Raw genomic sequence first — 288,358 nt, forward strand, 5'->3', positions numbered from 1 at the left:
AAAAACAATCTGGCAGACACCACCTTAACTATGTAAACCAAGGTTAACATTACTAGTAATAAGATAGATCAACATCATGTAATCCCTAATATGATGCACTATGAAGGGCAGGTCATTTCTGTGGTTTTCTTGCCAAAAATGAGTGGCCTCAATGTAATCATGAGAAAGCATCAAACACGTTGAAGGGACATTCTACAAAATAACTGACTAGCATTATTCAAGTGTGTCAAGGTCATGTAAAACAAAGAAAGACTGGGTGTCTCTAAACAGAGTTGAAGAGACTGAGAGATAAGTACAATGTGGAATTCTGAATTAGATCCGAGACCAGGAAAATTACATTAGTGGGAAAGCTGTTGAAATTCACATAAGATCTAGAGTTTAGTTAATACTATGCCTTTGCTATTTTCCTGATTTTGATAATGTACTATGGTTACATAAGGTATGAGAACTAGGAGAAGCGGAGTCAAAGTAATATGAGAACTCATTGTACTATTTTTGCAACTTTTTTGTAGGTCAAATTATATCAAACTTAAAATAAACATTTGTTGCAAACCTCTCAGGTCCCCAGTCCTTTGCTGGGATGTGTGTGGAATACAGACAAACATCATTATTCCTGATATCCGGGATATGACAAAAATCCATGAAACAATGGGCAAATCTAGGTCAGGTTCTTCTGTTATACACTCTTGTAGGAAGATGTTTCTCTCTTTTGTAACACATCTCACTGTGCGACTATATATCCATTTTGGTGGTTATTTTTTAAATGTTTGCTTTCCTTCTAGACTCAAAGTGTAATAGGAGCAGGAAAAATGCTCTGTACATATTGTACATGATTTATGTCCTAAAGTTTAGATAGGGTATTTATGTGGAAGAGCAATTATACTAATTTTGCACAGTTCCAAAAGGCAGAACCAAAACTAATGGTGGAGATTACAGGGGGGTAAATTTCAGCTCAATGTAATGCATTTAGTTTCTAACAATTGGGTCAATAAATAATTAAATGGATTGTTCCAGTGAGGTGGTTCACACCTAAAACAAAAACAAACAAACAAAACAAAACAAAACAAACAAACAAAAAAACCTCAAACTTGGAAGCACTCCAGAAGACTAAGATGAAACAGAAGGAGCATTTTCAGATGGGAAAGCAGACTAGAGGTCAGCTAAGATTATATGATATTCCAGTGTAAGATTCTGTATCCTTTTCAGCATATCATATTTTAAATTTCCTTAAGCTTCCTTCATATTTGAAAAATCAAAGGAGCTTTTTTTGGCCATCCTTTAACTCTGTGATCTCAGTATGTCATATGTCAAGGTTACCCTTTGAAGCCCATTTTCTAATAAATAACATTTAGCTCACAGAAGATTATCTGTTTCAGTTCTACCTCTCATTCAGCCTTGGCAGATCCCTACGTAGATTATCCTCGTCAATTTGACAGTTCATTCCCAAGAACACCAACAGGAAATATTAGTCTGGAAGAAATTTTGGAGACCGTCTATTTAATTACAGATGCTCTTTCTAGCTCCATGCTGACATAAATTTTAAAGGTTCTTTGGTATTGAAATCTGTCAAAGGTTTTGTTTATGTTTTTGTTTTAGAAACAGCCTCCCTATGCTTCCCAGGCAGGTCTTGAACTCTTGGACTCAACTGATTCTCCTGCCTCAGCCTTCCAAGTAGCTGGAATTCTAGTAGTGCACCACAAGTGCCTGGCTTTTATCAAAAGTTTTTGAAGGTCTAAATGAGTTATAACCACTTCAGCCCACACGAAATGCTCAAAAATAAATAAATAAATAAATAAATAAATAAATAAATAAATCCTCTGGTTGATTTAGTCAGTCATAATTTTTCTTCACAGAAATCATGATTATTTTTACCTTTTAGGTTATGTTTTCTTAAGCATTTGATGATCTTTGTTAATCTACCACCTCACTCACCATGAAAGAACAAGAATTGTTGATCTATAGTTCTCATTATTCTATCTTTATGGAATGTAGTTAATGCTGTGATCATTTATAACAAAATGCAACACTTCTTGGTCATTTGTCCCACATTTCAACTTTTACTTTCAGACTCTTCAGGAGATGCTCTCTGGCCCTTATAATTCTCCTATACCTAGTAAATTGATTAAATCTTGACCAATGATTTCAAATAGAATTTTCTGTGATGATGTAAATGTTCTATAAATCTGTGCTACACAGGATGTTACCCACTAGGCACATGTGGCTATTGGTGGACTTGAAATGTGGCAAGTAAAACTAAGGAACAGATTTTTAGAATTTTCATTTTATTAAATTCAAATTTATATGTAAATAGCCACATGTAGCTAGTGGCTACTATATTGGACAGAACAGATACAGACCATTCTACACATTTAAAATAATTTACACAATACCTCTGACATATTTGATTTACTAAACCTTTTGAGACAAGTGCTATTCTTAATATTTTCCTCAGTAAAAACCAATGAATTTATAATTCATGTAGTCTGTTATCTAATTTTTAAAAAAATTATCAGAATGGTTTTTGTTTCTGTTTCCTCATTTTCCACTTTGGGTTATAGTGTACTAAGCTCCGAGTTTGGAAGCATGTGATCAGCATCTGAGAAATTGTTCAGTGATCTTGATTTTTTCATTTATTTGATTTATTGAATCAGATCAGAATCACAATAATCAAGTAGTTCTAATGTTTTCTTTTTCTTTTCCCAATCAACTGTCCATTCAATATTCATTAGCCTTTACTGTGAGGTAGGTAATCTGGGATGTAATAGGAATAACAATAGAAATAGGAATAAGGTAATGGAGTAGAGAAGAAATAACATATATTGAGCATCTACCATATATCATATTTTCCTATATATAGGGTATCTATAAAATAGGATTTCTCTTTTAATTTTCAACACTGCCCTGCATAGTCTTATTACCTCTATTTTTACAGACAAGGAAATCAAGGGCAAGAAAGGTTAAGAGACTGCACAGGGCCATGGGACTAAGCAACAGAACCAGGATTCAAAACCAGGTCTTTGAACTAGAAGTTCAATCTTCTAAACCACAGCTGACTCCTGAATAATTAAAAAAAAAAATACATAGCATAGTTTGAGTATTCATGTGCCAGGATGTATGCTGCGTACTTTATATACATTACCATTTAATCCTCACAGCATCCTCAAAACTCACAGGAATGAGTTTTACAGATAAGAAACTATAAAACACAGGTTAAATAACTTTAAGTTAGCGGGGTCAAATGCTTTAGCGAGGTTAAAAAGGATTTAAATAGCTCTTCTACCATGTTCGAAGCACTATGCTAGATTGGGACAGAGTAGGCAGATCACTGTCTTTGAAAGTCTTTTCTTCTTTCATTCTTTTCATATCCCGTCCCTCCCCTGTTCACTTTCTATATGCTCTAAAGCAATGGAAGTATGTTCTGAGAATGCACCATTAGGCACTTCTGTTATTATGAGAACATCATAGAGTGTACTTACACAAACCTAGATGATATAGCCTACTACATATCTAGGTTATATGGTATAGCCTATTGTTCCTAGGCTACACACATGTACAGTATGTGACTATACTGAATACTGTAGGCAACCAACACAATGGTATTTGTGTATCTAAACATATTGTTTATATGGTGTTATAATCTTATGGAACCAGCATCATATATGCCATCCATCATTGACAGAAATGTCCTTATGTGGCAAATGACTGTAATTTATCAAAGGATATTCAATCTGAAAATCAAGTTAGTGATAAATAATTTTCATTTATTGCAAATTTGATTCCTGTTACAAATTGCATTCCAATTATATTGGAGTAGGCAGAGTCAGGGTGGAATGTGCTTAAAATTAAGACTGGACTCAAAGTTAACAGCAGAGCAATTGCTTCTAGTTTGTAAGCTCCTGATTCAATTTTTTCCACCTTGTTTCATAACTTAGCTATTCTACCTTGTCTCACACATCTCAGATTTTGACTTTTTTATAACATTCAAAAATGTAATGGTATATATATATATATATATATATATATATTTTTTTTTTTTTTTTTTTTTTTTTTTGAGACAGAGTCTCGTTCTGTCGCCCAGGCTGGAGTGCAGTGGCCGGATCTCAGCTCACTGTAAGCTCCGCCTCCCGGGTTCACGCCATTCTCCTGCCTCAGCCTCCCGAGTAGCTGGGACTACAGGCGCCCACCACCTCGCCCGGCTAGTTTTTTTGTATTTTTTAGTAGAGACGGGGTTTCACCGTGTTAGCCAGGATGGTCTCGATCTCCTGACCTTGTGATCTGCCCGTCTCGGCCTCCCAAAGTGCTGGGATTACAGGCTTGAGCCACCGCGCCCGGCCGGTATATATTTTCAAGAAGTGCATAATTTCCTTATTCTCCTTATTTTAATTTCTCTTCCTTGCTTCAGGAGACATTAAGTACAATCTAAGTGGAAAGAAGAGAACTGCTGCTGGCCAAGGTTATAAAAATCATTTAACAAGAGAAAAATGTGTCATTTGATAAAAAAGCTCAACGTGAAAAACATAAGTGAAAAACAACTGAATGTAATGTGTGTGTGTGTATATATGTGTGTGACAGAGTATATATACATACTCATACACACACACACACACACACATATATATATATATACACACAGACACACACACACACATTTCCCTCTTGGAACCAAATATTGAGAAAAATTCATATACGTGAATGTCCATGGAAATACTGCTTTCCTCTCTTTCTTTTTGGTAGTCCATTTCTGATTCAGTCCAAGGAGGAACCAGAGGATTATCTAAAGTCTAGAGCAATTCAAAATGCCTACTCTGAGAGACGTGAGGCAGATTCCAGATTAACCTAGTATTTCAGTTTTCTTTTGAGAGGAACTGGGGATTCAGTATGGATCAAAATCTCTGGGAGCATTCCAGACTACCTCAGAGAAGACTCAAATCCAACTTGCTGGTGGGGTGTGGATGGGTAGGAGTCAGATTTTTCTGAGTGTTAGTCACCAGTCTCTCTCCTTTAACTCTAAAAGCAAAATCTGAATGTAATCTGCAAAATCATACTCAAATAATATCAAAGGTCCTTATCTCTCAGAAAGAGCATACATCTATGGGTTTGGCTAGTGCTCACAGTCAAATCACAACTCTTTATATTTGTTTTCTCACCACCAAAAAAGAAGAAAAAATTGGAATATGAGCCATCTCTCTCTTGTAGGGCTGTTTTAACTACTTAAAGGTAAAGTGCTTTAAATACCAAAATTGTAATACAAACTAATACATTATTATAGGGAAAGATGCAAATTCTTTTTAGCATGAAGTACTAAAATAATGTGTACATTTTTCTGGATTTTTTGTACATTTGAAACATATACCTCTTAAAGCAAGATTTTTAATTTAAAAAATTTTAAATGGACACAAAATAGTTACACATATTTATACAGTACACAGTGATATTGTTATACGTATAATATATAGTAATCAGATCAGGGTAATTAGCACATCCACCATATCAAACATTTATCATTTCTTTGTATTGAAAATTTTTGATATTCTCTTTTTTTAAATTATACTTTAAGTTCTAGGGTACATGTGAACAACGTGCAGGTTTGTTACATATGTGTACATGTGCCATGTTGGTGTCCTGCACCCATTAGCTCGTCATTTACATTAGGTATATCTCCTAATGCTATTCCTCCTCCCTCCCCCCTCCCCACAATAGGCCCCGGTGTGTGATGTTCCCCTTCCTGTGTCCAAGTGATCTCATTGTTCAGTTCCCACCTATGAGTGAGAACATGCGGTGTTTGATTTTCTGTTCTTGCGATAGTTTGCTGAGAATGATGGTTTCCAGCTGCATCCATGTCCCTACAAAGGACACGAACTCATCCTTTTTACGGCTGCATAGTATTTCATGGTGTATGTGTGCCACATTTTCTTAATCCAGACTGTCACTGATGGATATTTGGGTTGATTTCAAGTCTTTGCTATTGTGAATAGTGCCACAATAAACATACATGTGCATGTGTCTTTAGAGCAGCATGATTTATATTCCTTTGGGTATATACCCAGTAATGGGATGGCCGGGTCAAATGGTATTTCTAGTTCTAGATCCTTGAGGAATCACCACACTGTTTTCCACAATGGTTGAACTAGTTTACAGTCCCACCAACAGTGTAAAAATGTTCCTATTTCTCCACATCCTCTCCAGCACCTGTTGTTTCCTGACTTTTTAATGATTGCCATTCTAACTGGTATGAGATGGTATCTCATTGTGTTTTTTATTTGTATTTCTCTGATGGCGAGTGATGATGAGCATTTTTTCATGTGTCTGTTGGCTGTATAAATGTCTGGGGGGTGCCCAAGATGGCCGAATAGGAACAGCTCCAGCCTCCAGCTCCCAGCGTGAGCGACAAAGAAGACAAGTGATTTCTGCATTTTCAACTGAGGTACCGGATTCATCTCACTGGGGCATGTTGGACAGTCAGTGCTGGTCAGTGGGTGCAGCCCAACCAGCAAAAGCTGAAGCAGGGCGAGGCATCGCTTCACCTGGGAAGCACAAGGGGGAAGGTAATTCCTTTTCCTAGCCAAGGGAAACTGAGATATCTTCTTTTATCTATTTGAAATTATATATTGTTGTTAACTATAGTCATCCTACAGTGGTACAGAACACTGGAAATTAATCTTCCTATCTAGCTGTAATTTTGTATCCTTTAATAAATATTTCCCTATCCTTCCCTTTTCCCTACCTTTCCCAATCCCTAATAACCATAATTCTTCTACTTTTATGAGGTCACCTTATTCTGCTTCTAAATATAAGTGAGAACATGCACTATTTATATTTATATTCCTGGCTTATTTCATTAACATAATGTTCTCCAGTTTCATCCATGTTGCCAGGAATGACAGGATTTCATTCTGTTTTATGGCTGAATAGTATTCCATTGTGCATACATACCACATTTTCTTTATCCATTCATCTGTGGTTTGACACCTTGGTTGAATCTATATCATAGCTACCATGAATAGTGCTTCCGTAAACATGGTGGTGCAGATAACCTCTTTGATATCCTTTGATTTCCTTTCCTTGCATGGTAGCAGAATTGCTAAATCATATGTTAGTCCTATTTTTAGTTTTTTGAGGAACTTCCCTACTGTTTCTCCATAATGGCTGTACTAATTTACATTCCCACCAACAGTGTATGAGTATCTTTTCTCCACCTCCTCACCAGCATTTGTTACTTTTTTGTCTTGTTGATCATATGCATCTTAACCAGGGTGACAGGATACCTCATTGTGGTTTTGATATCAATTTCCCTGATGATTAGTGATGTTGAGCATTTTTTCATGTATTTGTTGGCCATTTGTATGTCTGCTTTTCAAAAATACCTGTTTAGACCAACTGCCCATTTTTAAATTGGATTGCTTGTTTTTGTTGAGATGCTTGAGTTCCTTGTGCATTTTGGATATTAATCTCTTGTTAGATGAATACGTTGCAAATATTTCTCCTATTCTTCAGGTTGTTTTTATTTTATTGATTGTTTCCTTTGCTGTGCAGAAGATTTTCAGTTTGATCCCATTTGTTCATTTTTGCTTTTGTTGCCTATCTTTTTGAGGTCTTAATCATAAAGTTTTCCCAGACTAATGTCTTGAAGGATTTCCCTTAATTTTTAACTAGTATTTTTACAGTTTTGGGTTTTATATTTAGGTCTCTCATCCATTTTGAGTTGATTTTTGTATAGGTTGAGTGGTGAGGATCTACTTTCATTCTTGTGCATATGAATATCCAGTTTCCCCAGTACCTTCATTGAAGAAACTGTCCTTTCCCCAATGTTCTGGGTGCCTTTGTCAAAAATCAATTGGTTGTAGATACGTGGATTAATTTCTGGGCTCTCTTTTCTATACCACTGGCATATGTGTCTGTGTTTATACTAGTATTATGCTGTTCTGGTTACTAAGGCTTTGTAGTATATTTTGAAATTTGGTAGTGTGATACCTGAAAGCTCTGTTATTTTTGCTTAGAACTTCTTTGGCTACTTGGGGTCGTTTGTGCCACCATACAAATTATAAAATGTAAAAAAAAAAATGTGAAGAATGCCATGAGTATTTTTTTTTATTTTTCCTTTTTTAAAAGAAGTTTTGTGGTACACAGTAGGAGTATACAATTATGGAGTACAAGTGATATTTTGATACAGGCACACAATGCATAATAATCACAACAGAATAAATTGGGTTATCCATCACCTCAATTATTGATCCTTTCTTTGTGATAAACAATCCAATTATATCTTTTTGTTATTTAAAAATATCTAATAAGTTATTGTTGACTGTAGCCATCCTGCTATGCTATCAAGTACTAGATCTTATTCATTCTATCTAAGTATATTTTTAAATCCATTGGTCATCTTCTCTTCCCCCACCCCACTACCTTTCCCAGGCTCCAGTAACTGCCATTCTGTGTTCTATCATCATGAGTTCAGCTATTTTAATTTTTAGTTTTCACAAATAAGTGAGAACATATGAAGTTTGTCTTTTCGTTCCTGGCTTATTTCACTTAATGCCCTCCAGTTCCATCTATGTTGTTGCAAAAGAGAGGATCTCAATATTTTTATGGCTGAATAGTTTTCCATTGAGTATAGGTGCCACATTTACTTTCTCCATTCGTCTGTTGATCGACACTTAGGTTGCTTCCAAACCTATAAGGTTTCCACCAAAAAGTCTGCTACTTTTAGGATCTTTTATTTATCCTTGACCTTTAGGGGCTTGATCACTATGTTTCTTGGGATAGCCTTATTTTGAGTTAAATCTTCTTGGTATGCTATAGTCTTCTTGTACTTGAATATTGATATCTTTCTCTAGGTTTGGGAAGTTCTTTGTTATTATCCTTTTGAATAAACTTTCTACCCCTATCTCTCTCTCTACTTCCTCTTTAAGGCTAGTAACTCTTAGATTTGTCCTATTGAGACTATTTTGTAGATTGTGTAGGTGTGCTTCATTCTTTTCTATTTATTTTTCTATCTCCTCTGAAAACATATTTTCAAATAGTCTGTCTTCAAGCTCAATAATTCTTTTTTTGCTGAATGAATTCTGAAGTTGAGACTCTGATGCATTCTTCAGTGTGTCAATTGCATTTTCCAGATCCAGAATATCTGCTTGATTCTTTTAAATGTTTTCGATCACTTTGTTAAACTTATGTGATAGGAATATGAATTCCATCTCTGTGTTATTTTGAATTTCGTTGTGTTTCCTCAACATGGATATTTTGAATTCTCTGTCTGAAAGGTGACATATTTCTAACTTCCCATAATTGGTCACTGGTGCCTTATTTGGTTCATCTGGTGAAGTCTTCTTTACCTGAATGGTCTCTGCATGTGTATGTTTGTTGGTGTCTGGGTATTGAAGAGTTAGGTATTTATTGCAATGTTCACAGTCTGGGCTTATTTGTACCCATCCTTTTTGGCAAGATTTTCCAGGTATTTGAAGGGACTTAGATGTTGTGATCTAAGCCTATGGTCACTGCATCTATATCTGCATTAGGAGTCACCACAGGCCCATAACATTGTGGATCTTGCAGCCCCATAGTGGTACCTTGTTGGTCTTGGGTAAAATCCAGGAGATTCTCCTGGATTACCAGGCAGACACTCTTTTATCTCTTCTCTTACATTTCCCTCAAACAGTCTCTCTCTGTGTGTGGAACTGCCTGGAGCTGGGGGATGGGTGACACAAGAACCCCTATGGCCACTATCACTGGTACTCTGCAGGGTCAGACCTGAAGCCAGCACTGTATTTCACTCAAGGCTCATGGTGACCACTGCCTGGCAACTGCCTATTTTCACTCAAGGACCTACGGCTCTACAATCAGCAGGTGATGAAGCCAGCCAGGCTTGGCCCTTACCTTCAGGGCAGTGAGCCTGTGTGTCCAGAGATGCCATCCAATAGCCAGGGCCTGAGGTAGGGAATCTTAGGAATCTACCTGGTGATCTATCCTACTGTAGCCGATCTGCCACCCAAGCCACAAGACAAAGTCCTTCCTACATTCCCTCACTTTTCCTCAAGCAGAAGAGTCTCTCCCTATGGCTATCACTACCCCAGGCCTGTGGCAAGTACTGCCTGGCTACCACTGATGTTCCCTCAAGTCTTAAGGGCTCTTCAGTCAGCTTTTAGTAAGTGCTATCAGGCCTGAGTCTTTCCCTTCATGGTAATGGGCTCCCTTCTGGTCCAGGGCAGGATCAGAAATTCCATCCAGAAGCCAAGGCCTTGAATCATGGATGCCAGGAGCCCACTTGGTACTCTACCCTCTTGTGGCCAAGGTGGCACTAAGTTGCAAGACAAAGTCCCCTTTACTCTTTCCTCTCCTCTCCTCAAGCAGGAATCTCTTCTCATGACCATTACAGCTGGGAATGTGCTGGGTTACACCTGAAGCTAGCCTAGTTCTGGGTCTCACCCAAGGCCCACGGTGAGTACCACCTGGTTACCACTGCTGGTTAAAAGAATTCTTTAGTTAGCAGGTGATAGATTCCGCCAGGACTGGGTCCTTTCCTTCAAGGTAGCAGCTTCACTTCTGGCCCTAGGCATGTTTGGAAATGTCATCCCAGAGCTGGGGCTTGGAATGGGGGCCCCCCAGGACTCTGCCTGGTGCCCTAATCTACTGAGGCTGAGCTAGTATCCAAGTTGCAAGATACAGTCCTCTTTACTCTACCCTGTCCTCTCCTCAAGCAAAAGGAAGGAGTCTTTCCCAGACCTGTGCACCGTGCTGCCTGGTGTTGGGGAAGGGGTGATGCAAGTACTCCCTTGGCTGCCCCAGCTGTTGTCTCACAAGGTCACATGCACCCCAAGTCTAAAGGCTCCGAACCCAGCCCAGCACCAGGATTTGACCGGGAATTGCAGTCCTTTTGGCCTAGACTGCCTTTCAAGTTTATTTAGGCCCTCAGAGCACTTTGGCCCTCAGAGCACTTTGGCCCATGGTGTTGTAGCTTGCTGGAACTCAGGCTTTTACGTGGTTGGGATGGACAATTCACCTCTGTCTAGGGCTGCTCAAAATGCTCCCTCTGTGGGCACCATGGTGCTTTCTGCTGTGACAGGGCAACACTAAATTCCAGTAGGAAGTCCCACAATCACTGTGGTCTCTTTCCCCCAAGTAAACAGATTTTCTTTCTTCAGCATGTGGTAGCTGCTGCAGGAATTCTGGATGTGTGGTGCAGGATATTCAAGACTGTCTTTCTTACCCTCTTTAGTGCCTCTTTCCTTAATATGATGTTAAAACCAGGTAGTGTGATTGCTCACCTGATTTCTGGGTGTTAGGAAGGTGCTTTTTGTGTTTGTGGATAATTGTACAATTTGATGTTCTGGTGTGTTATCTACTCAGCCATCTTGCTCCACCTTTTTCTGTCACATGTAGTTTGATATAGATTAATTTGATTATATAGATCGCCTTAGGTAGTATGGTCATTTTAACAATATTAAGTTTTCTCATCCATGGACATGGGCTATTTTTCCATTTGTTTGTATCCTCTTCAGTTTCTTTCATCAGTGTTTTGTAGTTTTGGTTTATTCCTAAATAATTTTTGTAGCTATTGTAAATGGGACTGAATTGATTTCTTTTTCAGCTAGTTCATTGTTTGTGTGCAGAAACACTTATACCTTTTTGAGTTTTGATTTTGTATACTGCTACTTTACTGTATATTATTTTATTCATTCTAACATTTTTTAGTGGATTCTTTAGGTTTCTCTCTATATAAGACCATGTCATCTGCAAATACAGACTTTCCAATTTTGATGCCCTTATTTTTTTTCTCTTGCCTAAAATTGCTCTGGTTAGAACTTCCAGTATTATGTAGAATAAGAGTGGTGAGAGTGGGTATTCTTACCTTGTTCCAGTTCTTAGAGAAAAAGATTTCAGTTTTTCCCCATTCTGAGCAGTGGGTTTATCATATACAGCCTTCATTGCGTTGAGGTACTTTCCTTCTATAACCAATTTATTGACAGTTTTTATCATAAAAGGACGCTGATCTTTATAAAATGCCTTTTCTGCAGCTATTAAGATGATCATATGGTTTTTGTCCTTAATTCTGTTAATGTAATATATCACATTTATTAATTTGCATATCTTGAACCATCTTCACATTCCTGGTATAAATTCCATTTGATCACGGTGTATTATCTTTTTGATATGTTGTTGGTTTTCATTTGTTGGTATTTTCTTGAGGAGTTTTGCATCTATGTTCATCAGAAATATTGGCCTGCAGTTTTGTTGTTGTTGTTGTTGTTGTGTCCTTGTCTGGTTTGGTATCAGAGTTATGCTGGCCTCGTAAAATCAGTTAGGAAGAGTTCCTGCCTTGTAAAAAATGTTTGGGGAATAGTATGAGAAGAATTTTCATTAATTTCTCTTTAATGTTTTTTTTTTAAGTTCTAAACCTTTTAAATTCTCCTGGAAGCCTCTCATCCCTACTCTATAATTGTAAAAAGGAAACAAATTAGCACAGAAATCAAAAAGTTTCTATGTTCATCTAAAAATATCTTATGCTGTACATAAGATATTTGGCCATAGTATACAAATGGAAATTCAAAAAAAATATTTTAGCTGGGTGGAAATATGTTACCCTGTTTGTTTTTACTTTCCATAAAAATAATTAACTGCTAACTTTCAAGCTAATATGGAGTTTAAGGGTCCTTTTAGACATGTATGAGTGAGGTGAGATGTGCAGACATGTGAGGACTTAAAAAAGTTGGGAAAAGGTGTGTGGTGTGTATGTGTGTTAAGTGATGGTAAGAAGTAAAAATAGTTAAATCTATTAAAGGAAATCTCTAGAGAAAAATAATCATAATATCAGTTAGCTACAACTGTTTTATGTAGAGATAGCTTTCTTAAAAATGTTTGCACCTGGGTGCAGTGGCTTGTATCTGTAGTCCCAGCTACTTGGGAGGCTGAGGTGAGAGGATCACTTGAGCCCAGGTGTCTGAGGCTATAGTGAGCTATGATTGCACCACTGCACTCCAGTCTGGGCAACAGAGAAATACTTCATCTCTCTCTAAAAAAAACTGCATACCCAAAGCCATACTTTTGAAAAAAGAGATCTAAAATATTTGCAAAAAATATCTTCATTAATTTTCTATGTGGATTGCAAATTTCTTAATCAGGATACATTCATCTCGATATTTCTTCATCCTTGTATGAGTGCTATGCACCTTGTGAATGCTCAATTAATATTATCGAATGAAAGAACAGTTGTATCTAGTAAACAGTGCTTCTTTTCCTTTCTCACTTCTAGTTCTCATACTGAATTAAAGACAAAGCATTATCTACATTGATATGTGGCTACCAAATTGGCCACAATATTCTTGGATTTTGTATTTCAATGAACAAAATAAATTTTTGATCACACAATTAGCTCACCCATACAGAAGTGTAATTTAGCCATTAAAGTTATCAACTTATACTAAATTCTTTCATGCTGCAAATTTTTAGTTATATATGCCAAACACAGGAACTGTGAAGTTTTATTTGTTAAATTTGCTGGAATATTCTCTTAAAACTTTCTTCTATCCCTGGTTATTTTATTTTTGTTTCAAGAGATGTGTTTCTTACTATGTTTCCATACCAACAGTCAAACTCCTGGGCTCAACTGATCCTCCTACCTCATCCACCCCAGTAGCTGAGACTACAGGTACGTGGCACTATGCCAGGCTATCCCTGGTTCTATGAGCATGACTCCCAAAAAACTTGTTGCAGAGAAGGTCCCTGTTTGAAGCAGACAAAATTTTGATGTGGCAATATGGTTGTATTAAAAAGTCTACCTCCACATTCCAGTATTGTAACGTGGTGAATTCTGAGTACGTGTGGGACAGTTTTCGGCTTCTCCACAGTTAAAGGCTTAAACGTAATCACATAAGATTTCCTAACAGCTACGTGGCATCCCAAAAGGGAGCCACCTTGTGAATCTACTATTTTAAACCTCCCCTCTCAGATATAAATTCTCTGTGAAATTGATGCTAATATCCACTTGAATAATATATGGAGTTTTCAGAATCATGCATAGCAAGACATCTGTAACACAAGACTATGAATACTACTTGGCAAGAGTTGATATTCAGTTGGTATTCATTGCTCTAATATGGATATTTCACAATTGGAGTGAGACAACTGCTAGCAATACAGCATGGTCAGAATGGCTAATGGGTGCATTCAATAAGTAAATGCACAGAAAAAGAAACTTCTTGTCTCTTCTTTAATCATTTCTTTGCAGGTGAGTTCTAATTTATTCCCATACTAATCTATTACTAAATTGAAAAATATGATTGCCAAGCTCCTTTTTAGAAATATAAATCTCAATAGATGCAGAAAAGGCTTTTGACAAAATTCAACAGCCCTTCATGCTAAAAACGCTCAATAAATTCGGTATTGATGGAACGTACCTCAAAATAATAAGAGCTATTTATGACAAACCCACAGCCAATATCATACTGAATGGGCAAAAACTGGAAAAATTCCCTTTGAAAACTGGCACAAGACAGGGATGCCCTCTCTCACCACTCCTATTCAACATAGTGTTGGAAGTTCTGGCTAGGGCAATTAGGCAAGAGAAAGAAATCAAGGGTATTCAGTTAGGAAAAGAAGAAGTCAAATTGTCCCACTTTGCAGATGACATGATTGTATATTTAGAAAACCCCATTGTCTCAGCCCAAAATCTCCTTAAGCTGATAAGCAACTTCAGCAAAGTCTCAGGATACAAAATTAATGTGCAAAAATCACAAGCATTCTTATACACCAGTAACAGACAAACAGAGAGCCAAATCAGGAATGAACTTCCATTCACAATTGCTTCAAAGAGAATAAAATACCTAGGAATAGAACTTACAAGGGATGTGAAGGACCTGTTCAAGGAAAACTATAAACCACTGCTCAAGGAAATAAGAGAGGATGCAAACAAATGGAAAAATATTCCACACTCATGGATAGGAAGAATCAATATCGTGAAAATGGCCATACTGCCCAAGGTAATTTATAGATTCAATGCCATCCCCATCAAGCTACCAATGAGTTTCTTCACAGAATTGGAAAAAACTGCTTTAAAGTTCATATGGAACCAAAAAAGAGCTCGCATCTCCAAGACAATCCTAAGTCAAAAGAACAAAGCTGGAGGCATCACGCTACCTGACTTCAAACTATACTACAAGGCTACAGTAACCAAAACAGCATGGTACTGGTACCAAAACAGAGATATAGACCAATGGAACAGAACAGAGTCCTCAGAAATAATACCACACATCTACAGCCATCTGATCTTTGACAAACCTGAGAGAAAGAAGAAATGGGGAAAGGATTCCCTATTTAATAAATGGTGCTGGGAAAATTGGCTAGCCATAAGTAGAAAGCTGAAACTGGATCCTTTCCTTACTCCTTATACGAAAATTAATTCAAGATGGATTAGATTCGGCCATCTTGCTCCGCCCCATGAACAGACATTTCTCAAAAGAAGACATTCATACAGCCAACAGACACATGAAAAAATGCTCATCATCACTGGCCATCAGAGAAATGCAAATCAAAACCACAATGAGATACCATCTCACACCAGTTAGAATGGCAATCATTAAAAAGTCAGGAAACAACAGGTGCTGGAGAGGATGTGGAGAAATAGGAACACTTTTACACTGTTGGTGGGATTGTAAGCTAGTTCAACCATTATGGAAAACAGTATGGCGATTCCTCAAGGATCTAGAACTAGATGTACCATATGACCCAGCCATCCCATTACTGGGTATATACCCAAAGGATTATAAATTATGCTGCTATAAAGACACATGCACACGTATGTTTATTGCAGCACTATTCACAATAGCAAAGACTTGGAATCAACCCAAATGTCCCTCAGTGACAGATTGGATTAAGAAAATGTGGCACATATACACCATGGAATACTATGCAGCCATAAAAAAGGATGAGTTTGTGTCCTTTGTAGGGACTTGGATGCAGCTGGAATCCATCATTCTTAGCAAACTATCACAAGAACAGAAAACCAAACACCGCATGTTCTCACTCATAGGTGGGAACTGAACAATGAGATCACTCGGACTCAGGAAGGGGAACATCACACACCGGGGCCTATCATGGGGAGGGGGGAGGGGGGAGGGATTGCATTGGGAGTTATACCTGATGTAAATGACGAGTTGATGGGTGCAGCACAGCAACATGGCACAAGTATACATATGTAACAAAACTGCACATTATGCACATGTACCCTACAACTTAAAGTATAATAATAATAAATAAATTTAAAAAATAAAAAAAAATAAAAAAAAAATAAAATAAAAAAAAATAAAAAAAAGATGGATTAGAGACTTAAATGTTAGACCTAATACCATAAAAATCCTAGAGGAAAACCTAGGTAGTACCATTCAGGACATAGGCAGGGGAAAAGACTTCATGTCTAAAACACCAAAAGCAATGGCAGCAAAAGCCAAAATTGACAAATGGGATCTCATTAAACTAAAGAGCTTCTGCACAGCAAAAGAAACTACCATCAGAGTGAACAGGCAACCTACAGAATGGGAGAAAATTTTTGCAATCTACTCATCTGACAAAGGGCTAATATCCAGAACCTACAAAGAACTCAAACAAATTTACAAGAAAAAAAACAAACAACCCCATCAAAAAGTGGGCAAAGGATATGAACAGACATTTCTCAAAAGAAGACATTCATACAGCCAACAGACACATGAAAAAATGCTCATCATCACTGGCCATCAGAGAAATGCAAATCAAAACCACAATGAGATACCATCTCACACCAGTTAGAATGGCGATCATTAAAAAGTCAGGAAACAACAGGTGCTGGAGAGGATGTGGAGAAATAGGAACACTTTTACACTGTTGGTGGGATTGTAAACTAGTTCAACCATTATGGAAAACAGTATGGCGATTCCTCAAGGATCTAGAACTAGATGTACCATATGACCCAGCCATCCCATTACTGGGTATATACCCAAAGGATTATAAATTATGCTGTTATAAAGACACATGCACACGTATGTTTATTGCGGCACTATTCACAATAGCAAAGACTTGGAATCAACCCAAATGTCCATCAGTGACAGATTGGATTAAGAAAATGTGGCACATATACACCATGGAATACTATGCAGCCATAAAAAAGGATGAGTTTGTGTCCTTTGTAGGGACATGGATGCAGCTGGAAACCATCATTCTTAGCAAACTATCACAAGAACAGAAAACCAAACACCGCATGTTCTCACTCATAGGTGGGAACTGAACAATGAGATCACTTGGACTCGGGAAGGGGAACATCACACACCGGGGCCTATCATGGGGAGGGGGGAGGGGGGAGGGATTGCATTGGGAGTTATACCTGATGTAAATGACGAGTTGATGGGTGCTGACGAGTTGATGGATGCAGCACACCAACATGGCACAAGTATACATATGTAACAAACCTGCACGTTATGCACATGTACCCTAGAACTTAAAGTATAATAATAATAAATAAATTAAAAAAAAAGAAATATAAAAGCTTAAAAATTTGAGCATTAATTCATGCTTAAACATATTCTTTTATAATATACTTTCTCAGTCTGTATAGTTATTGCAGTTTGAAATTTAAGAAAATTATTTCAAAATGTATTTATTTGAATTTATGGTTATAACACAGCTACATTTGACCCATACTGCCTATATTTGTTATAATAAGCTAAGGACAAAATAATGTAGGCTATAGGATACACAAAATTTGAAAAACTAGAAATAAACATCAGTATATCAAAAATGTTTTTTCTCTAAAAAAATTTATTAGGAAGTTTTATTCTAATAAATAATGCCCTTATCCAATAGGATCTATCCTGTTTGAATAAGATAAAGTCATAGTCATCTGACATAAAAATAAAATAGCAATAGTAATAATGCTAGAATCTCATGATTATCTACAGATGGTTAATCCACACACTTTGGCGTCTAACTCAGCTAGATAAAGGCTATGGTCGTATTTTTCAAGGAACTCAATATCGCTTTTTTTCCCCCACCAAATGGCAAAATAACTGTGTTAAGATTAATCACTGGCAAATGTATTATCAAAAAACTATCAACATCGAAGGCAGAATATCTTAGATAATACCCACTCAAAGATATACTAGATGTTAAAACAGCTATTCTTCTACTAAATAAGATAGGACTTATTCAGCTAGCAGTTCTACTTGTGTTGTCACCAGACCTGTCAATCATTCAAAAGATAAGGAAATTCACAGTTCTATAAAATAACGAGGCCAATTCTTATAGGGTAAACAAAAAAAATTAGCTTCATTATGTTATTATCACAGTCCTATTGTGACTGTAGTAAAGAGTTGATGTAAACAGTGTTATAAAGGATGAGTTCATGTCCTTTGCAGGGACATGGATGAAGCTGGAAACCATCATTCTGAGCAAACTATTGCAAGGAGAGAAAACCAAACACCGCATGTTCTCACTCATAGGTGGGAATTAAACAATGAGAACACTTGGACACAGGATGGGGAACATCACACACCGGGGCCTGTGGTGGGGTTGAGGGAGGCGGGAGGGATAGCATTAGGAGATATACCTAATGTAAATGACAAGTTAATGGGTGCAGCACACCAACATGGCACATGTATACATATGTAACAAACCTGCACGTTGTGCACATGTATCCTAGAACTTAAAGTATAATTAAAAAAAAAATTTTAAAAAGTCCATTACTTATGCAATTGTGTAATATCGTGTATTCTAGAAGACAATACTTCTATACACATAATATTTAAATCAATCTGACATTTATTTTCTCAAAGTTTTATTTCATTTTAAATTGACACATAATAATTGTGCATATTTAATGGGTACATTTTGATATTGTGATACATGTATACACTGTATATGATCAAATCAGGGTACTTAGCTTATCCATCACCTCAAACAATTATCATTTCTTTTTTTTCCTTGTTCCCACACTACACAGATGTAACAATGATCATTTCTTTGTGATGAGAACATTCAGAATCCTCTTTTGTAGTTACAGTTGACCCTTTAACAATGTGGGGTTATGAGCACTGACACCATGTGCAATAGAAAATCTGTGTATAACTTTTGATTTCTCAAAAACTTAACTACTAATAGCCTACTGTTGACTAGAAGCCTTGCTGATAACATAAACAGTTGATTAACACATATTCCATGTTATATGTGTTATATACTGTATTCTTACAGTAAAGTAAGCTAGAGAAAAAAAGTTATCAAGAAAATCATAAGGAAGATAAAATGTATTTACTACTCATTAAGTGGAAATGGATCATCATAAAGATCTTCATCCTTGTCTTCATGTTGAGTAGGCTGAGGAGGAGGAAGAGAAGGGGTTGGTCTTGCTGTCTCAGAGATGGCAGAGGTGGAAGAAAATCTGTGTAAAAGTGGACAGGCACAGTTCAAACCAGAATTGTTCAAGGTTCAACTGTATATTTACTATAAATACTTAACAGTTTAATCCACTGAAAACCTAATCTGTCTCAGTAAAAGAGACGATTACCCACCCAAGTTATACAAGACAGAAACATGGACTTGATCCTTGAGTATTCTCTCTTCCTCACTTGGTGTATCAATTATCACATCCCATCTGTTAGCTCTTCATATTTCTTAAATCCATCAATTGTCTCCATCTCTACTGCTACTGTCTTAGCTCAATCACCCTTCATCTTTTACCTTGTCTATTACCACAGCCTTTTAGGTGGACTATAAATTTCTAGTTTTGTCCTGTCTCAAGTTTCACCATTCATTCTCCATGGTGGATCCAGCATGACCTTTCCAAAACATAAATAGAATCTTGTTACTTCCGTGAGTAAAAACTTTTTAACTGTGCTCAGTAACCTATAGGATGAAAATTGTATTTTTTGGCATGTCTCATAAAGCCTTTCCTGCTTGCCCCCTGCCTTCTTTGCCAACCTCATTTTCCATGCCTTCTCTTCGCCCCCCAACATCCTGTATTCTAATCATTTCAAGGTACTTGGAGTTCCACAAACACTCCCTACATTTTCACACTTTCCACATTTTACACATGTTCTTTTTTCTGCCTTTATGCCCTCACTTTTCTTTGGTCCCTACTCCCACATACCTGAAAAACTCATACTTGTTCTTCCAAGCTTAGATAAAAAAACACATTCTTTGTAGAATATTTCACTGATGAAGTCAAGCAGTCATTTGGTTTGTCCACTTGCTTCCACAGCACCTCGTATACACTCACTCCCCCCAATACTGCATAGTACATTGAATTATAAAAATATGTAAATCCATATTCCCCCTTAGTTTTTGAGCTATTTAAGGGCAGAAACTGTGTTATATTCTTTTCTTTATCCCTAGTATTTAGCAGACTGCCTAATATCTAATAAGGTCTCAAAAATCATACATATTTGACTACTTATAGATGACATTTGGTAAATGAATTACAGATAATATACTAGAAATAAAACATTTATGTGTATTTTAAAAATCACATACAGAAGTTTTAATCTTAAGTGTTTAACCTCACTCTACTCTTGATTATTGCTCTCTAAAAGTGGAAAAATCAAAGCTAGAAATACTACAACAGTTTTAGTTAAATGAAAGTTGTGGTTGTGTCTATAATGGGAGTTAAGTCCTTTTTTTTAAATTATACTTTAAGTTCTAGGGTACATGTGCATAACGTGCAGGTTAAGATATGCAAATATCAGGGAATAATGGTACTATATATTCCATATCATTCATTCAACAGATATTGATTACCTAATTGATTCCTGTTACTGTACAAATTGCTAGAGATAAAAAATATATGATTATATCATAGTACTCAAACTCATAGTCTAATGGAAAGAAAAAATGATGACAGTACAATGTGTTCAACACTGTAAGAGGGTAAGTCACAGGATGCTATGTGAATTCATATGTGCCTAACCCAGGAAATGTTAAGGAAGGCATTTCAAATATAAGTAGCAGTTACCCAGGCGAAGAAGAAGGATAGATAATCCAGGCAATGGCAAGAGTCTGTGAAAACCCATTAAAGTGAGTGCAAGTGTGTCTTATTTGAAGACTGCCCACTATATATATTCATGTTTCAACACATCTAGAACATAGAGGGCATGGTCCAGTCAAACACATTTTTTTTAGCTTATATTTTAGGTTCAGAGGTACCTGTGAAGGTTTGTTACATAGGTGAACTTGTGTCATGATGGTTTGTTGTATAGATTATTTAATCACCCAGGTACTAAGTCCAGCATTCAATCGTTATCTTTTCTGCTCCTCTCTGTCCTCCCAGCCTCCACCCTTAACTAGAATTCAGTATCTGTTGTTCCCTTCTTTGTGTTCATAGGTTATCATCATTTAGCTCCCACTTATAAGTGAGAATATGTGGTCTTTGGCTTTCTGTTCTTGCATTAGTTTGCTAAGAATAATGGCCTTCAGCTCCATCCATGTTCCCACAAAAGACAAATCTCAATCTTTTTATTACTGCATAGTATTCCATGGTGTATATATGCAACATTTTCTTTATACAATCTGTCATTGGTGGGCATTTAAGTTGATTCTATGTCTTTGCTATTGTGAACAATGCTGCAATAAATGTTTGTGTGCATGGGTCTTTATGGTAGGATGATTTATATTCTTCTGGGTATATAGCCAGAAATGGGACTGGTAGGTCAAATGGTAGTTCTGCTTTTAGCTCTTTGAGGAATAAACATACTTCTTTCCACAATGGTTGAACTAATTTACACTTCCACCAACAGTATATAAGTGTTCCCTTTTCTCTACAACCTTGCCAGCATCTGTTATTTCAAAGACTTTTCTAAGTCATACTAAGACATTTTATTCTGAAGACAGTGGCAGGTGGTAGGCAGTTGGAGAGGAGAATTGAAGGATTTTGAAAGGAAGAGTGCTGTGATCAGATCTGCATTTTAGAAATATCACTGGTTAACTTGTACAAAATGTATGGAAGTGGAGGAAACAGTTGACAAGCTTGGAGACACTGACACCAGTTACAGTCAAGGCAAGATGTGATCACAGCCCAGTAGTAATAACTCAGTAGTAACAGAGGTGAAAAAATGTATTTAAAATATAGAATTGACAGGTATGAGAGACTGTGTAGAGGGGTGTCCAGAATACAGTCTTAGTTCTCTGATTTGGATTACTGGGTAGTTTGGTAATACCACTCACTATGTCTGGGCATAAGAAGAGGACAATATTCACAATAACAAAGACTTGGAACCAACCCAAATGTCCATCAATTATAGACTGGATAAAGAAGATGTGGCACATATACACCATGGAATACAATGCAGCCATAAAAAAGGATGAGTTCATGTCCTTTGCAGGGACATGGATGAAACTGGAAACCATCATTCTCAGCAAACTATCACAAGAACAGAAAACCAAACACTGCATGTTCTCACTCGTAAGTGGGAGTTGAACAATGAGAACACATGGACACAGGGAGTGGAACATCACATACTGGGGCCTATCAGGGGGTGGGGGGGGAGGGTAGGGGAGGGATAGCATTAGGAGAAATACCTAATGTAGTTGATGAGTTGACGGGTGCAGCAAACCCCCATGGCACGTGTATACCTATGTAACAAAACTGCACGTTCTGCACATGTACTCCAGATCTTAAAGCGTGTGTATATATATATACACACACACACACACACACATATATATACACACACACACATATACACACACACACACACAACAGTTTTGACCCTGTTTGGAGGACTTGTGTGTCATAAGGATGGAGACATACAGTAGGTAGGTGGAGACATACAGTAGGTCTGCAGCTTAGGAAAAAGGCCTTAGCTATAAATACTCACTTAGAAGATATCATCATAGAAATGGTAGTTAAAACCATGGGAGTAAATAACTCTCAAATCTCTGCTTTTGGTCAAGACTTTTTTTCTGGGCTCTAGACTAAGACTGAGCACATATTTTCAGTGGAGTGGTGGAGGACAGAAAGCAGACAGTGGTAGACTGGGAAAAGAGTGGGTGGTAAAAAAGTGGAAGTAGTGTAGTTCACATTTTTAGAAGATGTGTGAAGAGTGTGAAGAGTGTGAAGAGTCCCCAAAAGAGAGTTATTGATGGAGAAAATTTATAATCAAAGAGTTGTTGAGGGGAGGTGGGACTCAAAAAGAAGGACATATTTTGGATTAGAACTGGAAACAAACAATGAAGAATTAATCTGGATAAAAATAGGCTGGGCGCAGTGGCTCACGCCTGTAATCCCAGCACTTTGGGAGGCTGAGGTGGGTGGATCACCTGAGGTCAGGGGTTCAAGACCAGTCTGGCCAGCATGGTGAAACCTCGTCTCTACTGAAAATACAAAAATTAGCTGGGTGTGGTGGCGGGCGCCTGTAATCCTAGCTATTCAGGAGGCTGAGGCAGGAGAATTGCTTGAACCCAGGAGGTGGAGGGTGCAGTGAGCCAAAATTGCCTGGGCGACAAGAGCAAGACTCCGTCTTTAATAATAATAATAATAATAATAATAATAATTTTGTCTATGAGGGTTCAAAACATTTAGAGCACGTTCAGAACTGCATTTGACAAAAGATCAGTATGACAACATGTGACAATTGAATTGGAGGTTGAATTAATTCATAAGTGTGTGCATTCCTCAAGGCTGGGGGGAAATCCCAAGGTTTCAGCTCTTAAAGGAAGAAACAGAGCACACCAAAACACATTCCTACAAATCCACACCAGCCATGGAGTTGAATGTAACCTCAGGTTATACTGAGCCTGTGGTTGAAATTGAGCAGGATACAAGATCAAGATAAAAAAAAAAATTAGTTCTATACACTAACAATGAAGAATCCTAAAATGAAATTTAAAAATAGATTCATTTACAATGGTATCAATATGAATTAACTACTTAGAAATAAATTTAACAAAAAAGCACAAGCTACAAACTACAAAACATTGAAATAAATTAAGGAAGAAATAAAGTCAAATAAAATTGTCGAAATAAAGTAAAGAAGACCGTAATAAATGAAAAGACATCCTGTGTTTATGGATTAAAACACTTAATATTGTTAAGATGACAATACTACCCAAATTGACATACAGATACAATATGCAAGCCCTATGAAAATCCCAACTGCATTTTTTTGCAGTACACTGTGACTCTAAAATTCATATGAAAATACCAGAGTGCCAGAACAGCCAAAACAATTTTGAAAAAGAGGAACAAAAATGGAGGATCACTACAAAGGATGTAATCAAGACAGTGAAGCACTTCAAAGCATGAGGTAGGCTGATTTCAAAAAAAGACAGTGAGGTGCTGATATAAGAATAGACATATTGATCAATGGAGTAGAACTGAGAGTTCAAAAATAAACCCTCACATTTATTGTCAAGTGATTTTTTTACAAGGGTGCCAATAAAATCCAATGGGAGCAAGATTTGTCTTCTCAAGAAAATCATCCTGGGACAACTGGATATCCATATACAAAATAATGAAACTGGACATCTACTTCACACGATATATAAAATTAACTAAAAACAGATCAAAAACCTAAATGTAAGGAGCTAAAACTATACAACTCTTAGAAGAAAGCAAGTGCAAATCTTTGTGACCTTGGGATAAGCAATGGTTTCTTAGATAAGACACCAAAGGCACAACTGATAAAAGAAAAAAATAAGTAGACTGGAAATGATCAAACTTTAAAATTTTGTGTTCAAAGGACATCACCAAGCAAGTAAAAAGAGAGTAAGAGAGTGAGAGAAAATGTTAGTAAGTCATATGTCTGCTAAAGGACTTGCATCGAGAATATATTGAAGAGCTCCTACAACTCAAAAGTAAAAGGACAAATAACCCAATTAAATATTTGTCAAAGTATACGAATAGACATTTCTCTCATTTTAATTTTTTTATCTTAATTTTTAATTTTTCTGGGTACATAGTAGGTGTATATATGTATGGAGTATATGAGTTATTTTAATACAGGCATGCAATGCATAATAATCACATCAATGTAAGTGGGGTATACATCACTTCAATAATTTATCTTTTCTTTGTGTTACAAAACATCCTTTTAGTTATTAACACCCTTTTAGTTATTTTTAAAAGCACAATAAATGATTGTTGGCTGTAGTCACTCTGTTATGCTACCAAATACTAGATCTTATTCGTTCTATCTAATTATATTTTTGAACCCATTAAAAATCCCCACCCCTTGCCCTGCCACTATTCTTCTCAGCCTCTGGCAGCCATCACTCTACTTTATATTACCATGAGTTCAAGTGTTTTAATTTTTAGCTCCCACAAATAAGTGAAAACATGTAAAATCTGGCTTTTTGTGCCTGGCTTATTTTACTTAACATAATGTCCTCCGGTTCCATCTGTGTTGTTGTGCATGACTGAATGTCATTCTTTTTAATCGCTAAATAGTATTCCATTGTGCATATGTACTACATTTTCTTTCTCTATTCTGTTGATGGACATTTAGGCTGCTTCCGAATCTTGGCTATTGTGAATATTGCTGCAATAGACTTGAGAATGCAGACAACTCTTGGATATCTTGATTTCCTTACTTTTGGGTATATAGCTAGCAGGATGGCTGGATCCTATAGTACTTCTATTTTTAGTTTTTTGAGGAACTTCCAAACTGTTCTCCATAGTGGTTGTACTAATTTACATTCCTACTAACAGCATAGAGGGTTCCCTTTTCTCCATGTCTTCGCCAGCATTTGCCTGTCTTTTGAATAAAAGTCATTTTAACTCAGGTGAGATGCTGTAACATTGTAGTTATGATATGCATTTCTCTGATGGTCAATGATTCTGAGAACCTTTAAAAATTTTTTTAATTTTAATTTTTGTGGGTACATAATAGGTATATATATATATATATTTATGGGGCATCAAATGTTTTGATACAGGCATGGAATATGTAATAATCACATCATGTAAAAATGGGGTATCCACCCCCTCAAGCATGTATCCTTTGTGTTACAAACAATTCAATAATATTCTTTTAGTTATTTTAAAATGTACAATTAAATTATTACTGACTATAATCACCCTGTTGTCCTATCAAATACTAGATCTTATGATTTTTTTTTTTTTTTTGAGATGGAGTCTTGCTCTGTCACCAGGCTGGAGCGTAGTGACACGATCTCGGTTCACTGCAACCTCCACCTCCCTGTTTCGAGCGATTCTCCTGCCTCAGCCTCTGAGTAGCTAGGACTACAGGCACGCACCACCATGCCCAGATAATTTTTTTGTAATTTTTAGTAGAGATGGGGTTTCACCATGTTGGCCAGGATGGTCTCGATCTTCTGACCTCGTGATCAGCCCGCCTCAGCCTCCCAAAGTGCTGGGATTATAGGCTTATTCATTCTTTCCATATTTTTGTACCCATTAACCATCCCCACCTCCCCACCTTCCCCCCACTATCCTTAGCAGTGTCTGGTAACCATTTCTCTGCTCTCTGCCTCCATGAGTTCAATTCTTTTGATTTTCAGGTCCCTCAAATTAGTAAGAACATATTAAATTTGCTAGCAAGGATGTGGAGAAAAGGGAACCCTCATACACTGTTGGTGGGTATGTAAATTAGTGTATCACTACGGAGAACGGTTTGGAGGCTCCTCAAAAAACTAAAAGTAGAGCTACCATATGATCCAATCCCACTGCTGGGTATATACCCCAAAGAAAGAAAAGCAGTATATGGAAGGGATATCTGCATTCCCATGTTTATTGTAACAGTGTTTACAATAGCCAAGATTTGGAAGTAACATAAGTATCAGTCAACAGACGAATGGAGAAAGCAAGTGTGGTACCTATACACAGTGAAGTACGACTCAGCCATAAAAAGAATGAGATCCTGTCATTTGCAACAACATGGGTGGAACTCGATATCATATGTTAAGTGAAATAAACTAGGCACAGAAAGACAAACTTCACATGTTCTCATTCATTCGTGAGAGCTAAAAATCAAAACGCTTGAACTCATAGAGATAGGGTGTAGAATAAGGTTGTCAGAGGCTGTAAAAGGTAGTGGTTGGGGGATTGGACATGATTAATGGGTGTACAATTTAGTTAGACATAATGAATAAGATCGAATATTTGATAGCACAACCGGGTGACTACAGTCAACAATAATTTATTGTAGATTTTAAAATAATTAAAAGATTATAACTTGAATGTTCCTGACACAAAGAAAGGATAAATGCTTGAGGTGATGGATACCCTATTTACCCTGATGTGATTATTACACGTTGTATGCCTATATCAAAATATATCACTTACTCCATAAATATATACACCTACTCTGTACCTACAGAAATTAAAAATTAAAAATGAATAAGTATAAATGAGCAGAAATCCCTCACTTTTAAAACTCATTTTAAAAGTAATTTACATGTGTTCTCTCACTTGTTCCTCTCATCATTCTTTAGAGACAAAGACTATTGACTTGTCTGTCTTCCCTTCCCCCCGAACTATAACATCTATGTCTTGTGTACCTCTGTGTCCAGATTCTTAACACATAGAAAGTGCTCAATAAAAATGACACGAATAATTGAAGAAGTTACATCCTTTATTGAAGATTTTCTTTAAGACAAACAATGAGTAGATATACCTTGCCAATCACTGGACTGAGCACTGCATACATATCATCTCATTTAGCATTTGTAACAGAAAACTATGAGGCAGACATTGTTATTATTAGTTCCATTTAAAAACTAAGGAACCTAAGGCTCCAATAGGTTAAAAAATGTAGAGCTGGTACTGAAACCCTGTCAGTATATGTGATCACCCAAGGAGAGCACACAGATTTAAAATAAAGGGACAGATACTAGAAACTTGACCATAATCCTCAGTCTTATTCCACTAAATTTTGTGTTCACTTACTCATCACTAATTCACAAAGGAATTTCTTTAAAATGAGAGGTGATACATGTATAGTAATTATATTTTCTGATCTAAAAATGAGGACGTGTGGTATAAAAAGTTTTTTTTAAATCCATTGATTTACATTAAAAGTTTTACACAGGCATAACATATTTAGGTAATACCGTTAGCAATTTATTATATATAATATTATATAATTAACATTTATTGAAAAAATGTTACATAAAATCAGTGCTGTCCCTATAAAAACTTAAAACATATGGTCTCTATTAGGTGTAGTGCCAATGAAGAAATCTGTGAGGAACATGAGTCAGATTCTCTCAGGATTTAAATTACTCTGTAGTTGTAAAACGTGTACCTTTAGCAGATGCATTCACTCTTTCTTGTCTACAGTACCTCAGGGTACTATTTAATGGTGTTAAATAGAGCTCAAGGAAGGTGACTGAATTTTAATGCAGCTTCCAGCACGTTCACATAAATGTATATTCGTGTGTGCCTTTGTGCATGTGTGTGTGCACTCATGCATGTGTGTGGGGGTGACTTAGATCAGAAGTAGGGAAATGTTTTACTTAGAAATTTAAAATACTTAATTTCATTACATTTCTGTGCTTCTGGCAATAGAGAATTTAAACATAGTATAGGGGACTGTTAATCAACAATAATTTTAATTAACAGAGATTCTGGCTCATTTTGCTGGCTTTTAAGGCCTATTTTTAAGATTGTATCGTGTGCCATTGTATACCCTGATCTATTGTAAGTTATGCTTTCAATGAGGTTTTTTTAAACTCCATTTATATATACTTTCTTTTTTGAATTTTAATTTTAGGTTTAGGGGTACACGTGAAGGTTTCTTACATAGATAAACGTGTCACGGGACTTAGTTGTACATATTATTACATCACCCAGGTATTAAACTCTGTACCCAATAAACTCTGTACCCAATAGTTATCTTTTCTGCTCCTCTCCCTCCTTCCACCCTTCCTTCCAAGTAGATTCCAGTGTCTACCGCTTCCTTCTTTGTGTTCATAAATTTTTATCATTGAACTCCCACTTATAAGAGAGAACATGCAGCATTTGGTTTTCTGTTCTTGTATTAAGTTTGCTAAGGATGATAGCCTCCAGCTCCATCCATGTTCCACAAAAGAAATGACCTCATTCTTTTATGGCTGTATAATATTTCATGGTGTATATGTACCACATTTTCTTTATCTAGTCTGTCATTGATGGGCATTTAGGTTGATTTCATGTCTTTGCTATTGTGAACAGTGCTGTAATGAACATTTGTGTATGTATGTCTTTATGGTAGAATGCTTTACATTCCTCTGGCTATACACCTGGTAATCGCATTGATGGGTTGAATGGTACTTCTGTTTTTAGCTCTTTGGGGAATCGCCACACTACTTTCCACAATGGTTGAACTAATTTACACTCCTACCACAGTGTATAAGGGTTCCCTTTTCTCCACAACCTCACCAGCGTCTGTTATTTTTTGACTTTTAAATAATAGCTATTCTGACTGGTGTGAGATGGTATCTCTTTTAATTTAAGTTTCCTATAGATGCTGGACATTAGATCTTTGTCAGATAGATAGTTTGCAAATATTTTCTCCCATTCTGTAGGCTGTTTACTCTGTTGATAGTTTATTTCACTGTGCAGAAGCTTCAAAGTTTAATTATATCCCATTTGCCAATTTTTGCTTTTGTTGCAATTGGCCTTTGTGTCTTTGAATGGTATTTCTGTCTTTATGTCTTTGGTAGGCTTTTGCTTGGTTATGTGGCTCCCCTATGTTTCCTCAGAGTTGAAGCTCTGTTCCCTCTCAGTGCTCTGAAAGTGTGGGTTCCTCTCCCTAAGCCCTCTTGAGAGCTGGCTGTAGTTTGTGACTTGGCACTCCAATGCTGGGCACTGCAGCTCTGGGGCAGTCTCAGTGTTTATGTTCTTTTCCCAGCTTAGAGGCAGCAGAGAAAGAAATTCTAGTAGGGGTTGTGGCCAAGGGTCCTTCGCTTGATTCCTAGAGGCTTCAATCCATAGCGATGCAGGTCAGCAATCACTCAGTGCAGTCAGCCCAAGATGGAGGGTTTGTGCTATGGGCCAAAGTCAGGCATTCTCTTTCCGGTGACGAGCCATGGAGGGTGTGTGGGGCCTATGGGAGATGGACTGGCCTCCTCTCCTTGGGTCAACTTCAGCTTGTTGGAGGGGTGGATAAGGCACTTAGGGTCTTTGCTCCTTCATTAGTCCAAGGGTGACAAGGGCAGTTCCACTGTAGAGGCAGTGGCCAAGCGGCTGTCAGTTGCCCCTGGGGCCTCTGTCCAGAGAGTTACTGATTTGGTACTGGCTCAGTAGCTTTGGCGGGTGGTGGCTGGAGGCCCAGGCCTGGAGGACCTGCCCAGTGAGGAGATATGGGAATGGGCACCCACGTAACAGTCTGGCCACTTTTCCATAGTGCTGCTGCGGTACGCTTGGGGCCTGTTCCAGTCCTTAGTCACCTTGGATTTTCCAGAACCTGGAGGTGGTCACCAGTGAAGCCTGCAAAGTAGCAAAGATGGCAGCCTGTCCTTCCCTGTGGGAGCTTTGTCCCAGGGAGACACGGATCTGTTGCTGGACCAAAAGCACCTGCAGGAAGTGGCTGGAGACCCCAGTTGAGAGGTCCCACCCAGTGAGGAGGAATGGGAAAGGGACCCACTTAAAAAAGCAGTCTGGCTACATTTTGGTAGAGCAGCCTTGCTGTGCTAGGGGTCCACTTCAGCCCCCTGTCACCTCACACACTTTGAAGGCCAAAGTCTGGAATAGCTAAGTCACTCAAAGAGCAAAGAGCTGTGAAGGCCAAAGGCTGGAATGGCTAAGTCATCCAAACAGCAAAGATGGCATCCCATCCCTCTCTCTGGGAGTACCATCCCAGGGAGAATTCAGATCTCTGTCAGCTGGAGAGCTCTGCTGGGGAAGGCCGGAGACCACAGGTGGGAGATCCTGCACAGTGAGGTGGATCAGGACCAGGTACTTGCTTAAAGCAGCAGTCTGACCACATTTTGGTAGAGCAGCTGTGCTGTGCTGGAGGATTCCTTTTGTCCCGAGTCAGCTCAGACTCTCCAAAGCCTGAAGGCTGGAATGGCTAAGGTACCTGAACAGCAAAGATGGCGGCCCACCCTTTTACCCTGGAGCTCCTTCTTAGTGAGGTGCAATGCCGCCACTGGTAGCTGGCTGGAATTTCAAGCCAGTGGGTCTTGTGTAGTGCCGTGGAAGCGGGGCTTGTGGGCTGTTGCTGCTCAACCCCATGGATTCAGTCTTTTTCCTAGGAGTAAGTACAGGAGTGTAACTTTTCACTTTGCAAAGCTGCAGCTACTTTTGCTGGAAAGCCTGAGTATTTGTCTTCAAGGCCTCCAGGCATGCCTGAGCAGTTGCTCTGCCAGGACTCCATGTAGCTCTGTCTGTCAGACTAAAGACTGAAGGCTCTGGCTGAGTGGGTTCACAAGGAGATCTCCTGACTTAACGGTTGCAAAGATCTGTGGGAGAAGTGTAGTTTCCCAGGGTCATTCATTCACTTACCACTTCCCTCAGTTGGGGAGGATCCCCTGGCTCCCCGTTGCTCACAGGTGGGTTGTTGTCCTGTCTTGCTTTTCTTCATTCTCTGTGCGTCAAGTTGTTTCCTTGATTAATCCCAATGTGAGTACCTGGATGTTTCAGTTGAAGGTGTTATATTTATCACTGCTTCTGTTCCTCTCCAGGACAGCCACGCACACTAGCTGCTTCTAGTCAGCCATCTTGGCCACTCCTCCCATTTATATATACTTGCTATACATTTATGACTCTTTTGTTCAATCCTGGGTGTGAAACTTTTCTTTTCGTTTCACAAGCCTATCTGGCATGCATTAAAGAACATTGAGAAAGTTAAAATTCACTTCACAGCTGATCTACAAGAGCTCAAAGGGTTCTGTGAGTCACTATGTTTTTGGATAAGGCTATTATTTGGAGCAAAGACAGGAAAAGAAACAATTCCTTTCCAATTGTTGGAGTAATCCTAGAGTGGGGGTTGAAGGCTAATTACCTCTTTGACATTCTTTTATTTCCTCGACTCACTTATCCCCTGTGAATATTCATTCACCAGATCTTAAATACCCAATGCTTAATTATCTTTAGTTCTGATCAAGAAGTGAGACTAAAGGAAATATGTATGTATTAAATCTTCAAACAAAAAAAATTAATCCAATTTCCTTTTAGAACATTTTCTTCTACCAACTTTGGACTAAAGCTGATAATAGAAGCGAAATTGATTAGTTTGAGTAACAAATTGTATTTCTTGTTCTTATTTTTCTTATGAGGGCACAAAGATAACAAAAGGCAGTTAGCCAGAAGGATGGAAAATTAAAGGATCCTGGATAGTAAACTGGTTCTAATTGAGAGCTCACTTTGCCTTATTTATTGCTCAGATTACTCCTCATCTGTGCTTGGCATTATCTTGGATATTTCAGGAGACCATTATAGGGTCACAGCATTGAGATTACAGACTCGATAGGAGAAGGAAGCAATGTTATTCCTTTTGGTCTTTAGCATAAAAATGCACTCATCACTGTTCAGTAGATATCATTCATTGATTCATTCAACAAAATTTATTGAATGCCTACTATATGCCTAAAATTATTCTATACATTGGTGAAACAGTGGTATCTCAATATTGAGTCTTGTCCTCATAGTATTCACATTGAAGAAGGGAAAGAAGGCAGACAATAAACAAATAAGCAAGTAAATAAAATAATTTCAGATTGTGATAAATTCTATAAATAAAAACAAAACAGGGTGATGTAACAGTGACTTGGGAGTGGGCAACATTAAATGGAAAAGCTAGGGAAGACTTTGAAGAGACCCGATATTTGAATTGAGACTAAAGGCTGAGAAAAACCCTACCATATAAAAAGGGAAATAACTTTCTAAGCAGAGAGAAGAACTAGTACAAAAATTCTTCCAAAAATAGACTTGATGTTATCAAAGAAAGAAATTCAACATGGCTGAAATGTTGATAAGGTAGATGTGTCATGCTGGGCTTTGTAGGATACAGTAAGATATTTGGTTTTGTTGTCAAGTCATACAGGAGCACTGCCTCTATGGCAATAATTCTAATGTTGTACAGAGAATGGTTTGGAGGGAGCCATGACTATAAGCAGGAAGAGTCCAGAATCTGATATAAGTCTAAGAAAGAAATGATGTCTTGAACTAGAGTGGTGACGATGGAGATAGAGAGAAGTGGGCTTCAAGGTCTATTTTATAAATAGAACAAACAAAACTTGCTGATTGGTTGAACATGGGGCATGAAGGAATGAGAGATATCAAGCATGACCATAAATATTTTGGTTTGAGTAACTGGATGGGTAAGGAACATGAGAGGTGGAGCAGGTTTGGGGCTGTTGGAGAGAAAGGATACAAAATTTTGGTTTTGACATGTTTAACTGGAGCTGCCTATCAGACATCCAAGTGGAAATAGTGAATAGAAAATTGGATATGTGAATACAGATCTCAGGAGACAAGCATGGGCTGAAAAATATAAATTTGTTATCAGGATATGGGTGCTATTTAAAGTCATGTTAATGGACTTACGGCCAGAGTATAGATTCAGAGGAAAAAAGAGCTTAGTAACAAGCCCTTAGATGCTTCAACATTTAGAGATCAGGTAGTGAAAGAGTAGCTGGGTTGGTGAGAGGAATTAGGGTAAATCAGAAATAGCAATAAGAGAAAAACCCAGAGAATGTGGTGGCATACCAGAAAAGAGAAAGAAGCAAGTATTTCAAGAAATACAGAAAGGTCTACTGTATTAAGTGCTACTGAGAGATCAAATCAGAGGAGGACAGAGCAATTACTATTAGATTCGGCAACATGGAGGTGGTTGATAACCTTGACAAAAGCACTTTCAGCAAAGAGGTGGGAACAGAAGCAAGCCTGAAATAAATTGAAAAGTGAAAGACTGGTGAAGGAGTGTTGAAAATTAGGGTAGGCAACTTTTTTTGAGATGTTTTATAATGATAGGCAGCAGAAAAATGAGGCAGTGGCTAAGAGAAAATATGGAATTAATGGTTTTTATGGAATTCACATCTATATGTTAATAGAAATGATCCAATAGAAAAGAAGAAAGTGTTAATATAGGACAAAATGAAAATTATTGCATGAGTAAAGTCCCTGGGGAGGCAAGAAGAGGAGGAATCCTGAGAACATTTGGAAGGGTTTGTCTTTTATATAAGCAGAGAAAGTTTATTCACAGCAGAGTGTATTAATACAGATGCAGATAGGTTGGTAAATTTCGTGGTGAGAAGATGAAATAGTTCTCTTCTGATTGTTTTTATATTATTTGTGAAATAAGAAGTGAGGTTATCTGGGAATAAACAACATGGAGAAGTTGGAGGTTTGAAGAGAGAGAATATAGTGAAATATTTGTCTCAGAGAGTAGAAAAATTATTAGTTAGGGAATTGTAGGATAGGCTGAGCAGTGATGTTGAACTTCAGGAAATTCTTTTTTTTTATTTATTATTATACTTTGAGTTCTAGGGTACATGTGCATAACGTGCAGGTTTGTTACATATGTATACTTGTGCCATGTTGCTGTGCTGCACCCATCAACTCGTCAGCACCCATCAACTCGTCAGCACCCATCAACTCGTCATTTACATCAGGTATAACTCCCAATGCAATCCCTCCCCCCTCCCCTCTCCCCATGATAGGCCCCGGTGTGTGATGTTCCCCTTCCCGAGTCCAAGTGATCTCATTGTTCAGTTCCCACCTATGAGTGAGAACATGCGGTGTTTGGTTTTCTGTTCTTGTGATAGTTTGCTAAGAATGATGGTTTCCAGCTGCATCCATGTCCCTACAAAGGACACAAACTCATCCTTTTTTATGGCTGCATAGTATTCCATGGTGTATATGTGCCACATTTTCTTAATCCAGTCTGTCACTGATGGACATTTGGGTTGATTCCAAGTCTTTGCTATTGTGAATAGTGCCGCAATAAACATACATGTGCATGTGTCTTTATAGCAGCATGATTTATAATCCTTTGGGTATATAACCAGTAATGGGATGGCTGGGTCATATGGTACATCTAGTTCTAGATCCTTGAGGAATCGCCATACTGTTTTCCATAATGGTTGAACTAGTTTACAATCCCACCAACAGTGTAAAAGTGTTCCTATTTCTCCACATCCTCTCCAGCACCTGTTATTTCCTGACTTTTTAATGATCGCCATTCTAACTGGTGTGAGATGGTATCTCATTGTGGTTTTGATTTGCATTTCTCTGATGGCCAGTGAAATTTTAAAGCCTTCAATTCATCTGAGAAGCCCAGATCTAGCCTTCCATTGCTCAGTGTACTCCTCGTTCTGAGCATTGCTTCCCTAGATAGAGTCTTTATTCCGTAACAATTGGAAAAATGTCATTGGCATTAGGGAGGAGAATGAACAGTGCAACTCCTTTGCCTGTTACTTCAAATACACAGGGCTCCTACTCAGGCTGTTCCACATAGATTAGATGTACCTTCATATCTTTCTGTGCACAATATTTTTGATCTTTGGAATGTCATCAGTGAGTCCCACAAACTTCTCTTCATTTAGTTACTTTCCCCAGCCTGCAGATTATGTTTTGCAATTTGATCATAAATTTAAATGGGAAATCTGCTCACTTTCCTACACTTATGTCTTCATATTTTTACTTTGAAATTTGCAAGCTGAACCATGGCTTAATGGTGCATTGGACACATCTGCCCCAGATTCTCATAGCATCCCCCTCACTGTGGCTGTGAAAAAATGGAATCCCTGATTGTACCTATACTATAACCAAAAGGGTGTGTCAAAGGTTTTTGAAATAAGACATGGAAGTTAAATTTCTTTTGATGAAGAAAGTGGAAGCCACATTGACTATGTTTCTGGAGAACACGGGGAGGCTCGGCTTTGGGTCCACCAATTGTGACTTCAAGGTAGGGTGACTGGGACACTCCCAGTATCTGCCTGTTATTATTATTTTTTTAAATTATACTTTAAGTTCCAGGGTACATGTGCACAACGTGCAGGTTTGATACATAGGTATACATGTGCCATGTTGGTTTGCAGCACCCATCAACTCATCATTTACATTAGGTGTTTCTGCTAATGCTATCACTGCCCCAGCCTCCCACCCCCCAACAGGCCCCGGTGTGTGATGTTCCCCACCCTGTGTCCAAGTGATCTCATTGTTCAATTCCCACCTATGAGTGAGAACATGCGGTGTTTGGTTTTCTGTCCTTGTGATAGTCTGCTCAGAATGATGGTTTCCAACTGCATCCATTTCGCTACAAAGGACATGAACTCATCCTTTTTTATGACTGCATAGTATTCCATGGTGTATATGTGCCATATTTTCTTAATCCACTCTATCACTGATGGACATTTGGGTTGGTTCCAAGTCTTTGCTATTGTGAATAGTGCTGCAATAAACATATGTGTGCATGTCTTCATAGTAGCATGATTTATAATCCTTTGGGTATATACCCAGTAATAGGATTGCTGGGCCAAACGGTAATTCTATTTTAGATCCTTGAGGAATCGCCACACTGTCTTCCACAATGGTTGAACTAATTTACACTCCCACCAACAATGTAAAAGCATTCCTATTTCTTCACATCTTGTCCAGCATATGTTGTTTCCTGACTTTTTAATGATTGCCATTCTAACTGGCGTGAGATGGTATCTCATTGCGGTTTTGATTTGCATTTCTCTGATGAACAGTGATGATGAGCATCTTTTCATGTGTCTGTTGGCTGCATAGACGTCTTCTTTTGAGAAGTGTTTGTTCATGTCCTTTGCCCACTTTTTGAAGGGGTTGTTTTTTTCTTGTAAATTTGTTTGAGTTCTTTGTAGATTCTTGATATTAGCCCTCTGTCAGATGGGTAGATTGTAAAAAATTTTTCCCATTCTGTAGGTTGCCTGTTCACTCTGATGGTAGTTTCTTTTGCTGTGCAGAAGCTCTTTAGTTTAATTAGATCCCATTTGTCAATTCTGGCTTTTGGTGTTTTAGTCATGAAGTCCTTGTCCATGCCTATGTCCTGAATGGTACTGCCTAGGTTTTCCTCTAGGGTTTTTATGGTTTTAGGTCTAACGTTTAAGTCTTTAATCCATCTTGAATTAATTTTTGTATAAGATGTAAGGAAGGGATCCAGTTTCAGCTTTCCACATATGGCTAGCCAGTTTTCCCAGTACCATTTATTAAAAAGGGGATCCTTTCCCCATTTCTTGTTTTTGTTAGGTTTGTCAAAGATCAGATGGTTGCAGATATGTGGTGTCATTTCTGAGGTCCCTGTTCTGTTCCATTTGTCTATATCTATATTTTGGTACCAGTACCACGTTGTTTTGGTTACTGCAGCCTTTTAGTATAGTTTGAAGTCAGGTAGCGTGATGCCTCCAGGTTTATTCTTTTGGCTTACGACTGTCTTGGCAATGCAGGCTCTTTTTTGGTTCCATATGAACTTTAAAGTAGCTTTATCCAATTCTATGAAGAAAGTCATTGGTAGCTTAATGGGGATAGCATTGAATCTATAAATTACCTCGGGCAGTATGGCCATTTTCACAATATTGATTCTTGCTATCCATGAGCATGGAATATTCTTCCATTTGTTTGTGTCTTCTTTTATTTCCTTGAGCAGCGGTTTGTAGTTCTCCTTGAAGAGGTCCTTCACATCCCTTGTAAGTTGGATTCCTAGGTATTTTATTCTCTTTGTAGCAATTGTGAATGGAAGTTCACTCATGATTTGGCTGTTTGTCTGTTCTTGGTGTATAGGAATGCTTGTGATTTTTGCACATTTATTTTGTATCCTGAGACTTCGCTGAAGTTGCTTATCAGCTTAAGGAGATTTTGGGCTGAGATGATGGGGTTTTCTAAATATACAATCATGTCATCTGCAAAGAGGGACAATTTGACTTCCTCATTTCCTAATTGAATAGCTTTATTTCTTTCTCTTGCCTGATTGCCCTGGCCAGAACTTCCAACGCTATGTTGAATAGGAGTAGTGAGAGAGGGCATCCCTGTCTTGTGCTGGTTTGCAAAGGGAATGCTTCCAGTTTTTGCCCATTCAGTATGATATTGGCTGTGGGTTTATCATAAATGCCTCTTATTATTTTGAGATACATCCCATCAGTAACTAGTTTACTGAGAGTTTTTAGCATGAAGGGCTGCTGAATTTTTTCAAAGGCCTTTTCTTTATCTATTGAGATAAATCATGTGGTTTTTACCGTTGGTTCTGTTTATGTGATGGATTTCATTTACTGATTTTCATATGTTGAACCAGCCTTGCATCCCAGGGATGAAGCTGACTTGATCATGGTGGATAAGCTTTTTGATGTGCTGCTGGATTCGGTTTGCCAGTATTTTATTGAGGATTTCACATCGATGTTCATTAGGGATATTGGTCTAAAATTCTCTGTTTTTATTGTGTCTCTGCCAGGCTTTGGTATCAGGATGATGCTGGCCTCATAAAATGAGTTAGGGAGGATTCCCTCTTTTTCTATTGACTGGAATAATTTCAGAAGGAATGTTACCAGCTCTTCTTTGTACCTCTGGTAGAATTCGGCTGTGAATCCATCTGGATCTGGTCCTGGACTTTTTTTGGTTGGTAGGCTATTAATTATTGCCACAATTTCAGAGTCTGTTATTGGTCTATTCAGACATTCAACTTCCTGGTTTAGTTTTGGGAGGGTGTCTGTGTCCAGGAATTTATCCATTTCTTCTAGATTTTCTAGTTTATTTGTGTAGAGGTGTTTATAGTATTCTCTGATGGTAGTTTATATTTCTGTGGGATCGGTGATGATATCCTCTTTATCATTTTTTATTATGTCTATTTGATTCTTCTCTGTTTTGTTCTTTATTAGTCTTGCTAGTGGTCTATAAATTTTGTTGATCTTTTCAAAAAACCAGCTTCTAGATTCATTGATTTTTTGAAGGTTTTTTTGTGTCTCTATCTCTTTCAGTTCTGCACTGATTTTAGTTATTTCGTGCCTTCTGCTAGCTTTTGAATGTGTTTGCTCTTGCTTCTCTAGTTCTTTTAATTGTGATGTTAGGGTGTCGATTTTAGATCTTTCCTGCTTTCTCTTGAGGGCATTTAGTGCTATAAATTTCCCTCTACACACTTCTGCCTGTTACTTTAAAGTAAACCTTAACAGCTGTCACTGCCACTCTCATAAGTGTACTGGTTTGGACAAGAAATTATATGTCACCCTACTTCCAGAGTTTGATATGGTCACTACTTTCAGAGAAACCTGCCTTCACTAACCAGCTGCTGTTTTTTTCTGAACCCTCATGTGCACATATGAGTGGAGTGCCACACTCTTACAGCCACTACTACCACCACTATTTCTGAGACCTGATCTCAAAAATAATCTCATCATTGCTGTTACTCTTTGGCCCTGCTATCTACTTTACAATTTTCTACTCTTTAAGTTTTGCTTCAAACAATTTTCTGTATCTGCCTAGTTGGAACGAGGACTGGGTTTGAATTAGTAAGTTTAAATTTGGTCCAAACTGGTAAAAAAAAAAAAAAAAAAAAAAAAAAAAAAGAGGCACACAGGCATCCCTCTATATCCAGAGACCCTTACTGCTTCCAAAGGAATCCTCCCTAACACATCCACACTGCCAAAGTTAAAGAATCTGTGTTTAGGGCCCCCAAATCCAAATTTTATATAGGCCTCTTTTCATCCCATCAGATATACTACTCTTTCTTGCCTGATAAGAGAAAGAAGCCTAGACCAATGAAATTAAGTCCACCCTGGAAGGAAAGGTGGCCCCTTTAAGAACATGGAATGGTCTGGAACCCTTGATTCTGCCCACTATGACAGCAGGAAGCAAAGGTCAGAGGGACTGGCCATAGGCACAAGTGAAGCTTTTTTGCCAATCTTCGTTGAACTCCCACTTCAAAAATCATGGTTTTCTTTCTTTGTTTTATCGTGGTTTTCTGTCTTATTATAAAGAAGATTGCAGAAAAGAGGCAGAGAAGGAGAGATGAAAGACCAAAAAAGAGTATCTAAACAACAGAGGACGAATACTGGGTCTGTCTTATTTTTCCTGTTTCTATCAGTTTGTCTTTTCATATGATACTTAACCTCTATCTTACCCTCGATATTATTACCAATCTAAGAATCTCTACCCCTCAAAGGTGGTTGTGGGCATTAGATGAAACTTAGGAGTAGTTCATGGTATATATTTCACAAACTATTTAATCTTTTTAAAACAAAGGGCAATGAATTATTTTATAGACTGCATCAAACTTCCTCATGTAAAAATAACTATCAAAGTGGCTAGCAAAAATACATTTGATTTCAAAATCACTCAATCAAAATGATCATGTCATAATATGTATATGCATAGACATACATACAATACATATTGTATATGTACATACTCTTAACTGGTGTGGCTACAAGAATAGGTTCTGTGTAGATCTTGTTTTGATCCAATATTATATGCCTCATGTCTGTTTTAAAGCCAAATTCTTGCTTCAATGCCCATATTCCTGCAATTTGGTCTTTACTTATGTACTTACTCAGAGTATAGTCTTTAAGTACCAAGTCTTTATCAGTTGATTTCTATGGATTAGCTTCCCTCCAAAACCCTTTAGAATATGTTGTGGCTGTTTGACATTGCAGGTCTCTGTATTCAACCTAAGTATTTGCTGCCTGAGTTATTTTTGTCTTCTGTGTTTCCTCTGGAGATATGTGTTTTTCAAACTATGACAATGGGAAGGGGGATTTAAATTTAACCCTTTTGGATGGAAAGGTCACTTACTGCTTAGAGTGGTGGCTGAAATGTATCTTCAATTTGCACTTACTCTTCAGTGGGCCATTTGATATCCCTATATAGATAAATGATGATGGCGATGAAGATGATAGACAGATAGATAGATAGATAGACAGACAGACAAACAATAGACAGAAAGATAGAAATAGAAAGAGACTTGCTATAGAGTAAATATAATATATAAACATTTTCCCTGTAGCAATTACCTTTGTTTATTTGTCATTTCCAAAGATTAGTCCTGGAACTATCTTGATATTTAAATATTAGAATGTAGAATTAATGTGAGCTATTATATATTATATTTCAAATTTCCCTAAAATCATGGCTATTTCTTCTCTTCCCTCAAAAAATCAATGTGCAGAATCTCTGGAACTCATCCCTTCAGAGGGTCCTTCCCAGAAGAACTGTATCTCCACTACCTCGGTTCTCTGGAATAAATTACAAGTAAGTTATCTTAAAAGGGATGTTAAAGCATGTAAATACTAAAAAGAGAGAAAGCAGAATCTTATTTGGGAATAATTTTAGTAGATAGTTTTATGTATTTATCTTTTGGTAGAAGGTAGGGTTTCAGGGAACGGAACATAGAGATAACAATGTTTCTAACTGTGAATATCTACATAATTGTATTTATATTAGAGCAGAAGATTGCTCTTTTACACATTTCCTAAGAAAAAATGTCAGTACTAAAATTAATCTGTAAGATTTAAAAAATTGTACTTCATTTATTTAAGTATCATAGTAATTTCTCAGACATTCCAAGAAAGAACCACAGAAAATATTCCCTAACAAGAACCCTAGTTTGAGTGAGAAACAGAATAAAAGGAGAATTGTTTCATTCTTTCAGTTTTATGAGAATGCCATCATTTTATGTCTGCTATGTCAATCTAACGTAACTTCTGAAAGACTTCGTTTATTCGCTTTCCACAGATTATAGTCATAACATTCGATTTCATCATAACACGTAACAGTTTATGATTGACTTTTTAAAGAGTCCTATAATATTTATTTTATTTTTTTTCATTTAAAATAGCCTTATGTTCTTGTGATAGTTTGCTAAGAATGATGGTTTCCAGCTGCATCCATGTCCCTGCAGTACACCAACATGGCACAAGTATACATATGTAACAAACCTGCACGTTATGCACATGTACCCTACAACTTAAAGTATAATAATAATAAATAAATTTAAAAAAAAATAGCCTTATGATTCATGAGTCCAAAGAGGACAGTCTTTACATCTATCCATCTTATAACTGATGTGGCTCTCAAGGAACAAAAAACCTAAGCAAATTAAGGGAACAAGCATTTATCAACCACGCAAATGAAGCCACTCTTTGTATGTATTATGCTTCTCAATCTCTATATATGGTTATCAACGTAATAATTCAAGTAAAGGTAATATAATAAATACTAAGATCTCACTATAGCAAAATGGTATGATAGAATTAGACAAATTATGTCAGGTAGAATTAGACAAACTTCAAGACAAATGTTCAGGAAATTTAGTTTATATGACTCACTGTCATTACTATTTTATTTTGTAAAATGGGATTAGGAAATATGAACCAAATGTATAGTATATATAATACTTAATATGTATTAACATACTTATATATAAGTACGCATAATCTATATTTAAATTTGAATCTTTAGAAGGAGATTTCAGATCAAATGAAAACTGATTAAATGCCATTAGACTGGTTAACCCAGAGATGAGACAGGTCTTAATGTTTTTGAAGTCATTAAATTACCATAATTTAGCAATGCAACTGCTATTTTGTGTTTTAGTCCACTTAAATAATACATTAAATAGTACATTGCTCAAGCTAATGTTGAACACTAGCTAATTACTGATCACTAGCTATAAGACATGTTAACAAATAACATAGAATGCAAAGTATTTCCTTGTAGAAGTGTTTAAAAACAATCAGAAAACAGTGAAACAGATGATCAGCAGAAAGTTATCTTTATGAATTTTCTTGATAAGTGCAATGAATTACAGAAAATGGAGCTAGTTCACCAAAAATGGGTAACTGGTATTTGTTAACATAATAAGTTGTGGTTCTTTTGAGAGAGGGATATCTTTGGTTGACCACATAGCAAAATAACATTCCCCCCAAAAAACACACTATGAATTAATGAGTGACCTCACAGTGATAAATTAAGGAAACACAGATTCGTAGTTTTAAGGATTTTGATTATGCAGTAAGACAAAATGTCAGCTGTGTGACTGAATAAAAACAGGTTTTTCTAATGTACTTAGCATATATTAGGAAACATATATCATCTATGAGGACAAGTGATGAAAAACAGAACTAAAAAAAAGAACTTTCATGGGACATGTAAAATCATTAAGAGAATTAAATAAGAGAGAATGGCACTGAACTCATTGTGGGTCAATACATGTGGAAACTCAAAAAGAAAACCTCAGTAAGAAAAGAGGAAAGGGTGATATGAAGAATATAGAGGGGAAACTGGCCGGGCTTAAATGTAAGTGGCTTCAGAATCAGTTTTGATCTGTGTATCAGTTCCCTATTGCTGCATAACAAATTATCAGACTTGGTAACTTATAAAAACACATATTTATTATCTCACAGTTTCTGTGCTTCTCAGTCCATTTTGTGTTACTATAAAAAAACCTGGGGCTGAGTAATTTATAAAAATGGAAAGTTTATTTGTCTCATGGTTCTGCAGGTTGTAAAAGAAGCATGGCACCAGCATCTATTTCTGGTGAGGACTTTAGGCTGCTTCCATTCATGATGGAAGGCAAAAAGGAGCTGGCATGTGCAGAGAGCACATAGCAAGAGAGGATACAAGGAGGTTTCCAGGCTCTTTTTAACAATCAGCTCTCATGAGAACTAATAGAGGAAGAAGTCACTTACTACTGAGAGAGTGGCTCCAAGCCATTCATAAGGAATCCACCACCATGACACACTAGGCTTCATCTCCACAACTGGGAATCACATTTCAACATGAGATTTGGAAGAGTCAAATATCCAAATTATAGCATTCTACCCCTGAACCCCCAAGTATCATGTCCTTCGCACATGCAAAATACAATAATTTTATCCCAATAGTTCCCCAAAACTTTAACTTGCTCCAGCGTCGACTCAGAAATCCAAAGTTAAAAGTCCTATCTGAGACTCAAGGCAATTTACTTACAACTGGGGGCCTGTATAATTAAAAAAAAAAATAAGTTATTTAACTCCAAGGCACAATGGTGGTACAGGCATTCAGTAAATATTCCCATTCCCAAAGGGAGAAATTGGCCAAAAGAAAGGGAGAAAAAGCCCTACACAATTCCAAAACCCAGCAGAGCAGACATCAAATCTTAAAGCTCCAAAATAATCTACTTTGACTCCATGTCCTGCATCCTGGGCACACTGGTAAGCAGGGTGGGCTCTGAAGACCTCAAGAAGCCCCACTCCCATTGTTTTGCCAGGTGCACCCATGTGGCTACTCTCATGGGTTACAGTCCAATGCTTACAGTTTTACTAGGCTGCAGTTGCACACTTCCAGGGGCTCTGTAATTCTGGAGTCTGGAGGGTGGTAGCACTGCCCTAGTAGGCACCATTTGTGGCGGCTCCAACCCCTATTGCATTCTGAGCACCTGTGGATATAACACCATATGCGTGCCACCAAGGCTTACAGCTTGCAACCTCTGGAGCAGTAGCCTGAGCAGTACCTGGGGCCCTTTGAGCCACAGCTGGAGCCGAAGCAGTGGGGATGTAGGAAGGAACATCCTGAGACAGCACAGGACAGCAGAACCTGGGCCTGGCTCCCAAAACCATTCTGTCTTCTTAGGCCTCTGTGCCTGTGATTGGGTCTTTTACCCATAGTCTTGACTATTAGCGCCTGGCTTCCATTTAGTCATAGTAATCTCTTTAGCAAGTGGTAGTTCCACAACATCCTTGGATTCCTCTCCTGAAAACACTCTTTTCTTCTCTATCACATGGCCAGGCAGCAAATTTTCTAGATTTTTACACTCTGTTTCCTTTCTAATCATAAATTTTAACTTTAGGTCATCCCTTTACTCCCAGATAATATTGTAAGTTGTTAAAAGTAGTCATGCCATTCTTGAATGCCTTGCTGCTTAGAAATTTCTTTCACCAGATACCCTAGGTCATCACTCTTAAGTTCAGCCTTCCACAAAGCCCTAGGGCATGGACACAATGCAGCCAAGTTCTTTGCTACAGTGTCACACTGACCTTTCTCCAGTTACCATTAAGTTGCTCATTTCCATTTGAGACCTCATCAGCATGGCCTTTACTGTCTATATTTCTATCAGCATTTTGCTCACAACCACAACCAATCTTTAGGAAGTTCCAAACTTTCACCTATCTCACAGTCTTCTTCTGAGTGCTCCAAACTTTTCTAACTTCTGCCCATTAGTCAGTTCCCAAGCTGCTTTCACATTTTCAGGTATCTTTATAGCAATGCCCCACCCCTGGTACCAACTTTCTGTCTTGGTCTGTTTTTGTTTTGCTATAAAGGAATACCTGAAGCTAGGTAATATTAAGAAAAGAGGTTTATTTGGCTCATGATTCTGCAGGCTAGATGACGGGGAGTCTGGTGAAAGCCTCAATCTGTTTCCACTAATGGCAGAAAATGAAGGGATGCTGGCATGTACATAAATCACATGGTGAGAAAGGAAGCAACAGCAGGGAGGTGACAGGCTCTTTTTTTTTTTTTTTTTTTAAAAAAAAAAGACATTTATTCAGCGTCACGATCAGACTATTACATTTAGCAATCAACAACATGGGTGCAAAAAAAAAAAAATCTACATTAAAACCCTTTGTTGGAATGCTTTACACTTTCCACAGAACAGAAACTAAAATAACCTGTTATACAATTAGTCACAAATACAGTCCTCGAGTTTTTTGCCCATACACATGAGTATTTGTCTAAAACATGTCTTCTTTGTAGCAGCTAGGCCCTGCCACCACTGTGCTTGGCTGAGTTCACAAATCTGTTGTAACCTGTAGCTTCCCTGTCACTTCTCTGGCTCTCCTCTCCTGCTAAGCTTTGTTTCCTAATTAAAATCTTCTGCCACTGCCATAGCTACTGCTGCTGCTGGAACCGCCATAGCCACCTTGGTTTCGTGGTTTTGCAAAGTATTGGCCTCCACCGCCATAGGGGCCAGAGCTTCTGCCTCCAAAATTTCCTCCCTTCATGGGTCCAAAATTTGAAGACTGATTGTTGTAATTGCCAAAATCATTGTAGCTTCCACCACCTCCAAAATTGCTTCCATCATTACCAAATCCATTATAGCCATCCCCACTGCCACCATATCCACCACCACCACGACTGCCACCAAAGCCACCACGACCACTGAAGTTTCCTCCACGACCGAAGTTGTCATTCCCACCGAAACCACCTCCACGACCACCACCAAAGTTTCCAGAACCACTTCGACTTCTTTGGCTGGATGAAGCACTAGCCATCTCTTGCTTTGACAGGGCTTTCCTAACTTCACAGTTGTGGCCATTCACAGTATGGTATTTCTGAATGACAATCTTATCCACGGAGTCATGGTCGTCAAAGGTTACAAAGGCAAAGCCCCTTTTCTTGCCACTGCCTCGGTCAGTCATGATTTCAATCACTTCAATTTTCCCATACTGTTCAAAATAATCTCTTAGGTGATGTTCTTCAGTGTCTTCTTTAATGCCACCAACAAATATCTTTTTCACAGTTAAGTGGGCACCTGGTCTTTGAGAATCTTCTCTTGAGACAGCTCTCTTTGGTTCCACAACTCTTCCGTCCACCTTGTGTGGCCTTGCATTCATAGCTGCATCCACCTCCTCCACAGTGGCATATGTGACAAACCCAAAGCCCCTGGAACGCTTGGTGTTTGGATCTCTCATTACCACACAGTCCGTGAGCATTCCCCATTGCTCAAAATGGCTCCTCAGGCTCTCATCGGTTGTTTCAAAGCTCAACCCTCCAATGAAGAGCTTCCTCAGCTGTTCGGGCTCTTTAGGAGACTCTGACTTAGACATGACGGCAGGGAGAAGAGAGACTTTAACGATGCTTCTTCGGCGGCGTCCACGGGCAGAAAGGCGACAGGCTCTTTTTAACAGCCAGTGGTCATGGGAATTAATGGACTGAGAACTCACTACTGAGAGAATGGCACGAAATCATTCATGAGGAATCTGCCCCCATGACCCAAACATTTCCCACTAGGCCTCACCTCCCACACTGGGGATCAAATCTCAACATGAGATTTGGAGGGGTCAGTTATCGAAACTATAGCACCATGAGTCAGGAATCTGAGTATGGCTTATCTGGGTCCTCCACTCAGGGTCTTTCGATGCTGTGATTAAGGTGTCAGGCAGACTGCATTGTCATCTGGAGTTTGGGTCCTCTCCCAAGCTCATGCATTTGTTGGGAGAATCCACTTCCTTGCAACTATAGAACTTCATTCTCTTTCCTACCCCTTTCCTTGCTAGCTGTCATCTAAAGGCCACTGTCAGTTCCTATAGGCCACTTGCGGTTGCCACATGGCCCTCTGATAGACCCTCTCACAACATTGCAGTTTACCTCTTCAAGGCCAGCAGAAGAATGGCTAGCTCCATTCTGCTAGGATGGAGTCCTAAATAACAATGTATTCAAGAGAGTAACTATTGTATTGATATTCCCTATCATTTTCTCCATATTGGCCAGAAGCAAGTCACAGGTTCTTCCTATGCTCCAGAGAAGGGGTTTCTGCAATCAATGTACCTCATTGAAGGTATCATTCAATGTGTGTCCACATAATCAACAATTTACCCTTTAAAGAGGACTAAAATTGAATAGCTCAGCTTTTTTCCTGGAAGACAAGGTGAACAGGGAAAAAATGGTGACCTTAAAGGTTATAGAAAGCCTGGGACAGATAATCTTTTAAAACTGAATGAAACTAATTGAGGAATGTAACCTTTTCATTCATTCAACCAATTGGTTAAACCTACTGGTGCCTAGCATGTGCCAAGACCTGTGGTATTTAAACAATGATGAAAAACGTTATTGTCTTGACCTATGGAACTATATTACAGTGGAGGGAAACATACATTAAACAGGTCGATATGTATATAATTAAAAATTGTGATAAGTACTACAAAATAAAAGCTCAGAGGGTAGTGAGAGAGAATGACAAGGGTGATGCAATCACCTGTGGTGCAGTGTGTGTATCAGTATTACCCTTAATTATGGCCACCAAAAGAAAAGCAATAATGGTTCAAGAGGTGGATAAGAGACTCAAAAGAGAAGTGGGTCAGAGCAGTCAAAAAGTCAGTCAAAAAGTAGTGGTAGTAATTTCCAAGAAGTAGGGGCAGGATTGGAGGTGGAAGAGGCAAAATAAGACAAAAAGTTGAAGTGACATGGATATTGGTAAGGGAAAGATAGTGCCCAAGACAAGAAAGAGCATGCCTAAAGTTCTTTAGGAAAAGGCGTGGAAAAGGTTTATCTGTCTCTGCTAAGAAATTAAACTTTTCCCCAAGAAAGCTCTCACTGTACTTTTATTTCAAGGATACATGGTAACCAAGCTCAGCATTCTGTTAAAGCACATTGTTAAAGTTGCTCTCATTGAGTGTCCCAGTAATATGTTAGGTATCAAATCCAAAACCCTATTTTAAGACTTCACCTTATCTGATCTCTCTATAGACATTTAATACTTAATGTTTCCTGAACACTTCCAGGGTAATACTCTCCTAGTGGTCTGCCTATCTCTCTGACTATAATTCCCTAAACTCCTTCTGAAACACCTTCTAATCTCTAATCAGAGGCAGTGCCTGCCACAAAGTGGTGGACAACAAATATATATATTTTAAATTTTTGAACCATTATTGTATGAATGGAGAAGACAGCCAGTATAATGTTTTTCAGTAAACATAAAAAATTCTCACCATTATCCTAAGCAAACTAATGCAGGAATATAAAAACAAATACCACATGTTCTCACTTAAGTGAGAGGTAAACAATGAGAACACATGGACACAAGGAGGAGAACAACAGACATTGGGGATCACTTTAGAGTGGAGAGTAGGAGAAGAGAGAAGATACAAACCCCCCACCAATTGGGTACTATGCTTATTACCTGGGTGACAAAATAATCTGTACACCAAACCGCTGTAACACACAGTTTACCTATATAACAAACCTTCACATATAACCCTGAACTTAAAATTAAACTTAAAAAAATAAAATCTTCCATTCAGTAAAAAAAAAAAAAAAAACTTAAAATAAAGGCCTACAGTATTCATATTTTCTCAGATCTGTTTTAAAATGACATTTTTAAATGTTCATGGACATGTTTCCTTATGGTCCTTGGAAAAGTAAATTTATGAATGGAGATTTTTAATTGTCAAAAAGTAACATGTTATGCTGGGGAAATTAAGTTTTAGCATGAACCTCTATCATAAAACAATTCTGTGCCGAGACGAAACTCTGGTTATGTGACATAAATAATGTTATGATAACATATGTTGTGAAAACAATTAGTCATGTATTTTAAAATGTGTGTATATGATCATACAAAAAAGACAAATGGAATATTTCATAAATGCAACAAATTTAATTTTGTGTTAATACAGTACTAACATTCATAATTGTGTAATACTAGAATGTGGAACTTGGTACTATAGTATGATAAAAAAATAAATATTTGCTTTTCTTATGTAAATTTTCTCCTGTAACATTTGCTTTTTACTTTAGTATGGAAACTGGATTGCCCAATATGTAAACCAGTATGAAGGAACTATTTTACAAGTATTTAATGGTTATTTAAAATCAGCCAGAAATTATTTTACTAAAATAAGATATTTTAATGTGTTGTTTTAAATCACTACAGATTTCTGAGAGTGATTAAATAGATTTCTAAAATAACTAAATATAAGCATATCTGAATAAGAATAAAAATTTTATTAAATGTCATTTAATTACATTTGATATTTTTCACTTATTTGCAGAGTTTTTCTACACCAGGAGTTCCAAAGTCAAGCTACATTCAAAGAGAGAAACAACACACTGGATACTCATGTTATGAAGAGTCAGACATTCCTTATAGGATAGAAGATGTGCAATTGAAATCTAACTATTAAGTTTTCTGTGGAAAAAAAACATATATGTGTACTATATGGCCATCTGATCATTTTAAAAGCATACTCAGAATACTTTAAGAAAACACTATGAGTATGAATTATCTATGCTCTAAACACTTTACTTCTCTTTCTGCGTTTATGCCATCACTTCTTATCTCTTTATACCTTGAACTTTTTCTTTACCCCTCTCTCACTCTATGACTCCTGAACAAAATTTTCATTTCCAATATCCAACTTCATTAACTAAGAAGGGATGGGAAATGTTTATTATCACCAAAATGCAGCATAACACTTGCATACTGGTTTATGACATGCATCTTTATAAAGTGCTCAGTGAAATGCATAAACGATTGATTGCAAATTGGTCAAAGAGAATACTGAGTACTTTATTAGTTACTGGCTAAAGCTAAGGAGTTACACAAAAGCATCGTATCTAAATAAGGAATTTTATTTGAAATATGTAATTTCATTATGAATAAATTCCATAAAATAAACTAAGAATTGCTAAATGATTTCTGTAAACTGACTGGAGCTGTAGAATGATCCCATGACCTGGGCCCCTGATTCCTTCTTTCCTTTCTGCCTTCATTCCTTCTTCTCTTCCTTTATCCCTCCTTTATTTAAAGGGTACCCAGAGAGGAGCAAGATGGTGGAATAGAAGCCTCCACCAATCACTGCACATCACCCCCAGCAAGGACACCAATTTAACAACTATCTACACAGAAAAAAACAACCATATAAGAACCAAAATTTAGGTGAGCCCTCATAGTACCTGTTTTTTGTTGTTTTTTTTTTTTTTTGAGACGGAGTCTCGCTCTGTCGCCCAGGCTGGAGTGCAGTGGCCAGATCTCAGCTCACTGCAAGCTCCGCCTCCCGGGTTCCCGCCATTCTCCTGCCTCAGCCTCCCGAGTAGCTGGGACCACAGGCGCCGCCACCTCGCCCGGCTAATTTTTTGTGTTTTTAGTAGAGACGGGGTTTCGCCGTGTTAGCCAGGATGGTCTCGATCTCCTGACCTTGTGATCCGCCCGTCTCGGCCTCCCAAAGTGCTGGCATTACAGGCTTGAGCCACCGCGCCCGGCCAAGTACCTGGTTTTAACTCCACATTACTGAAAGAAATACTGAAGAGATAGAAAAAAAAAAAAAAAAACTCACCTTGAATCACTGACACTACCTCTCCCCAACTCCCCAGCAACAGTGTGGAGTGGAGCATCTCTGGGCATTGGGGAAGGGACAGCACAACAATTGTGAGGCATCAAATTCAGTGATGTCCTGTTACAGCAGAAAGGAAAACAGAATAAAACTCAGCTGACGTCCACCCACAGAGGGAGCATTTAAACCAGTCCTAGGCAGAGGGGAATCTTGGATCCCAATGGGTGGAACTTGAGTTCGTGCAGACCTTGCCACCCAGGGCCAAAGTGCTCTGGATTTCTAAGCAAACTTGATAGGCAGTCTAGGCCACAGGGACTACAACTCTTAAGTCCTAGTGCTGAACTGGGCCCAGAAACAGTGGTCTGAGGGTGCATGTGACCCACTGAGACATCAGTGGGAGCAGCTAAGGGAGTGCTGGCATCACCCCTCCCCTAAACTCTCGGCTGTACAGCTTTTGGCTCCAAAAGAGACCCCTTTCTTCCTCTTGAGGTGAAGAGAGGGAAGAAGTGGAGGACTTTGTCTTGCATTTTGGATACCAGCTCAGCCACAGCAGGATAGGGCACCGGTCAGAGTCATGAGGACCCTGTTCCAGGCCTTAGCTTCCAGGCAGCACTTCTAGACATACCCTGGGCCAGAAGGGAACCTGCTGCCTTGAAGGAAAGAACACAGTCCTGACAGCATTCATCACCTACTAACTGAAGAGCCCTTTGGCCCTGAATAACCAGTAGCAATACCCAGGTACTACATCAAGGGCCTTGAGTGAGATGCTAAGACTTGCTGGCTTCAGGTAAGACTACCATACTGCCAGCTGTGGTGGACACAGGGTGAAACTCTTTCTGCTTAAGAAAAACAGAGGGAATGTTGAGGGGACTTCATCTTGCACCTTGGGTATCAACATGGCCACAGTGGGGTAGGGCATCAAGTGGGTCTCTGATTCTAGGACTGACTCTTAGATATCATCTCTGTACCTGCCCTGGGCCAGAAAGGAAACTACTATCCTGAAGGGTGAGTCCAAGGCCAGGCGGCATTCATCATATGCTCACTAAAGAGCCCTGGGACCTTAGGACCCAGGGTCTCACTTGCAGTAGTCTGGCAGTACTCCCTACAGTCTGTGGTGGTGGTGGTGGTGGCTATAGAGTGAGGCCCCTCTGCCTTTGGAAAGGGAATGGAAGAGTTAGAGGGATTGCATCTTGTGGTATGATTGCCAGTTCAGTTGTAGTACAATAGAACACAAAGCAGACTTCTAAGTTTTTGACCCTAGGACCTGACTCCTGATGGTACTTTTGGATCCACCTGGAGACTGGCGGTTCTTGCTGCCCTGAACAGAAGGAGACAGGACTGGGTGGCTTTGCCACCTGCTGATTGCAGAGCCCCTTGAAAAAACATAGGCAGTAGCCAGGGAGTAATGATAGCAGGCCTTGGGGGAGACGCAGTGCTGTACTGGCTTCAGGTCTGAACCCAGAGCAGTCAGAGTGGTGGTGGCCACTCTGGGGTGCTTGCATCACTCCACTCCCATCTTTGGGTGGCTCAGAACACAGAGAGGGAGACACTCTGTACGTTTGGGAGAAAGTAAGAGAAGCGTACAAGATTCTCTGCCTGGTAATCCAGAAAATTCTCCTGGATCTTCTCCAAGACTAATAGGGCAGTATCTAGGAGTGTGCAAGAACCACTGAGCTTGGTTGGAGTGAAGCAGATACAGCTTAGTTCACAACACCCAAGTCCTTTGTGGAAAAGGTGGGAGCATGTATTTACTCACTAAACTTTTGGAGAATGAACCAAATGGACCAAATGGACCACTCTCATTCCTAAATCACTCATTCTTTCTATTTCTCCCTGTCTCTTAATTTCCACACTTTCTCACTATATCTAGTCTTCCACCACCTCTTTTCCTTTTTATCCCTTCCCTTCCTGGCAAACTTTCTGAGTACAGTTTTTCTTATGAAGATCAAGTCTTAAGACTCTTTTGGGGTTTTGCAAATTTCCCAGGCCTGGAGTGTTGAATGTAGCATTTGCTTAGAGTCTATGGATGGAGAAGTGGTGTAGAAAATATAGAGGACTTCTAGTCTAGGCTGAAATGGAGATAGTTCTTCTTTACAATATCTAAATTTGAACACATTTCTTCACCAAAATTAATATATTGTCCTTCTGTGTTAAAAAAAAAAACTCTCCTGGATCTAAGATGCATCACAAAGTGTCCTACACTAATCTGTCAACTATTGGTCCTGTTCTTCAGCCATCTCTCCTTAATTCTCTGGGGTGGAAAAGGGGAAATTAAGAAAAGAAAAAAGAGAAAAAGAAATTGTTAAGTGCTCACCAGTCACTGTCCCTTCTACTTCCTAATAGATCTCAAATATGTCCCTCTTCCTACCATTATCTCTATTCATTCTGACACTATCATCATCTGAAACACCACCATCTTTTCCCTGGACAATTGTAACTGACACTCAATTGGTCTCCCATATATTACAATTGCCTCAGTCCAATCCTTTTGCCACAGTACAGCTAGGGTAATATTTTAATATACACACCTAGTCTTGTTATATTTCTCCTTAAACCTCTTCAATAGTTTCCAATTACCTTAGAATAAAATTTCAAGTTCTCACCATGGATCACAAGGCACTCTAAGACCCCAAGATATCAGGTCTCTGTCACTCTGTTTTTCTGTCTCTTTCTATCTAGATTTACATCTATATCTACATCTACATCATGTATGTATTTGCGTGTTACTGTGTAATATTTATAAGAATACTTACTATGATGTAAGTACAAAATACTTTACACGCAACCTTATGCCATCCTCCCATCACTATGAGGTAGGTACTATTATTTTTCCCATGTACAAATGAGGAAATCGAGGCTTTAAGTAGTTTATTAACTTGTGCAAACCCACATAATTAGTGTCAGAGCCCAGGATTCAAACACAATCAGCCTGATTCAAAACTATGTAACTAGGAACAGTATATTTTTTCCAATTTCTTCACTTACCACTCTCCATCTTGTTATGTGCTCTAGTTATACTTGACTTTCGGTTTCTCTTTTAGGACCTTCCTACATGTCGTTCTCTCTGCCTGGATAACCTGATCAGAAATAAGTCCTTGGAATTCAGACATTTCTATGGAAGATGTGGCTATCTCAGAGAAAAAAACCTCTAAGTTAGGCTTAGAGATTTTTAACCATGAAAGAGTTCCTGGTTGGTTGAAAGTTTTCTGTGAATGTCACATAGTCCAGAATAGAAACAAGCTTCCAGTTATTGAAAGATTCCTTTACTCATACTGAGAATCATGTAGGGCCAGACCCTGGGTGGTAGGACTTCTGTAGGTGTTTAATACGACACAAGACCAGGCTCTAACTGACTCTTATCAGTCTAAGCAGGAGTAGACATTGAGTGTTCGGAGTTTTAGCCTCTTGATGCTGAGGCTGGCCTAAGAACAGGATCTGGGTGGTTAGAGATTTTGTTTGTATGCACTGAAAACTTCATAAATTGTCAGAGGCTGCTATTGTACATGCTAGAGTCAGAGTAGGAGAAGACCGAGGATGGTCAAAGACGTAGTTATATATAGGAGATAATCTAGCACAGTGGTTAACAACTTAAACAACTCTGTAGTGAGCCTGCTGCATTGAAATTCCAGATTCCACACTTCCTAGCTGTGGGACATTGGCCAAGTGACTTATCCTTTATCTCTGTTTCATCTTCTCTAAAGTGAGAATAACAGTATGTACTCCATAGGGCTGTCATAAGGATTAAATTAGACATGTAAAGCACTTGAAACAGTGCCCAGCAAATAGTGATTAGTCAAGAAATCATAACTATTATCTGTTATAGCCTAGTACAGGAATAAGGCTAAAGTGGACAAAGGTTTCTTCTGTAGGTGCTCTCTGCACTCCAAGGAACAAATCTCATGTTTGAACTTATAGTCTATGTTTGAATATACCTTTCTTACCTGACTTTTCCAAACTTTGCCCTATATATATATATTTGAAATATATATATTTAGAGAGAGAGAGAGAGAGAGAATTTATTCTTTCCAATCCTGTCTACTCCTCTGATGTATGCCACCTGGACTGTCTGATCTAACCACCTAATTACAATCAGGTCTGTTTGTTGATTCCTACATCTATCTCATAGTGACAATGGTAATTTTGATTTTAATTGCTTCCTGCTAAGCTCAAAGATGTGTTTGGTTTGCCTTTCTGACACTGCCAAGCAACAATCATAAGTCCTTATATCCTTTGCTTCTTACAAGTAGAGGAGAGTGACAAAAGGTAGTAGCAAAGATGACAATATGCTAAGATGGTAAGTACTCCCATAAATAGGTTCTTCTCCACCAGGAGACAATCTTTTTACTGAACTCTTAAAAATGAAATATTCCACTTGGCTTTACTCTTCTAACTAGAAGTCACTCGCAGCTAAGATTGTAAGTTTATACACAATAACTTTTCTTTTAGAATGGCCTTGATATAGCTACAATGTTATAGTCTTGTATACAAAGTTGTTCAAGCTGTTTTCTGAAGGAACATCCATCCCTTCCGAGATTTTTAACAGTTTCAGAGGAATTTTCCCTCTTCCTTCTACTGCTAAGCTTATAGTTTAATAGATGTTTTCAGCATACTGTATATTTAGTTATGACTGGCCCAGTATCGGTGTCCAAAGTTTGTGCTTTTATATCATCTGGTTGGGATACTGTCACAGTAAGAATGTTTTGTTAGGAATTATCCCATTTCCTTGATCACAAAGTTTTTGCTACTGACACTTGTAATTTAGAGACTTGGTAGGATTGGGTAAGTGCCTGGCTGGGAATTTCATTAAACTGGAAAAGGATATGAGTATAGCAGAATTTTTTTTCTCATATGACCTCAAAAAAGATGTTAAGGCCAAGAGAAGCCGGAAGATATGATAGGACCAAGAAGAAAGATGAGGTCAAGTTTTCAGTTTCTGTCTCTAAAGTGAAGGGGTTAGATTAGATGACCTCTCGGTTCCCTTCCAGAAATGATATTGCATCATCCGAATCCTGGATGATGAGCCAAGATAAGAAGCCTAGGTCCAGAAAGTGAGTCAGATCTAGGAGGACAATTAGCAGAGACCAGAAACCGAGGCTTGCTGACTGGGAACAAAACCCTAGACTAAAGTCAAGGCCACAAAAGGTTGCTATGTAATTATGGGATCTGTGTGATACGCATAGGGATCAGCAGCAAGAGAGAAGGCTGGTACTGTGCCAAACTCCTTTACATGCAGGAGCTTTCTACAGGTTTCCTGCCCAGAGTAACTCACAATAGTTTTCAACATGTGTGCAAGGCTTGAATCTATGGGACAAAAATAGGAGTGACTGTTTGAAGTAATGGACTAGGGGAGCAGGGAAAAAGTACTTCTAGATAATGACCATCAGAGCAATTATTTTTATCAGGAGTTGAGGAGGAGATCAAAAGGAACACTCCTAGTTCCGGTAAGTGGCAAAGGAAGACCTTGAATTCAGATTTGACTCTAATGTCAGTGCTCTTAACTATTGTATTAGTTACCTGAGGCTGCCATAACAAATTACCACAAATTGGGTTACACAAAACAGCAGCTACTTATTCTCTCATGGTTCTGGAGGCCAGAAGTTTTAAATCAAGGTGTCAGCAGGGTCACGCTCCCTCCAGAGGCTGTAGGGGAAAATCCATTCCTTACCTCTTCCAGCTTCTGATGGCTTTGGTATTCCTTGGCTTATAGCCACATCACTGTGATCTCTGCCTCCCTTTTCATGTCACCTTCTCCTCTATGTCTCCTCTTCTGCCTGTATCTTAACAGATAAGCAAGATCTTTATTTAACTTAATGACATATTTTGTCACACAAGTAATGTTCACAGATCCCAGGAATGAGAGCATGGACATATCTTTTTGAGAACCACCATTCAGCCTACTATAATTCCTATGATGAAATTTTTTTCTATTCAGCTTCTTTCGTTCTCAGACATTGACATTTTAGCTGGCACTGTTAATTTCATAACAAATATCCCTTTAATCTTTGCTAACAGAATCCAAATTTTGTTTGAAATATCTAAGCGTGTTCCCTTTTTACAGCCTCCATTGCCACTAGTTCTGGTCAATGAGATTGAAGGGGAAGTGTGATAGTGAGAGGATTTCAGGAAAGTTTTTGCCTTCCTGATAAGACGAGATGGACTTACCCTTTAAGTCCCTGGTCCTTCCACTATATTCAGCAATTCCACTCCTGAGTATATATCAAAAAAAAAAAAAAAAAAAAAAAAAGAAGCCACTTTTCCTTCAACTAGTGAATGGATAAACAAACCATGATACATCCATACAATGTAACACTGCTCAGCAATAAAAGGAATGAGCTATAAATACATGCAACAACCTGAATGGATCCCCAAGGATTATGCTAAGTGAAAAAAAGACAATCCCCAAAGGTTCCATACTGTAACTCCATTTTTATAATACTTTGAAATGACTAAATTTTAGACAAAGAGGACAGATTAGTGGTTGTCAGAGATTGAGTTAGGGAGGTGGGAGAAAAGTAGGTGTGGTTACAAAAGGACAACAAAACGGATCCTTGTAGTGATGAAATTGTTCTGTATCTTGACTGTGGTAGTGGATACATGAACTTACACATATAACATTTTATAGAACAAATACACACACACAACTACAAATAAAACTAGGGAAACTGGAATAACATGGGTGAATTGTGTCAATGTCAATCTGATTGTAATACTGAACTAAAGTTCTACAAGATGTTCCACTGGGGGAAACTGGGCAAATGGTACATGGAATATTTCTGTATTATGTCTTATAACTGCATGGAATCCACATTATCTCAGTAAAAATTCAATAAAAATTAAATGTCAAGATGATGATATATTTATGGAATACTAAGGAATACAACAGGAGGAAGTCCCTAAATTTTCCTTAAATATGCAAAGGCAGAAAGACTGCATGGAAGAAATACTTAAGCTAAGTCTTGAAGAATGAGTAGAAGCATTCTGGATAGATGGGGGATGGATGGGCGATAAACCAGGAAGAGGGGACCAGCAGGCAAAGAGATATAAGAGAACATGGTATACTGAGGGAACTGCAAGTAATTCAAGTATGGCTGAAGCACAAAGTTCATATGCAAGAAATATCTCTTTTTCTCCAATGTTCTCCTTTAGTAGTAGTCAAAAGAGATTTCTGACATGCAACCCTATGATACACAGGAATCAAAAGGAATCCACAGTCCCTTGTGCTCCAGGAATTAGGAGGGAGCCATCCCCTGTTCCCTTGTCTTGATCTTTATATTACACGAATGAAGAACTGGCCTCATAGCTTTCTGTGTTCCTTGCAGGACTCACATCTCTCTCTCCCCCAACCCCCACACTCATAGTCTCACAACCATTACCTGCTTTGATATTATTAGAATTATATAATTATGTCCTTTATCTCTGTTTACTTCAGTCAACTAAAGAGAAATCCCAAATTCCTACACTTTATTCCCCATGCAACTCTGCATATTATTTTTTGACCCTATTTCCCATCCTTCCCCATTTCCTGAAACTCTCCTGCAGTGTCTACTAGAACTTACAGTCCATCACCAGAAAAAGTATTTATATCCTCAACCTCTTTTCTAAATATTCCTTTCACCTACTTGCTCTAAGAACTCTAGTTTTCCAATGAAGACACTGCTTCCCCTAAAGCCCAAATGGCAACTGCTTTTTTTCCCATACTCCTCAAATCAATGGTCCTAAAGTTGGGTTAGACAACCTATTTGCACCCCATTACCACTTTCAAGCCATTATCCTTCTGTCTTCCTTAAACGTTCCCCAGCTTTGAATTTCAAGTCATTCAGTCATTTAGTTGTTCATTCATAAAGCAATCATGTATTGAACACTCTACTATATGCCAGTTATTATTCTAAGGGTTAGGGATACAATGATAAAACTGGACAAAATTCCCTGTCCACATGGAGCTTATATTTTACTATTCCTTATAATTAAGTTATACTACTCATTACTTGAGGAGTTTAAATTCTGGCCTAGTGACTGTCATAATACTTGATGATCAATATATATTAATAAATTTTCAGATTTATTGGGTTCTCATTTCCTTGATCTCCTCTCTTCCAGGGAGCTATCTACCACTTTTCCTCAGCCACTCTTATATTCATTCCCTGTCTATAATCTCAATTTTAAGCATTCCACTATCTAATCAGCACCTTTCATCTCTCCATCACACTGCTTTTAGCACCCTGACTTTTATAATTCTTCAACCTTTACAAGATACGCATTCTTTGGACCCTATCAGCTTTTTACAGTTCCTTATCATTTTCATGTCCCCCTTCCCCTCTACCTAATGCAAATTCCATAATCATTCCCTGGTATATATGTCCTGAATATTCTTGCCTTTTTCTTGTTTGAATTCAGGGGCCAAAACCGAAGCCTGCTTAAAGCCAATCCTTTCTCTACTTTAATCTACCTCCATACAGGTGAAGGTGATTTTAAAAAAGCATACAACCACACTTATTGATCTTAGTTAAATTCTTGACCACGAACCTCATCTGTGCTCTTATTGCTACCTAGCAATCATACTAAATCTCTGTAGTCTAGTCATGCTGTTTCTCACTTAGATGTCTATTTCACACCTTCTCTTCCTAAAATCTCTAATATTTCCTATCTCTCTTCATTCTATCTGATACCCTTACTTACTACTTCACTGAGGAAATTAAAGCAATCCAAACAAAACTTTGAACTGCACAAAAGTATAACTTAAAAGAAAAGAGGAAATGCTTCTCTTTTTACAAGTATTCCTGCTAATTCCAGAAACACCCAATCAATTAATAGATCTAAACAAAAATTATCAAAGGCTGTTAACATCCCAACAAGGGAAACAACTGGACATTATGTGTCTCTTGATAGAAGTATACAACACCATTTATAAAGTATTCTTGCAAACATTATACCCAGATCTCATCAAGCCTCTGAATGAGGAATTACAGAGAACAGAAGAACATGTTAAAAGTCACCATGGGGATGCCATCAGCAAAATACAGACTGTGGGAGACTCTACAGGACAAACAGTTCAGTTTTATCAAGAAATAAACTGGGTAATGTAGATGAAAAGAGCATCTATAAATTGAAAGTGACATAAGAGACACATCAATCAATCACAATACGTGGTCTTTATGTGGACCACAATTCAAACAAACATTATAAAAAGACAACTGGGGAATTCGGAACATGGATGGGATATATTATAATATTAAGGAATTATTGTTAATATTTTAGATATGGTGATGTGGTTATAGCTTTTAAAGCACCATCTTTCAGAGGCATATAATAAAATACTTAGAGTTGTAATAATATGATACATGGGATTTACTTCAAAATAATCTGGGGAAGGGAAAGAGTGTAGATGGGGCTATAGAACAAAACAATACAGGTCATGAAGAGATAGTTGTTAAAGTTGGGTGATGACAGCATGGAGGTTCATTAATCTATTGGGTTCATTAATCTATTCTCTCTACTTTCATAAATTTTTGGAACTTCCATAATGATGAATTTCTTAAAGCAGAGATTTTTCTACGAGCATCAGAAGATAACTTCCAACTGACGTAACTGCAAGAATGCACACATATCCTGCCTCTGCTCTTGTCATTATCCATACTCCTAAGTAAGGTCCACTCCTTCATTTGTGCACCAGAACACATACCTTCTCCCTATTCAAAGATGCCATTCTAGTAATTCTTTTCTTACCTGCCTTATTAATTTCCCCTTCTCTACTGGATCAGTTCCATTCAGCATAGAAATGTGCTATAATTTCTCAGATTTAAAAAAAAATGTCTATTGATGTCCCTGTAGTCCCCTCTAGCTATTGCCCAATTTCTCTGCCTCTTTTAGAAGAAGATTCCTCAAAGGAGTTTTCTTGATTTCTAGTTTCCAATTCCATTTATCCCATTCTTTACAGAACTCATTACAGCTAGGCTTTTACACCTACCACTCCACTGAAATTGCTCTTGTCAAGGTCACCAATGACCTCAACGTTGCAAAATCCAATGGTCAATTCTCAGTCCCCATCTTATTTGAACTATCAGTAGTATTCCATGCAGCTGCTCACGTTCTTCTCAAAACACTGTCTTCATTAGGCTTCCAAAACACCATACTCTTCTAGTTTTCCTCCTACCTTATTGTTCTCTTCTTCTCAGTGTTATTTGCTGGTTTATTATTATTTTTATGATTTCTAACAATTCTCCACAGTTCAGTCCTTCTTTTATAAATATATGCTCTTTCTTGATGATCTCCAAATTTTGTATTTCTATCCTGGACTTCTCCCCTGAAATCCAACTCCACTTGAATATTTAACAAACATCGTGAACTTAGATCCACAGTTGAACTCATTAAAAATGTGCTCCACTTTTATAGACTTCCACCTTTCAGATGGCAGCAACTCCATCCTTCCACTTGCTCAGGTTGAAAACTTTGGAGTCATCCCTGACTTTTCTCTTTACCTCTACTCCACATCCAATCTACCAGTGAAATGCTAAATAGAATTTTTCAAGTCACAATGAAAAGGCACTAAACTGAAACAGGAAAGACACTAGATCATTAATCAACTACTCCCAGCAAAGAGAAGTCCAGGACCAGATGCCTTCAACAGGTGAATTCTACCAAACATCTAAAAAAAGAATTAACACCAATCCTTCTCATACTTTCGAAAATCGGAAGAGGAGGAAATACTTCCAAATTCATTTTATGAGGCTAGCATTACCCTGATACCAGAGACATACAAAGATACTCCAAGAAAAGAAAACTGAAGAGCAATTAATCCTTGATTAACAAAGAGGCAAAAACTCACAACAAAATACTAGCAAACCAAATTCAATAGCATATTAAAAGTATCATACACCACAACTAAGTGGGATTCATCCCTCATATGCAAGGATGGTTCAACATATGCAAATCACTTAATGTAATATAGCACATTAACATAAGTATAAAAACCACATTATAATCTCAATAGAAGCAGGAAAAGCATTTGACAGAATTCAACACCCATTGAGAATTTTTAAAAAACTCAACAAATCAGTTATAGAAGAAATTTACCTTGACATAACCTCATATCTAGAAAACTGTAAAGATTCCACAAAACAATTGTTCAAACTAATAAACTGATTCAGTAAAGTTGTAGGATACAGATTTAACATACAAAAACAGTTGTGTTTATATACAATAACAATGAACTATTGGAAAAGGAAATAATTCCAATTACAATAGCATCTAAAATAATAAAATACTTGAATATAAACTTAAAGTAGGTGAAAGACTTCTAAACTGAAAACTTCAAAACACTAATGAAAAAATTAAAGACATAAATACATAGAAAGGCATCCTATGTTCATGAGTTGGAAAACTTAATATTGTTAAAATGTTCATGCTACCCAAAGAGATCTATGAATTCAATGCAATCCCTATCAAAATCCCAATGACATTTTTTACACAAATAAAAAATACAATCCTAATATTCATATGGAACCACAAAAAGAACCCAAAAGGCCAAAACAATCTTGAGAAACGACAAAGCTGGAGGCATTACATTTCCTGACTTCAATATATATTACAAAGCTATAGTAATGAAAACAATATGCGCTGGCATAAAATCAGACATATAGACCAATGGGACAGAATAGATATCGCAGAAATAAAACCATGCATATACAACCAATTGATCTTCAATAAGGATGCCATGAATACACAATGGGAAAATGATAATCTCTTCAAGAAGAGGTGTTGGGAAAACTAGATATACACATGCAAAATAATGAAACTGATCATTTCTTTACGTCATACACAAAAATCAACCATAAATGAATTAAAGATTTAAACATAAGACCTAAAACTGTAAAACTCCTATGAGAATACATATGAGAAAAGCTTTATGATATTTGTCTTGGCATTTATTTCTTGAATATGAGACAAAAAGCAGAAGCAACAACAAAAGCCAAGATAGACGAGTGGGACTACATCAGACTAAAAAGCTCCTACACAGCAAAGGAAACAGTCCACAGAGTGAAATGACAAACTATGGAATGAGAGAAAATATTTCCAAATCTGATAAAGGTTTAATATCCGAAATATACAACAAACTCTTACAAATAAAAAGCAAACAAAACAAAGCAAAAGAACCAAATAATCCAATTAAAAAATAGGCAAAGGACTTGAATAGACATTTCCCCACAGAAGACATACATATGGCCAATAAATATATGAAATGATGCTCGATATCCTTAGTTATCAGGAAATGCGTATCAAAACCACAGTAAGAAGTAACATCACATCTGTTAGAATGTTTACTATTAAAAAATAAAAACACAACAAATGTTGGCAAGTCTTGTACATTGCTGGTGGGAATGTATATTGGTATGGCCATTATGGAAAAAGTACGAAAGTTCCTTTAAAAACTAAAAATAGAGCTACCATATAATGCAGCAACCCCACTTCTGGGTATATATCTAAAATAATTGAAATAAGGATCTCAAAGAGATACCTGCACTCCCATGTTCACTGCAACATTATTCATAGTAGCCAAGAGATGGAAACAAGCTACATTTCTACCCACAAATGAATGGATAAAGAAAATGTGGTATATACACACAAAAGAATACTATTCAACCTTGAATACAAAGGACATCCTGCCACTTGGATTAATATGGATGAAGTTGGAGGACATTATGCTAAAAGGAATAAACTAGTCACAGAAGGATAAATTTTTCATGATTCCACTTAAAGGCAGTATCTAAAATACTCAAACTCAGTGGGAGGTGGAGTAAGATGGCCAAATAGAAAACTCCAGTAATCATCCTCCCTGTGGGAACACCAAATTCAACAACTACCCACACAAAAAAGTACCTTCATTAGAACCAAAAATCAAGTAAGCGATCACAGTACTAGATTTAACTTCATATCACTGAAAGAGGCACTGAAGAAGGTAGGAAAAGCAGTCTTCAATTTCCAATGCCACCACTCCTCCATGCCAGGGCAGTGGCAGAGTGGTGCAAAGAGAGAACCTGTGTGCTTTTGGGAGGCAGAGTGCAAGGACTGTGAGACTTTGCATTAGAAATCAGTGCTCTCCTGCCACAGTGAAAAGCGACATCCGGCAGAACTCAGCTGGTGCCCAAAGAGGGAATATTTAGACTAGCTCTTGCCAAAAGGCCATCCCAGTACTTGCAACCTGGGTTCCAGAAAGCCTTGCCACTGTGGGCTAAAGTGCTCTGTGGATCTAAATAAACTTGAAAGGCAGTCTAGGCCATAAGGACTGCAATTCCTATGCAAGTACTCCTGCTGTGCTAGGCTCAGAGGACTTGGGAGTGGACTTGGGAGACATGCAACCTAATGAGACACTAGCTGGGGCAGCCAAGGGAGTGCTTGCACCACCAATCCCACAACCCCAGGCACACAGCTCACAGCTCTGAAAGAAACTCCTTTCTTCTGCTTGAAGAAAGGAGAGGGAAGAGTAAAGAAGACTTTGTCTTGCAACTTGGTTACCAGCTCACCCACAGTAGGAGAGAGTACTGAGCCAAATTGTGAGGCCCCCATTACAAACCCTGGCTCCCAGACAACAAATCTAGACACAACCTGGGCCAGAACAGAACCCACAAGCTTAAAGGGAAAAACCCAGTCCTGGCAAGATTAATCATCTGCTGAATAAAGAGCGCTTGGGCCCTGAATGGTACCCAGGCAACACTCAGTGTGGGTTTTGGGTGATACTCAGAGATGTGCTGGCTTAAGGTGGTGAGTGCTGGCTTAATCCAGCACATTCCCAGCTGGTTTGGCTATGGAGAGAGATTCCTTTTGTTTGAGAAAAGAAAAGGAATGTATAAAGGGGACTTTGCCTTGCAGCATGGCTACCAGTTCAGCCACAGTGAACAAGAGCACCAAGTAAACTCTTGGGATCCCTGAATCCAGGCCTTGGCTCTTGGATGTCATTTCTAGACTTACATTGGGATAGAGAAAAGTCCACTATCCTGTAGGGAGAGTCCCAGGCCTGGCAGCATTCACCACAACAGCATGAATAGCCCTTGGGCCTTGAGTGAACATTGGCGGTATCTAGGCAGTGCTCGCCATGGCTCTGGGATATTTGTGGCCACAGGAAGCAACTCCTCTGCTTGTGAAAAGAAAAAGGAAGAGTGTAAAGGACTTTGACTTGTGGCTTGGGTCCCAGCTCAGCCACACTAAAATAGAGCACCAGGTACATTTCTAAGGTTTCTAACTCCAGGGCCTGGCTCCTGGATGACATCTCTGGACCTACCTGTGGACAGGGGAAACTTGCGATCCTGAAGGGAAAAACACAAACCTGGCTGGCTTCACAACATTCAGATTGTAGAGCCATAGGGCCTTGAGTAAATATAGCCAGTAGTCAGGTAGTGGTTACCGCAGGCCTTAAGTGAGACCTCCTTAACCTATTGGCTTTAGGTTTGATCCAGCACAGTGTCAGTGGTGGTGGCCACAGGGTTGCTTGTGTCACCCTTCCCTCAGCTCCAGGCAGCTCAGTACAGAGAGACAGATTCCATTTATTTGGGAGAAAGTACGGGAAGAGAAAAAGAATCTCTGCCTGGTAATCCAGAGAATTCTTCCAGATCTTAACCAAGACAACCAAGTCAGTAGAACCACAGTGTTAGTGGTCTTGGGGTATCTCCTAATGAAGATATGACTGTAGTGAACAGAAACTTAGAACACTGCAGTCCCTTCAAATACCTGGAAAGCCTTCCCAAGAAGAAAGGCTTCAAACAAGCCCAGACTGTGAAGATTACAAGAAATACTTAACTCTTCAGTGTCCACACACCAATGAACATTCACAAACATCCACCTAGGAAAACACGACCTCATCAAACAAACTAAACAAGGCATGAGTGACCAATCCCAGAGTGACAGAGATATGTGACCTTTCAGACAAATAATTCAAAATAGCTGTGTTGAGGAAACTCAAAGAAATTCAAGATAACACAAAGAAGGAATTCAGACTCCTATCAGATAAATTTAACAAAGAGGTTGAAATAATTAAAAAGAACGAAGCAGAAACTCTGGAATCCAAAAATGTGATGGACATACAGAAGAATGCATCACTTTCTTAACTGCATAATTGATCAAGCAGAAAAACGAATTATTGAACTTTGAGATAGGTCATTTGAAAATACTCAGGGAGAAGAGACAAAAACAGGAAGAATAAAATTAATAAAACATGCATACAAGATCTAGAAAATAGCCTCACTGAGGGCAAATCTAAGAGTTATTGGTCTTAAAGAGGAGGTAGAGAGATAGAGATCAGGATAGACAGCTTGTTCAAAGGGATAATAACAGAGAACGTACCAAACCTAGAGAAAGATGTCAATATTCAAGTACAAAGAGGTTATAAAACACCAAGCAAATGTAACCTAAATTATACTACCTTAAAATATCTAATAATCAAATTTCCAAAGGTCAAGGATAAAGAAAGGATACTAAACACAGCAAGATAAAATAAATGAACATGCAAAAACACTACAATATGTCTGTCAGAAGACTTTTCAGTGGAAACTTTACAGGCCAGGAGAGAGTGGCATGACATATTTAAAGTGCTGAAGGAAAAAAAAACCTTTTACCCTGGAATAGCATACCCAGTGGTATTATACTTTGAACATGAAAGAAAAATAAAGACTTTCCAGACCAACAAAAGCTGAGGGATTTCAGCAATGCCAGGTCTGTCCTACAAGAAATGCTAAAAGCAGTTCATCAGTCTGAAAGAAAAGGGTGTTAGTGAGTAATAAGAAATCACCTGAAGGTACAAAATTCACTGATAGTGGTAAATACACAGAAAAGCACAGAATATTATAGCACTGTAATTATGAATGTATAAACTACTCATATCTTAAATAGAAAGACTAAAAGATAAATTGATCAAAAATAATAACTACAACTTTTCAACACATAAGACAGTACATTAGGACATAAATAGAAATGACAAAAAGTTAAAATGGGACACAAAGCTAAAGTGTACTTTTTATTAGTTTTCTTTTTGTTTATTAGTTTATGCAATTAGTATTAGGCTGCCTTCAGTTTAAAGTAATGAATTACAAGACATTCTTTGCAAGCCTCATGTTAACTTCAAATCAAAAAACACACTACAGATTTATAAAAACTAAAAAGCAAGAAACTAAATCATGCTACCAGAAAAACAAAACAAAACAAAACAACCAGAAAACAAAAAATAAAATGGCAGGAGTAAATCCTTACATATTAATAATGACACTGAATGTAAATAGACTTAACTCTCCAATTGAAAGACATAGAATGGCTGAATAGATTTAAAAAAAGAAGACCCAACAATCTGCTGCTTATAAGAATCACACTTCACCCATAAAGACGCACATAGACTGAAAATAAAGGGATGAAAAAATACGTTCCATGCAAATAAAACCGAAAAAGAGCAAGAGTAAGTATACTTATTTGAGACAAAATAGATTTTAAGACAAAAACTATAAAAAGAAACAAAGAAGGTTTCTTAATGATAAAAGCGTCAATTCAGAAAGAGGTTATAACAACTATATGTGCAACCAACACTAGAGCACCCAGATACACAAAGTAAATATTATTATTGCTAAGAGAGAGACACACCACAATAAAGTAATAGATGGAGACCTCCCATTTTAGCATGAGACAGATCATCCGTACAGAAAATCAACAAAGAAACATTATAATACTTAATCTGCACTATCGACCAAATGAACCTAATAGATATTTAGAGAACACTTCACCCAAAAGTTACAGAATACACATTTTTCTCCTTAGCACATGAATTTTTCTCCAAGATAGGACAATATAAGTCTTAAGAAATTAAAAAAAGTAAAATTACATCAAGTATCTTTCCTGACCACAATAGAATAAAACTAGAAATTGATTACAAGAATTCTGGAAACTATACAAACAGGCAGAAATGAAACAACATGCTTCTGAATGATCAGTGGGGCAATGAAGAAATGAAGAAGGAAGCTGAAAAATTTACTGAAACAAATGAAAATGGAAACACAACATACTAAAATCTATGGGATATAGCCAAAGCAGTACTAAAAGGAAATTGTATAGCTATAAGCACCTACATCAAAAAAGTAGAAAAACTTTAAATAAACAACCTAATGATGCATCTTAAAGAACTACTAAAGCAAAAACAAACCAAACCCGAAAATAGTAGAAAAAATAATAAAGATCAGAGCAGAAATAAATGAAATTTAAACAAAAATACAATAAAAGGATTGATGAAATAAGAAGTTGGTTTTTAAAACAGATTTTAAAAATAGAACAACTTTTAGCCAGACTAATGAAGATAAAAAGAGAGAAGACACAAATAAATAAAATTAGAGATGAAAAACAAGACATTACCACTAATTCCATAGAAATTAAAAGAATCATTAGAGACTACTATGGGCAACTATATACTAATAAATTGGAAAACCTAGAAGAAATTGATAAATTCCTACACACGTAAAACCTACCAAGATTGAGGCATGAAGAAATTCAAAAGCTGAACAAACCAATAACAAGTAACGAGACTGAAGCTGTAATAAAGTCTCCAGAAACAAAAATTCTGGGACTCGATGGCTTCACTGCTGAACTTTACCAAACATTTAAGGAATTAATACCAATCCTATTCAAACTATTCTGAAAAATAGAGGAAGAGGAGGGAATGAATGCTTCTGAACTCATTCTATGAAACCAATATTACCATGATGCAAAAACCAAAGACATATCAGAAAAGTAACGCTACAGGTTAATATTCCTAATGAAAATTGATGCAAAAATCCTCAAAATTCTAGTAAACTGAATTCAGCAACACATTAAAAATATTATTCTTCATGAACCAAGTGAGGTTATCCCAGGAATGTAATTATGGTTCAACACATAAAAATCAATCGATGTGATACATCATACTAACAAAATGTAGGACAAAAAACATATGATGATTTCAATTGATGCTGAATAGGCATTTGATAAAGCTCAACAATCTTTCATGATAAAAACCCTCTCTAACATCGCAATTAAAAGAACTAGAGAAGCAAGAGCAAACACATTCGAAAGCTAGCAGAAGGCAAGAAATAACTAAGATCAGAGCAGAACTGAAGGAGATAGAGACACAAAAACTCTCCAAAAAATCAATGAATCCAGGAGTTGGTTTTTTGAAAAGATCAACAAAATTGACAGACCACTAGCAAGACTAACAAAGAAGAAAAGAGAGAGGAATCAAATCGATGCAATTAAAAATGATAAAGGGGATATCACCACCGACCCCACAGAAATACAAACTACCATCAGAGAATACTATAAACACCTCTACGCAAATCAACTGGGAAATCTAGAAGAAATGGATAATTTCCTGGACACTTACACTCTTCCAAGACTAAACCAGGAAGAAGTTGAATCCCTGAATAGACCAATAGCAGGCTCTGAAATTGAGGCAATAATTAATAGCCTACCAACCAAAAAAAGTCCAGGACCAGATGGATTCACAGCTGAATTCTACCAGAGGTACAAGGAGGAGTTGGTACCATTCCTTCTGAAACTATTCCAATCAATAGAAAAAGAGGGAATCCTCCCTAACTCATTTTATGAGGCCAACATCATCCTGATACCAAAGCCTGGCAGAGACACAACAAAAAAAGAGAATTTTAGACCAATATCCCTGATGAACATCGATGCAAAAATCCTCAATAAAATACTGGCAAACCGGATTCAGCAACACATCAAAAAGCTTATCCACCATGATCAAGTGGGCTTCATCCCTGGGATGCAAGGCTGGTTCAACATTCGCAAATCAATAAACATAATCCAGCATATAAACAGAACCAAAGACAAGAACCACATGATTATCTCAATTGATGCAGAAAAGGCTTTTGACAAAATTCAACAGCCCTTCATGCTAAAAACGCTCAATAAATTCGGTATTGATGGAACGTACCTCAAAATAATAAGAGCTATTTATGACAAACCCACAGCCAATATCATACTGAATGGGCAAAAACTGGAAAAATTCCCTTTGAAAACTGGCACAAGACAGGGATGCCCTCTCTCACCACTCCTATTCAACATAGTGTTGGAAGTTCTGGCTAGGGCAATTAGGCAAGAGAAAGAAATCAAGGGTATTCAGTTAGGAAAAGAAGAAGTCAAATTGTCCCTCTTTGCAGATGACATGATTGTATATTTAGAAAACCCCATTGTCTCAGCCCAAAGTCTCCTTAAGCTGATAAGCAACTTCAGCAAAGTCTCAGGATACAAAATGAATGTGCAAAAATCACAAGCATTCTTATACACCAGTAACAGACAAACAGAGAGCCAAATCAGGAATGAACTTCCATTCACAATTGCTTCAAAGAGAATAAAATACCTAGGAATCCAACTGACAAGAGATGTAAAGGACCTCTTCAAGGAGAACTACAAACCACTGCTCAGTGAAATAAAAGAGGACACAAACAAATGGAAGAACATACCATGCTCATGGATAGGAAGAATCAATATCGTGAAAATGGCCATACTGCCCAAGGTAATTTATAGATTCAATGCCATCCCCATCAAGCTACCAATGAGTTTCTTCACAGAATTGGAAAAAACGGCTTTAAAGTTCATATGGAACCAAAAAAGAGCCCGCATCCCCAAGACAATCCTAAGTCAAAAGAACAAAGCTGGAGGCATCACGCTACCTGACTTCAAACTATACTACAAGGCTACAGTAACCAAAACAGCATGGTACTGGTACCAAAACAGAGATATAGACCAATGGAACAGAACAGAGTCCTCAGAAATAATACCACACATCTACAGCCATCTGATCTTTCACAAACCTGAGAGAAACAAGAAATGGGGAAAGGATTCCCTATTTAATAAATGGTGCTGGGAAAATTGGCTAGCCATAAGTAGAAAGCTGAAACTGGATCCTTTCCTTACTCCTTATACGAAAATTAATTCAAGATGGATTAGAGACTTAAATGTTAGACCTAATACCATAAAATTCCTAGAGGAAAACCTAGGTAGTACCATTCAGGACATAGGCATGGGCAAAGACTTCATGTCTGAAACACCAAAAGCAATGGCAGCAAAAGCCAAAATTGACAAATGGGATCTCATTAAACTAAAGAGCTTCTGCACAGCAAAAGAAACTACCATCAGAGTGAACAGGCAACCTACAGAATGGGAGAAAATTTTTGCAATCTACTCATCTGACAAAGGGCTAATATCCAGAATCTACAAAGAACTCAAACAAATTTACAAGAAAAACACAAACAATCCCATCAAAAAGTGGGCAAAGGATATGAACAGACATTTCTCAAAAGAAGACATTCATACAGCCAACAGACACATGAAAAAATGCTCATCATCACTGGCCATCAGAGAAATGCAAATCAAAACCACAATGAGATACCATCTCACACCAGTTAGAATGGCGATCATTAAAAAGTCAGGAAACAACAGGTGCTGGAGAGGATGTGGAGAAATAGGAACACTTTTACACTGTTGGTGGGATTGTAAACTAGTTCAACCATTATGGAAAACAGTATGGCGATTCCTCAAGGATCTAGAACTAGATGTACCATATGACCCAGCCATCCCATTACTGGGTATATACCCAAAGGATTATAAATTATGCTGCTATAAAGACACATGCACACGTATGTTTATTGCAGCACTATTCACAATAGCAAAGACTTGGAATCAACCCAAATGTCCATCAGTGACAGACTGGATTAAGAAAATGTGGCACATATACACCATGGAATACTATGCAGCCATCAAAAAGGATGACTTTGTGTCCTTTGTAGGGACATGGATGCAGCTGGAAACCATCATTCTTAGCAAACTATCACAAGAACAGAAAACCAAACACCGCATATTCTCACTCATAGGTGGGAACTGAACAATGAGATCACTTGGACTCAGGAAGGGGAACATCACACACCGGGGCCTATCATGGGGAGGGGGGAGGGGGGAGGGATTGCATTGGGAGTTATACCTGATGTAAATGACGAGTTGATGGGTGCAGCACACCAACATGGCACAAGTATACATATGTAACAAACCTGCACGTTATGCACATGTACCCTACAACTTAAAGTATAATAATAATAAAAAAAAACCCTCAAAAAACTGGTAATAGAAGGAATGTACCACAACACAGTAAAAGTCATATATGACAGACTCATAGCTAGTATCATAATGAATGGGGAAATACTGAAAGCCTTTCCTTTAAGATATGGAACATGACAAGGATGCCCACTTTCATGAATATCATTCAACGTGGTACTGGAAGTCCTACTTAGACCAATCAGACAGAAGAAATAAAGGGCATCTGAATTTAAAAGGAAGAAGCCAAATTATCCTTGTTTGCAGATGCTATGATCTTCTATTTGGAAAAAATCTAAAGATTTCACACAAAAACTATGAGAACTGGTAAACAAATTCAGTAACATTACAGGATATGAAATCGGTAGTGTTTCTACATGCCAACAGTGAACAATCTGAAAAAGAAATTTTTTTAAATCCCATTTAAAATATCCACACATAAAATTAAGTGCCTATGAATTAATGAAATAAATTAAAGGTCTATATAATTAAAAGTATAAAACACTGATGAAATAGATTGAATAGGACAAAAAACGGAAAAGATAATCCATGTTTGTTAGGATTGCTACAATTAGCAATCCTAAAATTTATACAGAAGCAGAAAAGATGCAGAATAGCTAAAGCTATCTTAAGCAAAAAGAACAAAACTGGAGGAATCACATTACCTGACTTCAAATTACACTACAGAGCTATAGTAAACAAAGCAGCATGGTCTTGGCATTAAAACAGACACATTAATTAATGGAACAGAATAGAGAACCAATTCCAAATCAATATTGAGAAACAAATCCACACACCTACACTGAATTCATTTTCAACAAAGGTGCCAAGAACATACACTGGGGTAAAGACAGTCTCTTCAATAAATGGTGCTGGGAAAACTGGATTTGTATATGCAGAGAATGAAACTAGATCCCTATTCCTCACCATATACAAAAAGCAAATCCAAATAGATTAAGTACTTAAATATAAGACTTCAAGCTAATAAACTACTAATAGAAAAAACACCGGGGGAAACTCTCCAGTACATTTATCTGGGCAAAGATTTCTTAAGTAATACCCCAGAAGCACAGGACCAAAGAAAAAATGGACAAATAGGATCATATCAAGTTAAACAGCTTATGCACAGCAAAGGTAATAATCAACAAAATGTACAGACAATTCACAAAATGGGAGAATATATTTACAAACTACCCATCTGACAAGGGATTAATAACCAGAACATATACGGAGCTCAAACAATACGAAAAAAAATCCAGTAATTCAATTTAAAAATGGGCCAAATATCTGAGTAGACATTTCTCAATAGAAGGCATACAAATTGCAAACGGGTGTATAAAAACGTGCACAACATAATTGATAATCAGAGAAATGCAAATCAAAATTATAGTGAGATATTATCTCACCCCAGAAAAAAATGGATTTTATCTGAAAGACAGGCAATAACAAATGCTGGTGAGTATGTGGAGGAAACAGAACTCTTGTACACAGTTGGTGGGAATGTAAGTTAGTACAACCACTATAAAGAACAGTTTGGAGGTTCCTCAAAAAACTAAAAGTAGAGCTACCATATAATCTAGCAATCCCACTGCTACATATATACCCCAAAGAAAGGAATTCAGTATATTGAAGAGGTATCTGTATTTCCTTGCTCACAATAGCTAAGATTTGGAAGCAACCTAAGCGTCCATCAACAAATGAATGGATAAAGAAAATGTGGTACATATACACAATGGAGTACTACTCAGGCATAGAAAAGAATGACATCCTGTCATTTGCAACAACATGGATGGAACTGGAGGTCATTCTGTTAAGTGAAATAAGCCAGGCACAGAAACACAAACTTTGCATGCTCTCACTTATTTGTTGGAGCTAAAAATTAAAACAATTGAACTCATGGAAATAGAGACCAGAATTACGGTTACTAGAGGCTGGGACATGTAGTGGGAGGTTGGGGGAAGTGGGGATAGTGAATAGGCACAAAAAATATAGTTCAATAGAATGAAAAAGATCTGGTGTCTGGTAGCACAGTAGTGTGACTACAGTCAACAATTACTTATTGCACATTTAGAAATAACTAAAAGAATATAATTGGATTGTCACACAAAGAAATGATAAATGCTTGGGATGACAGATACCCCATTTTCCCTGAGACGTGTTTATTACACATTGTATGTCTGTATTAAACTCTCTCCTGTATTCCAGAAATATATATACCTACTATGTACCCATAAATATTAAATACAAAAAATACAATAAAATTGTCAAACTCATAGAATGAAAGAGTAAAGTGGTGATTCTTAGGGGCTGGGGGACTGGGAAATGTGCAATTGTTTTTAATGTATATAAAGTTTCAGTACTCAAGTGATTAATATCTACAAATATGCTGTACAATATTGTGCCTTTAATTAACAATACTGCATTGTACAATTAAATATCTGTTGAAAGGGTTAAGTGTTCTTACCACGATAAATAAAATAAAATAAAATAAAATAAAATAAAATAAAATAAAATAAGCTGAGTGAACCCTAAACAGGATAAACACAAAAAAGTCTAAGCCCAGACATATTATATTCAAACTGCTTATACCTAAATACAGAGAAAAATTTGAAACTGTAATTTTAAAAATGCCATTTACAATAGCTCCTAAAACTGAAAATGTTTCATATAAGCCTAACAAAGCATGCACAGAATGTATATACTGAAAATGACAAAACACTGATGAAAGAAATCCAAGAAGACCTAAATAAATGGACATACTGTGTTCATGAATAGAACAATCATTATAGTAATGATGTCAATTCTCCCTCAAAGAGATCTATAGATTAACACAATATCAACCAAAATCCCAGCAGAAATTTGTATGGATATAGACAAGCTAATATTCAAATTTACATGTAAAGACACAAGCACTAGAATAGTTCATTACATTTTGACAGAGAAAAACAAAGTTAGAGGAATCACACTACTTAATTTTAAAAGTTACTATAAAGCTGAAGTAATAAAGTCAGAGTAGTGTTTATAAAGGGACAGATACAAAAATCAATGGAAACTAAAAAATAGGACAGATATGCACCTACATGAATATGGCCATTTGATATTTTTACAAAGATACACAGGCAATTCAGTGGAGAAAGGGTTGTCTTTTGAACAAATATTGCTAGAACCTTTGAAAATGAACCTTAACCTAAATTTCACACTTTATATAAAGACCAACTCAAAATAAATAATATATGTAAATGTAAAAACTAAAACGTTAAACTTTTAGGGAAAGAAACCTTAAAACTGACACCAAAGCACAACGCATGCAAGGAAAATAAAATGACAAATTCGACTTCATCAAATTTGAAAACTTTTTTTCTGCCCCAGGCACTGTAAAGTGAATGAAAAGACCCAGTAATGATGTACAGAAAACATTTTCAAATCACTATCTGATAAAGGATTACTATCCAGAAAATGTATTTTTTTTAAACTCTGAAAACTCAATAGTAAGGAAACAACCGCATTAAAAGATGGGCAAAGAACTTAAATGGATGCTTCATCAAAGAAGTTATGGCAAATAAGGACACAAACAGATGTTAATTATTAGTTATTAAACAAATTATTAACTGTCATACAATGAGATATCACTATACAACTATCTGATCAGCTGAAATAAAGAATAATGACAATACCAAATGCTGTCAATGATAAAATTTTTACAGGGTTCAGGTTAAGACGGCCTGAACTCCTTTCTAAACTTTTCCATCTCATGTTTCACCCACTGACGATCCTTGCCTGGATCTGTTACATCATTGGAGATTGTAAAATAGTGATTTTCTACATTTATTTCTGGATTTTTTTTCAACATTTACTAACCGTATTTCTTGCAAAAAGAACTTTCTCTTATCAAACTAGGGCTTTCTGGTTGTTCTGAAAGTTTGTACAGAAAAAGCAGAATAAAATACTGATTTTTTTTTCTTTTGACTGCTAATTGTCAGAATAAGGAATCGATGTTCTATTTACCTTAAATGGTATTCAATGAGGTTTCATTCTTTGGGAGTAGGGAGATCCCTGTCTATCGGTATCATTAATCAACTCATGAATTTTTATATAGTCAATGTGTTTTCATCAAAGTTACTATTATTGTTTGACGCTCCTGTGTATTTTTTTTTTTTTTTTTTTTTGGATTTTTTAGTAGAGACGGGGTTTCACCGTATTAGCCAGGGTGGTCTCGATCTCCTAACCTTGTGATCCTCCCACCTCAGCCTCCCAAAGTGCTGGGATTACAGGCATGAGCCACTGCGCCCGGCCTCCTGTGTACTTTTGACATTAGACTTTGATGGTACCCCTGCTCTCTGACACAATATGTCACAATCTCATCTCGTTGTTTTTTTTTTTTTTATCTCAAACTTGGAATTTGCTATTCCCCCCAAGGAGTCCTGGTACCTTTTACGTGGCATAGTATTTACAGACTTTTTGTATGTCATTTTGTATTTTTTATTAGACTATTTGAAAGGAAAAATTGTGCTCTCAATGTTCATTTAAATTATGGTAGTTTTATTATAATGTTACTTAAATATGAACAACAGTAGAGCAATATATATATGAATGCTTTGATTGGGTACACATGGACACAAACATGGAAACCGACACTGAGGACTACTGGAGAGGGGAGAGAAGGAGGGCGGGCAAGTGCTAAAAAACTACCTGTTGGGTACTATGTTCACTACCTGAGTGATGGGATCATTCATACACCAAACTTCAGCATCACGCAATATACCCGTGTAACAAGTCTCCACATGTAACCCCTGAATGTAAAATAAAAGTTGAAATTTTAAAATAAAATAGAAAAAAATGAATGCTTTGAGCTTATGATGCTTATATAATTATAAAACCACACAATAAACAACAAAATCAATAATTTAACAGCATTAATTTCATGTTATGAATCATATTGCTTTGCTGAAATTAAGTTGCAGTTCACAACATGAATATGACTCTGCATTGGCATATTGAATGTGGTTTGCCTTATTGTACACTATGGGCTGACTCACTTCCCCCACCACTCTATTCTAACTACCAAGAAATTGTATTATGTATAGTGAACCTGATAGAACCAGATAATTTAAAAACAAAGTATGATGCCTTCACTTCAAATCGCCTCAAAACAATTAAAATATTACTATCTGGTGTTAATGTGCTGTAAATACAAATACAAATGTGAGTGTTGATAATGTACGACAGTATTTAGTTATAAGGAGGTTTTCTAGATAACCCAGAATATGTTCATGTTAATTTTCTTTAGATTATCTCCTTGGGAGTTGCCCAGGTTACAGTGAAAGCAGGGTATGAGTTTTCCTAGATGAGGTTAAGATTGAAGATAATATAGTTGACAACAAATTGTGAGTCCAGAGGCAGAAGGGACAGCAATTTTTAAATGTACCATAGCAAAACACTATTAGTTGGCCAGGATTACCAAGGCTAGTAGAGGGAGGGAAGTGAGCCACCTACATAACAAAGAAGCTATAAATTACAAAGTTTATAGCACCTAATTAATATTATTGGTCTTGAGACTAACATGAAACTTCAAAAATGCTAATGCATGCATATAAAAACAATACTATTTTCCAAAATAGCATAAACAGCCAGATCTAACAGTTTTTTTTTCCCCATATATTAGTCAGTTTCTTCCTTTAAATAAGTATTGGCCAAATATCTAAAGGACATATGTTGGATGGTCTCCCCATTGTTCCCCAGCTGGGATTCCCATAATTCTCTTTCTGTACTCATCTGGTGTTATCCTTGACTTTTAGTGGAAATTGATAGTAATGTTTAAGCAGGGGAGTAAGATAATCAGTTTTGTTTGTTTTGTTTGCAAGTGAATTCAGTGATGATGCAGACTCTACACTGTAAAGATATCAAGTGGATCAGAGAAATAAGTCAGAAGACTATTACTACTGTCCCATTGGTGAGGGCCTCAACTGAAGTGAAAATGGAATGGGGAGAATCAATGTGATATATTTTTCTGATTTTGTCACTTTTGATTTGGGAATTTGGCGAGTAAATGGACACAGAGGAACTAGTTCGCAAGGTGTTGCAATAATCCAGTTAAGAAGGCATGTGAACCTGAACAAGGTAATGATGTTAGGTAAAAAGGGGATTAATTCCATGGATATTAAGGTGGAAGAATTCTCAGGATATTTTCATTGACTAGATGTTTGGAGAAAGAGGGAAGAGCAAGGATGGCCTTCAGGTTTTAAAAATTATCTCCCACAGTGCACCATTCACAAAGGTGATTGATATAAAAACCTCACATCTTTCTCAGCTTTCTTCTTTGAGTGTCCTGTTGAAATTACCACTGAGACAAGACTACAAGTAGTATTTGCCAGGCTATCCAATATAGAAAAATGTCATGTATGAGGACATACTCATAAAAATATCTTTCTTCTTCTAGAATGGAAAATAAAAGCTTAAGTAAATGAAACCTATAGAGGGGGGCAAACTATGGCCCACAAGTCAAATCTGGACTGCTGCCTGTTATTCTATGGCCTATGACTCAGAGTGATTTTTACATTTTTAATAGTTGAAAAAAATCAAAGAATAATTTTTCACTATGCATTAAGATGAAATAAAATTCAAATGTCAGTATTCATAAATAAAGTTCTACTGGAACACAGCCATGCTCACTTATCTCTCCCTGGAACTCAAGAGTAAGGAAAACAAATATTTTACCATCATTACACATGCACATACACACACACACACACCCCCCCCAAATGCGTGCTCACGAGCGTGCTCCTTCTCTTTGCCCACTGTGTATGGGTTCTGCAGAAATTGCATTTCTTGCAGAGAAACTTTGAACCTCACACTGGAAGGTAATTTACCAACCTCTTATCTATCTATCTATCTATCTATCACACTTCACGTTTTAGTAATAACTGAATTTCACCCTTTTCAAGCTTGGAAATTATATCTCCTCATTCTGCTGAACGTGTCTATGGCCACTTTGGGGCTACAATGGCAGAGCAGAGTAGTTGTGACAGAGATGCTATAGCCCTCAAAAAATATTTTGCTTACTACTATTTATTTACAAAAATAAAATATTTACTATCTGGCCCTTTATAGAGAAAGTTTGCCGACTCCTGGTCTACTATGAGCCAGGTACTGTGCTAGGACTTTCACATCTTCTATAATTTTATCAAAACTTTTAGTCGTATATCAGGTTATAGAGACCTGAAGAATGTATCTAGAATCCAGAATAATAATGTTTTATTTGTAAATATTCAAATGATTTGCAAAGACAAAGAGTTACTTTCTTTAAGATCCTATCCTTTCCCTGCTTAAACACTGCTATTGATTCCAAATGCTTATAGAATTAAAGCTAAAATCGCAAAACCTAAGACCCTTTGCTTACAAAATCTAGTCCCCACCTACCTTTCATCATATCTCATCACTCTTTTCCCCACCCCTCACCCAATGAATTTCTCACTGTCCTCCCACTTTTTGCAGACAGAAGCTGAAAGTGACACATTCATGAGATATTTAGTGTCCACTTCATTGAGGTCCCTTGTTCACCTTTTCCTTTCTATACCTTTCTTCATTCTCCTTTACTTTCTTCATCGAATTGTCTACCATTACAAAATAGAAAAGAAATGAAGGGAGGGAGGAAGGGAAACTGCAATACACACACACAGGTTTTATTGGGGAGAGGCATACCTCTTATCACTCTGGCCAGCTTAATTTGTCAAATCCTCGAGGGTAGGGCCGATACTTTTTTTTTTTTTTTTAAGTCGTCCAACATCTATTAGAGGTCCAGTCATCGATTCTCCCACTCCCGTTCTTCGTTTCCCTTGGGAAACCTGGAAAACGGAAAATCTTCCCACAGAAACTCCTCAGGGCGCGCCAAGATCTGGGCTTGCGCACTTGGACTTGGCCCGCGCTCAGCCCCCGCCTCAAGCCGGCGGGGTCTCGCACTAACCTAGCGCGGGCGCCTCGATCTCCCGCGCGCGCGCGTGCGCGAGACCCCCCTTTGGCCCCCTACCCTGCAGCAAGGGTAGCGTGACGTAATGCAACCTCAGCATGTCAGCAGCAATATAAAGGAGAACTAGGCGGCGCGCCTCCCAGACGCAGAGTAGATTGTGATTGGCTCTGGCTGCGGAACCTCGGAAACCCGAATGTGAGGACCTTAAGGGATCCACAGCTGCCGCCCCCCGCAGCCATCCAGAGCGCGGTCACAGTCCGACTGGCGGCACGGAGGCGGCGGCAGCGGCGGCGGCAGCGGCAGCTGCAGCTGCAGCAGCAGGTAAGGAGACTCCTGAGGAGAAACTAGAGGGACGTGGATCCACCGTGTTCAGTGTCTCTTGTCTGAAGGGAGGAGAGGCTCACACCCAGCGTGTAGCGTAGGGCGAAGGGAACAATGGAAGTGGCGTCCAGTCCCTGAGCTTTCCTCCCGCCTCGGGCGGAGTTTTCCTCTTCAGCCGTTGCCGGGGGCTGGAGGAATTGAGGAAAGTAAGGGTTTTCCCTCTTAGCCAACCTCTTCTTTCCCTAGGCCAGAGCCCCAGGGAGCTAGAGCCGTCGTTGAGACCGTCGGTGGTTTAGGGTGACGGGAAAATGGCGGAAAACAAAACGGTGAAGTGAAGAATGCAGCGTCCCCCTGGCATTTTCTCTCAGCTATCCCTCCACCCGATATTCCTTTCACTGGCGCCCCCGTCGCCTCGCCCCCGCCCCCTGACCGAGCTAATAGTAACCTTTGGAATGCGCGAGGGATGGCGGCGTGTGCGAGGAAGTGGCACCGAATCGGCATTTTAGGGGACTGGGAGCCGTCAGAGCCTGGGAGTTGGGGGGAGGGGGGAGGCGTGTGCGACAACTGTCGCCTACACTAAAACACCACCATTTTGGTTCCCAACCGTCTCCCACGTAGCGGGGCAGAGGAAGCTGGAGGAGGCTGAGGGGCTGGGCAGCACGGCGTGGGTAGCAGCGGTGGCGACCGCTGCACCAAGTGAGAGGAGGGAGGAGGGGAAAGGGTATTCTGGTCTCATCGGTCTCTTCCTTTCTACTGCGAAGGTTCTCTTAGGTTTAAGATCTAGTCAGATGGGTAATACCTCAGAGGGCACGTGTGTGCCTTCTGCTCGAAATGATTGAAACTTGGCATGGTCGTGGGAAAAGGAGACTTATGCGGGAAGAGGGCTGCGTCCAAAGCTGCAATACTGCTACTTGCCAGGGCTCCTTTGTCTCCCATCTCTGCAAACACTACTTTCGCATTCTCTTGTTCTGCCGCCTTACCATTTCTCATCTATCCGTCACCCTATTGACATCACTGAGAAGCTAGGTCCTGAATGAGTTATGTTAGAAGGGACAGATTTTCTTTTTGTGATTTCCGCTCCCCATGCATTAATGGAAAGATGTTTACTTGAAACGTACTTGGTGGGTTATCTCCATTCAGTAAGGATGTGAGATACACTCTGGAGAAGACCAAGAAGCCTAGCTATCTCCAATGGTTATGAAATACTTAACACACTGCTGTTTTCATACCTCATTTATTATTGATTTTATTGAAACTTCCTATGTGGGGAAAGATACTCCAGTTTATTTATTTGGTATTCACACAGTGTAATACTTTTATAATAGTTGCACTATGTGTTGTAATTTTTACACTTCATTGAGTGCTAGTGCAGACTTTTCAGTATGGATTTGGCAAGGATAAAGCTTGCCCTTGGTTCTCTTTCACTTTCTAAAATAAGGTGTTGTTTGTGATTTTTAAGATGTGCTTTAGAGAAGATTTTGGTTTAATCAAGTGGTAGCATTCTAAGTATAAAAACATTGCTAATGTAGTCAGTAGTTGTTTTTGTTGGAATCCATTTGGTTGCTTTTAAGATTACTACAGATTTGAGCATATGAACCCTTCCCAGCCTCGCCATGCAAGTTCAGGTGTAAAGAAAAATATTAAGTTGTGTAAGAAACTTAGTTTAAAATGTTTTAAAGTATCTGATTTTGAATGTATTTTTATAATAGGTAAAGAGAGCGTTTTCCCAAAGAAAATAACATAGCACAGAAGGAAAAATAAAAAGAAATGACTGCAGATTTTACTTTATGTAAGAAAATCTACAATTTCTTCGAGACACTCATATAAAGGTGATTAACCAATTACTTACTGTTTTATCTTATTTAACAGTTTAATAAAATTAAGTTTTTAAAAACATTTTAAGACATTTGTAGTTGTTCTATTAGTTATGTGGTAAAGAAAGTAATTACTCTAATTAAAATCCGAATAGTACACAGTTTTAAATGTTAAGAACAAATCCCTTTCAGATTTATTTTGTTAACACACAGGTAGTTTATTGTGAACTGTCTTGGCCTCTGGACCTCATTTTGCATAACAGCAAAGCAGAAAACAATGTGGCATTTGAAAAAACATAAAACACAACTAAGAATTTCTAAAAATGTGAAGTTTTGCTCGTACATAAAGTAATTCTGTCTGAATCGTTTGATATATAGAAATGTCACCTTCTGTAGCATATTTATGTATACACCTGAAATATTGATAGGGGTTACTCTGTGAGACTCTCCTGCCCCTTGAATACCAATTTAGCCATCCCATTTATTTAAGAATATATTAAGTTGTATTACATGGCACCTTTCTAAAACTTTCATTAAGGATGCAGCTTTATCTGTTGTCCAATACGGTACAATTTATTAAGCACTCCTACGTGAAAAGGAGATAGATGCCTTATAAAACGGACAGGTTTTTGCTGATTTACTTAGAATCTTATGTTTGAAGAGAAAATGCACATATATATTTCTAAGAAATATATTGAGTGACAGCATCTGACTTTATGTTCCATACTATCAAATAATCTTAAATATAGGATAAGTCATTTGAAATGAAATAGATTAAGCCCTTGTTTTCAAAACCACCATGAAGCTAGCATAATTTTATTAATCACTAATAAAAAATCAGTTGTACAATTACAAGTAAATGATATGATAAGTAATTTGCTAAATGTTTATATGTGATTGATCTTATTTTTACCATATTTAGGAAGCAGTCATGTTTCATGAGTCCTCAAAACTGAGACAAGAGAATGTAGTAGAGTGAGGCCAGAAGTCCTTACTGGTTCAAAGAACTCCGGGGAAACTGGGATAGAACATTTTACATTATAAGTAGAACCCTGGGAGCCAGAGGTGAATACAAGTTTATCTGCAGAGCTCCGCTGCAGGGCTGATCTGGGTCTGGAAGAAATGGATGAGAGCCAGTGGATGAAATTCACTAATACTAGACATCTGAGTCCTCTAGTAATGTATAAATATCCTAACTATTGTTTGTTGTCATCTCGTTCTTCTTTTATAACCTATGTTTTAACTGGAACTTTAGCACTGCAGTTTTGTTGTTTTGCTTTCTTCTACCACTTCCCTATGGCTCATCAGCTTGACTGTGCCTTCGTCTCCATTATTTTTTGGTTTACTTCCACTTGGCACTTCTTTTATTTATAGTTGTCACATAAAGCATCTAACCATGGTTTTTCTTTGTTTTGCTTTCTTTTGTAATGAGCTTTCCACACTTGGTTGAAAGGCATATTGTCAATTGCATTTTTTTTTTCTCAAAACAACTAACTTTGGGCTAAACATATTAAAACTATTTTAAAAGCCATTTCTTTTGCAGATATTGGTGAATGAACTTTGCTAAGTATGGATTCAGGTGGTGGAAGTCTTGGATTGCACACGCCAGACTCTAGAATGGCCCATACCATGATTATGCAAGATTTTGGTAAAGCATTTTCTTTGTTATATTTTTTTTCTTTTTTAAAAGTAAGGGGATAATAAAAATCAAAAATAAGTTGAGGAAGGGGAGAATTACAATGAAAACTTGTTCTTTTACTAGGAAAATACATTTGTAGAGCTTATTCTCATAAAGCTGTGTATCAATGGGCTACTTAAAATCACTCATAATTTAGGGGAAGGTTGTGTTAGGGACACTTGAAATATAGTGGTAATATGTTACTGGAAATGAAAAACTCAATTTACATAAATAACTGCATGATTATATCACATTCTGTTCTGATAGTATATATCAGCTCTCACGTGAAGGAAATGTTAAACTGGCTTTCTAAAATACATTTTAAGTTGCATTGTTAATAAAGTTGGAAAAAAAAGTGCTTACATCAACTAAAAAAATAAGATGCTTATATAGGGATATGCAAAATCATGTACTAGGTGATTAATTATATTGTGATGCTATTTCCCCAAAAAGTTGTTACCATTAGAATACATTTTTATTTCTTTTTTTTTTTTTTTTTTTAAAAAAAAAAAAAAAAGAGGCCGGGCTTGGTGGCTCACGCCTGTAATCCCAGCACTTTGGGAGGCCGAGGCGGGCGGATCACGAGGTCAAGAGATCGAGATCATTCTGGCCAGCATGGTGAAACCCCGTCTCTACTAAAAGTACAAATAATTAGCCGAGCGTGGTGGAGCGCGCCTGTAGTCCCAGCTACTCAGGAGGCTGAGGCAGGAGGATTGTTTGAGCCCGGGAGGCGGAGGTTGCAGTGAGCTGAGCTGAGATGGTGCCACTGCACTTCAGCCTGGTGACAGAATGAGACTGTCTCAAAAAAAAAAAGAAAAAGAAAAGACTCCTTACTCTTGTGGCCAGGTTTGTTTGTAAGTAGCCTCTTAACAGTAGTCATTTTGATGAAGATGCCAAGACCCCATTGACATTCAACAAACAAACTGAATTTGGGCAGGGATAGTCTGAATTACAGAGGAGATAGAGCTATTTGAAGTATAAAAGGCAGGGATGAGATCAGAAGAGTTGAAGATAAGATTGGAGTGAAAGCAGAAAAGACAAATGGTGAACTGTGATAAAAGAACAGGAAACGAGGTAATACGGAATTGTTGAAAATGAAATTAGTGATGAGGGAATAGAACTGTGATACTTTGCTAAGTTAAGAAAATGCTACTACTGTTCCTTGATAATATGATTGAATGTATCATTTGGTCCCCTGTAGTAAATCCCACAGTAACAGAAGTCAGTAAAGCCGTATTCTAGTCATGGCAGTGCTGTTAACTAGCTGTGTAAACTTGGATAAATTACTGAATTCCCTTTTATAATTATTGCACTAGATAACATTTAAGGTCCTCTCCAGTTATAGATTTCTTTGACATTTCTTTCTGATGAATAAAGTTGAGTAGTCCAAGATTGGATGTGAGTTAATTGATGAAATATAAAGAAATCGTGGATATATTCTTGTGAAAGCTAAGTGAATTGTGTTGACTACGGATGACTTAGAAATGACTTTGGGTGAAAAAAACTCATCAATAAATTCTAGAGGAAGGATAATAGGGCCAGACAGTAAGAGATTAAAGATGTTCCCATGAATTCTTTAGTGGAGAGTTGATAGTTTTTAGAATAATGGAACACTGGAATTTCAATATGGTAAATAAATTTTGGTTGAAATGTCAACTTTACTTTTTTACCTTTTAAAATAAGATATTTTTTAAAATGGAAGTAATATAGTAGTTTCTCCATTTAATACAAAGTATTACCTCTCCTATACCATTTGATAAAGTGCCAAAACTCACTTCATTCCTGAAGAGGTTGCCTATTAGCTACTAAAGTGTGATTCCTTTCAAAAGATGAAAAAAATATCTGATAGGTACTGGTGAATATTTACATAATGTTCCTCTTAACCTTCCTTTCCATTGTTTATCCTCATTGTCTTTAGGATTAATTACTCCTTTATTACATCTACTACTTTTTTTTCTTTTAGTTGTTAGGGGACTAGAATATGCATATTGAAATATTTAACATACATGTTTTTTCTTCTTTACTTTTTATTCAGATATAGTTCACATACCATTCCACTCACCCATTTTATAAAGTATACAACTCATTGGTTTTTAGCGTATTCACAAAATTGTATACCCATCACTAGTACCTAGTTTTAGAACATTTTCTTATCCTAAAAAAAGACACCTCATACCCATTAGCAGTCATTCCCCATTCTGTCTCTCCCCACCAGCCCTAGGCAGCCACTAATCTTTCTGTCTATGGATTTAATTATTCTGAACATTTTATATAAGTGGAATCATATAATAAATGGTCGTTGTGTCTGGCTTCTTTCACTTAGCATGTTTTTAAGTGTCATCCATGTTATAGCATGTATCAGTATATACTTCATTCGTTTTCACTGCCAATGATATTCTATTGTATGAGTACACCACATTTGGTTTATCAGTTGATAGATATTTGGGTTCTTGAAATATTTTTAATCCACTAGAAATATTTTGTGTTTGACAAAATAAACTTTGCATCTTAGATTGGAGTATGAGTGCCTTTGGAGGCGTGTGACAGTATGCCAAGGCATACCTGAAACCACAAAATAAATAGCACAGCCTCTTGGAATTTTTTTTTTCATTTGAATTGAGGAGAATATATATACACACATATACCTATACACAGTTATAACCGCATAAATATGTAGAAAGTAAGATTTTTATTCACTATCCCCTCCCTTTTTAGAAATAATAAAATTGAAAGGTTTGCAAACTGCTTCTAATTTTTAATTGGTATTTTCATATTATCATTTAAAGCCCTCTCTAAAATGAATTTAATAGAGTAAACCGATTTATATCAGAAAAAAGTTTAAAGGCACTTTTTGTTGCTGTTGTTGTTGTTATATACCTGTTTATGATTTAGCTGTCTGGTAGTATTTTGAGTTAGTGGTTTTTTCAAATGATGCATTCTTATTTTTATGCTCTCTTAAGGTATATAAATCAATGGGAATTAAATTACTTTGCATTTTGGGGAGACTATTTTTCTGAATTTGCTATTAGATAAAGAATAACTAATATGGGTAATGCTCACTCATTTGTGCTTAGGGATAATGTTGCCCTAAAATATGTTAAGTTGCCATTTGTCCTTGGTAAATTCTGAACTCTTAAAAGGCAGTAACTCTCACTCTATTTTTGATATGCAGTTCCAAGCACAATTTCATTTATAGGCATTTTCATTTTTTGTATGATATTTTGTGAAATGCAAAGGTTGTCAAACAGACCTAAACCTAAAAAGACCTTTATTGGGGGACTTTTGGAAATTTTAGCCCTGATAACTTAGATTTCTTCTGAAAGCAGCCCCCACCCCATGCTTATTTTACCTCCTTGTTAAAATTTCTAAATTCTAAAATTTCATTAGAAATTAGATACATTCTCTTTAAATTCTGTTAGCATCAAAACTTAGATATTTGCAACCCCATAAATTATTGACATTTGTGAAACTTAGAGTTTAACATACACAGAGCTAACCAAATAAGAACACTGTGGCATAAGATCTTCAAATTCTGTAAGGTTCTTGGATGGTACAATACAGAAAATCCAAAACATTAATTTAATGCAGAATTCATTGGACCAATTTATTTTGAAGAATGTATGAGACTTAGAAATTTACAACTTTGTTCAATAACCTTGCTGGTGTCTCAGTATAATAGCTGTTCTTGAAGTGTGAGATTGAATTTAATAGTTGTTTAAGATTTTAATGCTGCAAAAAGCCTGTGTTGTTTTGGGATATAAATAGCAAAATACCCTTAGATAGTGGCCCAAGACAGACCTGACATGTAACAGATTTTATGCTGTCATTCTGGTGATGTTCCAAGTATTCATATTTAAATGAAATAACTTTAATAAAATGGGAAATACTTGAAATCAGGACATGTTTCTTACTGTTGCCTGAGTATTTAATTTTATACTTTTTAAATGATTTTTTTCTTATTGTTTATAATTTTCTAAGCTAGTAAGATAAATTATTAATGCAATTTAATGCTGTTTAATAAATGATTTAAAATTTAAATGAGTGACCACGTGATAGGCCATTTTACTCTTTATCTCAAGCTATTCCTCTAGCTGTGCTTCACTTAATCTTACCCATCTCTTTAAAAAATAGTATTTAGGGTAAATATACTCTAACCTCTTCCCAGGCAAGTAGAAAACAGGCAGCCTGGAGTCGAACAATGAGTTCAGTTTCCAGCTAGGACCTTGTGGAAACCTTATATAACATCTGTAAACCATAGTTCCTCGTTATTTGAAATGAGGATACTCGCACTCATCTTATATAGTTGTTCTGAGGATTAAATGAGATGATACTTGTATTAGTAGCTTGCTTGTTGGATAGTCAGTACACAATAAATATAGCTAATCTATAGCTAAGTGACTTTGTTTAGAAAGTCAGTGGAATGTAACAGATGAACTGATAAGAGGAACAAGCAAAATTTAATTAGAGATATCTTGGATCTTGGTTTAAGTAATCTGCTGGTACCATGTGAGGGACTGATCAGTTCTTGTTCTAGGATCCTTGAGAGCATTTGGTTCAGGATAAAAAAAAACATATTTGGATTTATTTATTTACTTTTTTAGATCTGATCTGTTTTGACTTGTAAGTTCCTGCTAGAGGCTGGGTGAACTAGCACTGCTCCTTCAGTCTATCTTCTTAGAGTCCACCCAACCAGGTTGATCTGAACCCAGGTCAGCACTAGCATTATTCTACCCTTCTCTCCTTCCCTATGATCTACTTTCAGGAACCAGACTAATCTTCAGCAGTGTTCTAAAATAAATGGAATTTCCCATATTTTAAATCTTTGGTTTGTGAGAAGATTTTTGTGAATTAGTAATTTTATTGTTTAGATATATAGAATTCCAGTATAGTTAATTTTACAGGATTAATATTTTAATTTTTTCCTTACTAATAAACCACATTTCCAGTCTGATTAAATGCTAAATTTGAACCCCCACCTCATCCCCATCTCTGAAATGCCCAGTGGAGTGACAACTGAATTAAAAATACTTGTTTTATACATACTCTCTTCGTGTACCAGACTTCCAGGATTGTGGCTGTGTCCTTTTGGGGTAATTTAGTGGTTTAGGTGAAAGTTTGAGAATGGTGAGAAGGATTTAAAAGGGTTGAAAGGAAAGTATCCCCAAAACTCTGTTGAAAGCACAGCTTTCCCTTTTCACCTTGTTCTTTGATGTGTTAGGGTATTGATGGTGTCCACTGGTCTCCATCCTAACTTGGTAACTAACTTCCATAATGAATTGATTAAAAATAATGAACACTATATGACAAATAACACTCTTTCAGGTACTACTTTATAGAAAATGATCAAAAGGTTTTGTACTGGATGATTTATTGTAGATAATTTATTATAACCAGATCTACAAACCCTCTTAATTTGTGTTTGTACCACCTCAGGGAGCAGAACTTAGCAGAATTCCTCGTGAAGGGATTTTACACTCGTACAATATTTACAGGGCAGGTAGGAGTTGGTGTTTACCATGCTGCTCAAGAAAAATGTTAAAGCTTTGTTCCTACAGATTTACTATTATCAAACCAAATCTTAGTCTAAGATGAGTAGAGAGTTTTTCTCCCTAAATCAGGTGTTGAAAGATGCCTTCCAATTTTGGATATAGTAATTCTTGTAAGTTAAAGAAGTTCAGACACTTTCATGTTTATAATACACATTTTATAGTAAAACATTTTATTAACCTACTTAACATATTAGTATTCTTTTATGTTTTTGTGCCTTTTTATTTTAATTTTTTGAAACAATTGTAGACTCACAAGCAATAGAGGAAAGGAGTACATAGACTCCGTGTACCCTTTACTTACCTCCCTGTAATGGTGGCATCTTACATAACTGTAGTACAATACAAAAACCAGGAAATTAACATTCACTCATTACTGTTAACTAGACTACAGACCTAATTCAGTTTTCACCATTTTTAACATACATTTGTGTGTGTGTGTGTGTGTGTGTGAGTGTATACAGTCTATGCAGTTTTATCCCACATATAGATTTGTGTAAATACCACCACAATGAAGATGCAGAGCTGTTCTATCACTATATATATGCTATCCCTGTGTGTTCACAGACACACACACACAAACACACACACACACACACACACACCCTTGGCAACCAATAATCTGTTCTCCATCTCTCCAGTTTTATTGTTTTGAGATTATATAAATTATTCCATTTATACATTATACAGTATCGTAACCTTTGGTGATTGTCTTTTTTTCCCTCAGCAAAATTTTCTGGAGGAAATTCAGGTTGTTGAATTTATCAATAGTGTGTTCATTTTTATTGCTGAGTAGTATTCCATAGTAAGGATGTGCCAGAGTTGGTGGAACCAGCCATTAACCTGCTAAAGGACACTTGGGTTGTGTTTAATTTTTTGCTACTATGAGTAATAGCTACAGTGAGCTGTTAGGAATATTTCTGTACAGTTTTTGGTATAAACATATATTTTCATTTTTCTGGGGAAAAATGCCCGAGATTGCAATGTTTGGATTGTATAGTAAGTGCATATTTAGTTTCGTAAGAAATCGCCAAACTATTTTCTAGAGTGGCTGCTACTATTTTACGTTTGCACCAGTAACAGTCGAGAAATCCAGTTTCTCCACATCCTCACCAGCCTGTGGTGGTATCACTGTTTTTTATGTTAACTGTTTTAATTGGGGTGTAGTGATATCTCATTATGGCTTTTATGTTTTACTTGAAAATAAAGTATATTATTTTAAGGTCTTCATGTAGATTTTACTAACATTGTTTTCACCCAACTCTAACCCAATTCCTACCTGTTGGTGGTTTTAATTGCAGTTAAATTGTCAGTGATTTTTAAAAAATGATTTATTTGGTCAAGATTACTTAATATTTCAGAAATATTTATAGCATTTGATTTATTAAATACGGTACTCTAAATTAATAAAATAACTTTACCTTTTTTGGATAATTGTTTGTATTATAGTGGCTGGAATGGCTGGTACTGCACATATCGATGGAGACCATATCGTTGTTTCAGTTCCTGAAGCTGTATTAGTTTCTGATGTTGTCACAGATGATGGGATAACTCTTGATCATGGCCTTGCAGCTGAAGTTGTCCATGGACCTGACATCATCACAGAGACTGATGTAGTAACAGAAGGTGTGATTGTTCCTGAAGCGGTACTTGAAGCTGATGTTGCCATTGAAGAGGATTTAGAGGAAGATGATGGTGATCACATCTTGACTTCTGAACTAATTACAGAAACCGTTAGGGTACCAGAGCAGGTTTTCGTGGCTGACCTTGTTACTGGTCCTAATGGACACCTAGAACATGTGGTCCAAGATTGTGTTTCAGGAGTCGACTCTCCCACAATGGTATCAGAGGAGGTTCTTGTAACTAATTCAGATACAGAAACTGTGATTCAAGCAGCTGGAGGTGTTCCTGGTTCTACAGTTACTATAAAAACCGAGGATGATGATGATGATGATGTCAAGAGCACTTCTGAAGACTACTTAATGATATCTTGTAAGTGAAACATAAAGCCCATAATTACTCAGGAGATTGATTTATGTAATATGGAAAAGTTTTCTGGGATGAGGGATAATAAAAGTTATGGGGGAATCTTTTTGAAAAATAATTTTTTGAAGTGGTGTCATTAAGATGCTCTTTTGAGTTTACTCATGTTTTTAATTTACTCAATGAAAATTCATACCTGAAATGAAGTAAAAAAATGCAGTATATTAGTATCTTAAAATTGAAGTATAGATTTGGCAACAACAAGAACATTGATACAAAATTTTAATGACAAATATATATATTTTAACATGGGAACTTTCTTATGTAGCCACTGCTTTTTTTTTTAATATGACAGGCACTGGAATTGTCAATTAAGTTTTTCTTAGGAACTTAAGCATAATATGTTAAGAAATGTTGCATTGATTTTTAAATTAAATACTTGAAAAGTAAATCATAAACTCAGATAATGTCCTACAGTTCTCCCTGTGTTTATATTGCATTTGCCTAAATATGTGCGTGTATATTTTATGCAAAACTATTTAACATGCTTATTTTAGACTGCTTTGCAAGATTCTTAAAACATTCTATCTGAAGCGGGAAGATAGAAATATTTTGTTCTCATTTTAAATGATGGGTTTATGAGAGCAGCAACAAAAATAGAAAATATCTTGATAAGTTATTGATGGAGCTTAAAGAAGTAGGTATATTAGTTATTAAATTTGAAGGGATCATGCTACAAGTAGTAAAGATTAGACATTTTTTTTTTTTTTTACTTTTCCAGGGAAGATTTTTATTCTTTTATTTTTAAAATACAAAAATGGTTGACTGGGAAGTTAATAGCCAGGTAGAGTGTGTGTGTTATGTGTGTATAAAGTGATTGTGTGTATATGTGTGTCAGAGAATTTAAAGCTGAAAGTAAACTAGATTTCTTTAATTTATAAATTTAATTCTGAAGTTTAGCATGTTAACTTTTTTCTTATATAAACACTTTTGAAGGTGAATTTTTACATTGTTTTTAAGAGAATGATGTAAGTCACTAAAAGACTGCAAATATTGTTACCTATTTTTAAATAGATATAGATTACTAAAGCAACTCCATATTTACATCTTAATGTGGCATTTTTTAAAAGACTTATAGTTATGGTTATCGTATAAAATGATGTGGCAAAAGTTGGTAGTCTATACTAAAATAAATTCAGTATGTCTTTGAAAGTGTATTCATTAATTTAAACTGTTTGATATTAAAGTAGTCCAAAATTTAGATGTCATGTATTGTGAATAGTCATACCTTGTGTTATCTTCTATGATTTAATTCTGTAAAAGATTTTTTAAAAAGTTTCTGGAATATTCTAAGTTAGAATAATTATTTTGATAACTACCTCATGTATCAAATATAAGGACTCCTTTGAGGAATATAATTTTATTTTTTTTCGTTTGTTTGTTTTCAACTTTTATTTTAGATTTGTATGGGTATGAATGATCCCATCTCCCAGGTACTGAGCATAGTACCCAACAGTTTTTCAGTCCTCACCCCACTCCCTCCCTCCCACCTCTAGGGATCCCCAATGTCTGTTGTTGCCATCTTTATGTCCATGAGGACCCCATGTTTAGACCCCACTTATAAGTGAGAACATGCAGTATTTGATTTTCCATTCTTGCATTAATTTGCTTAGAATAATGGCCCACAGCAGCATCCATATTACTACAAAGGATGTGATTTCTTCTTTTCTTATTGCTGCGTAGTATTCTGTGGTGTATATATACCATGTTTCCTTTATCCAGTCCACTGTTGATGGGCACCATGGTTGATTCCCTGTCTTTGCTATTGTAAATAATGCTGTGATGAACACACAAGTGCATGTGTCTTCATGGTAGAATTATTTGTTTTCCTTTGGATATATACCCAGAATGGCATTGCTGAGTTGAATGGTAATTCTGTTTTAAGTTCTCTGATAAATTTCTAAACTGCTTTCCACAGTGGCTGAACTAATTTACATCCCACCAACAGTGTTTAAGTGTCCCCTTTTCTCCACAGCCTTACCAATATCTTTTTTTTTTTTTTTTTTTGACATTTTAGTAATGGCCATTCTGGCCATAATAAAAAAAAAATAGTAGATGTAGGCATGGATGCAGTGAAAAGGGAACATTTTTACACTGTTGGTGGGAATGTAAACTAGTACAACCATTATGGAAAACTGTGGAAATCGCTTAAGGAACTAAAAGTAGATCTACTGTTTGATACAGCAATCCCACTACTAGGCATCTACCCAGAGGAAAATAAGTCATTATACAAAAAAGATACTTTCACATGCTGCATGTTTATAGCAGCACAATTTGCAATTGCAAAAAAAATATGGAACCAGCCCAAATGCCCATCAATCAACGAGTGAATAAAGAAAATGTGGTATATATACACTATGGAACACTACTCAGCCATAAAAAGGAATGAAATAATGGCATTTGCAGCAAACTAGATGGAATTGGAGACTGTTATAAGTGAAGTAACTCAGGAACAGAAAACCAAGTATCATATGTTCTCTCTCATATATGGGAGCTAAGCTATGAGGATGCAAAGCATAAGAATGATACATTAGACTTTGGGGACTTGGGAGAAAGGGTTGGGGGTGGTGAAGGATAAAAGAGTAAACATTGGGTACAGTGTACGCTGCTTGGGTTATGGGTGCACTAAAATCTCATAAATCACCACTAAATAACTTATTCATGTAACCAAACACCACCTATTCCCCAAAAAGCTAGTGAAATAAAAACATTTTAAAAAATAGCTTTGTCAGTATGAACAGGCATAATAATAATAATAATAATAATAATAATAATGGTCATGCTCACTGGTGTGAGGTGATGTCTCATTGTGGTTTTCATTTGCATTTCTCTGATGATTAGTGATGTGGAGCATTTTTCCCTATGTTTGTTGACCACTTGTATGTTTTCTTTTGGGAAGTGCCTGTTCCTGCCTTTTCCCCATATTTATTGGAGTTACTTGTTTTCTGTTTGCTGATTTGTTTAAGTTCTTTGTAGATTCTGGGTATTAGACCTTTGTCAGTTGCATAGTTTGTGGATATTTTTCTCCTATTCTGTAGGATGTCTGTTTACTCCGTTGATAGTTTCTTTTGCTGTGCAGAAGCTCTTTAGTTTAATTAGTTCCCACTTGTCAACTTTTGCTTTTGTTGCAATTGGTTTTAGGGACTTAGTCATAAATTCTTTCTCAAGGCCAATGTCCAGAATAGTGTTTACTAGGTTTTCTTCTAGGATTCTTATGGCTAGAGGATTTATCTTTAAATCTTTGATCCGTCTTGGCTCAATTTTGTATGGTAAAACGTAGGGGTCCAGTTTCATTTTTCTGGATATGGCTTCCCGGCTATCCCAGCACCATTTATCATAGGGAGTCCTTTCCCATTGCTTACTCTTGTTGATTTTGCCAAAGATTAGATGGTTGTAGTTATGTGGCTTTGTTTCTGGGTTCTCTTTTCTGTTCCTTTGGTCTATGTGTTTGTTTTTGTACTAGTAACATGCTGTTTATGTCACTGTAGCCTTGTAGTGTAGTTTCAAGTTGCGTAATTGATGCCTCTGGCTTTGTTCTTTTTGCTTAGGGTTATTTTGGCTATTTCTTTCTTGCTTCCATATGAATTTTAGTGTAGTTTTTTCCAGTTCTGTGAAAATGACGTTAGTAGTTTGATAGGAATAGCATTGAATCTGTAGATTGCTTTGGGTGGTATGTCCATTTTAATGATATTGATTCTTCCAATTCTTGAGCATGGTATGTTTTTCCTTTGTTTGTGTCATCTATGATTTCATTTATTAGTGTTTTATAGTACTCCTGGTAGAGGTTTTTCACCTACTTGGTTAAATATATTCCTGGGTATTTTTTTAGGCTATTGTACATGTAATTGCATTCTTGATATGGCTCTCAGCTTGGATGTTGTTGGTGTGTAGAAACGCTACAGATTTTTGTACATTGATTTTGTATCCTGAAACCTTGATAAAATTGTTTATCACTTCTAATAGCCTTTTGGCAGAGTCGTTAGGGTTTTCTAAGTATAGAATCATATTATCAGCAAAGAGAGATAGTTTGACTTATTTTACTGTTTGGGTGTCTTTTATTTCTTTCTCTTGCCTGATTGCTCTGGTTAGGATTTCCAATACTATGCTGAAGAGGAGTGATGAGAGTAGGCATCCTTGTCTTATTCCAGTTCTCAAGAAGAATGCTTCCGGTTTTTGCTCATTCAGTTTGATATTGGCTGTGGTTTTGTCATAAATGGCTGTTATTATTTTGAGATACGTTCCTTTGATGCGTAGTTTCTTGAGAGTTTTTATCATGAAGGGCTAATACATTTTGATTTTATCAAAAGCTTTTCCCATATCTATTGCAATAATCACATGGTTTTTGCTTTTAATTCTGTTTATGTGGTGAATCACATTTGTTGATTTGCATATGTTGAACCAACCTTTCATCCTTGGAATGAAACCTAGTTGATCATGGTGTTTTAAGTTTTTGATGTGCTGTTGAATTTAGTTTACTGGTATTTTCTTGAGGATTTTTGCTTAAGGAACATAATTTTGTATGAAGCAAAATATCTTGTTAACATCATGATGGGAGATCTCATTAAAACCTCCCTAATTTCAGGGGTAAAAAAAGTTAACGCCTTTATAATTTTAGAAACTATAATGTTTTTTGAGATATAATTTACACATCATTTTATTTACCCATTTGAAGTGTGCAAATAAGTGGTTTTTTGTATATTCACAGAGTTGTACAACCATCACCACAATGAATTTTAGAACTTTTTCATCACCACAAAAAGAAACCCTATACCCCTTAGCTGTTACCCCACTCTCCATCCACTGTGAGGCAACCATGCCTCTATAGATTTGCCTATCCTGGACATTTCATATAAATGGAGTTATGCAATATGTGGCATTTTATGTCTGGCTTTTTTTACTTCACATAATGTTTTCAAGGGTCATTCATGTCATCACATATATCAGTACATTTGACTCTTGAACAATGCAGGGGTTAGGGGTGCTGAACCCCCACCCCCCCGCCGACATACACACAGTTGAAAAGCCATATGTAACTTTCAGCTTACCAAAAACATACCTACTAACAGCCTACCGTTGACCAGAAGCCTTACCAATAGCAGTTTTGTATGTTATATGTATTATATACTGTATTTTTACAATAAAGTAAGTTGGAGGAAAGAAAATGTTAAAATCATAAGGAAAAGAAAATATATTTACTATTCATTAAGTGGAAGTGTGTCATCATAAAGGTCCTCATCCTTATTGTCTTCACATTGAGTAGGCTGTGGAGGGAGAGGAAGAAGGGTTGGTGTCTCAGAGGTAGCAGAGCAGAAGAAAATTCATGGATAAGTGGATCTGCACAATTCAAACCTATGTTATTCAAGGGTCAACTGTACTTCATTCAGTATTACTAATAACGTTCCATTATATGGGTATTATCACGTTTTGTTTATCCATTCATCCATCAGTTAATGGACATTTAGGTTGTTTCCACTTTTTGGCTATTATGAATAATGCTCCATGAACATTTGTGTACAAGTTTTTGTGTAGGTACATATTTTTAGTTTTCTTAGGTATATACCTGGGAGTGGCATACCTCTGAAATATAAAGGTAACTGTCTTGTTTGCTTTTTCACTATTGTGAAATACAGATCCTTTGTATATTGCCTAATCCCATTGCTGTGGTATATCAGTATACTGTATAGTTTTTTGTTTTGTTTTGTTTTGTTTTTTACCATACTCACCATATAATTTTGGTAGATGTAACTAACATACAACAGGTAAAATAAAAAGCCTACCTAACTTTTAAAAAGGAATGTTATATTGTACATTTTACTAAAATGAAATTTTAATTAAATTGTGCGAGTGGGCCATAAAAAAATATTGAATGTTACCAAACTTTGCAGTGTTGGCAAACAATGCACTTCACTTTCTTATATTATATTTAGTACCAGAAGAATTCTGTGGTGGGTATTTTATTACTCACTTATTGCTGGATTGAGAAATAACACTATTGGACTTGAATATTGCATACCTTACAACAAGCAAAAAAGTTAAGCTTGAATTTAAAGTTCTTTGAGTATTATCTGCATTAAGAAGAGCCTTTGGGGATTTATTTCTAAAGTCAGTTGATTGCCTATTAAGTCTTTGTTAATTTCGTACTTTCCATAACAAAGAATATAGAATAAATCTTGTTCAAGTTGATAGTTTACCTCTTAAAACTGCATGCCAACATCTTTAATAATTTTATCATCTTCTGTGAACTTAAAATATAGAATAAGTTCAGTTAGTACATTTCAAAATTTCTCATTCTGAGGAATCTAAGTAAAAATTAATGAATGCATTAAACTTAAAAGTATGAACCTTAAGAAAAGGTAGAAATGGAATCAGAGAGAATAGTATTAGTAATTTCATACTTAATGCTAAAATTATGGTACAAAACTATTGAGAAGTGGTGAAAAAAATGTGACTTTCATTTCATGAACTTTGATTTTGTGAATAATAGTTTTAACTCAGCTTATCCCAGAAGGAACTGCGATCACTTTAAACTATTCATGTATAATAAAGCAGAATTTATAAAATGAGAGTATTTTTATTATTTTATTAATCTACCATAAGTTATTTCAGCCTAAAAGTTTGTATTTTGGACACTTTTTGAAGTTTTTTTAATATTCTGTTTTTAATTAACGAATGAGAATATAGTTTTTTTCTGAAAACTTAATGATAATTTTTTCTATAATGTCATTTTTATTCAACATTATTTTATAAGAGAAGCTGTTAAGCCGGTGATATCAAATACTTAATCATTTTTTTTAATTTTAATTTGTCCCATTGTCAAAAATGTTGCCAAAAGTTTAGTAATATAATTAGGAGCTGTGATGGAATGAAAATATGTAGTCTTTATTTTGATCATTTGGATGTTTTCTTTCATAGACAATAAGCTATTAAAATTTGTAAATAGGATAGAATCATTTATATTTAATCACAAAGTTAAAGTAACTCTGCAATGTAAAAATAAATTTTGATATGTGTTGTTTTCCACTATGTTGAAAGGCCTAAGGAATATTTTTGAAGTTGTATGTATCAAGTTTGAAACTGAAGTAAGGAAAATCTAGACTTTGACCCATTTAGACCTTGCTGAAATTGTTTTTAGGAGTGCTGAATTAATAGCTTTTTAATGCCACTTTATTCTGTTTTTAATGGTTCTACAATTGTTAGATGTATGTAGGGGCTTCACAATTTGATGTTTCATATTTAGTACTGTGATATATATAATGAGGAGTAGATTTTCAATTTAGATTACATTTGTGTTTTTATAGGAACAGCATTAAAATAAAAAATTATAGGCATATAATATTTAGGAGGAATATATTGTTTGAATATTATTTATGGTCAGAAGACAGAGTTTATTAATCTATTCATTGCATAGTTCATGCATAATATTCATGTAAACTTAAGTGTTATCCTAAAAGACTATATAGTGGAGAATCAAAAATTTTAAGTATATTTAAAATGTAAGAAATAGGCCCAAATACTGTTGCCTTATCTTTATATATGATTTACTTTTAATAAGGCAAAAGAGGGGGAAATACCCATTTATTTCCCTTACATATAATTTTGAAGTAAAGCATACATTGCAAAATCTAGATATATACAAAATTTATGACTTGAAGTTGTCTTCCATTGACCCTGCAGAAATTAGAGTATTTACTAAGATTTTATTTCCATGATTTATGAAAAGCCCTTTTTATAGTCATTTAGGTGCTCTTTGTGTTTTTTTTTTTAATCCTAGATCTTATATGCTAATTTGTTTTAGAAACAACCACTATTTAATTTGGGAACTGTTGTTTATGTGAACTCATTTTATGAGTAATATATGTTTTATGTTCTTAATTTTTCTGTTATTAAATTTGGTGTTAGGATTTACCTGAAAATGTTGAAAGTGATGAAATATGAAGCCATTTTAATTAAAGCTATATGGTTAAGTATTTTGTATCTATTAATTGAAATCTATAAATAGATTTTTATATAATGGTGATTATATAATATAACTGATCATGTATACTGTTTCTCATGAACCTTAACACTTTTTTAATTTTTAAAAATAATTTTATTGTTATAGATTTATGTTGCACATGTACAGGTTTATTACATGGATGTAATATTGTGTAGTGGTGGGGTTTGGGCTTCTAGTGTACCTATCACCTGAATAGTGAACATTGTACCCAATAGATAAATTTTCAACCCTCACAATCTCCCCTCCCCCCGCCTTTTTGAAGTCCCCAATGTCTATTATTCATGAACCATAACACTTTTAATGGCTTCATAATAGGTTATTAAGTGAATGCAATAGGTAGGTGGTTAACATTATTTCACGTTACACTTTCAGCTTAACACCCAGTAAATGTCAGTGGTAATTTTTCTTCTTTTGTTTTTTGTCAATGGTACTTTTTGACTGAATTAATTTTGTTTATATTTTATAGTGGATGATGTTGGAGAGAAATTAGAGCATATGGGGAATACACCATTAAAAATTGGCAGTGATGGTTCACAAGAAGATGTTAAAGAAGATGGGTTTGGTTCAGAAGTAATAAAAGTGTATATATTTAAAGCAGAGGCTGAAGATGATGTTGAAATAGGTACATATACTAATTTTAATTTATTGCTCTAATAGGAGTTATAATTTATTCTGTTTTCTGAGGACTAGTTTAAAAACATTCTCAAAGCATAGTTTTTTATTATATGTTTCTTTGGGGATAATCTACTTTTAAAAATTGTATATGAATGTAAAGCAGGAATGCAGAATATGTCATTCTTCGATTCTTTCAAACATGAGTAGAATATTACAGCAGAAAATATCAAAAACAAATGATTGGAGAGGATTTGGTTTAGATTAAGAAACTATAATGAGTTTTTACGAGCATGGATTCTAGAGGCAGGCTGCTTGGGTTTTAAATAGGTCCTGCCACTTAGCTAAGTGACCTTTGATAAGTTACTTAACCCCCTTCTGTCTGTTTCCTCATCCATAAAATGCCCATAATAATAACAGCTACCTAGTAAGGCTGTTGTGAGGGTTAAATGGGTAAATACATATAAAAGACTTATATACTGCTTGGCGTATAAGTTTGATGTAAGGATGAACAATTGTCATTTCTCAGTGATAGCTGAAAATTTAAAGTATAATTTATAGGAAAATGTTCTTGGCACTTTGAAATTTATTTTGGAATTTATTTTTTTCTAAAGGGAAATATTTCTATATACTCTCCTTATTAATATAGGTGATTATTCCATGATACTTCTCTATTTTAATATGTGTTTTAATTTTTAAGGTGGAACAGAAATTGTCACAGAGAGTGAATACACCAGTGGACATTCAGTAGCTGGAGTGCTTGACCAGAGCCGAATGCAGCGGGAGAAGATGGTTTACATGGCAGTTAAAGATTCTTCTCAAGAAGAAGATGATATCAGTAAGAAAATAAGGGCACTGTAGTGACTTATCAGTAGCCATCATGCATTCTTTAAAAAAAAATCTCAGAGATACAAGCACTGTATAGGAACAAAGTTCAATAAAATAAGCCTGACCCTTTGACCCTTTGCTGTAAATAATTTAAAAGAGAAGGGTCCTTTTGACCATTCATTTGTACATGTATTGTTCAAATCACCAAACGTTAGATAATATATCTTAATATACTATACTAGAAATACAGAGATGAGCAACATACAGCTCCTGACATCAGTGAAGCACATGAATATGTAATTATTGAGTACCTACTTTCTGTGCGTTACTGAATATGTTGCAAGATGTTATCTCATTTAATTCTTACCACTCAGATATGAGATAGGTGGTATTTTCTCTGTCTTATGGAAGGAAAAAAAAGATTCAGGGAAAACAGTTTATCCAAGATCATTCCAATATTAAGTGTGAAGGGCAGGATTTTAATGGTTATCTAACTCCACTGCCAGTGTTCTTTCCACATGGCAGTGGGCACTGTTGGCTTCTCTCTGGATTTAGCAATGGAAGGGCTGATGGTTTGTTCTCCTGTCACTAAGGGGTTATCTTATGTAAGTATGCTTCCAAGCCAAGCTGCCAGGAGTTTGATTTCTTATGCTGTTGATGGTCTCCAAGCAGTTGCTGCTTAAGGTTTTGTGGGGCTAAGTACCACAGGACGATGAAACCTCCTCAGGTTTCCTTTCCTGACATACTGCATGTTTCCTTATAAAGACATTTTACTCTCTGCCTACTTTCTCCTCACCTCAGTATAGGAATGCAGCCCTTTCCTAAGGCTATTCCTGTCTTCTTACTATGCTGAGAAAAACACAATGTTGCCTTGCCCTAGAAGGGTAAGAGCCTCCATTTCACTGCATTAACTTGACAATATTGGGCTTTACCTGTGCTGCACTCTGATACCTACTCCAAGTTTCCTTCCCTAGAAGTCATAGGGTGCTGAATTCCACCCCCAAACATGAGTAATATATTACAACTGAAAATACCAGAACAAATGAATGGAGAAGATTCTGATGGATAGGAAAATAGTTTAATCAAATAATTTCTATTTGGTCTCTAAATTCTTTATTTTTTTATTCATTGGTAAGGAAAGGGGCACAGTAGGAGATGAGAGATTGAGGTTTAACTTAACTTATACCAGAATTCTGTGGGAATGTGGGAAACTTAGACCAGTGTCTGTTTTTGGTTAATAGAGAGAAGACAAACTTGGGAGAAGAGCGATACTTTTTTCCCATGTTTTCCCCCACATTTCTTCTGTAGTCATCCAGGATCCCAGTATGTGAATCAAAAGAAAAGCAAAAATTCAAGATAATTTTCTATTTAACAGGTTAAATGTAAACAGATTATTTTATATAAAGTATATTGTGGCTCTCTAGGTTTAAATATTTTTTTTCTTACCGCAATATTGTTTTGTTAAATGAAACTCATTAATGCTTTCTCTCCTCAGTAGAATCTCTTAAAATCTGGCCTATTGAAGAGTGTCCACATATTCTTGATCACTAGCATTATATACATATATAATTTTAATTTAAATTTTAAATTTTTTTCAATTAGTATTTTTGATGATTTTTTTATTACATGTATAGTACTGCATTTCATTTATAATATAGTATATGAGATAGTATGGACCACTTTCTAGTATTATTTCTATGAGAAATATTTTCTGAGTCCCAGAAGACTGTCAGGCAAATAAATGGTAGAATGTATGATCATTCCATATATTTCAAGCGCACATGTTTTTATAAAATTTTTAAAAGCCATTTCCATAGGACTTGGTTCTAAGAGGAGAATAAGAATTTTGGTAAATGATTGTCTCCTAGTGGCACTAGCCTCCAAAAGTGCCTAATATAAATTGAAATTAAATTTATAAATTTTTAAATTAACCAAACTGAAATTTGAAAGTTGAAAGATTTACATTGTTTGGAATTTTTACCCATTTATTAAATATTTGGGGTTATAAACAAGCAATTATTTCTAAAATTTAGGTTGCGCTGAAATAGCAGATGAAGTTTACATGGAAGTCATTGTAGGGGAAGAGGAAGGAACTTCTCTCCCTGAGATTCAGCTTGAGGACTCTGATGTTAATAAAACAGTTGTCCCTGTTGTCTGGGCTGCGGCATATGGTAGGATACTGGCATTTTTTCACCTGATAAGTACATAACATGTATTTACTCAGCCTATAGGCCATTAAATAAGCTGTGTGAACGCCACCATGAATTGGCTAATATAATAAAATGTTTTACACTGTGGACTGATTCATCTCTAGTTACTTTAGATGATTTTCCTACCACACACCTTGTACTATTTAAAATGAATCTTGCTTAATGCATTATGTTTTTCAGTATGATCTATTTTAAATCCTACCTGTATAAGTGAGTGCCATAAAAAATTTTATTTTTCTAAAATAGGAATATCCTTTGAAAATCGATCCTTCCTCTTTTGGAAAAACTTATTTCATTTATTAACTCTACAGATGATAAGGGTTTGGGGTTTTGAAAAAGAAACAGAAACCCAGGTATGCTCTTTTAGAAAGTATATAATGAAAGGTAAATTTATCAACTTATTTTTTCCCTTTCAGTCTTATTTTATTTCATTCCTATGTAATGTACAAGATGGTCCAGGTATACTTTTTACTTTGAAAAATTTTGATGTTCAAATGCATTAATTTATCTAAACTTGGTTCTTCCAAAGGTTCATTCATTCAACAGTCATTTATTGAGCATCTTCAAAGTTGGGGGTACACTGCAGAAATATCTACCCAGTTTTCATTTAAAAAGTAAAATTGTTCTAGATGTTGACAATTCCAAGGATGCTGACAGCAGCCCTTATTTTCAGTATGTGACATTATCTAACCTATGGGAGTGGAAGAACGCAACAATTTTTTTTTAACCCAAGGAATGGTGGGCAAAGTAAGATTCTGTAGATTAAGATGTGATCCACTAGTAGTCATTATAATTAGCATATCAGTTTTTAATTAGTCTTTTTTTTTTTTTTAAGGAGATGAAAGAAGAGTCTCCCGAAGATATGAAGATTGTCAAGCATCAGGTGAGAAAGCATTGTATATGAGATGTGAGTTAAAGGTCTGACTTTATATACTGCTTGGTAAGTAACAAGTTTGTGTCTACAGACACATTTGTTGGACTCTTACTTGCTTAGTCATACGTAATCTAGTTAGTTAAATAGGAGTTTGCCTCTTTGAGGAATTAATTTATATGTGGACATAATGTGTGTTAATCTGTAAATGCAGTTCAATTTAGATTTCCCTCAAACTTCAAGCATCAGGCAGTTTACCACATGGACCATAACAGGTTGCTATGGAAAAAATAAAATAGAAATTATTTGGACAGAAAAGTAACAATTATTCATGATATCAACCCCTTGTTAGTGTTCTTTTCGGGGCAGAACTGTTTTCTTAATTTCTATGGCAACCAGTGCATTTATATATAACTGTTATATAAAACCCATGTGTCAGCTTAATTTTGTTTTAGTTTTAATAGACTCTATATAGTGTTATTCTCTAGTTGATCTTCTTGTTAAGTTTTCTTAAGCAAGGAGATACTTTCTTATGATAATGTGTCATTGTTCTGTTTCTACCCTTGGGGAGTGTTTGACTCTCTAAACTTAAGTGTTGATTTCGAGAAATTGATGAGAAGTATAGATCACAGCATATAAGTTAACCTGACAGTTTTGTAGGTCTACATTTTTTAGCTAAATTGCATAAAACCACAACGGATTTTTGAGAACTAGGATTTTATTAAGTACTTACATTGCAATAAATTGCCTACCATATGTTAACCCCTAAAATCAATATTAATATGTAGTACTCTTTATATCAAGTACATTATTCTGAAGCATATCTACAAGAGATCTGTTTTGTTTTTTATGCATTACACATAGTCACCATAACTATAATGGTTCACTAATATATCTACATTTCTTTTTCAATTAATTTCATCAGCCTTCATTGGTTAAAAAAAAAAAAAAAGTTGGTCTGATGCCAAGATTTTGTTTCAAATTCAGTTTCTTTTCTTCTTCTTCTTCTTCTTCTTTTTTTTTTTTTTTTGAAGAGACAGGGTCTTGCTCTGTTACCCAGGCTGGTGTCCTGTAGCACAATCATAGCTCACTGCAACCTTGAACTCCTGGGCTCAAGCAGTCCTCCCATCTCAGGCTCCTAAGTAGCTGGGACTACAGGTGCATGCCACCATGCCTGGCTAATTTGTTTTTTTGTAGAGACAGGATCTTATTATGTTGCCTAGGGTGGACTGAAATTCCTGACCTCAAGCAATCCTCCTGCTTCAGCCTCCCAAAGTGCTGGGATTACAGGTGTGGGCCGTCATGCCCAGCCCAAATCCAGTTTCTTATGTTACATTCATCTTATCAGTTTATTCCTGATAAAATTGAGATATTTTAAATTTAATTGATGATCAGACTGAGATATTTTAAAGTTAATTTCACATGATATCTTATTCAAAGTGTTTACACATATATGTCTTTACTTGTGAGTGAGAGAGAGCAAGAGTGAGAGAGAGAAACAGAATCATAAGATGGATATACTTTGTGAAATTTACTACCACAGTGGTAACTTGGTGTCATGTCATCTATAGTAACTCATCCAACAGAACCAAAAAAGTATAAATGTATGTAATTTAATAATGTTTCAATTTTTTTTCCAGGAAATACTTTGGACTCAGCATTAGAAAGCAGAAGTAGTACAGCAGCACAGTACCTTCAAATTTGTGACAGCATTAATACAAATAAAGTACTTAAACAAAAAGCCAAGAAGAGGAGAAGGGGAGAAACCAGGCAGTGGCAAACAGGTAAATACTTTGCTTTATGAATATTATAATTATTTGAGATGTGGAAGTATTTTTTTGTCACCAAAGAAAAATATCTGTGGTTTACACGGCAGTTCTACTCTCCACGTACCTGTTTGTGTATGTTATAGATAATTGGTTTTTGTTTTTCATATTGTGTGACTGGTACTTAATAAAACTATGGTTGTTTGCTCTTTATTCCAAAGCTACTTTTACAGAGAATTTTCATGTTGGTTTAACAATAAAGGGTACCTGTTTTTGGTATTCAAAATATATATGATACTGCATTTTGACATGTGAGTGGTTCATAGTAGAGTGCTGCTCATTACATTTTAGTGAGCTACTTTGCATAAATTGCTTTTATTATGTATTTGTTATATTACAGAATTTTATTCAACTAGTATAGTTTTCACATAGTGAATGCCAACTAGTTTTGGCACTTTTGTTATAAAATCCTTTAAAACAGTCTGACCAAATGTCACAACTTTCTCTTTTCTTTATCTAGCTGTTATAATAGGTCCTGATGGACAGCCCCTCACAGTGTACCCTTGCCATATTTGCACAAAAAAGTTTAAATCCAGGGGATTCTTAAAAAGACACATGAAGAATCATCCTGATCATTTAATGAGAAAAAAATATCAGTGTACAGATTGTGACTTTACAACTAACAAGAAAGTGAGTTTCCATAACCACTTAGAAAGCCATAAGCTTATAAACAAAGTCGACAAAACCCATGAATTTACAGAATACACACGAAGATACAGAGAGGCTAGTCCACTGAGTTCCAATAAACTTATTTTAAGAGACAAGGAGCCGAAGATGCACAAGTGCAAATACTGTGACTATGAAACTGCAGAACAAGGACTGTTAAACAGACATTTGTTGGCCGTTCACAGCAAGAATTTTCCTCATGTTTGTGTTGAGTGTGGGAAGGGTTTTCGACATCCTTCTGAACTCAAGAAACATATGAGAACCCATACTGGTGAGAAGCCATATCAGTGTCAGTATTGCATTTTCAGGTGTGCAGATCAATCAAATCTGAAAACTCACATTAAGTCTAAACATGGTAACAATTTGCCATATAAATGTGAGCATTGTCCCCAAGCATTTGGTGATGAGAGGGAGCTTCAACGTCATCTGGATTTGTTTCAAGGACATAAGACACACCAGTGTCCTCATTGTGACCATAAGAGCACCAATTCAAGTGACCTTAAGCGGCACATCATATCTGTTCATACTAAGGATTTTCCTCACAAATGTGAGGTCTGTGATAAAGGTTTTCATCGTCCTTCTGAGCTCAAAAAGCATAGTGATATCCATAAGGGTAGGAAGATTCATCAGTGTAGGCACTGTGACTTTAAAACATCCGATCCATTTATTCTTAGTGGCCATATCCTTTCAGTTCATACTAAAGATCAGCCATTGAAATGTAAAAGGTGCAAGAGAGGATTCAGACAACAAAATGAGCTCAAAAAACATATGAAGACCCATACTGGAAGGAAGATTTACCAATGTGAGTATTGTGAATATAGCACTACAGATGCATCTGGCTTTAAACGACATGTGATATCGATACATACAAAAGACTATCCACACAGGTGTGAATTCTGCAAGAAGGGATTCCGAAGACCATCAGAAAAAAATCAACATATTATGAGGCACCACAAAGAGGCTCTTATGTAATAAGATCAATATAAAGAAAGAAGCTATTTAGGAGATATGATATGCTACTTGGGAGAAAACTCTCACTAACTGTCTCACCAGGTTTCAAAGCTTGATACTAAACCATGACTTTACATTCTTTGTATTAAAGATCTTAAAATATTTGAATTCATGGGGGATCCCATAGCCCTTTGAAAATTACTTAAAGAATTTAAGAAGCACTATAGTGGTCACAGAAAAACTTCTTAAGTATCTATGTAATAGTATTATATGCATACTTAAACTACAGAGGGGAAAAGCAAAGACAAATACTTTATTTGGCTGATTATGTTAGATACAAATGTTTCTGAAAAGAGAATACGTAATTGAGTTTAGCGATGCTTTGCTATAGCAAGCAAACCCACTTTTATGCAATTTTAGAAATGGGGCGGGGAGACAAAATGTGGTCATTCATCAGTCACTTAGTCATTGAGCCTTTTATATTGTACCTGGAAATTAAATTCCAGAAACAACAAAAGTTTTGTGTATTCATTAAAAGAAAACTAACTGGAAAGCAGGTTAGATTAATTCAGTACTATTAAAAAAAATTCAGAGCTGTTAATATTTTATCACAGGATAGGATACTTAAAATATAGCATTCTGTGCTGAGGTCTAAGGTGAAGTCTATAAAGATTAAAGTTCCCTTTTTTTCTGATGTTCAAGTTGATTGTTGTTCAGTATGGCATATATGACAAAAGTATATTTGAGTCAAATGTGGCTTTCGAAACTGGATGCAACATTAGCGTTGCAAACAAAATCAGCACTATATTTCTTAATGATCTAAAGATTAAATTGAGAGAACACAGTTTTCTTAAATATTATAATGTCTAGAGTTTTTTTAGGACAGTCTTAGCAAGTATGATTGTTCTAGTCTTACTTGCTCTAATGTTTAAAGGTGCAATTTTATGCCATTATTGAAATTGATTTTTAAAATCTATATACCATATTATTAACATGCATTTTCAATACGAGGCAGTGTTTATGCAGTATTTAAACAGAGCAATATGCTGCCAATAGAGTTTGGAGGTGGATATTTAGTTTACAGTGTATAAACTTAAAATATGCATCCCTTTAACAACGCTTTGTGTTAGCATGCTGCAAATCAAAATGGCACTTAATATTAAAAACTGGTTTAGGGAAATTTTATGAAAATCCTGTTCATAAATGTAATGCATATGATATGTACTTTTAAGTTTTAGTTGCTTCATGTTTACATTCAGCTGTTTACCATAATTAAAATGTAATTTTACTTCATGCTATATTGTGGCTTTGTGTTTCAAATAATGTTCACCTTTCTGTTTTTGCACCAGATAAGAATCAGTTCCTTGAGAATAAATTTTTTATCTTTCTTAACTTCAGAATATTAAATTTGGAATATCTACTAAAATTGTGTGTTATGTGGCTGTAAATGATGTACACGCTGTAAAATAAGATCGCTACTGTTATGTGGGATTATTATTTCTAAATGTTACTCATTGAAATGAGCATACAATAAAAAGCATTTATTGCACTTCATGGTTTTATGAGTTTATTTAAAGTTGCAATATTTTGTATTAAAAGACTTCACTTCCGATTTATCTTAGGCACATTGGTCCTTTCTTTAATGTCTTGCTGAATTTTGTTCATTAACAACAACATGAACTAGGAATTTAAACAGTTATGATGACTGTGTAATGCATATTTCTTAAGAATGTATGTTATCTGCTAAAATCATAATGAAATACTATAAATAAAAGTGTCCATTTTAAGATCTTAGATTTCATATTATAGAGAAAACTAAAAGTTCTTAACTTGCTTAAATGATACAATCCTGAGCAGTGAATACATCTAATTATGTTCCCCAATATACATTCAAAAGGAAAAGTATTGATGTGTGTATTTGGCAAAGATTTCTGCAAGTGAGCATAAAAATAACTTTATGTTCAAACCAGTGAGCATTTCATAGAATTCTATATATATGGCATGGTTAGTTAAGACTCTTTGTCAATTGAATTATTAATTATTATTAATCACTAGCAGAAAAAGAAATATCAGCCTCACATGTTAGACCAGTGCTTCTTAAATTTAACGTATATAGAAATCACCTAGGGAACTTGCTGAAATGCATATTCTGATTCAATAGATTTGGTGTGGGCCTACAATTCTGCATTCCTATTAAGTTCCCAGGTGTTGCCACCATATGAGTAATAAGGTGGTAGATAAAAGCACCTGCAGTAATTCTGGCACATGTTAATTACTATGCTTAAACAGATAGTTGTGGGTGAGTGGACAGAGGGAATTCTTACTGAGGACATGACATTAAAGCTGAGATATGAGTGGTAAGAAGCAGCCAGCCAGATCTTGTGGAAGAGCAAGGCAGAGAAACCTGCAGATGCAAACAACCTGAGATACAACAAGCTTTGGCTGGACAATCGTTAGCAAGGGAGAGTGATAAGAGGTGGTTGCAGTGATCCAAGATTGCGCCATCGCACTCCAGCCTGGGTGACAAGAGTGAAACTCCATCTCAAAAAAAAAAAAAAAAAGATGAGACCTATGAGAAGTTTGAAACGGGAAGTCCTTGGGAAAAGTTAAGGAAAAGAATACTGTTACATGTTTTGAAAATCACTCTGGAGGCTCTAAGAAATGTAGAGGAGCTGAACGATGCAGCCATGTTAAGAGGTTATTCTAGTTGTCATGGTTACAGTGGAGCTAGAGAAAAGTATATGGATTTTCTTCTATATGTATATTGGGCTTAGAAAATGTCAGCCCAGGTAGAGCAGATATGAATTTAGCCCATGTTACAAAATATTGTCTTTAAAATATGGATTTTCCTGGCATAATGCTTTCCTACATACCAGAACAGATTCCACCTAAAAAATGTAAATCTGTAAGTCAAAGTACCTTCACAAGACAAAGAAAAAATTGGGAATTACTGAAAAAACATTTTTCTAGAACAGTTCAGGGTCATATGTGTAGATAGATTTATCCAATTGTCACTTTTAAATTGCTTATGCCATGAAGGAGAAGATAGTATTTGGGAACTCTTACCCAGATAGGGCCCTTAAATTCAACTGCTCATGTCTCTTACAGGACAACCACAAGTTTAGTTTGAACCTTGAACTTTCTTTAAAGATACATATCCCTTTAATTGCAGAAAACCATATAGAAAAATATAATGAACCTCTATATAGCCATCACCCAGCTTCAATAATTATCACTTTATGGCCAATCTTGTTTCATTTGTATTCTTCCTCACTTATCCCTTCATCCACTTACCCCTGATTAGCTTATTTTGATGCTTCCTTCCCCCACTGGTTTAATGTGTAGCAAATCCCAGACATCTTTGCAACAAGTTTTGAAGGATACAGCACAATTCTTAACATGCTTACTTCCAAGGGGGAAATGACTAGTCTTCTATGAAGGCAGAGGGACAAAATAATCATCTCATTTAACTCTTTCAACTTCCACTTGTGAGAACCAAGAAAAAGCGGACTAGACTTGGTATTCCATACAGTACGATTTTTTTGAACTAATAAGGCTTTAGAGAAGCTGCAGGACTAGATTAGAACCTTAGAATATAATTGGTTTGAGACCATTCCCAATCTCCCAACTTTGTTCAACTCCACCCTGTCCTTCCAAAAGAATTATAACTTGTAAATTTGGAGCTGATTGAGAAAGATCTCTTCTTGTCTTGGATCCTGGATAAGAACTGGATATTGTTATGAGGGGTCTTTAGATTCCTAAAGGTCCTGCAGAAGAACTTGGCTAATTTGTAACTTCAAGGGCATAGCATTAGATGTCCCAAACTAAAAATGTGTCGCTTGCCTGTTTCAGTTATGCCTTTCTCTTTGATCATTACCCAAGTAACTACTCCAAAGGGAACTCTCCTCCATTTTAAAATCTGGACCAATTGACAATATTGACACTATCTCATTTAACCTATAATGTAAGTCCTAGTCACCTCCCATCTGATTCCAAAACCCTCTTGTCCTAGATTCCAGTGCCACTCACCCATCATGACATGGCTGGCTCATCAGACTCTTTTAGGGAACTAGATCAAAAAGCCTATATTTTCTCCCATTTAAAGACATTTGTCTGTCTTATTGGATCTTGGCACATATGAATTAATAAGTATTCAACACTGTTAGCAAACAAACTACAGAATCAAAGCATTACATTGGAAACACTGTTCCAACATAAAGGATCTCTGGAACATATACTTCAATTTGAAAAAGAATTATTTTAATGTGGTAGGATGGGAAACCAAGCGTAAAGGCTATGAACTTAACAACATCTCATTGTCTGTGACAGGCCAATCTAAGATTACCAAGACTGCCTAGCTATCTAATTTTCTCGTAAAACAATTCTGAGGTATGTCTTCTTCAGGACTAAATATTGTTAAATGATTTATTAAGAAAGATGCACTTGTTTATTACTTCCTTTATTTAAATGTTTTCTATGTACTATTTCATATATCCTAAGTTGTGTGTGAAATACTTCATATTTTTTTAACTGGACAAAAAGTACTATGGAAATCCAGTCAATTTGGTTTTGGCATGTGGTGGGGAAGATGTACCTCATAAGGAAACTTTTTCACAACATATTATTTACTTTCAAAAGAATTAATATTTTCAAAAGAAACATGTCATCTTTGTAGATTGCAACAATGGGAAAGGTGTGATGATGGCTTTTTGTTAAGGTGATCTAAATTGGGCGGTGAGATGGAAAGTTTTTTAAAGCTTTATTTTGTTCCTTTATGTTAAGAAGGAGTAAGGCAGCAAAAGCACTATTACAAGGATGGGAAGAATGCTTTATGGAACAAGTGAGTTATGGAACTTAGAAATCTAAGTTTGAAAGCAAAGAAATTCTAATTTAAAGAAGAAACTTGCTTCAACTGGAGGTTGAACTATGTTAAAGTAGTCCACATAAGGAAATTTTCTGCTTTTGTTTTTAATGAGAGTGATGCTTGTTAGCTCCAACATAAACATTCACATGATGATAATTTCCTGACAAAAATATACAGCTAAACTAAAAATCCTTCTGCATATTTCCTACTTGGACTTTCACACAAACCATGTAAATACTTCACATATTTTATTTAGACACATAAACAGATTACTTTGCATGTCATTGCGCAGTCTCCATTTTATGTGACAAATCTAAAGTGAAAACATACTGGAATATAAATTAGATAAATAGGCACTCCTCACCTGACAACTTTGAAATTTTCAGAGATAAGCAGTGTGAAACTTATGAGAGGGAAATGTATCACTACTACCTCTATTGATCTTAATCACAAATTGGAAAAGATATGTATTTGTCATTTAAATATATAGAACAGCTCTTTATATCATCACATTTTGTATTACAATTGAAAAAACTGTTAAGTATGATAAGGATGTTGTTATGACCTCAATTCACTATCCATGGATCAAGTGAGCCAATAAAGTGCTGACTTCTTACTTTTTAAAATCTTTGTGGATATATAATAGGTGTATATATTTATGAGGTACATGAGATATTTTGATACAGGCATGCAATGTGAAATAATCACATCATGGAGAATTGGGTATCCATCCACTTAAGTATTTATTGGTGTTACAAACAATCCAATTATACTCTTAGTTATTTTAAAATGTACAATTAAGCTATTATTGACTATACTCACCCTGTTGTGCTATCAAATACTAGGTCTTATTCATACTTTCTAACCATATAGTTTTTGTACACATTAAGCATCCCCAGTTCCCCTCGCACACCCCTTTTCCCAGCTTCCGGTAACCATCCTTCTACTCTCTATATCCATGAGTTCAACTGTTTTGACTTTTAGATCTGACAAATAATTGAGAACATGCAATGTTTGTCTTTCTGTTTCTGGCTTATGTCACTTAACATAGTGACCTCTAGTTCCATCCATGACTCCTTAACTGCCCCCGAATTTTGGACACTGTTTTTTTTAAGTATTTTGGAAAACTCACACCTGTTCTCATTTTTAAACCTTAATAATAACAGTTTCCTATTAAGCTAATAAAACTTCCCCTTATATTATTTGTAATGTGTGCATAACATAGAACACTTTTTTTACAGTTACATATATGAATTATTGGCAGAGGAGAAACTCCTCTGTTGTTCCTACACCAAGGGAAAAAAAATGTAAGGACTGTATAGCTCATGAAGAATATTAACATTTTTCTATGACAAAATATTGATAAAACTGGAATTGTATCAATTCATGTTATGGAGCTTAACATTTTAGCCAAAATATTAAGATAATATAAATGAGGCTTTTAGCTTCATATCAAGACCTATTTGAATACTTCTAGAAAAGAACATTAAAAGTTTTTTCCTCATTTATGGTTTGATGTAGTGTAGTGCCCCAACTGTTCTTAATGGTTTCTTAGTATAATGCATAATTATTATTATATAATTATAAGGCATTGCAGAATTTTATGTGGATACTTGCAAAGATATTTCAGTTCAAAACTTCAAATTATATACCCAAATATGTTTGTTGCCTTAATCTGTACTTGGACAAAGGCAACATTTTAATTTTTGCTAAGTCTTAACTTTAGCCAGATGGGTTGAAATTTAAAATTTTCATACTCATCTTGCATTGAAAAAATACTTGTGTTCACTTATGTTCACTTTGTAAGGTCATTAAAGCCCAATTGCTAAATCAACTTCTAAGCATACTAAATACTCTGCTACAAAATATTTCTCCCAAGTAGGATAAATCTGTCAAGTATTTGCTGTTGCTATTTTTATTCCCTAGGTCTTTATATCTATGTAATATTTCAATGACATGTTTGCATACCACTATGAAAAAACTTACCTTCCTTCCACCTACTACTACCATATTGTGTTATATGTTTTTTAAGAGGTAGGCTCATTTGGGGAAGGTATGCTTTAAAAGAACAGATTTGCCAAGGGACTAATATGTACTTAGAACCAGAATAGCATACTGTATAATTTAGTGGACTTAGTTATTTTAAAAGATATTATTCCACTTCCCTACTAAATGAAATTAATCATCACCTTTGACTTAGCTATCTCTCCAACAGGTGAAAATACTGTGAATAAAGCATATCTTTTAGTCATAAGGCCTAGTGTGAAAAGCAAAGTAGATATGTATTCTATACTAGCTATTATTTTTGCTTCAATTGTATTTTATCTTTTTCTGTTAAAAAAAAAAAAACCATGATTTCATCTTGTGACTGAACTGCACATATAATATCAGAGAAAATCTTCTAATGGCATAACTTGTAAAATCTCTACCCCAACAAATTAGTTCAATATCTAGGAGGCACCCTATCTGAAAAATAATGAGCTATCTTCTACAGTGTCTGCAATCAAACTTTAAACAAGCAGGTCCCTCTTTCAATTAGTGTGTTGTTATACTGAATACATGAGTGTTACAGAAAAGATTTAGGTCTCATAAATGGCTGAAGAAGCTGTCATCTACAGAACTAATTCATTCCATTAGATTTCTTGGGTTAGCAGCATGGTTCCAAATTCTGATTGGCCTTTAGTGATGGAAAAATAACAAAGTACTAATGCAGACACTCACACACACACAAAACAAAAACGCCTTTGAGTTGTAATACTTTGAAGTGGATCCATTCATGGCTAGAAAAGAAAAAAAAAGTTATCTTACAACTGGTTCATAATTAAAGTCAATGTTACTGTATGCAAAGTTATGGAAAATTATTTAAATTGGTATGCATAAAACAAAAGGACATCCATTGCACTTTTGTGGCACTGTTTTATACATATATTCAATGACACAATGATTTGTCTTTCTTACTTTAGTCATGGTATGTTTCAAATGACTTTAAGAGTGAAAGAGAATTAAGTAGATTTCCTTCTTAGTATTATTTAGAGTTTAAGTATGTCCAATTGTCTCTTAATAAATATGGATTTTCATCTGTGAATGCATTTAAATATATTCTGACCTTGCTATCAGTATCTATAGATTCTTCAAATATCAATTTTGATTTTTACTGCTGCACATTTTTACTGGAGAGAGAAGTAGCGGCTACTGTTCTGTAGACCCTTTATTTGGCAGGTCTTCATATTGCCACCTCTGGGACACATGTGGTTAGGGTTAGTAGCAGCAATTGCTTCTCAGTCTTAACTTTCGGCATCAAATTATCTTTGGCAAATTTTAAATTCTATGGGTTGATAATTAGTAGTAAGTAATTTTCAGCTAATTAATGACCTAACAAAAACAACATTTCAGAGTTTAAATGCGGTTATTTTTACTTTGGGATTACTAAACATTGGTTGCTTTCATTGATGACAACAACCATACTTAAAAGATTGATTGCTGGATTGTAGTAAAAGAAGGGCTTCAGCGCTAAAGAAACTTTTTGGATTTTTTTTTGTTGACTTAAATATTTGAGCTTGTTCAACCAAAAGATGTTTCTAAAAGTTATTTAACAGATGTTTAATTTTATTAACTATACATCTGAAGTGTAATTTTTAAATATTTTTCAAAAGGTTCTGCAGAATACCTGATTGATATTTGTATATTTGTCTATTGCTCATCATAGTATACTTAAGCATTTTAAGGCTTTTATTGAAGTATAATAAACATGTAGAAAAAATTGACATAAGAATTCAAATAAATGAATTTTCCCAAACTGAACATGCATATGCAACCATCTCCCAGATAAAGAAACAGAACATTATTAAGACCCTGAATCCCTCCTTATGCTTCCTTTTAATCAGTGTCCACCCCACAAGGATAACCATTTCTTCATTTAATAGCCATAGATTTAGTTTTGCCTACTTTTAGTACCTCAGTAGTTTGACAGGTAGATAATTTATCATAAGAAGTCAAAAGCTGTCATTTTCACAATGTTTTAAGTCAGATCGGTATGATTTGAGAACTAGAATCCTCAAACTTTTCTCTGTTCATTTCACCAGAAGGATATCACACATTCCTATGATCCCTACCAGTGGCTTACTATTAGAATCTCTTGAACCAGTGTAGGAGTATATAATTAGGAAAAAAACCCAAGAACATTCTGTTAGCAGTTTTTCAACCTCAACACTATTTACTAGGGGCTGGACAATTCTTTGTTGTGGGAGACTGTCCTTCACACTGTATTATGTTCAGCAGCATCCTAGTTCTCTAACCACTAGATGCCAATAATACCCACCCCTCTGTTGTGAAAACCAAAAATGTCTCTAGACATTGCTAAATGTCCCCTAAGGTACAAAATTGCTGCTGCAGAGAGCAACTGTGCTAGGGAATATATAGTTGGCCCTTGGTATCCACGGGTTCTCCACCAATGATGGGTTGAAAATATTCAGGAAAAATATCGCTTCTGTAATGAACATGTACAGACTTTTTTTACTGTTATTACCGCCTAAACAATACAGTATAACATGTACTTAGAATCTACATTGAATTAGGTATCGTAAGCTAGAAATGACTTAAAGTATACAGTAAGATGTGCATAGGTTATATGCAAATATTATGCCATTTTGTATAAGGGACTTGAGCATGTACAGATTTTGATATCTGCAGGGGATCCTGGAACCAATCTCTCATGGATATTGAAGGACAACTATATACCCCCTGTTTGATGATCATTACTTTAAAACTTAATAGAGCAATATGTGAAAGTTTTAGAGAAGTAGCTCTCATTCCTTTATAAGAAGGTTTCAATAATCAGTCCCCTTAGCAATGGATTGGACCACCTAAAAGATGCTAAGATCCATGTCACCTGGCCATTTTGGAGGATGTTGTAGAAGGTAAAGTAAATATTGGAGTATATGATGTTTAAAGTATTCTTCAGCAGCCTCACTATAACTGTGGGATTTAAAGCTGGAGGATGTTACAATCTAGTGAGGAAGCTAGAAGCATCTCTTCTTTCTAAATCCTAATTTTATATATATATACACACACACATATATATACACACACACGTATATACATGTGTGTGTATATATATGTAAAATCCACAGGAATAAGTACCACATGCAAGACTGCAAGACAATTCTATTGAAACATGCCTCTTCTCCATTTTCCAGTTGCCTTCATAATTGTCTATGACATTTGCTACCTGCTTTAGAAAAAGGGAAACTTTTTGGAAAATTTGAATGGAACCCATTCAATAACTACTGAGCTAGGCAAGAAAATAAATAAAATTAGTATATCACTAATGTTTATCTTCCTTTTGTGGGGCAAAAATTATATTTATATTATAGCTTAAATAATCAATTATATTGCCCTATGTATCAATCTTTCCAAAATTTCTTAATTCCCACTATGTATCAATAATGGAAACAGAAAATCCCAAGAGAAAAAAATACTCAAAAGTTTTTGGTTCATTTGATTTTTTACATCAGTTTTAAAAAGCTGTACATATATAATCGGTCGGGCGCGGTGGATCACGCCTGTAATCCCAACACTTTGGGAGGCCGAGGCGTGCAGATCACGAGGTCAAGAGATCGAGACCATCCTGACTAACACAGTGAAACCCCGTCTCTACTAAAAATACAAAAAGAATTACCCGGGCATAGTGGCGGGCGCCTGTAGTCCCAGCTACTCGGGAGGCTGAGGCATGAGAATGGCGTGAACCCAGGAGGCGAAGCTTGCAGTAAGCCGAGATCGCGCCACTGCACTCCAGCCTGGGCCGCAGAGGGAGGCTCCATCTCAAAAAAAAAAAAAAAAAAAAAAAAAAAAAAAAAAGAAAAGAAAAAAACCTGTACATATATAATCAAAATAGGGCTAAAAATGTCCAAGTGAACTTACACAAGTGTATTTGTCTTCTGTTTTCTCAATCACAATAGTCTGTGTTTCACTACCCGGTGGTATATATTCGTAGTCATCATACAGGAGGCCTAGGATTGGATATTGTGTCCTGTACCTGTAGACAAGAAAAGAGTTTACAGGCTGCATGAGAAAATAACTTACATTCCTTTTTAGTCACTCCTAGTTTGATTGCCCTTATTAAGCCAATTTGGCTCTGAATGACTTTTTAACTGTTACTGAAAAAAGAAAAAAAAATCCAATTTCAATGGACAAAGATGTACAACCATTATTTTCAAGAAAATAAAATAGAGAGACTTCTGTTTCTGGCCATGATGGACCACTGGCAGCACAGGACAGTGACCCCAGAAAAGGGAAGCAAATGATATGGGCCCTACAAGTGACTAGCTCACTGCCTGGAGAGATTTTCTTGGTCACAGGATAAGGAAAAGGAAGCTAAACAGATCCCAGCAGTCTCACCAAGATGAGATGATAAAGTTTAGAATAAATATAGGCAAAGGCACCCTGAGTTTGTGCGGCACAGGAGCAGACAGAAGAGAGCTACATAGGCAGAGGTCAGGACAGCTGTAGGGGTTTTCCCAAGAACCTTTGGGTGAGTACGGATCAGTGTGTCTATATGTGGAGAAGCTACCAAGACTTAGGAAATAATGACTAGAAAAGAGCAGGCTGGCAATTTTTGGAGCTCTCATAGGGTTGGTAATGTTTTGTGTTCCACTAAGCAGAGTGAAAAGCTCTCCCGATGTAGAGGCCATCAGATAGATACCACAGAATATTGTCTTAGTAGTGGGATAAAATTAGCCTCAAAGTACAGGTTATTCTCAAAAAGCTTAAAAGCAAGGCTTGAATGTATGAAATTGTTTCCAAGTAATTTCCTCTCAGAACAAAACCCCAAATATTTTAAGTAATACCCTAGCAAAAATCTAAAATTCAACAATATAAAATCACAATTCATGGCATTCAATGAAAAATGAATAGTCATGCAATGGAAGATATGACTAATAATGAAGAGAAATATAAATTAGTAGAAACAGACCAAGAGACAATACTGATAAAAAATTAGTAGGCAGATGTGCATTTATTACAAACATGCAAAATATACAATGTATATTCAAGAAGTTAGAGGAAAGCATGAACACAATGAGGAGAGAAATAGAGAATATAAAAAAGATCCACAATGGACTTCTAAAGATTAAAAATATAGATGGCATTAACAGCAGATTAGGCACTGCCTTAAAAAAAGACCAGTAAATTAACAGCAGATTAGGCACTGCATTAAAAAAAAAGACCAATAAATTTGAATACATCAAGAGAAATAATCTAAAATAAAACAAAAGAAAATGGAAAAAAAATGAACGAAGCATGAAATAACTGTGGAAAATATCAAATGTCCTTATATATGTATAATTAAAGTCCTGCAGGATTGGCAGCAGAAAAAAATAATTGAAGACATAATGACCAAATTATTTCCAAGTGTGATGTAAAGCTATAAACACATGTATCCAAGAAGCTCAGTGAATGTGAAAAAAAGAAACATGAAGAAAACTACAGAGAGGCACATCATTATCAAATTGCTGAAAACCAGTCAAAGAGAATCTTAAAAACAGTCTCAGAGAAGAAAGGACATTATTCAAAGAACAAAAATCATAAGATTAACAAAAAACTTATCAGTCACAATGAAAGTCAGAAGACAGAAGAGCAACATTGTTAAAGTACTTTTTTAAAAAAAGTGTAAAAAAAAAATGTCCTTAATCTGATAAGCAACTTCAGCAAACTCTCAGGATACAAAATCAATGTACAAAAATCACAAGCATTCTTATACACCAATAACAGAAAAACAGAGAGCCAAATCATGAGTGATCTCTCATTCACAGTTGCTTCAAAGAGAATGAAATACCTAGGAATCCAACTTACAAGGGATGTGAAGGACCTCTTCAAGGAAAACTACAAACCACTGCCCAGCGAAATAAAAGAAGACACAAACAAATGGAAGAACAGTCCATGCTCATGGATAGGAAGAATCAATATCGGAAAATGGTCATAGTGCCCAAGGTAGTTTATACATTCAATGCCATCCCCATCAAGCTACCAATGACTTTCTTCACGGAATTGGAAAAAACTACTTTCAAGTTCATATGGAACCAAAAAAGAGCCCGCATTTCCAAGAAAATCCAAAGCCAAAAGAAAAAAGTTGGAGGCATCACGCTACCTGACTTCAAACTATATACAAGGCTACAGTAACCAAAACAGCATGGTACTGGTACCAAAACAGATATATAGACCAACGGAACAGAACAGAGCCCTCAGAAATAATACCACACATCTGCAACCATCTGATCTTTGACAAACCTGACAAAAACAAGAAATGGGGAAAGGATTCCCTATTTAATAAATGGTGCTGGGAAAACTGGCTAGCCATGTGGAGAAAGCTGAAACTGGATCCCTTCCTTACACCTTATACAAAAATTAATTCAAGATGGATTAAGGACTTAAATGTTAGACCTAAAACCATAAAAACCCTAGAAGAAAACCTAGGTAATACCATTCAGGCCATAGGCATGAGCAAGGATTTCATGACTAAAACACCAAAAGCAATGACAACAAAAGCCAGAATTGACAAATGGGACCAAATTAAACTAAAGAGCTTCTGCACAGCAAAAGAAACCACCATCAGAGTGAACAGGCAACCTACAGAATGGGAGAAAATTTTTGCAATCTACCCATCTGACAAAGGGCTAATATCCAGAATCTACAAAGAACTTAAACAAATTTACAAGAAAAAATCAAACAACCCCATCAAAAAGTAGGCAAAGGACATGAACAGACACTTCTCAAAAGAAGACATTTATGCAGCCAACAGACACATGAAAAGATGTTCATCATCACTGGTCATCAGAGAAATGCACATCAAAACCACAATGAGATACCATCTCACACTAGTTAGAATGGCGATCATTAAAAAGGAAACAATAGGTGCTGGAGAAGATGTGGAGAATTAGGAACACTTTTACACTGTTGGTGGGACTGTAAACTAGTTCAACCATTGTGGAAGACAGTGTGGCGATTCCTCAAGGATCTAGAACTAGAAATACCATTTGACCCATCCATCCCATTACTGGGTATATGCCCAACGGATTATAAATCATGCTGCTATAAAGACACATGCACAGGTATGTTTATTGTGTCGCTATTCACAATAGCAAAGACTTGGAATCAACCCAAATGTCTATCAATGATAGACTGGATTAAGAAAATGTGGGATATATACACCATGGAATACTATGCAGCCATAAAAAAGGATGAGTTCATGTCCTTTGTAGTGACGTGGATGAAGCTGGAAACCATAATTCTGAGCAAACTATTCCAAGGACAGAAAACCAAATACCCCATGTTCTTACTCACAGGTGGGAATTAAACAATGAGAACACTTGGACACAGGGTGGGGAACATCACACACCAGGGCCTGTCATGGGGTGCCCCGAGGGGGAAGGGATAGCATTAGGAGATATACATAATATAAATGACAAGTTGATGGGTGCAGCACACCAACATGGCACATGTATACATATGTAACAAACCTGCACATTGTGCACATGTACCCTAGACTTAAAGTATAATAAAAATAAAAAAAAAAGACCAGCTTACTCGTCTATACACAACAAAAATATTTTTGAATAATGAAGAATTGATAAAGACTATTTTCAGACTTAAAAGGCCAAAAGAAGTATTCAGCAGAAAAGAAGCATGATAAGAAATGTTAAAAGAAGTTTTTAAGGCAAAGGGAAAATGATACAAGATAGAAATTTGAATTTGACCAAAGTAATACATAGTACCAGAAAAGATTAATATGTAGGTGAATTTAAAATATTTTTTTTCTTATTGTTAATATTTCTTTAAAAGATAATTGACTGTTGAAAACAAAAATAATAATGTATTTAGGGGCTAATGATATATGTAAAATAAGTATATATGATAAAAATAGTGAAAGTCATATTAGTCATATGAAGGGGAAATGGAAGTTGATTATTACAAAGTTGTTATGCTACATGTGATGGGATCTAATATTATTGGAAAATAAGCAGTGATCACTTAAAGAAGAATATTATAAACCCTACAGCAATCAAAAGAAAGAAGTATACCTAATAAGCTAATAAAATAGATTAAACGAAACATGAAGAAATAATCCAAAAGAAGAGAGGAAAAGAGAACAAAAATGTGAGGTAAATAGAAAACAAATAGCAAGAAAGTAAATTTAAATCTCTCCATATAGATATGTATGGCCTAAACACTCCAATTAAAAAGCAAAGATTGTTAAATTAGATAAAAACTCAAGACCCAACTACATGTGCTATTTACAAAAACCATACAATCCTTAACACTTTACCAACAAGCAAACTAATAGATTAGTGTAAAAGGATGGAAACATATGTACCATGCAATTTCTAATCAAAAGAAAGTTGGAGTGGTTATATAAATATCAGATGAAGTAGCCTTCAGAACAAGAAGCATTAGTGCAGATAAAGGGTGATTTTATAATGATAAAGGTGTCAATTCATCAACAAGATGTAGCAATCCTAAATGTTCATTCATCAATAAAACATAACAATCCTAAATGTTTATGTACCTCCCAGCAGAAATTCAAAATACATGAAGCAAATACTGATAGAACTGAAAGGAGAAATAAGCAAATCCACAATTAGAGTTGGAGATTTTGGCATGCCTTTCAAGATAATTGATATAAGTAGAAAGAAAATTAGTAAATATATAGATGAAATCCCCAAATATGTGGAAACCAAAAAATACAAATCTGAAAAACCGGTAGATCCAAGTACAAATTAAAAGGAAAGTTAGAAAATATTTTGAACTGAATGCAAATGAAAATATAACTTATCAAAATTGTGGGATGCAGCTAAAATAGTGCTTAAGTAGAAATTTATAGCATTCAAAGTTTATATTACAAAAGAAGAATGGTCTAAAATCAATGACCTATGTTTCCAGGTTTTGAAACTGGAAAAGAAACAGAAAAGTAAGTGGAAAATAACAAGAAAAAACAAAGATAGGAGAAGAAATCAGTGAAATAGGAAAGAGAGAAACAGTATAGGAAAATCAATTAAATTGAAAGCTGATTCTTCAAGAATATCAACTTAAATTAACACAACTCTAGTCAGACTGGTTAGCAAAGAAAAAGAACATACAGTTTACCAATATCAAGAAAGAAGGGATATCCCTATAGGTCCTACAGTCTTTGAAAGAATAATAAAGAAATATTATGGCAATTTTATGCCAAAACTTGGCAATTTAGATGAAATGCACAAATTCCTCGAGAGCTACAAACTAAAAAAGCTAACTAAAGAAGAAATAGATAATCTGAATAAGTATGGGTCAATTTTTAAAATTGAATTTGCAATTAGATGCTTTCACACAAAGTCAACTCCAGTCCAGGATGACTTTACTAGTTATCTCTACCAAAAAATTAACAAGTAAATGATATCAATCTTACATAAACTCTTCCAAAATATAAAATAGTAGGGCATACTTCTCAACTCATTGTATGAGGTCAGCATTACTCTGGTGACAAAGCAGTCAGAGGCATCATGAGAAAAGAAATGTACAGGCTAATATCACTAGTGAATACAGGTGTCAGATCCTTAACAAAATTTGAGCAAATTGGATCTAGCAATTTATAAAAAGGATACTACATTAATCTAGCACAATTTATCCCAGTAACAAAAGGTTGGTTTAATATTCAAAAATCAGCAATTCATCATTTTAACAGATCAAACAATAAAAACTTACGTTTGGGTTTGGGATTTTAAGAATAGAGGAGTAAGGAGTTTGACAGACCCTCCCTACAATAAAACAATTATTTGATGATTTCACTGGTTAAAACAAACTGCATATTTAAAAAAATTAATCATTTTAAGTCTCTGGAACTCATTTAAGGGAGGACAGCAAATAGAAAAATATTCAAGAAAATCTACTGAACCTTGTTAAGAACATTGAAAGACTATGATATTTGAGCCATGACCTGCTTCGTCCAACTACCTCCTATCCCTAAGCTCCTGTTTCGGGCAAGAGTGGTTGAGAAGTCGTACTCTCTTCTTCTACCCTGTCCCCCACTTGTAGAATGGAAACTCTATAGCAGACATGGCAGGCTGAAAATATTGGGTTCCAGATCAACTCTATCCAACATACTCCTTGGTCAGAGATTCCACAATGACAGAAGCAAGCCAAGGAGACCACAGGCTGCCACCTCCCCTCAATGTCCACTGACAGAACAGATTGTCACTGGAAAAAGTGGGTACCTGCTCCAGTTCTGGTGCAGTAGCACAGGGATTCTTCCCAGGTTGAAAGGCAATGATATGGTTTGACTGTCTCCCCACCAAGATCTCAACTTGAATTGTATCTACCAGAATTCTCACGTGTTGTTGGAGAGATCCAGGGAAGGTAATCGAATCATGGGGGCTGGTCTTTCCTGTGCTATTCTCTTGATAGTGAGTAAGTCTCATGAGATCTTATGGGTTTATCAGGGGTTTCTGTTTTTGCATCTTTCTCATTTTCTCTTGCCACTGCCATGTAGGAAATGCCTTTCACATCCCGCCATAATTCTCAGGCCTCTCCAGCCATGTGGAACTGTTAAGTTCAATTAAACCTCTTTTTGTTCTCAGTTTCAGATATATGTTTATCAGCAGCATGAAAACGAACTAATACAGGCTGTCTATAAGTACAAATGCTATGCAGCTCTGTGTGATGGGACTGACTTCATTTGAAACAGATAATGTAAAAATCCACATCTAAGAACGCTGTTGAAAATACTGATGGACTTTGTGGAGAGCAATTAAGAAGAGGCTGGAGGCTCTAGAATACAAGCAAAATGGCAGAGCAGCCTGAAGATAAATAGGAAAAGAGATGGCTAAAAAGAGTCCTCCTGGGATCACAGTCATTTATGGGAGTCAAGAAAGCTACGCACATATGCTAGGCCACAACCACTCAGGCGCATGCAGAGCAGAAATTGGGGGAAGAAATGAAAGCATGTCACAAGGTGGACATACCATCAACACAGGTCACATGACTCACTGGCGCAAGGGGCTTAAATGTAACCTCTAACAAATTGTTGAACAAAAAGTTGCTCTGGTCCAGGGGCAATTCCTAGGAAGCCAAGCTACAAATAAAATCAGGTTCATACATGGCAGTCGGGCCAACCATGTGCATGCCCAAGGCTGCACGCTCTCATGTGCAATCAAGGAGGGAGCTTCCAATACACTAGTCTCTGGCTGAATGTGGGTCAAAAAAATGCAAATATCCTGAACTGTGATGGCAGCTCCCAAGCCACACATATATCCAATAGTGTAAAAATAAAACTGAGTAAGGTGTCATAAGCACAACTTTTTACCACTAGGTGGCTTATTCAAGCTTGGGGGCATCCTCTGGGTAGTTCAGTCAGAAGGGAAAAAGCAAAAAAACCAAAACAAACACACACACACACACACACACACACAAAAAAAAAAAAAAAAAAAAAAACAAGAGAAAAAATCTGAACAGGGACACTAGAAGATAAACAATTTGGAGAAAACAAAAGACTTTGAAGAATTAGTTTAGGGAAAGTACTAAGTACATAATCATGCAAACAACCCCTAGCAAGAGGTGGGGGTGTGGGAACAGGGATCAGTATCCAGAGTTGCTACAGCATATTCTTCAAAATGTCTAATTTTCAAAATAAAATTATAAAACATGCGAATAAAGAAGAAATACTGACACATAAAAGGAGGGAAGAAAGCAGGCAATAGAAAATTTTTGTATTTTGTTTATTTTTCAACTTATATTTCAGAAAACGGAGTACAAGTGCAAGTCTGTTACAAAAGTTTACATGATGCTGAGGTTTGTGGTATGAATGACCCTGTCACCCAAGTATTGAACATGGTACCCATAGTTTTTCAGCCCTTGCCTGCTGCCATCTCTCCACCCTCCAGTAGTCCCCAGTGTCTACTGTTCCAATCTTTATGCCCATGAGTATCCCATGTTTAGCTCCCACATTTAAGTGAGAACATGCACTATCTGGTTTTCTGCTTCTGTTAGTTTTATATAGGATAATGGCCTCCAGGTGCATTCCTTTTACTTCAAAATACATGATTTTTTTTATGGCTGCACAGTATTACATGGTGTATATATACCACATTATCTTCTTCCAGTCCAACATTGATGGGCACCTGGGTTGATTCCATGTTTTTGCTATTTTGAAATAACACTGCAATGAACATGCAGGTGCATGTGTCTTTGGGTAGAATGATTTTTTTTACTTTGGGTATATACCCAGAAATGCGAATGCTGGGTCAAATGGTAAACTCGTAGTTCTTTGAGGAATCTCCAAACCGCTTTCCACAGTGGCTGAACTAATTTACATTCCTACCAACAGTGCATAAGCATTCCCTTTGATCTGCACCCTCATCAGCACCTGTTTTTTATCGACTTTTTAATAATGGCCATTCTAACTGGTGTGAAATGTTATCACATTGTGGTTTTACTTTTATTTCTCTGATCATTAGTGATGATAAGCATTTTATTCATGTTTGGTGGTTTCTTGTATGTCTTCATTTGAGAAGTGTATGTTCATATCCATTGCCCCTTTTTAATGATTTTTTTTTTGCTTGTTGATTTAAGTTCCTTACAGATTCTGCATATTAGAACTTTGTCAGATACAGAGTTAGTGCATATTTTCTCCCATTTTGTAGGTTGTCTGTTTACTCCCTTGATATTTTCTCTTGCTCAGCAGAAGTTCTTTAGTTTAATTAGATACCGTTTGTCAATTTTCGCTTTTGTTGTCGTTGCTTTTGACATCTTCGTCATTACATCTTTGTCTGTGCCTGTGTCCTGAATGGTAATGCCTAGATTGTCTTCCAGGAATTTTATAGTTTTGGAGTTTACATTTAAGTCTTTAGTTCATCTTGAGTTAATTTTTGCATATAGTGTAAGGAGGGGTCCAGTTTGAATCTTCTGCATATGGATAGCCAGTTATCCTGGCACCATTTATTGAATAGGGAATTCTTTCCCCATTATTTGTTTTTGAAACCTTGGTCAAAGATCAGATAGTTATAGGTGTGTGGCCTTATTTCTGGGTTCTCTATTCTGTTCCATTGGTCTACGTGTCTGTTCTTGTACCAGTACCATGCTGTTTTGGTTAGCGTAGCCCTGTAGTATAAATTAAAGTTGAGTAGTGTGATGCCCCCAAGCTTTGTTCTTTTTGTTTTGGATTGCCTTGGCTGTACGGGCTCTTTTTTGGTTCCATATGAATTTTAAAAGTTTTTTTTTGTAGTTATGTGAAGAATGTCAAAGATAGTTAAGTGGAAATAGTATTGAATCTATAAATTGCTTTGGGCAGTATGGTCATTTTAACAATATTGATTCTTCCTATCCATAAGCATGGAATCATTTTCCATTTCTTTGCGGCATCTCTGATGTTTTTTTTTTTTTTTTTTTTTTTTGAGCAGTGTTTTGTAGTTCTACTTGTAGAGATCTTTCACCTCCCTAGTTAGCTGTATTCCTTTTTGTGACAATTGTTAATAGGAGGTCGTTTCTGATTTGGCTCTCTGCTTGATATTTGTTGGTGGATAGGAATGCTAGTGACTTTTTCACATTGATTTTGTATCCTGAGACTTTGCTGAAGTTGTTTATCAGCTTAAGAAACTTTTGGACTGAGACTGTGGAGTTTTCTAGATATAGGATCATGTCATCTGCAAACACGGATAGTTTGACTTCCTCTCTTCCTATTTGGATGCCTTTATTTCTTTCTCTTGCCTGATTGCCCTGTTCAGTACTTGAATGTTCAACATTCAATACTATGTTCAGTAGGAGTGGTGAGAGAGGGCATCCTTTTCTTGTGCTGGTTTTCAGTGGGAATGCTTCCAGCTTTTGCCCATTCAGTATGATGTTGGCCGTGGCTTTTTCACACATGGCTCGTATTATTTTGAGGTATGTTCCTTCCATACCTAGTTTATTGAGAAATTTTAACATAAATGGATGTTGAATTTTATAGAAAGCCTTTTCTGCATCTATTGAGATAATCATGTGTTTTTTGTCTTTAGTTGTGTTTATGTGATAAATCAGTTATTAATTTGTATATGTCTAACCAACCTTGTGTTCCAGGGATGAAGCCTACTTGATTATGATGGGTAAGCTTTTTGATGAACTGCTGGATTTGGTTTGCCAGTATTTGTTGAGGATTTTTGCATTGATGTTCATCAAGGGTATTGACCTGAAATTTTCATTTTGTTTTTGTATCTCTGCCAGGTTTTGATATCAGGGTGATGCTGGCCTCATATAACGAGCTAGGGAGGAGTCCTTCTTCCTCTGTCTTGTAGAATAGTTTCAGCAGGAATGGTCCCAGCTCTTCTTTGTATCTTTGGTAGAATTCAGCTGTGAATCCGCCTAGTCCTGGCCTTTTTGTTGTTGTTGTTTGGCACGCTATTTATTACTGCCTCAATTTCAAAACTCATTATTGGTCTGTTAGAGGATTAAATCTCTTCCTGGTTCACTCTTGGGAGGGTGTATGTGTCCAGGAGTTAATCCTGGACACAGCAAAAGAAACCATCAACAGAGTAAACAGACAACCTACAGAATGGGCAAAAATTTTTTGCAAACTATGCATCTGACAAAGGTCTAATATCCAGCTTCTGTAAGGAACTTAAACAAATTTACAAGAAAAAAACAAACAACCCCTTAAAAAAAAGTGGGCAAAGGACATGAACAGACACTTTTCAAAAGAAGATGTATATGTGACCAACAAGCATATTATAAAAAGCTTAACATCACTGATCATTAGAGAAATGCAAATCAAAACCACAATGAGATACCATCTCACACCAGTCAGATTGACTATTATTTAAAAAGTCAAAAATGACAGATGCTGGTGAGGTTGTGGAGTAACATGAACACTTATACACTGTTGGAGGTGTGTAAATTAGTTCAGCCATTAAGAAAGTGTAGCAACTCCTTAAAGACCTAAAGACAGAGATACCATTCAACCCAGCAATCTCATTACTGGGTGTATACCTAAAGCAAAATAAATCATTCAATTGTAAAGATGCATACATGTGTATGTTCATTGCAGCACTATTCACTATAGCAAAGACATGGAGTCAACCTAATGCTCATCAATGATAGGCTGGATAAAGAAAATATGGTACATTTACACCATGGAATACTACGCACACATAAAAAAGAACAAGATCATATCATTTTCAGGGACATGGATGGAGCTGGAGGCCATTATTCTTAGCAAACTAACACAGGACCAGAAAACCAAATATTGCATGTTCTCACTTATAAGTGGGAGCTAAATGATGAGAACACATGGACATGTAGAGAGGAGCAACACACACTTGGCCTTTCAGAAGGTGGAAGGTGGGAGGAGCGAGAGGATCAGGAAGAATAACTAATGGATACTAAGCTTAATACATGGGTGACAAAATAATCTGTACAACAAACCTCTGTGACTCAAGTTTACCTGTGTAACAAATCTTCACTTGTACCACTGAACATAAAATAAAAGTTAAAGAAGAAAAAAACAGGCATGGTGGCTCATGCCTGTAATCCCAGCACTTTGAGAGGCCAAGGGGCAGACTGGCCAACATGGTGAAACCCTGTCTGTACTAAAAATACAAAAATTAGCAAGGAGTGGTGGTGCATGCCTGTAATCCCAGATACTCTGGAGGCTGATGCAGGAGAATCACTTGAATCTGGGAATCAATGGTTGCAGTGAGCTGGAATCATGCCACTGCACTCCAGGCTGGGTGACAGAGCAAGACTCCATCAAAAAAAATGAAGAAGAGGAAGAGGAAGAGGAAGAGGAAGAGGAAGAAGAAGAAGAAGAAGAAGAAGAAGAAGAAGAAGAAGAAGAAGAAGAAGAAGAAGAAGAAGAATTAAAAAGAATTAAAGAAAATACTGGCCAGGTGCGGTGGCTCAAGCCTGTAATCCTAGCACTTTGGGAGGCCGAGACGGGCGAATCACATGGTCAGGAGATCGAGACCATCCTGGCTAACACGGTGAAACCCCGTCTCTACTAAAAAAACCACAAAAAACCAGCCGGGCACGGTGGCGGGTGCCTGTAGTCCCAGCTACTCGGGAGGCTGAAGCAGGAGAATGGCATAAACCCAGGAGGCGGAGCTTGCAGTGAGCTGAGATCTGGCCACTGCACTCCAGCCTGGGCGACAGAGCCAGACTGCGTCTCAAAAAAAAAAAAAAAGAAAAAGAAAAAAAAAGAAAATACTACTGAATTTTTACATTAGTTTTGTGTTCTGAAACTTTACTGAAGACATTTACTAGGTCTAGGAGACTTTTGGTGGAGTCTTTAGTCTTTTCTAAGTATAGAATCCTATCAGCAAGGAGAGAGAGTTTGACTTCTTTTCTTAATTGGATGCCTTTTATTTCTTGCTCTTGTCTGATTGCTCTGGCTAGGACTTCCCATACTACGCTGAATGGGAGGGTTAGAGAGAACATCTTTGTCTTGTTCCCGTTCTGAAGAAGAATGTTTCTCTCATGCTGTCAGTGGGGTGTTGCAGTCTCCCATTGTTATTTTGTGGTTGCCTAAGTCTTTTCATGGGTCCAAAAGAACTTCTTTTACAAATCTGTTTGTATGCAGATGTTATGTTCCAATGTTGGATGCATACATATTTAGGACAGTTAAGTCTTCTTGTTGAATTGAACCCATTATCATTATGTAATGCCCTTCTTTGTCTTTCTTGATTGTTGTGGGTTTAAACTCGTTTTATATGATATGAGAATAGTAATTTTGATTAGCTTTTGTGTGTTCAGTATGCTATTGACTGTGGGTTTCTCATAGATGGCTATTATTATTTTGAGGTATGTTTCTTTGACGCCTAGTTTCTTGAGGGTTTTTATCATGAAGGGATGTTGGACTTTATTGATAGCTATTTCTGCATCACTTAAGATAATCACATGCTCTTTTGTTTTCAATTTTGCTTATGTGGTGAATCACATTAATTGATTTGCATATGTTGAACCAACCTTGAATCCCAAGAATAAAGCCTACTTGAATGTGATGAATTAACTCTTTGTTGTACTGCTGGATTGGGCTTGCAAGTATTTTGTTGGTGATTTTTGTGTTCATGTTTGTCATGGTTATTGGCATGAAATTTTCTTTTTTCATTGTGTCTATGCCAGATTTTGGTATCAGGATAATGCTGGCTTCATAGAATGAGTTAAGGAGGACTCCTTCCTCCTCTATTTTTGGAATAGTTAATGGTAGGATTGATAACAATGCTTCCTTGTATGTCTGGTAGTATTTACCTGTGAATCCTTCTGGTCCAGGGCTTTTTTTGTTGTTGTTTTGTAAGGATTTTTAAATTACTAATTCAATTTTAGAATTCATTATTTTTCAGTTCAGGTTTTCACTTTCTTCCTGGTTCAATCTTGGAAGAGTATATGTTTGCATGAATTGATCCATTTCCTCTAGATTTTCCAATTTGTGTTATAGAGGTTTTCATCATAGTCTGAGGACCTTTTGTATTTCTGTAGGATTGGTTGTAAAGCCATCTTTTTTATTTCTGATTGTGCTTAGTGGAAACTTATATTTTTCTTTGTTAATCTAGCTAAGTGTTCAATTGGTCTTTTTTATTCTTTCAAAGTACCAACTTTTGGTTTCATTGATCTTTGGTATGAATTTTGCATCTCAATTTCATTTAGTTCTTTTCTAATTTTAGTTATTTTCATCTGCTATCTTTGGATTTGGTTTGTTCTTATTTTTCTAGTTCTGTTAAGTGTAATATTAAATTGTTAACTTGAGAACTTTCTAACTTTTGTTGTAGGTGTTGAGTGATGTAAACTTCCTCTTAACACTGCTTTGGATGCATCCCAATTATTTTGATATGTTATTTCTCTATTTTCATTAATTTCAATGAAATTATTTTTTATTTCTTTCTTGATTTTGTTGTTCACCCAAAAGTCATTTGGGAGCAAGTTGTTTAATTTCCATGTAATTGCACAGTTTTGAGATATCTTCTTGGTATTGATTTCTATTTTTATTGCACTGTGGTCTGAGCATATGCTTGGTATAATTTTGATTTTTAAAAATTTATTGAGGTTTACTTTATGGTCAAGCATATGCTCAATATTAGAATATGTTTGGGTGGATTATTCTGTAGGTGTCTATTAGGTCCAGTTGGTTGAGTGTCAAATTTAAGCCCCAAATTCCTTTGTCAGTTTCCTGCCTTAATGATCTCTCTCATGCTGTCAGTGGGGTGTTGCAGTCTCCCATTGTTATTTTGTGGTTGCCTAAGTTTTTTCATAGGTCCAAAAGAACTTCTTTTACAAATCTGTTTGTATGCAGATGTTATGCTCCAATATTGGATGCATACATATTTAGGACAGTTAAGTCTTCTTGTTGAATTGAACCCATTATCATTATGTAATGCCCTTCTTTGTCTTTCTTGATTGTTGTGAGTTTAAACTCATTTTATATGATATAATAATAATAACCCCTGCTCTTTTTTGTTTGCCATTTGCATGATAGATCTTTCTCTATCCCTTTACTTTGAGTCTGTGAGTGTCACTGCCTGGGAGATGGGTCTCTTGAAGACAGCAGACAGTTGGGTCTTGTCTTTTTATTGAACTTGCTACTCTATGGCTTTTTTTTTTTTTTTTTTATACTTTAAGTTGTAGGGTACATGTGCATAACGTGCAGGTTTGTTACATATGTATACTTGTGCCATGTTGCTGTGCTGCACCCATCAACTCATCATTTACATCATTTACTCTATGGCTTTTAAGTGGGGCATTTTGACTTTTTTACATTCCAGGTTAGTATTGATATGTAAGATTTTGAACATGTCATCTTGTTGTTAGCTGTTTGTTGTGTAGCTTTGGTTGTGTAGTTGCTTCATAGTGTCTGTGGGAGGGATATGTGCTTAAGTGTTTTTTCATGGTAGAAGATATAATTCTTTCATTTCCATGTTTATCATTTCCCTAAGAACCTCTTGTATAGCTGGTTTAGTGATAATAAATTCCCTTAGTGTTTGCTTATTTTGGAAGTTTATTTCTCCTTCGCTTATGAGCATAGTTTGGTGGGATATGAAATTCTTGGTTGGAATTTCTTTTCTTTAAGATTGCTGAATATAGAACCACAATCTCTTCGGGCTTGTAAGTTTTCTGATGAGAGGTCTTCTTCTAGCCTGATGGAGTTTCCTTTGTAAATGACTAGGGCCTTCTCTCCTGTAGCCTTTAATAATTTTTTCTTTCACACTGACCTTCATGAATCTGATGACTATGTGTCTTGGGGATGTTTGTCTTGTATAGTATCTCACAGAGGTTCTCTGTATTTCTTGAATTTGCATGTCAACCTCTCTAATGAGATTGAGGAAAGTTTCATGGACCATATCCTCAAATATGTTTTCCAAGTTATTTCTTCTCTCTCCTGTCAGGAATATCAATTAGTTTTAGGTTAGTCTCGTTACATAATCCCATATTTGTCAGAGGTTTTGTCATAATTTAAATGTTTTTATCTTTATTTTTGTCTAAGTTGATTATAAGATTCTGTCTTCAAGCTCCAAGATTCTTTCCTTGGCTTGGTCTATTCTGTTGTTAATGCTTCAAAATATATCAGGTAATTTTTGTAGTAATTTTTTTCAATTCCAGAAATTTCATTTGGTTCTTTCTTAAAGTGGCTATTTTGTCTTCTTTCAACTTTTGGAGATTTTCACTGTATATCCTGGATTGGGTTTCACCTGTTACCTGAATCTTGATCAGTTTCTTTGTCATCCAGATTCTGAACTTTATGGCTTTAAGTCATTTCAATCTGGTTAAGAACCACTGCAGAGAAGTTGCCTTGTTTGAAGATAAAGGGAAACTCTGACTTTTTTAATTGCCAGAGTTCTAGCACTGATTCTTTCTCATCTGAGCAGGCACGTGCTCCTTTGTGTTTTGGATTTGCTGTAATTTCTATGAGGCTTTTTGTTTTGATATTCTTTATTTCCCTTTACGGTTTAACTGTGGTGCAAGTTGAGTATAGTTAATTAGCTTTGTTTCTAGGTGCTTCCAGGGTGCCAAGGCTCTGTATGGGATCTTTATTTGTGGCTAGATTCTTACCTTGGGTTTCACAGGCAATGTGTATTGGCAGAATACTTTTGGTGTTGTAATTTGGGCAGTAATGCAGTAGATGGCAGTTAAGAGTAATGGTTGGCAGAGAGTCTTACTCTGCTCTGTGGCTTTTTTATATTTCTGCACATTTGCAATGGTATTCTGTGGGGACCGGGGGAGAGAGATGACCCCCTAGCCAGGTCCATTCCCAGGCCTCAGGGTAGCCCCCCTTGATCACTGGCACTGCATCCACATTTCATCTGTTAGATGTTCTTGGCCATGGGGCTCTCTCAGGCAGAGACTGTGTCTAGCAGACAGGCCTCACTCTTCCTGGACAGGCCCTGCAGACGGATGTGTGCCCTGCTTCTGCACTGGCCTATGAACTAACACCTCACACTCAGTGTATTGAGATTGGGGGTTCCTCCCCAGGTTGAGTTCTGGCAAAAATCTCAACTCAGAACTCCTGAGCTGTGTGCTACAACCTTGGGGCATTGGAACCATGCCTGTGGCTTTGTCCTCTGCCTCCTTGGGATCAGGCGCCTGTTGTGCTGGGAGAGCTGAAGTGTTCCCAGGCTGTGGGGAAAGCACTCCAGCAGGGCCACTGGCAAGACAGTCAGACCAAGCAGTGGAGGCTGTGCTGCGTGAACACACTTGCAGAATCAGCCAGGCAAAAACTTTGGAGGGATTGTGGACAGAAAGACATGCAGAACAGATGTGTCCAGACAACCCTGGGGGAATGGGCACCTATGGCCACATTTTGTTGTAGCTGCTCCACATGTAAAACCCCCTGGGGTCCATGCAGGCTAGAGCTCTGTCTTTGTCTATTCTTTGGGCAGATCCTCCTGACAATTGAAATGACTGTAAGAGTCATGGGATCTCTTGTAGCTAGGATGCCAGAGGTCCATGGTGAGAGTGGGTTGCCCTGCTGTCACTTAACTCACCCATTCCTTAGAAGGTGTTTAGGACCAGGAACTAATCCTGGTGCTTGGCACACCAATGCAGTTTTCCCAGCTTTCTCCCTATTCAGCCTTAGCATCTGTGTTACCTATCAAATCTCAGTGTTTTCTCTCCGTGTTTTCTCTCCAAAGATCTTTTTAAAGTACAAACAGATAGTGGAGAATTTACTGGTTTGTTTATTGGATATTTTGGTCTCTTGTGGTGAGAGAAGTGCTTCCTGGATGTGTATACTTGGCCATCTTGTTCCTCCCTCCAGAAACTACTTTTAAAGAGGACCAGATGGTGTAGTTAGAAGACAAAGACTTCAAAGAAGCTATAATAAATATGTTTTTAGGGCTGGGCTTAGTGGCTCATGCCTGTAACCCCAACACTTTGCGAGGCCATCATAGGATGACTGCTTGAGACCGGGAATTTGAGGCCAGCCTGGGCAACATAGTGAGAATACAAAGAACTGAAAAAAACCGTGCTTAAGGAAGTAATGGAAGACGATATCAGTGAAAATGTATAACAACCTCCAGAAATGCTCTATGCCATAAAAGAAAAAGGAAATCTGGCCAATAAAAATCAAAACTAACTTTATCAGAACTCTCAAAATTAATAAAGTTTTACAGTCTCCAGAGAGCATTTATTTAGGAAAAAACAGTTAAATCTTGGTTAAATAAACAAGCTTTGTGACATCTGAAATTGTCCTATTCTCATCTCTGTCTCTCCAACTATGCAATAGAATTTTAAAACAATCTTGGTAAAACCCAGAAGCCTGGCAGCCACTACAAGACAAAACAAGGTTAGAGCTCCTTCAAAGCCACATTGTCATTATTATAATTGTCGTTGTTTGATTTGTCTGTTGATTCTGTGGAAAACTCCACTTGCAAGGATGTCTTTTAAAACTTGACTTGTAGCTCAACCAATTTGAAAATTCTTTTTCCTGGGAACATTTGTCAAAAATAATGTGCGGAAATTGTTGAATATCACAACTACCTGAGGTGGCTATAATAGTTCAGGCAGACAAGAAATTGACCAAAAATGATAAAAGGAAAAACTGAGGAATAAATTGTCCATAGTGGGCTTTGAAAAGTTGTTATATGTTCCCGGGAATCTAGAAAGCCACAAGCACGTGTAGGGCTTTGTACATGCCCAAGGCTATACGCATGTGAAGGAAAGGCCTGAGAAAACCCTGAGCCCTCACTACTGGCTAATTTTAAAACTCTGTGTAAGCAGGAAATGGGGGCTAAAGACGAGCTATAAATTGCCTACCAGAACATTGAAGAGGTGTCCAAACACAGACAAAGAGACTTTCAGTGAAAACTAGGAGACTTACTAGTTTCATGTTTGTAACGAAACCTCTGTTTAAATGTTAACTGACCACTAAGATAAATGAGCAGAGACTTCAGTGACCACATACGAAAAGAATACAGACTTTACAGAATTAAATCAGAAAAGCCACTAAGCAAAAGATAATAACATCAATAGTAAACAATATCATCAACGAACACCTTGGCAGGAGGGAGTGTCTAATTTCCAGAGTTACCACATTATATTATTTTCAACAAATAATATTTTATTTGTTGAAAATAAATAAATTTTCAGTAAAAAATTATAAGACATACAAAGAAACAAGAAAATATTGCCTATCATGGAAAAAATAACTTGAAACAGTCCATTAAGAAGCCAGATGTTGCATTTACATAGTCTTTAAATTGGCTATTTTAAGTATGTTCAAAGAACTAAAGAAACCATGCCTAAAGAACTAAAGGAAAGGATTAGAGTTGTGCCTTACGGAATAAAGAACATTATAGAAAATTAATTTTAAGAGAAACTACAGTAATTCTGAGGTAAAAAAGATAACTAGATTTAAAAATTTCTCAGCAGCTGATGTGAACAAATGGAAGAAAGAATCAACAAATTGTGAAGAAGGTTCATTGAGTTTATCTAGTCTGAGGAACAGAAAGAAAAAAGAATGAAGAAAAATAAACAGGGCCTCAGATAACTGTGAGTTTCCTCCCTCTCCACAAGGAGAGGGAGGAAAGTGGCAGGAATAATAGCTGAAGAAATGTCTGAAAACTTCCCAAATTTGATTAAAAATATCAACCTGCACATCAAAGAAGCTCAACAAATGCCAAATAGTGGAAAAGAAAAAAAAAAAAAAAAAAGAGATCCAAACCTTGACACATAATAATCAAATTGTCAAGGGCCATAGAAAAAAATAATCTTGAAAGCTGTAAAAAAGAAACATGTCAGAGGGATCCTCAATTAAAAATTATCAACTGATTTCTCATCAGAAATTATAGAGGCCAGAAGGCAATGGGATGACATATTCAAAGTAACAACAACAACAACAAAAAACACTGTCACCTGAGAATTATTTTATCCAGCAAAACTATTCTTCAAAAATGAAGGAAAAGCAATATTTTCCCATACAAGCAAAAACTCAAAGAATTTGTCACTACAAAACCTGTTCTACAAGAAATACCTAAGGAAGTCCTACAAGAAATACTAAAGGAGTCCTTCAGGCTGGAATTTAAGGACTCTATACAGCATCCCAAATCCCTATGAAGAAATAAAGATCACCAGTAAAGGTAACTATACAGGTAAATATTAATTAAATGTCTGGAGTAAACCTAAGGGGAAAAACTCGGAAAATGCAGTAAAAGTAACTAAAAGTAATAAAATGTTACTGTAGAAAATATTTTACACAGAAGAAGACAGGAATGGAGGAACAGAAGAACAAAAAACATGTAAGACATAGAAACAAATAGCAAAATAGCTAATGTAAATCCTAACTTATAAATTACATTAAATGTAAGTGCATGAAATATTCCAACTAAAAGCAGAGATTGGCAGAATGTATAAAAAGATACAACTATGTGTGGTTTAGAAGAGTCACAATTTAGATTCAAATACACAAATACGTAAAAAAGGAAAGGACAGAAAAAGATATTTCATACAATTAGTAACCAGAAGAGAGTTTGTATTAATACAAGACAAAATACATATGAGTATAAAACTTTATGACCTTAGGTTTGTCAATAGTTTCTTTTATATAATACCAATAGTTTTTTTATATAATACAAGCAAGAAAAAATATAGATGAATTAGATTTTTTTCTATATTAAATACTTATGCTGCATATTATACTCTCAAGATAATGAAAAGACAACCCATGGAATTGATGAAAACATTTGCAAATCTTGTCCCTGATAAGGGACTTGTATGAGAACATGTGAAAATCTCTTGCAATTCAACTATAAAAAGACAACCCACTTAGATGGGAAAAAAAATTTGAATGGACATTTCTTCAAATAAGATGTATAAATGGCCAATAAGCACATAAAAACTGCTAAACAATATTAGTTATTAGGGAAATACAAATCAAAACTCCAAATGGATACCACTTTCCACCACCTAGGATGGCCATAATCCAAGAGATGAACAATAACAAATGGCAGTGAGGACGGGGAGAAAGTGGAACCCTCATACACTACTAGAAATGTATGATGGTGCTTTTGCTTTGGAAAACAGTACGGCAATTCCTTAAGCCTAGAGTTACCATGTGACGTATCAATTCCACTCCTACGTGTATACTCAAAAGAAATGAATACATGTACCTTACACACTTGTACACAGATGTTAGCAGCATTATTCACAATAGCCAAAAATTGAAAACAACCCAAATGTCCAATTGATTAATCAATAAATAAAATGTATATCCATACAATTGGATATTATTTAGCAAAAAAAAGGAATGAAGTCTTGACTCATGCTAAATCATGGTTGCATTCTGCAAAGATTATGCAAAATGAAAAATCCAGACACAAAAGACTACATATTGTATTATTTCATTTATATGAAATATCCAAAATAGACTTCTGCTGAAGGTATTCATAATTACTTTATATTTGGTTTTGCTAAAAGGCTGGAATGTAATTTGTGGTCATATTGCTACCATGAGGGTAGACCTTACCTGAGGAAGATATCTACACAGGAAAGAGCAGAGCCAAGATATAAAGAAAGACAGATTTAGGCCGAGCGCGGTGGCTCACGCCTGTAATTCCAGCACTTTGGAAGGTCGAGGCGGGCGGATCATTTGAGGTCAGGAAATGGAGACCATCCTGGCTAACACGGTGAAACCCCGTTTCTACTAAAAAATACAAAAAAAAAAAAAATTAGCCCGTCGTGATGGCGGGCCCCTTTAGTCCCAGCTACTGGCTGAGGCAGGAAAACGGCGTGAACCCGGGAGGCGGAGCTTGCAGTGAGCAGAGTTCGCATCACTGCACTCCAGCCTCCAGCCTGGGCGACAGAGCAAGACTCGTCTCAAACAAAAAAAAAAAAAAAAAAAAAGAAGAAGAAAAGAGAAGAAAAAAGAAGAAAAGAAAAGGAAGAAAAGAAAGATGTATAAGGGCATATTTTGAACACACAAATCGGTCTGGATATCAAGTAATCCCAGTTAAGTTACTTTAAAAAGTCCCAGTTTATGTTGGGTCTTTTGTTACATGAAACAGAGAGAGTCCTAACTAATGCGGTTGGTTAAAAAAACAATTATTTGTTTTTCACTTCCAGGGTAATTAATATATTGTAAATTCAGGAAAGATGTGCTTCAGGATTTTTTTTTACTGAAATAGTGATGTCTTTTTGTGAATATTCATTCTTCAGTAGACTAATTGGCCAGCAGAAAACACCAAACTCTGTCTAGCATGTATGTATCAATTAAACATGAAATAACATGAATTATATGATCATAATTTTTATATTCAAATTTCATTTCAAAATACATTACTTTTTAGTGGTAATAGTAGTCCTTCCACCAGTGGAGGGTTGGTTATGAGAGGAATATATTTCTTGCCGCAACTTTGAGAGTTCCTTACAGATAAAAGATAATATAATCATTTGACGGAAAGTAGAAACATGAGATAATAAATACATTTAATCATTTAGAAGGGTTACTAACAATGATTATACTCCCTCCCTTTTACTCCTTTTTAGCCTTGAGGTAATAATGTTCTAATCCCACTTGTTGAATATCACCTAGTGTTGCTTCACAGTACCTAATAAGTTATATTATATGCCTGTGCAGGAACCTGCAACTGATACAGGATATCTAAATTTGGAAGATAACTTGAGATTGAATGGGCGTGGTTCTCAAGATGAGGATGTGAAAGTTGTTGCTCTGAAAAGCCTGAAAAGTATATCCATAGAAGAAAAGTACTGAAACTTTAATATATAAGCAGATATAGTTTCTAACAAGATATTATCAATGAATGTTACTACCAGCACCATTTGCTCCATAACAGATACAATATTACCTATAATTTTTGATAATTCCTTCAGTACCTATTGAATGCCAGGTCGTGGACTACATGCTACAGATACATGGAGGAATATAACACATGCTTTAATGAAGCAGCTCATAATGTAGTAAGGAGGTCACAGTCTACTGGGAATTTCACTGCTAATGAAATATAAAATCAATGTCTTAAAAATATTAAATGTACAACAGCATTTATTTTTTGCTTCAATTCTAACTTTCATTTGAATTATTTCTCCTGAAATATGTATATTCTACTTCCTCACTTGCACCTACATTTTATTTCATGAAATAAAGTGACTCCTGGATATGTGTCCTTTTCTAGTCCACGGGAAGTATTTATCCTACACTACGACAGTACTAAGTTGTATTACTTTTCTCCATCCCCACCCCTTCCTTTTATACCTCTGACTGACGCTTTATAAGGGAATCCTTCTCTTCCAGCAAGCTTGTCAGTTCATGAAGCTTAAATTGGAAGTCACTACAACTTCCATCCCTCTTTGAAACATCTTTATGGTACTGGGTTAATTGGGACTAAGGATTTAAAAAGAAATAAGTATTAGTATAATATTTATATAGAAAATATGTAACTGAGTTCCAGGGAGGTTAAGTGACACAAACTCGCACAGTTAGTTATGAAATGAAAGTAAAACACCAATAGTCATAAACTTTCACAGAATTTCATGAGTATGTAATATGAAATGAAATGCCAATTACAAATTTCTCCTTTTTTTAAGATGTCTTTGCTATGTAGGACTAAACATTATCTATGTAACAGTCTTAGGCCACAAGATTTAAAGTAAAGCTAAGAAAACAGGCATTTTAGAGTCCTTGAAATGATAATTCAGGAAATTGCAATACCAATAACTACTATTATATTCTGATTTTCAGTTCACAAAATATTCCTCCTCCATGAATTATCTCAGTTCTCACAGCAGTCCTGTGAAATAAGCATTATTATAATCTTCATTTACAAAACCAGAGAGGTTAAATGACACAGTCAGGCAGTAACATAGCTGCAACTCCAAGACAGATCTTCTGACTACAAATATTGTCCATTTCCCTCTTTACCTCATATGTGTATAGCTTAGATAGAAGTGCTATTAGTAATGTTGGGATGGAAAAGAAATCAGTGGAGGAAATCTGCTAGAAGTATTGGTAGGTTTTTATAACAAATTATATTTTGTTTCATTTTGATTTTTGGTAAAAATTACACAGTGATGTTTGGAGAGACAAATTTGTGATTATTTTGTTTATGAAAACATTTAACTATATTTTACTACATTTAGGAATCAGTAAAATAAGGGTTAAATTAAGTAAATTCAACCTAGAATTACAAGATAAGGTAATATATACTTACAAATATCACCTTAATTTTGATGTCAACTATAGGTACATAAAACTTAACGCTGTTTTCCTCCTCATGCTTGACAAAGTCCTTGCTATTTACCATCCCTCGAAATTAAGTGAGAATTTTTACAAATCTAACTGTGGCTCTGTTGAGTAATCTCAAATATTGCTTTTGTCTACACAAGCATGCTTTAGGCAAGATCATAAAGAGTTATCCACTTATCCCAAACAATAAATTAATAAAAACCAAAACACTGAAATGAATGTCTTATTTCACTTTCCTGGAAGAGATTAAACTAAATTAGAAAATAATTTAGCAGTTATATTTTAGACACAGTAATGTGTATTTAAAAAAAAAAAAGGATACATGACATATTTCTAAAACTCTACCTTCGGCTATTTTTTTCTTGTAGCTTTAAACTTGAATCCATCATTATCTTGCTAGAAAGTTTGTGCTGACCTGTGTATTTATGCAGTGTAGGATCAACATACCCTCAGCCTGCAGATCTCTCTGTCTTTCTCCATTCTCAAGTTTTTTACCATCTCCGTGTAATGGTTGCCAATCTCATCCATTTTAGCCTGCAGCATTGGGCCTGTGCAAGTCTCAGAAACCTACCGAAGGCAAAATAACTATCTGTAATTGGATTGTTTTGAAGAAAATATGTGTTACGTTACAAGGATTATTATTATATGAAAACCACATGATTAAGTAAGACATTGAAATAATGAAAGTGATTTTCCAGAACTGTATTATAAAGTTCAAATGTCAGTCATTAAGATCTAACAGTATGTGAGGGAAAACAGTCCATATATTTTCTCAAGATTAATATATATATATTTTTATATATATATTTATATATATTATATATATATTTATATATATTATATATATATATTTACTATTGCCAATGCTAGGATTACAATGATGTAACTAAGGTAATACTGTATATTTAAAAGGAAGTTTTAATACCTGCATTCTAAGGTTTTGATTCTCTTGCTCTAAATTACGTTTACAATATTCCAGTTCTTTTAGTCTGTATTCCATGTCTGATAGTGTATGTCGAAGAGAGAGATTGTTTTCTTCCAGTGCCTGGCATTTTGAACTTGAGTCTTGAAGTCCTTGCTGTAAAGAAGACACAAGTACATAAGATAGATGCATTTTGTTTTTGGTGAGGGAGTGTTCTTTTTATTGATTCATTCAATTGAATCAAGTAAATATTTTCCTATGCCCAGTTTTCTTATACTCTTGGTCTTAGATGGTACTTGTAAGTCAGCCATGTAAGATATTATAGTGGTGCCTCTAGTCTCACTTGCCTATTTTGTGTGACAGGGAATCATGAGTAGATGAATTTATAATGTCTCAATTTAACAATCAGACTCTTGCTACTCTGTGACAATACTACCCTGCTTTCTAGTAGGCACAAAAACAACTATATGCCTGATTATTTATGTGACAACTAGTAACTGAGCAAGAATTTGGGACAGCCATAGGAGTAAAGGTCAGGAAGAGGGTACTCCTTAGAGACTACTTACAATTTCCTAGGAATTCTCTCTGCTCAGACATCCAGAGAACTCATCTAGGGTTTTTTCAGTCATTTATTTATTGCACAAACATGTGTTAAGGTCTACAACAGCTTTTTTTCATTGACATGTTAGTAGATTAAATAAATGCATGAACCTAAATTTTTAGTATTTATACAATTCTGGTCACCCAACAAGACAAATAATTGTGTCCCATATGTGCTTTATATCTCAAATAGATAAGATTATCTGTTTTTCTGAGAGGGCTTTCAGCCATTGGAAATACTCGAAGCCACTCAATTCTCATATGAACAAATTTTTCCATCATATTTTCATTCTGTCTTGATTATATCTCATAACTCCAGTGTGCCAGTAATTGTGCATATGAAAAGCTATCAATCTAGATTAACATCAACAAAAACATCAATTTACCTTCTGCTGGTGATTATTTGCTCTCACTGATGCCAAGAGTTCTTCATACTCTTTTATTTGAGTTTCTTTGAATGATAAATCTTTCTCAAGTCTCATCTTGTCATTTTCCAGTGACTAGAAGCATAAATTATTTATTATGATTCAGAATTACAGAAACTTAACAGTCACATAATACAAAGACTTGTTTACCTTGGAAGATTTAAATAAGTACTTGTTTCATTTGTACTTGCTTAATAAAGCAGAATTCTTAAAAGTTAAGAAAATATGGGATAGGAAGTGATTGAAACTTCCAAAACCTTCACTGAAAGAGACATTTTGATGGACTAACTGTACATGAAATGAAGCAAAGCCTTCTGAAATATTTTAATGTTTTCCTTCAATCTACAAAGAGTTCTTGTTAATCCCAGCAAGTGGTAAATTTTTAAATTAGAGTCTAAATATGTTCATCATAACCTAGAAACAACAAAACTACTCCAAAGTCCTCAAGGCATTATTCAATGTGTGGAAAGCATTCTGAATGTATCTAGCGGATGGCACCAAGAGCACCACTAAAATAGAAAATAGGAAAAATTAATTTTTTAGAGAAAAATGTTTTCAAGTTATATTTGAATGGAAATTCGGAATATGCTTTATAATTATGAAAAACGGGGGATTTACCTTCAATAAGTCAGATTATTTTAATTCTGAAGACGACTCTCTGGCTTTAAGCATTAAATTGCCTTAGTGGTAAACTAAATGATAAGTGCACATCCAGCATTCTTTCATTTACATTTTGGATACCTCTTTTCTCCTCTCTCAATGCCAATTAACTGTTTGAAGAAAATAATTTAGCTTTGTTGGAGTAAGCATAATATTGTGCTATATTAAATTTTAAAAATGTATACTGGACATCTTTATTTCTGTATTAGGAAGCTAGGAACTAGAAAGGCTTTGGAAAAAATCAAAATAAATCTTACTGTCAAGTCATTTTGAAGATGTCCAAGCTCCTCCCGTATGTTGCTAAATGTGGACAGCACTAGTCGGAGTGACTTATCAGACATGCCCCTCATCTGCAGGAAGAAAGGATTCATGGTTTAGTTTTCTTAACATTTGAAAATAGGCAATATATGGAAAGTTATCTTTTCTTTTGTTCCTACTAGCAAACTTATTAATAATTTTACTTTGATATGGCAAATTAGAATAGTGATACAAGGCATTTTGTCAATAGTGTGTGTAAGTAATCCAAATAATATTCCTGAAGATAGCAATGTATTTATAACAAATATTTATTATTTTTTCCATGATAAAGTATCATCTTTGTCACAAAGTAGAATCCTAGCAACAAAATTTAATTTTTACATTATTCTTTATTTAAAAGATTAGAAGAGATGAGACAGTCAATCATCAAATAATAAAATGAATCTCCCTAAGTGTATTGCCAACTGCTTGAATTTTGCCTGAGGGGAGAAGAATATAATTATAATTAAGTTTAACTTTAAAGCATAGAGCTATCTCAATTTTTTTTTTTTTTTTTTTTTTTTTAACCAGAGTCTCACTTTGTCGCCTAGGCTGGAGTGTAGTGGCATGATCTCAGTCGACTGCAATCTCTGCCCCTTGAGTTCAAGTAATTCTTCCACCTCAGCTTCCCAAGTAGCTGGGACTACAGGTACACACCAAAACACTCGGTGAATTTTTGTATTTTGAGTAGAGAACGGGTTTCACTGTGTTGGCCAGGCTGGTCTCAAACTACTGACCTCAAGTGATCCACCAGCCTTGGCCTCCTAAAGTGCTGGGATTACAGGTGTGAGCCACTGCACCTGGCTTATCTCAAATTTTAAAGAGAGAGGACACTCTTTTACTAGATTATTCTTATTTCATTAAAGAAAAATTGTTTAAAAAACAGACAACTTCAGCTTCTGGGAAGATGGAGTAGAAATACTTTCCACAACCAATCAGACATTGTTTAAGGCATAACTTTGTAACTTTAGCCTCTGATTGGTCACTTTCTGCAACCAATCCGACTGATAACGGGCCAGTACTTCATTTACATAGAGTGTACACCAAGTTACCAGTGGGAAACCTCTAGAGGGCATTTAAATCACATAAAATTCTGTAACTGCGCTCTTGAGCCAATTGCTCAGCCCACTCCCACCCTGTGGAGTGTGCTTTCGTTTTCGATAAATCTCTGCTTTTGTTGCTTCATAAAAAAAAGAAAGAAAAAAATACTTTTCCCTAGCCTTCCTGTTAAGTAAAACTAAAAACCTTGGACATTATATATAAAATAAATATAAAAAGACTCAAATTGGTGACAAGAGAAATGATTGGTTACGAATCTTGGGACCTGAGAAATGACACAGCAGTGAGTTCCTGGATTTTCTTTTTGCTTCATATATTAGATCAGTGTTGGGGAAGCTGGTAATCTAGTTACATCAATGGACAACAAAAGTCCTGAAAAGAGAATTCTCTCTCTAGCCAAAGGACCATAAAAGGGTCAGCCTAGCAGGACAGAAAACTTTTAGATAGTAACCACTCTATCTTAGCCAAACACCACAGAAGAAACTGCAACTCTACTTCCACACAGACAATCGACGGCAAAGAAGAGAGCTTAGACTGCCCCCTTGTCAGGCTCTAGGGAGGTACACAACACCATTCACTGGGATGGTGTCAGAAAAGGCAGAGTGAAGAGATGGTGCTTTCATTCCTACTGGCCAAAAATGAAATTCCATGCACTGTGATGTCAGTTGAGACTGTGAAGGGAGCTTGGACTTTCACCCTATTGCATCAAGAGAAGCTGAGTGAGGGAACCTCCACTTCCACCACCAGCTGGCAACAATAGGTAGTGCACACACTTTCACTGATATTTGAATATTTGAATAAGACTCAGAGAACCACAACATAAAAATGGCCAGGTCTCCTATCCAAGTACTAGCCAGGCTCAATCCTGCTTAGCTTCTGAGATCAAACAAGATCAGGCATGTTCAGGGTCAATTGAAAATCACTCATAATTCCAAGAACAACAAATAACTCAATAAGAAAAAACACTTAATTGATGACAACATCAAGATAATAGAAATGTTAGAATTATCTGATAAAGTGTGTAAAACAATCATCATAAATACTTCAACAAGAAGTTGCAAAGAGACTGTAAAAATACATTGTCTCAACAACAAAATAAGTCTCAGCAAATAAATAGAAGACATAAAGAATACCTAAATGGAAATTTTAGAACTGAAAAGGACAATAACAAGACAAAGAAACAAAAACCAAACCAGAACAACAAAACTCTCAAGAGGTAGGCTAAAAAGCAGAATAGAGAGAACACAGGAAAGAATTAGTGAACTTAAAGATAGAATAAAATAAAGTATATAATCTGAATATCAGAAACAAATAGATTAGAAAAAATTAAACAGAGCCTAAGGGCCTGTGGGTGTATACCACATATCTAGTTTTCATGTTCAGAGTTCTGGAAGGAAAGGAGAAAGAGGATGGAGCTGAAAAAATGTTTAAAAAATTATGACTGAGAAGTTTTCCAAATTAGTAAAACCTGGTAACATACATATTCAAGAAGCTGAGCATATCCCAAACAGGATAAACCCAAAGAAATCCATTACCAGGCAAATCAGAGTCAAACTTCTTTAAACTAAAGACAGACTAAAAATTTTCAAAGCAGCAAGAAAAACATTAATTATTGGGAATAACAATTCAAATGACAACAGATTTCTCATTACAAATCATGAAGCCCAGAAGGAACTAGCATATTATTTTTTAAGTACTGAAAGAAAATAATTGTCAACTGTAAATTCTATATGCAGTGAAATTATCCTTTAGGAATGGAGGGAAAATCACATTTTCGGATGAGGGAAAATGAAAATAATTTGTCACTAGCAGACCTAACCTTAAAGAATAGCTAAAAGAAGTTGCCTAAAGAAAAGAAAAGGATAAAAGAAAGAATTTGGAACATTAAGAAGGAAGATATAGCATGGCAAGCAAAAATATGGTAAATATAATAGGTTTTCCTTCTTTTCTAGAGTTTTCTTTTTTTATTATACTTTAAGTTCTGGGATACATGTGCAGAATGTGCAGGTTTCTTACATAGGTATGCATGTGCTATGGTGGTTTACTGCACCCATCAAACTGTCGTCTACATTAGGTGTTTCTTCTAATGCTATCCCTCCCCTAACCCCTCACCCCATGACAGGCCCTGGTGTGTGATGTTCCCATGTGTTCTCACTGTTCAACTCCCACTTATGAGTGAGAACATGAGGTGTTTGGTTTTCTGTTTCTGTGCCAGTTTGCTGCAAATGATGGTTTCCAGCCTCATCCATGTCCCTGCAAAGGACATGAACTCATCCTTTTTTATGGCTGCATAGTATTCCATGGTACATATGTCCCATATTTTCTTTATGTAGTCTATCATTGATGGGCAATTTGGGTTGGTTCCAAGTCTTTACTATTGTGAATAGTGCTGCAATAAACATACATGTGCATGTGTCTTTATAGTAGAATGATTTATAATCTTTGGGTATATACCCAGTAATGGGATTGCTGAGTCAAATGGTATTTTTAGTTCTAGATCCTTGAGGAAGCGCCACACTGGTTAAACTAACTTACACTCCAACCAACAGTCTAAAAGTGTTCCTATTTCTCCACATGCTCTCAAGCATTTGTTTTTTCCTGACTATTTGATGATCGCCTTTCTAACTGACATGAGATGGTATCTCATTGTGGTTCTGATTTGCATTGCTCTAATGACCAATGATGATGAGCATTTTTTCCTATATTTGTTGGCTGCATTAATGTCTTATTTTGAGAAATGTCTGTTCATATCATTTGGCCACTTTTTGATGGGGTTGTTTTTGTCTTGTAAATTTGTTTAAGTTATTTGTAGATTCTCAGTATTAGTCCTTTGTCAGATGAATAGATTGCAAAAATTTTCTCCCATTCTGTAGGGTGCCTGTTGACTCTGGTGATAGTTTCTTTTGCTGTGCAGAAGCTCTTTAGTTCAATTAGATCCCATTTGTCAATTTTTGTTTTTGTTGCCATTGCTTTTGGTGTTTTAGTCATGGAGTCTTTCCCATGCCTATGTCCTGAATGGTATTGCCTAGGTTTTCTTCTAGAGTTTTATGGTTTTAGGTCTTACATATAAGTCTTTAATCCATTTTGAGTTAATTCTTTTATAAGATGTAAGGAAGGGGTCCAGTTTCAGTTTTCAGCATATGGCTAGCCAGTTTTCCCAGCATTATTTATTAAATAGGGAATCCTTTTCCCATTGCTTGTTTTTGTCCAGTTTGTCAAAGATCCAATGGTTGTAAATGTGTGGCATTATTTCTGAGGCCTCTGTTCTGTTCCATTGGTCTATCTCTCTGTTTTGGTACTGGTACTATGCTGTTTTAGTTACTGTAACCTTGTAGTATAGTTTGAAGTCAGGTAGCATGATGCCTCCAGGCTTTGTTCTTTTTGCTTAGGATTTTCTTGGATATATGTGCTCTTTTTTTGGTTCCATATGTAATTTAAAGTATTTTTTCTAATTCTGTGAAGAAACTCAGTGGTAGCTTGATAGGGTTAACACTGAATCTATAAATTACTTTAACTAATATGACCATTTTCAAGATATTGATTCTTCCTATCCATAAGAATGGAATGTTTTTCCATTTGTTTGTGTCCTCTCTTATTTCCTTGAGCAGTGGTTTGTAGCTCTCCTGGAAGAGGTCCTTCACATCCCTTATAAGTTGAATTCCTAGGTATTTTATTCTCTTTGTAGCAATTGTGAATGTGAGTTCACTCATGATTTGGCTCTCTGTTTGTCTATTATTAGTGTATAGGAATGTCTGTGATTTTTGCACATTGATTTTGTATCTTGAGACTTTGCTGAAGTTGCTTATCACCTTAAGGAGATTTTGGGTTGAGACAATGGGGTTTTCTAAATATACAATCATGTCAGCTGCAAACAGAGGCAATTTGACTTCCTCTCTTGCTATTTGAATACCCTTTATTTCTTTCACTTGCCTGGTTGTCCTGGCCAGAACTTCCAATACTGTGTTGAATAGGAGTAGTGAAAGAGGGCATCCCTGTCTTGTGCCAGTTTTCAAAGAGAATGCTTCCAGCTTTTGCCCATTCAGTATGATATTGGCTGTGGGTTTGTCATAAATGGTTCTTATTATTTTGAGATATGTTCCATCAATACCTAGTTTATTGAGAGTTTTTAGCATGAAGGGGTGTTGAATTTTATCAAAGGCCTTTTCTGCCTCTATTGAGATAATCATGTGGTTTTTCTCATTTGTTCTGTTTATGTAATGGATTATGTTTATTGATTTGCATATGTTGAATCAGCCTTGCATTCTGGTGATGAAGCTGACTTGATCTTGGTGGATAAGCTTTTTGATATGCTGCTGAATTCAGTTTGCCTGTATTTTATTGAGGATATTTGCATTGATGTTCATCAGGGATATTGGCCTGAAATTTCCTTTTTTTGTTCTGTCTCTACCAGGTTTTGGTATCAGGATGATGCTGGCCTCATAAAATGAGTTAGGGAGGAGTCTCTCTTTTACTATTGTTTGGAATAGTTTCAGAAGGAATGTTACCAGCTCCTCTTTGTCCCTCTGGTAGAATTTGGCTGTGAATCTGTCTGGTCCTGGGCTTTTTGTTTTTTCTTTCTTTGTTTTTGTTTGTTTGTTTGTTTGTTTTTGTTTTTGTTTTTGTTTTTTTGGTTGGTAGGCTATTAATTACTGCCTCAATTTCAGAACTTGTTATTGGTCTATTCAGGGATTCAACTTCTTCCTGGTTTAGCCTTGGGAGGGTGTATGTTTCTAGGAATTTTTCCATTTCTTCTAGTTTTTCTGGTCTATTTGCTTAGATGTGTTTATAGTATTCTCTGATGGTAGTTTGTATTTCTGTGGGATCAGTGGTGATATCCCCTTTATGATTTTTTATTGTGTCTATTTTTCTCTCTTTTCTTCTTTATTAGTCTGGCTAGTGGTCTATCTATTTTGTTAATATTTTCAAAAAAACCAGCTCCTGGATTCATTGATTTTTTTGAAGAGTATTTCCTGTCTGTATCTCCCTCAGTTCTGTTCTGATTTTAGTTATTTCTTGTCTTCTGCTAGGTTTTGAATTTGTTTGCTCTTGCTTCTCTAGTTCTTTTAATTATGATGTTAGGATGTTGATTTTAGATTTTTTCCACTTTCTCCTGTGGGCATTTAGTGCTATAAATTTCCCTCTAAACACTGCTTTAAATGTGTCCCAGAGATTCTGGTATGTTGTGTCTTTGTTCTCATTGATTTCAAAGAACTTGTTTATTTCTACCTTGATTTCATTATTTACCCAGTAGTCATTCAGGAGTAGATAGTTCAGTATCCATGTAATTGTGCGGTTTTGAGTGAGTTTATTAATCCCGAGTTCTAATTTGATTGCACTGTGGTCAGAGAGACTGTTTCTTATGATTTTTGTTGCTTTATATTTGCTGAGAAGTGTTTTACTACCAATTGTGTGGTAGATTTTAGAATAAGTGTGATGTAGTGCTGAGAATAATGTACATTCTGTTGATTTGGGGTGGAGAATTCTGTAGATGTCTATTAGGTCTACTTGGCCTAGGGCAGAGTTCAAGTCCTGAATATCCTTTTGAATTTTATGTCACATTGATCTGTCTAATATTAACAGTAGGCTGTTAAAGTCTCCGACTATTATTGTATGGGAGTCTAAGTCTCTTTGTAGGTCTCTAAGAACTTACTTTATGAATCTGGGTGCTCCTGTATTGGGTGCATATATATTTAGGATAGGTAGCTCTTCTTGTTGCATCAATCCCTTTACCATTATGTAATGCCCTTCTCTGTCTTTTTAAAATCTTAATTGGTTTAAAGTCTGTTTTATCACAGACTAGGATTGCAACCCCTGCTTTTTTTTTTCTTTCCATTTGCTTGGTAAATCTTCCTCCATCCCTTTATTTTGAACCTATGTGTGTCTTTGCATGTGAGATGGTCTCCTGAATACAGCACACTGATGGGTGTTCACTCTTTATCCAGTTTGCCAGTCTGTGCCTTTTAACTGGGGCATTTAGCCCTTTTACATTTAAGGTTAACATAGTTATGTGTGAATTTGATCCTGTCATTATGATGCCAGCTGGTTACTTTGCCCGTTAGTTGATGCAGTTTCTTCATAGTGTCGATGGTCTTTACAATATTTTATATTTTGGTAGTGGCTGGAACTGGTTTTTCCTTTCCATATTTAGTGCTTCCTCCAGGAGCTCTTGTAAGGCAGGCCTGGTTGTGACAAAATCTCTCAATATTTGCTTGTTTGTAAAGGATTTTATTTCTCCTTTGCTTGTGAAGTTTACTTTAACTGGATATGAAATTCTGGGTTGAAAATTCTTTTCTTTAAGAGTGTTGAATATTGTCCCCTACTCTCTTCTGCCTTGTAGGGTTTTTGCAGAAAGATCCACTATTAGTCTGATGGGCTTCCCTTTGTGGGTAACCCGACCTTTCTCTCTGGCTGCCCTTGACATTTTTTCCTTCATTTCAACCTTGGTGAATCTAACGATTATGTGTCTTGGGTTTGCTCTTCTCAAGGAGTATCTTTTTGGTGCTCTCTGTGTTTCCTGAATTTGAATGTTGGCTGGTCTTGCTAGGTTGGGGAAGTTCTCCTGGATAATATCCTAAAGAGTGCTTTCCAACTTGGTTCAATGCTCCCCATCACTTTCAGGTGTACCAATCAAACGTAGATTTGATCTTTTCACATAGTCCCATATTTCTTGGAGGCTTTGTTCATTCTTTTTCATTGTTTTTTCTCTAATCTTGTCTTCTTGCTTTATTTGGATAAATTGATCTTCAATCTGGGATATCCTTTATTCTGCTTGATCAATTTGGCTATTGATACTTGTGTATGCTTCAAGAAGTTCTCATGCTGTGTTTTTCAGCTCCATCACGTCATTTATGTTCTTCTCTAAACTGGTTATTCTAGTTAGCAATTCCTCTAACCTTTTTTCAAGGTTCTTAGCTTCCTTGCATTAGGTTAGAACATGCTCCTTTAGCTCGGAGGAATTTGTTACTACCCACCTTCTGAAGCCTACCTCTGTCAATTCGTCAAACTCATTCCCCATCCAGTTTTGTTCACCTTCCTGGCAAGGAGTTGAGATCCTTTGGAGGAGAAGAGTCATTCTGGTTTTTGGAATTTTCAGCCTTTTTCCACTGTTTTTTCCTCATCTTCGTGGATTTATCTACCTTTGGCCTTTGATGTCAGTGACCTTCGGAAGTGGTTTGTGTGTGGACATCCTTTCTGTTGATGTTCATGCTATTCCTTTCTTTTTGTTAGTTTTCCTTCTAATAGGCCCCTCTGCTGCACGTCTGCTGGAGTTTCCTGGAGGTCCACTCCAGACCCTGTTTTCCTGGGTATCACCAGCAGAGGCTGCAGAACAGCAAAGATTGCTGCCTGTTCCTTCCTCTGGAAGCTTCATCCCAGAGGGGTACCCACACAATGCCAGCTGTAGCTCTCCTGTTTGAGGTGACCATAGACCCCTGCTGGGAGATATCTCCTAGTCAGGGGGCCCAGGCATCAGAACCAGTTGAGGAGGCAGTCTGTCCCTTAGCAGAGCGAGATCACTGTGCTGGGAGATCTGCTGCTGTCTTCAGAGCCAGCAGGCAGGAACGTTTAAGTATGCTGATGCTGCACCCACAGCTGCCCCTTCCCTCAGGTGCTCTGTCCCAGGGAGATGGGACTTTTATCTGTAAGCCCCTGACTGGGGCTACTGCCTTTCTTTCAGAGATGACCTGCCCAGAGAGGAGGAATCTAGAGAGGCAGTCTGGCTACAGAGGCTTTGCTGAGCTGTGATGGGGTCCACCCAGTTTGAACTTCCTGGCAACTTTGTTTGTTTACACTGTGAGGGGAAAACCTCCTACTCAAGCCTTAGTAATGGTGGATGCCTCTCCCCCGCACCAAGCTTGAGTGTCCCAGGTTGCCTTCAGACTGCTCTGCTGGCAGCAAGAATTTCAAGCCAGTGGATCTTAGCATGCTGGGCTCCATGGGGGTGGGATCCACTGAGCTAGACCACTTGGCTCCCTGGCTTCAGCCCCCTTTCCGGGGGAGTGAAGGGTTCTGTCTCACTGGTGTTCCAGGTGCCACTAGGTTATGAAAAAAAAAAAAAAAACTCCTGCAGCTAGCTCAGTGTCTGCCCAAATGGCCACCCAGTTTTGTGCTTGAAACCCAAGGCCCTGATGGTGTAGGCACCCGAGGTTATCTCCTGGTTTATGGGTTTTGAAGACCGTGGGAAATGTGTTGTATCTGGGCCAGAGTGCAGAGTTCCTCATGGCACAGTCCCTCACCGCTTCCCTTGGCTAGGGAAAGGAGTTCCCCAACCCCTTGCACTTCCCGGGTGAGGTGACATCCCACTCTGCTTCTGCTTGCCCTCTGTGGGCTGCACCCACTGTCTAACCAGTCCCAATGAGATGAGCTGGGTACCTTAGTTCAAAATGCAGAAATCATTTGTCTTCTGCATTGATCTCTCTGGGAGCTGCAGACCCGAGCTGTTCCTATTCAGCCATCTTGCCCTGGAAACTTTTCTAGAATTTTCTAAATTATGTTAAGTGGTTGAAGCAAAATTTAGTAACACTGTCTAATGTAGTTCTCAATGTATGTAGAGAGAATATTTAAGACAATTATAAATGCAGATAATAAAGATATGTAAAGGAAGCAAAATTTTATACATTTCACTGAAACTGGTGAAATATCAACACCAGTTCACTGGGCTAAGTGTTTAAATGGTTTAAAATAATATACAATGTAATACTTAGAGCAACCACTAAAAAGCCATAGTAAGAGATACAAGCAAGGGTACTAGAGACAAATTAAAGTGGAATTCTAAAACATGTTCAAGTAATCCATGGGAAAGCAGGACAAAGAAAACAGGGAAACAAAAATTAGAGACAACAAACAGGAAACAAAACAAAATGACTGATCTAGCCCTAACATAACAATAATTGCAACTTATCTAAATATACAAAATAAATAAAAGACAGAGATTGACTGAGAGGATAAAGAAAAAAAATCCCACTCCCGTATCTATAAGGTACTCGCTTCAAATAAAATGAAAATTTTGCATATATATATGTATATATATGATAGTAAAAGGTTGGACAATAATCAAACCACACAAACATTAATCAAAAGAAAGTTAAAGCCATGCTAAAAGGGAAATTGTAGCACTAAATGCTTATATTAGAAAACAAGAGAGGTTCCAAATCAATAACCTAAGTTCCTATGTCAAGCACCTAGACAAATAAGAGCAAAATATACCAAAAGCAAGCAAAGATAGGGCGTAATACAGATAAGAACAGAAACTTATCATTTTTGTGGTAAGACCATTAAAATTCATTCTTTTAAAACAGAAATCAATGAAACTGAAAACAGAAAAACAATAGCGAAGACCAATGAAACTAAAATCTGCTTATTTGAAAAAGTCAATAAAATTGATAAGCCTCTGACAAGATTGACAAAGAAGAAAAACAGAAGACACTAATTATTAATATCAAGAATTAAATAGAGAATAGCAGTACAGCCATCAAAAGGATAAAATACTATAAACAACATGAACAACTATACATGCATAGATTTGACAACTTAGATGGAATGGACTACTTCTTTGATAAACACAAGATACCATAACTCACCCAATATAAAATAAATCATTTGAAGATCCCTGTAACTATTAAGGAATTGAATTTAGTTTTTTTATTCCCCTAAACCAAATCTCCAGGCCCAGATATTTTCACTGCAGAATTCTATCAAATGTTAAAAAGGAATTAGCAACAAATATTCAGAGTCTTCTAGAAAATAGAAATGGAAGAAACATTTCCTAACTCATTTTATGAAACTTGTATTACCCTGATATCAAAACCAAAGAGAGTACCGAAAAAAAGAAAGAAAAGAAAACTACAAACCTACAAACCAATGTGTCTCATGAACTTAGACGCAAAGATCCTCAGAAAGAGTTTTTAAAAAAAAATAGACCTGGAATGCACGTTGGATGGACATCCCACCACCAGAGATAATATCAAGAATGGCTCCCAGATTCAGGTTTTGAGGAGCATATGTGTTCCTCAAACCACCATCTATAATACAGACTGTTTGTCACTAAAAATAATATTTCATTTAATTTTCATAAACATTATACCAGGTTCAATACTTTGGTGATCAACAAAGACCTGAGACCAAATATCAAACTTAGAAATTGGCGTCACCAGACAAAACTAGATTATCTTTAGGTTCATTTGTTGGAAAAACATGTACTCTTCTTTTTAGTCATATTTTCTTAGCATCTATCTTTTCTTTTTTTTTTTTTTTTTTTTTGAGACGGAGTCTTGCTTTGTTGCCCAGGCTGCAGTGCAGTGGTGCGATCTCAGCTCACTGCAATCTCCACCTCCTGTATTCAAGCGATTCTCCTGCTTCAGCCTCCCAAGTAGCTGGGATTACAGGCATGCACCAACATGCCCGGCTTATTTTTGTATTTTTAGTAGAGAGACGGGGTTTTACCATGCTGACCAGGCTGGTCTCAAACTCCTGACATCAAGGGATCCGCCCACCTCAGCCTCCCAAAGTGCTGGGATTACAGGCGTGAGCCACCGCGCCCAGTCCTTATTATCTGTCTTGATCTGTGGTCTCTCCCTTCCTCATGGGGAATTTACTGTTCCAGTGGTCTCTACCACAATTCTGGAAAAGTAAGGAATTGGCCTTTCCATTTCTCCTTGCCAATGATGAGATAGGGTGCGTGTGGTAGGAAAGAGGGTGGAATGGAGAAGAGGAAGGCAAAAACTATGAGATAGAGTCAGATTGTACTAAAGTGCTGAGGGGTAAATAAGGGCATTCTATAGAAGGGAATAATATTTCCAGAATGTGTTCCCAGATGCTAGTCATTCAATATACTTTTTGGTGATCTCACTAAACTGAAATATAACCCTAGTCTAATCAAAGAATCATCAACTCTTAGGAAAGAGGATTTTAATTTGGGACTTTCTGTTCTTAATCAAGGGAAGCAACCTAGGAAGCTGTTTGTTAGTGTTGATTTCACACATCCACGCTTGACCCCATCTCACCTGCAGAATGTAGCGAATTTGCTGTTTTGTAAACTCTGATAATCCTTTAGGAATCAATGATTCAATGTCTTCCGACTGTAAGAAAAAAAGGCTTATCCATGGAACAGATACATGTCAATCTTAAGAAAAGCAATCCACAGACTTTTGTGTAATGGGACATATTTTAGGAATATTAAAAGATTCACTTTTTGAGAAACAGTTTCTATGAGTTTAATTTCTAGCCTTATCAGTTCTTATTTTTAAAAAATCAATTGTATTACAAACAGTATAAAAATAATCCTGAATTCCACGCATTTGAGGGAAAACCTTTGGGCAACCAATGAGAAGTTCCATTTCTATTTTTAAAAAAATGAAATTAAAACAAAAGCAAAATGGTCTATTAAATACCTTTACACACTTTATTCATTGTATATTTTTAAAAACTGGAAGTTTTTTTGGGTGATATGACATTCTAGAAGTTCATTTTTGAAATAATGAAAACTTTGGGAAATAAAAATTAAGGGTGTTACAGGTTTTACTGAGAATTTACATAGAGCTGTGGTGACTTTTGAAAGATTGTGATGTTGCCACCACAACACTGAAACAGCTTCAACTAATTTTAAGTGAGGAGCTGAAGGGAAGTATTTCTTAAAGGTAATTTAGGAATTACTGAATAATTGTAATGAATGCAGTATACCAGTACACTGGAAAAAACGATTAAAATCACAAAAGAGGGAACTGTGCTTTTTATTGCATTGAAATAGGTTTTTCTCTATTTGATTATTCTATTAAAAGCAATTATTAAGATAATATGCATATGTACTAGATTAATACTTGAAAATATTTTTACTTTAAGTTGCTGACTGGCATGGCACATACAAGGTTTTGAAGCATATTAAAACTAAATTTGCTATTTAATTAATCATACAGATTTCAGTTTTCTAAAGCAGAGAATATGTGGTCAGTGAAATAAGTCTTGTACCCCATAAATAAATGCACCTACTATGTACACACAGAAATTAAAAATAGAACACTTCAAATAAATATTGCAATAAGCATAGACAAATCACAAAGTGACAGTTGATAAAACATTTTTGTGAATGATTAGTAGTTTTATAGTTATTATAAATATGTAGTGTTTATATAATTTTAAAGGCAAAATGGCCACAAATTTTTTCACTTACCTGCATTTTCAGTCTAGTAAAGGTACTTAACTAAAAGAATATTATTATTGCAAATATCAGAATCTCTTATTACACTATATTCGATTTTCAACTATTTTTGCACTTACCTCATCTGTAGACTCAAAGTCTTGTTTGCTGCAAGAACAAAAAAAAAGATAGACAACTTTAGGAAAGTATATTCACTGATCATATATAAATGCTAGTTTTCTATTAATTGTATCTTACTTTTTGAAATATAAGAGGACTTATTCAATTTATAAGCACAAGTGAAAATGTTAAAACTAAAATGGCACTTTTAGTTAGTTTGACTAAAATATTTTTTCTGGAATTAGCAGATCTATTAAAAATGAACATCTGAATAACAAAATAATAAAATATACAGAAGTGGTTAGTACTATCCGTTAGCACCAGTTTAATTGTGGCTAGATTAGAAGTCCCCTGTGCTTGGCAATAAATGCTACTTGGGTGAATAAATAACAAAAATAGCTTTTCTCTCTCTATTTCCACTTTCATTTTCTCCTTCTTGTATCTTTCAGTGCTGATTCCATCTTCCCTCCACAGTGTTTTCAAGTTCTTCATACCCTATTTAATAAAATCAAAGCTTGCAAGAAAAGCCTGAATAACTCATTTCATCTATACTAGAGTATATTTGGCAATGACTGGCTTGAAGGATATTTGAATATTTACATAGGGACAAAGCATTAAGCAAAATGATCAAAATTCTAGTGGGGTAATAGAATTTCCAGCATCATAATGAGGATTTGGTCACAGGGCTTGAAAGACCCTTTGTGGAGCCATGATAGGTAGGAAAATGCTGAAGAAGATTTGTTTCTGGTTATACCAGACTGGCACTTGCTCCTTTGGGAATGTTGAAAACTGGAAAGGATACATTGATAGTGTTGTCTGGGGCAAGACACAGGCCTTCATTTTTGCCAACTTGTTCCCACTCCTCTTGATGGAAGAATTAGGCCCAAAATATATATGGTAAACATACTTCTCAAACAAATGAACAGAAAACAGTAAACATGGGTTCTGACAGCAAGGCATAATATTTATTTTATTTTAAAATAATTAACTTGACTTTATTGCCTAATAGAATTTTATCATGAAAACATTTCAAGATTGATTTGTGTCTTCTTTTTTTTAACTTTTATATTAAGTTGAGGGGTACATGTACAGGTTTGTTATATAGGTAAATTGCATTTTGTGGTGGTTTGGTGTACAAATGATTTCATCGCTGAGGTAATAAGCACAGTACCAAATAGGTAGTTTTTTGATCCTCATCCTCCTCCCACCCTCCACCCTCAAATAGGTCTGTTGTTCCCTTCTTTGTGTCTGTATGTACTCAATGTTTAGCTCCCACTTATAAGTAAGAACATGCAGTATTTGGCTTTCTGTTTCTGCATTAGTTTGCTAAGAATAACAGCCTCCAGTTCCGTCCATGTCCCTGCAAAGAACATGATCTCATTCTTTTATATGGCTATATAGTATTCCGTGGTATAGATGAACCACATTTCCTTTATCCAGTCTAAATACCATCAGTGGGCATTTAGGTTGATTCCACGTCATTGTTATTGTGAATAGTGCTGTGATGAACATAGGTGTGCAAGTGTCTGTATGGTAGAACGATTTATATTCCTTTGCGTATTGTTGAAAACAGTTTGGCAATTAGTCCAAGAACTTAAAACAGAATCAGCATTTGATTCAATGAATTTCTGGGTCAAATGGTGATTCCGTTTTAAGTTGTTGGACAAATTGCCAAACTGCTTTTCACAATGGCTGAACTAGTTTAGATTCCCACCAGCAGTGCATATGCATTACCTTTTCTCCACAACCATACCAGAATCTGTCATTTTTTGACTTTTTAATAACAACCATTCTGACTGGTGTGAGAAGGTATTTCATTGTGGTTTTGATTTGCATTTTTCTAATGTTCAGTGATGTTGAGATTTTTTTCATGTGCTTGTCAGCTACATGTATGTCTTCTTTTGAAAAGTGTCTGTTCATGTCATTTGCCCACTTTTTAATGAGGTTGTTTGTTTTTTGCTTGTAAGTTGTCAAAAAGAAGTGTGGCAATTTTTCAAAGACCTAAAGACAGAGATACCATTCTACCCAGCAATCCCATAACTGTACATATACACAAAAGAATATAAATAATTCTACTGTAAAGACACATGCTTGTGTAAGTTCATTGCAGCACTATTCACAATAGCAAAGACGTGGAATCAACCTAAATGCCATCAGTGATAGACCGGATAAAGAAAATGTGGTACATATACACCATGGAATACTACATACCCATAAAAAACAAGATCATGCCCTTTGCAGGGACATGGATGGAGCTGGAGGCCATTATTCTTAGCAAACTAACACAGGAACAGAAAACCAAATACTGCATGTTCTCACTTATAAGTGGGAGCTAAATGATGAGAACACATGGACACATAGAGGGGGAACAACACATACTGGGGCCTATTAAAAGGTGGAGGGTGGGAGGAGGAAGAGGATCAGGAAAAATAACTAATGGGTACTACGCTTAATACATGTGTGATAAAATAATCTGTACAACAAACCCCCGTAACACAAGTTTACCTATGTAACAAGCCTGTACTTGTACTCCTGGACTTTAAAAAAAATGTTTAAATTCCTTATAGATTCTGGATATTAGACCTGTGTTGGATGTATAGTCTGCAAATATTTTCTTCTCTTATTCTGTAGATTGTCTTTTAAGTCTGTTGATTGTTTATTTTGCTGTGCAGAAGGTCTTCAGTTCAATTAGGTCCCATTTGTCCGTTTTTGTTTTTGTTGTAATTGCTTTTGGCATCTTTGTCCATGAAGTCTTTGTCAAGTCTTAGGTCTAGAATGATATTTCCTAGGTTATCTTCGAGAGTTTTTATAGATTTTGGTTTCAGGTTTAAGACTTTAATCCAACTTGAGTTAATTTTTGTATATTGTGTGAGGAGGGTTCCACTTTCAATATTCTGCATATGGCTAACCAGTTATCCCAGCACCATCTATTGAATAAGGAGTCCTTTCCCCATTGCTTATTTTTGTAGATTTTGTCAAAAATCAGATAATTGTAGGTATTTGGCAATATTTCTGGGATCTCTATTCTGTTCCATGGGTCTATGTGTCTGTTTTTGTAGCAACACCATACTGTTTTGGTTATTGTTGCCTTGTAGTAGAGTTTTAAGTTGGGTAATTTGATGCCTTCAACTTTGTTATTTTTGCTTAGGATTGTCTTGCTATTCCAGTCTTTTATGGTTCCATATGAATTTCAAAATAGTTTTCTTTAATTCTGTGAAGAATGACATTGTTAGTTTGATAGGAATAGCATTGAATCTGTAAATGGCTTTGGGCAGCCGTATTGTCATTTTGATAATACTGATTATTCTTATCCACTAGCACGGAATGTTTTTCTATTTGTTGGTGTCATCTCTGATTTCTGTGAGCAGTGTTTTGTAATTCTTATTGTAGAGGTCTTTTACTCCCTGGGTTAGCTGTATTCCTAAGTATTTTACTCTTTTTGTAGCAATTGTGAATGGGATTGTATTTTTGATTTGGCTTTCAGCTTGGATATTGTTGGTGTATCGAAATGTAGCTGATTTTTGTACATTGATTTCACATCCTAAAACTTTGTTTAAGTGGTGTATCAAATCAAGGAACTTTTGGGCAGAGACTATGGGGTTTTCTAGGTATAGAATCATATTGTCTGCACAGAGGGATAGTTTGACTTCCTTTCTTGCTGCTTGAATGTCCTTTATTTCTTTCTCTTGCCTGATAGCTCTGGCTGGGACTTCCAGTGCTATGTTGCATAGAAGTGGTGAGAGAGAACATTCTTATCTTGTTCTGGTTTCAAGAAGAATGCTTCCATCTTTTGCCCATTTAGTATGATGTTGCCTATGGGCTTGTTAGAGATGGCTCTTATTATTTTGAAGTATGTTTCTTCAATTCTTAGTTTCTTGAGAGTTTTTAACATGAAGGGATCTTACATTTCATCAGAAAACCTTTTCTGTATCTTTCGAGTGATCATGTGGTTTTTGTTTTCAGTTCTGTACTAGCATTTATTGATTTGCATATGTTAAACCTACCTTGCCTCCCAGAAATAAAGCCTACTTGATTGTGGTGTGGATTAGCTTTTTGATGTGCTGCTTAATTTGGTTTGCTAGTATTTTATTGGGGATTTTTGCATCAATGTTCATCAAGTATATTGGCCTTAATTTTTGTTTTTTGTTGTGTCCATGCCAGGTTTTGGTATCAGGATGATGCTGGTCTTATAGAATGAGTTAGAAAGGAGTCCCTCTTTCTTATTTTTTCAGAAGAGTTTCAGTAGAAATGATACCAACTCTTCCTTATACATTTGGTAGAATTTGGTTGTGAATCCATCTGGTTTTGGGCTTTTGCTATTTGCTAGGCTCATTATTACTGACTCAGTTTCGGAACTCATTATTGGTCTGTTCAGGGATTCAGTCTCTTCCTGGTTCAATCTTCAGAAGTTGTATGTTTTCAGGAATGTATTTGCTTTAGGTTTTCTAGCTTGTGTGCATAAGGGTGTTTGTAATAGTCTCTGAGGGATTTTTGTATTTCTATCCCCTTTTCATTTCTGATTGCATTTATTTGTATCTTCTCACTTTTTCTCTTTATTAGTCTAGCTAAATGTCTATCTTTCTCATTACTTCTTTCAAGGAAACAGCTTCTGGATTCATCACTCTTTTGTACAGTTTTTCATGTCTCAATTTCCTTCAGTTTAGCTTGAATTTGGTTATTTCTTGTCTTCTACTGTCTTCGGGGTTAGTTTTCTCTTGTTTCTATAGTTCCTCTAGATGTGTTTTTGGGTTGTTAATTTGAGATCTTTCTAACTTTTTGATATGGGACGTTAGTACTATAAACTTCCCTTTTAACACTGCTTGTTTGTATCCCAGAGATTCTGATACGTTGTATGTTTGTTGTGATTCGTTTCAAAGAATTGCTTGATTTCTGGCTTAATTTCATGATTTACCCAGAAGTCATTGGGTAAATAATGAAATTAAGGTTGTTTCATTTCCATTTAATTATATGGTTTTGAGTGATTTTCTTAGCATCAATTTCTATTTTTATTGTACTGTGGTTCAAGGGTGTAGTTGTTGTTATTTCATGGTTTTTTGTTTGTTTGTTTGTTTGTTTATTTGTTTTTGTATTTGCTGATGATTGTTTTATGCTCAATTTTTGGTCAATTTTGGAATATGTGCCATGTGCAGATGAGAAGAATGTATAGTCTGTTGTTTTGAGGTGGAGAGTTCTGTAGCTATCTCTTAGGTCCATTTTGTCAAGTGTTGAGTTAAGGTTCCGAATATCTTTGTTAGTTTTCTGTCTTGCTGATATGTCTAATACTGTCAGTGGAGTGTAACAGTCTCCCACTGTTATTGTGTTGTTATCTAAATCTCCTCATAGCTCTCTATGAACTTTCTTTATGTATCTTGATGTGCCTGTGTTGGGTGCATATGTATGTGGGATTATTAGGTCTCATATTGAGCCCTTTACCATTATGTAATGCCCTTTGTCTTATTTGATTTTTGTTAGTTTAAAGTCTATTTTCTCTGAAATTAGGGTTGCAACACCTGCTTTTTTCTGTTTTCCATTTGCTTTGTCGATTTTTCTCCATCTCTTTACTTTGAGCCTATGGGTGTCATTTTATGTCACATGAGTCTCTTGAAGATAGGATACCTTTGAGTTTTGCTTCTTTATCCAACTAGCCACCCTGTACCTTTTAATTGGGGCATTTAGCCCATTTGTATTCAAGGTTAGTATTGATCCTGTCATCATGTTGTTAGCTGATTATTATGTAGACTTGTTGGTGTGGTTACTTTATAGTAACACAGGCTCCGCCAGTGTCCCTGCATGCGTTTGCCCGCATATAGTATCACTGTCCTGTGTACTTAAGTGTGTTTTTATAGTGTTTAATAATGGTCTTCCTTTCCATATTTAGCAATTCCTTCAGGACTTCTTGTAAGGTATGTTTGGTGCTACCAAATTCCCTAAGCATTTGCTTCTCTGAAAATGATCTTATTTCTCCTTTGCTTATAAAACTTAGTTTGGCCAGATGTGAAATTTTTGGTTGAAAATTATTTTCTTTAAGAGTGCTGAATATAGGCCCCCATTCTCTTTTGGCTTGTAGGGTTTCTACTGACAGATCTGTTGCTGACTCAATGAGGTTCTCTTTGTAGGTTACTTGCCCTTTCTTTCCAACTGCCTTTTACATTTTTTTTTTTCATTTCGAGAATCTGATGACTATGTGTCTTGCGTGGTCTTCTTGTGAAGTATTTTGCAGAGGTTCTCTGCATTTCCTGAATTTGAATATTGGCCTCTCTAGTGAGGTTGGGCCAATTTTCGTAGACAATATCCTGAAATATGTTTTCCAAGTTGCTTCATTTTTCTGCCTCTCAGGCATGCCCAGGTGTCATAGAGGATCTCTTTACATAATCCCTTATTTCTCAGAAGTTTTATTCATCCTTCTTTGTTGTTTGTTCTTTTTCTCTGAGTTATTTTGTTGAGCCAGTCTTCAAGCTCTGAGATTTTTTTCCCCACTTTTGTCAATTCTGCTGTTAAAACTTGCAATTACATTATGAAATTCTTGTAGCACGTTTTTCAGCTCTATTAAATCAGTTTGGTTCTTTCTTATAATAAGCCATTTTGTCTATCAGCTCCTGCATTGTTTTATTGTAATCCTTAAACTCCTTGTATTGGGTTTCAATTTTCTCCTCTGTGTCGATGATCTTTGTTCTTATCCATATTCTGAATTCTATTTCTGTCATTTCAGCCATCTCATCCTGGTTAGGAACCATTGCTGGGGCACTAGTGCAATCCTTTTGAGGTAGGAAGGCACTCTGGATTTTTGAGTTGCCAGAGTTCTTGCACTGGTTCTCTCTCATCTTTGTGGGCTGATGTTCCTCCAATCTTTGAAGCTGCTGACCTTTGGTTGGTTATTTTTTTCTTTTATCCTGTTTGGTGTCCTTGGAGATTTGGTTGTAGTACAAGGTGAGTACGGTCGACTGGCTTCGTTTCTGGAGGATTTTAGGGGGCCAAGGCTCAGCTATGGACTCCTGAACTGCATGCTTGAATTCTGGGGGGGTGGTATTGGGCCAGACTTTGATATATGGCCCCTGAATGTTAGGAACTTGCCACACTGGAGAGGTTGAATTCTTCCCAGACCGCTGGTCACAACACTCCTATGGGTGGTGCCAGCCACCATACTCTATAGAGTGGTGGCAGTGTGATCCACCTTCGTTTGCACATGCCAACAGCAGTGGCAGTATGGTGGGGTGCACATTCATTGACTGCAACATGGAGATTGCAGGTGCAGGCGTGCCGGCCTCTGTGGTAGTGTTTACAGTGGCAGCTGTGGCAGCATGGTGGAGGTGGGGGAGGCATCAGGCTCCGCCAGTGTCCCTGCATGCTTTTGCCCGGCAGTGGTGTTAGCACAGGGGTGGGGCACTGGTAGCACTGAACTGTGCGCGCCCTTTGTGTGCGCCTTCACACAGGCGGCAGCTACTGCTGGGGGTGGGGGCGGGTCCACTGGTCTCCCCACATACTTTCACATAGACAGCAGTGTCCGTGCAGGTGCGGGGCGCTGGTGGGTGCTGGACTAGTGGTCTCTGAGCCGACGAATGCTCTGATGATAATGGCGGCACAGCAGGGGACTGGGGGGCAGGATGCACCGACGCTGGCAGCTGTGGCACAGCAAGATGCATGCGCACATTCATGCTAGTGGGAAAGGGGAGGCAAGGCCCGTCTGCACACACGCACTGTCAAAACGATGTGGAGGATGGGGGTGGCCATAGGACAGTGCGTGCAACAAAGTGGCACGAGGGAGACTGTTATGGGGAAGGACACGGGCAGACTGGTGCATGCCCACGGGGGCTGCTCCCCTGCCCACTAGAGCTCTTCACTGATCAAGTAGTGCCTGTCAGTGCAGGAGGTATGATGAGGGCCCCCAGGACACACCCCACCTGGGCATCTGAGGCTGCACTACAAGCAGGCAGAGCCAGTCTGGGGCTGCAGGAGAGGGCAGTAGACTGAGGGGTGTTCTGGCCTCTTCTCATGGGCAAGACTGCCCTGCAATGTTTAGGTCCAACAGTTTCCCTAGGGCTAAAGTGTCCTAGGGATGGGCATCCTTGGCTGTGTTCCATTACAGAGGCTCCCACACCAACCCTCTAGGCTCCACACTGACTGGAGTTCTGCCCCTACCACTTCTCTAAGCATGTCTCCCTGCCAACTCACATGTTCATGGGAGTTGTGGAGTCTCCTGCTGGCAGGTTTCCAGAGGCCCATGCCAAGTGCAGGTTGCTCTTTACCTGCTCAACTCACTCCTTCCCGAGGAGTTGTTGGGGCCTAGAAAGGAGCCCCAGTGTGTGGGTAGCCCCGTTCAGGGTTCCCAGCTTCTTTCCTCTTCAGCCCCCATAATATTTATTTTAAAGTAAAATAGTTTTACTGTGTTAACTCCTACCACTACTTTCTTTGTAACGGCTTATGAGTAATATATTGCCTACAGAGACAAGTGGGTCACTTACTGTGCAAAAGCTCTTACACACACTTATCAAACTATATGAACTAGTGAGTAGAAAGATTACTGAAGGTTCCCTTTTCCAAGGCATGACTACATATGTGCAATTGTCTGCATGTACCTATGTGGTATTTCCTGTGTTGCCCAAAATCGAATTTATAGGGAGGCCCTAGCAAAAGTAGAAATAGCTTCTTGTTTTTTAATGCTTTACTAAAGTAACTACATGTATAGATGCAAAGCTAAAGCAAGTTAAAAATGTGAATCACAATGCAGTTTTAGTAGTCTTGCATTACTCTTAACTGGAATTATGATAATATTAATAGACCTTTGCATTTAAAAGATACTAATCCTTACTTCTTCCAATTCAAATGCCAACCTGATATACACGTCCCTAGTCACTTTTCTTTCTATAAATAAGAAAACAAAACAAAGAAACAAAACAAGGAACAATAAATAGCACTTAATATCAGAATTTTAAAAAGTCACCAGAATGGTTTCATGTGACAAACTTCTTTAATTTTTACCTTGCAGCCCACTAATTGCTGAATTGCACTTTGGAATAATAGGAAAAGTGTATACAAAAGAGGAGGGAAAGATGGAGAACGTGGAAGCAAAGAGAGCAGATTAGGGAGGTGGAAAAGTCAGTGGGGAGTATATCTTCATTCAACACTAGAAGATGGTGGCTAGAATTACATTGGGCAGAAAAAGGAACAGAGTGACACTCCCTGTATGCACAATCTTAAACAATTTGCCTAATATTACACATCTAGTGTTGCAAGGTTAAGTGATTTTCCTAAGGAAAATTGGTTCTCAGAGTGTGGGTTCTAGTCCCAGATTTTGCCACTTTTGCAGCCTCAGTTTAGTGGTCCTGAAACTTGATCATGTATCAGAATCCTCTGAAAAGCGTGTTGCTGAGCCCTCCCCACAGAATTTCTGATTCTTTAGGTCTATTTCTAAATGTTCACATGATGCGGATGCCACTTGTAACTAAATATCTTAACTAATTTATTGCTTTAACAAATGAATACGTATTTTTACTTGCCTGATACTATGCATTTAGTATGTATAAAAAAAAACTGTGACATGAACCCAGGATATGAACTCTGGATCTACAACAAGGGTACTTAAGACTATGTCCTATATACTTCTGAATTTTACAATGTGATACTTTGATAGAAATATTCACAGGGCATGGTTAATGCACAGAAGTAGAGCACCTAGACCAAACTGAAGATTTAGGGAAGGCTTTGCAGAAAAGTTCATAGATTATAGGTAAAGGAGTACTCAAAAATGTTTGAATCTATCTCAGGCACTTAGTAGCTGTGTGATCTTAATAACTTATTCTCTTTGGGTCTTCATCTGAAACTTTGTAAGGTTATCATGCAAATTAGGTAATATAGATAATGCCTGGCACATGGTGGATGCTTAACATACAACTGATTATTACATTAAGGGAAATATTTTAAAATAATGAACATGTGTAAAGAGATGAAATAGTTGTTTAGGTAATGGGAAAGAAGGAGACTTGTTTGTATAATGGGTAGTGGAGATGGTGTTGATTAGGATAAAACTATGATGAAGGTCAAGTTGAAGATAGAAATCATGCATTTATAATGGCACCAGTTCAAATAAATGGCTCTGCTTTTCTCTAGCAGTGATCAGCTGCATGAGCATAGCAGTAATTAAGGCCTTTGTTCATTTAGCAAATATCTGTTGAGCACCACAGTAAACCAGCCACCACACTATGCACCAAGGACACCAGGGTAAATAAAACAGCCCTCATGGAGCCCTCTGCATTCTAAAGATAGTGGGTGTTGGATGAAGGAGGTGTTGGTGGTTTTTTTAAAAAAGAGAATAGGGCAGAGAGTTAGAGTAATCCAGAGTTGGGGTTTTGCTAAGTGGGAAGGGCAGTTCAACAAGGAGGCAAAGCAGTTGAGGGTGACAGTAAGATAATGGTTGTAGTCATTAATATGAAAGCAAGAAAAGTCAGGTGGGAGGGAGCTAATACATAGGGAAAAGACAAGCTGTACAAGAGATTAAGAGAGAATACATTACAGACACCAGAATGTTGACATGGAAAAATATATACTATATATATTTGAGTGAGAAAACATACAAAATAGTATATATGGTGTCATCCCATTTACATTAACCTATATATTATATAAAATTATATATTATTTAAAATCTAAGAAGTAGAAGAATCTAGTTAGTGAAAAGTCTGAATTAGAAAAAATTCTATTGACTTTCCTTTATCTTCCAGATTATTTTGAATTTGTGGAGCTTTCCTAGATTTTGCCTGACAGATGGCCACAGATATGCTGTAACTATATAGTGGAAGGCACCTTTTGGGGTGTAGCTTATAGAATTCATTTCATGACAAAATATTGTCTCATCTACACATGAACAGTTGATAAATTTTTAATGCATATCTATTTAAATCTATAATTTTATATTGTATTATATAAAATTATGCATATATCCATTGATATATTTTTAATTTAATGTAATAGATAATATAATATACAAAGTTTATATATAATATATGACATATTAAATATATTTTAAACTCTGGCCTACATATGTTGAACGCACATAAGTGGAAGATAAACAGTTGTGTGTTGGCAATAGGATGGTACCTAGTATCATCAATATAATATCTTAAAACAAGTTATAGTATGCCATGCATTTTTTAGCTCCTTGCCCAAGAGGTTGCTTTTGCCATGAAAGTACATCACAAAGGAGGGTACATGGAATTCTTTACTAATCCTAAAAGGGCTTGTGTTTTTTGTTTTTTGTCTGATGATTTTCATAATCTACGTTAACTCTTAAAATGAGACATTTGCTCATATCCGCCCTGTTACCTATTGAAAGTACTAGAGTTTTGCTGTGAACCTAGAACTGCTGGTAAAAATAAAGTCTATTTTTAAAATATTAGAATGTTGTAAAATGTTTGGTAGCTACAACATGAAGGCAAATAATATGTTTACAGTACCTTCCTCCAATTCTCTGCAAATGTTCTAATAAGCAGTGATATAGATCCGTATTCTTTCGACTCAGATCAGCAAGCAACTCTCCAAAATATCTGGGGTCCAATTTTTCAGGGCCATCGTCCTGAATTATCACCTGAAGCAAACATCAATCACAATTGTAAGCAATATTAAGTTTTTCTAAGTTCACAGATATTTTTATGTGAAGTGAAAGCAAGATAACCTATTAAAGTCATCACACAAATCAAGCCATTTTTTCAGAGATACATTTTTTAACGTGGGAGAAATTTAAAGAAAAATCAACATTGCGATGGCAATTTCAACTTCATTTCACTCAAGTCTAAGTGTTCGAAACTTGAATAACATAAACATTCTTGAATATAGGCATTAAATAAAACAGCAAAATGAGCAAATTAAATCACATGGCTTATTCATATGTCTCCTGTGGAAAAAAGAAAATATGAATTATACTTTTTATTAATTTTTAAAATTAAAAATTAATTGACACATAATAAAAGTACATATTTATGAGTTTTAGTGTACTAGTTCAATACCTGCATACAATCTGTAATAATCAAATCAGGATAATAGCATACTCATCATCTCAAACAATAATCATTTCTTCACGGTGAGAGCATTTAAAATCCTCTCTTCTAGATATTTGAAAGTATAGAGTAAATTTCTATTAGCTATAGTCTCCCTACAGTGTTATAGAACACTGGAATTTATTTTTTCTACATAGTGGTAGTTTTGGATTTGTTAACCAATCTCTTCCTATACTTTCTTCCCCCTCCCTTCTAAGCCTCTTGCTACCACTATTCTACTTTCTACTTGCATGACATCAATATATTTATATATTTAGCTCCCCCATATAAGTGAGAACATGTGATATTTATCTTTCTGTGCTGGGCTTATTTCAGTTTACATAATGTCCTCCAGACTTATCAATGTTGCCTCAAATGACAGGATTTTATTCCTTTTTATGACTGAATATACTCCATTGTGTACATTGTGTATATACACACCATATTTTCTTTATTCACTTACCCGTTGATGGACACTTAGGTTGATTTCATATCTTGGATATTGTTAATAGTGCTGCAATCAACATGGGAGTGCAGATATTTCTTCAACATACTGATTTTTGAGTTATACTGACTATAGTAGAATTACTTCCAGTTGGACTTGCATATTCTAAGTGAAAGTCAGTCTGATTTGTTAGTATATCTTAAAGGTAGATTAAATAAACCTACTCAATTCAATGCGTTTTAAAGTATTTCTTGTTTGACTTCCCCCATTTATTATTTAAAGCGAATATTTAGTCAATCTCACATTGGAAAGAGTAGCTCAGAGCCAACTCTAGAGAACTCATAGACTTCAGAGACATTTGAAATCCTAGACGTAAATTACTATGAACAGTGTCCTAAATAAGACCATTCTATTGGCTTCCTATTCTTGGGTATCAATCCTTTCAATATTATTGGGCGCTGTGGCTCCCATCCCCAAAACACACTGCCTGGAGGATAATAACTTAGGTTACACTCCATACTACTTTTAATATTGCATGTGAAACCAAGTACCCTAAAAACACATTTATTCTTAAGCATATAGATGGTAAATGAATTTGAATTTGACTACTGATACTTCCTTTTCAACCTCTCCTCTGAATGCAGACCTTAAAACACTGTACATTCTAAAGCAAATGGAAGAATTGCAAAGTAAGCAAAGATAATTTTTCATAATTACATCTGTGACACAAAAATCAGTTTATAAAATATTGGTCAGTGAAAAAAAGTGAGACACAAAATGCAGTGTAGTATCATCACATTTTTGTTAAGTCTAGATGAATATACCACAATATTAGTTATCTTGTCCATGTACACTTTGGAGTTGCTTTCCTGAGTAAATAATGATTATCTCCTAAAAAGAATAAAGTCTCATGCATGAAGGCATGAGTAGATGGGTAAACCTGTAAAGTCAATATTATCACATAGTACGTTTAAATATCATAGAATTAACAAGTAGTGCATATATAGAGATGTAGATAATATATGAAAATAGACATAGTTTCATATGTCTATATTTACATATTCTATATAAAACCTTTAAATGCTTACATAAACATAAATTTATTTTTTTCCCAGTATGTTCTCTCCTTTAGCCATAGTAGATTTCACTCTCTGGGGCACACACCACACATTCCTGCCTCTAGGATTTTACTCACATTGTTTTCTGCTTAAATACCCTCTGTCCTTCTTGTTGTATATCCAAATCTTACCCATCCTTTGAAACTCATCTCAAAATCTACCATATCCATGAAAACTAAAACTATGCCAACCAACAAGCTAATTCAAGTCAGCTCTTTGTGCTCAGTTATCTTGAATTGTTTTTATACTATTATACAGATGTAAGTCTTGTTCTCTCAGCACCCTCTTTTTACCACAAAAGAAATAAACAAGAATGAGTCATATTTTTTGGTATATTTGATAGTATCTAATACAGTACTGATTAAACACTCTACAGCTGCTCACTAAAACTTGTTGCATTGAAAGAAGTAATCTACCTGATTAGAAATGTCCCCAAGTGCTAGTGATTCTGGAAATAATTTTTTTATAGGTTTCTCTCTTAAAGCCGCCGCCAACAACAACAACAACAAATGGTTAACAAAGTCAGAAAAAGTATAGGCAGCCCTTCCTTAGGAATATCATGATGATCCCTTGTACCTTCTTTACTAGGAAGAGTCAGTATCATCACACAGTCTAATTGGAGCAACTAAACTGAACTCCTTGTAGAGTTGGAGGCTGGTATTTGAGTTCTACATAGACTTCTGGATAATGTCCATCAGCTTCTCAGTGATTGACTCCTCTCAGGAAATGAAGGTCAAAAGCAGGCAAGTCGCTATTCAGAACTATGTCTCATTTAAAGAGTCAATGTGTTTAGGAAAATCATAAGATAAGGACCGAACCAGCCCTTTTGGAATCCATAATACATTTGGGTTCAAATTTGGGAGGGGAGAGGACTGAGGAAATTAAAATTCTCATCTATTGTTAAGTCAGGACTATTACTCAAGACCAAGGTGAAATTTTCCTAACTGTAAACTGTGTTGTGCTAGTTAGCAATATTTTCCATTATTAAATCACAGCTCTTTGGAGCTTCTTAATTTTAATGGAACTATTTGTTGGTCTGTTTTGACATAGCTTTTAGAAGTGGCTCAAAGCCATCTTTTTTGTTGCCTTGAGAAAGCCAAGATAGAAGTCGTCCCAAGGATACATGTGTGCCTTGGGCCAGAATAATGGTAGCAGTAATGGATAGAAGTTTTCTCCCTGTTACAATACTGACGTGAAATATAGCTGCACCTCATATATACTCATCTTCCTGATGAATGGGAGCTATTTCAAATGTTAATCTTGGATAATTACTTTAGTTGTTTACCTATAATCAAGGAAGGAATACAGACTGTGCTGAAGAATATAAATATATACGGATATACAAAACATGATATTTTTCTAAAAAATTACAAAAATTGTTAGATTCATGAGCATGCATCAGTGAAGTACGTTTAATCAGATCACTATTTGACTATAATATTGCCAAACAGTCTAATTCCTTGTCTCTAATTCTAGGTGAGAAGCCCATGATGATAATTGCTTTAGCAAACTCAAGGCAAAGCAACAATGCCTAAGTGTGCAACCAGAGGCAAATTAGTGTCCATTTTCCAGAAAAAGTCTGTAGGAAGGAAGTAATTTCAAAAGAAAATAATTTCTAAAGAGAAATTATGGACCTCACCTCACTACTGCCTTGGAAGTTCTTGACCTGGTTCCAATTTGGGGTGTTGTTTCATATCTGTAGTCTGTGAAACTCTAGGAGTAGTAGGTGGACTTTTGTTATTAGCCTCCACACTTTATAAACTTTCATATTCAAAGGCAACACACTTAACCAACCGTAGTTACATAGTTCAGTGGTAGTGATTATAAGGTACAATCAATAGTTGCTGATTTCAACTGAGCTATCTATATTCTCTTGCCTGGTTTCCCTTCAGCTTAAGAACAAATATTTGTGAGAAGGCTTCTCAGGGGTAGGGATAGTTTGTAGTCAAGGAACAAATGACAATCCAGTAGAACAGTCTTGGCTTAATTAAATTTATTCCTACTAGGTAACTGGCTTAAATGTGTGCACGTTTCACCTATTTAGAAGGGTAGTTTAGCAGATTATAAAGCTCTTAAAATGCCGTATTATATAAAAACAATTATATCTCAGGAACTAAACTCCCAAAAGGTCATTAAAATATTAAGTAATAAGATCTGCTGTATTAAGATCCAACTGGATAGTGAGTTCTGAACTGTTGCATGGCAATGGAAAACCTCACTATTAGTAAAAGGTTATATAACATAGAGATTATACATATATGTCCAGCAAAAATTATAAGGATGTGGTGACAGTTTTGGATGTATAAGATTACTACTTGATTTTGCTTTGATTTGGAACATTTAATATCTATTGGACTGATTCAAACATAGTTAATCCAGTGGGTATTAATCCCTGATGAAATTAAATGCATTTCAGATACAATGTCATTTGGCTAATGAGGTAAAAATAAATAATTGGTCTCTCCCTATTTTATGCCAGAAGTAGCAATTCTGACAAGAGAAAAAGTAAAATAATTTTAGGTTCTGAAAATCCTCACTATTATTTTAATCTATATACATATTTTAATAAAGAAATGATGCTACCTAGTGCATATTAGATTATCTTTTATATTCTTTTTTCTTTTTCTTTAATTTTTAATTTTTGTGCATATATAGCAGATGTACATAATTATGGGATATATGAGATATTTTGATACAGGCATACAATATGTAATAATCATATCAGGGTAAATGGGGTATCCATCGCCTTAAGTATTTATCCTTTCTCTGTGTTACAAACAACTCATAATGCTCTTTTAGTTATTTTTAAATGCACAATTAAATTATTGTTGACTATAGTTATACTGTTTTTCTATCAAATACTAGATCTTATTCTTTCTAATACTTTTTGTGCCCATTAACAATCCCTAATACTCTCTCACCCCCGCCCCACTACCCTTCTCAACCTCTGGTTACCATCATTCTACTCTCTATCTCCATGAGTTCAAATGTTTTATATTTTAGTTTCCACAAATAAGTGAAAACATGTGATATTTGTTTTTCTGTGCCTGGCTTATTTCACTTAACATAATGTCCTCCTTTTCCACCCATGTTGTTGTTAACTGACAGGATGTCATTCTTTTTATGGCTGAATAGTACTTCATTGTGTATATATACCAAATTTTCTTTATCCATTAGACTGTTGGATAAATAAAATTTTTAGATTCCTTCCAAATGTTGGTTATTTCCTTTCTTTTGTGTATATACCCAGCAGTGGAATTGCTGGATCATATGGTAGCTCTATTTTTAATTTTTTGAGGAACCGCCAAACTGTTCTACATAGTGGTTGCACTAATTTACATTCCCACCAGCAGTGTACTATGGTTCCCTTTTCTCCACATACTCACCAGCATGTGTTATTGCCTTTTGGATAAAATCCATTTTAACTGGGGTGAGATAATCTCTCACTGTAGTTTTGATTTGCATTTCTCTGATGATCAATGATGCTGAGCACATTTTTACACATCCTGTTTGCCATTTGTGCACCTTCTATTGAGAAATCTCTACTCAGATATTTGGCCCATTTTTTAAAAATTAAATTATTAGATTTTTTTCCTATTGTTTGAACTCCTCATATATTCTGGTTATTACCTCATTGTCAGATGGGTAGTATGCAATATTTTCTTTCATTCTGTGGGTTGTCTCTTCACAAGTTAAAAGCTGTACAGAAGATTTTAACTTGATGTAATCCCATTTGTTCATTTTTGCTTCAGTTGTTTGTGCTTCTGGGTTATTACTCAAGAAATCTTTGCCCAGCCCAATGTCCTGGATAGTTTCCTCAATGTTTTCTTGTAGTAGTTTCATAGTTTGAGGTATTAGATTTATGGCTTTAGTCCATTTTGATTTTATTCTTGTATATGGTGAGAGATAGAGGCCTAATTTCATTCTTTTGCATATGGATACCCAGTTTTCCCAGCACAGTTTGTGGAAGAGACTGTCATTTTCCCGATGCGTGTTCATGGCACCTTGGTTGAAAATGAGTTCACTATAGATGCATGAATTTCTCTCTGGGTTCTCTATTCTATTCCATTTATCTATGTGTCTGTTTTATGCCATTACAAGGCTATTTTACCAGGTTAGTGTAACTCTGCAGTACAATTTGAAGTCGGTTGAATTTTTCCCAATTTTAGCAACATTGAGTTCCAATGCAAAGTCCCACACTTACCATGTTCTCCCTCCCTCAAGCACACAGATTTTCTCTCCCTGCCACACAGCCTCTGTTAGGGTGGCATCAGCAATTCAAGACTGTTTTTCCTACCCTCATCAGTGCCTCTTTCAGTGATATGAAGTTACATTCAGGTACTGTGATCACTCACCTAATTTTTGGTTCTTATTAAAATACTTTCTTGTGTATGTAGCTAGTTGTTAGTTTTGGTGCTCCTGCAGGGAGGACAATTGGTGGAAGCTTCTCTTTGTCCATCTTGCCCCACCTCCTGGTTCATATTAGATTTTCAACACATGTTGTCACTGAATTGAATGTACTGTACAATAGTCACAATTCTAAAATGAAGACTTATTTAACCATAACAGTTCTGTACTTGAAATAAAGAACTAATTTAACTTTCTACGTGAAGAAATATAGATAGTAAAATGTTGTAATGAAAAAATAATTGAATTTGAGAACAAATGTGGAGCTTCCATTTCCCATTTGTGAGTTAAGTAAATTGCTTATCTTCTCTGTACCTGTTTTTTTTCAACTGTATTATGTAGGCAATTTAGTATTGCAGGAGGCATCAAATAAAATTAAATAAGGGGAAAAGTGCTCAGTAAATTTTTAAACAATTGTGCAAATAATTTTCTTTAATTTAAGGCATATGTACAGTTTGCTACTGGAATGACAGAAGAAATGAAAGACAATTGTCTCATTTTCTATAAGACTCGCAACTACCTGGGAGTAGAGATACTGTTGTTTTTTTAAGTTCTAGTGCCCAGCATAGTACTTGGATATAATAAGTCCTAAGTAAACATTTGTTGTATAAAAGTATTTTTATCACCATAAAAATAATAATAATGCTGATTCTGCATCAACTCATCTTGTTCATCAAAAGAAATATTAAGGACATCCCTTTTAACAGCCTAATCTTTCAAGGTAAGTAAGTAGTGAAAAAGTTGCTTATAATAAACAATAAAATTGGAGCTACATATTAAGCAGAATAGAGGGAAAAGCACTAGTTGTAAGAGGTGCTTCAACAAATCACACTGAAATGGACTTAGTGAAACTTATTCAAAGCTATTCTCATTTCCTTTTTGGGTGTGTGTGTGTGTGTGCGTGCGTGTGTGTGTGTTTCCAGTTTGACATTCTTCTTTCCCCAACCAATTAAAAACAATGTAGGTGGTTTGGGTTGTAATTTTATAATGGGTATAAGTGATTGAATAATAACATTTCTAACAGTTTAAATTATTCTTTCTCATCAGAAAATAAAATGTAAAATAAAATGATATTTTCTTGTACTATAAAGTGAGTATCAAGAATTTGCAAACCTTTTTCTCATAAACAATGGGAATTCTGCAACAAGGGCTCTAATGAGAGCTACAGATCAAATGCTAAGAGTTCCAAGAAGAAAACCTAACTTTCAACTGTATGAGAGAGGTTGTATGAAGAAAGAATCATCAAACTATGACAACTGATTAGGTGTGGAGTGGCAAAGTAGAGAGAACAGTAAAAAAAGGTGTTAAATATTAAGACAAATAAAGCACTGGATATATCATTAATAGATGAGACAGAGTGAAAAGCTGATATGATTCGTTTGAGATGACTGTGGGACAGTCAAGTAGAGATGTCAGGTAGGCAATTAAAAATGATGCATTGGAGCTGAGAAAGTTTGGGGTATTGTCCATACAAAAGTAGTAGCAAAGGTCAAGATTTTATATCATGTTGTCAACGAACAGAAGGTAGAAAAAAAGAAGGAGGCCTGTATTAGTCTGTTCTCATGCTGCTGATAAAGACATACTTGAGAATGGACAATTTATAAAAGGAAGAGATTTAATGGACTTACACTTCCACAGGGCTTGGGAGGCCTCACAATCATGGTGGGAGATAAGGAAGACCAAGCCATGTCTTACATGGATGGCAGCAGGCAAAAAGAGAGAGCTTGTGTGGGGAAACTCCCTCTTATAAAACCGTCAGATCTCATGAAACTGACTCACTATCACAAGATCAGAATGAGAAAGACCTGCCTCCATGATACAATTACCTCCTACCTGGTCCCTCCCACAACACATGAGCATTCAAGATGAGATTTTGTTGGGTACACAGCCAAACCATATCAGGGGCCAAGAATGGGTCCTTGGAGAAGAGGTCCTGATGAAAGAAGGAAGAAGTGCCTAAGAAGAAGTCATAGAAGCAGCAGTACAGTATAATGGAAAGAAATATATCAAGAATAGAACAGATAAGCAGTACTAAATGCAGTAGAACTGAAACAAAATTAGGGTCAAGAAAAGTAAGTGGGATTTGGCAACTTGGAGGTCAATAAAAGCACTTTCAGGAACATAGTGAAGCTAGAATCTGGTTTGCAGTGTTGAGGAATGTGTGAATAGTGAGAAAATGGCATCTGAGAGTATGCCTCCCTCCTTTGGAAATTTTTCAGATGAAAGGAACAAAAGAGATGAGATTATAAGTCAATAGAATTGTAGGGTCACAAAGGGAGTCACCCTGATCACAAAGTTAGAGTCTTAATTCTTGAAGATCAAAAGAATCAGAAGTTTGCTGATGGTATAGAAAAATTTTTCAGTAAAGTGGAGCATTGAAGGAATTCATGTGGTGAACCAAAATTGTGGTCCCTGGACCAGTAAAATAGCGTTAGGATAACCAGGGAACTTGAAAATGCAGATTATCACGCCCCAGTAATCTCTCCTTAAATAATTCTTCCAATTGATTCTGGTGCACACTAAAGTTCGAGTTCCACTATCTATTGTTAGTAGAAGGCAAGGCTACCTGCAGAGAGGGAGACAGCAGCAGTGAGACTTGGAGTATGAGCAGGGTGGGAAAGATAAGAATTAGACATTGAAGACTGGTAATGACTTGATTAGAAACTATTAAAAGGGCTGTTTAACAATGGTGGGAGTCCAGAAAGACCGAGACAATCTGTACTAGACTAAATTGGTTTAGTCTGAAGACGTTCTCTAGGAAACAAAGAAATCAAAATCTAGGGGCACAGAAGGTGGATGGCAGTCTATACAAAGCAAAGGATCAGCAAAGTGATGACAGTAAAAGGAGAAGGGCTTCTAGCAAGATCATTGCTGAACTGGCTGACAATGGAAACCAGTGTGGCTTAGAATTGAGGGCTGGAGAGTTTGGTGAAGGTGACGTTAAACAGAAATGAGAGAGTAAGAGATAAAATAAGAATGTGATGGCAAGAGAAAGAGACATTCAGAATCCCAGGTTAAACAGTTTCAAGTGAAGATATAAATTCAAAGACTGGCCAAAGGCTATGTGAACTGAAGACGTAGAAATGAAGAAATTGAGAGTGAGGAAGAACCTTGAAGACAGTGTGGGAAAGGGTACTGATGTGGGTGGTGAAATTCTTATAGATGATTCTAGATTCAGTAGGAAGTGGAGAGAAGATTGTAAATTGGCTGATGAAACTGTTAAGAGAGTGACCAAAATGTCAGTAGAGAGTGATAATTCAAACCAAGGCGGGTGGTGTATATGGATTACAGAGTTTCAAAGAGAGTTGAAGGTTAGTAAGGGATAATTGATCAATAGGAACCAGAACATTTGTGTACTGAGAAAAGAATTAACAATAGATACACAAAAAACAAGCAAATGAAAAAAATTAGAGAATTATTAACACCAGCAAAAAGTTGTGCTAATGAAAGAAGCAAAATAATACACAATTTGGTTCAGCAGTAAATGATATTTTATAGCAATAATAATATAAACACTGAACACTGATTTACCAAAACTAAATGGAGATTTAACTATATTGGGATGATGGAAGGGATGAAAACAGTTGGATGAGAGATTAATAGAATTAAACCTTTGTGTGTCAGAATTATCAACAGATAATATATAACACCGATAAATCAAGACATAGCAGCATTAAGTATATGCGTACTATAAGTTTATGCATACTAAAAATACATGCATATCATTTAGCTTTATATATAGCAATTTAGCTAAATGCAAGTAAATATCACAAGACAAAGCTAACAATTGAAAATGGTTGCCTCTGGGGATCAGCTCTGGGTGGTGAAGAGGGTAGGGACAGGGAATTGCTGTTTGTTATATGCCTTTTACTGCTATTTGGCCTTTTAAACTACGCACATATATTACTTTAATTAAAAAAACTGATTTCTAAAACAGCAAATAAGTAACAACGTGTTAAAAATAAAGTTGAGTTTGCCATAAAACAGTAGTTCAAAAAGGTTTCATAGCAAGAGGTTGCAGAGGTTGCAGAAGACAGATAAGGTAGTGTTGGGAAAAAGATAGGCCCCAAATGGACACTAATTAAATTTGTGGAAGCAACAGCAGGGAATAGACGTTTACATGAAAGGCACTCATTTTCAATAATGGGGTTGAAGAGGGCAATAAACATGGAGAGAAACTTGAGCCACCTGTTAATGAGTGAAGGGATAGACAGAACTGCTGAGTTTATTGAACTAACCAGCCCTGAAATTCTATCATTGGTGAATGACATGTTAAATAAACATTATAGCGAGCTTCCCAGAAACGTGCCAGAAAAAGCACCTGACACTAAGATATGATGTTTTTTTTCAATTCATTAAAGGCATCACATCACAAATTGGAGTATTTTTCATTGGCAATAGCACAATCCAGGTGATCAGGACTGTTCCCTTTACATCTTCCCATGACTACAAAAGAATTCCCTGAATCCTCAAGCCAAGTGGAAGAGAGTTGTACACACACTATATACACTTATTTGAATACTTCTTACAAACGCCACCTATATGACAACTTGTAAAATAAGTTCAGCTGAGCTTTTCCCTGTCATCAACAGGTGTAAAATTATCTGTTCCTTGCTAATGACAGGAAAATGATCACAGTATGTTATCCTTAATTTCTTCAGGAAAGTATAGGTGACTTGTAATATTTTGAATTTGAAATCAGAAGGGTGATATTACTAGGGAGGACCATGGAAAATGTACATAAATTAATTTTATAGAATATTTTAAAGCCACGTTTTTAGATATCTGATTTTGAAAAATATTTTTAATGCCTTTCACTTTGGGGAAAGTACTATAAAGATGATCTAATTTCATCTAAAAATAGTCTTACAGTGAAACTAATTTCTTATATTGGTGATTTGAAACATTTGCGATCCAGAGTTGGGGAAGAAGATCAATAATCAAAGATTAATTTCAGCATCTGCTATGGACTTGACACTAAGATAGATGCTTTACATATTTTATCTCATTTAATCCTCTTGTAGGATATATTGTACATTAAAGTATGATTCTTCCCCTTTTAGAGATGTAGAAACTGAGGTTCAGTCCAGCTAAGTCTATTGCTGAAGCTCATACAGCTCAGCACGATCAAGTTTTATAAATTCAGATAATTAAATTGAGTGCTTGTGTTCTATTCCTCTTTACCACGCTCCTTCCAAACTACAATTTAACTCTAAACACAAACTGTGAAAATGGGGAAAATGGGTCCTACTTTAGTTTTAAAACAGCCTAACCTATGTCTGCATATTACTCTTTAAAGATACTCTTCTACCCACATATCACGACGGGGGACATGTAAACACCAAGGAGCCTAGATGGGAGAACTCCCTCCTTTGTCCATGGGATCTGCACAAGCAGGTTACCCTGTCATCACTCTGAGCAGGAATGGGCCCAATCCAATGTAATCTATACAAGTGAAATTACTAACTCTAAGCTTCCAACAGACTAGTGCTTCCAAGGGCCTATTCTATTTTCAGCAGCACTTCAACTTCATCCTTAAAAAATATTGAAAAAACTGGGGGTTGGGGGCTGTGGAGGGATAGCATTAGGAGAAATACCTAACGTAGATGACAGGTTGATGGGTGCAGCAAACCACCATGGCACATTTATATCTATGTAAACAAACCTGCACATTCTGTACATGTATCCGAGAACTTAAAGTACAATAAAAAAAGAGATTATCTAAAATGGAAAAAAGCAGAATTTAATAAAATTAAAGAAAAAAATCCTTCAGCCTTTACAAAAGCTACATAAAAATCTCAAACTACAGTATGAATAATAAAAAGTGATATATTAGTTACCCAATTCTGCCCCTTTACTGAGTAGACAACATATAGTCTAGTCAAATGTATTATTAGATGTACTAAGCTGGGAAAAGAATATCATAACATTACTGTTGCCACTGGACAAACTCTTAATCCTGTCATACAGTTCCCATCTCTGATAATTGTCCCTCCTACCATTTCTATTGTCATTATTCTACTTTGTTTTACACCTAGACTATTAAAATAGCTTCTAATAATATTTTCTTTGCAAAGTTTTCCCCATTGATTTTTTTCAAGTTGTAGACTTTGTAGTTTATAAAAAATTTCCAGCACATATTTTTATTTAGTATTTTATGGATGAGGATGTTGCTGAGAGATTTTGTCTTACTAAGAACATATAGCTTGAGAAGAACAGAATTAGGACAAGAACTCAGGTCTCCATACCCTGAAACTAGTCTGCTTTCTATCACCAATACCTTCCCTGTGTCAGACTCTTCTTAACCAAGTGCTTTCTTTATTTTTATACTATTGCTCAAGGACTCTCCACATAAATGACCCAAATTCAAGGAGGAACTATCAATGGGCTCTGGAGTCAGCCTACATATATATAAATCTTGGCTGTACCGCATGCTAGCTGTGTAAGTCTTTGCACATATTTTAAACTCTTTGAAACTCAGTTACCTTATATGAGCAATAAGGACAACAATAGCACCTTCCTAATCTGATCGTTGTAAGAAGAAAATTAATATGCTAACCATAGTATCTATTAGTATTTTCCTACTCAGCAACCTTCACTCATCCTCCATTGCCTACTAAAGAAAGCCCAAAGTTTTTAAATTAACACTTGAGAATCTCATGACCTGGCCTTAATGTATCATATTAACACTACACCGTAATACTCCTTGTCGCATGTCTTTCATGCCATAAAAATCAAACCCCTAACTTTTTCTGAAACCCAGAATTTACTTTCCCAAATCTATAACTTTGTTTATGTGGTTCCCTCTGCCTAGGATATTATTTCCATGCAATATCAATACCGTATATGGAAATTCTGCCCGTTTTTCAAAGCCCAGGTTAATTACTTCCTCCTCAACACAGCCTTCCTTGATTTCTCAGCCAAAATTAATTTCTTCACTCTTTTGTTCCCAAAGTGTGTTGCTTCTTCCTCTTTTATGACTGAAAACGCTTTGGTTTGTATTATGCTTTTATATGTGCCTGCCACTTTCCCCTATTAGAGGAAACGAAGGCAAAGCAAAGTTAAGGATTAGGTTGAACTGTATAAAATTGTTGCTATTATGCCAGTTTCAACCTACAAAAATGACAATTTCAAATGATCTAATCTAATAAAATGGCTTTTTTATAGTTGTATCTAATTCACTTAAGGTAAATATTCAATACCTTCTGGATTATATTCTATGAGTTATCCTAGAGGCCAATGTTTCTATGCAGATATACAGAAGAAAGACATTTTTAGGCTTTTTTTAAATTAGAAAACTGTAAAAAATGTAGAGACAAGGGTCTCACTATGTTGACCAGGCTTGTCTTGAACTGTTGGCTTCAAGAGATCCTCCAGCCTTGGCATACCAAAGTCCTGGGAATGCAGATGTGAGTCACTGAACCTGGCTCTAGGCTTTTCTTAGATTGACAAAACATGGATTTTAAATCTTTTGTAGTTCTTTTTGACTAATGTGGCCAGAATGTATATTTCAAAATTTCAGTTCTTAGAAATAATCTCATGTATATTTAATATACAACAATCAAATTTATGTGGACTGGCTCCTTCTTTATTTTTTCTTATATTCTTTTGTCTTTTAGTAAGAGGCGCCTATGAAAGAGGTCAATTGGAGATCTAGAAAAATACAAGTGATGGTTGATTCCCTATTGTTCTAGTTATTAATGTTAGTTTTACCAAGATACAAGAAAATATTTTTCCTTCAACACTTGTATAGCAGATGTTTACAAGATTCCAAAGTCTTCATAACATAAATTACCAAGAATTGTATTACATGAGATTTCTCCTTAGCAACTAAGTTCTAGTTTCTATTTTGTCAATGTGATACATAATAAAATCTATACATATTTTGACTTGATTCTCAAGTCAAATAATATATTCTCAAAGAAGACATACAGAAAGTATGTATATATTCTCAAAGAAGACATACAGGAAGTAAATACTAGTTTGTGAAATGTGACCATTGAAATCTTAGATAATATAACTGCCAATTTATTGTTCATTTAAATATGATACCTCATGAAAATATTTAACATTGCACAACTATTGGGCCCATTTTAGAACTGAAGATCCGCTACAGATTAGGTATTCATTAACCGGTTCATAACTAACCTCATAGATTTAATGTCTTAGTGGACCTAAATTGTTTTGTCTTCTGAGAGAAGATGGGAAGATTTGTTCTAAATATGCTATGACAAGGCACAAATACCAGTGGTATAACTTCTCAGTATTTTGATGAAAATTTAATGGGAGCACCTGCACAGTGGTATGAGAAGAGTTCAAGAATGTTATTTCAGTTTGTTAAGGAATCAGCTGATTGATCTTACCTGCTCACAAATCTGGCTTGATCCACTATGGCACAGTTCATTTCCAGTATGTGTAGAAATTGGATCATTTCCTGTGATGGCTTGGATTTGCTGGCTAGAATCAGGTTGTTGCCAGTGTGCAGAGTGGATGACCTGGGGCTGTTGGACAATGTGATGATGGCATTGAGCCTGAGGATGGCACTCCTAAGACACATACACATGCCAAAAACAGCCACTTAGGATAAACATTACTAATCAAGAAAAACATCTGAAACCATTTTTTTTTAAATTTAATGTTTTCTTTCACTACAATTCAAACCCTAGGATTTATAGTTTTAACTAGTGATATTTTTTCAATTTTTTTCATTGGGAAAATTTGCATTGAATTCTGCTTTTATTTGATCAAGTTGTCATGACCATCCAAATACTTATCTAGATTGGCCAAGGCATTGCATGTTCTAATTAAATTAATATTCCAGCTATATTAACACTAAAATCATAATGAATATTAATATTAGTATTACTTTGATGACTCAGTAGGCACTTCAGAATCTAATTACATAAAACACGATAATACTGAAGATATAGATAAATTTAAAATGAAAAAATAATATAGTATAGTGATTTTCAATGTCAGGAAGCATATTAGAGTCACAGTGGGTGGGGAGCAAAGTTCTTATCCTTATGAAACTTAAGGATAAATTTATTAAAAAGATAAAAAAAGCCAGCCACTGAAACTTCAGACCTAGAAAACATGGATTCTAACTCTGATTTTATCACTAACTCTGATCTTGAGAAACTGTGTATGCAACCTTTATGAGCCTCTGTTTTCCCATTTATAAAAGTGAAGATGGTACATATTCCATTGGGGTGCTATGAGAAGTAAATAAACTAATGTCTATAAGTTGATTACTACAAAGTAGGTGAGTAACAAACATTATTATTATGATCGCATCATCATAATTTTCATAATCATCATCAACTTTATCATTTACCCTAATAATTTTGCAGATGGAAAAAAAAACTCTGAGGTCTAGAAAAGTAAGAGAATTTGCTCATAATAACACAATTAATTAATGGCAAACTTGGGACTGGAACTCATGATTTACAGCTTAGACTTCTTTTAGGATATTAGGCTGAATTTGCACTGACCCCAAGATATTCTGGAATTTGTTGTTTTTAAACTAAATTGTTGTTATCTGCTTATTTGTCATGGCTTTTTTTCTGGTAAGTATAGAGCACGGACTAAGAAAAGATATCTAGTTATTTTAGTTTGGGGGATTTCAGGCATACTTGAATTTGCTTTCTTATCTTGTGATTATTCTACTTCGATAAGAGACATCTGGAAGCCTGTTTTCAAAAGAAACATACTGTATTTTGAATCACAGTGCTATATGTATGCACATACAATTAATTTTGAAAGTATAAATGTAATGCACTATATCCTTTTGACTATGGAAAGTTGACCTATATTAATACAGTAAAACACTTCATATTTTAAATTTTTATATGAAATAATTTTCAAGCTGTATTAAATGAAAAAAAACAAAGTACAAAAGAATGAAATAGTATACTCTTTCTGCTGTAACTTTTTTTTAAGTGACATATACATTTACAAATATATATAACTGCTTTGAAATGCATAGACCAAAAGAGTTTTAAGAGTAGCTGCTTCTGGGAGGAGAAACTGGGGACAAAAGTGTCTGGATAAGGAGGTTTATTTGTCACCGTATACCTTTCAATGCTCTTTTTATGCCTCTCAATTTTTTTATACTTTAAAATTTTTCCATGAATAAAAATTACCTTTTCATGTATACAAAAAATATTTTGAAAAAAATGAAATATATATAACAAACACATTTTACAAATAGAAGTTGCCTTGGTAGATATAAAGATAATAAAGGTCATAGAATAAGTTCATGGTATCATTTTCTCTAGACTCTTTTCAAATATTACACACTTTGTACATATACTAGCACTAAAATCTTTACAGTGTAGGAATTTTGGGGGTGAATGTATGTTACATTATTATTATCTTTTATGTTACAAAATATCTTCATATATTGGAATGAGGTAAAATTACACTGATAGTCTGAGATGACTATCACTCATCGGAGAGCCTGTAGGCTATTGAAATAGAACCTCTCCTGAAGGAATAAAACAAAACAAAACAGTATGTTCCTCACAAAGCAAGTTAGGAAACTCTTGGAAAGCACACATCACTAGAGGGCAATAAAGAAAACAAAACCTGTTTCTTAAAAATCTTCCTGGCCGGGCACGGTGGCTCATGCCTATAATCCCAGCACTTTGTGAGGCCAAGGCGGGTGGATCACGAGGTCAGGATATCGAGACCATCCTGGCTAACATGGTGAAACCCCGTCTCTACTAAAAAATACCAAAAATTAGCCGGGCGTGGTGGCGGGCGCCTGCAGTCCCAGCTACTCGGGAGACTGAGGCAGGAGAATGGCATGAACCCAGGAGGCGGAGGTTGCAGTGAGCCGAGATCGCGCCACTGCACTCCAGCCTGGGGGACAGAGTGAGACTCCGTCTTAAAAAAAAAAAAAAAAAAAAAAAAAATCCTTTGTTAGTGTATCAGTTGTCCAGTTGTCTCTTGAATAGAACACTGACATTCCCGTCATCTGTGGTGCCTTGCAGGTTACCTGAGCCCATTTGGCCTATGAACCATTTACTGGTACCACTGAGGTCTTAGCAGGTTTTCAGTTTTTAATTCTTACACCTGACTACTAAAGTTCTTTTTCTAAAGCAAAATGTTCATATATTCATCATATTTTTAAAATACATAATAAGCTGAATTTTTAAAGTACAAAAAGATCAAACATTTCTGATTTGTCATATTGTTTTTCCTTTTTGATAGAGTAAAAAGAATTATGATGAGTACAAATCATATGAACTGGATAGTTATCTTGCACCTGGCACCACTTTACCACCCTTCCACTACAAAGATCTCTTTTTTCTTGAACAGTTCTCATCTCCTAAGAGCTAGTCCTATTTGATTTGGTCACATGTGACGGTAAACAGGTTCATCCAGACTTTGGCTTTACTCAGATTGTCCTAGTTTATCTCCATCACTGAGGAAACTACTAGGACAAAGCAATTGAAGTTTGCTCTATCTGCATGGTTTCTTTTACATTGGGTAGCTTTCATGGCGGTTCCCAAACTCCCAAACTGTTTAAGTAATTAATAAGAAGAAGTGGGCATAAACAAGTAAATACTCAAGAACAGTAAATAGCTGCAGTATTCTCTTAAAGGAGCTAGTCTTTAGTTGTTCCAGCTGCACAGCAACAATGTACAAGATATTCAATCTTTTACTCTAGAGTCAATAATTAGAAACACTATTTGTTCTCTTGAAAATAAGAAGCTAGAAGCAGCATGAAATGATTTGCCTCTAACATTCCTTATTATTTAAAACGTGTCAAACTTATTTTCTGTAGCCCAGATGGATAAAGGACAGATGTTATAATTTGATTTGTTATAAAGGAAAACACTCCTTGAAGAATAGGTACATTTCATGAAATTTTTTCTACTTGGTATCATAATGTCCAGAAATACTCTGCTGCTCCTCTGTAAGATATGTGTTCAATACAGATCATAGCAAACCCTTCAGACTATATCCAGCTTTCCAAGCAAACCAAAATGTTAAAGATTTGCATGTTTATGATTCTGAAAGTTGGCTTCATTTTAACTGAACACAAATAAGTAATAATGTATTAGTTCCTATGAATCTGGTATGTCCACAAGTGCTCATAAAAATAAAATGAGTTCTTATGCCAAAAAGTTCAAAAAGGAAAAGATATAATTTTTTAGTCAGTTTGATTTGCATATGAAAAAAATGATTTTGTTATCAAAACTGATTTGATAGTGTTTTAACTGCCTATTATGGGTCGAATTGTACCCTCCCACAGCCAAGATATGCTGAAGTCCTAACTCCAGTAACTCAGGATGTGACTCTATTTAGAGACAGAGTCTTTATAGAGATAATCAAGTCATTAGGATGGCCCTAATACAATATGACTGGTGTCCTTATAAAAATGCAAATTTGGACACAGAAACAAACATGCACAGACAGAAGATGATGTGAAGACACACAGGAAAGTTTCCATAGGAAGACAAAGTACTGCAGTGATGCATCTACAAGCCGAGGAATGTCTGAGGCTACCAAAAGCAAGGAGACAGGAATGGAAGAGTTCCTTCTCTGTCAGCTTCAGAGAGAACATAGCCCTGCGAACACAGTAAGTTCAGACTTCTGGCCTCCAGAACTGTGAGACAATAAATTTCTGTTGTTTTAAACCACACAGTTTGTGGTACTTTGTTGCAGCAGCTCTAAGAAACTAATACACTGCCCTAGTTCAAGAATGTCCAACAGACAAGTCCTGGACATTGGACTGGACATGCTTGTATGAACTGAGAAGAGCAATATGAAACCTCAGTTCATTATAGTAACAACTCTGCATGAAGGACTTGTGGCTCTAGATGCCATGGAATTACTGTGGCCTTGCTGCAGTTTTATACTTGGTCTGTCGATTTGAGCGTAACAGAATTTTTTAAATGTACTAGAAGCTTTAGTTTTCTAGATCTTTTACAGTATATGGTATTTCACATATCTGTTCCTATGTATTGTTCATTTAAAATTCATTCTATATTAAAAGAATTAGAACAAAATTATGTTTTAAATTATGATTTTTGTTGGACCAGTTTAAAGGATAGCACACAAGGCATTGGGATATCTATATTAAGTTCAGATTCTGCCATTAATTTTCTATGTGAATTCACATATCCTGGTTTCAATTTTCTTTCAGTAAAAAGGGGACAATAATACTTCACATGAAAAATGGATATGAAAGTATTAAGGATGGTATGAAGGGTTCTAGATATCATAGCATATTATAAGTCATGGTGGTCTTGCCTTGCACTTCACAGTTGAACGTCACTTGAGCTCTATTAAAATACTCACAATTCAAAATTATACACTTAAAAACAAGTTTTTAAACAAACATTACTTACCTGGTCAGTATTTAGCTTCTCCACTTTTCTTATCGTTTTTTCATAAATAACGTTGTTTCCTGGGAAGAAATGGCTTCCTCTTAGGAATTGAGACAGTGGTTCCTAAAATGATAGTAAATTATATGTTTTGTTTTGAGAGTTGTCTTTTCAGAGTAATGTTAAATTAGGCAAATATCCAGTGTCTAATAGGCTCCGAGGTAGTGGCCGTCCTTAGGAAGAGAGTGGAATGACATCCCAATAATGTTGGTAGATGCAAGGAAATAATAATAAAGGTAGTTCCCTTTATCAAAAAGAACAATCTGGATTTCTCCTATTACATTTTACTAGGCCTAATAACGTCTTTTGTGGAGATTGGTGGAGAGTGGAAAAGATAATTTTCTCTCTGTTCCTAAGGCAAGATATAATGAGTTTCCTTCGAGGTATGCAAGCATGAGGTCAATCTCATTTAAATTGGGTTCACTGGAAGATTTCTTTCTATGCAAAAATTGTTGGAGAAATGCAAAATAAACATATTTCAGCATGACTAGGCCACAAAGTAGGTAGAAATATATTAAAGATTTTTTTCTGCAACTCAATTGGGTGCCCTTGAAATGTACAATTCTTAATTGTGATTATAATCAAGGCTAAGACTCTCAGAACAACATATGTTTTGAATATTAAGAGCAGAGTAGAGGCTTTAAGAGCCACTTTATCTCCATATATTCAACTAAATTGCTGTAAGATTAGCTGAGTGCCTAGAAGACGTCAGCCAACGAAATATAGGCTGGTGACATGTCCAAAATCTGAAAGAAACTGGGGAAGAGCTAATAAGAATCAGACCAGGAGTCTAAAATAAATGTCATATGCACCATGTTCTTTTCCCTTCCTTTCGTTTTCATTTGAAGTCTACTTGTGTAGGGAGATCTGGAGTTGTTTTGTTTGTTGTTTTTCTATGAAACACAATTTGCATTCATTTATTTTGTGATATAGGGGAATACTATAGAAGACCACATAGGCAAGCCTGTCACTGGTTAATGTATTTAAGAACATTTCAAAATCAACAAAACGTGCTAGGATTTTTGTAGTCTGCTATTGTAAATACTCAGAGCAGCTGGACCAAAACACTGATTGTTTAAAAGGGAAGATGCTATCGAATCAAAAGTTACATACTTACTGTATTTAAGTTTGAGCAAAAGGTGTTTTAACCAACTGTTCCTTGGAGACTTTGGTGAAACAAATATATAAGTGACCAAATCTGTCTAGGTGATGAAGTATTAAATCTAAAGCTGAATATATTTAGAAAGATTTTCCTAGAAGCTATTTTGTGTTTGTTTGTTTTTGTAAAAGAGCCCCTATGGTAGTTATGTGCAATCATGAAACACATGCTTAAGTGCTTGCTATACACAGTGTACTTTGCTACATGCTTTGAGGCACAAAAATATAAGTCTGACTTATTTTATTACCAAGAGCATTTAATATTGATCAGTATTCGTCAAACTATGGTAGATAGCCTATTTTTATTCTGTCCTCAAGCTAAGAATGGAAGTTAGATTTTAAAGGACTATAAATAAAAAACAAAGTCCAAGGCCCTATGTGGCCAGGAAAACGTAAAATATTTGTTATCTGTTTCTTTACAGAAAAATTATGCCAATCCCTGATCTAGATAATATATGAACACAAACATGTATGCAAAGTAGAAAGAGACAAATGCCCTTACATGTACAGAGAAAGAACTTACGGGATGGAGTTCAGAGGAAAAAAACTGAGTTCCATCTGATGGTGCTCTAGTAGGGTACCTGGATTAGGTGGCACTTGAAAGAAGATTAAAGTGGTCTTTGAATATGAGAAAACGGAAGAAAATGGTATTCCAAGTGAAGGAAACAAAACAATTAAAGTCACCAAGTTTGGAAAAGTGTAAGTTATATGTCTAGGACACACTTAGTAGATAGAGCTTGGTTCTTCAAGCAGTGAGAAGTCTTTATGTGCTTTTAAACAGGGGTATGAGGTGAAGTTTACTTCAGGGAGATTAATTAGAGGAAGAGTACAGATTAGGACACTGGTAAGATTATCCCAATAATCAAAGATGGTACTGTTCAAAGATGACTCTGAGATCTTGAATCTGAGGAGTCTACTACATGGTACCAAAAATGAAAATGTTGAGACGTTTTATGTGCTCCTAATAAGAATCTAGGTCTGATTATGTTTTTATTCCCCAGAACACTTAGCAAACTACATAGTGCATAGTAATCCCTTTAACATGTGGCAAATGATTGCAAATAGCTCCCAAATTGACTCTTTTACAAAAAAATGTCTGGATAGACACTCAGATATAGATGTTTAACACATAGGTGAAAATGCAGGTCTGGAACTAAGTGGGGAGTGCAAGGCTACAGATCTATTATATATATCAAGATCACCTGCTCACTAGTGCTAGATTAAGCCAGGCAATTGCTGAATAGTCAAATGAAGAGCAAATATAGAACAGACATGTCTCAAGAGGTCTTAGAGGATAAAATATTGTAATTTAAGGGAAGAGTAATTTTCAAGAAGCAGTAGGAAGTCAAAGGTAAAAATGTTTCAAAGTGGCCAACAGATGAGAATTATAAAGTGGATTGGATTTGGATTACTACAAATCCATTGGGTTTGACTACTAAAATCAGTGGAAGAAAGTATAATGGGAGAGAAATCATTGAGTCATAAAACCTATATTTCAGTTCTTCCTCCTCCTATGTGCTGCAGAAAATCAGGTAGGCCATTAACCTTATCAGAGGCTCAGTTTTCTTAGCATAGGGAGGGTAATGCAGAATATTAAGTAATATCATGTGTTTTAAAGTACCCTTAATCTATAATTTTAATGTACAAATTACATTTGTTTTAAATAATATTGTAATATAATATTTAAAATCCATACTGTGTTTTAAATAATATTGATAATTCCCTTATAACTTTTCTACAAAAATATACACAAGTAGGCTTACTGAGGGCAGGGACTTTGACTGTCTTGAGTACCACATAGTGAGTGAATAGATGACTGAGTGAGAAGGAATGATATGAACCTTCATCTTAGGAATGTAACCATCCTCTAAGAGAGGGAAAACAAATTTAACAAAAGCATGAAATTTTTTTTTTCTGTGAAATGAAGTTCACTATAAACGATGAACAATCATTTTTTTTACAAGACAAAAGATGGTCTAGGCACAAACGATGTTGATTCTGTCTCGAATATTTTGGTCATATTACTTGAATGACTTACTGAAAAAAAACACCTCCAAATTTAGGGGACTATTATTTTCCCCAAATCTGTAAGAAAGTAAATCAAAAGTTGATATAAATAAACAATTCTTTGAAAATAAGTCAACAAAATAAATTCAATCAGAAGTTTTAGATTTCTCAACAAATGAGCTGCTAGACAACTCTACTATTTTGGCACCTTCTTTTTCTCAACCTGTCCATTTGAATTGGTGCCAGATCTACCCTAAAAATTAATAGGTGTTTTCAAAGTGGCAGATCTTATAATTTTAATTGTAACAGCTAGAACCTCTGGCAGTAATTCTCACATCTAACAAAATATATAATCCCCAACATCTACTTTACTGTTCCCAGGCCCCAAAACCTTAGTGGAAAATTTTTTAAAAAAAGATTTGCTGATTTGGCTCGTTACAATTTGAAGATATCCAACTTCAAGTAGACCCTCCAACCTTTGTGGTTATATTTGTATTCATCAAATTCTTTATAACGTTGATAATATTTTCATTTTCCTCAACTCCTGTGCTTATACTCCGTCTTTCTCCTCCTATTTACAGTGAAAACCAAGATAATCTATCTAATTAGATCTCTCTATTTTCCTGCACATCTCAAAAATCTCTTTTTTCTGCTCCTTCCGTCCACTTAAGGAAAAAGATGCATTCTCTCTCTCTTTCTCTTTTTTCCTGAAGTCATTTCTCCATCTGTACCTGGAATCCCATTCCTTCTTATGTCTTCCAGAATATTATCCCATTTGTCTACTTTCTCTGTTGCATCTTTAGCCTTTCTTATTACTGTTAATGGTCTAACTCTATTTCTCCAACGTCATCTTCTTGGGCCTTTTGGTCATTTGAGATGGTTGAGCACCCCATGTTTGCATTTGCTTCAGTTACGGTGTGTTCACATCCCTTGCTGATAACCTCTCTGTGAAAATGGCTCCTTCCTTCTGTTCACTTAAAGTAGACATTTCTCAAAGTTCTGACCCAATCTTCTCCATTACCTCTTAGTGATCTCACTCATTCCCATAGCTTCAACGATACCTTTAAGAGGAATGATTCCCACATCTCTGTCAAATGTGACCTTTGAGTCATTTTTTAACTGCCTATTAGGTGTCTTTGTTTCTATGCACCTAAAATGCTACTGGTTCAAATAAAACTCAAAATTTCACCCTTTTCTAAATCTACTTCTCCTCCCACTCACATTTCAATCACTTTAAGTGGGTCACCTTACTCTCAGTGTCTCAAGCTAAAAAGTTTAGGGTCATATTGACTTTTCTCCATATCCAATAAGTCATCGAATCTTGTTAAAGCTACCATCTAAAATAGCTGTCGGAAAAGATATAGAGTGATGAATTAGCATCAGAAGACCTGAGCAAGTTATACTTACTCAAACTTTCATTTCCTTAGTAGTAAAATAATGCTAACAACAAGATTAATCATACTAATACCTTAAATACCACAATAAATCCTTCCCTGATTTCCCCCAAACAAATATATTATCTCTGACATCTGAACTCCAATAATAATTTATCCGTAGTCCTTTCATGGCATCTATCCTACATCTCATCATGTATTCTACATAGCTATTTGTGGACCTGTCTTATTTCTTTCCCTGATAAGAGCTGTATGCTCCTTTAATTTGGGAAACATGTCTTATTTCACTTTCTGTTGAGAGACTGTATAGTGTCTTCCCCATAGCAGGAGCTTCACAACTGGAAAATTAATGAAATTGATTAGTATTAATTGGATTATATCCACTAATGGAACAAATGTATTTCCTTCATTTCTGGATCAGATGTTAACCAGAATGCATAAATCCTTAGATTAAATGATGACAAATGGAGATCAGGAACAACAAAAAATAAACAGACTCAACAGAGATAGAAAAAATCATAATGGGACATGTGGATTGAGATTATTTTAATTACAGGAAAAAGAAATAAAGATTAGACAAGCTGGGAGGTGAAAGAGGATGAAATTGCTGTTTAGAAGGCTCAGCTTATTATAAATATTGTAATTAAACCAGAATCTTCTCCTGAGGGGATTTAAAAGAGCAAACAAAAAAAGAATCTACTTAGATAAATAAAATGGGGCATATAGCTAAACAGGATTTTCAAGCTATTTTGTAAAACAAGTTAGATTACTTTTCATTTACAAAGCATCATGAAACTTGAAATTTGCTTCATTCCTCAATAATGTAAAGAGTTAAATGATTTAAAATGACCATTTTCTTCAACCTTCTGCTGGGACTTTGTCCTGAGAGAAAAATCGATATGACTGTATTCAACTACAAGTTGAACAAGTTTGTAGTTGAACACAGTCATGTTGATGAGGTCTCACAGGGGTAGGCTCAGTTTTTCCAATATGTTAGGTATTTGCATATATACTTCTAATTTCTCCGTTCTCATAACTACATGTGGGTAAGGGGGTGCATAAGTGAGTATTAGATCCTAATTCACCTCCATCATCAATTGTCCTTCATTTGCAAATGTTTCACTCCCATCTCTCTATTGTTCAATTTCAGTTCCAATTTTGCTCTTTTGTAATTGAATGGTTTTGCACTAGCTAGGAACTTAAGTTGAAGAAGGTTGGGACTTTGTTTTGTTTACTGCTTTATCCTCTAGTTCTTAGGGCAATTTCTGGAATGCAATAGGCAATCAATAAATATTTATTGAGTAAATGACTGAATTTCTCTCTGCTTCCATTTTTTTTTCACCTTTTTAGGATTAACCAGGACATAATATTGAAATTGCCCAGCACGGAGTATATACCCAATAGTTATTAATTTTTTTTTCCCTATTAACTAAAGAATAAGGATTCATCCAAAGTCATGTAAGAGTTGCTGGCAAAGTGGATTGGAATCCAAATGATTGGACATTTTAAATCTCTCTGGATATATCCTAGGCAAGCACAGCAATTCTCACACTATGAAAATAATGGGTATCTAGAACTAACTCTGAAAGCCAGGAGTATCAAGTGCAATATGCATCCAAGTATGCATATCCCCCAGATTATGTATAAAAAGAAATAAAAAGAGAGAGGGAAAGGAAGAAGAGGAATGTGTGAAGTGACTGGCCAAGTAACAGAAAAAGATATGCTATCCTCTCCCAGGCCCTTTCCATCTCCCCCTCCCTACCTCTCCCTCCCTACCTCCATCATTTTCAGATTCATTGCATAAATATTTGATTCTGCAAAAGGAGGAACAGGCAACTGATTTAACTGTAATAACATGCCCTTTCAATATTTACATGGATGTATGAAAGCTCAAGCAAATGTCCAAAACAATCACTCCTCGACTCAGAGCCTCGTAGGTTCATACCGACACACATGCACAACTAGCAGCCTGCCTAGCTAAGGAGCCATGAGATTATTTTTAATAAATAAGTAAATGAAGAAGAAAGGGTTTAGATATTAGCAGAAGCTTAGTACATCTTCCCCACTCACTTAGAATAGTAGGAAGCAGGCCCCTAATCTAACCCTTTCCTTTCCACAGCTGAAGTAAATTTTTTATCTTATAAGGGAAGGGCAGGATGGCTTCACATCATGGCAGAAAAATAAAGAGCAAAGCAAAGAATTATTGTAGTCCTCTCTGGATCATACTGTTGCCAATTGTGAAACCGATGTCCTTACAACCTCCTAGAGCTTCCTGTTGCAGCTAAAAAAAGGGGTATGTGTGCATGAATGTAAATGCATGTGTTGAGGATGGCTTATTATAGTGGAATCTCAGTTTGTGAAATGTAAGGATTTATATCTCAGTAAACAATAATAATGTAATTTTCTAAAAAACTCATTTCTGGGCACAAAAGTTCACACACCACAGGCAATACAGGCATAGGGGCACTATTTAACTTTTGACCTTTAATTTTCATCTTCCTAGCCCATATCTCCATGGCAAAGGTAAATAGTCTGAAAACTCCAACCCCTGGTGTAGCAATTGACAGAGCTTTTATGTGAAGCCTGTAAAAGAACTTTGTCCCTTTTTTCTTTCGTTCAAAGTGCATAAAAGTCTTTTGTAGCATAAGGGTGGGACCATAGAAGAGGAAAATGTTTACAACCCAATAATTTCCAACCTGCTTGGAAGTATTGCATCTCTGAGTCAGAATATATAGACGCCTGGTTGTCTGGCATTAAAGATGACATTTATTGATACTGATAATCAGCAATTTACTTTGTAACTGTAAGAAAGTCCAACAATCTGATCTTAAGGATCTGGTAAGTGATTAAGCCTTTTTGTTTAAGCAATTAACTTCTAAAGAATTATATCTTGGGAAAAGTTTGTGTCTTACCTGTTCAGGATTTTGTACTACATATTTCCTAATAGTGGTCTGTGGATATGTATTAACTTTCACTGTTGGAGAATGAAGTTCCTGTAAAGAAAAGATAAAAGCTGGATATAATCATAGTTATTTAATTACCTTGGAGCTATCAATAACAATAGGGAACAATTTCCAGTGTGATATTTTTAGTTATTTGCATGAATGATGATGTATGATTTAGTTAATTTTAATTTCAGAAACATGTATAAAAGCATGTGTTCTGTGCCCAGCATTTTACTGGGTACTTGTATTATACTCATTTCATGGTATTTCATCCACATTCCAAACTATATTTGACAAGCATTTTAAAATGCTTGTTTCATTATAAATGATTACAAGAAAATAATACCTCAATAGTGATGAATTAAACCTCTGGTTTGGAAAAGACATCTTATCTTAAAAACAATGAAAAGAGACACAAAGAGAAAAACGTGTATGTGTGTGTAGTTAAACATATAAATCTTCAGTGTGCTGGAAAGAGAGGACCATAGATATCATTGTAAAATGTTGATGGGAAAAGAATTTTTTTAGGGGGTTCATGTAGATTTATTTATTATTTTTAACTTTTATTATAGGTTCAGGAGGACATATGCAGGTTTGTTATATAGGTAAATTCATGACACAGGGGTTTGTTGTACAGATTATTTCATCACCCAGGGACTAAGCCCAGTACCCAGTAGTTATTTTTACTAATCGTCTCCCTCCTCCCACCCTCCATCCTCAAGTGTGGGCCAATGTGTATTGTTCCCTTTTTTGTGTCCAGGATTTCTCATTATTTAGCTCCCACTTACAAGTGAGAACATGCGGTATTTGGTTTTCTGTTCCTGTGTAAGTTTGCTGCGTAATGGCCTACAGCTCCATCCATGTTCCCACAAAAGACATGATCTCATTCTATTTTATGGCTGCCTACTATTCCATGGTGCATATATATATATATATATATATATATATATATATATATCACATTTTCTTTATCCAATCTGTCATTAATGGGCATAGTGATTTCATATCTTTGCCTTTGTGAACAATACTGCAATGAACATTCATGTACATGTGTCTTTATGGTAGAATGATTTATATTCCTTAGGATATATACCCAGTAATGGGATTGCTGAGTTGTATACCCAGTAAGGGGATTTCTGGTAAAAGGGTAGTTCTATTTTTGGTCCTTTGAGGAATTGCCACACTAATTTACACTCCCACCAACAATGTATAAACTTTCCCTTTTCTCCACAGTCTCACCAGCATCTGTTAGGTTTTATTTTCTTCTGACTTTTTAATAATAGTCATTCTGACTGTTATCAGATGGAATCTCATTGTGGTTTTGACTTGCATTTCTCTAATGATCAGTAATATTGAGCTTCTTTTCATATGCTTGTTGGTTACATGTATGGCTTCTTTTGAGAAGTGTCTGTTCATGTCCTTTGCCCACTTTTTAATTGGGTTGTTTGTTTTTCTCTTGTAAATTTGTTCAAGTTCCTTATAGATGCTGGATATTAGACTTGTCAAATGTGTAGTTGACAAATATTTTTATCCCATTCTATAGGTTGTCCTTTCACTCTATTGATAGTTTCCTTTAATGTGCAGAAGCTCCTTAGTTAAATTAGATTCTGTTTGTCAATTTTGCTTTTATTGGGATTGCTTTTGACATTTTGTTTCTAAGTCCAGAATGGTATTGCTTAGGTTGTCTTCTAGGGTTTTTAGAGTTTGGGGTTTTACATTTAAGACTGTAATCAATCCAGTTTCAATCTTCTGCATATGGCTAGCCAGTTACCCCAGCTCCATTTATTGAATAGGGAGTCCTTTCCCCATTGCTTGTTTTTGACAGTTTGGTCAAAAATCTGATAGTTGTAAGGTGTGTGGCTTCATTTCTGCACTCTCTATTCTGTTCCATTGGTCTATGTGTCTGTTCTTGTACCAGTACCATGCTGTTTTGGTTACTATAGCCCTGTAGTAGTTTGAAGTTGGGCAGCGTGATGTCTCCAGCTTTGTTCTTTTTGCTTAGGATTGCCTTGGCTATTTGGGCTCTTTTTCTCATTCTATATGAATTTTAAAATAGTTTTATTTCTAGTTCTGTGAAGAATGTCCTTGGTAGTTTAATAGGAATAGCATTGAATCTATAAATTACTTTGGGCAGCATGATCATTTTAACAATATTGATTCTTCCTATCCATGAGCATGGAATGTTTCTCCATGTTTGTGTCATCTCTGATTTCTTTGAGCAGTGTTTTGTAATTCTCATTGTAGAGATCTTTCACCTCACTAGTTAGCTGTATTCCTAGGTATTTCGTGTGTGTGTGTGTGTGTGTGTGTGTGTGTGTGTATGTGTGTGTGTGGGGGGCAATTGTGAAAGGGATTGCATTTCTGATTTTGCTCTCGGCATAATTGTTGTCCGTGTATAAGAATGTTAGTGATTTTGCACATTGATTTGGTATCCTGAAATTTGGCTGAAGTTGTTGATCAGCTTAAGGTAGTTTTTGGCTAAGACTATGGGGGTTTCTAGATATAGAATCATGTCAACTGCAAACAGGGATAGTTTGACTTCCTCTCTTTCTATTTTAATGTTCTTTATTTCTTTCTCTTACCTGTTTGCTCTGACCAGTACTCCCAATACTATGTTGAATAGGAGTGGAGAAAGGGGGCATCCTTGTCTTGTGCAGGGTTTCAAGGGGAATGCTTCCAGCTTTTTCCCTTTCACTATGGTGTTGGTTGTAGGTTTGTCATATATGGCTCTTATTATTTTAAAGTATGTTCCTTCAATACCTAGTTTATTGAGACTTTTTAACATGAAGCAATGTTAAATTTTATCAAAAGCCTTTCTGCATTTATTGAGATAATCATGTGGTTTTGTCTATAGTTCTGTTTATGTGATGCATTGCATTTATTAATTCATGAATGCTGAACCAGTGTTGCATCCCAGAAGTGAAACCTATCTGATGGTGGTGGATTGGCTTTTTGATGTGCTGCTGGATTAAGTTTGCAAGTATTTGGTGGGGGATTTTTGCATCAATGCTCATCAGGGATATTGGCCTGAAGCTTTCTTTTTTTGTTGTTGTGTCTCTGCCAGGTTTTGGTATCAAGGTGATGCTGGCCTCATAGAATGATTTGGGGAGGAATCCCACCTCTTCATTTTTTTTGTAGTACTTTCAATATGAATGGTACCAACTCTTCTTTGTACATCTGGTAGAATTTGGCTGTGAATCCATCTGGTCTTGGGCTTTTTGTTGTTGTTGTTAGGTTATTTATTACTGATTCAATTTTGGAGCTCATTATTGGTCTGCTCAGAGATTCAATTTTTTCCTGCTTCCGTCTTGGGAGGAAAAATGTGTCCAGGAATTCATTCATCTCTACTAGGTTTTTCAGTTTGTATGCATAGAGGTGTTTGTAGCAGTTTCTAATGGTTATTTTTATTTCTGTGAGATCAGTGGTAACATCCTCTTTGTCATTTCTAAGTGTGTTTATTTGGATCTTCTCTCTCTTCTTCTTTATTAGTCTAACCAGTAGCATATGTGCCTTATTAATTTTTTGAGAAATGAACTCCTGGATTTGTTGATCTTTTGAATGTTTTTTTGTGTCTCAATTTCCTTTAGTTCAGTAATGATTTTGGTTATTTCTTGTCTTCTGCTAGCTTTGGGGTTAGTTTGCTCTTCATTTTCTAATTCTTACTGTTGTGATGTTAGGTTGTTAATTTGAGATCTTTCTAACTTCTGGTTGTGGGTGTTTAATGCTATAAATTTCCCTCTTAACACTGCCTTAGCTGTGTACCAGAGATTCTGGTATGTTGTGTCTTTGTTCTCACTAGTTTCAAAGAACTTCTTGATTTCTGCCTTAATGTCATTATTTACCCAAAAGTCACTCAAGAGCATGTTGTTTAATTTCCACGTAAATGCATGATTTTGAGGGATTTTTAAAAATTTGACTTCTATTTTTATTGCGCTTTGGTCCAAGAAGGTGTTTGGTATGATTTCAGTTCTTTTGCATTTCCTGAGGATTGTTTTATATCTGACTGTTTGGTGGATTTTAGAGCATGTGCTATGTGATGATGAGAAGAATGTATAGTATGTTGTTTTGGGGAGGAGAAGTTCCATAGAGGTCTATCTGATCTATTTGGTCAAATCTTGAGTTCAAGACCTGAGTATCTTTGTTAAGTTTCTGCCTTGATGAGCTGTCTAATACTTTCAGTGGAGTGTTGATGTCCCCCACTGTTATTGCATGGGAGTCTACATCTCTTTGTAAGTCTCTAAGAACTTGCTTTATGAATCTTGGTACTCCTGTGATGGGTGCATATATATTTAGGATAGTTAAGTCTTCCTGTTAAATTGAAATATTTATCATTAGGTAATGCCCTTCTTTGTCTTTTTTTTTTTTTCTAATCTTTCTTAAAGTCTGTTTTGTCTGAAATTAGTATTGCAACCCGTGCTTTTTTATTTTTTCATTTTCTTGGTAGATTTTTCTCCATCCCTTTATTTTTAGCCTACGGGTGTCATTGTATGTGAGATGGGTCTCTTGAAGACAGCATTTTTTGGGGGGAGTCTAGGTTCTTCATCCAGCTTGCCATTCTGTGCCTTTTAACTGGGACGTTTAGCCCATTTACATTCAAGATTGGTATTGAAGTGTGTGCATTTGATTCTGTTATTATTTTGTTAACTGGTTATTGTGCTGGCTTGTTTGTGTGGCTGCTTTATAATGTAACTGATCTGTGCACTTAAGAGTGTTTTTCTATTGACTGGTAATGATCTTTACTTTCCATGTTTAGTGCGCCTTTCAAGATCTCTTGTAAGGCAGGTCTGATGGTAACAAACTCCCTTATCATTTGCTTATCTGAAAATAATCTTATTTATCCTTTGCTTAAGAAGCTTAGTTTGACTGGATATGAAATCCTTGTTTGATGATTTTTTTCTTTAATAGTATTGAATACAGGCCTCTAATCTCTCCTGGCTTGAGGGTTTCTGCTGAAAAGTCCACTGTTAGCCTGATGGGTTTTCCTTTGTAAGTGACCTGTCCTTTCTCTCTAGCTGCCATTAACATTCTTTGTTTCATTTCAACCTTGAAAAATCTGCTGATTATGTGTTTTGAGGATTATCTTCTTGTGTAGAACCTTGCATGGTTCTCTGTATTTTCTAAATTTGACTGTTGGCTTCTCTAGCAAGGCTAGGGAAGTTTTCATGGACTATATCCTAAAATGTTTTTCCAAGGTTTTGCTTTCTCCCTGTCCCTTTCAGAGTTGCCAATAATTCATAGATTTAGCTTGTTTACATAATCCCATATTCCTCAGAGATTTTGTTCATTCTTTTTAATTCTTTTTTTCTTTATTTTTGTCTGACTGTCTTATTTCAAAGAGTCAGTGTTCAGGTTCTGAGATTCTTTCCTTGGCTTGATGTATTCTTCTTTTAATACTTGTGATTGCATTGTGAAATTCTTCTAGTGTGTTTTTTCAGCTCTATCAGATCAGTTAGGTTCTTTTTTCACTACCTATTCCATGTGTCGGCTCTTGTATACTTTTATTGTGATTTTTAGTTTTCTCAGATTGGGTTTTGCCATTCTCCTAAATCTCAATGATCTTTATTTCTATCCATATTCTGAATTCTGTTTCTGTTATTTCAGCCAGTTCAACCTGGTTAAGAACCTTTGTTGGAGAACAAGTGTGATCATTTGGAGGACATAAGCCACTCTGTCGTTTTGAGTTGCCAGTGTTCTTGCATTGGTTTTTTCTTACCTCCGTGTGTGGGTGTTCCTTTAACTGCAGTGTAGGTTGAACACAGTCAGTAGACTTCTTTTTTGGATGTTTTCACAGGGCTGAGATTTTGTGCAGGGTCTAAATAGCTGACTTCTTGTCTTTGGTTTCACAGGGAGTTATGTTAGTGAGGTATTGTTGTTGAAGCTTTGGGTTGTGATCCAATACGTGGCGCTTAGGCATAGCAATCTGTTGGTAGGCTCTTCCGCAGTCCCGTTGCTCCTCTGTTATTTCCTCACAGTTGCAGCTATGCTCCCTCTCAATGCCCTGAAAGTGTGGGCTCCTCTCCCATTTGAGTGCTGGCTGTAAATTGTGGCTTGGCACTCCAGGGATGGCCATTACAGCTCTATGGTGATATCAGTGTTTGTTTTCTCCTCAACTTGGAGGCAGCAGAGACGACCTTAGCAGTGGTTGTGGTCAAAGGTCTTTTACTTGTCTCCCGGGGGCTCCACCCAGGGAGATACAGGTCAGCAATCACTCAGTGCTATCAGCCCGGGATGGAGGTTCTGTGCTGTAGGCCTAAGCCGGGGGTTCCCTGCCTGGTAATGAGCAGGCAACGGGTTCCATGGCAGGGAAAAGAGTTAATATCATCCATATAAAGAGAGTTCTTATATATCAATGAGAACAAAATCCTATAGGGCTACATTTCTAAGTCAGTTATAACCTTTATCCCACTGTCCAGTGGTTTGTTATGTATGTGGCCCATGCTAGTCTGTGAGCTCCTTGAAAATAGTGATTGTATCTAATTTATCTTGGTGCAATATGTGGCACATACTTGGTGTTCAGCAAATGTAAGCTGAGTAAGTGCATTACTCTAATTGACCTAACTCTAATCTAGACCAAACTGAGAAGTGGTAGGGAAACTTTTCTTTAATAATCTTCTTATTTTTCTGCATAATATCATATTTTCCTTGCTGTATTCAAGGACTAAAGACCAATTTTTGTTCATTTGTCTCCTCACTATCCAAGTTCACATCCTGACCCCGCACTGGGTCAGATTGTTTTCTTAAAACAGCATCTCCCGCCTTCCTACCTTCTAAATCCCATAACCCCTTTACTCCTCTTTCATGTAACAACAAACTTAGTGTGCTTTATGTTTTACTTTCTTAGAATTTACTTTTTTATATATGGCAATTACTTAATGAAACACATATTTTAATATTCTGTTTATTATTATAGCTACCTTTTGGATACACAATACCTAGATTCAAGAATAATCCTAAAAGTGGGATTATTAGCCATAAAGGCTAAGGAAATAGACCCTTGTGTGTCTTTCAAATCATACACCTATAAGAAGAGTTAGTTATGACCCTATAAGTTATTCTCTCTGAATATGAACTCATAATACAATCACTCATAAAGCCAAGTCTTCAATCAATCTGAGATCTGGGTATTTCATCCACACTCACTAGGAGATCCTTGGCTAAATTAAACTGCACTCAAACTAAAAGCAGTTAGATTGAATAGGCAATGAAACAGAAGAATCTGATTCATAGTACTCGTTTCACATTACTTTTACTGGGTTGAGTTGATTCTCATATGTGAGAATCCTCTTTCATATTTTATGATCCTCACATGATGTGAATGTGTAAAGTCTCATGAGGATCTAAAGATTGCTTACATACATGAAGAAGACTTCCATATAAAAAAGAGGAACAAATCTAATGTAATTCACAACTTCTTTTACCTGTTCAGTATTTTGGGTTATATGTAGAGTACTTGGGCCACATGTAGATATTTTTAAAGTTGGAGAATGGAGTTCCTGTTAAGAGAAACAAAAGGGAATTCAGAAATTATTTGAAAGTCTTAAGTTCTCATGGTATTTTTTCTTTATTTTTATAATAATCTGATTAGTACGAAATAAGAGCATTATTTAGTGCTTTCTTAGATAATGTCCATCTTTCCAAAGAACTAAATTACTTTGTTGTCTTCTCACATGATCCAATGATAAAAGAGTTCCTAGAGTGCTTTCATAGCAATACATTCTACTTGTACTGTTAGGTTGCATTCTTTTTGTTTCTGCTTCAAGAACTCTGCATTCATATACACCCAAATGTTATTATTATTATATATTTGCACTTAACAAGATATAATATTTTATCAAACAAAATTTTTCTTTCAGTATTTGTTTTATTTATTTTTAAAAATTCATATAAATGTAAGGGGTACAAGTACAGTTTTGTTACATGGATATTTTGCATAGTGATGAAGTCTGGGCTCTTAGAGTAACCATCAACCGAATAGTGTACATGGTACTCATCAAATAATTTCTCATCAAATGATGTAAACTTTAATAATGATCAAACCAAGAGACAGACACCCCATTCTCCATGATGTGCTTATTTCACATTGCATGCCTGTATCAAAATATCTTATGCACCCCATAAATATATACATTTACTATGTGCCCCAAATTTTAAAAATAAAATAAAACTTAGAAAAAATAATTCTCAAATCAATATAAGAAACTACCTTTGAAAACTCAACTAAGAGTAATTTTAAGAATAAATTTTAAAGTACCTTTGAAGAAGGTAGTTTGAAGAATAAACTTGAGTAAATTTCAAACTACCTTTGAAAACTCAACTAAGAGTAACTAATTTTAAATCAATTCAAGCTGACTCTTAATTATGCTTTGTCTATTCTGCTTCTTGTCTAATTTCAAAGAGTAGGCTGTATTGTTAAAAATAATCTGTAAAAGTGAAATAATATAATTTTTTAAATGGTCCAATAAAATGATCAATCTATCCATCACACTGGCATTGTTTACATATTTCCTCAAAGCCAACAAAACTGCAATCACTTCATTAGTGTGCAAAGAATTGATGGCATTACTCAATCTCCTTACCATAATTTACAATCAATTGGCACAACTCCAGGATATTTTCCTACAAAGGTATAAATATTTTTTCTTTAGAACAAGGGGACTATTAAAAATCAGAATCATTAATTTACAAGGGAAGCACTGACAGACACATACAGAACTATGGCTATAATGTAGGTATTACATGTGTTCTTAAAACAGGACTATGCATTTACTCAAACTGCCAAATGTTCTGCATTCTTTCTTGTTGTTGTTCTTATCAAACTTATAACATTTTCATCCTCCCCCACCCTTTATATCAACAGCAGTACTGCAGGCTCAGTATTTCTAGGAATCTTTTGCATATGTTCCCAAATTTTCTGCTAATAATTGAGAAGACTTGCTCAGACAAATGCAGAGAATTACAGATATTAGACAAAACAGGTACACATTATCCAGTTTAGGAAAATGGTTATAAATACAACCATGTGCAGGCAGGTTTTGCCCACAGACCCAAGAGGAGCAGATTCAAGAAGACAAGAAAAAAGAGGGATGCTCTTTAGTTATGAAATAATACACGAACACATTCTTAATATAAACATTTATATAGATAAGGTTAAAGACCTTCTCTTGACCATCTTCCCTCCACTCACTTACCCAGAAGTTACCATTGTTGTCAGTTAAGGTGTCTACATAAATACCTATGTATAAATAGTAATATTATTGCTTTTGTTGTTCTACAACTTAAACCAAACAGTATCTCTTGTATTATGTACTAGATACATGTTTTAACTCATTATTTTAAATTAATAGTGTTCAGCTTGTTTATATGTTTTCCTACCGATTAACATTTAGATTAATTCCAGGTTTCCACTATGCTGCAATGAGCATCCTTGTGCAACATGTTTCTTTAGAATTCCACACAGATTGGATTAAGAAAATGTGGCACATATACACCATGGAATACTATGCAGCCATCAAAAAGGATGAGTTTGTGTCCTTTGTAGGGACACGGATGCAGCTGGAAACCATCATTCTTAGCAAACTATCACAAGAACAGAAAACCAAACACCGCATGTTCTCACTCATAGGTGGGAACTGAACAATGAGATCACTTGGACTCGGGAAGGGGAACATCACACACCGGGGCCTATCATGGGGAGGGGGGAGGGGGGAGGGATTGCATTGGGAGTTATACCTGATGTAAATGACGAGTTGATGGGTGCAGCACAGCAACATGGCACAAGTATACATATGTAACAAACCTGCACGTTATGCACATGTACCCTACAACTTAAAGTATAATAATAATAAATAAATTTAAAAAAAAAGAATTCCACACAGAATTAGGATTGCTGGGACATAGAGTATGTGTGTTACTCATTTGAACAGATACTGCCCAATTAATTTCCCAAATTTGACTATGATAATTATACATCCACCAGCAGTGTGTGAAGGTATTCATGACTAGAGGATGTTTGGTCTGTTTAGGCTGGGGCTAATAATATTATGCTAGTATCATTCTGAGAAGACCATTACGTACATGGCTAGTATCTGGTAGCTGTTGTAGAAATGATACCTCTCTCCTCCTTCTTGTAACCAATTCAAATATGATGGCATTAACAAATGAAACATAGCAAACCTTACTAGCCAACTGGACTGTCTTTTAAGATACAAAAGTGTACTAAGAAGTTTTATAAATCTGCAGAAATTAAAACAAATAGGAATACACACACATCACACATCACAGATAAAGACATTTATTTATGCTAGCATAGTCAGAATTACTTTATTCACATGCTGAGATAATAGATATTTAAAGGGCAAATGGTTGTATTTGAGCAAAGACTAGTCTTGCCCTAAAATGAAGGAATTCTTTAATCTTCTTATATGTGGAAAGCTGGAACATCAATTCCATAGATTATAATATACTCAATTATTTTTAGCCCTACTTCATCCTTCATTATTAGAATTGATCATCTAGACAAATGTGGCTTCCCCATACAACCCTCATGGAAACATTAGATAACAAATGTAGTACGTTCAAAAATTACAACATTAAGATGTAGCTTAACATGAATCAAAGATATTTAGACATATGGTATTGACCAGCATGAATTTAAATTGCATCAGTATGGATTTAGGCTGATCACAAGGGGGAAAACCTCTCTGAACATAGGTTTATTAATTCCAGAAAGACTTGCTAAAGAAAAACCCTTTTCCCTGGAAGTCTACAAAATTAGGTAATATGGTGTGAGTAAATGTCAAAAATAAACAAAATCTTGATGTTGAAAGGTATTTCCAATGGCATCAAGATCCAGGCAAGATTGCAGCAAGGTATCCCATAAATAGCAATTGACCATTCCATAGAAAGTGATCCAAAGTATTTTTGAATGAATGAATGAAAAGGAGATCTTAGTTTTAAAAGCACTCCAGGAATAACAATCCAAATCTCCCTCTTAATAACCTGTATCAGTCAGTGTTTAATTTTGTTACTCATCTGTATATCGCTTACCTAAATCTTTCATGTTGAAACTATTAAATTCAATGAACACTTTTTTTTGTTTTTATGCCTTTTGTGACAAAACTCCACATTCCTGATGACCAAATAATTGAAGGCGATAATGGGGTGGTGGTGGCTATCATGACATAGTGGAAAAAGTGCTAGACTTGGAGCCAGGAGCCCTGGATTTTATTCCCATTTATACTACTAGCCACTTTTGTAATATTGGTCAACTCGTGTTCTCTCTCTGAGATTTTTTCCTCGTGTGAGAAATGGGACATGGGTGTGGGCGAGTGTGGATTAGAGGATCTTTAAGCTTGTTTCTATTTCTGACATTTTGTGAGTATAAGAGACCATTCCCAACTTATTATTCCACACAAACAAAACAATTTCAAAATTTTAAAACTTGTCAGTCTTGTTTTCCTTTGATGATGATTATAATGATAACTAACACCTATTAATAGCTTTCTATGCCAAACATGTTACATAGATCATTCTCTTTAACACTCAAAATAACCCCATAAAGAAGATACTATTATGACCCCATTATATACACAAGTAAAGTTAGACAGAGGTACTATAGGTAACCAGATGGAGATTACACAGCTAATGCTAAGGTGCTGGAATTCCAACTCAGTTAGCATGACTCCAGAACTCATTCTCTTAATCACTATACTTTGCCACTTTTATTGCTTGTCTCATTATATTTTCTGTTTTTCAAGTTGTGTAACCTAATTATATGGTTAGGTTTGACTAGTGCATATAACAGGTCAAATACTGGGATTTTTAAAATTATTCACTGTCAAAAGCAACTTTGGAGGCCTGAAAATAAGACACCCACCCAAAAGTGGCTGTGTGAGAGAACAGCCTTGATTAGATAATTTAAGCTTCCATAAACTCAATAGAATTTGTTTGTAAAATGCGTGATACATTTACGGAGTGTACTCACAGGCCTCTAAAACTCAATAAACCATTGAGTTTTTATTTAATACTCATATCATCTAATCTCTTCAATTTTGCAGGAAGACCTTACTTTTTCTCATAAAATATTCAGCATTTTGTTGTCATTTATTCCTGTGGGTCAGACTTGCTATATACACAAACATTATACCTTATTGCAACTTTAAGTAGAGTCTGGTGAAAAGGAATTTGGGGCCGGGCGAGGTGGCTCACGCCTGTAATCCCAGCACTTTGGGAGGCCAAGGTGGGCGGATCACGAGGTCAGGAGATCCAGACCATCCTGGCTAATATGGTGAAACCCCGTCTCTACTAAAAATACAAAAAATTTTAGCCGGGTGTGGTGGGGGCGCCTGTAACCCCAGCTACTTGGGAGGCTGAGGCAGGAGAGGCAGGAGAATGGCTGAACCTGGGAGGCGGAGCTTGCAGTGAGCTGAGATCCCGCCACTGCCCTACAGGCTGGGAGACAGAGTGAGGCTCCGGCTTAACAAAAAAAAAAAAAAAAAAAAGAAAGAAAGAAAGAAAAGAAAAAAGAAAAAGAAAAAGAATTTGGTTTATAATTATGTGGGCTTGGTTCTAATATATCTAGGTCCTTTTTTTTTCCTGCACTGCTTCAAGTAATGATTTTCAATTTTGGGAAAGTTATAACAGCTCTCTTCCTCCTATTCATTCTTTACTTTTTATAAAGTACATAGGGCATTACCAATTTTAAGACCAAAGTAGATTAAAATCAGTCTGTTTTGGGTATAATTTCATTACATCTCTTGAGATAACTGTCCATACCTTTGTACACCCTAAATCGGAGCTAGGAAACTCTGGTTTCCCTAGAGAATTCATTATTCACAAAAGTATATCTTATTTCCAACTATTTGTTTAAAAAGCTGTTTTCAGGGAAACATCACACACCGGGGCCTGTCTTGGGGTCGGGGCTAGAGGACGAATAACATTAGGAGAAATACCTAATGTAGATGACGGGTTGATGGGTGCAGCAAACCACCATGGCACGTGTATACCTATGTAACAAAACTGCATATTCTGCACATGTACCCCAGAACTTAAAGTGTATATATATATATATATATATATACACACACACACACACACATATACATATATATATATGCTGTTTTCAGAGTTAAATCAGATGATGTGCAAATGGCCTAAATGTCTCAGTTATTTACTTTAGTGAGAATGCTTTTGAGTAGCTCAGTGCAGTGGAGAAAGAAGGGAAAGCAGAAGCTTGAAAGGTGTTATTCTCCTTTGATAAAAGGAAAATGTGACAAACTTAATATATATCCTGAATTCTAGGATTATTTCAGAGCAAGACCTTGAAAACTAGAGGGAAAATTATTTTTGTCCTCTAACATATTTTTGTTATTTTCCAATCTGATAATAGAACATTAGAATGGGAAAATATACAGTAAGGGTGACCATCAAATGTTTTGTTGAAATAAAAAATGTGAACTAATTTAAACTGAAATCATGAATATCTAAAGTTAATTAAGGGAGATAGCTGATGTAATGAAAATATCAGGAGCTGGTTTCTAAACTCAGGGAATCCACTAAACAGTTGTACTAAATAGACAAGTTATTTTGAGCTATTCGAGTCTCAATTTCCTTATTTGTTTAACAGACAAATAATACACGATGAATATTGTCTTTATTCATACATTGTTCAATTTGTACAATAAATATAATAATGCTTGTTTACCTAATTTTTGAGGTTCTAGCAAGTTGTTTACTAGATACTCATATACATGGAAGAGTTGTGAAAAATAAAAAACCCATGTATTAATATGAAATATTATTTTTACTGGATTGATTATATATGTGACTAAGTTATTAACTTGCAGTTTCTTCACTACTGACTGTGTAATGACATTGAAAGAGATATAAATGATGAGTAGAATATAATCTCTACCCTCCCATGGTTATAATTATGTAGGGGATAAACACTATGAGTACAAATAGGAATTAAGTAGACTATCATAAGACCTATAAGAAGTTCACTAGGTGAGTTTTGAGGGCTGAGAGCTAACTTCAACCTGGGACAATCAGAGGATCAGAAGGTTACATTTGAGGAAAGGCTTGAAAAATTTGTATAATTTCAGCGTGTCTAGATTGGTGAGGGCGAGGAGCAGGGGCATTTCAGATGTAAAACCAATGGAGTGAAAGACATAGCTGTGGAAAATTGGGGACTTTATTTAGAGAACAATGATTTACACTTAGCTAAAACATAGGACACCAGAAGGAGAGTTCCAGGAAATTCCACAGGAGCCCTATCATGGAGGGTCTTGAAAGTCAGACTAAGCAATTTATAGATGCTTAGTGTCATTGAAGGTTTTTGCAGCAGAGGAGTGATACGGGATGTGTATAGGGAATTTAAGCAACTTTTCTAGAGAACATATTCTTAGGTGTAATTAAATTTGTGAAGATTTTAAAATAAATTCATGCAGGAACCCAAAATCTTTCTATCTTTCTTTCTTTCTTTTTCATTCTTTCTTTTCTTTCTTTTTTTTTTTTTTTTTTTTTTTTTTGTGAGACAGAGACTCACTCTGTCACCCAGGCTGGAGTGCAGTGGTGTGATCTCGGCTCACTGCAATCTCTGTCTCCCAGATTTGAGTGATTCTCCTGACTTAGCCTCCCAAGTAACTGGGATTACAGGCATGAGACACCATGCCAGGCTAATTTTTGTATTTTTAGTAGGGATGGGGGCGGGTTCACCATGTCAACCAGGCTGGTCTTGAACTCCTGTCCCCAAGTGATCGGCCCACCTCGACCTCCCAAAGTGTTGGGATTACAGGAGTAAACCACCGTGTCCAGCCCTTTCCTTGGTAAATTCTAAATGTGTTTGTTTTGGTGTATGGGTGAGTATTTAACAGTAGTACAGGCTACATCCCTAATCCAAATATCCAAAATATGAAATGCTCCAATATTCAAGTTTTTGACCTGACAAGTGGAAAATCCCACACTTGACTTCATTTGACAGGTTTCCAGTCAAAATGCAGTAAAATTTTTGTGCAAAAAATTACTAAAAATTTTTATAAAATTACCTTTGATCTGTGTGTGTAAGGTGCGTATGAAACAACTAAATTTTGTGCTTAGACCTGGGTCCCATCCCTAAGAGAGCTCATAATGTATATGCAAATGTTCCAAAATCTGAAAAAATATCCTAAATTTGAAACACTTCTGGTTCAAAGCATTTTAGATAAGAAATACTCAACCTGCAGTAGTTTTTATGAAGGAATCTCTGAGCACATATATGATACGCTAAACGAATTACAAGGTAACTAAGTAAGATACAATAAATAAAAGTACTTCACACAGACAGTAATTCAGCAGCATGGGAGGTAAAGGGGGTATCTCTATAAGCAGACTAATTAGCAGTTTCAAGGTAATTTGATTAAAGGAAGTCACAAGATCCCAGGGAAATGATATAATGACAGATCAGAATAGCTACTCCTTTAACAACATTTGCCACAGTAATTAATGATTAATATTTGTCCATAAGGGAAAAAAGTATAAGTCAAATAAAAATAAGTCAGATCAAGATGTCTAATGGGGCCCAAGAACTAGAATAGTAAACTAATCAACTTATTAAATAATGTCCTTATGTTTATTTTATGTGTTCTCTTTTTTCACAGAGGCTATTTGTGTCTTACTTTCCATTTTCAGTTCAAAGAGAGGGCACAGAAGTGTGAAACCAACAAACAATCTTAGTTAAGTCATACATCTTTCCTAAAGTCACTGCTGGTTGTCACATTTAAGCATTTTTGGAAGCCATAATCACAGAAAGGGAGGAGAGAAAGAGGGGGAGAGAGAGAGAGAGAGAAAAAAAAAACTTACATGTAATTTCCAGTTGCATTATATTACCCAAACATTTGTTTTAATTTAAAAAAAAACCTCAACCCTCAAGACGTGTACAGTCCATGGTAGTGTGGAGGAAGCACCACTGACATACAACTTTGTATTATAAGTACATGTGTCACTTTATATTTAAATAATGCAAAGTGATACTAGCTTTAAAAGGAGACCATATCCAGAATGGAGGTGGGATTGGGGCACTACATTGAGGAGAGGGTGAGAAGATTCAGGGTTGAGAAAACTTTGAAGACAACTTTCCACATGAATTTTGAGAGATAGGTGGGATTCCAACAAAGATATGAGGGAAGGGTGGATGTTGCCAGAGTGGGTGATGGCATGAATAAAAGGAGGGTTTGGGAGGGAGGCAAAATGCTCAGTTTGTTCAAGAAATAGAGTGCTGTAGTGTCTGGAACACAAGGTGGAAGGAGGTGGGGAATGGGAGATAGATTGTAAAAGTAGGATTGGACTGTCCTAAGGAGGCCCTTTAACATCATCAAGATAAGGAGTTTGAACCTAACATCAGAACCTAATTATGACTGTTTTAGAAAAGATTTTTAATTACAAATCAAATGCCATTTTATTGCTGAGATCATACACTGAGATCATGCATAATAAGGTACAAAGCAATTTTATTTCTTCGTCATATTTCTATCAAATCTCTCTTGAAACATTATGACTCTAAATAACTAAAAATTAATCAACTTACTGCCCAGTGCTGGAACATTATGTTTTGATACAAAATAATCAGTAACATTTATGAGAAAAATATTTTTAAAAAGAATACAAAATAATCAGTAACATTTATGAGAAAAATATTTTTAAAATTCTGAAGAACAAAAAATAATCTGCCTTCTTGGTAAATAAAATATTTTAAAAACATTGAAATGTTCATTTATATTACTTATTTATGGCCTGGCTTATGTACCAAAGGAGTTTAGGGTGTTTATGAGAGTGTGCACAAGGAAATGATTATGAAATACAATTTGGAGACTGTAATATAAATAAGAGTCAGTTGTGTAGGCCAGAAATATACACTATAGCATAGTGGTTACAAGTATAGACCTGTCCAATAGTACTCTCTGCAAAGGTGGAAATGCTCTATTCTGTGCTGCTCAATACAACCACTAGCCACATATGGTTACTGAGCACTTAAAATGAAGCTAGCATGATTGGGGAACTGAATATTTAATTTTATTTGATTTTAATTTAAATATAAGTGCAAATAGCCATATGTGGCCAGTGACTACCATACTGGCAGTGCATCTCTAAAGAAAAAATTAAGGAAGACCTAGACTGCAGGCAAGCTTTAATGCTTGGTGTCACTTCACATTTAAAAAAGGAAAAAAAACACATTTTAAAAATTTCATCTCAAACATTGGGGTTCAGGTTCAAAGGCTATAAGAGCATGAGAACTTCCAAATTCCTCTTCTAAAGGATACTTATTCCTATAAACATCATAAATACATTCCTACTATTTCAGTCTTTTGATCACATACGACAGGTTTTAGAAAATTGCTTTCATGCTTTTCCTCATCAGCCTTTCTTAGCTAGTAGAGCCTTAATAAGCCTTTCAAGTATATGTGTTTACTTAATCTTTCCAGTGTCAAAGGAACTTTTACTTTAGGGTCTATTCTTTTAGCTTATTATCTTGTCTGTGTAGCAAGGGGGGTTTTTGACTGCAGTTTTAGATATCAATAATGCAAGTAAAGGAAAGAAAATTGAGTGCTAACTCCACGCCAGACATTGTGCTGGACATCTTCACATGTTAACTCATTCAGTACTCACAACAGTTTTGAAGGAAGGTATTATTATCCCTACTTTACAAATGTGGTAACTGAGGTCCTGAGAGGCCAAGTGATTTATTCAAGGAAATACATTATTTAACACTTCCTATGTGTCAGGCACTTTGCCATGTGTTTTCCTCCATGTAATATCGTATTTGACTCTAGCAACAATCCTATGAGTTAGGTGTTATTAATGCCCCATTTTACGAATAAAGCAACTGAGGCATACAGCTACCAAGTTCTTAAAGCAAGGATTAAACAAACCCAAGAAGTTTGAAACCTAAGCGTACATTCCTAGGGACTCCAACTAGACTGCTTCGTAGTTCTATTCTGCCAAAGTCCACCTCATCATTGCATATTTATTTACAGCTCTTCCTGAGACATTCCACATAGACCTGTTTGGGCATTTTCTTCATACAATTTTCTCTGCAATTAGTCTTTAGACTGCAACATCTGAATCTCTTCAGTCAAGACCTGTTGGTTTCATTTTCCTGTTGATAGCTCTGGTCAAAGAGCTCAAAAGCCTGGTGTAAGACATACAAGAGAGACTGAGGGCAATGATAATTAGATCATAGAGAATATTACATAAGTAGTGCAGGCTTTGTTTCTAAATATTTGGAAATTTGTTAACATGAAAGTGTAATCTTTTACGTTGTCTAATTTGAATTTTAAAACTTTACGTAAAGACTAATATACAGTATAATATTCCACAAAGGAAAACCATGGAAGGCTTGTGTACGCTCCTGTTATTCCCAATGACTATGAGAATCACTGAAGGTAATAATAGTGAGTTACAAACACTCTAGGCTGAACAGTTTCAAAGGAAGCAGTATCTTTAAAAACCACCTGACATTCATGCTGACAGAATTTGCCAAGGCAAACATCCATTTGAATACATTCCCTGAATAGTATGGGAGATGTTTTTGTTAGAATCTTTCAAAGCCATGTAACGTAGTTAAACACCTGTCTGAGGTTATTGTTGAGATGTTATACTGAACTTATACAGCAAGAAACATGTTATTTATAATAATCTATCTTTAGATGAAATAAACACTTCTTTTATTTAGGATAAAATCTGTGCTTCTGTTGTCATACAAAGAAAGCAACTGAATGTATAATAGAACTACTTCCTGCTTCTCCTTCTCTCCAACCCAAATCCCTCATTTAAGAGGTCCATACTGGGTTCTTTCTCTTCCTTTTCTGAAGAAAACTAGAAGACAGAGAGAAAATAAAATATACAGTCTTTTTGCAGTGCATGCTTTCTGTCTTTAAAAATTATGAGTATATATACTTTATTCAAAATCAAAAAAGGATCTCTACTGGGATAACTCCTGGTGTGAAGAAAATGTTGGCTGAAATATATTTACTTGTAAAAGTTTTAACTTTTAAATAGGGCTTAAGAGCATGGCAAATTCCCCAGTTGTTTTGTCATGAATTGTGAAGAAAAGAAACTTGAAAGGACAGTTTCCCTCTCTTCCACTTGCCACCCCCATATCTTGCCACACACACACCGTGACAGCTTATAAGTGCCTTTGACTGAAAACAGGCCCAGCAATTTATCAGACCTCCCTTAAACAAGATACAATTGCCATGGGCATTTTCACTCAGCAATTAGTTGCACTCTCCAATTTCTATAGCTTCATTTAATTGTAAGCACAAAAGAGGTGACCAAAGCTGAAAATTCAGCCCCTTTATCCTATGACCTCATTCTTTTTTCAGGCAACTTACTTCCCTGAACAATCATTCCCTTTAGTGACTACGCCCTTGAACAACAATTTATCAAAGCAGCGCACCGCTCCCCACAGAACAGGAAACTTTTCTGATAGTGTATAGAAATCCTGGAAGAGTAGAAGAGTTATCCACAATCTTTGCAACAAAAGAAAAAGCACACAAAAAAACCATATAAACAAAGGTAAGCCCCAACTGAATAATTGTTGAGAACAAAGGTCATTCATAAACACACATTTTCCCCCAGGCTGCTCTCTAGAGTTTGTTTGCAAGTTTCAAATTCAAAAGAATGGCAACCCTTATAACATATACACTAAAATAATCCTTCTCTCACAAAAGCATGTTTTACTTGATAAAATAGTGATGGTCACAACACAAAATAATCCTTTAAAACGAAATATAGATAGACACATGGGATACCTACAGACCAGGCTCTGTATGTCTGTCCTAAAAATGAACTCTCCCTGGACAGGTCAGTGATATTTATCCAGAAAATCACAGTGTTTGCTAAAAAAATGGGCACTTAATAAACATGTATTCAGTGAATGACTGGTATTTAAAAATATTTTAATCAATTTTTTCTCTCTTACAACAGAGCTGCTTTGTATACATGAAAAATATCTTGAACTTCATGAAAACGTTAATTAGTGGAAGGAAAGAATGTAAGACCAATGAGTAATTCATATCAATGTTGCTCATTTAAGGCATTTCATTTTGAGTTAATGATGGTAGGTTAATAGCTAACCTTTTTAAAAGATTGAACTAAGAATTGTTGTTTTACTTTAAGCTTCTAGAACTCTATTTGCAAGACCACATTCAGTCTAAAATACATCTGAGATTTTGATTATACCTGTGTTTGACTATATCTGTTCATGTAGATAAACCCAGTAATTTTAATTCTACCATCAATTTAGAAAATTTCGCCAGCAACTGGTTTCTACATTTAATTTTCTCTGAGAAATACCCTATCAATCAAACAAAATAATAACCAAAAAACATAAAATATGTTTAATTAAAGAAACAAAGTAATATTATATGTCTGGAGAAATTTAAAATATGTTTATATCCATAAACACCATTTTAGTGCACAAGAGGTTAAGAGAAGAAAAGCGTGTACTCAAAAGCTAGAAATGGAAACTACTAAAGTGCTACAAAAAAACATTTGATTAAATCGAAAATGCCTACTACATGACCTAAAATTATGATTCAGGAAGCAAAGCAGAGTAGCATCAATTTTGGTTTCTCAAAGGCAACATATTTTACTACTGGTAATATTTATTTTAAAATCTCATGAATTCCCTGAATGTCATCCAAGAACCAAAAGGCAAAAAAACAAAACAAAACAGAAACAAAGTAAAAGTTTAACTGAATTCGTGATGATCAACCATTGATTGTAGTATCCATTTTTCTAGCTGCCATGGTCACCAACTCTGGTATTAGACTAATTGCTACACATCAACTCATCTGAAACATGGTTTATTAAGGATAGACTCTGTTTAAACATAAAGTGAATTAAAGGTTTTTGAGTAATAAGTACTGCTTGCTTATGCCTGTCATGGTACATTATGCATACCATCACATTATACTCATTTCGTTAGCATAAAGGTAATTTCAGATCAAATCTAAGTCCTACTTTACACAATGCCACAGTGCCATTCCATCAACAAACAGGGAGAAAGGAAAATAAAACAGAACAGTTTCCTAGTCATATTCTTTGTGGCAGCTATCTAAAAGCTGTCTTGCCAAATTCTCTTTTAGTGGATTTGTGAATGCCCTTTGATATCCAATTCAGTTTGAAAATTTATAGTCAAATATTCTTTCTTCTTGTTTCACTAAGGAATTAATACTTCTTTTTTTCCCTTTACCGCATAGCTTAACTTTCACCTTTCTCATTTTCTAACAGCACTTACTTTTCTTTCTTTTCAATCACAAATAACTCCAGACTTCACAGAGCTCTCCATTCTGATCTTTTATCCCAGTTTCTGCAGCTGCACTTTCTACCCCTAGGTTCTTTATAAACTCCTCTAGGTGAGCTACATTTTAGGATGGAGATAGTCCATTTTTAAGGATCACTTTGGCAAATGCCAGGTAAAATAAGGAAAATCTTGTAAAAAGCTCAGCCAACTTGATCCTGAGTTATTGAAAGAGGAAGTTGAACCAAGGAGTAAATAATAAAACATACTCCTAAAAATTGTTCTGTAGTCAATATTTATAATTTGTCAAATTTCAGTTTTTAAATGTCTATTTACCTTTCTTTTACTAGCAAGTTGACAAAAAAAGGGTCTAAATATGTTTAAATAACTATGGCAGATAGGATGATTTTAGCATTCCTATGATAATAGTAATTGTTTTTAACCTTCACATTATTGTTTTTGAGTGACAGTAAAACAAAGGTGGCATTCATTTTGTTCTGCATTAGCATCTCAATATGAATATTGGAATGTACATTTGCATTATTTTTATCACTCATGCAAAGTAGTATTTTTGACCTTTATATTTTTCTTCACCTTGACCTCAGTATAAGTGGAGTTTTTCTCAACCAGTTGAGAAATGTTACTTTATATTCTACTTAAAGTTTTGGGTTTTGGAAAGATAATATGTATTATTCCTGATTGGTAATAATAATGTAACATAGCATCATATCCCAATGAGTGCTTTTTGAGATTTTTGTATCTTAAAAACATAATTTCAGTTTGGACAGAATTTTCCAGAAAACTTAAAACATGCAAATTTAATGTAAAAGGTGTCAGATGATGAAAATACACATAAGGCTGCTAATTTTACGTAGTCTTGCAGTATTACCTTGCATTTATTGGGAAGGTTATTAACACAGGTATTGGTGCTAAGAATAACTCTTAAGAAACAATGTATTTCATTTTATGGGATGTCTTAGAGTTCCATCTTCTGTAGCTTTCATGTAACATTTGCTTACATCTTGCCTTCCTCAATCCTATATCCACTCTTTCAGTAATCTTTCTACAAGTATTCCGTAAATTATTCATCTAGGCTGTACAATAAAAAGTGTGTCATTCTTGGAAGATGAAACACATATGACAATTCAGACATCTGCACCTCTTACTTATCCTGTAGCAGCTATACTCTTTGCTGAGCACAAATAATTGCTTATCACTCAGACATACCACAGTACCTGTATCACCATATTTGATACCAAAAATCCTGTTTGCTTCTGATATGAAGTGAATCAGTAGGAACTTGTTCTAATAAAAAATCTACTGTACTCAAGTTGAGAACTGCTTTGCAGTAGGGGCAAAGGTATTCCTTGGATCAGATCTTTCAGTCAGATCAAACAGAAAATGAGCCTTCCTGTATTATGGTTAGATTATGAAAATAATTGAAACCCGGAAACAAACAACCACAGACACTAGTAAGTGAAATAACAGCCAAGAGATGAATTTGGGTGACTGTCCAAGGCATATATAACTGCAATCCACCAAAAGATATCCTGTAGAATAGAGGCAAAGAAGCAGAAAGGAAGAGAAATCAGGTTGAAGATTGCTCTTCTCCACTAGCCTGGCGTAACTGTCTTTGTCGTACCTGAGAATGGTCGCTCCAAACCAAATTTTGGTAGGAGGAGGTGGTTTTGAGAGGGGAGAGCACTTCCCGGGAGTTGAAGGGGTCCAAGGCCTGCACCACCTTGTTCATGGGCCCACTGTATGTCCTCACTCGCTCATACACTACATTTTTTTCTGGAGGCTGGTGGACTTGGCTTGACTGATGGTAGCAGTGGTAATGCTGGGGCTGGCACTGCAGCACCTCTGGAAGCTGCTGGGTTCCACAGCTGCTGCTGCTCGTCTCACTCCAATAGCTCGAGCTCATCTTCTTCCAGTGGTCAGCAAGGGACCTCCCAGATGCTCTACCTAAGGAACAAACAGAGAAATATAATGGAAAAAAAAAGGCAGGCAAGCAGGCAGGCAGGCAGACATACAGACACACGACACACGTGTAGAAACCACTTATCAAAAACCTCTGCCAATAGGGGTGCCGGGAAGAGAAGAAAGCTACCTGAGCCCCAGCAAGAGCAGGTCTGGCAGCTGCAGATGAAGCAGCAAAATATTTGAGCTCAAATGGAAAATGGAGCCACCCTGTGACATTGCTCCAGGAAATGGTACTGACACGCCCTTGAGGGGCGGATTCACCTAGCAGGTTTACATGCCAGGAGAGGCCCTGCCTTGCCACGGAGATAGCTACAAGGCTGCCCAGTAGGTAAAGGAGTCTGAGAAGAGCAGAAATGCAGAATGTCAGGGATGAAGCCAGAGCTTCCAAGCATATGGGCTTAAAACTTCACAAAGACATGAAGATGCAAAAAACTTGCTAGAGAAAAAAAGTCACAAATGTTATATGAAAGTGTCTTTTTTATGGTTCTTAAATTTAGCAAAGGTAGTTACCAGCATAAGTATTATCACTCCAAATTCCCATACCAAAATAATGAGTATTAGTCTAGGAATACCCCAATTTTCACGGATAAATTTGCATTTTTTGCAAAACCCATCTGATAATTGCAGTTAAGGAAGATTACTAAGGGATCTCTTTCCAGTAACTTTGTCTAATATACGGACTTCTTTATCTTACTCAAAGCCTTGTATTCTTTTCTATCATACATTGAAGGAAATCTGTCTAAATGATTGAATTGCTGTATAGGAAGGCGGATGGCCAAGAAAAACCTAAAGATTCCACAAATGCTTTGCATTTTGGCATTCACATCTGTTGTTTTTCTTTTATGCAAAGGAATTTCTCCTGCCCTTATATGTGCCCTAGGAAACACTGAGTTTGACTGACTTTTTAATATCTAGTTAGTAAGGGAGCTGCAAGTCCTGAGAGGTGACTTAACTGACACAATGAGATTTAAATGTGTTTACAACTTACATTTATTACTACTTGAAATTTTGATCATAATGCCTACTTACCCTCAGATTTTACTATGCAATATACTTCAGCACCACTTAAATCCAGAATACTCATTGAAAGTGACTTTAGTGAAAAGTATCTTCCTAATGTGTATATGTGCAATAGGACCTAGCATACCACCACCATTCTAGAGAGAAAGAGAATGTCATGCAGGGGGCTAGCAGCGTTTTTTTTTTTTTTTTTTTTTTTTTTTCTTTTTCTGCCAAGTGAACAAAGTGTTATGATTTACTATTTACTATGTGTCAGGTACTGTTCAAGGGGTTTTATGTGGGTTATAATTATTTCACCATTGAAGTGACTTTATGAGGGTTTATAGGTGAGAAACTGAGGCACAGACATGGGGAGTTTGAAAACTTTCCAAAGTTAAATAACCTGTAAATGGTGGGCCTGGCATTTTAACATATGGAGATTCATATTAGAGTCTAAGTTCTTATCTGGTATATTATACAGCTAGATAAATTCTCAAATTGTTCTATTTTACAACTAGATCATTTATTAGTTGGGTAGGGAAATAACCCTCACACACCTGGGGTATGTTTTGGAATATAATATATGAAAAAATCTCTCTCTTGATTTGGAAAAAATGAATGGCAGAGTTTACAAAGTGAGTAATTAAGTCTGACATCAATGCAAGTCAAAATTCTATATCAGACTGTAAATTGTCCGATGATACATGCACCAAGAGTAGAGATAGGTGATCCCCGAAAGACTTTTGGCAACCATGCTTCATGGTCTCTGAATATCTGCCCTTGAAGTCAATTTTACCAGTGGCACAGTTTTGTTCTGAACTAATTGATCTCTGTGTTCCAACAACCATAGTAGATAAAATTGTATCTGGATTCTAGACAGAGTAAATAAATCCTCAGTATGATTTGAATGCAGTGGAACCAAGCCTCTATGATCCTGGAAAATCCCCAGGGATAACTGACCTCTCCTGTAAAAAAAGATTACTTTAAAGCAGCATTTCTCAAAGCGTGTCCTGAATAACACTAGTTCTACAGGATCCTATACCTGGAAAAAATGTTTGTGATCAAATGAGTTTAAGAAATATTTGGGGCCGGGCGCGGTGGCTCAAGCCTGTAATCCCAGCACTTTGGGAGGCCGAGGCGGGCGGATCACGAGGTCAGGAGATCGAGACCATCCTGGCTAACACGGTGAAACCCTGTCTCTACTAAAAATACAAAAAGAAATTAGCCGGGCGTGGTGGCAGGCGCCTGTAGTCCCAGCTACTCCGGAGGCTGAGGCAGGAGAATGGCGTGAACCCGGGAGGCGGAGCTTGCAGTGAGCCGAGATCGCGCCACTGCACTCCAGTCTGGGCGACAGAGCGAGACTCCGTCTCAAAAAAAAAAAAAAAAAAAAAAAAAAAAAAGAAATATTTGGAAATACTTGGTTAAATACAATTTGAGAATAGCTTTATTGCTATAATACTTCTATCCTTTCCTAAGCTGATGTGCACCATGATCTTCTAAATGGATCAATGGTATGCAGTGTTTTTCAAGTTTTGTTGGTGATAAAATAGATTTTGTGTGTCATATTTTGTGTTTTTCTGGTTTTTTTCTTCTGCATGCTTTTGACTAGACTCATATAGTAAGAATTCATATCTAGTTTGTAATTCTACTTCTATAATAAAAACATACCAAAGACCATTTGATCAGCCACGTTACTATACTAGTGATACTCAAGTGAGATCCATGAATCTCATAGGGAAAATTTTTAGAATTGCAAATTCTCAGGCCCCACCCCAGACCTACTGTGTAAGAAATTCTGAGGGTGGGGACCAATGATCTGTTTTAAAAAGCTCTCCTGGTGATTCTGATGTACACTAAGGTTTGAATATCCCTGAACTATATCAATATAATGGAGGCAGATTTCGACAAAAGAGGACGATAGTAGTGGCAGAAAGATAGACTTCCTATTAGGTAAGAAATTGTAAGCAGCTCAAGAATAGTTGACTAGAAGTGTGCATGCAAGTAGAATTGAGCTAGGACCCTGGATAAGAGTCAACATGTTCTACATATATGGAGAAGTAAAAATGGGTGTGAACTATAGTGTAGTACATTAATTATAGCTATATAAGGTATTCTGGCAATAAAAATAAAAGAGGATACTATTAGAGTATACCAGAAAGCTGTACACTGTAGTGTTAATTAATGCAGTTTTGCAGTCAGATAGACCTGGATTTACATTCTGGTCTACCATGTACTAGCTCTATGGCGTAACAAACTATGTTACTTTCCTGACCTTCTGTTGCTTTTCAATGAAATGGACAATAGCCCTTAACAAAGAATTTGGTGTGTCCACTAGATAAAATGCATGTGAAGTGTTTAGCATGGTGTGTAGTACCTAGTAGCTGAAAAACAAATGGAAATTCTTAACATTATGCTCTAGGTCTGCCTTGAGGTAAAGGAAGAAAGGGCTTGCCATGATTTGGCAGACAGAAATATGTCTGTAGCAGAGCATATCATATAAGAAGGCCTTACTTGTGAAAAGGGAAAACAAACAGGGGTAGGGAAATGACCAATGGCATAGTCACAGAAAAGGCTCAATCAATTTACCGAAAAGGAAAAGGTAGAATGAAGTTTGAGTGAAAGGCAAAGGCAGTCATTTATAATTTAAAATGCTTGGCTGTGATGGAAGACTTTAGTTGAAGGTAAAGTCCTGTGATATCTCTTCTAGGTGTCTGTTTTGTAATGGACAAAAATTGTAAAGAGTAACTTAAGTGTAATTCATTAATTTAGAATATATGTACAAAAGTACTCTAAGCAAGCAAGAAGAAAGGAAGTAATAAAAATAAGAACTGAAATAATTGAGATTGAGAAAAGTGATAAAGAAAATAAATCAAACCAAAAGATGGTTCTTTGAAAAAAATTAGTAAAATTGATAATCCTCTGGCAAGATAGACCAAAAAAGAGAGAAAATACATATAACCAAATCATGAAAGAAAGGACTCCACAGATATTAAAATGATAATGGAGTATCTTATAAACAATTTTATGTACATACATCCTACAACTTAGATGAAAAGGACCAATTCCATTTTCACTAGGAAATGAACCAATTCATAGTGAGAAATAGACGAACTACCACAACTCACCCAAGAAGAAATAGATAAACTTAATAACCTTATATAAATAGAAGAGATTGAATTCGTAGTTATAAACTTTCCAAGAAGAAAAATGCTGAATTCCACCAAATATTTAAGGAAAAACAATACATTTTCTTTTTAAAATTTGTATAAATTCAAGAGGTACAGGTGCAGTTTTGTTACATGGATATACTGCATAGTGACGAAATCTGGGCTTTTAGTGTAACCATCACCCAAATAATGTACCTTGTATCCATTAAGTAATTTCTCATCCCTTACCTCCCTCCCACTCTCTCACCCTTCCAAGTCTCCAATGTCTGTTATTCAACTCTATGTCCATGTGTATACATTATTTAGTCCCATTTATAAGTGGAAAACACACGGCATTTGACTTTCTGTTTCTTTATTGTTCACTACAGAACTCTCCATCCAAAACCAATCTCATATACATTCTTCTCATTGCCACATAGGACATACTCTAAAACTGATCACATAATTCAAAGTAAAGCACTCCTCAGTAAATACAAATTAACTGAAATCATAACAATCTATTGAACAACGGCACAATCAAATTAGAAATTAAGACTAAGAAATTCATTCAAAACCTTACAATTACATGGAAATTGAATAATCTTCTTCAGAGTTACTTTTGGGTAAATAATGAAATTAAGGCAGAAATCAAGGAGTTATTTGAAACTAATGAGAGGAAGCATACAACATGGCAGAATTTCTAGGACACATTTAAGACAGTGTTAAGCAGAAAATTTATAGCCCTAAATGCACACATCAAAATTTAGAAAGATCTCAAGTTAACAACCTAGCATCACAACTAAAAGTACTAGAGAACCAAGGCCAAACAAATCCCAATGCTAGCAGAAGACAAGAAATAACCAAAACCAGAGGTTGAACTGAAGGAGACTGAGACACAAAAAAGCATTAAAAAGATCAACGAATCCAGGAGCTGGTTTTTTTTTTTTTTTTTTTAGTTAATAAAATAGATCACTAGCTAGACTAATAAAGAAGAAAAGAGAGAAGATTCAAATAAACATAGTCAGAAATGACAAGAGAGATATTATCGCAGATGCCACAGAATAAAAATAACCATCAGATAATATTATAAACAACAACCACTATGCTCATAAAATGGAAAATCTAAAAGAAATGTATTATTTCCTAGACACATTTACCTTCCCAAGACTAAAGCAGGAAGAAATTGAATCCCTGAACAGACCAATAAAGAACTTGGAAATTGAGTTAGTAATAAATAGACTACAACCAAAAAACGCCCATGACCAGATGGATTCACAGCTGATTTCTACCAGATGTACAAAGAAGGGTTGGTAATATTCCAGCTGAAACTATATCAAAAAATATTTCTAACTCATTCTATGAGGCCAAAAATATCCTCATACCAAAACCTGGCAGAGACACAACAAGGAAAGAAAACTTCAGGCCAATATCCTAGGTGAACATTGATGTAAAAATCTTCAACACAATACTGGCAAACCAAAAACAGCAGCACATCAAAAACTTTATTCATCATAATCAAACAGCGTTTATCCCTGGAATACAAGTTTGGTTCAACATAAGCAAATCAATAAATGTGATTCATCAGATAAACAGAACTGAAGATAAAAACCACATGATTGTCTCAAGAGATGCAGAAAAGGCTTTTGATAAAATTCAACACTTTTTCATGTCGAAAACTCTTAATAAATTAGGTATTGAAGGAACATACTTGAAAATAATAAGAGCTGTCTATGACAAGCCCACAGCCAGAATTATGCAGAGTGGGCAAAAGCAGAAAGCATTTTTCTTGAAAATAGACACAAGATAAGGATGCCCTGTCTCACCACTCATATTCAACAGAGTTTGGGAAGTTCTGGACAGGGCAATCAGGCAAGAGAAGAAATAGAGCATTCATATACTACAGGGGAAGTCAAATCATCTTTGTTTGGGGATAGCATAACCTTATATCTAGAAAACCTCATAGTCTCAGCCCAAAAGTTCCTTAAGCTGATAAACAACTTCAGCAAAGTCTCAGGATACAAAATCAATGTGCAAAGATCACTAACATTTCTATACACCAACAACAGTCAAGTCAAGAGCCAAATCAGGAACACAATCCTATTCATAATTGCCCCCCCCCACACACATACACACACACACAAACAAAACAAAACAAAAAACCCTAGGGATACAACTAACCAGGGAGATGAAAAATTTCTACAAGTAGAACTACAAAACACTGCTCAAATAAATCAGAGATGACACGAAGAAGTGGAAAAACATTCCATATTCATGGACACGAAGAATCAATATTGTTAAAATGGCCATACTGCTGAAAGCAATTTATAGATTCAATGCTATTCCCATTAAACTATCATTGACATTCTTCAGAAAACTAAAAACAAAAAAAACTATTTTAACATTCATATGAAACAAAAAATGAGCTGAATAGCCAAGGAAATCCTAAGCAAAAAGAACAAAGCTTGGAGGCATCACACTACTAGACTTCAGCCTATAGTGCAGGGCTACACTAACCAAAACAGCATGACACTGGTACAAGAACAGACACAAAGACCAATGGAACAGAACAGAGAGCCCAGAAATAAGGCCGCACACCTATAACTATCTGATCTTTGACCAAGTTTTCAAAAGCAATCAATGGGGAAAGGACTTCCTATTCAATAAATGGTGCTGGGATAACTGGCTAGCCATATGCAAAAGATTGAAACTGGAGCACTCCTTATGCTATATGCAAAAATCAACTCAAGATTGACTAAAGACTTATATGTAAAACACAAAACTATAAAAATCTTGGGAGACAACCTAGGCCATACCATTGTGAACACAGGAATGGGCAAAAATTTAATGAGGAAGATGCCAAGCGCAATTGCAACAAAAACAAAAATTGGCAAATGGGATCCAATTAAGCTAAAGAGCTTCTGCACAGCAAGGGAAACTATCAACAGAGTGAACAGGCAAACTACAGAATGGGAGAAAAGTTTTTCAAACTATTCATTCTACAAAAATCTAATATCTAAATCTAAATCTAATATGCAGCATCTATAAGGAATTAAACGAATTTTTTAAAAAAGTCATTAAAAAGTGGGCAAAGAACATGAACAGATCCTTTTCAAAAGAAGACATACATGCAGATAAAAAGTATATGAAAAATGCTTATATTACTGATCATCAGAGAAATGCAAATCAAAATCATAGTGAGATAACATCTCAGTCAAAATGGCTATTATTAACACATTTATGCTTAGCGTTCCAATAATGGAACGCTAAGCATGTGGGAGTTATTTATATCTAACTGCTCAAGTCATCGCCAAGGTATGACTGCAAAAATTCAAAAAATTGCAACCTCAGGCATAAATGGGTTAAAACGTTAAAAAACAACAGACGCTGGTGAGGTTGTGGAGAAAAAGGAACACTTATAGACTGTCGGTGGGGGTGTAAATTAGTTCAGCCATTGTGGAAGACAGTGTGGCGATTCCTCAAAGACCTAGAGGCAGAAATACCATTCAACTCAGCAATCCCATTACTAAGTATATAGCCAATGGAATATAAATCATTCTATTATAGACACATGTACACGCATGTTTATTGCAGCACTATTCACAATATCAAAGACATGGAATCAACCTAAATTCCCATCAGTGGTAGACTGAATAAAGAAAACGTGATACACATACACCATGAAATATTATATAGCCATAAAAAAGAATGAGATCATGTTCTTTGCAGGAACATGGATGGAGCTGGAAGCCGTTGTCCTTAGTAAACTAACTCAGGAACAGAAAACCAAATACCACATGTTTTCACTTATAAGTGGCAGCTAAATGACGAGAACACACAGATGAGAACAAGGGAACAAAACACACAGGGGTCTATCAGAGGGTGGAGGGTGGGAGGAGGTAGAGGATCAGGAAAAATAACTAATGAGTACTAGGTTTAACATCCGGGTGATGAAATAATCTGTACAACAAACCCCCATGACACTAGTTTACTTATATAACAAACCTGCACATGTACTTAAAATAAAAGTTTTAAACTGATGTTGAAATTAAAGTAAAAGCTTTTAAAAAGTGAGATAGATACACATTTTTTAAAAAATAAATTTAAAACGTCAGATGAATGGTTAAAGAAAATATGCTAAACATTCACAATGGAGTACTATTCATTCATAGAAAAGAATGAAATTCTATCATTCACAACAATATGGAAGGAACTGGAGGACTTTATGTTAAGCGAAATAAGCCAGGCACTGAAAAACAAATATAGTGTGCTCTCACTCATATATGGAAGCTAATAAAATTGATCTTATGGAGATAGTGAATAGAATGGTGGTTACCAGAGACTGGGAATGTTAGGAGATTGGAGAATAATGAGGGGTTGTTTAATGGATCCATACATATAGTTAGATAGAAGGAATAAGTTCTAGTGTATGATGGAACAATAGGGTGACTATAGTTAGCAATAATTTATTGTATATTTCAAAATAGCCAGAAGAGATTTGGAAAGTTCCTAACACAAAGAAATGATCAATGTTTGAGGTGATGCATATCCCAATTACCCAGATTTGATAACTACACATTGTATGCTTGTGTCAAACTATTACATCTTCAGAGAAAGAGAAAAACAATATAGCAAACTTGTAGAAGACCAAATATAGCTCTAAAAGTAAAAAATAAAAATAAATGAAAAGTTTAGTGGATGACTTTAATAGCAAATTCGACACAGCTCAAGAGAGAACTAATAATCTAGGGTATATACAAGAAAATGTTGCTCAGAACACATCAGAAAGAGACACAAATATGAAAAATATGGACAAAATATTAAGTAATATGGTGGACAATGTGAGAAGTTTTAATCAACTTCTACTCTGAGTCCCAGAAGGAGAAGAGAGAATGGAGTAGGAGTAATATTAAAAAGATATTACTTAGCATTTTCCAAAGCTGATTTAAGGCATGAATCTACTGCATCAAAACACCTAGTGAATTTCATACAGAAAAATAAATACTGAGACATAAAGTGAAAGTGAAGAAAACCTAAGAGACAGAACAATTAAAATCACTCAGAGAAAAGACAGAACCACATAAAAGATCAACAGTTAGAATGACACTGACTTCTGTACAGCCACATAATAAAAGGAAAGCGTGAGATACATTTTCGATGTGCTCAGAGAAAATAACTCCCAACCTGAAGTTTTATTCCCAGTGAAAATGCCTTTCGTGAATGAAAGATACTTGGTTTAATTGCTTACTGATATGTAAAAAATTACCTCAAAATTTAAGGACTTAAACTACCAATCATTTTATTATGTCTCACAGTTTCTGTAAGATAAACTTGGAGTATTTCTGTGTTGAGATTTCTCATGCAGTTGCAGAGTGGCTGGAACTGGAACAATGAGAGGTGGGAGCAGGTCAGAGCTGACTTTGCATCTCTCTTCATGAAGTGTCAGGACCTCTACATCAAGTTTTTTCACATAGGCCAGATTGTGCTTATTTATAGCAAAGAAGTTTCAGGGAAGTCAGACTGCTTCCCTAATGGCTGAGAGCTTCAAGAGTGAAAGTTACAGGGAACAAAATAAAGCTTTGCCAACTTTTATCACTTAGCCTCAGAAATTACATATCACTTCTACCAAATTCCTTAGGTCTGTAAATTTAAGTTAAAACTGCCTCCTTACTTATGTTAAGTGTGGCCTAAAGACTTCTCCATAGAATGAACTATAACCTAACTGGATATGTAAACAGACTATAACCTGCTCTTGTAGCCAATCACATGCAGCCAACTATCCAAACCCTGTTCAAACAAGGCAAATGCCAAGCTGTAACCAGTCCAGCTGTTTCTATACCTTATTTCTATTTCTGTACATAACTTTCCTTTCTCTGTTCATAAATATTGTCTGACCATGTGGCAGCCCCAGAGTCACTCTGAACCTATTGCCGTTCTGCAGGTTGCCTGAGTCATAAATTGTTCTTTGCTCCATTAAACTATTAAATTTAATTTGTCTGAAGTTTTTATTTTAATAGGTCACATAAAAGCCATCCAATGTTAAGGGGGAAGAAAAGTAGACCTTAATCTATGGGAAGAGTGTGAAAATCACACTTTAACAGCAGAACGTGGGATGAGACATATTGTTGCATCCATCTTTGAAAAATACAATCTGTGTAGCCACATTTTCAGACAAAAACAGGTCATTGCCAACTAATAATAAACCATAATCTAAAGGAGGTGATGCCTGATACAAGGAAAGAAGAGCAAATCAGTAGGTATTTGAAGTTAATGTAAATGAACTTTAGATAAAGCAATGATAATGTCTAGCAGAGTTAATGAGTAATATATAAATATAATTAAATACATGACAATAGTAATATATATTTCAGAAGGCAGAAATGAGTTCTCAAATATCTTACTGTCTAGGATAAGGGTAAATGTTTTTTTGTAAATTTAAATTTTTAATTTTTAAACTTTTAAAAATTAAAATGTTATTTTTAAATTTTGACAAGTTGCCTGTGCATGCTGCAATTTCAAGAATAACCACAAAGTGAATAGAAACACAGTAGCAGAGTGAAATAAGCTAGTAGAGGGAAAAATGAAGTCATAACAACAATGTCAATACAAAGAAGGAAATAAAATGAGAAAACAAAGAATAGTTGGAACATGTAAAAATCATAAAATAAGATGGTGGATTTAAACACAAAATATGGCAGTAGTCATATTAAATACAAATTTATTAAAATATAGTTAAAAAGTTTTTCCAAAAGAATTTTTTAAATCCAAGAATATGCTGTTTAAAAAGAATTATATTAAATATGAGGATACAGAAAAGTTACAAATACAAATCAGAAGAAAGCTGAAGTAATTATATTAATATAAGACAAAATTGATTTTTAAGATAAAAAGCATTGCTAGAGACCCAGTGATCACTACATGAGGACAAAACTTCAGTTCACAAAGTAGACAGACAATTTTAAATTTATGTTCATTTAATACTGTTTAAAAGTATATAAAGCAAAAATTGATTAAGGCAAAATGGCATGGTCAAATACAAACTCATAGTGCAAGGTATTTAAAACATCTCTCTCAATAACAAATATAGGAGGAAGAAATCAGCACAGACATAGATTATTTGAACAACACAATTAATAAACATGATGTCTTAACCTATTTTGTGTTACTATAAAATACTACATGAGGCCAGGTAGTTTATAAAGAAAAGAGATTTAGCTCACAATTCTGGGGGCTGTACAAGAAGCATGGTGGAGAAAGTCAAAGAAGTGGGCACCTGCAAGGAGAGGGACAAATGAGAAACATTGTGGTTTTATAACAGCGCACTCCCATGGGAACTAAGCCATTTCCAAAAGAGTTAATCCAGCCTCCAGTTTCGTGAGAAAAAGAACTCACTACCTCTAGAACAGCACCAAGCCACTCGTAAAGAATCTGCCCCATAACCCAAACACGTCCCAGTAGGCCCCACATTCTAACACGGTCACAATGGTAATCAAATTTTAACATGAGCTTTAATGGGGACGAACATATCATATCCAAACCCTAGCACCTGGCTAGTGCACATGTGCAGAATACCACACTCCTAAAAGGACCTATGTAATTTTAAAAATTTACTGTTTATTGGGTAATAAAGAAAATAACAATTATTTGGGGGGAAGGGGGGAGGGATAGCATTAGGAGATATACCTAATGTAAATGACGAGTTAATGGGTGCAGCACACCAACATGGCACATGTATACGTATGTAACAAACCTGCACGTTGTGCACATGTACCCTAGAACGTAAAGTATAATAAAAAAATTGAAATAATTTAGATTCTGTCTTGTGACTAAAATATGATTAGAAATCAGTGCAAAAAAGATGAATAAATGTCCACATATACATGGAAATCAAGAGAAACACTGATAAATAGCCTTTGAATCAAAATAATCATATTAGGAAATAAAAAATTTGAACCAGTACCATGTTGTTTTGGTTATTGTAGCCTTGTAGTATTGTTTAAAGTCAGGTAGCGTGATCCCTCCAGCTTTGTTCTTTTGCTTAGGATTGTCTTGGTTAAATGGCCTCTTTTTTGATTTCATATGAACTTTAAAGTAGTTTTTTTTTTTCTGTGAAGAAAGTCAATGGTAGCTTGATGGGGTTGGCATTGAATCTATAAATTACTTGGGACAGTATGACCATTTTCACGATATTGATTCTTCCTATTCATGAGCGTGGAATGTTTTTCCATTTCTTTGTGACCTCTCTTATTTCCTTGAGCAGTGGTTTGTAGCTCTCCTTGAAGAGGTCCTTCACATCCCTTGTAAGTTGTATTCCTAGGTATTCTATTTTCTTCTTAGTAATTGTGAATGGGAGTTTACTCATGATTTGGCTCTGTCTATTACTGGTGTATAGGAATTCTCGTGATTTTTGCACATTGATTTTGTATCCTGAGACTTTGCTGAAGTTGCTTATCAGCTTAAGGAGATTTTGGGCTGAGACAATGGGGTTTTCTAAATATACAATCATGTCATCTGCAAACAGACAATTTGACTTCCTCTTTTCCTAATTGAATACTCTTTATTTGTTTTTGTTTTTTGTTTGTTTGTTTGTGACAGAGTCTCACTCTGTCGCCCAGGCTGGAGTGCAGTGGTGCGATCTCAGCTCACTGCTGTAAGCTCTGCCTCCCGGGTTCATGCCATTCTTCTGCCTCAGCCTCCAGAATAGCTGGGACTACAGGTGCCTGCCACCATGCCCGACTAATTTTTGTATTTTTAGTAGAGACAGGGTTTCACCATCTTAGCCAAGATGGTCTGGCTCTCCTGACCTCATGATCCACCTGTCTTGGCCTCCCAAAGTGATGGGATTACAGGTGTGAACCACCGCACCCGGCCGAATACCTTTTATTTCTTTCTCTTGCCTGATTGCCCTTGCCAGACCTTCCAATACTATGTTGAATAGGAGTGGTGAGAGAGGGCAGCCTTGTCTTGTGCCAGTTTTCAAAGAGAATGCTTCCAGCTTTTGCCCATTTGGTATGATATTGTCTGTGGGTTTGTCACAAACAGCTCGTATTATTTTGAGATACGTTCCATCAATACCTAGTTTGTTTAGAGATTTTAGCATAAAGGAATGTTGAATTTTATCAAAATCCTTTTCTGAATCTATTGAGATAATCATGTGGTTTTTGTCATTGGTTCTGTTTATGTGATGCACTACGTTTATTGATTTGTGTATGTTGAACCCAGGGATGAAGCCGACTTGATTGTGGTGGATAAGCTTTTTGATGTGTTGCTGGATTCAGTTTGCCCATATTTTATTGAGGATTTTCATATCGATGTTTATCAGGGATATTGGTGTGAAATTTTCTTTTTTTGTTGTGTCTCTGCCAGATTTTGGTATCAGGATGATGGTGGCCTCATAAAATGAGTTAGGGAAGAATCCCTCTTTTTCTAATGTTTGGAATAGTTTCAGAAAGAATTGTACCAGCTCCTCTTTGTACCTCGGGTATAATTTGGCTGTGAATCCGTCTGGTCCTGGGCTTTTTTTGGTTGCTACACTATTAATTACTGACTCAGTTTCAGAACTTTTTACTGGTCTATTCAGGGAATCAGCTTCTTCCTGGTTTAGTCTTGGGAGGGTGTATGTATCCAGGAATTTATCTATTTCTTCTAGATTTTCTAGTTTATTTGCATAGAGGTGTTTATAGTATTCTCTGATGGTAGTTTGTATTTCTGTGGGGTCAGTGGTGATATCCCCTTTATCATTTTTTTGTGTGTGTCTGTTTGATTCTTCTCTTCTTCTTTATTAGTCTGGCTAGCAGCCTATTTTGTTGATCTTTTAAAACAAAGCTCCTGTATTATTTGATTTTTTTGAAGAGTTTTTCATGTTTCTATCCCTTCAGTTCTGCTCTAATCTTAGTTATTTTTTGTCTTCTGCTTACTTTTGAATTTGTTTGCTCTTGCTTCTCTAGTTCTTTTAATTGTGATGTTAGGGAGTCCATTTTAGATATTTCCTGCTTTCTCTTGTGGGCAGTGAGTGCTATAAATTTCCCTCTAAACACTGCTTTAGCTGTGTCCCAGAGATTCTGGTACATTGTGTCTTTGTCAACTTAAAGAAATAAAGCATGAAGATGAAATTAGAGAAAAAAGAACAAAAAGAAAGGAACAAAGCCTCAAGAAATATGGGACTATGTGAAAAGACCAAACCTGCGTTTGATTGGTGTACCTGAAAGTAACGAGGAGAATGGAACCAAGTTGGAAAATACTCTTCTTGATATTATCCAGGAGAATTTCCCCAACATAGCATGACAGGCTAACATTCAAATTCAGGAAATACAGAGAACTCCATAGATATACTCCTCAAGATGAGCAACCCCAAGACATATAATCATCAGACTCACCAAGGTTGAAATGAAGGAAAAAATGTTAAGGGCAGCCAGAGAGAAAGGTTGAGTTACCCACAAAGGGAAGCCCATCAGACTAACAATGGATCTCTCTGCAGAAAACCTACAAGCCCAAAGAGAGTGGGGGCCAATATTCAACATTCTTAAGCAATTTTCAACCCAGAATTTCATATCCAGCTAAACTAATCTTCATAAATGAATGAGAAACTAAAATCCTTTACAGAGAAGCAAATGCTGAGAGATTTTGTCACAACCAGGCCTGTCCTACAAGAGCTCCTGAAGGAAACACTAAACATGGAAAGGAAAAACCAGTACCAGCCACTGCAAAAACATACCAAATTGTAAAGAACATTGACACTATCAAGAAACTGCATCAACTAATGGGCAAAACAACCAGCTAGCATCATAATGACAGGATCAAATTCACACATGACAATATTAAACTTAAATGTAAATGGGCTAAATGCCCCAATTAGAAGACATACACTGGCAAATTGGATAAAGAGTCAAGACTCATTAGTATGCTCTATTCAGGAGACCCATCTCACATGCAAAGAAACACATAGCCTCAAAATAAAGGGATGGAGGAAGATTTACCAAGCAAATGGAAATAAAAAAAATAGCAGGGGTTGCAATGCTAGTCTCTGATAAAACAGACTTTAAACCAACAAAGAAAAAAAAAAGGCAAAGAAGGGCATTGCATAATGGTAAAGGGATCAATGCAACAAGAAGAGCTAACTATCTGAAATATATTTTCACTCAATACAGGAGCACCCAGATTCATAAAGCAACTTCTTAAAGACCTGCAAAGAGACTTAGACTCCCACACAATAATAGTGGGAGACTTTAACACCTCAATCCCAGTATTAGACAGATCAATGAGACAGAAAATTAACAAGGATATTCAGGACTTAAACTCAGCTCTAAACCAAGTGGACCTAATAAACATCTACAGAACTCTCCACACCAAATCAACAGAATATACATTCTTCTCAGCACCACATCACACTTATTCTAAAATCGACCGCATAATTGGAAGTAAAACACTCCTCAGCAAATGCAAAAGAACAGAAATCATAAGTCTCTCAGACCACAGTGCAATCAAATTAGAACTCAGGATTAAGGAACTCACTCAAAAACACACAACGACATGGAAACTGAACAACCTGCTCCTGAGTAACTACTGGGTACATAATGAAATCAAGGCAGAAATAAATAAGTTGTTTGAAACTAATGAGAACAGAGTTTTATTTTTTTGTCTCCTCTGACCATTTAGTTTCAAATAGCCTGTCTTCAAGCTCATTAATTCTTTCTTCTGCTTGATGAATTCTGCTATTAAAGGACTTTGATGCATTCTTTAGTATGCCAGTTGCATTTTTCATCTCCAGAATTTCTGCTTGATTCTATTTAATTATTTCATATTCTTTGTTAAATTTATTTGGTAGAATTCTGAATTCTTTCTGTGTTATCTTGAATGTCTTTGAGTTTCCTCAACACAGCTAATTTGAATTCTCTGTCCAAAAGGTCACATATCTTTGTTTCCCCAGGACTGGTCCCTAGTGCCTTGGTTAGTTCATTTGGTGAGGTCATATTTTCCTGGATGGTGTTGATGCTAGTAGATGTTCACCTGTGTCTGGGCATTGAAGAGTTAGATATTCATATAGTCTTCATTGTTTGGACTTATTTGTAGCAGTCCTTCTTGGGAAGACTTTCTAGATATTTGAACAGGCATAGGTGTGATTTAAGCTGTGTCTGCTTCAGGGAGCATCCCAAGCCCAGTAATGCTGTGGTTCTTGCAGCCTCATACACGTACCACCTTGATGGTCTTGGACCAGATCTGAGAGAATTCCCTGGATTAACAGGCAGAGAATATTGTTCTCTTCCCTTACTTTCTTCCAAACAGAGAATCTCTCTCTGTTCTGAGACACCTAAAACTGGGAGAAGAGTGACACAAGCACCCCTGTGGATACCACCACTTTGACTCTACTAGATGAGACCTGAAGCCTGGATTAACAGGCAGAGAATATTGTTCTCTTCCCTTACTTTCTTCCAAACAGAGAATCTCTCTCTGTTCTGAGACACCTAAAACTGGGAGAAGAGTGACACAAGCACCCCTGTGGATACCACCACTTTGACTCTACTAGATGAGACCTGAAGCAAGCACAGCACTACCTATTGCCCAAGGCCTGCCCTAACCACTCTCTGGCTACTGCCTACATTCACCCAAGGCCTGCATCTCTACCATCAGCTGGTGGCAAAGCCAGTCAGGCCTATGTCTTTCCCTTCAGAGTGGTGAGGTCCTTAGGCCCCAGGTGGGTCCAAAGTTGTCATCCAGGATTCAGGGCTAGAGTTAAGAACCTTAGAATTCTAACTGGTGTTCTGTTGTACTGCAGCTGAATTGGCACTCAAACCACAAGGTGCAGTCCTTCCCATTCCTTCCTTCCCTTTCTGAATGTAGAGGAACCTCGCCACCCTAGGCCACAAGGAGTACAGCCAAACTATCGTGAATGTTCCCTTAAGGTCCAAGCACTCCTAAGTCAGCTTGTGGTGAATGCTGCCTGGCCTTGGAGTCAGCTTTCATGGCAGTGGTCTCCTCTCTGGCCCAGGGCAGGTCCAGAAATGGCATCCAAGAGCCAAGTCCTGGAAACGAGGACCTCGAGAACCTGCTTGGTGCTCTACCCTGCTGTGGCTGAGCTGGCACCTAAGGTGCAGGACAAAGTCCCCTTTACTTTTCCCTCCACTTTTTTTTCTAGCAGAAGGAGTCTTCCCCATAGCTACCATAGTTAGGAATGTGCTAAGTCACACCTGAGACCAGCAAGTCTTAGCATCTCACCCAAGGCTCTTAATATAGTACCTGGATTTAGTTGCTGGTTATTCAGGGCCCAAGAGCTGTTCAGTTAGCAGGCGATGAATGCTGCCAGGACAGACTCCTTTTCTTCAAGGCACTGGGTTCCTTTCTGGCTCAGTGTGTGTCTAAAAATGTAATCTGGGAACTAGGGCCTAAAAGGAGGGCCTCACGACTCTGACCTCTGTCCTAGCCTACTGTGGCTGAGCTGATATCCAAGACACAAGACAAAGTCTTCCCCACTCTTCCCTCTCCGGCCCTCAAGGAGAAGGAAGGGGGTCTCTTTTGGAGCTGCTAGCTATGCAGCCTGGTGTTAGGGGAGGGGTGGTGCCAGCAGCCCCTTGTCTGCCCCAGCTGGTGCCTCAGCAGGTCACATGCCCTCCCCCCACCCGGTCCACTGTTTCTGGGCCCAGTTCAGCACTAGGACTCACCTAAGAGTTGCAGTCCTTACGGCCTAGACTGCCTTTCAAGTTTACTTAGAGACCAAAAGCACTTTGGCCATTGGTTGCAAGGTTTGAGGAAACTCAAGTTTGGACCCCTGGGATCAGCGATTCCCCTCTGGCTAGGGCTAGTTTAAATGCTCCCTCCATGGGCTGGTGTCAGCTGAGTTCAATAAAATTTTTCTTTTTGCTCTAACAGAACAGCACTGAGTTCAATGCCTCACAGTTGCTGTGTTCTTGCTTCCTCAGTGCCCAGAAATGCTCTCCGCACCATGCCACCACTGCCAAGCACTGGGGAGAGGTGATATCAGTGATTCAAGACTGTTCTTTTTCTATTTTTCCAGTGCCTCTTTCAGCGAAATGAAGTTACAACCAAGTACTATGAGTGCTCGCCTGATTTTTGGTACTTGTGAAGGTGTTTTTTTTCTGTGTAGATAGTTGGTAACTTGATGTCCTTGCAGGAGGGATGATTGGCAAAGCCTTCTATTCTGCCATCTGGATCCAACCCCTTCAACAACTTCTACTGACTCAAGAAAAATTGGAAAATTTGACCACTAAAGAATTTAACTCTGAATTTTTTATACAACATTATATCCACACAAAAAAAATTCAGGTCACAATAGTTTCAATGGCAAGTTCTACCAGACATCAAAAAAGAGATAATTTATATAATATGGAAGGTTTTTTTAAGAAAATAGGAAGAGTGTATCTTTTCAGCCGCTCGTTTTAAGAGAGTAACATAACATAATTTAAAAATCTGAAAAAGACAGTATGGCAAAAAAACAAACAAAAAAAACTTATAGGCCAAGTTCATACTTCCACATAGATAAAAAATCCTAAGTCAAAAATCAGAAATCTAAATTAAACTTTTTTTTGTTTTTGAGACAGAGTCTCACTTTGTCACCCAGGCTGGAGAGTAGTGGTGTGATCTCGGCTCACTGCAACCTTGAGCTCCAGGGCTCAAGCGATCCTTCCAGCACAACCCCACAAGTAGCTGGGGCTATAGGTGCACACCAACATGTCAGGCTAATTTTTTGTGTTTTTGGTAGAGACAGGGTTTCACCGTGTTGCCCAGGCTCATCTCAAACTCCTGAATTCAAGGATTACAGGTGTAAGCCACCATGCTTGGTCTAAATTAAACAGTTATAACAACATAATGCTTTATTACCAAGTTTGGTTAATCCCAGGAATGCAAGATTGATTTAACATTTTAAAAAGCAAGCATTAAAATTCATACATTGATTGATTCAAGCAGGATTTAGCAAACTGCAACTCATTGGCCAAATCCAACCCATTATTTATTTTGACAAAATTTTACTAAAACACACCACACCCTTTAAATAATTTTTAATTGAAATATAATAACTAAATCTATTTATGGAGAACAGTGTGATGTTTCAATACATGTATACATTGTGCAATGATCAAATCACGGTAATTAGTATATCCATCACCTCAAACATTGCGATGATCAAATCAGGGTAATTAGTATATCCATCACCTCAAATATTTATCATTTATTTGCGATGAGAACATTTAAAATCCTCTCTTCTGGCTATTTTTAAATATACATTACTATGTATAGTCATTTTAGACTATAGTCACCCTATTGTGCAATAGGACACCAGAATGTATTCCTCTAAATGTAACTTGTACCCCAGAACATATACTCCTCATTGTCCCCTCCCTTTTAGCCTCCCCATTCTCTGGTAAGCACCGCTGCTATACTTTCTACTTCTACAGGATCAGTTTGTTCAGATTCCACATATGAGTGAGATCAGAGATCAGGTGGTATTTATATTTCTCTACCTGGCTTATTTCACTTAATATAATGTCCTCCAGGATTATCTATGTTGTCAAAATGACAGAATACCTTTTTGTTGCCTGAGTAGTATTCCGTTCTGTATATATATCGTATTTTCTTTATCTGTTGATCCATTGATGGACATGAGGTTGATCCTATATTTTGACTAGTGTGAACAATGTTGCAATTAACATGATAGTGCAGATATTAACACACTGATTCCATTTTTTAAAAATATATACCAAATAATGAGAATGATGGATCATGTGGTAGATCTTTTTTTTTCACAGCACCTCAACATTTTTATTGGCTATTTAAAAAAATATTGTGGGTACATTATAGGTATATACATTTATAGGGTATATGAGATATTTTGATACAAACGTACAATGTATAATAACCATATTTCAAGGTACATGGGGTATCCATCACTTCAGGCATTTATCTTTGTGTTACAAACAATCTAATTATACTCTTCTCATTTTTTACAATGAAAATAAATTATTGTTGATTATAGTCACCCTATTGTACTAGATCTTATTCATTCTAACAATGTTTTTCTACCCATTAACAATCCCTATTTCCTCAATCCCCCGACTATTTTCAGCCTCAGGTAAATATCCTTCTACTCACAATCTCCATAAGATTGATAGTTTTAATTTTCAGCTCCCACAAATAGGTGAAAACATGCAAAATTTGTCTTCCTTTGCCTGAATTATTTCATTTAACAAAATGTCCTCCAGTTCCATTTGTGCTGTTTCAAATAAAGGGATCTAATTATTTCTATGACTTGATAGTACTTCATTATGTATATGTACCACATTTTCTTTATACATTCATCTGTGGTGGACACGTAGGTTGCTTCCAAATCTTGGCTATTGTGAGCAGTGCTGCGATAAACATGGAAGTGCAGATATCACTTCTATATAGTGATTCCCTTTCTTCCAGATATAAATCTATCAATTTGATTACTTGTTCATGCGGTAGTTACATATCTAGCTTTGTGAAGAACCCCTAAACATTCTCCAAGGAGTTGTACTAATTTACATTCCCACCAAGAGTGTATGAGGGCTCCCTTATCCTTGCTGGCATTTGTTACTACCTGTCTTTTGGATATAAGCCTTTCTAACTGGGGTGGGATAATATCTCATTTAGTTTTGATTTGCATTTCTCTGATCGTTAATAATGTTGAGCACCTTTTCTTAAACCTGTTTTGCCATTTGTATTTCTTCTTTTTAGAAATGTCTATTAAGAACTATTGCCCATTTGAAAATCAGATTATTAGATTTATTCCTATTAAGTTGTTTGAACTTCTTATATATTCTGGCTAGTAATCACTAGTCATATGGATAGTTTGCAAATATTTTCTCCCATCCTGTGAGTTACATCTTCACTTTGTAGATAGTTTCCTTTGCTGTGCAGAAGCTTTCTAACTTGATATAATTTCATTTGTCCATTTTGCTTTGATTGTCTATGCTTCTGGGGTATTATTCAAGAAATATTTTCCCAGATCAATGTCCTGGAGAGTTCCCCCAATATTTTATTTCAGGAATATCATAGTTTGAAGTTTTAGATTTAAGTTTTTAGTCCATTTTTATTTGACTTTTATATGGCTAGAGATAGGGGTCAACTTTTATTCTTCTGCATATGGATATTCAGTTTCCTAGCACCAATTATTAAAGACACTTCTCCCAATATATGTTCCTGGCACTTTTCTCAATAATGAGTTTACTGTAGATGTGTGGATTTATTTCTGGGTTCTCTATTCTATTCCTTTGTTGTATGTGTCTGTTTTTATGCCAAGACCATGCTATTTTGGTTACTATGGCTCCATAGTATAATTTGAAGTCAGGTAATGTGATTCCTCTGATTTTATTCTGTTTGCTCAGGATAGCTTTGGTGATTATATGTTTTCTGTGGTTCCATATAAATTTCAGAATTTTTTTAAAATTTCTGTGAAGACTGTCATTGGTATCATTTTGACAGAGATTACATTGACTCTGTAGATTGCTTTACATAGTATGGACATTTTAACAATATTGATTCTTCAATATTGTTGAATATCTTCCCATTCTTTGTGTCCTCTTCTATTTCTTACATCAATGTTCTATAATTTTCATTGTAGAGATCTTTCAGTTCTTTGGTTAAGTTAATACCTTGGTATTTTATTTTCTTTGTAGCTATTGTGAATGATATTACTTTTTTGATTTCCTTTTAGATTGTTTACTGTTGGCATATAGAGATAGCACTGACTTTTGTATGTCAATTTTATATCCTGCCACATTACTGAATTTGTTTATCAGTTCTAATCATTTTTAGTGGAGTCTTTAGGTTTTTTTTTTTTTTTTTCCAAATATAAGAGCATCTGCAAACAACGACAATTTGACTTCTTGCTTTCCAATTTGGATGTATTTTCTTTCTCTGGTCTGCTTGCTCTAGTTTGGACTTTCAGTGTGATTTTCAATGACAATAGTAAAATGAGGCATATGTGTTATGTTCCAGATCTTAGAGGAAAATTTCCAGTTTTTCCCATTCAATAAGATACTAGCTGTGGGTCTGTTATATATGGATTTAGTGTATTGAGGTATGTTCCTTCTGTACCCAGTTTCTTTGAGGGATTTCATTATAAAGAGATGTTGAATTTTATCAAATTCTTTATCAGCATCAATTAGAATAATCATATGGCTTTTGTCTTTCTTTCTGTTGAAATGATATATCACATTGATTCAATTGCATATGTTTGACCATCCTTATGTCCCTGGCATAAATCTCACTTGGTCATGATAAATCATCTTCCTAATATGTTGTTGAATTTTGTTTGCCAGTATTTTGTTGGGGAATTTTGCATTAATGTTCATCAGAGATTTTTGACATATAATTTTGTTTGTTTTTTAATGAGTCTTTGTTTGTTTTGGGGTATCAGGGTAATACTGGCCTCACAGAATGAATTTGGAAGTATGCACTCCTCTATTTTTTGGGATAGTTTGAGTAGGATTGGTATTAGTTCTTCTTTAAATGTTTGGTAAAATTCAGTAGTGAACCCATCAGGTCCTGGACTTTTCATTGGTGGGATACTTCTTTACATTACTTTCATTTCATTACTTGCTATTGCTCTGGTCAGGTTTTTGATTTCTTCATGGTTCAATCTTGGTAAAGTGTATGTTTCTAAAAGTTTATCTACTTTTTCTAGGCTTTTTGACTTTTTGGCATAATTGCTCATAGTAGCCTCTAATGGTCCTTCGAATTTCTTTGGTATCAGTTGTAAAGTGCCCTTTTTCATTTCTGATTATATTTATTTAGGACTTCTGTTTCTTTTGTAGTTAGTCTGGCTAAAGATTTGTGCTTTGGTTTATCATTTCAAAAAGACAACTTTTCATTTTGTTGGTCTTTCATATTGTTTTATTTCTTTCCATTTCATTTATATCTGCTCTGATCTTTATTATTCGTTTTCTTCTACTAATTTGGGGTTTGGTTTTCTTTGCTTTTCTAGTTTCTTAAGAGGTATCATTAGGTAGTTATTTCAAGTTTTCCCACTTTTTTGGTGTAGGTACTTGTTGCTATGAATGTTCCTCTTAGTAATCCTTTCCTGTATCCCATAAGTTTTGGTATGTTGTGTTTCCATTTTCAATGGTTTCAAGAAATTTTTAAATTTCTTTCTTAGTTTCTTCATTGCCTCACTGGTCATTTGGGAGCATACTGTTTTATATCTGTGTGTTTGTATAGTTTCCAATATTCCTCTTGTTATTCATTTCTAGATTTATTTCATTATCATCAGATAAGATACCTGCTATAAGTTCAATTTTTTGAATTTTTTATTATTATTATACTTTAAGTTCTAGGGTACATGTGCACAGTATGCAGGTTTGTTCCATAGGTATACATGTGCCATGTTGGTTTGCTGCAACCATCAACTCATCATTTACATTAGGTATTTCTTCCAACACTATCCCTCCCCTAGCACCCCACCCCCAACAGGCCCCAGTGTGGGATGTTACCTTCCTTGTGTCCCTGTGTTCATTGTTCAACTCCCACTTATGAGTAAGAACATGTGGTGTTTGGTTTTCTGTCCTTGTGATAGTTTTCTCAGAATGATGGTTTCCAGCTTCATCCATGTCCCTGCAAAGGACATGAACTCTTCCCTTTTTTATGGCTGCATAGTATTCTATGGTGTATATATGCCACGTTTTTCTTTATTCAGTCTATTATGGATGGACATTTGGGTTGGTTCCAAGTCTGCTATTGTGAATAGTGCTGCAATAAACATACGTGTGCATGTGTCTTTATAGTAGAATGATTGAGTTAATTTTTTGTGTATGGTGTAAGGAATTTTTAAAGACCTTCTTCGTGGGCTAACATATGATCAATCTTTGAGAATAATCCATGTGTTGAGCAGAAGAATGTGTATTCTGCAGCCATTGGATGAAATGTTTTGTAAATATCTATTAGGCTCACTTGGTCCACAGTGCAGAGTAAATATGATATTTCTTTCTTAATTTTTGTCTGGTGCTCTGCCCCATGCTAAAAGTGGAACATTGAATTCTCCTGCTATTATTTTTTGGGTTTATCTCTCTCTTTAGTTGTAATAGTGTTTGCTTAATATAATTGGTTGCTCCAGTGTTGAGTGCATTTACATTTACAACTGTTACATCCTCTCTCTGAAGGAATTCCTTTGTCATTATATAATGACCTTTTTTGTCCCTTTTCATAAATTTTATCTTAAAATCTATTTTGTTTGTTATAAGGTTAACTATTCCACTTTTTTTTTTTTTTTTTTTTTTTTTTTTGCTTTCCATTGACTTCTATTGGTTGCCTTCTATTCTCTCTAGACCCAATAAAGGAAGAAAGGGAAGAATCCACAGTTTGGTTAAGGTTTATACTCCTTACCACTCCAGATTAGATATAGGACATCTTATATGAAAAACAATGGTGGAGAGATTTTTATTTTTATTTTTTTTTTGATAGCTGACAGTTTCCAAGGTGATTGAGCCCTTTCATATCCAGTTGGGAGAGACACAGAACCTCCACTAGGGATATATAGCAGCCACATTAGATTCATTATCTATTGCCCCAAGTTAACATAAAGTAATAACAATTGAGCCCTTACATTTACAGGGTCACTGGGAGAAGTCTTGACTATTAGTGACTTTTAATGAGAGTGCCCAGGCAACAAGAGGCTTGGCTGCCAGAGTAAAATTACTTACTAACCTCTTAAGCCGTACAGCCAGAAGTCAAGCACAAAGTTTGACCTCAAACTTAGCATCAGTGCTTAAATTCAAACTTCTGTATTTAAAACAAGTTGCCTTAGTGAGCTTTATATCTAAGGACCATAGCTTAAATTAACTTATGGAAGTGTCTGATGACTAAATAAAGAAAATGACGTTATGAAGTAACATTTACTTCAGGAGGCACAGGGCCCATAAAAGAAGTCTCAGGGACACCTTACTATCACATAATTCAAAACTGTTAGTTGCCTTCTTCCTATCAAGCAAACCACGGAACACATAAGAGACTGGTGGAGATTCAACTTTCTTATCTTATTCCACTATTAAGGGAAGTATTTAATTTGTATGTCGTGGATCAAATAATTGGAGATATGGTCTAAGAGAATGGGAAGGAAATCAACATTCTTTGAAGGACTTACTCTGTGTTAAACTAGTCCTTTTCTAACCAGGAAAAATATATTACCACTTTTTAAAATCTGCATGAATCCTGTTTTCACATGATCCTGAATTATTTCTCATAATAACCTTAAATTGATCTCTCTACTTCTAAGTTCTAAATTCATTTCTTCTTCACTCTTACCCCCTTACCCTCATTCTTCCCAACCATCTATTGTACCAAAACCAGATTAATCTTCTGAAACATTGTGTTTCTTTGGGTAGGCCTCTATTCCAAACACTTTAGTGTCTCACCAATCTTTTGTGTAGTTAAGTCTGACCTTCTTAGCCTTACTTTCAAGTACTTTGTACTTTGAAATCTATCTCCATCTTTACCCCCATATACCCACTTTACCTCAAAGTGAGGTAGTTGGCCTTCTCCACATGCACCCATACCCATTGAACCTTCCACCCTGTGGATGCCTTATTAGGGCTATTGAATATTATTTAAAAATCTCATTACTTATTTCTAACACAGAATAATAATTAACCCTATCTCCTTTAAAGAGATTACCTGCTAATCAAATGAGAATACAGTGTTATTTTATTACGTATCCTATAAAAACATTGAAGCTTCATTTTTTATAAAAGAGAAAAAAACTCACTTCTTCTTTTGGTTTCATAACCTTAATAACACCAAAATGCTGACATCCCCCAACTTGATATCTCCAGCCTATCCTTTCTTCTGAGTTCAAGATTTACATTTCTACTGCCTACTTAGCATCTTCACTTGGATCTAATAAATGTCTCAAACTGAACACAACCAAAACAAGATTTTGAGTTTCCTGTTAAAAGTTTTATATCTGCCCTAGTGCTCTATAACTCAGGAAATACTACTGTCTTCATTACAATTGCTCAGGGCAGATTGTCCAGTCATTTATAACTTGACTCTTTCCTTCACAGCCCACATACATCCATCAGCAAGTCCTGTCAGCAATTTGTTAAAAAGATATCTTGAATATGTTTAATTTTCTCTGTTTCCAACTCTATTGTCTTTGTTTAAGCACTATCATTTTTCATCTGAACCACCATAAAAATCTCTTAGTCTCTCAGTGTGTTATGATCTGAATTCTGTTCCCCCAAAAGTCATACGTTGAAATTCTAATGCTTAGCATCTCAAAATGTGACTGAATTTGGAGATAGGGTATTTAAAGAGGTAAATTAAAATGAGGTCATTAGGGTAGGTTAATGACTAGTATCCTTATAAGAAGAGGAGATGAGGACACATGCACGGAGGGAGTATCATGTGACGACACAGGGAAAAGGTAGCCATCTACAAACCAAGGAGAAACTTCTCAGAAGAAATCATTTTTGCCAAAATCTTAATCTCAGCTTCTAGGCTCCAGAATTTTGAGAAAATAAATTTATGTTGTTTAAACCACCCATTTTGTGGCACTTTGTTACAGCAGGCCTAGCAAACTAATACACTATGTTTTATATTGCTGTGTAACAAATTACCACAAAATTAGCATTTTAATGCAACACCCATGTATTAGCTCACAGGTCTGTGAGTCAGAAGTCTGGCGTGGTGTGACTGGGTTCTATGCTCAGGCTGTCACTCTGCTCAGGATGTCACAAAGGGAGAAATTTAATTGTCAGCTGGACTGAGTTCTGGGAACCTGCAAACCTTAGAAAATCAATTTTCAAGCTGATTGTTGTTTTCAGCAGAATTCAGTTCCTCGCAGTTGTAAGACTGAGGTCCCAATTACCTTGCTGGCTGTCCACTAGAAATGCTCTCAGATCCTAGAGGCCACCTACTTTTCTTGCTTGGTGCCCTCTCCATCTTCAGACCAGCAATGGTACCTAACCCATGTGCTTGATGCCTTGAATCTCTCTTTCTCTTTTGCTACTAGTAAGAGAAAAATCTCTCACTGTTAAAGACTCACCTGATTAGATCATCCTCACCTATATAATCTCTTTATTTAAAGTCAACTGATATGGGACCTTCATACATCTGCAAAATCCCTTCACAAAATTAACTAGATTGGTGTTTGATTGAATAAGTGAGAGGAGGTGCATCTACACCAGAGGTCTGGTGGTCCCAGCAATCTTAGGGGACCATCTTAGAATTACTAGCACCTACTGCTTTTTTCTTGCTTTTTTATGATCCATTCAGTACATTTGTCCCCTAAGATGTTTTCAAAATATAAATCATGTATTACTCCCTTCTTTAAAACATTCAAACAGTTTTCTATTGCACTGGGAATAAAATTGACCTTTCCCTTAACTGGGCATGGATTTTTCTGTTACCAAATCAACTCAGATGGAGTTCCTTGATTTTCATTTGTAACAACTGCTTGACATTGAGATGGATGCTTCTTTAGGATCATCCACTGTCACACACTGTATCCACCAAACTGAATCTCATTTTTATCTATGATTTGCATATTAGTGACTCCTAAATTTGTATCTATAGCCCCAACCTCTCTTCAGATTTGCAGCCTAATATATTTAATTGTCAGCTTGACACACCTAGTTAGATGTCAAATAGGCACCTCAAATTGAAAACATTTAAAACACAGTTCTTATTTCCACATACCTTGGTATAGTTTGGATGTTTTCCCTGCCCAAATCTCATGTTTAATTGTAATCTCCAGTGTTGGAGGTGGGGACTTGTGGGAGGTGATTTGGTCATAGGGGCAGATTATGAATGAATGGTTTAGTACCATCACCTTCTCCTTGTGGATATGAGTGAGTTCTCATGAGATCTGGTCATTTAAACATGTGTGGCATCTCCCCCAGCTCTCTTTTGCTCCTGCTTTCACCATGTGAAGTTCCTGTTCCTGTTTTCCTTTCCACCATGTGTAAAAGTTCCCTGAGGCCTCCCTAGAAGCAGATGCCCTCATGCTTCCTGTACAGCCTGCAGAACCATGAGCCAATTAACTCTTTTCTCATGAATTACCCAGTCTCAGATATTTCTTTATAGCAATGCAAGAACAGCCTAACACAGAAAATTGGTACTGAGATATGTAGCATTGTTGTAAAAATACCTGAAAATGTGGAAGCAGCTTTGGAACTGGGTAATGAGAAGAGGTCAGAAGAGTTTGTAAGGCTCATAACAGGATAGGAAGATGAGGGAAAGTTTAGAACTTTTTAGAGATAGTTAAATGGTTGTGACCAAAATGCTGATAGTGATATGAACAGTGAAGATGAGGTCTCAGGTGGCAATAAGGAACCTATTGGAAACTGGAGCAAGTGTCATGTGTGCTATGCCTTAGCAAATAATTTGGCTGAATTGTGTTGATGTCCTAGGGATATGTGAAAGTTTGAAGTTGAGAGTGATGATCTAGATTATCTGGCAGAAGAAATTTCTGTGCAGCAAAGGGTTCAAGATGTGGTTACTTCTAACAGTCTATGCTCAGATGTGGGAACAAAGAAATGACTTAAAGTTGGAACTTTAATTTAAATGGGGAGCAGAGCATAAAAGTTTGGAAAATTTGCAGCCTGGCCATGTGGCAGAGAAAGAAAAAGCTTTTTGGGGGGAGAGAAGTTGAAGCAGGCTATGGAGCAACCACTTGTTACAGATATTTGCATGACAAGAAGAATCCAAGTGCTGATAAATAAGATAATGGGGAAAATGCCTTGAAGGCATTTCAGAGACCTTCATGAAAGTTTCTCCCATTACAGGCCCCAAGGCTTAGTAGGAGAGAAGAATAGTTTTGTGGGCCAGATGCAGGACCCTGCTGCCCTGTGCAACCTTGGGACACTGCTCCCTACATGCAGGTCACTCTGGCTCCACCCTCAGCTCAGAGAGCTCTAGATACAGCTTGGGCTGCTGTTTCAGAGGGTGCAAAGCGTAAGACTTTGCAGATACCAAGTGATATTAAGCCGGTGGGTTAACAGAGTGCAAGAGTTGAGGCATAAGAGCCTCTGCCTAGATTTCAGAGGATGCATGGAAAAGCCTGAGTGCTCAGGCAGAAGCCGGCTGGAGGGACAGAGCCCTCATGGAGAACCTCTGCTAGGGTAGCTCAAAGGAAAAAATGTGGGGTTGGAACTGCCACCAAGAGTTCCCACTGGGACACTGCCTAGTGGAACTGTGAGAGACAGTCACCATCCTCCAGACCTCAGAATGGTAAATCCAGCAACAGCCTGCACCCTGCACCTGGAAAAAATGCAGGCAGTCAATGCCAGCCTGTGAGAGCAGCTGCAGAGGCTGAACCCTGCAAGGCCACAGACAGAGCTGCCCAAGGTCTTGAGAGTCCATTCCTCACACCAGTATTCCCTGGATGTGGGGCATGGAGTGAAAGATTATTTTGGAGGTTTAATATATAATGACTGCTCTTCTTAGTTTCAGACTTGCATGGAGCCTCTAGTTCTTTTCTTTTAGCTGATTTCTCCTTTTTGAAATAGGAATGTTTATACACTGCTGGTACTCCCACTGTATCTTGTGAGCAAATAACTTGTTTTGATTTTATAGCCTTATAAGCAGAAGGAAATCATCTCCAGGTGACACTTGGGACTTGGGACTTGGGACTTTTGTGTTAATGCTGAAATGTGATGAGACTTTGGGGGACTATTGAGAAGGGATTATTGTATTTTGCAATGGGAGAACATAAGATTTGGTGGAGGCCAGGGGCAGAATAATATAGTTTGGATGTTGTCCCTGCCCAAATCTCATGTTGAAATATAATCCCTAGTGTTGGAGGTGGAGCCTGGTCAGAGGTGCCTGGATCAAGGGGGCAGTTTCTCCTGAATAGTTTAGTACCATATCCTTGTACTTGTAATAATGAGCAAGTTCTGATGAAATCTGGGTCATTTAAATGTGTGTGGCACCTCCCCCAACTCTCTCTTGCTCCCGGTTTTGCTGTGTGAAGTGCCTACTCCCAATTTGCCTTCTGTCATGAGTAAAGGTCACTGAGTCCTCCCCGGAAACTTAAGCCACAATGCTGCTTGTACAGCCTGCAGAACTGTAGGCCAATTAAAATTATTTTCATGTAAGTTACCCACTCTCAGGTATTTTTTTATAGCAGGCAAGAATGGCTTAATACACACCTCAGTAAAAGAATCTGTACTTCCCCAACAATGTAAATGCTTCTTTTTTAAATTTCTAACTTTTTATTTTGAGTTCATGTATACAGGCACAGTATGTGCAGATTTGTTTAATTAATTGATTGATTAATTTTCTGTCTTTTCTTCATTAGTCCAGATGGTAGTCTATCCATTTTATTAGTTTATTTTTTAAAAAGCTCCTGGATTCACTGATTTTTTTTAAGGGTTTTGTATGTCTCTATTTCCTTCAGCTCAGCTCTGATTTTGTTTATTTCTTGTCTTCTGCTAGCTTTGGGGTTTGTTTGCTCTTGATTCCCTAGTTCTTTTAGTTGTGATGTTAGGTTGTTAACTTGAGGTCTTTCTAGCTTTTTCATCTGAGCATTTAATGCTATAAATTTCCCTCTCAACACTGCATTAGTTGTGTCCCAGAGATTCTGATATGTTGTATTTTTGTTCTCATTAGTTTCAAAGAACTTCTTGATTTCTGCCTTTATTTCATTATTTACCCAAAAGTCATTCAGGAGCAGATTGTTCAATTTCCATGTAGTACTATGATGTTGAGTATATTTATTAATATTGTGCTCTAATTTGATTGCAACGTGGTCTGAGTGACTGTTGATTATAATTTTAGTTCTTTTGCAGTTGCTGAGGATTGTGTTACTTCTGATTATGTGATCAATTATAAAGTAAGTGCCACATGCTGATGAGACGAATGTCCATTCTGTTGTTTTTGGGTGGAGAGTTCTGTACATATGTATCAGGTCCACTTGATCCAGACCTGAGTTCAGGTACTGAATATCTTTGTTAAGTCTTTGTCTCAATGATCTGCCTAATGTCGTCAGTGAGGTGTTGAGGTCTCCCACTATTATTGCATGTGAGTCCAAGTCTCTTTGAAGGTTTCTAAGAACTTGCTTTGTGAATCTGGGTACTCCTGTATTGGGTGAATGTATATTTAGGACAGTTCGCTCTTCTTGTTGAATTGAAGCCTTTACCATTATGTAATGCACTTCTTTGACTTTTTTTTATCTTTGTTAGTTTAAAGTCTGTTTGTCAGAAAGTAGCATTGAAATCCCTGTTTTTTTCTGTTTTTCATTTGTTTGGTAAATTTTCCTCCATCCCTTTATTTTGAGCCTATGCATATTGTTGCATGTGAGATGAGTCTCTTGAAGACAGCATACCAATGGGTCTTGGTTCTTATCCAACTTGCCACTCTATGTCTTTTAATTGGGCCATTTAGCCCATTTACCTTTAAGGTTGGTATTGTTATGTGTTGATTTGATCCTATTTTCATGATACTAGCTGGTTATTATGTGGACTTGTTTATGTAGTTGCTTTATAGGGTCACTGGTCTGTGTACTTCACTGTGTTTTTCTAGTGGCTGTTAACCATTTTTTCCTTTCCTTATTTAGGGTGTCCTTTAGGAGCTCTTGTATGGCAGGACTGGTGGTGACAAATTTCCTCAGCATTTGTTTAAAAAGGATCTTTTTTCTACTTCACTTATGAAGCTTAGTTTGTTCAGATATGAGATTCTGGGTTGGAAATTCTTTCCTTTAAGTATATTGAATATGAACTTTCAATTTCTTCTGGCTGTGGGGCTTCTGCTGAGAGTTCCACTGTTAGTCTGGTGGGTTTCCCTGTGTAGATTTCCTGGCCTTTCTCTCTAGCTGTACTTAACAGTTTTTCCTTCATGCCCACCTTGGAGCATCTGATGATTATGTGTCTTGTGGATGATCATCTCTTGGAGTATCTTACTAGTGTTCTCTGCATTTCCTGAAATTGAATGTTGACCTGTCTATGTTGGGACAGTTCTCCTGGATGATATCCTGAAATATGTTTTCCAAATTGGTTCCCCTCTCCCCATCTCTTTCAGGTATCACAATCAGTCATAGATTAAGTCTCTTTACATAATTCCATATTTTGCAGACATTTTGTTCATTCCTTTTCATTATTTTTTCTGTATTCTTGTCTGCCTTTCTTATTTCAGAAGACAGTTTTCAAGCCCTGAAATTCTTTATTCTGCTTGGTCTTTTCTGCTATTAGTTCTCGTGATTGCATTGAGTAGTTCTCGTAGTGTGTTTTTCAGCTCTATCAGTTCAGTTATGTTGCTCTCTACATTGACTATTTGGTCTGTCAGCTCTGGCATTGTTTTATCCTGATTTTTAGCTTCTTTACACTGGGTTACAACATGCTCCTTTAGCTCAGTGAAGTTCATGTTTATCCATGTTCTGAAGCCTACTTCTGTCATTTCAGCCATCTCAGCCTCTGCCCAGTTCTGTACCCTTGCTTGAGTGGTGCTGCAGTCATTTGGAGGAAAGTGGGCACTCAGGCTTTTTAAGTTTTCAGCATTTTTGCACTGATTCTTTCTCATCTTTTTGTGCTTACCTTCCTTGGATCTTTGAGGTTGCTGACCTTTGGATCAGTTTTGTTGTTGTTTGTTTGTTTGTTTGATTGATTGATAGTTTATTTTAACAGTCTAGTCAGTCTTCCATAGGGTTGCTGTGGTTTGCTGGGGTTCCACTCCAGACAATTTTTGCCTTGTTTTTTTCAGTACCTAGAGGTATCACCAATAAAGGCTGTGAAACAGCAAAGATGGCAGCCTTCTTCTTCTTCTGGAAGCTGTGAACCAGGAGCTACTTACCTGTTTCCAGCTCAAGTGTGCCCATAGGAGATGGCTGGAGGCCTTGGTTGGGAGGTCTCACGCAGTCAGGCAGAATGGGATCAGGGATTCACTTAAAGAAGCAGTCTGGCTGCTTTTCGGTAGAGCAGTTATGCTTTGTGGAGGATTCCTTCAGCCTCTGATCAACTTGGGCTCTCCAAAGCCCACAGGCTGGACCAGAGAAGATGCCCAAGCAGCCAAGTGCTGACCCATCCCCCAACCCAGGGGATATCCCACACTTCATCTCAGGGATAAATTAGAACTCTGAAAGCCATAATACATGGGTGGGGTTTGCTGGAGGACCCAGCTGAAAGGACTCACCCAGCAAGGAGGAATGGATCTGGGCCCCATTTAAAGAAGTGGTCTGGCCATGCTTCAACAAAACAGCCATGTCATACTGGGGAACTGCCTCTGTCCCAGTTGGCTTGGACTCTCCAAAGCCCATAGACTGGAATTGCTGAGTCATCCAAACAGCAAAGATGGCAGCCTGCCCCTCCCCTCTGGCACTCAGTCCCAGGGAGAAATCAGAGCTTTGTAGAATATGAGTAGGGATAGCCAGAAGCCCTGGTTCAGAGGACCCGCCCCATGAGGAGGAGTGGGTTGGGATCCCCCTTAAGAAGCAGTCTGGCCACATTCTGGCAAAGCAGCTGTGCTGCTCTTGGCTGATCCTTCCTCATCCAGACCATTTGGACTCTCCAAAGCCTGCAGGCTGGAATGGCTAAGTCAACCAAACATCAGAGATGGTGGCCTACCCCTCCTTCTAAGGGCTCCATCCCATCTTATGCAGGCTCCACCCTGTTGCTGATGTCTGGCTGGAATTCCAAACCAGTGAGTCTTATTTTGCAAGGTGCCATGGAAGTGGGGTCCATAGACTGACGCTGTTCAGCCCCAAGGATTAAGTGTCCTTTCTATGGATATATATGGACCTCCCACCTTGCCTGAGTTGCAGTCACCTTTGTCAGAGGTCCTGGGGTTGGAGTATGTAAAGCTTATGGGTGTCTGTGCATGCCTGAGCAGCTGGTCTTCTGAGATTCCACATGGCTCTGTGTGCTGGACCCAAGGCCCTGGTGGCATGGGCTTATAAGGGGATCTCTTGATATGAGGGTTGCAAAGATCCATGGGATAAGCATGGTTTCCTGGGGTCACACATTCACTCACCACTTTCTTTGGCTGGGAGTGGGGGCTCCCTTGGCTACATGTCACTCTAGGGTGGGTCGTTGCCCCACCCTTCTTTTCTTCATTCTCCATGGATTGTTTCCCTGATCAGTCCCAATGCAAGTACCTGGATTTTTCAGTTGAAGTTGCTGTATTCACTCACCTATTTCTTTCCAGTGTGTGAGTGCCATGGACCACAGCTGCATCTAATTGGCCATCTTGGCCCCATCCTGTTACACTACACATGCTTCTATCTTCAATACAGTTGCCCATGCTAAAAACAAGTCATTTTTTATTCCTCTTTCTTTCATAGTCCAAGACAATCATCAACTTTTGTCAGTAATATATATGAAATGTATCCCACATGTATTCACTTCCCTTTTTCTCTGCTTCTACTGGTCTTGTCCAAGGCACTGACTTTTATCTAGATTAGTGCAACATCCCTTTAACTGGTTTCCCTGATTCCACTCTTATCCCCGTAACACCTAATCTCTATACAGTCAAAGGGATTTTTTAAGTAAATTAAAATTTTTCCTCTTCATGTAAAATTATTCAATGGTTTCCCATTTTACCAATAATAACATTTAAACTACTTATGACATCTCCCACAACTTCAAGTGATCTCTTTCCTCTCTGCCTGCTTTTCTAATGTTCTAGCCACATTGGCCAAATTTGTTCTCATCTTAGAGTTCTTGCATTTGTTGCTTTTTCAGCCTAGATCTTCTCATGCCTCTCTCTTTCTTAACATTTAGTCTCAGCTCAAAAGTCCCCTTGATCTTCATATGTAAAGTAGCCACCTCAACCCCACCCCCAGTCCTATCCCCAGTCACTCTCTGTATTAGTTTATGTTCACACTGCTGATAAAGATACACCTGAGACTGGGAAGAAAAAGAGTTCTAATTGAACTTACAGTTACACATGACTGGTGGGGGCGGGTCTCAGAATCATGGCAGGTGGCAAAAGGCAATTCTTACATGGTGGCAGCAAGAGAAAATGAGGTAGAACAAAAGCGGAAATCCCTGATAAACCCATCTTATTTTGTGAGACTTATTCACTACCATGAAAATAGCATGGGAAAGACTGGCCCCCATGGTTCAATTACCTCCACCTGAGTCCCTCCCACATTATGTGGCAATTATGGGAGATAAAATTCAAGTTGAGATTTAGGTGGGGACACAACTAAACCACATAATTCTGCCCCAGTCCCTCCAAATCTCATGTCTTCACATTTCAAAACCAATTATGCCTTTCCAACAGTCCCCCAAAGTCTTAACTCATTTCAGCATTAACCTAAAAGTCCACAATCTGAAGTCTCATCTAAGACAAACAAATCCCTTCTGCCTATGAGCCTGTAAAATCAAAAGAAAGCAAGTTACTTCCTAGATACAATGGGGTACAGGTATTGGGTAAATAAAGCCATTCCAAATGGGAGAAATTGGTGAAGACAAAGGGATTACAGGGCCCATGCAAGTTCAAAATTCATCGAGGCAGTCAAATTTTAAAGCTCCAAAACGATCTCCTTTGATGCCAAGTCTTACATCCAGGTCACGCTGATGCAAAAGGTAGGTTCCCATGATCTTGGATAGCTCTGCCCCTTCGGCTTTGCAGGGTACAGCCTCCCTCCAGGCTGCTTTTGTGGGCTGGCATTGAGTGTCTGTGGCTTTTCCAGGTGCACAGTGCAAGCTCTTGGTGGATCTACCATTCTAGGGTCTGAGGGATGGTGTACCTTTTCCCACAGCTCCACTAGGCAGTGCCCCAGTAGGGACTCTGTGTTGGGGCTCTGACCCCACATTTCCTTTCTGCACTTCCTTAGAAGAGGTTCTCCATGTGGGCACTGCCCCTGCAGCAAACTTTCTGAAATCTAGGTAGAGGTTCCCAAACCTCAATTCTTGACTTCTGTGCACCCACAGGCTTGACAGCACATGGAAGCTGCCAAGGCTTGGAGCTTTCACCTTCTGAAGCCACAGCCCAAGCCGTACATTGGTCCCTTTCAGCTGTGGCTGGAGCAGCTGGAACACAGGGCACCAAGTCCCTAGGCTGCACACAGAATGGGGACCCTGGGCCTGGCCCAAGAGGTTACTTTATCCTCCTGGGCCTCCAGGCCTGTGATGGGAGGGGCTGCCATTAAGGTCTCTGACATGGCCTGGAGACATTTTCTCCACAGTCTTGGGGATTAACATTAAGCTCCTTGCTACTAATGCTAATTTCTGAAGGCAATTTGAATTTCTTCCCAGAAAATGGGATTTTCTTTTCTATTGCATAGCCAGACTGCAAAATTTCCAAACTTTTAGGCTCTGCTTCCCTTATAAAACTGAATGCCTGTAACAGCACCCAAGTCACCTCTTGAATGCTTTGCCGCTTAGAATTTTTTTCTGCCAGAAACCCTAAATCATCTCTCTCAAGTTTGAGGTTCCACAAATCTCTAGGGCAGGGCCAAAATTCTTCCAGTCTCTTTGCTAAAACATAAAAAGAGTCAACTTTGCACCATTTGCCAACAAGTTCCTCATCTCCATCTGAGAGCATCTTAGCCTGGATTTCATTGTCCATATCACTTTCAGCATTTTAGGCAAACCCATTTAACAAGTCTCTAGGAAGTTCCAAATTTTCCTACATTTTCCTATCTTCTTCTAAGCTCTTCAAACTGTTCCAATCTCTTCCCGTTTCCCAGTTCCAAAGTTGCTTCCACATTTTGGGGTATCTTTTCCACAATGCCCCACTCTACAAGTACAAATTTACTGTATCAGTCCGTTTTCATGTTCTTGATAAAGACATACCCGAGACTGGGAAGAAAAAGAGGTGTAATTGAACTTACAGTTCCACATGGCTGGGGAGGCCTCAGAATCATGGTGGGAGGCCAAAGGCACTTCTTACATGGTGGTGGCAATAGAAAATGAGGAAGATGCAAAAGCAGAAATCCCTGATAAACTCATTAGATCTCGTGAGACTTATTCACTATCACAAGAAGAGCACAGGAAAGACTGGCCCATATGATTCAATTATCTCCTTCTGAATCCCTCCTACAACATGTGGGAATTGTGGGAGATATAATTCAAGCTGAGATTTGAGTGGGGACACAGCCAAACCATATCACTCTCTTTATATTACTCTGTATAATTTCTTTGGTAATATTTATATGACTATTTGAAATTATCTTATCTGCTTGTTTCATGTCTTTCTCCTCCCACTAAATTTATAAGCTCTATGAGAAGAAGAACTTTGGCTGTCTGGTTCGCTGAAGTATCTCCAGCACTTGAAACAGTGCAAGGCAGAGAGGAAAAAGTCAATAAATGTTTGCTGAAAAAACAAATGAATGATAGTTTGAAAGTCATTTTTATGTCTTCACATTCCTGGGACTTGGTGATTTGGATTGTGTCCCTCTCTAAAGGCAACTAGTCATTTTGCCCTGATTCTTCCTCCAGTCTCCACCTTGGACTAGTGCCAAATCCCATCAGTCTTTGCACCTTCTTTCCTTCAGAATGAGACCTTCTGACATGCCTAATGATCAAGGCTGACACTTTTTATGGCATAGACTTTTTATGAGCTTGGTTAAGCGGCTGCATTAACCCAAACCAATAAGGCATTTACTATCAGAGCATTGTATAAGACAAGTCTGATGGTAGTTCCTGTTCTCAAACAGAAGTTTCAATGAAGGGAACATTTTATTGTGGTGTTAAATATATATGCATATTTTTTCAGCCAAAATGGTTTATTTCTATTGATAAAGTAGAAACCCAGGACTGTTACTGAGAAAAAGACAGGACAGTGAGATTATTTTAGTACCACAACCACAATTTTCTAGTTACTAGAAGCTATTGCAGACACAGCTGTCTCAGTAGAACCAGTGGTAACCCTGTTATTTACCATCTTTTTGCTTTCAAGTAAGGACCAAAACAGAAAAGCTCTGAGTTTAGTTAAATGTCATAAACAGTGTCATTTAAGAGCAATATATCTGGGGCTTCCACCTGCCCATAAGCAGAGGTTTCCATCATCTATCCCCATTTTAATAGCCACCCATCTTAATGGCTCGAAAAGCACTAAATTCTAGATAGCAATTCTAATCATGCACTGAAATATAAATTTTTCCTCTATAGAGATGATATGGATGATTACTTATTTAATGAAAACATCAAATAGTGTATAATGTCCTGAAATTTTGAGGCTATTATCTCACCTAAAGCTTGACTAGGAGTTAATATTGTTAGCAGGGAAGAATAATTAGGGAATTCATGACATTAATTATAGCTTGTAGTTTCATCCTTTAAAAAGTCATTAGCTTAAGACTGTAAAGAAATGATGATTTTAAAATATCTTATTGAGAACCCCTAACAGAGAAGTAAATATCAAGGTCATGTAAGTGACAATTGTTTGCTTACTATTGTTTTTATTTTGCAGTAAAAATGACTATTTTCCTTTTGGTGTACAGTTCTATAAATTTTAACTCATATATATTTGTGTAACCACCACAACAATCACAATACAGAACTTTTTCATCACTCTCAAGAACTTCATTGTATTATCTCTTTATAGTCACACTCTCCCCCAACTCCTAACCCCTGACAACGACTAATTTGTTTTATGTTCTCATAGTTTTATCTTTTCAAGAATATTATATAAATAGAATCATATGATATCTAATCTTTTGAGACTTACTTCTTTTACCCAAGATAGTGTTTTTAAGATTTTACCTAAGTTGTTCTTTCTTTTTATTGTTGAATAGATCATTGTATGAATGGACCATAGTTTGTACAGCCATTTACTCATTGCAGTACATCAGGACAGTTTCCAGTTTCTGATGATTATAAGTAGAGCTGCTATAAACATTTTTGTACAGGTATTTGTGTGAACATAGTTTACATTTCTCCAGAATAAATACCCAGGAGTATCTCAATTTAGGCCTACCATTTTATTTTATTTATTTTTTTTTTTGTATCATCCATTTTTTTTTCTCTGTTTCTCTGTTCTTGCCATGTTTTGGGTGATTTTGAATAATTCTTGTTTTTTATTTTATTTTATCTATTATGATTCTGACTATATCTCTTTGTATTTTGGGTATTTTAGGAATTAAAAAATACTTATTTCATAGTCTACTTAGAATTAATATTTTACTACTTCAAGTGGAATGTAGAAAACTTACCATTATGCAGATCCTTTATACTTTCCCTTTTATGTTGTATATGTATATTACATAAATATCCATCAACAACCCCATCAGAAAAATGTTATACTCTTTATTTTAAACAGTCAAGCATATTTTAAAGAACTCAAAGGAGAAGAATATATTGTGTTTACTCATCTTTACTCTTTATGTTGTTCTTTCTATATGATGCTCTAAGTTTCTTTGTTTTATTATTTCCTTTCTGTTTCAGGAACTTCCTTTAGGCATTCTTTTAGTCCAGGTGTGCTGGCTATGAATTCCCATAGTGTTTCTTCATCTGAGAATATCTTTATTTTATTGTCATTTCTGAATGACATTTTAGTTGGATAGAGAATTATGGGTTGCCTGCCCTTTTCTTTTATTTCAGAACTTGAAAATTATTTGTGCCACTTCTTTTTGACCTCCATGGTTTTTAATGAGAAATCTACAGTCATTTAAATATTCCCTGACTACGCATAATGGATAATTTTTCACTGACAGCTTTCTAGGTATCAGCAGTTTTATTGTGATATCTGGGCATAGATTTCTTAGGGTTTATGTTGTTTGAAGTTTGTTTAAGTTTTTGAATTTGTGGATTAATGTCTTTCATCAAACTTAGTAAATTGTCAGCCATTATTTCTTCAGATTTTTTTTTCAGCACACACTCTTTTTCCACCATGTATTTTATAAGCCGTATTACCGTTCCAAGAGCAATTGATTATTTTCCCCACAAGTGGTGGTTGCATGTTATAATCACCTGGGGAACTTTTAAAAACTATTAATACCCAGAAATTACTCCCAAAGATTCTTGTTTAATCAGTCTGGAAGGAGACCAGATGTTCATACATTATGTAAAAATAGTTTTATTGAGGCATACTTTACATACCATAAAATTCACTCATTTGAATTGTACAATTCAGTAGTTTTTAATAAATTTACAGAGTTGTACAACTATCACCAGTATCTAATTTTAGAACATTTCCATTAACTCCTCAATAGCCTCTTAATCCATTTGCATTCATTTCCTATTCCTACTCACAGCCTCAGACAATGACCATTCTACTTTTCTCCATAGATTTTCTTTTTTTTTTGAGGTGTAATTCTCATATCATAGAGTTTACCCATTTAAAGTATACAACCAAATGACTTTTAGTATATTCATGGAGCTGTGCAACCATCATGACTGTCCAATTCCAGAACATTTTTATCACCCTAAAAAAAAAAAAAAAAAATGCTTACCTGTTTGTAGTCACTCTTCATTGCTTCCCCAGTCCCTGGCAACCACTAATCTACTTTCTGCATCTATGGATTTGCCTATTCTGGACATTTCATATCAGTGGAATCTGACAAGCCTTTTGTGTTTGACTTCTTTCACTTGGCATATTTTCGAGATTTACCACATTGTAGTTTATATGAATACTTCTTTCCTTTTTATGATTTTAAAATAATCCATTGCATGTATGTAACAACATTTTGTTTATCCATTCATCAACTGATTAAAAATGGGGTTGTTTCCACTTGGGGGCTATTATGTATAATGCTACTATGAACATTTGTATATTCATTTTTGTGTGAACATTTGTTTTTTATTGTTCTTGAGTAGGGCCCTAGGGATGAAATTTCTGAATTATATGGTAATTCCATGTTTACATTTTTGAGGAGCCACCAAACTGCCTTCCAAAGTGTCTGCACCATTTTACATTCCCACCAGCAGTGTATGAGGGTTCCAATTTCCCAAAATTCTTGTCAACACTTGTTATTTTCTGTTTTTTCTTTTTGTATTATAGCCATTCTAGTGGGTGTGAAGTAGTATCTCATTGTGGTTTTGATTTCCAATTCACTATTGACTAGTGATGTTGAACATCTTTTATCATAGCTATTTAAAGTTTCAGAAATCTGTCTTCTGTGCGACTAGAAGTCAAGAATCACTTATTTAGAAAATGTGGTTCCAGGATCTTAGGAAAAGCATTGTGAGCTACTGTGTCTCTCAACTGTAGTTTATTTAGACCAGAGCCAAGGATCCTCTTGTATGATAATAACTGGATGAGTTGGGGCTGATAGATGCCTCCATAGACTGAGGATACCTGACAGTTAAGGGGAAAAATGTGACTCTTTGACTTCTACTCTTACAGAATGTTGACTTAATGGTGGAGGCACTGACTTTGAGAAAAGTGAAAGTCAAGATGTTCAAACTTGGTTTGGAAACCAGGTGAAGGTAATGTGTGAAAAATGATTCTAAGTGCAATAGTGTGGATGCCAGTGAAGGCCATGTGATGGTGATAACTTCTGATCATGTCCTGGAAAACTATGATGAATACCTAGAGCAAAGTGTCCTGTAACTCATCAAGAGGTAAATAAAATGAAAGAGCAACACCTAACCCATGATCTTAAGTTATACTAGAAACAGAAAGCATTAGGTGCTTCTGTTTCATGGCCCTGTAATAGAGCAGATAAGAGGAGGAAGTTTTCTCCCTCACTTCAGTGTCATGACTGTTGAAATAACATCTTGGTTATCCATCTAAACGAGTCATAAAGAACAGTGTAAATGTATCAATAATCAGAAGAGGTGATTTAATGAGGGGTATTGTAGAAGTGTCAAATGGCCAAGAAGCTGAGGTAGGGGTAGTAGACAGAATGGTGGGTACCAGCTGTAGAAATGGGTGATTTGTACTTGTGATTTGTAAGTACATGTAAAGCATCTCAGAGTCTCCCTTAAGCCAGAAAGAAGATACTTTCAGCACTAGATTTTTAGTGAATTAGTCAGACTACTTTGTTACAAAGTCACACAAGCTTACTCCAATGCTGTTGCCAACCAAAGTAATAGTGGTTAGGTTATCGTATTGCAGTTCATTCAGGCAAGGCAACTAGCCCCGCCAGTCAATAAGACCTATTTTTCTTTCTCTTTTCTTCTTTTTCTTTCCCTTCTTTTCTCAAATATACTGAGGTCAGTTTAAGTTTGTTTTTAACTGATGGCCTTTATCTCTCTGTTGCCTATTGGGTCAATTTTAATTTGTCTTTGGCTGACGATCTTTGTTCTTCTGGTGCCTATTAGGAAATTCTCAACCATAAACATTACTCCAGACTACCTGCCTCTCCAAATCCTGGCTTTGACTAATATTTGTTCTAATTTTGAATGATCTTTTCTGGACCATTCTTCAAGAATGTCCACTGCTAGAAATTTTAAAGAATATATTGATAATATACTTCAGGGACATCATGAATTAAATTGGCTTTTGTGTGCTAATCTTGAAATCAAGTCACTATGTATGCCATTATTCTTATGAGGAGGCACTGCTAATTCTAAAAGCTGAGTAATAAGGGATGCTTTAGAACAATATTGTTCTAGGTTGAGATTTTCCAATATGGAAAATATGGGAGTAAACAATAAAAATAAATCTGATGTAGGCTGGGTGCGGTGGCTCATGCCTATAATCCCAGCACTTTGGGAGGCGGAGGCGGACGGATCACAAGGTCAGGAGTCTGAGACCAGCCTTACCAACATGGTGAACCCCTATCTCTATGAAAAATACAAAAATTAGCCTGGCGTGGTGGCACGTGCCTGTAATCCCAGCTACTGAGGAGGCTGAGGCGGCAGAATCTCTTGAACTCGGGAGGCGGAGGTTACAGTGAGCTGAGATAGCACCACTGCACTCCAGCCTGGGCAACAGCGAGAGACACTATCTCAAAAAAAAAAAAAAAAACAAACAAAAAACTGATGTAAATATTGCTGATGACCATGTGTCTGTCCAAGAAAATCAAAGACAGCATTTTCAAATACAAAGGACAAACTTTCAGATAATTTTTTTTCTTTCTTTAGTTGATTTGAAGCCATCAGGATAAAAGTATACTTAGGTTGGTCTATGACGTGTTTGAAGTGAATAGGTATATTCTTGTGTGTGTTTAGATCGGTTTAATCATTTGCATCCTGTTTTTCATGTTCTCTTTACAAAAAAATTATGAGATTATGCATCCTGTCTCATGATTGGTTGTGATTCATTTTTTGAATTCTTTGTTGACTCTTATTTTATTTTGTAGCCAAAGACATGCACTCCACTCTGAAGGAGCCTTACTTTTTACCCATTAGGAGATTGAGAACTTGAGACTATCCAAGAAATGGAGACAATGTTTAATACTTTGTATAATAATTTAATAAATAGTATGGAAGAGAGATTCCATGGTGAAATTACTCAACAGAAGAGGAAAGGGGTCCCAGGTGATTTCTTTAGTGACACACAGCTAGTTAGTAGCAGAGACATTGCTAAAAACTGTGACATCTTGACCCTTAATTAAGGTTTTCTTACACAATACAATGCCTCTCTTCCTCCATATTTGTGAGAGATACTTAACCTCTATCTGGGTGGTGTACTGACAGGCCAATGGAGAAATCTTCAAAAAACTATCCCAAGGCTGAGAACATAGAAAAGTATGAATGAATTTCAACATAACTAAGTTCAAATAAATAAATTTTCAGAAAAATTAACTAAAATCTACAGTATTAGATATAATCCTAGTAAATAACTAAGAACTCATTATAGAGATGGACATAATCAAGAAAGGTATTAGACATTTTGTTCTAGATATGTACATTATGGTTTTATATTCAAAGATGTTAATGTTTTGCAGTTTTTTTTAATACACTTCTTGATTATGGGTGTCTAAGTTCCATCACTCTACCTCAAGGAAAATAGAAATGTTCAGAAGAAGTTATGGGGAAAATAAAATAAAATAACCTAAAAAATAGATACTTCCATAGAAAAGTTTTCCAGCATAGGAAAATACAAAGTGTGAAGACATAAAAAAAAATTTATTATATTTTATGAGTTTAAGGTTTAGATGAACATATTCTGTTAGAACTAGAAACTTGAAAGATGTAGTTTTAGGAATCTTTTGCCAGGGATTTAACGCGTTGAATAAATTATTTGTTTGCCCCATGTTACCTGTCATTGTTGCATTCTCCTCAGAGATCTTGGCCCATGCATCAGAGATTTAAAAAGTAGACAGTCTTAAAGAACCACCATAGTAATGAAAACAGTAAAAGGAGGTGTAAAAATATCATTTGGAGGGTCAGAAAGAGTAACAGACTTCCCTGATCTTCACATCAAATGCCTTTCCCAGGTTAGCACAATACATGATATGTGAGTAAAAACTTTATTGTGAGAAATATGCATTGTGTGGCTAAAACGATTAGGCTTATTGATGACTGAAAAAGATTCTCTCCTTGACCAAAGTCTAGCCAGGGTCTTCTGAGTCTTTTCTTTACAAGACTTTAACTTTAGTCTATAAAGACTTGAATAAAACACTAACATTGTTGTCAACCCAAGGCCAAAGTCTTAGGATGTCTCCCCACCCATAAAGTGCATGCCTGAGAAAACTGAAGATTGCCCCCAAAATTTACTGTTTGTCCTAGCCAACAACTAAGGCCTCTGTTTCCCAGTCTGTGAGAGGATAGAATCCTGACTTCCATTATAGCCAGCTTGGAGACACAGCTGGCCTAATTACATTTATACTGATTAATCCATGGTAACTCTTTACTTTCTTGACTCCACTGAGCCCCCTTTTACACTCCCTCACTATTCTCTCATTCTCCCTTTAAAATAGTCACCTCTGTACAAATGACAGTTGAATTCAGTTCACACTGGACTCTTTTACCTTTTGTAATGGTTATTATTGGTTTTCTTTCTCAAGGGAAGATCTGGAAAAAAACAAAACAAAACAACAACTATTCTTACTTCTTTAACTGGTGTCCAGCTTCGTTTATCTTTGACATTACATAGATGCTACAGTGCTCTGCTTGTGTCGTCTATCTTATTAAAAATGTGAGTCTCACACTCTCACAGAAAAAAGAGAGGTGTGATTTACATTAAATAGCTGCTCTCAGGTACTTTTGATAAATTCATCACATTTTCAACAGTCACAAAACTTTTACTTTGGGAAATTTAGCAGGTGTGTGTGGTGTATGCCCCTCTCTCCCCCTCTTCGTAAGAGCAATAAAATCTTATAAAAGCTTTCTTCCTCTTCTACTTTCTTGGTTGTTTCAGTGGCAATGCAGGAAGAAGTTAATCAGGTGGCCTGGGGCTACTTTTCTGTTAAGTGCCTTTAAATCTCCAGAGTGGGGAGGGAGGATCCAAGAGAAAAGAAAGTGAGGCTCTGTAGTCAGAGCTGCCTTTAAGCTCTGAAGATTTTAGGAAGGGAAGTAGAAGGAATTTTGTTGACCAGCACAGCTAATCAGGGCAGGAAAACTGTGAGGACTGGGACCAGTATCTCTGTTCAGGAATAGATAGTGCATTTGGCAGAACTGTAGCCAGTGATGCATTTCTTGGGAGCTGAAAGGAAGAAACCAGAGACAGGGTAGCAATTTGCCACCAGACATATGGGAAAGCAAGTAGCTTTAACCCACTCTCTCTCCCCATTCCACCTAATGTCTTCTGGTACTTTTTCTAAAGGAAAAGAAGGAGAGTTGGAGAATCGTAAAGCTGGAGTAAAAGCTCTTCCAGGCATCTTCCATGCTCATGCTTTTACTGATAAAAAGTATCAATTGTTATCTTTTTCCCCTTAATTTCTAAAATAATTCATGCTCACTGAAGAAAATCAGGAGAAAATCAGAAAATAAAGAGGTAACACAAATCACCCATAATGCCAGTACTTGAAGAAAAATATCATTTCGGTCTCTTTTATGCTTATGTATAGAGACTTATGAACAAATGGTATCCTTTCTACAGACTGTCTTATTATTTGCTTTTTAACTAGCAATGTTTCATAAATATTCCAATGCCAATACGTATTACACTTCAAGAAGATTTTAATTGCCATTTAATACACCTGTATCATACTTTAATCAACATGCTTTATTGTTAAACATTTCATAAACATATCTTTGGTAAATATTTCTGTAAAGAAGTCTTTCTGTATTTCATAATTATGCTCTTAGAAAAAATTAATTGAAGTAGGTCAGTTGGTAGGTATTATTATTTTGAAAACATTTTTATTTGCATTTTGGAAGTGTACAAAATTGCACATCTACCATCAGTGTATAAATGTGCCTGGTGCCTCATGGCACTTTCACCAGGAAACACAGGGCCCAGCACGGTGGCTTACACCTGTAATCCTAGCACTTTGGGAGGCCAAGGCAGGCGGATCACGAGGCCAGGTGTTCAAAACCAGCCTGGCCAATATGGTGAAACCCTGTCTCTACTAAAAAAATACAAAAATTTTTCGGAGGTTGTGGCGTGTGCCTGTAGTCCCAGCTACTCAGGAGGCCGAGGCAGGAGAATTGCTTGAACTGGGAGGCAGAGGTTGCCATGAGCCGAGATCCTGCTACTGCACTCCAGCCTGGGCAACAGAGCGAGACTCAAAAAAGAAAGAAAGAAAGAAAAAGAAACATAGATGTTCCATTTTGAGGAGAATATATAGAGTAATTGAACTGGACATTACTCTGTCAGGTGTAAGTACTATTAATAATAGCTACCATTTGTTAAATGTGTTTTATATAAAGTGTATCATTTCCTCCTAATTTAAAAAAATAATTCTAAAGGAGAAAACAGATTAATAAAATACTGATATGTGCAGATGTGTAGTGAAAATCATATATAGTAATCTATATATTACTGCTAATTACATGAGTTCATTAGGATAAATGGCCTAAGATGAAAGTTGAGTTTGAGGATTAATGCAGAAAAAGTTTCCTGTGTAAGTAATAGTCGTTATTACTATCATCTTTACTTAAGCAGCTACAAGGCACATGGCATTGAATTAAGCGCTTCATGTATTTTTCTTAGTGGAAAAGGAAATAAATGACTACCTATTAATTTTTCTTCATCATGGCAGTTGCTGATTTTAGGTACCTCTGAAAGAATTCAATTCTAAAGATAGTAGTTTTCTAGCATTCCCCTTATTCCTAGTGCCCTATCTTTAGCATGATTTTATTAGCTTCTAAAAATCATTGCAAAGGCAATTATTTTGAAAGAGGTCAAGACTTATTTGATTCGTTTCAGCACTCACACACAGATTAAAGGCACAAATGTAATCAACTGTGCTTAGTCAGAAAGGACTTGAAATAAATCTATTCTAAAAAATGAAATTCAACCTCACAGATGGATGAAAGGTGTTTTATTTTTTAATTAGTGTTTCTGTTTGGTTTGAAAAAGGAAACTGACTGGAGGCTATTTTGGAATGTCTTGTCTGTTACAGTAGCATAGAAGGAGTACAATGACTGCCCACAAGGATATTGAAAAGTTGAACACTGAGACATTATCTTTGACTCAGATACTATTAAAGTTAATACCAAAGGTCATTTAATTTCTTCTGTATGTGTAGGCATTTTCTTATTTCCCTAAACTCTGAACTAAGACACAATGTGTCTTCAAAGTTTAGAATAGTTTCTGAAGCATAGCTCACCAAATTTCAAGAAACTGGCACATTCTTTAACTATTCAAAAGATTCACTAACACATACCTTGCATACAAAATAGCAAATAAATCTTTTAGTAAGCAACTAGCTGAGACACTAATTTTCAGGCTGAATTTCTAAGTGTATGAACTGGTTTGGCCCTACCAAATACTTTATTAGAAATTTGTCTTCAACCATTATGGTATACCACGTTAAGGAAAATTTCCAGACAAAACTTTAATAATTAGATGGTGATTTGCCACACCCAGGCATGTTCTCAGACAGTTTTTTTTCTTGGTTCCTGCAAACAGACACACTTCAGATGTTTATCTCATATAGATACAACCATAATTATGTGTTTTATAAAAGGTCATGCCAAGTTTCTCTTTTTAAAGATTATCAGATCTCAGGTCTTAGCAAATAAATCTTGTGAAAGTAGAGCCTTAGATGGGAGGACATAAAGCTGATTTTGTACTTAAGTAGTACAGTCAGCTCTCAAATATTCATATTCATGGAAAAACTGATGTAGATTACAAAAAGAGCTTCGCTCCATTAGGATAAATAACCTGAGATAAGACAATTTTAAGAAACTGGTGAGAAGAGTAAACCTTAGCCAATTGGATGGGGGACCCTGCATCTGAGACCAAAAGGTGATGGGGTTCCTGAAAGTCAGAAAACAAGCAGTAGTAGTAGTAGTAGTGTGTATTAGAAGGATTAAGATACCATGGTTTGAGTGTTTTAGGCTAAATGGAATAGAACTATCTGCTATCCACCTTTGGGACCACTTTCTCATTATATACTTCTTTATGTTCTCAGCATTAATTCTTATGGTGTATTTATTAATCGCATTACATTATTGATTGATTGGAACGCTTTTATCTTTGAATTAAGTACAAAAAATTTTTCAATACAGGACATTATTTGCCACTTTAGAATTTGGAAAGGAAGATAATAGAGAAAAGAGATACTAATGTTATCTCTATGGAAATTGAATGCCCAAGAATTAACTTCTGTTTTTTCCTCAATTCTTGTAAAATTTTACCTCCATTGTCCCCAAATTCATCATTTTGATTCTGAAATGTTTAATTAATTCTTTTTTACTTTTAATTCATTAATTGCTCTTTAGGCCCCTTCTAGTCTCCGTTCATCATCAACTGTAAGATATTTAACTTCATTATGTCTCACCTCTTTTTTCTCGCTTGCTTTTGAGACTTTCTATGTTATTTTATTGGACTTACTTCATATAACTTTGGTTGCTCGTTTTTTACTTTGGTGACTTCTCTCCTCTCCAAAACTTCTATCTCCTATAAACATAGCATATTTTGATTTACAATTGTTTACAGAATCTAATTTGTTTAATGTGTTTATGTGATTAGGTGACATTAGTCTTATACTATCTTGATTGTAAATAAAAGTGAGAAATGATTACAACAAGTCTCAACACCAAAAAGAGCTGTTATATTGAGAATATTCCTGTTTAGAATACATTTTTGTTGAGATAATTGCCAATGACATATTTATTTGTGTTTCACAGTAACAAACAAGACAATACAGAAAAGAAACTGAGGATCAATACCAAAAATCAAATCATGTTATTGAAGTGAAGAAAGAAGCAAAGCCCAAGATGGAGGAAATGATAGCAATATATCACTAAGTCTCTTTCTGCTGATACAGCTCTCCAACTCAGACAAATTAAAACTAAGGGACTTGAAAGAATGTGCTGATTAGGTTGTTGAACCACTGTCGGTAACTTTAAGCAAATTATGGAAGTCTGTAAAGATATCAAAAAATTGGAGAGGTGGATTTCAGAAGTTGTAGCAGGTAAAATTTAACCTCAATGCTTCTAAAAAATCAAGAATGTAATGTTGTAAATGGTTTGTGTATACTTATAAGAGATCTGGGAGGCAGCAAAGGCATGTTGGAAACAACTCATACCAAAGGAGTCTCATTTCCATTCTTGATGGGGTAACTCGGTAGGTAGAAAAAGGAATGCTCCAGATATTACATCTCAACAAGTCATTTGACAAAGTGTTTCATAATGTTCTAGTCAATAGGATGGGAAATGAGAGCTGAATACTAGAATTAGGTGGAATGAACAAGAGAACCCAAACAGTGTTAATTTATGTTACTCTGGAAAGAGTTATTGAATGTCGCACTATGGAGCTCTGTTCACGATCCTTTTCACTTTAGCATTTTAATTATTTTTTAGATGAAGATACAGGAGGCAAGTTTATCATATATCTAAAAGAAAAAAGTTGGGAAAGGCAGTTAACATTCTGAATGATTAACTCAAAATTGTAAAAGATGTTGAATATTTATTTAGAACAAAATAGAAGTTTACAAAAATGCTAGAAAAATGGTGGGAACTTTTGTTAAGAGCAGAGTTAAAAAAAATAGACTAAACATCCCCACCTAGAAAAAAGAGGAAAAGTAAAAATGGCGTGCAATGGATACGAAGAAACTTAATAGGAGCACATGTCAAGTTCTGTATTTAGTTTTGAAAATCAGAGACCTGAGAGCAACACTTGATAGCACTTCATAGGGAAAAGATCTAGGAATTTTACTGATGATAAGCAGCCTTTGAATCAACTAATACAACAAAATGAAACAAAACAAAAAAGCTAATTCAATCTTAGGTGGTACTAGTAAAAGCCTACTATCCAGATCTGTAAAATCAGGGTAATAATAATACCTTCCTTATAAGATTTTTGCAAGTATTAAATGAGACAATTCCTGTAAAACACTTAGGAGTGGTTTAAGTGTAAGCATTCAATGCATTTGTTTTATTACTAAAAAGATATATGATAGTCCTACTTTACCTGTGCAAAATCACATCTAGAGGAGTATGTCCATGTAGGGGATACTGAGCAGGGTAGAAATACCAGAACAAATGTGAGGACTAGAGAAAACTTGGATGGAGAAGATGAGTTAATGGCAGTCTTCCAAAATATTAAGGGCTTGTAAGGAAGAATTAGATTTACCTTCATGACTCCAAGTATTACCAATAGGAGAAATAAGCAAAATACACAGAGAGACTCATTTTAGAACTATGGGAACACATTTCCTAATAATCAGAATTATTCAATGTTGAAATGGACTGTTCAGGAAGTGGTGAGTTTCTTGTCACTTGTGGTGTTTGGACAGAGGCTGAATGACTGCCTGGCAGGAAACTCCATAAAGGACATTCTTGCATGGGATGTATCTATATATGAATCCATTTATTAAGATTGTTATGAAACAATTAGTTAAGAGAAATCTACTATGGGTCAACACTCCGATAAACTCTAGTGGACATCTAAGATTCTTTCCAAGTCAATGACTGCATGAATTTGAAGAAACGGGTATAAGCAGTCCCTGACATGGGATTTTTCGATTTCACAATGGTGCAAAAGCAATACACATTCAGTAGGAATGGCACTTAGAATTTTGAATTCTGGCCTTTTTCCAGGCTAGCAACATGAAGTAAGATACTCCTGTGATGCTGGGCAATGGCAGCCAGCCACAGCTCCAAATCAGTCACTCGATCATGAGAGTAAACAACAGATCTGTAGGCTATTGTAAGCTTTCTTAACATGTTTAACATAGGCTAGGTTTGATAGTTTAGGTGCATTAAATGAATTGACTTTCAATATTTTCAACTTACAATGGGTTTACTGAGATGTAAACTTATTATAAGTCAAGGAGTAACTGTATCTTCAGCTTTTAGAGAGGATTGCTAAGGGCCATGCAGAGGTTATTTTTCTTAGAACTTAACCTCTGCTCCTTACTCGTAATAGCTCCTACATCGCTTACTGCAAAAGTAAACACCTGCTAAACTATTCCATGCTCTGCCCTAGACACCAATGCCTCATGAATCACATCAAATAGAAGTCTTTACCATTTGAGCAGCATGACTTTTTTTTTTTTTTTTTCTCTCAACTCAGCTGCAATGCTAGAGGGGCTGTCCACAGTTTCCAATTCGGGCTTTGCTGCCACTGCGTGATGCTTCATGTTGAAGTGGCATTTTCTTTTCAATGTAAACATTTTTAGAAACACTGTGAGGAGATTTCAGTGTAACAAATGTACCAGAATAGCTGTGTCTAGCCTGCTGGGTGAAATCCTTTTTTTGAAATAATGTTGGAACAAAGAAATTCATTCTCTATAAAAGAGATAGCTAGTTAATAAATCATATAAACAGTATTCACACCCTGTGTTCCAGACGAGGTGCTCTTCCTGCTACTGTCAGCAACATTTGCTGCCAAGTCCACTAACTACTTTACCCTGACCTTGAGTGGGTAAACAATATAATCTTCCATGCTGCATCTCATTAGCATCTGCTAGTCAAGAAAATTATGTCTGTTTCATAATTACATCACGAAAGCATCTTGCTGTACTAGAACAGCAAAGCATTTGAATTAGAAAATGCACTTGTCCAAGATTTTCAAGCCAGTATGACAATTGCCATCATTTTACTTGTTATGTATGTCCTGCATAGAATATGGTCTGACGTTAGAGTGGGAAGAGAAGGTATAAACTGGTCACAATCTTCCATATTTATTTTAATGTTTTACACTCATCTTAATTTTGTCAAATGTATTATTTTTAAAATTTCTAACTTACCCTTTAAAAAAGAACATACACCAACATTTTAACTATTTTCCTTGGGAACAAAAAGTTGTCCCTTGCCCTAGTTGAATGAAAATTTGCAAATCTGTCCAAATAAATTTATGAAACTGGTTATACATTCATATCCATTTAGCAATATCTATAATGTCATCATTTCTAAAAGAGGCAGCAGTGGGAAAAGGTTATCAATTTATTTTTTAAATTATTTTTGTTTTTAATTTTGTGGGTACATGGTATATGTATTTATTGAGTACATGAGATCTTTTGATACAGGCATGCAATGTGAAGTAATCACATCATGGAAAATGAAGTATTCATCTTCTCAAGCGTTTATACTTTGCGTTACAAAAATCCAATTATACTCTTTTAGTTATTGAAAGGGTAGTGGGGGGTAGGGGGTGGGGATGGTTAATGGGTACAAGAAATAGAAATAATTTATAGTCAAGGTTATCAATTTAGAAGAACTTAAACAAGTCAACAAAGCAGAACTTCCTAATATAAAATCAAATGAGATGGCTTAACATTGCCCCTTATTCTGTCATATGTATGAAAGTCTAGATGATGCCATCATTCTGAGGAAATATTAGGACCATATAATGGAGTTGTCTTTGGTGGGTGCATGGAATGACTGGCATAATTTTGCCTCCTGGAGTGAATGGTAAACAACAGAAGGGAAAACAGTCACAGCTACTTAGAACTTCATGGCCAACAGGGATGAGAAAGTTCAATGATTAAAAGGTTATAAAGTTGCATAGAACATGAACAGAAGCATGTACTCTCTATCCATAGAAACTGTAGGATTAGCCAGTGAGTTTTAAAATGTTGGTGGATGAATCTTTTTTCAAATGGGCCTTGATTCAAAACATTGAAAAAATGGGAACACTCACTTAAAAATGGGTGAGATACTTTAAAAATTTCATAAAAATACATATAGCTAGCATCTGAAAAAATTCATATGCACTGGAACTCAGAGGTAAAAACTGAATAAAAATGGGATATTGTTTATCACCTACAAACAGTAAAAATGACAAAGAATGATAATACTTAGTATTGGTGATTGTGTTGACAAATGGGCATTCTAATACACTGCTGGTGTATACATTTTCTGAAGAGCAAGCTGAAGGTCAATATACCAACATGCTAACTGTAAGTGATTTTACTTTGCTTCTTTACATTTCCTGCAGCCCCCAAATAATTATTTTTAATTTTTAATTTTTGTGAGTATACAATAGGTGTGCATATTTATGAGGTACATGAGATATTTTGATACAGGTATATAATACATAATAATCATATCAGGGTAAATGGAGGTATCCATCACCTCAAGCAATTATCATGACTTTGTGACTTTGTGTTACAAATATTCCAATAATATTGTTGTAGTTATATTTAAATGTACAATAAATTATTGTTTACTGTAATCACCTTGTTGTGCTTTCAAATACTAGATTGCTTTCCTCCTATCTAACTATATTTTTGTACCCATAACCATTTGCACTTTCCCTCCCGCTGAGTACCCTTCTCAGCCTCTGGTAACCATCACTCTACTACCTACCTCTATGACTACAATTGTTTTAATTTTTAGCTCCCATATATGAGTGAAAACAAGAAGTTCATCTTTCTGAGCCTGGATTATTTCACTTAACACAATGGCTTCCAGTTCCAAAAATGTTGTTGCAAAACACAGGATCTCATTCCTTTTAATGGCTGACTAGTACCCCATTGTCTACATAAACAATATTTTCTTTATCCATTCATCTGTTGATGGATGCTTAGGTTTCTTCCAAATCTTGGCTATTGTGAATAGTGCTGCAATAAATAAGAGAATGCAGATATATCTTTGATATACTGACACCTACCAGTGGGGTTGCTGAATCATATGGTCATTCTATATTTAGGTAATTAAGGGGCCTCCATACTGTTCTTCATATTGGTTGTACAAATTTACATTTCAAACAACAATGTGAGTGTTTCTTTTACTCTGTATCCTCACAAGCATTGACTATTACCTGTCTTTTGGGTAAAAGCTATTTTAGAGCTTAGGGGTGGAGTTTGATGGTGGAATAGAAGGCTCCACTCATTATCCCCCTCATAAGGACAATAATTTAAGTACTATCTACACAAAAATAGCCCCTTCATAAGAACCAAAAATCAGGTGAGCACTTGCAGTACCTGGTTTTAGCTTTACATTGCTGAAAGAGGCACTGAAGAGGTAGAAAAAACAGTATTGAATCACTGACATCACCCATCACCATCTCCCAGTAGTGGTGGTATACTGCAGAGAGCATTTCTGTGCAGAGGGGACAGGGAGAGTGCAGCAATCGAATTCATTGAGTTAGGTGAGCATTGAACACAGTGATGCCCTGTTACGGCAGAAAATAAGACTGGATCAAACTCAGCAGATGCCAGTCCACAGAGGGAGAATTTAAACCAGCCCTAGCCAGAGGGGAATCACCAATCCCAGTGGTCTAAACTTTATTTCCAGTAAGCCTCACCATCATAGACGAAAGGGCTCTGGGACCCTAAATAAACCTGAAAGGCAATCTAGGCCACAGGACTGCAACTCCTATGTGAGTCCTAGTGCTGAACTGGATCCAGAGCCAATGGACTGGGAGAGGCACATGACCGACTGAGACATCAGCTGAAGTGACTACGAGAGGGCTGGTATCACTCCTACTCTAACCCCAGGCTATGCAGCTCATGACTCCAACAGTGACCCCTACCTCTGCTTGAGGAAGGAAGAGGTAAGAGTAGGGAGGATTTTGTCTTGCATCTTGGATACCAGCATAGCCACAGTAGAATAGGGCACTATCAGAGTTGTGAGACCCCCACTTTCCAGGTCCTAGCTCCCAGATGACACTTATAGAAACACCTGGGACAGAAGGGAAACTGCTGTCTTGAAGGGAAGGACCCAGTCCTGGCAGAATTTATCACTTGCTGTCTAAAGAAACCTTGAGTCCTGAATAATCAGCAGCAATACACAAGTACTACATCAAGTACCTTGGATGAGACTCTGAGAATTGCTGGCTTCAGGTGAGACTTAGCACATTCCTAGCTGTGGTGGCTACAGGGCAGGACTCCTTCAGCCTGAGAAAAGTAGACAGAAAAATAAAGGGGAGCTCATCTTGCACCTTAGGTACAAACTTGGCCACAGGGATACAGAACGCCAAGTGGGGTCTTAGGATCAGTAATTCCAGGATGAGGCTCTTGGATGACATTTCTGAACCTGCCCTGGGCAAGAGGGGAGACCACTGTCCTATCTGACTGAAGTGCCCTTGTGCCTCAAGGAAACATCGGCAGTAGTCTGGCAGTACTCCCCATGGGACTGTGGTGGCAGTGGCCATAGGATAAGGCTCTTCTGCCTTTGCAGAGGGGAGGACAGAATCAGAAGGACGATGTCTTGTCATTTGAGTGCCAGCTCAGCTGCAGTACAATAAAACATCAAGTAGGCTTCTAAAGTTTTGACTCTAGTCCCTGGCTCCTAGATTACACCTCTAGACCTGTATGGGATCTAGGGAAACTCTCTACCCTTAAGGGAAGAACACAGGCCTGGCTGGCTTCACAATCTGCTAAATGTGGAGTATCAGGGCCATGAGCAAATATAGGCTATAACCAGTATGTTATTATAGTAGGCCCTTGGTTAGACCCAGTTCTGTGCTGGCTTCATGTCTGACCAAGTGCAGTCATAGTGGTGATGGCTACAGGGGTGATTGTGTCACTCCATTGCCAGCTGCAGGTGGCTGAGAACAGAGAGAGAGGGAGAGATTCCATTGGTTTGGAGAAAGAGAGAGAAGTGAATAAGAGTCTCTGCATGGTAATCCAGAGTATTCCTCTAGATCTTGTTCAAGACCATCAAGGTGGTGCCTCCATGAGTCTACAAGAATCACATTACTGGATTTGGGGTGACTCATAAAGTAGATACAGTTTAGATCACAACACCCAAGGTTTTTTGAATATCCAGAAAACCTTCCCAAGAAGGACAGGTACAAACAAGCCCAGACTTGAGAAGTGATATGGTTTGGCTGCGTCCCCACCCAAATCTCATCTTGAATTGTAGTTACCATAATCCCCCCATGTCATGGAAGTGACATGGTGAGAGGTAATTGAATCATGGAAGTGGTTACCCTCATTCTGTTCTCATGATAGAGAGTTAGTTCTCATGAGGTCTGATGGTTTTATAACAGGTTTTTCCCCCTTTGCTTGGCACTTCTTTCTTCCACTGCCATGTGAAGAAGGACGTGTTTGCTTCCACTTCCACCATGATTGTAAATTTCCTGAGGCCTTCCCAGTCATGCAGAACTGTGAGTCAGTTAATTCTCTTTTCTTTATAAATTACTCAGTCTCAGGTATTTCTTCATAATAGCATGAGAACAGGCTAATACAAGAAGATTGTAATACATATCTAACTCTTCAATGCCCATACACAGATGAACTTCCACAGGTATCAAGACCATTCAGGAAAACATAACCTCATCAAATGAACTCAGTAAGTCACCAGGAACATATCCTGGAGAAATAGAGATATGTGACCTTTCAGAGAAATAATTAAAACTAGTTGTTTTGAAAAAATTCATAGAAATTCAAGGTAACACAGAGAAGGAATTCACAGTTCTATTTAATAATGAGATTAAATTTAATAATGAGACAAATTTAATAATGAGATTAAAATATTTTTTTTTTAAATCAAGCAGAAATTCTGGAACTGAAAAATACAACTGGCATAACGAAGAATGCATCAGAGTCTCCTAACTACAGAATTGATCAAGCAAAAGAAATATTTATTGAGCTTGAAGGCAATCTATTTGAAAATACGCAGTCAGAGGAGACAAAAGAAAAAAAGTATAAAAAACAGGTAAGAATGCCAACAGAATCTAGAAATGTCCTCATATGGTGAAACTAAGAGTTTTGGGCCTTAAAGTGAAGGTAGAAAAGGAAATAGGGGTAGAAAGTTTATTCAAAATGATAATAACAGAGAACTTCCCAAACCTAGAGGAAGATATCAATATCCAAGTACAAGAAGGTCACAGAACACAAAGCAGATTTAACCCCAAGAAAACTTCCTTAAGGCATTTATTAATCAAACTCTCAAAGGTCAAAGATAAAGAAAGAATCCTAGAAGCAACAAGAGAAAAGAAACAAATAACATGCAATGGAGCTCCAAAATATCTGACAGCAGATTTTTCAGCAAAAACCTTACAGATCAGGAGAGAGGGGCAAGCCATGTTTAATGTGCTGCAGAGAAAATAATACCCTAGAATAGAATATCTGGTGAAAATATTCTTCAAACAAGGAGAAATAAAAACTGTCCCAGAAAAACAAAAGCTGGGAAATTTCGTCAACACCAGACCTGTCCTAAAAGAAATGCTAAAGGGAGTACTTCAATCAGAAAGAAAAAGGTGTTAATGAGCAGTAAGAAATCATGTGAAAGTACAAAACACATTGATAATAGCAAGTATACAGAAAAACAGAATATTATAACACAGTAATTGTGATGTGTAAACTACACTTACCTTAAGTAGAAAGACTAAACAATGAAACCACAAAAAAACCACAAAAGCTTTTCAAGACATAGACAGTAAAATAAGACATAAGTAGAAACAACAAAAACTGAACAACTGAGAAGAACTTAACTATTTTCTTTTGCTTGTTTAACAAACAATGTTAAGTTGTGATCGGATTAAGAAAATGGGTTATAAGACAGTATTTGCAAGCCTTTTTGTAACTTGATTCACCATACAACAGATACAAAAAAATTAAAAGCAGATAACTAAATAGTATCAGTAGAGAAAATCGCCTTCACTAAAAGGAAGATGGAAGGAAAAAAAGGAAGAGAAAACACAAAACAACATAAAACATATTAAAAAAATGGTGGGAGTAAGTCCTTACTTATCACTAATAATATTGACTGTAAATGAACTAAACTCTCCAGTAAAAAGACATAGAGTGGCTGAATGGATTAAAAAAAAAATAAGACCCCATGATCTGTTGCCTACAAGAAACACCATTCATATAGAAAGACACACACATACACGCAAAAAAAGAAAAAGAAAAAACTGAAAATAAAATGAGGGAAAAGATATATCACATGAATGGGAAAAAAGAGAAGGAGTAGTAAACTTATATCACACAAAATAGACTTCAAGATGAAAACTATAAGAAGAGACAAGGAACATCACTATATAATGATAAGGGGGTCAAATCAGCAAGAGGATGTAACAATTATTAATATATATGCACCCAACACTGGAACACCCAGATATATAAAGCAAATATTAGAGCTTAAGAGAGAGATAAGCCCCAATACAATAATACCTGGAGACTGCAACACCTCACTTTCAACACTGGGCAGATCTTCTGACAGAAATTCAACAAAGAAACAGACAGAAACTGCACTATAGACCAAATAGACCTAATAGATATTTATGGAACATTTCATACAATGGCTACAGGATACTCATTCTTCTCCTCAGCACGTAAATCATTCTCAAGGATAGACCACATGTTAGGTCACAAAACAAGCTTAAAAACATTGAAAAAAAATAATAATATCAAGTATCTTCACTGACTATAATGGAATTAAATCAAAAATCAATAACAAGGGGAATTTTGGAAACTATACAAATACATGGAAATTAAACAATATGCTCCTGAATAACCCTTAAGTCAATGAATAAATTAAGAAATAAATTGAAAAATTCTTTTAAACAAATAATAATGGAAACACAACATATTAAAATCTGTGGGATACAGCAAAAGCAGTACTAAGAGGCAATCATAGTACTTTGTACATAGTACTTTTGCCTTACTACTTTGAAACATCTTAAAAAACTAGAAAAGCGAAGTGCCAAATGCAAAATCAGTAGGAGATAAGAAGTGAAGGACAGAAACAAAGGAATTGAAATAAAGGAAGAGAAATAAAGGAATTGAAATGATACAAGGGACATAACTTAATGTAATAAAAGCCATCTATGACAAACCCACAGCCAACATAATACTGAATGAGGAAAAGTTGAAGGCATTCCCCCTGAGAAGGAGAACAAGACAAGGATGCCCACTCTCACCACTCCTCTTCAACATAGTACTGGAAGTCTTAGCCAGAGCAATCAGACAAGAGGAAGAGATAAAGGGCATCCAAATCAGTAAAGAGGAAGTCAAACTGTCCCTGTTTGCTGACAATATGATCGTTTACCTTGAAAACCCCAAGGACTCCTCCAGAAAGCTCCTAGGACTGATTAAAAAATTCAGCAAAGTTTCTGGATACAAGATTAATGTACACAGATCAGTAGCTCTTCTACACACCAATAGTGACCAAGGAGAGAATCAAATCAAGAACTCAACTCTTTTCACAATAGCTGCAAAACAATAAATAAATAAATAAATAAATAAATAAATAAATAAATAAAGTACTTATGAATATACCTAACAAAGGAATCAAAAGACATCTACAAGGAAAACTACAAAGCACTGGTAAAAGAAATCACAGATGACACAAACAAATGGAAACACATCCCATGCTCATGAATGGGTACAATCAATATTGCAAAAATGATCATACTGCCAAAAGCAATCTACAAATTCGAAGCAATCAATGGGATATATTGTATGGACACAACGATTGACAAAAATGATATGATTATTTCAACTGATGCAAAAAAATTTATAAAATATAACATCCTTCATGATAAAAATGCTAAAAAAAAACTGGCTATAGAGGAAACATATGTCAACATAATAAAAAGCCATATATGACAGATAAGCAGCTAGTATCATAATGAATGGGAAGAAATTGAAATCTTTCCTTTAAGATCTGGAAAACAACAGAGATGCTCACTTTCACCACTGTTATTCAACGTAGAACTGGAAGTCTTATTTAGAGCAATCAGACAAGAGAAAGAAATGAAGGGCATCTAAATTAGAAAGGAAAAAGTCAAATTATCCCTGTTTGCAGATACTATAATCTTATGTTTGGAAAAAAACTAAAGACTCCACAAACAACAACAACCAAAATCTATTAGAACTGATAAATTCAGTAAAGTTCCAGGATTAAAAAAAATCATACACAAATCAGTAGCATTTCTATATTGCCAACACTGAACATCCTGAAAAAGAAATTTTAAAAGTAATAACATTTACTATAATTATAGATAAAATTAAATACCTAAGAATTAACCAAAGAAGTGAAATATTTCTATAATGAAAACTGTGAAATACTGATGAAAAAATCTGAAGAGGACACCAAAAAAATGGAAAAATAACAAAACTGGAGGAATTACGTTAGTTGACTTTGAATTATACTACAGAGCTACAGTAACCAAAACTGCATAGAACTAGCATAAAAACAGAAACATAGACCAATGGAACAGAATAGAGAACCCAGAAACAAATCCACACACCTATAGTGAATTCAATTTTGACTAAGGTGCCAAAAACATGTACTGGGGAAAAGACAGTCTCTTCAATAAATAGTGCTGGTAAAACTGAATATCCATATGCAGAAGAGACTAGACCCCATCCCTGGCCACATACAAAAATCAAAACAAAAAGAATTAAAGACTTAAATGGAAGATTTCAAACTACAAAACTACTAAAAGAGAACTTTGGGCAAACTCTCCAGCACATAGGACTGGGCAAAGGTTTCATGAGTAACACTTCACAAGCACAGGCAACCAAAGCAAAAATGGACAAATGGGATCACATCAAGTTAAATAGCATCTGCATAGCAAAGAATACAATCCACAAAGTGGAGAAACAACCTACAGAATAGCAGAAAATATTTGCAAACTACCCATCTGACAATGAATTAATAACAAGAATATAAAAGGAGCTCAAACAACTCTAAAGGAAAAATAAATCTAAAAATCCAATCGAAAAATGGGCCAAAGACATTTCCCAAAAGAAGGCTTAAAATTTGCAAACAGGGTATATGTAACAGACATATGTGCTCAACATCATTGATTAGCAGAGAAATGCAAATCAAAACTACAATGACATACCATCTCATCCCAGTTAAAATAGCTTATATACAAAAAACAGGCAATAAAAAATTCTGGTGAGGATGTGGCAAAAAGGAAACCCTTGTACACTCTTGGTGGGAATGTAAATCAGTACAACCACTATATGATGAACAATTTCAGGTTCCTCAATAAAATAAAAATAGAGGTACCACATGACCCGCAATCCCACTGCTGACTATATACCCGAAAGAAAGGACATTAGTATATTGACGAGATATCTGCACTCCAATTTTTGTTGTAGCAATGTTCACAATAACCAAGAATTGGAAGCCACCTAAGTGCCCATCAGCAGATGAACACATAAAGAAAATACGGTACTTATATACAACAGAGTGCTATTTAGCCATAAAAAAGAATGAGATCCTGTTATTTGCAACAACATGAATGGAACTGGAGGTCATTATGCTAAGCTAAATAAGCCTAGCACAGAAAGACAAATGTAACATGTTCTCACTTATTTGTGAGATCTAACATTCAAAGCAATTGAACTTATGGAAATAGATGTAGAAAGATGGTTACCAGAGGCTGGGAAGGTTAATGGAGCAGTGGGGTGAGATGCGTATGGTTAATGGGTACCAAAAATAGTTAGAATGAATGAATAAAGCCTAGTACTTGACAGTACAACAGGATGACTATAGTCAATAATAATTTAATTGTACATTAAAACATATCTGAAAGAGTATAATTGGATTATTTGTAACACAATTGGTAAATGCTTGAGGAGATGGATACCTCATTTTACAAGATATGATTATTAAGCATTACATGTTTATATCAAAACATCTTATATATCCTATAAATATGTATACCTACTAGGTGCCCACAGAGATTAAAATATAAAAATTTTGAAAGTCACTTTAACTGGGGTGAGATATCTCATTGTAGTTATGATTTGCATTGAGCACCATTACATATGCCTGTTTGCCATTTGTATGCCTTCTTTTGAGAAAAATCTACTCAGGTGTTTGGCTCATTTTATTGGACTATTATATTTTTTCCTTTAGAGATGTTTGAGCTCCTTATTTATTCTGCTTATTAATCTCTTGTCAGATGCATACTTTGCAAATATTTTCTCCCATTCTGTGAGTTGACTCTTCACTTTGTTGATTAATTTCTTTGCTGTGCAGAAGCTTACTAAGTTGATATGATCCCATTTGTCCATTTTTGCTTCGGTTGCCTGTGCTTAGGGTATTGCACAAAATTTTTTTCCCAGACCAACATCCTGGAGAGTTTCCCCAATGTTCTCTTTTAAACTTTCATAGTTTGAGGAATTAGATTGAAGTCTTTAATCCATTTCAATTTGGTTTTTGTATAAGTTGAGACATAGGGGTCTAGTTTCATTCTTCTGCATATGGATATCAAGTCTTCCCAGAACTATTTATTGAAGAGACTGTCCTTTCCCCAATGTATTTTCTTGGCACCTGATATGGTTTGACTCTGTCCCCACCCAAATCTCATCTTGAATTCCCACGTGTTGTCAGAGGGACCCAGTGGGAGGTAATTGAATCATGGGAACAGGTCTTTCCCATGCTGTTCTCACGATAGTGAATAAGTCTCATGAGATCTGATGGTTTTAAAAATGGGAGTTTCCCTGCACAAGTTCTCTCTCTTTTTGCCAGCTGCCATCCATGAAAGACGTGACTTGGGCTCCTTGTCTTCTGCCATGATTGTGAGGCCTCCACAGCCATGTGGAACTTTAGGTCCATTAAACATCATTCTTTTGTAAATTGCTCAATCTCAGGTATGTCTTTATCTGCAGCATGAATACAGACTAATACAGCACTTTTCTTAATAATGAGCTCACCATATATGTATGGATTTATTTCTGGGTTTTCTATTGTGTTCCATTGGTCTATGTGTCTGTTTTTATGTGAGGACCATGCTATTTTGCTTACTATAGCTTCATAGTACAATTTGAAGTCAGGTAATATGATTCCTCCAGTCTTGTTCTTTTTGCTTAAGATAGCTTTGGCTATTCTGAATCTTTTGTGGTTCTATATAAATTTTAAGATTGTGTTTTCTATTTCTGTGAAGAATGTCATTGGTTTTTTGATAGGGATTGCATTGAATCTGTAGATTGCTTTGAGTATTAAGAACATTTTCACAATATTAAATCTTCAGTCCATAAACATAAAATATGTTTTCATTCCTTGTGTCCTCTTCAATTTCTTGAATCAATGTTTTATACTTTTCATTATAGAGACCTTTCACTTCTTTGGTTAATTCCTATATATTTTATTTTATTTGAAGCTACTGTGAATTGGATTACTCTTTTGTTTCCTTTTAAGATTTTTGTGTGTTAATTTTGTATCCTCTCACTTGACTGAATTTGTTTATCAGTTTGAATAGTTTTTGGTGGAATCTTTAGGTTTTTCCAAATATAAGATCACAGCATCTGCAAACAAGGATAATTTGACTTCCTCCTTCTCAATTTGGATGCTCTTTGTATCTTTCTCTTGTCTGATGGCTCTGGCTAGGATGTCCAATACTAGGTTGAATAACAGTGGTGAAAGTGGTCATCTTTATATTGTTCCAGGTATTAGATGAAAGGCTTTCAGTTTTTCCCCATTCAGTTACGATACTAACTATGGGTCTGTTGCATACAGCTTTTATTGTGTTTAGATACATTCCTTCTCTACCCAGCTTTTTGAGAGTTTGTGTCATGAAAGGATGCTGAATTTTATCAAATGCTTTTTTTGCATCAAATGAAATGATTATTATGGTTTTCATCCTTCCTTCTGTTGATATAGTGTATTGCATCAATTGCTTTGTGTATGTTGTACCGTCCTTGCATTCCTGGGATAAATCCCACTTGGTCATGATGAATGATCTTTTTAATTTGTTGTTCAATTGGTTTGCAGTATTTCATTGAAGATTTTTGCATTAATGTTCATCAGGTTTATTGGCCTGTAATTGTCTTTTGCTGATGTGCCTTCGTATGGTTTTTGTATCAGGGTAATATTGGCCTCATAGAATGAGTTTCAAAGTATTTTCTACTCCTCTATTTTTCAGAATAGTTTGAATAAGATTGGTATTAATTCTTCTTTAAAGTTTGATAAAATTTGGTAGTTAAATCACTAAGTCCTGTGCTTTTCTTTGCTTAGAGATTTTTCTTTATGGCTTTGATCATGTTACTTGCTATTACTCTGGTCAGGTTTTGGATTTCTTCATGGTTCAATCTTCGTAGGTTGTTTGTGTTTAGGAATTTATCTATTTCTTCTAGGTTTTCCAATGTATTTGCATGTAATTACTCATAGTTGCCTCTAATAATCCTTTGAATTTCTGTGGTATCAGTTATAACATCTCTTTTATTTCTGATTTTATTTATTTGGGTCTTTTCTCTTTTGTTTGGTAGTTTTTCTGGCTAAAGGTTTGCAGATTTTATCTTTTCAAAAAACTATTCATTTCATTGATCTTTTGTATTGTTTTCTTCACTACAATTTCATTTGTTTCATTTTTAAAGTTTCATTTCTTTCTACTCTCATCTTTATTGTTACTTTTCTTCTACTAATTTTGCAGGGTTTTTTGCTCTTGCTTTCCTCATTCTTAAAGATGCATTGTTAGGTTGTTTATTTGAATTTTTTCCACTTTTTTGATGTAGGCACTTATAGCTATATACTTTCCTCTTACTGCTGTTTCTGTTGTATCCCATAGGTTTATGTACATTGTGGTTCTGTTATCATTTGTTTCAGGAAATTTTTCAATTTCCTGTTAATTTCTTCTTTGGTCCACTGGTCATTCAAGAGCATATTGCTTAATTTCCATGTGCTTAAATAGTTTTCAAATTTTTCCTTGTTATTGATTTCTAATTTTCTCTCTTCTTGAGAATGAGACATGTGCCGAGGAGAAAAGGTGTGTATTCTGCAACCATTGGATGAAAAATACAAAATCTAATAATCCAATCAAATATGAGCAAATCTGAACAGACATTTTTCAAAAGAAGGCATACAAGTCAAAAACAGGTATATGAAAAGGTGCTCAACATCATTGATTATCAGAGAAATGCAAATAAAAACTACAATGAGATATCACCTCAACACAGCTAAAATGGCATTTATTTAAAAGACAGGTAATAACAAATGCTGATAAGGATGTGGAGAAAAGGGAACACTCATACACAGTTGGTAGGAATGTAAATTAAAATAGCCACTGTAGAGAAGAGTATGGAGGTTCTCTAAATAACTAAAATAGAACTACCATTTAATCTAGCAATCCCACTGCTAAGTATATAACCACAAGAAAGGAAACAAGTATATCAAAGAGTTATCTGCACTCCCATGTTTATTGCAGCATTATTCACAGTAGTCAAGACTTGGAAGCAACCTACATGTCCATCAACAAATTAATGGATAAAGAAAGTGTAGTTCATATACACTATGCAGCACTATTCAGCCATAAAAAGGAATGGTATTCTGTCATTTGCAACAAAATATATGGAACTTGAGGCCATTATGTTAAGTAAAATAAGACAGGCACAGAAAAACAAACTTCTCATATCCTTACTCATTTGTAGGAGCTGAAAAATAAAGCAGTTGAATTCATGGAGGTATAGAGTAGAATGATGGTTATCAGAGGCTGGCAAAGGTAAAGGAGGGGGTGTGAATGGGAAGTGGGGATGGTTAATGGGCATAAAAATATAGTTAGATAGGATGAATACAACCTGGTATTTGATAGCACATCAGGGTGACTACAGTCAAAAATAATTCATTGTGCATTTAAAAATAACTAAAATAGTATAACTGGATTGTTTGTAACACAAAGAAATTATAAATACTAGAGGTAATAGATATTCCACTTGCCCTGATGTGATTATTATGCACTATATACTTGTATCAAAATATCTCATGTACCCCATAAATATATACAGCTATTATGAAAACCCTTAGAAATAAACAAGAGAAAAGAGAAAAAGGGTGAGTTCTGCTAATAAGAAATACCTTCTGAATGCACCAATATGTTATATTCTTTCTTCTCAGGTTTTCTGGACTAAAAATTTGGGTTTAGCCCCTTTTATTATTTTATGTATTAAGTGTTATTTACCTAACAAGATTGAAAACTTTTTGTGGGCAGCACTGTTGTCTCTGTATCAGTCATATCCTTAAAGTAATATGTAGTACAAATGTACACCCAATGAATATTAATTATGCTTTAAACAGTCAAATTAATCTTCTTTCTCCCAAATCCAGTGCCCTACCACTCCCCACCCGTGAACCTGGCAATATAGTCAGTACCACTACATTATCTTATTCACTCAGTCTTAAAATTTTGGAGGTCCACTGAATTTTTCTCTTTCACTTACCTCCAATATCTAATCATTGAGCTGTTTAGACTCTTTGCAGTGTTTCATTATCCTTTTCTTTTTTTTTTTTAATTTATTTATTATTATTATACTTTAAGTTGTAGGGTACATGTGCATAACGTGCAGGTTTGTTACATATGTATACTTGTGCCATGTTGCTGTGCTGCACCCATCAACTCGTCATTTACATCAGGTATAACTCCCAATGCAATCCCTCCGCCCTCCCCCCTCCCCATGATAGGCCCCGGTGTGTGATGTTCCCCTTCCTGAGTCCGAGTGATCTCATTGTTCAGTTCCCACCTATGAGTGAGAACATGCGGTGTTTGGTTTTCTGTTCTTGTGATAGTTTGCTAAGAATGATGGATTCCAGCTGCATCCAAGTCCCTACAAAGGACTCAAACTCATCCTTTTTTATGGCTGCATAGTATTCCATGGTGTATATATGCCACATTTTCTTAATCCAGTGTGTCACTGATGGACATTTGGGTTGATTCCAAGTCTTTGCTATTGTGAATAGTGCTGCAATAAACATACGTGTGTATGTGTCTTTATAGCAGCATAATTTATAATCCTTTGGGTATATACCCAGTAATGGGATGGCTGGGTCATATGGTACATCTAGTTCTAGATCCTTGAGGAATCGCCATAATGTTTTCCATAATGGTTGAACTAGTTTACAATCCCACCAACAGTGTAAAAGTGTTCCTATTTCTCCACATCCTCTCCAGCACCTGTTGTTTCCTGACTTTTTAATGATTGCCATTCTAACTGGTGTGAGATGGTATCTCATTGTGGTTTTCATTTGCATTTCTCTGATGGCCAGTGATGATGAGCATTTTTTCATCATGTGTCTGTTGGCTGTATGAATGTCTTCTTATGAGAAATGTCTGTTCATATCCTTTGCCCACTTTTTGATGGGGTTGTTTGTTTTTTTCTTGTAAATTTGTTTGAGTTCTTTGTAGGTTCTGGATATTAGCCCTTTGTCAGATGAGTAGATTGCAAAAATGTTCTCCCATTCTGTAGGTTGCCTGTTCACTCTGATGGTAGTGTCTTTTGCTGTGCAGAAGCTCTTTAGTTTAATGAGATCCCATTTGTCAATTTTGGCTTTTGCTGCCGTTGCTTTTGGTGTTTTAGACATGAAGTCTTTGCCCATGCCTATGTCCTGAATGGTACTACCTAGGTTTTCCTCTAGGATTTTTATGGTATTAGGTCTAACATTTAAGTCTCTAATCCATCTTGAATTAATTTTCGTATAAGGAGTAAGGAAAGGATCCAGTTTCAGCTTTCTACTTATGGCTAGCCAATTTTCCCAGCACCATTTATTAAATAGGGAATCCTTTCCCCATTTCTTGTTTCTCTCAGGTTTGTCAAAGATCAGATGGCTGTAGATGTGTGGTATTATTTCTGAGGACTCTGTTCTATTCCATTGGTCTATATCTCTGTTTTGGTACCAGTACCATGCTGTTTTGGTTACTGTAGCCTTGTAGTATAGTTTGAAGTCAGGTAACGTGATGCCTCAAGCTTTGTTCTCTTGACTTAGGATTGTCTTGGAGATGCGGGCTCTTTTTTGGTTCCATATGAACTTTAAAGCAGTTTTTTCCAATTCTGTGAAGAAACTCATTGATAGCTTGATGGGGATGGCATTGAA

At 36.2% G+C, this 288,358-nt stretch overlaps 2 protein-coding genes, 2 long non-coding RNA genes and 1 pseudogene across 15 annotated transcripts; 2 read left to right on the top strand and 3 right to left on the bottom strand.

Annotated features, from left to right (window-relative positions):
- Positions 1–18,756: 18,756 nt before the first annotated feature.
- On the bottom strand, positions 18,757–80,072 carry LOC106995262 (uncharacterized). Its single transcript, XR_013412660.1, has 4 exons — positions 79,666–80,072; positions 56,528–56,639; positions 50,866–50,982; positions 18,757–19,390 (listed from the first exon to the last, which is right to left on the bottom strand). It is a non-coding gene; the product is annotated as an uncharacterized LOC106995262 (long non-coding RNA).
- Positions 39,684–49,814, top strand: LOC144338467 (uncharacterized). Its single transcript, XR_013412662.1, has 4 exons — positions 39,684–39,891; positions 41,001–41,083; positions 41,839–42,034; positions 49,582–49,814. It is a non-coding gene; the product is annotated as an uncharacterized LOC144338467 (long non-coding RNA).
- On the bottom strand, positions 45,430–46,699 carry LOC693849 (heterogeneous nuclear ribonucleoprotein A1-like; annotated as a pseudogene).
- ZNF711 (zinc finger protein 711) lies at positions 80,072–108,841 on the top strand. 10 transcript variants are annotated; one of them, XM_015127752.3, is made up of 11 exons: positions 80,072–80,251; positions 81,961–82,080; positions 82,988–83,246; positions 83,609–83,713; positions 90,739–91,281; positions 99,795–99,950; positions 100,641–100,778; positions 102,802–102,939; positions 103,814–103,861; positions 105,490–105,633; positions 106,136–108,841. In XM_015127752.3, the coding sequence occupies exons 4-11, from the start codon at positions 83,635–83,637 to the stop codon at positions 107,311–107,313; spliced, it is 2,424 nt and encodes an 807-aa protein (XP_014983238.1). In that variant the 5' UTR covers positions 80,072–80,251; positions 81,961–82,080; positions 82,988–83,246; positions 83,609–83,634; the 3' UTR covers positions 107,314–108,841. The 10 variants fall into 10 exon arrangements, with proteins under 10 accessions (XP_014983238.1, XP_014983236.1, XP_014983239.1 ...); XM_015127750.3 differs by having other exon boundaries at positions 82,988–83,241; XM_015127753.3 differs by having other exon boundaries at positions 82,988–83,130.
- Positions 108,842–112,880: 4,039 nt separating this feature from the next.
- Positions 112,881–220,449, bottom strand: POF1B (POF1B actin binding protein). 3 transcript variants are annotated; one of them, XM_077988095.1, is made up of 17 exons: positions 220,334–220,449; positions 219,866–220,188; positions 204,362–204,436; positions 196,911–196,991; positions 189,404–189,505; positions 184,403–184,540; positions 169,491–169,621; positions 158,064–158,091; positions 156,794–156,868; positions 144,695–144,787; positions 143,739–143,852; positions 142,756–142,908; positions 142,278–142,397; positions 140,841–140,969; positions 139,908–139,990; positions 118,076–118,190; positions 112,881–114,936 (listed from the first exon to the last, which is right to left on the bottom strand). In XM_077988095.1, exons 2-17 carry the CDS (start codon positions 220,145–220,147, stop codon positions 114,931–114,933), a joined length of 1,725 nt encoding a protein of 574 aa, XP_077844221.1. In that variant the 5' UTR covers positions 220,148–220,188; positions 220,334–220,449; the 3' UTR covers positions 112,881–114,930. The 3 variants fall into 3 exon arrangements, with proteins under 3 accessions (XP_077844221.1, XP_014983245.1, XP_014983243.1); XM_015127759.3 differs by having other exon boundaries at positions 184,403–184,585; XM_015127757.3 differs by lacking the exon at positions 112,881–114,936 and having other exon boundaries at positions 118,037–118,190; positions 184,403–184,585.
- Between the last annotated feature and the right edge of the window lie 67,909 nt (positions 220,450–288,358).

Source organism: Macaca mulatta, chromosome X, assembly GCF_049350105.2.
Source record: "Macaca mulatta isolate MMU2019108-1 chromosome X, T2T-MMU8v2.0, whole genome shotgun sequence".
Classification (NCBI taxonomy): domain Eukaryota; kingdom Metazoa; phylum Chordata; class Mammalia; order Primates; family Cercopithecidae; genus Macaca; species Macaca mulatta.

Excerpts from the sequence above, each read along its gene's own strand:
- POF1B (XM_015127757.3), bottom strand. The coding sequence starts at position 220,147 with ATGAGCTCGAGCTATTGGAGTGAGACGAGCAGCAGCAGCTGTGGAACC. Across the intron at positions 142,398-142,755 it reads ATCAAAACCTTAGAATGCAG|GTTTCTGAGACTTGCACAGG; the intron begins GTATTAAAACTT and ends TGCCTTCGGTAG. Across the intron at positions 118,191-139,907 it reads ACTACTATTACCACTAAAAA|GTACAGGACACAATATCCAA; the intron begins GTAATGTATTTT and ends TCTTGTCTACAG.
- ZNF711 (XM_015127752.3), top strand. The coding sequence starts at position 83,635 with ATGGATTCAGGTGGTGGAAGTCTTGGATTGCACACGCCAGACTCTAGA. Across the intron at positions 102,940-103,813 it reads TGTCTGGGCTGCGGCATATG|GAGATGAAAGAAGAGTCTCC; the intron begins GTAGGATACTGG and ends TTTTTTTTTAAG. Across the intron at positions 103,862-105,489 it reads TGAAGATTGTCAAGCATCAG|GAAATACTTTGGACTCAGCA; the intron begins GTGAGAAAGCAT and ends TTTTTTTTCCAG.